The sequence below is a fragment of the Siniperca chuatsi genome, linkage group LG9 (assembly GCF_020085105.1).
Source record: "Siniperca chuatsi isolate FFG_IHB_CAS linkage group LG9, ASM2008510v1, whole genome shotgun sequence".
Taxonomy (NCBI): Eukaryota; Metazoa; Chordata; class Actinopteri; order Centrarchiformes; family Sinipercidae; genus Siniperca; species Siniperca chuatsi.
Genome location: NC_058050.1, coordinates 4,664,089 through 4,923,068, shown reverse-complemented (window position 1 = coordinate 4,923,068; position 258,980 = coordinate 4,664,089). Strand labels below are relative to the sequence as shown.

At 39.6% G+C, this 258,980-nt stretch overlaps 4 protein-coding genes across 9 annotated transcripts; all 4 read right to left on the bottom strand.

Annotated features, from left to right (window-relative positions):
• Nucleotides 1-65,776: 65,776 nt before the first annotated feature.
• On the bottom strand, nucleotides 65,777-91,212 carry etv1 (ETS variant transcription factor 1). 5 transcript variants are annotated; one of them, XM_044208573.1, is made up of 15 exons: nucleotides 91,058-91,212; nucleotides 90,359-90,556; nucleotides 89,957-90,177; nucleotides 89,584-89,695; nucleotides 89,014-89,104; nucleotides 88,649-88,696; nucleotides 83,909-83,962; nucleotides 77,744-77,873; nucleotides 76,111-76,299; nucleotides 74,299-74,546; nucleotides 71,230-71,301; nucleotides 71,067-71,135; nucleotides 70,807-70,976; nucleotides 69,028-69,129; nucleotides 65,777-67,678 (listed from the first exon to the last, which is right to left on the bottom strand). In XM_044208573.1, the coding sequence occupies exons 4-15, from the start codon at nucleotides 89,626-89,628 to the stop codon at nucleotides 67,457-67,459; spliced, it is 1,440 nt and encodes a 479-aa protein (XP_044064508.1). In that variant the 5' UTR covers nucleotides 89,629-89,695; nucleotides 89,957-90,177; nucleotides 90,359-90,556; nucleotides 91,058-91,212; the 3' UTR covers nucleotides 65,777-67,456. The 5 variants fall into 5 exon arrangements, with proteins under 5 accessions (XP_044064508.1, XP_044064509.1, XP_044064510.1 ...); XM_044208574.1 differs by having other exon boundaries at nucleotides 71,230-71,298; XM_044208575.1 differs by lacking the exon at nucleotides 71,230-71,301.
• A 2,551-nt stretch (nucleotides 91,213-93,763) lies between these two features.
• Nucleotides 93,764-183,999, bottom strand: dgkb (diacylglycerol kinase, beta). 2 transcript variants are annotated; one of them, XM_044208597.1, is made up of 26 exons: nucleotides 183,739-183,999; nucleotides 169,408-169,528; nucleotides 166,884-167,023; nucleotides 160,193-160,269; nucleotides 159,248-159,268; nucleotides 158,459-158,606; nucleotides 155,188-155,325; nucleotides 150,511-150,560; nucleotides 148,771-148,845; nucleotides 148,227-148,346; nucleotides 145,974-146,091; nucleotides 145,276-145,364; nucleotides 144,802-144,918; nucleotides 144,422-144,520; nucleotides 143,247-143,348; nucleotides 140,020-140,093; nucleotides 139,350-139,424; nucleotides 134,676-134,761; nucleotides 133,942-134,031; nucleotides 132,747-132,907; nucleotides 124,042-124,106; nucleotides 108,382-108,472; nucleotides 106,664-106,859; nucleotides 100,468-100,588; nucleotides 100,098-100,158; nucleotides 93,764-95,671 (listed from the first exon to the last, which is right to left on the bottom strand). In XM_044208597.1, the coding sequence occupies exons 3-26, from the start codon at nucleotides 166,951-166,953 to the stop codon at nucleotides 95,564-95,566; spliced, it is 2,352 nt and encodes a 783-aa protein (XP_044064532.1). In that variant the 5' UTR covers nucleotides 166,954-167,023; nucleotides 169,408-169,528; nucleotides 183,739-183,999; the 3' UTR covers nucleotides 93,764-95,563. The 2 variants fall into 2 exon arrangements, with proteins under 2 accessions (XP_044064532.1, XP_044064531.1); XM_044208596.1 differs by lacking the exon at nucleotides 183,739-183,999 and having other exon boundaries at nucleotides 169,408-169,749.
• Nucleotides 184,000-185,453: 1,454 nt separating this feature from the next.
• Nucleotides 185,454-235,563, bottom strand: agmo (alkylglycerol monooxygenase). Its single transcript, XM_044208579.1, has 13 exons — nucleotides 235,074-235,563; nucleotides 230,001-230,131; nucleotides 229,105-229,256; nucleotides 212,360-212,463; nucleotides 211,279-211,374; nucleotides 209,063-209,129; nucleotides 208,641-208,706; nucleotides 207,276-207,355; nucleotides 206,728-206,862; nucleotides 204,107-204,223; nucleotides 201,126-201,208; nucleotides 199,031-199,136; nucleotides 185,454-186,012 (listed from the first exon to the last, which is right to left on the bottom strand). Exons 1-13 carry the CDS (start codon nucleotides 235,191-235,193, stop codon nucleotides 185,932-185,934), a joined length of 1,338 nt encoding a protein of 445 aa, XP_044064514.1. The 5' UTR covers nucleotides 235,194-235,563; the 3' UTR covers nucleotides 185,454-185,931.
• A 3,478-nt stretch (nucleotides 235,564-239,041) lies between these two features.
• Nucleotides 239,042-249,205, bottom strand: meox2a (mesenchyme homeobox 2a). The gene is made up of 3 exons (XM_044209171.1): nucleotides 248,265-249,205; nucleotides 243,511-243,683; nucleotides 239,042-240,759 (listed from the first exon to the last, which is right to left on the bottom strand). Exons 1-3 carry the CDS (start codon nucleotides 248,818-248,820, stop codon nucleotides 240,541-240,543), a joined length of 948 nt encoding a protein of 315 aa, XP_044065106.1. The 5' UTR covers nucleotides 248,821-249,205; the 3' UTR covers nucleotides 239,042-240,540.
• Between the last annotated feature and the right edge of the window lie 9,775 nt (nucleotides 249,206-258,980).

Genomic DNA, 258,980 nt, shown 5'->3' with positions numbered 1-258,980 from the left:
TTAAAAATAGAAAAAACGTGTCTTTAGCTCTAGTTTTCACACGTTTGTATGACTTTAGAGCTACAGCAGAATGTGAATGAAATCAGTGGAAAACGTCTTTCATCTTTTTTGTGGCTTGTACGTCTTCATCATATAGTAAAAAGCACAGGGGGGCAGGAATTATGGCAAGAGGACACACAAGGACCCTGGCTGGATTTGAACCCAGAGTGTTGCTTGTCAGGTTCCCAGAATGCCCCATTTTTGTCAAATGTTGATGAACTATGTTTTTGTATTGGGAAGCCCAGGTGCCTCTTCACAACATGTTTGCCAAGGAAGGAAACTCAAAGGTCAAAGGTATATTCCTTTTCTCTGCAAGGCACGTCAGCTTTGTGTGTGTGTGTGTGTGTGTGTGTGTCTCAATTCATATGTCCTGTTCTGCTTTTCTCTCCTTGTATTCACTTCAGGCCATTTCTTTTGAAATGGCCTTGCACTCACCAGGGCGTTACTGGTCATATCAAAAAGCTTATTACTCGTCTTCTGCTTTATTTTTGCTGGCTCAGTTTAATATGTATAAAATCATATGGAGAGACTAAAACAACCATAATCACTTTACTTTACTTATCATACACAGTTCACTTGTAGAAAGGGCTCCCTCTGTCCTGTCCTTTATCCCTTCTTGTTCTTGTAAAGTCTTCAGTGAAAGGTGGATTAGGATGAATAAATCTCTTGTCCAGGGGCCATGCATTAACCCATTAACCTCAGATGGTGTGCTTGGCATGAAAACGCTCTAACCAACATGAAATCAAAGCGCACTGCTTCATGAGAATTTGTTGTTTGGAGTAGCTCATCCATACAAGAATTCCCTCCTATTATTGCTTTTATACTGCACTGGAGCCATCTCAGCTGCTCTCGCTGAGAGACGCCTAAGGCATGATCGAGTTTGGCAGTTATTTTCCAGGTTGGGCGGCACACAGCTGAACACTGTACAAAATGTTCTACTGTGTGGGTTTGGTGAGAACGTGTGAGATTTTTCTACGACACACGATAGAACTGCAAATTGGGAGGAGCAGCTGGTTCCAGAAGGATTTCTCCGCACTGTAAATTCCCATGTCAAAGTTTTCTTTTAATGATATCCTCAGTGTTCCTCAACATAGACACACCCTTGAAACACTCATTATAGGAAATCAAGTTATCGAGGAGTCTCATGGATAATTTAACGATACTATACATTTATGTTGTGTCATCTGTCTTAATTATTTCAAATTTGAGAAATTATGTTTGATATGGCAGGTGGCTGTAAATACTACAATACCCATAAGCCTCAGCCACTGTTGCCATGGAAGCCAGTTAGAAGATGTAGCAAATTCAGAACGCTTTGTTGTTGCAAATGAGGACAAAACACCACATCATAGTTGTTAAATTGAACATTGGCCAAGAATCTATGCATAATAATCTTAAGCTTCCACTCGCCGATAACAATGCACGCAAAATAATTTGAAGCCGTTTAATTGGATGTTTCTCTCTGCATTGCTTCTTGGGTGTTGTAGTTGACTCCTTTCCTGTAGATGTTAAGGGCAAAGGCTTGTATATACCTTTGACTTTCTATCAAAGAACCCTGATATTTTCATTAACACATTTTGTACTGGTGATTCAACCAGGAGAGTTTCAGGTGAGCTGCCAGTTACCTAATATTGTCTATGCAAAAAATGAATGGGACTTAGGTATTCTTTATGAACCCTGAACCACCACTCTGTAGACCAGTGGTTTTCAAACTCTTTCAAACAAAGGCACCCCTTCAATACATGCACCTTTTCCAGCTAAAATGACACCATGGATATCTGTTTTATGAATTGTATGAAACAAATGAATAATATGAAATGAAGCACTTTAACAAATAACACTGATGTAAATTAATATCAATAATAAGTGAAATAATATAATGGCCTATTACCAATCACTCAGAAAAAAACCCCTGCAGTTTTTGGCTGTTGCTTAAGATAAACAATGAATAAAATGAATTATGCTAATAGGTAAAATTAGCTTTCCTTTAAGTTTTGAAAGGCAAAAACAAAAACAACCCTGTCTTTATGCAAGCTGCTGGCAGATTGTGAAGTAAAAGTCGAACAATGTGGACATCCGCGTCTAACAAGTAGCCAAAACCCAGACAAACTGTTTCTATCATTGTTTTTTTCTAAAAAGCTGTTCAAGGAGTTCACGATGAGAAATTACATCGAGCAATGAAAGCTAGAAGATAATCTGGAAGAAATGGTGGAATAAGGTCAAAATAAGTATGAGATAAAAGAGAAACTGAACGTGAGTGCATACATATGGGTTTGTATGTGTGAGACAATGTGTAAATGCCTCTTTTGACCTTGAACCCTCGGGAACACTTAACACTCTCAGCCTTCACAGCACATGCATGCTCAAACACAAACAGAGAATTCTGCAGAATCTGAAGTCTTCTTTTGGAATTGAAAATAAGGGTATCGGCACGTTTTCGTGTAATTGTAGGAGGAGGTACATTTAAAAATGCATACCATAAAGCTCTTTTTCTGCATGGCCATAACACAGTAATGTTTTTTGTCAAACTGCACAACTTCACTTTCACATAAATCCACCTCCAGAGGGTTCTTTTATTCTGCTGAGTTTTGAGATTTATCCCTTTGAGTACTTAAAAAGGGGACATTGCAATATATGCATACTCCTAGCCTGCTTATTATGCAAGGTTATCATGATGGGATTCATTTTTCTTCCCCCAGTCTATTGAGAGTGAGTGGCCTATTTACATGTGAATTCCTCCCGTAGCCCTGCAGCCTTGCTCAAAGTAGCGAACGGGGCCACCTGCAAGGGGAGAGGGGGGCGGGGGGGAGAGACGCTGTTTGAGGAGCTAGAGAAGTGCACTCCTGTTTTCTTTGGTGCAGAGAAGAGAAGCTGGTTTCAATAATCCTTATGATCCATGGAGACAGAGAGTGAGCTGTGGGAAAAAGAACACAGGAAAAACAGACACAGACGTAATTTTTTATCACCTGAATACTGATCTTCCATCAGTTAAGATCAAAACATTTCTATGGCAGTGCTGTGATTCCTGCAAGACATTTTTCTATTAGAGTTGCTGATTACATATTCTGGCCTGAAAATTTAAATGAACCTTATCTCCCACAAAATACGTTTTTATACTACTAACTAATCTGCTTTGCCAAATACGTTTAGCAGGAAACATCATTTCTGCTTGGATTATATTAAAGGCATCGTTATGCTTGTCGGATTGTTGAACAGCATCTGAAACCCCCTTCCCCACACATCTCTCTCTTATGATTTGGAAGGGCTATGTCCGACAATTTTTGTTACCTTCCGAAACCGACAGTCCAACCAATCTTTTAAAATCTTTTTTAATCTTTTGGTGTGTACAAATGACTGCAACACAATGGATGCCTCTGAAGAGAGGCTGCCTGAATGTGTGCTCCGTTAAGGTGTTAGTATGAAACAAACTTGTTCGTACAATGTGTTGTCCGACCACTTCTGAAGGCTAAAGTGTTTATAGCTGTTCTTAACGGCCACATTCGAAGGTGAAAAGCCCACACTTTTGATGATCTTTCCTCCAAGGTATTCATGGTAGGAAATATGATATCCTTATGCTGCACATAAGTCACAGGGAGGAGGTTGGGGTGTGTGGCTGGGCTTACACACTGAACAAAGCACTGAACTTTGACACCAGAGATGGGGGTTTGCGTCCTGCATCCCATGTGTTGTTAGGTTTAGGCTACTAAAACACTTATCTGTATCTAACGTATCCCGCCTTATTCTTCGAGTCAGCGTTAAAAGAGACAGGATTGAAATGAAACAGACTTTCATCTGCATACATGTTTTTACTATCCTTGCAAAATCCGGTTCAAAATAGGTGTACGGAGGACCAAATTGCAGGCAGTTGTATCAGACTTCAACCTACGGACAGAATATCAACAGGAGCTCTCCTCTGCTCAAACATTAACCCTTCATGAATGAAAGCACCACTTTCCTCAGGTTTTACTTTGGGTTTTCAAACTTAAAAACATGGCAGCTGTTCTGAAAATATCAAATTGAACTATCCAACCATCCAACTCATGAAAGCGCTGTAGTGTGCTATCAATTAGTGTTGTCTAATGCACACCTGGGAGACAGGAAAACAAAATCATGCAAAAGAAAACGCTGCATTCCCACACACCATTAGCACTGAGTTTATTAGAAATACGACCTTGCAGTCATGGACCTTCATCAGGCATCATATAAAAACATTTCTATTACTTAATCTATCCATGAAGACTTTTGGGTTGTGTGGGCCATGCAGTTGCTCAATTATGCTTGAGTTTTGATCTGCAATGCCTAGTTTCTGTTTCTGTTCACAAGGTTTGGGATTCGATTTGAGTAGCAAAAGTCAGCACTAAAACTTTCAACTTAAAACATACTTTGATACACTTTCAATGTAAAATGACAAAACACAAGTTTGTGTCAAAGACTGGTTAAGGTGGTGTTATTATACAAAATCTAATCTGCTTGAAATCTGCGACACTGTCTGTAAGACTCTTGTAGCCTGCCCCAAAATCTGAAACTGTACCATTTGGCCTTCAAGCAAAACCATAATTAGCAGTCACTTAGACAACACGCACAGCTAAATGTTGTTTTATTAGAACATTACAAAACTATTAGGCATCACTTGTGTGCTGCAACAGTGTTTTTCTCCATGGATGGTTGACAGTGTTCATGCAGTGGCATTCCTTGGCTCAGACTGTGTGAAAGCCTTATTGTCGAGGTGATGATTGCTCTTTCACCTCTCAGTCTCCGTCTGAAAGAGCATGACTGTCGGCAGCTGGAATGGGACAGGGGGAAATCTGTGTGCATGCGTGAGATGATAGGCAAATTACTTTTTGATTCTCTCTACCATTTTGACCTTGAACTTTTGGGCTACACAGTTACACCCACTCAACATCCATAATGTGCCCATGTCCAGACACAAATCGGGTCCACAAAGAGCCGTGTCCTCTCCAGTCTGGCTATTGTGAGGCACAAGCCTGTGAAATCTGTCTTTGGTCTTGTTTGGGCATGAGGGATTACGGTGGGTTTAGGCTGTGGCCTCCAAAGCTTTATGTTTGCACAGCGACTGATGGGGAAATTCATGGCGAGCAGTGGACTCAGAGTTTCATCATTCGACAGATGAGAGGCCCCAAAATAGTTTGAAGATTTAGGATTCAAGATTCAGAGCTTTGTGCAACCAGCAAGTGTTATGTGGTTTGCTGAGCTTGACATTAAAAACTCATCAAAAATAAATAAAATAACACGATTTGCAGGAAAGATACATTTGCAACCACAAACCTCTTTAACACGGGAACAGCCATTAGCAGAAATACTCAAATGTTTTAGTAAATATATGTTTAGTAAATACCATGATAGGAGAAAGGTTATAATGGAATATAAAAGAAAGCAAAGTAGGAAGAAAATAAGGAAAGAAATATGATCTAGTTGCCATATGTAGTACAGTATTTCCCTCTGAATGTTGTGAAGTACATATTATAAGTCTGGCAAAATAGAAATAATCAAGAAATGTACCTGTAGTCAAAATTTGTACTTAAATACAATAAATAACTGTACTTTTAATCTCTGATAACAACCACAAACAGTTACAACATGGTCATAATCAGATCTATAGTTCAAATATGGGAGCATCAATATTGTATTGAAAGGAGATATGTCTCTGCATATAATAACCTTTTAAAATAAACGCCAGTGTGAAATTTTAAATTATATGTCACTATAGTCTATTCTATTCTCTTCTGTTTCCTAAATTATTGAATGCATCTGTTGCAGGTTGATACATGTGTCAGAAGCCTTTTGGTGAATAAAGATGCAGGACAGTTGATTTGTCTAGACGCTCTGCCCTCTGTGTGATAATTGAAATTCAAATCAGATAGTCCGTGATTCACCTAAACGCCTCTTAGCAGTGTCAGCCCTGAAATGAACTCCCAAACTAAAGAAAGAAGCCTTTTGCAGGGGTTCACACGGAGGTCATAGACATGTCTTCTCTCTTAAGTTATTGTAATTGCATGTCTGCTTCATCAGATAATGTACAGTCAGGAGGCCAGAGACATAAAATGCAGCCAAGGTCATGCGTGGGATTCAAAATTTGTATAAGTAAAACATTGGGCTTTGTAGCCTGCTGAGTCATTTGGATGCTCCAGGATCAGGCTGCACAAGCTATTAGTAATTCCATCGCTAGTTTGTGTGTAAAGTACTTAATAACTAAATAGTAAATATGGTTGCACCATTAAAACTTAAATATCTTAGCTAGTAAAGACTTCACGCGTCACAAGCTGTAACATAACTTCCAAAAATAACACTTTAACAGGCGAAAGCAATATCTTAAACCTAACCCTTTATAAAAGTAAGTAAAACTTTGTTTTGAATGTATATGCATATGTGGGGAAAAAGTGTTGAGTTGTATTCATGCAGTTTAGAATGAGTGGGAAATATCCACCGTCTCAATCCACATCTAAATGGGTCATATATTAGCAAGCTAACAGACCTTTGTCAGTTGGTTCTGTTAGGCTAACGGTAGTTACAACTGACATTTAGAGGGTGCAAATAATGAATCTCATCTCATTTGGGTGGTGCAATCTGTTTTAATTTAGTCATGTGTAAATCTCCACTTAGTGACACAAGTTTGAACATATGAGCAAACCAGCTCCAGGCATTTAGGCTAACATTATGTGCTGATAAGATTTCTTGTCCTCTCCTCTTGAGCCTTTTGGGACACCAAATATAGCTGCTCACAATGACCCGCTTCACATTACCTCAAAATTAAATTATTGGAATCACATTGGCCCATAATCTAATCTGCAGTGAAACCTAAACAACGCCATTTCATTCCACCTCTCAATGAGGGGTGTTTATGTCTCAGCTAGTGTGTTGTTTTTCCTCCGTCCTCATGAAATGAAGCAAGCCGCTGCTGACCTCCTCTTGGTATAAACAGCATGACTCCCCTGATATTGGCAATAACACTGATGGAGGTATTTAAACAGCCACAACACGAGGAGTCTCAACTAGGAGTTCATTAACTGCAAAGAAAGGCTGAATAATGAACAGGGCCCTTTTTAGCAGGGATGAGGACAGGGCGGGGGTTGTTATATTGATGTTCCTCAATGATTAACACTCCTGACTCGCCGATCCAAGGCTTCTCAATCTGCCTCGATTTCCATGGCAATCTGGTGAGCTGGCCCTTCACCGCAGGAGCCCGTAGCTTTATAAAGCTGAAGTTTTCTGTCTGGTTACACTGAATAGAGATATTTTGAAGGGTGGTGCGCTTGTGGACCATCTGCCCCACAGCTGTGCAGAAGCAGATAAGAAAGGATGGATTGGGTTTTTACGGAGTCTGGGTTTCACGGCCGTCTGTGTGCAGGCATGCCTCTTATCTGCATCACAGTCTCTGGGATGCCTGGGGATACCCGTCTCACCCCTGAAGGTGGAGAGACACTTGAGTCATGTCAGTTGCAGGCTGTCAGAATGTGTGACCTAGATTAGGCCATTATCTTTAAAAAGAACCAAAAAGTCAACATTTGAGTCCATCAGAAATCTTATCACCTCTCCCCTGCTGCGTGTGGAGTGGAACAATCAGGCTGCAGGTTTTCAACGAGAACCAGACTCCCAACTCCTACACCATGTAAAACCTCCAGGGGAGGGATAGGGGAAAGGGGGTGCAGGGGTGGGCTGGGTTACGTCCCCTAGCCCTTAGAGCCATAAATCAAAATAAATTAAAGTCAGGCTCCCCCAGCACACATGGTGCCCTTAGTAACAGCACTTTTCAGAAGCAGGACTGGGATGCATGAGTTATTCGTAAATCCATTACTAAGTTTGTAAACCCTGAAAATATAACTTGCCGAGGTTTGAGCTTACAAGCAAGCGGTACCGGCTCCAGGACTTGATTAAGAAAACTTTCTTGTGCACAAATTTAGTGCAGCAGTCATTAGTCAGCGGTAAGTTAGTGGAGATTTTGTTTAATTCTGTGACGATGCTAATAGTGCAATTAGCACCTGCGTTTTTTAATCATGTTCTATGAAGTAGTCATACATCCACGGTCTTAATCGGCCACTCTTTGAAAGCTCATACTCATCTGTTACAACTATCTTTGAAAACATAACAGAGATAGAGCTAATGCTAATGTAGCCATTGTTGGAAAGTTCTCTGCATGCACTGCTTCTGAGATTTTACATTATTGTAGTTCTGAAAAGGCGACCAATTTGTGCAGAAAATTAAGACGCATTTATGTATGCTGACTTATTTTCCAAAAGAAATCAGAGCCTACAATTTCCTTCATCTAGTAGAAAACAGTACCTAAAGTACCTACAGTACAACAACTGATGGTTATCAGGTCAAAGTACATTAAGAACTCCCTGCACCACCTCCACCTCCCTTTTCTTTTTCTACTCTGTCCCATTTGGCAGTAAATTCACTGTACATAGCCTGCACTGTCACTGAGCCAACGATAAACGTCTTATCATTTTTTCTCCCACAGTGCTCTTTTGTTCGTGCTCCTTTTACTCTCAGTTAAGCCTTGCATGTATGATTTTTTGATTAATTTCCCTGCTTTAAGTGAATACAATGTTAACATGTAAAAGGACCATCAACATTTGGGAATACCGTATACAAAGAATGATAAATACTGTCAGACATGTTTTTTCTCCCACAGTTGAGTCATTTAATATCATTAATTAATCTGTCAGATGACTGTAGTTTTTTGCTGGAGCGCTGCAAAATCCTGATTGTGCTTTCACACTGACCCTTCTCCATTAAACTGTGACCACTCAGCGAGCCTGTGGCTTAGCTGAAGGGTCTTGCTTGGAAATTCATCTGATCTCCTTAGAAAAGACTGACAGCCCAGTTAAAGCAGAGTAATCTTCTATTCTTCACATGTAATTAGCTCTGTCCTTCATACAACTGAGTGACCCACATGGACCTGTCACCACTTCCATTTAGCACTGACTCCCATAATAAGTTCATTTTTAAAGTCCGTCATTGCTCTATGGAGTCCACTCATTACACACTTTGTGACAAATAGTTAAATTATATAATATTAATTGTCGTGGTTTGCGGATACATATGTCACTAACAAGAACCTATACTGTTCCAAATTTGGACCTTTGGACCGACTGTCCTTTCATTTACATTAGCAGTTACAGATGCATCAACACACATTTGTTGTGAATGTTTCCAGCAATGTTCAGGTGTGTGTGGTAAAAATGGTTTTGTGGATTTAATCCATTGTACAGCATGTTAAAGATTCCAGATTCCATAAAATTGTGGCATTTGTACATGTGACCTTTTTATTCTTTGCATTTCTTTTTTCTAATTCTTATTTGTCACACTAGTCTTTTAGCACAGCTTTAAGAACATGCCATATTGCATTTCACTACACATATTGTTTGTGTATGTGACTAAATAAACCTTTGAATCCTTGACTGATACATTGGCATTTCATCTCTTTCAAACAGCTGTACATGGTAAACAGTTTCTGTTATGGGACATCACAAGTGCTGTTTTGCTCATGTGATGTGATATGTGTATGTTGACCAAAATCTTTTTCATCACTCAGGTTGAAAGCTTTGTTTCACTTTGTAGGAGCTAACACGCTCACTAATTTGCTTGTTTTTTGTCTACAAGCATGGACTGTATGTGACGGCTACACACAAGTTTTCCACGTATTTCTAAGTGTAGAAACTGGGTTCATCCTGTCCTACAACACAGTGGACAATATAACATTAACGCCTTTATAATAATAGGCAATACAAAACAACAGCCCTACAATAAATTGTACCTTTGAGAAGTTCATTGTGTTCAGTTCAGTTTAGATTGTTTCCACTGAGTTTAATCAGCGAACTGACTGTCTAAATGGATAATTACAAAGCATTTACTGCAGTGGTGTTGTATTGATTGTGCTTTATTGCTCAGGTATTCACATTATAATGTTCCGCTCCTGGAATGTGCATTCAAATAACTCTGCAAACCTGTTTGTCACCTCTGTTACTCAGTTACAGACACATTTCCTCCAAGATTAAATGCTTTGGTTTTTTTTGTTACAAACCATTTCCCCCTTTGTAGGTCAACAGGTTACGAAAGACTAACATCACAATTAATTAAAGCCTGCTCATCAATATTCAGCACCCAAATTTGACTCACAACAAAGAAATAAACATTCCTTCTCCAACATAATACAGATAATTTTGTCTGTATGAGTATTCCTGGCGTAATGTGCAAAACAAATGCAACTGAATCAGACAAAGATCAAATTCAACACTGATGCAGTTTGTGTCTTTAAATATATTCTGGGAAACCATAAACCACCAAAAAGAGGTTTAAAAATCCATTTGAGCTTCACTTGAGTTGCAGAAATGAGAGCAGGCTGATAAAGTCTCTCTTTTTTTTTTGCATTGTGAGCTGAAACACGAGACAAGAGTCCCAAAGTCAGATCTGAGCTTAGAGACTGGAGCCTCATTAGCAATCTATCTTTGTAGCCATGAAAAAAAAACACAAAGTAGCTTTGTCTTTGGGCAGCGTTTGATATGCTGCAGCGGGGCCCCTGAGCCCAGAGAGACAGCGAGGACTGAAAGCAGAGACTTCAAAAGTAGCCAGTGTCCACCTTCACCTGCATCTGAAACCACAGAAAAGACAGATGATGCCTTGTTCAGCATGAGGAGCAATCAGTACATTTCAGTGGCGCCCCCAAATCACTATGCTGATTACCCTGAGCAACTAAAGCCACAAAATGCTTTATTTTGAAAATGTAATTTTTATGTAATGACTGACATGAGTCCAAATTCTGAAAGCTTTTTATCTGCTTGTCAAACATGCTACAGGAACTTCAGCCTGGGGATTTCATGGGAAGTTTTTCTTTCCCTTCAGCTGTGGTTTCAGCGCATGCCATGCATATTGACACTGGAAAAACCTGAAAGGAAGGAAAAGCGAATGACCAGAAACAGGAAGTGGAATTAGAAGGGAGAAAAAAAGAAGCCTGTTCAGTGATAAAGATAGATTACAGTTATGTTTTTTTTCAGTACTATTCCTTATTTACAGTACTGTTATTTAACATGAATTCCATTTTAAAAGTGATATTTGTAGCATTTTCAAGCAACAATATGTTGTGCTTGGTAGCCTCAGCCTTTCATCAGAGATACTGTTACTGCTGGTGTTTCTCAGAATATCCCATATCACCTGTTCAGTGATTCGAAACGGTTTGGTGTTATGCCCATTGCTGTTTCCCCCAGCTGAAGAAACAATCGACCAAGAGAGCTTTGTAGGCGTAGCAATTCCTACATAGCTAGCTAGCTACCTTTATGGAAAAACAAACTTGGATAAACTCGATGCAGCTGTAGAAGTTGTTGTAAGTCGACTTAAATAACAACTTTCGACATATTTCTTTGGTCAGTCTGAAAGACATTACGTTAACTGTCTGCTATTAGCAAACGCTACTGCAGCTTCCCGTTTCAACTGAAAATGGCATTATGTCACTCGCTACTGATTGCTTAGGACAAAACAAAACCTCCCTCCCAATGAATGAATGAAGTGAAACGAAGTGGCAATTTGGTCTGCTTATCAGGCTATGTTAGAAAAGGACTCCAAAAACAGCGCCCTCTTCCTGTTTTGTTGCAGTTATGTCATTTTTAGCAAAATCTGACCCAGTGGCACACCGACAGAGGCTGCCAGTCTCCTGGGTGTTGGTCTGATTTTTTTTATAGTAATCATGCCAGCACTTGTTGTATGTTAAGATGATTCACATTGTACCTTCACTGTAAAGCTGTGTGAACTGTTTAGGAGCCAAATGCTTGGATTTAATCACTGCCATATTTTCACATATTCAGCGAATGTGAACTCAAAGGGGAAATAAATTGCATAAAATAAATTCTTGTTCTTGTAGTTTTTGGAGAAAAAAGTGGACAGAAAGAAGAAAAAGACATTAATTTGCACTGAACATATTTTAGAATGAAGACTTTCTATCGGTCTTACAAATGAGAAAGAAGAACAAGTTAAAAGTTCAGAATCTTTTGTAGCAGTACTAAGCACATCATGAACTTACACACAGAGAGAAGAACAAACATTGCAACATGACAAAACAGCATGTTACTGTGTTTCTTGACAACTGGATAGTGTTTTACAAGTTCAGCAGCTTTTGGCACAATAGGCTCCCCCCACAGGGAACGGCCATGACGCGCTTGGCACAGTGAAGACCTGTTCAACCACAGCAGGTGTATCCTCGTCCTGCAGGAAGTCTTTGCTGCAGCCCCTGCACACTCTCTGATGGACAAACAGTGGGCAGAATGATTCTGGGAAGGAAAACCTAGTAGTGAACAATCCCTCATCAGCTTTTGTCAACATCTGCATTTCAGCGTTTTGTTTTCATAACCTTAACTCAACGATGCTGCCTGGAGAATTTCACGCAACATGTTGTAGCATGACACAGAATGTGACATTTTTAGGGCCTTCTCTGTATTCCCAGAGCGCTTTAAACCCAATCTGGGAATGCTGACAAAATATCTCCTCTGTTTTGATTCCTTTTGTCTCGTAGCATGTTGGCGTTTCTATGAGTGGTGGGGCTGATAAGGCTATTTTAAAGTCAGAGTAAAGCTTTATTTTACATCTACATTTGAGAGCTGACAACTCATATAGCTAAAAAACACCCTGAGGACAACTTGTGGACTGACATGATAACCTGAAATATGATAAGATGAACTTTATGGAACCCCAGGAGGAAATTCAGTCATTACTAGCAGCACAGAAGAGAGGAATAGGTTGTAAAACACAGAGTTAAAAGGTAATAAAGGTTGTAAATGTCTTCAGGATGGGAACATATCACTTCCTAATGGCTACAGTGCAATGGAGGCACTAAATAACAAGGTACTGTATATTAGATTCCTTGTATGTTTATATCTTCATACAGATCTCACCAGCGGTGACTCAACTCAACTAAACTCAAGCAGTTTTAAAGTCAGTATTTCCATTTCGGGAGGCTTTCTACTTTTTTTGTCCACTCCGCCTGTATAATAGTTAGTAGTCAGTTTGCATTTTTTACATTCAACATGAGTAACGTCACGGTTGTCGTATAAAAACTGTGGAAAACCTTGTGCATGGCTGTAACTACAATTGAGGACAGTGATGTCATGTCCTTTGTATTTTTTGATGGAATTTTTACAATAAAAAACATACACATTGTGGGTATTTCTAGCAACAGTGTATAGAAATTTGACTGCTTTTAGGCCAACAAAAATAAATAAATAAATGGATAAATTATTCAGAATTTACTCCTGAAAGTGTGGACTTTGACACAGCGTTTAGAAATAAAATCTACATAAAATGTAGCTGAACAGACAACTTGACTAACAGGCAAAAAGCATGGAGGTGGGACTTGGACTCTAAAATCTTGGCTACAGCCATGGCCTTGTGTTACCATCATGACAGTTTTGTATTTATTTAGAGGTTTTTTTTTTTTTAAAGGAGAGCATAATTTTTTTTCAGCCTGTAGAAAAATCCTTCAACTGATCTGAAAGCATAAAAATCTCCAAAATTGGAGATTAAACTTAAAGGAACCAGTCTTCACAATGAATAGTTTTACTTTTACAGTACAATAGTACATTTTACTGATAATACTTTTATGTAAAACATGTTTTTACAGTGAGGTATTACTACTTTTACCCACAGTCCTGAAAGATCCATTTTTTCAATCACGTTATTATCAAGAAGGCACAGTGGGAATATGTGGGTTTGTTTTGCTGCCACGCAGTTACCCTCAGTTGTCCCATCACTCAACAGGGGAGGGGGGCAGTTCCTCCCTTTTTTTTTTTCTCCTCTACCCCCAATTTTCTCATTCACTCGCAGTCGCTCTCAGAGACAAGCGCAGACGAGGCAACTAGGTCAACCTCCAGCTATTAAACTCCTGTGTCCCTGTTGAGACAGCGGGACAAATGGGTCCTACTTCAGCTCAGACACAAACAAAGGCCTTCACATCCATCAGAGACCTCGGCCCCACTTGCATCCTAATGAGGCGAGAGTGGAGGGAAATCCACTCTCCCTTTTAGTTAGTGTGCTCGCTGACCAGGAAACACAATCATATAATGGGATCCTAGTTGTGATAAGGATGGGAAGATGTTTTAATCAGGGCTACTCTGTTTTTATGGGTTGATGCTCTTAGTAAGCCTGTTAGCAAACATGCCATACATGTTCACTGCGCACGCACACACACACACACACACACACACACCAGTCGAATCAAATGAAGTTTCCAAGAATTTGCATTCCATAATAGGGATGTCCCTTCCCTCCTGGTACTGATTGATTGCAAGTGGTCTCCCCAAATGAAAGCCTGAATTATTCAAGCACAATATGGCAGGTCGGACTGTATTCATTTCCTGTTCAATCAGACAGTTTGATGAGTATTTAGGAACCACTGAATATATCAGTATAGAGTAAAGGGAAACGATCTTTGAAAGGTATCCCACTAAAAATAGACATCTTCTTTATATATTTCAAGTTTTTGTCCTTGAATTTAAAGATGGCAATATAAAGAGTCTTCCACCACTGCTAACATTTGATAGTTAGCATTAAAAAACAAACACAAACTACAGCTGAAGTTGACGAATGTCATTAGTTTTGCAGGTATTTGGTCATAAACCAAAGTATTGGACAAATTGAAATTCTGACCTGATGATGGTGCTAGATGAAAAGTTAAGGGATCACCAAAGTTATTCAAATTTATCCTGAGAGGGACATAAATGTCTGTACCAAATTTGTATCACAATCCATTTAGAGTCAACCACAATCCGTTTAGAGACATTTCACTCTGAACAAGCGCTTCTAGTGGAAAATCTGAGGGATCACCAAAGTCAGTAGGCGTCATCCTCTGGGCACCATGAATGTCTGTAGAAAATTTCATAGCAATCCATCCAGTAGTTGTTTAGACATTTCAGCATGCACAAAGTGGTGTACCGACATTCCAATCCACAGATCAATACTGGTAGCATGACTGAAAACACAAGGGAGACAACGAAAGCTAAAAGCCAAACCTTATTTCCCTCTGCTGACGTGCTTGGTACACCCTCTCAGCAAACAAACCTCAATTAGTCACTTCATAACCTATCATGATGTCACTGAGTAAACACAGTGACAAAAGCCAGCGTGCTAATAATAAAGCACTTCCTGCACCACAGTTTGTTGATGCTTTCCTGAGCAGGTGCTGTGAGCTCACTCTGAGTAACTCAAAACCCAAAATTATGGGCTATGAAGTCAAGCAACAACAATAATTAGGGCTCTGTTTGTCTGCTGGCCTGTCAAAAAGAGGAAAATGAATTATGCATGTGCATTGTTTTTGACTTTAGGGTCTTAACCACGAGTGAATGGAAAGAAGTGCAAATAAGGACACTGAGGCACATGTCAATGATCTGCCCGTTCATATATGTTCAGACCATTATAGCTTTTATCTCTGGTACCACGTTCAGGTTGGTTCAGACCAGCTGTTGTCTGAAATCTCCTCTATTTCCTTTTAGTTTTCTCTTTTCTATTTCTCTTTATTACATAACAATTTCTACACAATGAGATATGATCTTGACCTTTTGTAATAAACTTCTTTTTCTTAGTAATATCATGTATTAGAAAGAAAGAAACAGGAAACGAACAGCAATTTCCTGTAACAAAGTCACATACTTTGTTGATCCAGCCATCCACTTCGACCTCCAACCTATGAGGTTTTGACAAAACAACAAATCATAATTCACACAGCCACTAGAGGTCCTTGCCAGGTTAACCACTGGTTGTTTTAGGCTTTTGAACAAAAAACAGATGCTGCCGTTTTTCTTATAAGAACAGTATCGTATTATACTGGTGTCAGACTTTTCAATATTGACCGCTTTTCTGATGTCATGAACTTGAACTTGTCTCATACAGATTTTGAGTCATGGTTTTAGGTACAACTGGATGTTGTTTTTGAAGAAAAACTGTCCACACATTTGTTTCTTTTCTATCCAGCAATAAAAAGAATTTCATCAAAGTTTTGGGCATGTTTGCCCTTACTGAAAGTAGCTAAAGTGACAGGAAACGTGTAAAGGTAGAGAGAGAGGGTATGACAAGCAACAAAAGTGCCTTGTCAAATTCACAACTTGGATGTTATGATTACATGATATACAGTACGCATCTTAGCCCCTTAGGCCACAGTAATGCCCCTGATTTCAGGTTTATTGTAGGCGATATCACTCTTCAGATATTTGTCATTATGTTAGTCAAAACCAACTCATTTAGTTTAAAAGGTATAAGCCACAAAGCTTCTAGGTAGATCTACAGTACTTCATTATCTCTACATTCTTTGTAAGACTTTTGTGTACAATATGACCTGTTTTTAGTCTTAAATAGAACGCCAGTGCACCTGACTTTAGAAATGACCAAAATAAAGACGCCTGAGGATGGGGAAAACCGCTCCCCGGTGTTAATGGTGCCTCTGTTTTGGGTGCCTGCTGAAAAAGGAAGAGCATTGCACACTCAGCAAATTTACCCTGAATAAATAAAAGTTTGCTCAGAGAAACTTCCTTTCACAACACACTGACCTGTTGGCAAGAAGTGGTAAATAGGTTCCTCTGTGCATTCACTGTTAAAACTTATTTTGTTAAATGGTAATGTAACTTGTGAGCCACACACGTCAAGGATCAGAGATCCAGCATCAACTCTAAATATACTTTTTAAACGCTGCTATTGTCTCACTTGCCAAAACAGTCATTACACATGACCGTGCAACACCACAATGACAGCAATTTCTGTATTTTCTACAAATGGTAGTGCTGCGGGGTCAGTTTGAAAAGCAGTTCAGTTGCTATTTTCTCTCCGGCCTTTTTTTTTTTATCTTATTGATCTTATTGTTTGTACATTCACACACAAAATTTAATAAATTAAAAAGATAAGGCTTCCAAAGGGTTTATAGAAATATCTACTTGGGTAGTTAGAAGCACGGTAACAGCTATTTCTGGGTTTACAAGACAGTTACAAACTGATAAATAGTGCAGAAAATACATTAAGAATTTGTAACCATATTGGATATTACATATTATGTTAAAACAATAATAATAAAGAAAAATATAAAATAAAAACACAAAATGTGCTACTGTATCTGAACAGTATAATCCTACTAGACTGAGTGCTGTAAATTCATTAGCCGGTTAGTTGAGAAAATATGGTGTTGACTTGTCACAACATAAATGTCTCTATCAAACACTTCACATTACACACACACACACACACACACACACACACACACACTTTATATTCACGGATAAGATTATAATGTTGATTAGTTTGAGCTTTCCCCCCCAAGGAATGTTTCCAGCTGTAGATGGTAATAAACCGGAAATTGATGGGAAAGTTGGTAACATATTTTTTTAAGTAGTGAAATGAAATGTTCTAAATATGTACATTTTATATTCATGCACATATTACCTCTATTCACAAATGACAGGTATTTCCCAGAGGAACTACTCATCCCATCGTCATTCAGTAATTGAGTCAAAGTTTTGCACAGAGACAACAAGACTGAAGATCTACAGCCATACTAGCAGCTCTGTGAGCCACAGCGCTATGCCATGATGTGCCTTTTGCTATATCAGCTTGAATCAGCAATGTATTCCCACCTGCAAACACACTGTCGTTGCTTTTTACAAGGCTGTGCATAAAATTTAATGTTGAAGGTAGTTGATGTTAAACATGTGTTGGCAAAAAAAAGACACACATATATATATAGTGGCACAATATTTTATATATCTGTGAATAAAGATTTCAGCTTGTAGTCCTTGTTCTTTAAGCAGTTTTTTGATACCTATTTTCCTCCTGTATCATACTCTCTCTATATAACACCTACCTGCATATAAGCCTCTGTTTTTTATTTCACCTGTACATATTTTATCTTTCAGTGTTGCCTTTTCATGCTCGTTTTATTACTTTTGTACTTTATCACCATGCAAACAAACTAACCTAAGCTGTAGGTTTTGTCTTTTTTTTTAAATAAATAAAGGACGCTGACTTTCCTAAAAAGTAACCTTTCATTCTTTCTGTGTGACTCAGAGGCTCTTTTGCTGAGAAGAACCTGATAAACTTATCAGTGATTGGTCAAACGTGAGGACTACCCATGACCTCATGAGTAATTGGTTTAACTGTAAATCCGAAGCGGTGTCAAGCTCAAGCCCACATTCACAGAGAGAGAGAGAGGTGGGGAGTGTGGATGGTAACACACTGTGGCTGGCACAGTACAGTCAGCAGTCAGGTGAGACTGAAAGTATGCACTTACTGTAAAAAGGATCACTGAGAAAACTGCGGGCTTTATTTAAATCTACTGGTGAAGCAGGAATTATAACAGCATTGAAGTTATTTCCCTTTCCTTCCTATATACTTTATATACTGATAATCTTACCTACTGTCCCCTTTAACAACAGAATACTTTATTCAGCACATTGGTGTAATTTCACAGGGAGACAGGCACTCCTACATAGTAATAAAACTTTATTTATAGAGCACTTATCAAAACAAAGTACAAAGTGCTTCACAACAAGAGAAATAAAATACCACAGTGAATGACATGTCAACCCTAATAATTTCCCATAAATCATTTGGTCCCCTTAATAAACTTTATCTCTAATTTTACAGACAGTTAGAGACCATGCAGTCCATAGTTTACACATAATGTTCATTACATCATTCATTAAACATAATTCCTCAGTCTGTCAAACCTAAATCAGAGTTTGGGTTTTCAGTCAGCCTGAGTGTACCTGTGTAGACTAAGCTCTGAATGGAAAAGTAATTAAATTGATTGCACTGCAGCTACTTTATCGTAATGCCTGATGTAATATATGTTTGTATTATTTGTTTTGTTGTTTGATTAAACTTTGTGTTTTGTTATGCATGTGTAACATTGGAGTTGTGTTGCAGGCGACCAGATGAATGTAAGTCCAATATTCACTCTCTTTTAGCTCTGTTTTTGTCTCCACTAACTCCTGAGGGAAATATCTGGCTCTTTAGTTGCTAAATGATCCACTATGTTTCAGCAGCTAACTTTGTCTGTCTGCCATTTGCTGCTGGGCAGGTAGTATAAATTAAGTTTTTATTACTTTTTGATTGTGTGGCTGGAAACAACGCTGATGAGAGCAGTGAGCGAGACTGAACCAAAACAGTTAGGGTGGGGTATGCAATTCTGGAGAAATCCAATACCATGACGAATACCATGACATAGAGCGAACAACAACACAACAAGTTATATAACTAACGTTAGCTAGGTCGTGGGTTGGCAAACTGTTGCTACAGTTGCTGCTGCGAAGCTAACAGCCAGAGAGGACGAGACGGTTTCCCAGAGCCAGCAAAGCAGCTCCAGACAGCGATACTCACAACTCTCCTGCTGCTATAGCTAACATCACAACAGCAGCACATCTTGGCAAACTAGAAAGTAAGCTGAATGTCCGTGGGCAAGTCATTCAGCGTTACCTCAAACACAAATCAAGGCTGGAATAGTGTTGTGTGGCTCGGTCCGAGCCACTTTGCTTGTTTCCCATGTACAGCGCTGGGGCTGTGTACAAACACCAGAGATTTTTTTCAGCACACACGGAACGGACAGCTAGCGGGCCGTGAGGAGATATTAGCTGAATTTGACAAAAAGACGTGTATTGGATTAGAAATGCATACCCCAACTTTAATTTGCCTTGATGTAAAACCAAAACAATGAGGTGAAATGCTCTGTAGTCACTATGAGCAACCCCTTTCACATTATACAGTCATTTCATCCACTGTAGTATGAAAATATCGATTAGGATTAGTGCAGCTTTAAGGTTTGATGTGATTACTCTGGTAGTCATTTATCTTTCAGTCTGAAATATTACAAAACTTTCTAAATAGAGTTTTGTAAATACAGTTAGCAGGATGTCTGCTGGCCTTTAAGAGCCCTTAAAATGAAATTAACAAACATTGAACCTTAAAGCAAGTGTTCGTGGAATTTGAAAATGTCCAACTTTGGTGCAGTGGTACTATCAAAAATGACACTTGGCAGACAGCAAAGCATGTCACTTGTGCGTTCACATCCTGTCTGGATCCTTAAATATACCCGTATATACTGTAATTTGTCTCTGGTAGAAAAAGATATTTTTCTGCATTCGAGTCCATCAGAGAAACAAGAAATTCCCATAATCTTGTAAGACTCTGGACATGATGTTTCTAACTGGTAGACATTCAGCACCTCAATTATATGCAGAGTAATTGTTAACATTTTTTTTTATTTACTCCTGTATTTATGCATTTAAAATCAATCATCAGAAACAAAATGGCTTTTTTAAACAGATGATCACTGCTAAATCAGTTACAGCTAACATGCCCCTTTCTCAACACTGAGTTCATGTCAGGACTGGGCTCAGTTTATTCGGCACTTACCACAAATAGGACACTCCTGGTGCCACCTATGCTTAAAACGTAAGCACACAGTGTACTGTAAAATGCTGTGGACTTAAGAGATTAGGCATGAACAATGAATTATGAGACACGTATAATATGGTTGCAATTGTCTTTATGAGTGAGTTTTTTCAGCCACTTCAGCCAAAAGAAATATAATTTAGATCCTTAAAACTTGACCTGTGATCAGGACAGGGGAACAGCTTTTCCTCTCATCATCCTCAACTAGTTATTCAAAAATACAGCTTCACTCTTTAACAGGAAAATATAATTTTTTACAACTGAATCTGAAACGTCCAAATAATTGTCGGTTTCCTGCCAATGTGGCTGGTAAAGTAGAAACACTTGTCACAGCCAATATTTAACAGCATTTAGCTGGTGGTTATTTCTCCACCCTGCCTGTGGCACTGAAACTGTATTTAAAATGTGTGTGTGGTGCAAACGTGCATGTGTCTGCATGTCAGGAAGTTTGTTTGTTCCCAAATCTTTAAGACTTAAGATTTCTTCAGTGGCTAACTCGTTGTACGACTTCAGCTCTGTAACTGCTGTCTGGCTGAATTAAGCTACAGTTTTTTTCTCCTCTTAACGAATTTGAAAGAAACTCTGTTGGCTCTAATCAGAAACAGCATGACTTAATTTTACAAGCACAGTAAATGTGTAAAAATTAATCACATGTACATGAACACATCAACTTTTAAGCGCATGCTGACACATGAAAGTGAGAAAGAAAAATGTCACACTCCTTATTTTCATCTAATGATCATGAGGATACAGTAAAGTAACCACATGTGATGTTAACGAATACATATGCAGACCCATCGTATGTTAGATTTTTTTCTGCTGATTCCTCACGGTTTTCAAACCCGTGCTGTTTCCATATCAGCGGGGGCCACAAACCCCAACCATTAAGTTCATGCATAATTTATCGCTGTGTAAAAGGACCCAATTATAATGTGTGTGTATTTCACCAGACTGGGGCTGCAGGACTCACATTAAACTGTGGTTTTTCACCAAAAGGCTACAAATAGAGGCCTTTGAAATGAATACACTTGGGGATCAAAGATGGCAAAGTCAACAGTGCCACAGTGTGTAGGAATTCATAATCCACCAATTACAGCCCATGCATACATTCAACTCCCTGGTTGTTTAATACATGAGTGTCTGGAGGGAATTCTCATAATGTGAGAAATGAGACGAGTACAAGACACAGAGCTGCACGTCTCTTTGTGAGTGTGTATATACGCATGTGTGTGTGGGTGAGCTATAGCTCAGCTTCCTTATCCACAGGGGGTTAACAACATTGTGCACTGGGGGGATGTTGATAGTCAAGACATTTGTTTTTGGTGAGTGCCAGAGCAAAAAGCTGCTCCCTCCAATGCTTCACTGAGTCTCAGTGCTCTTGTCCTCTATCACAGCGTGTGGAGAAAAGCTGACTGGCTAATTTATGCAGAATCAGCCAGTGGGACTGTGTGTAAACTGCAGGCACCTGTGGGGATTTATTATCAAAAAGCAAATATATTTGTCTAGAACTTTGGGGTTTCACTGGCTGCATCCCAAATATAGATGTTTAAGATACTACTTTAAAGCAGCACTAATCATTTTTTTTATATCAACAACAGGTCAAATTACTATGTGTAATGTGAAAGGTGTCATTCATAGGGATGAACCCACAGATAATTATCACCCGACTCTCCAGTTCCCCTCAGCTATACGGATCTTTTTAGCATCTTTTAGCTAATTGTTTTGGTTTTACAGTTGCAACTTCACTGTTTTGGTTCACTCCCACTGCTCTCATCAACCTGCAGCAGGCAGCTGTTTCCAACCAAAGGCTCTGATTAACACACAGTGGTGGGAAGTAACAAAGAACATTTACTCAAGTACTGTACTTAAGTACAATTTTGAGTATTTGTATTTTTGGTTACTTTATACTTCTACGCTACTCCATACAAGTAGTCATAGTAACTACCTATTTTTCAAATTAGGATTTAACATAAAAAACATAATCATAAGATCATAAAATACAATGCATTTTTAAAGATTAAACCAGTGGTTCCAAGCCTTTTTCTTTTGCTTGTGACCCCATACAAAAAATATAAATCAGTGTGCAGTTTTGGGCCTTTGTCACATGTTTCAGATGTCTATGGCTTGTTAGAAGTTCCACCAAAGAGAGATTTCCCCTCTAAACTTCTCACATGATTTCATTTAAATAACTGTTCGAAGGACAGAGAGGCAAAATTATCCAATAAGTCACAAAACTCAAAGACTAGAGAAAAGTCCAAAAACATGAAAACAAATGTGTGTTGCAGAAGTAGGGCTGTCACGATATCAGATTGTCACTACACAATTATCATGGCAAAAAGAATTCATGATAACGACATTACCGCGATACCTGAAAAAAAAGTTAGCTAACTAAAAAATAGCTCAAAGCTAGCTAGTTACTGCGTCTTCTTTTTTATGTTTTATGGCAGGTGGCAACCAGCATTAAGGTGCATTACCGCCACTTCCTATGACAAAGCCAGAACGGAAAGAAAAGGAAATGATTTAAGAGGTGCTGGATTATTTACACGATATTATCATATGTGTGTTATTAACATGATGGTACTTTTACATAAGTAAAACATCTATAAACGCTTTCCAACACTGCCTGCCCAGCACCAAATCACAGACAGACAAGTTTATTAATTAGCTAGTATCAAAACGGAGCATTTAGCAGCTAAAGAGCCAGAGATTTACTTCAGGAGTTGGTGGAGGCCAAAGCAGAGCTAAAAGGAGAATTCATGTTTTACTTACTATCATCAGGTGGACAGAAATATGACTTCAGATTAATGCTAATGTTGCTTCTTGTGTGCTGGATGTGTAAATAAGCAGCTGTTTGCCAAAAACACGTTGACCATATCAATTTTATAAGGAGATGATATGTCGATGTTGTGTTTAAAGCTTGTTTTGCTGCCCCCAAGTCACCAAACATTCAAATGAACAAAGAATAAAGAATAATACTGGACTGGGCTTATTATGTAGACTTGTGAGACTCTCTTGACAGATTGTGAATAGTTAGGCTTTACATGTCACCTTCATAGCAACACAGTGTGAGAATCAAGTCAGTACTGTAGCTGGATTGATTGGTTTGTTTACAGTCTATGTCGACAAGCTTCTGCCTTACTGAAGCATCCTTGAGCGAAACAATGAATCTTTCCACCTACATAAGTGCTCCTGACCTCTGATCTTCCCGTGAAGTGCGGAAAGCAAGTTTCTCTTTCCACAAACTCATGTGATCTACTTTAGCTTGTACTTCTGTGATGTAAACAACAATCTGTCTGTTGCCGCTTTGTATGCTGTACAGATTATAAAGCCCCCTGAAGCAAATTTGTAATCGGGCTGTATAAATAAAATTGATTTGACCACAACACTGATATAACAAGGTCTTGTCGTAGGAGTAATAGCAAAAGTAATTATAGTAGCACACCCACTTCTACTTATTTTGATTATGTGTATTATAGTGTATCATATTTCGATTTGATTGCAGACTTATTCATTATTATGTCTATTTCTATTCTATTAGTACTTCTTCTCCCGTGTGACGTGAAAGTGAGCAGCTGTAACAAAGAGTTTCCCCTCAGAGATCAATAAAGTATTTCTGATTCTGAAGAGGAACACCAGTATATCAATGCTGTTGTACCAATAGTAATAGTAGTGGTAGCTGTAATAATAGTAGTGGCCAACTAGTTGTACTTAGTTAGCAGTAGTTGAAGTAATGGCAGAAGTAACATATGTAGTATTAAGAGTAGTAGCAACAAAATAGAAAAGAAAGATCTCATTTGTAATGTGTTACTGTTTGTTTTGTATTTTACAGTGACAGTACTGACTCAAACTGACATGCTGTTATTTGCTGCCCTCTGGTGTACAAGAGTGACGGCCTGCTCTCTTCCTGATTTAGACTTAGATTTTGCTGCACTTTCTGGAAGCAGCATATTTCTGTATAAACAGTATTTCATTACTGTATCCTGCTGATCAACACCAAATTAATCAGTCTGCCACAAATATTTGCATATTTTCACACAATTGTCCCTCTAATGCTGCTTTTAAAAAAGCACACAATCAACCCGTCTGCCTCCCCCACACATCCATCTCATTGTCATGTGATCAACAATGCAGCTGGCTGGTGCTTCATTTCAGACAAGATACTGTGGTGTTAATGAGGGCCCCAGGGACAGTAAGACACACACACCTTTGTACTTCTATCTTTGTGAGGACCGTCATTGACAAAATGCATGCCCTAGCCCCTTACCCTAACCTTAACCATCACAACTAAATGCCTAACCATAACCATAACCTAATTCTAACCTAACCCTTAAAACCAAGTCTTAACCTTCAAAGAGTGCTTTGAAGTTGTGAGTACTGGCCAAAATGTCCTCACTTTCCAAAAATGTAAAAAACATCAACATGTTTCAGTCCTCACTATGTAGCAAGTGCATAAACACACACACACACAGGATTGTGTTTGTATAGGTGTTCACAGTGCAGAGCATAAAAACACCAGTTAAACATTGATAAATATGACGCGTATTCCCCTTTAATATTATGAATACTGTAATATTCCCATCACCACATTTCTGTAAAATAAAGAGCAAAACCCACATAATTACAAACAATTACTTTTGGTACTTTTGGTTCACCAAATAAAACAAACAAACAAAAAGACACAGATACAATCCAACATGAAACATGCAGAAACACAAAATAAAACAAACTATAAACAGCATGTAAAACAAAAAAAGTGTTAGCCTTTACAGTAAATGTATAAACTTAATGCTTCAGTTTTGTGCCTAAGTGAGGCTGAGTCAGCAAAACACATACTAAAACCCCAAGTCAGATTTGAGAGATTTTAATACAAATATAAAACTGAAAGTGTTGTAGGTATTGTATTCATTATTTGGACACTTTCGTCACACATTCTAAAGCCCTACAATAACGATGAAGAGGATTGTCTGTCTTGTTGGCCTCCTTCCTCAAGTCTCTCTCTCGCCTCCTCACAGCAAACCCTCAAGAGGGAGCCATTGTAACTCTGATGAACACACACACACACAGCTCCCCACTGTCGGTCATATCCTCAACTTCTATTTTACCTTTTACCAAAGTTCACTGTGTTTACTTTTACTGTATGTTCGTGTTCTTTCTGTCATATGAACTCGTATCAATTTCATAGCTTCTTGGGTCACAGCAGGTAACTGTTTTATTTTAAATTTCAAGAGTCATCGTAGTGTCACATATGGCAAAACCCATTCTTCATGGTGCCTAATAGATCAGCTTGCTGTGTCTTATGTCTGCTGTGAAGACGGTCTTATATTTAAATGTTTACCTTGATGAAACAGCACTCCTCTAACATATCAAAATCAACTGTATGTTTTTAACATAAATGTTCAGCTGCAGGCCAAGAATTTATAAGAAAACCTATATGCAAAAGCTGTGAAATTTAAGAGAAGGTTAAAGCTGCACTGCTCAAGATCTTTACGCAAAGAAAGCGTCAAATAAGGTGTAACGTGAGAGGGTTCACTCGTAGTGATGAGCCCAAACATAATTATCATCATACTCTGCAGTTCCCCTCTGCTCTACAGAGTTTTAGCGTCTTTCAGCTCATTGTGTGTGTTTTACGGCCCACACCTTTATGGTTTTGATTCAGTCTCTCATCAGCCTAATTTCCAGCAGCAGCATACAGCTGTTTTGTTTTGTTTTTTTTTTTTTTAGCAAAAAAGCTCTGATAAACCCACTGTACACTACCTGCCAGGCACCAAAGAGCAAACAGACAAAGTTAGCAACTAGCTGGTGAACATAGTGGAGCATTTAGCAGCTAAAGACTTCCCACAGAAGTTGGTGGAGACAAAAACAGAACTAAAAAGAGAATTAATATTGAACCTCAGTTGGATGAAAAATAAAATAATAAAACAAAAAACTAAAATTATTTCTTTAAGATAAATGTTTTTTTATTATACTATACTATACTACTAAACAAGCAAAACTTGGTTAACCAGGAATCAATTTACTTTTGTAGTAATATAACCCTGCAACAATCCTAAATCTAGCGATCTCTGAACCACAGGGAAAACCTACAGTATATGCTTCATCACAAACATCCTTATTTTGCATAAAATCTAAATAAAATAAAATAAAAATAAAATATTTCATAAAATATTTCACTCCAATATGTTGTTTGCAGTCACGTGAATCTGATGACGCTCAAAATTCAGAATGAGGCAGGAAGTGAAAGGCAGAATGGACAAGATGGAGGAAAGCTCGTACTGTGCTAGTTATTGTTTACTAATTGTATCGTCCCAGTCAACATGTGAAATCTGGAATTGCCCAATTAATTCTTAAATTATGGCTAAAAACCCATTTTAAAGGTCACAATGACCTTTGAGTCAAAAGTGTCACCTATTTAGTGACCGACCAACTGTGAAATATGGTCACAATCTCCCCCTCTGTTCCTGAGTTATGGTGATGAATAATGGACATATGTCACAATGAAGATGACCTTTGACCTTCTGGGTAAAAAATGTCATCACTTCATGGTTGCATCAAATTAATCTATGTGAAATGTTGTTATGGCCAAAAACGTGTTTTGTGAGGTAACAGGGACCTTGAACCACCAGATTCTAATCAGTTCTTCCAAGTGGACGTTTTTGCCATATTTGAAGAAATTCCTTCCCGGTGTTCTTGATGTTGCGTTCAAGAGAATGGGACGGACGGACAACCCGAAAACATAATGTCTCCGGTCACGGCTATTGCCGGTGCAGAGACATAATAAAAAAAAGTCTAAGGTACTTTACGAAATATGAATTAATCTTTATTAGGGGATCTATTTCACAACTTTACTTTCTCATCAAGACAAATTAAAAGGCTTCAATCACACCCTTTTTAACTAGCTTGCCTATAAGCTCCCTGTGATCACACGTCGTTCTTCTGACTTCTTTGTTTACGTTTTATCATTTTTTCCTCAGCATACATGGTAACTGTTGTTGTGCAGTGTTCACCCACAAACCAGCCTTGAGTGTAACGCCTACACGGCAGCAGCGATCACCACTGCTCTGTCTGCAGTAGCATGCCAGGTTGTCTCTGTCTGTGATTAATTAGCATCCAGTTCGTAACCCTCCTGAATTAGCAGCAGAGCACTTGGGCTAATGAGCTGACTGTGAACCTGGAGGTTACAGTAACCAGCACAACTCATCTGTCAGGACCTGAAGACTGGTGGACTCACACTGGCCTCGGATCAGCTGGACAATGTGTCCGTGTGTGTGTGTGAGATGGAGTGGTGTCAGCAGCTACCTGTACATGTTTGTTCACCTCATTTACTGTTCATTTTGAAGATGCATTATACACTGGACAAGGTGTCCAAACATGGTGGCACATTAAGTCCCATGAAAGTTGCTTTATTGGCTTCAATATAACAACACAAAATAGGAAAGACAATCAAATAAAATTTTTATGTCAGACATTAAGGTGACTCCATCTTCCAAGTTCAATGTGTAACATGTGTGATGATGGGTAGAGCCACGTAATCTAATTCTCAAATTATCTTCTATGTAAGGTCAACTGTTCATATTGAGCGGATTGACAATTATTCAGTGGTTTAGTTCACAATATGTCTTGTATTATTATATATAGCAGACATACGTATATGTATGTATGTATGACTATATATATTCAGTTCTATTCAGTTCCTTCGTAAAATGAATTGGGGCTGATATGCAGGATTATCTGTTGGATGGGGATATATATCTCTTACAAAGGAACTGAAGGCGATCATGTCACATACAAAAAAGATTTTTCTAGGCTCTGGGGATGTTTTACAAATATTACAAATATTTACTTTTCATCTTCAAAATATGCATACAACAAACTATTTGTCCTTGTTTGCAGTTGGAGGTGTCTTGCCAACAGTTTTATAGAAATCTCTTTCACAGTGGCTATCTATAGGGCCATGTTTTTTTTTTTTGTTTGTTTGTTTTTTTATATTTTGTCTCTTAGTTAATCACAGGTGTGTTTTGGGTGTAACGTGAATTAAACCATAGAGTGATGTAACTACATGTATGGCTGAATTTATGGTAGATTGTGACATGCCTGCAATAAATGCAGCGCAGCAGTGACTTTGACAGCAACGGAGAGTGCATAGGGACAGCTGGCATTAGTCTCCAAATCATCTGACAGGAGATTACAAATGTCTGTTACAGCCTGAGCGAAGTTTACAGCGGCACTCGTCTTTGCTGAGGGCTACGTGGTCCTTGGCCGGTGGACCCTCTGCCGTCTCCCAATTCTCTGTCGCATCAGCAACTCCATTTGACTGTCTATGAGCAAATGCACCAATATTTAACTGAGGAGGATGAGCGCTGCTGTGTGTCCCTGTGTGTGTTACAAGCAGAGTGTAACCCGCCTATGTAGGCGTGTCTGAATAATGTGCCCTTTGAATAGCAGGAAAGTACTGCACCATTGACCAGGTTTTTGTTGAACAATGGCGCAATCTCTTTCTGCTGCCTCAAAATAACAATGCGCCAACAATGTGCCTGACCACACCTCATTTTAAGACCAACACGCCCATGGGTACACTATGGTTGCTACTTACACAACATGGGCGCTGGGGGTGAAAATGACAACTATGTTGGTCAGAAACTAGCAATGACACTTGCGCTGTGCGCCGCTTTGTGCCAGGTGTAAGATAGGGCCCTTAGTGTCCTTCTCTTGCTGACACAAATATGATGATGACCTTGAGGTTCAAAGTTCATTCTTGGTCTTGGAAACAGAAAAACTATCTCACCACAGGGTTTTAGTGGACTTTGTGGCATAATTCAGTGACAACTGGGAAAACTCCAGATCAAAAGCTCCAGAGTAGCCATTAAATGGACGTTGCGGCGATATTGTTTTCTCAGTCTTGACCTTGAATCTTGAATCTAGAAATGACTCTCGATGGCATTTAAAACAGTATTTGATGCTCAGGAAAGTTTCACCTGTTAAACCTGTTTCTTCTGCAGTGCTTGTGTATGGCCAAAAGTCCATGCCACACAAACCGCCGCCATAAGGTGGTTAATACAACTTGCCAATTAGAAGAAACAGTTCATTTGAGCTTCCTGCTAGTAGAATTACAAATACGACATGTGAATTGTTAGTAAACTGGTATCCTGACAGCGGTGGAATGTACAGTACAATGTACATGTAGGTACTTTTTTGTGCTTTTGTATTGTATATTGTACTTTTTAATCCACTACATTTATTTGACAACATTAGTTACTGGTTGCTTTGTAGATTGAGATTATTAATACATAGTATAAGAATAAATACAAACTTTTACTTGTAACAGAGTATTTTTACACTGTGGTATTGCTACTAAATATCTGAGTGGCCTAATTCTTCCACCACTGCATCCTGAATTGAGGTGTGAGAACAAAGGTGGCAAAAATATCCATGAAACCAGAGATACTGTAACAGTAACCAAAATGACTTATGTTAATTCAAATGATAGTTCCTGTGAATAGGTGAAGGTTTAAAAGACAAAAACATAATTGGACACACAAACCTCACTGTTATTGGTTCATCCACAGATTTGCAAACAAACCTTTTCTACACCCTCAGGCCAGAGTGTGAAGAAGACAGTCCTCCCATAATGCACCACGCCCGACTACAACAACAACAACAGGCCTTATGCTTGACTGCCTCTACACTCTCAGTGAGGTCTGACCCACTTGGCCCGTGTCAGCCACACGGCCCGGTCCAGAGCCGCCAGCTGCTGTTGCCGCGGGTGATGATGAAGATGTTGGCACAGGCATCGACTCAGGTGCCGTCTCCAAGGGAACCAGCGGGACTGTGACAATCTGATCATCACTGCGGCGACTGACACCTGACTGCACCCCAACCTAGAGCGGCGAACACCGTCAGCTGTCCTCAGAGTGACAGAGATACAGGAGGTTTACGAATGGCATGTGGCCTGACGTGACATGTTAGGAGGATGCAGAGTAACTGTGTAAACCAATAGTGAATAAGTGATAAATAATCAATATCTAAAATCAGATAAGATTTGTTTTTGTTCCTTAATTGAAGGTGTTTTTTTCACTGTACGTTGAAGATGTGTCACAAAGTTTTTCCAGGTCAAAATAGAAATACATAAGCAGTTTAGCTCTTGGGTAGCTCAATCAAGTTAATTAGACTGCAATCAAGGCTTTATCATTATTTAACATTTTGCCTCTTTGATGTTTTGGGTTCATTGCTCTGAGCACGACACACACACACACACACACACACACACACACACCATCTAAGCTCTTAGTGTTTAGGTAATCCCCACAGGATCTGCTCGACAGATTTCATGTAAACACAATACACTTTTTATTTGTTAATCCAGTTTTTTTTAAAAATAGATAATTGATTTTTTATTGTGAGTGAAAGTTAAAAATGCTCTACTGTGAATAAGAGTGCTGTCTAAAGCTAAATGACTCACAAGTCAAAAGTTCAAATGTGTGGCCACCTCACCTCTAACCTCATTTGTAAATGTGCCCACTTTGATTTGTTATTGGCTTGTGTGATAACTGGGCTAATTTTAATTGGACAAGGCATTCATCAGGGCCGCTCTCATTGGTTCGAAGGCAAGTCAGCGCCTCCCGTCCCTTTGACCCCCTTACTTCCTGTCCCCCAGGACACCATTAGGCGTTGCCAGGTCCGAGCTTGTTCGTTAAAGCTTGTCACGCTGCGCCGCTGCCACACATAACAGCAGAGCGAGGAAGAAAATGATTCAAAGCTCCCTCCTTAAAAACTGTAATGCTATATTTATAAGCCAGTATTTATAAACACATTTGCATATATCAAGATGAAAAAGTTGTTTGAATTGGGGGCAATTTGCATTTGGTGAAACATATGGCAGAGCCACGGAAGCCATGGGCCATGCCTTCATTACCCGATCTTCGTTTCATCAGCCCCTTGCTCTCCTGCTGAGCCTCCCCACGGCGGAGCCTTCTGTCCCCGAGGTTTCAGTGACAGGGGACAATATGTCCCCAAGGTGAGGAGCAGGGGGAAAGCCGCACGCACACTGCTCCTCCAATGATTATTTAATCACACTCTTCACTCTGGATCTAAAAGAGGAGAGAGGTACAAAGTGGCGCTTAATACCCATTTGTTCAACGCAGGAAAAGGAGAGCAGAGAGAGTAGAGGGGAGAGAAGAGTGAGGGCTTGAAATGGCAGATCAGTTAACACAGCTGACGAGTGGGAAGGTCCAGAGGAGAGGAAAAAAGGAGGTGACAAAAGCAGTTGAGGAGAAAAGATTGGACACAAAAGGACAGAAAAGAGAAAGAAAAAAGGAGAGATCTGAGGAGACACAATGAAAAGGGCCTGTGATTGAACAAATGATTGACAACGCCTCTTTTCATTCACTTAAAGACAAAAAGGAACAGGATTTTGAAAAACCCTTTTGTAGCAAAGTAAGAGGATAAATTCTTTTTAGAAGATTTTACCTTCTTGTCTTAGGTAAGAAATCATAAACTGCCGTGGTGTAAAGTACATTTACTCAAGTACTGTATTTAAGTACAATTTTGCGGTACTTGTACTTTTGAGTATTTCCATTTTATGTTACTTTATATGTCTACTCCAGAACAGTTTAGAGGGAAACAATGTACTTTTTAACTCCACTACATTTATTTGACAGCTGTAGCTACTGTGCAGATAATCATCATCTTAAAAAAATACTATGGATTTTTTTTATAGATTAACCACCTAACAGTATATAAAGTAGTTAAAATTATCTCCACCTTGACCCACTACAACATTAAAATGCTGTATCCACATTAACACATCAGTAATAGTAATACAATAATATATCACTGACTATTTTTATACTGTGTCATATATACATTTTTACTAACATGGTGAAATTACCCCCCCACCCCAAAGCTGTAAACCAAATATAGAGCAACAAAAGAGCGGAAAGGAGAATAAAAGAAGAACAAAGTGAATGTGCGTTGGGGTTTGGTTGGGTGGAGGTCCTGCAGGTGAGGGTTCAGCCTGGCTCTCTCTGGCTGCAGCTTGGCGTGCCACTCACACCAGCACCACATTTGCATGTGCAAAAAAGCCCTGTGTTGAAGTGCTGCCGAGTCTCTCCCCACCTTCAGCGTGTGTGGTCGACCTCTTCTTGCGATTTGTTTGAGTGCTTATGAAAGCCCCACAGCCACAGTCTGTCTCTAAGACCTGATATGTTGTTCTGACATGTAATACGTGCTTTTTCCAGGCTCCTGGGTTATTTCCAGGAGATATCTCTGTACTGGGAGGGGTTCGAAAATGGCACGCAGGTCACAGTTGTCTGTCACGGTTTCTGCCCTCAGTGTTTATCTTTCTATTTCCATACTCTGATTCCATTAGGATGGAGCCAAATTTAAAGCCAGGTGGTTGGTTTTGAAGGTCATTCAGGGTATTTCAGGAGTACCTGTCCACAAACATTCACCTTAGAACCTAAATTTAGGCAAAACTTTAAGACCTGTCTGTTTTTCATCCATTTCACATGTTGTAAATTTGGCATGAATCATTCAGTTACAGGGTTTTGAGAGGAGAGGTTTATGTGTAATCAAATTAAAGTAGCTGTTTACGAACACGTATTTTTACCCTGCAACTTTTACAAGTCTGTTTTCAACCTTGGGATGGTTAAATGCGGACAAAATAAGAACAGAGGGAAAGTCTGTGGTCATATTTTTCTACACTCACATGGGTTTCTTTAAAATGATTATGGTGGAGAATACAAGTCATTGTGACATTTTATAGATGTGTTACTATCCAATTATAGTACAATTCAGTTTGGACTTCCTTGTTTTTTGTCATTTGGAGAGTTTGTTATGTATCACGTAGTTCACAGAGTACTGACACCATGCAAAAAACCTTTAAACTTAGTGATTCTTACTGTTTAGTAATTGAAAATGGAACTGAATTGTTTTTTTTTTTAAATTAGAATTGCCACTGAAAGATCACATTGAACTTTACACCAGTGGTTCCCAACCCCTTAATTGACACCACTCGTTCCATAAATGTTCCTTCGAATTAATTTTAAACAGGAAGGATTTAATCTAATTATGATTCTTGTCAATGTTTAGGTCGGTTTAGTTCAGTTTGCATTCTACTACCACTTGAATGACAGAAGCTTGTAGATATTAACCATTTATCCATTACTTTTAGCTATAGTTTCAACTTATCCATTACTTAGCTAACTATTTCAACCAAGCCCCCAGGAAGTGCTCCAGGCTTTAAAGCCAGTTTGACATAGTGACCAAACCGTGTAATTACAACTTCTGGTCACATGATGACACACTGGCCCCAAAAGACTTTTTCCATAGACTTACATTGTGAAAGAAGCGACCGTAAAACGGTGGATACATTTTTTAAATGTCTCAACCCGCACGAAATGACTCGTTTCACTATTCAAAGTCTAGAAGAGTCGCACAATTAAATCATTTCATGCCAAATCAAGTTAGCGGGAGGACTAAACTGGAAGTTAGTTGGTTAGTCTCTGGTGCAGTTGCTCTGTATACATCCATGGGGCTGCACAATGCGGAAGATGTGGATAATTTTATAACCGGAAATCCATTACTTTTAGCTACTTCAACTGTTTATCCATTAGCCTACTTTTAGCTAACTATTTTAGCCATACCATTACTTTAGGATATTTTAACTGTTTACTTTTAGCCATTTTATTTCAACTGTTTTAAGCTATTTCAACTGTTATTCCATCACTTTTATCTAAATATTTTAGCGAAAAGTTTCAACTGTTTATCCATTACTTAGCTATTTCAGCTGTTTCCATTCAACGTCTCTGTTCACTTGCTAACTACTTTTCATGCACTCTTAGTTACAACCTGTGGTTTTAACGCTGACTCTATGTGAATAGGCCTATGTTTCATTAATCAAATCGTAATTTCTATTTCATCAAATGACTTTTGCTACTCCACAATCTTTCCACATACCCCCTGGCAAATGCAGAAGTTCCCTCTAAAGGTACAACAGTGTTGTGCAAGTTCAAACTTCACAAGAGCTAGCTCAAAGTTCAGTTCACACAGATTAAAATGAACTAGTTGACATTCATTTCTTCCATTTTTTTCTATTACAAACTGCTGTGAGTTTGACTTGGGTGGAGGAACTTTGCGGCTGTTGGCTCGTCTTACCCTTTGTTAGTGATTTCTTGTGATCATCATTCAATTGCAGATATTTCCCAAGACTGGTCGGATGCTTCAGCTCGCGGTGTCGTTTCAAAAATCTGTGACCCATCAGATTATGACCCAAAACACCGGCATGCCAGGTGGCGTAAAACAGTACCGAATGACGCTCATGTTCATTAGTTGCAATCCGTTTGCAACTTTCAGTTCACCAAAAACATGAGCGTGTTCAATGAAAGGCGCTCTTTTAGCGCGTTGATGCACATCACTGGAGTACATGTACCCTAGTCTGGGAGTTACTGCTTTATACATAAATTGTTTTTACAATAAATAAAACGCTTTCAAAAATCAATTGGAATAACGCAAACACCTACTGTACTTAATCTGTCTCAAAGATCACATCAAGGAGATGTAAGATTTTCACTAATAATGCAGATTAATGCACTGGTTGGTCGACCGCCTGGGTTCAAATTGTAATCGGGCATCTCCCTAAAGAAACGGTGCCATTTAATCTCAGCCCTTCCCAGACAAAAAACACTCCTCGGCTATGTAAACAGTTGATTCAAAATACTGGTTTAATTAATCTCCCTTTATGATAATGATTTCATCTGGGCCAATAAATAGTAATTTTTGCTATGCTTTTTTTCTCAGTGTAACCCCAATATTATTTCTGCCGTTTAGTTGGAGCTAAAACGAGGGCAAACAGGATGAGTGCGTCATTAACGCCATGCGTCGACATGCGGCAACCAGGGGAAAAGTATCCAGTCTGTTAATAAGTAATGACTGCCCGAGATCACAGGAACCTTACACTACAACAAAACAAGCACAAGCTTTGATAATGACTGTTAATAATTCAATGTGTGTAATTATCGCTTTACAGGAAAGCACGATGGCGGCGGCCTGCTGTAGGGATGGTGGTACAGCAATTAAAAATGAGAGATTGAGGTCAGCGAATCAAGGAAAGTTGACAAATGCTGACCTTACAGGTGTTGTTACATGAGAAACATGAAGGAAAAAAGCTAGAGCAACAAGGGTTCATTTTTGTTCTCTTCTCCTTTGATTTAACATTTGGAACATCCTCATGTCTTGATGTTACAAAAAATACATTTCTTGATTAATGGGAAACCCTCTTGGCCTGCGTTGCGATATGCACAGCTTTCTGTGCAGCATCTCTCACTTCTGTCTGTGTGCGGTATCTGCAACCTACTACTTCCTCAAATTTGCTTCTCCATTGTCCCCGAGACCTTGATTCGCACTAGCCAAATGTCGAGGTTGCACATTTGCAACTCAAAACTAGCCACATCAATGGTAAACGTAATCACTCTATTTGTCATCCCCAGATTTGAATTTCACAATGAGCGTGTGGAGAAGAGGGGGAGGTAAGGGAAAAAAGGAAAGATGTCTGACTTATATCAAAATCAATGTCTTTCAACAGCCCTCCGCTCCTCTTTGACGGGAAAGGGCATTCACACGCATTTGGTGGCCATTGTCGGCAGCAAAATGACTAATCATAACATCATTGATGTGCTAAAAAAACGAGTACAGACGACAGTACCATTGACAACCTTTGCTCCCATCCAGAGAGAAAGAGTTAATTTGATCATGATGACACCAGTCTCTTTCAAGCCCCTTTTCAGGCCAGAAGCAGCTGGGGCTGGAAGAGCAAGAGATGGGATGAATCCTCTGCAGAGTGTGTGTGGGGGGGGGCAGAAAAATGAGAAGAAGAGTCGTTATTATGTCTCCATTTTGGGACTGAGAGGGGTTTCTGAATTGCCCTGGATTGCGATCCTGCGTTCGTTCATTCCTATATAGGCTCTTGGAGAGGCAAATGGGCCTTGGGCCAGTGTGAGGCGCTGGAGCTGGAACAAGAATAAGATCACAATTGCATTTAAAGCCCAGAGAGGGAAAGAAGAGGAGGAGAGACAGAAAGAGGGAGCCTATGAGCCCTAATTGCCAGATGGTGAATATTTTCGCTCCCTTTCAACGGCGCATTAATTGCAGGGCTGCCCGGGGGTTGAGACGTACTGATCAGTGTGGCAGAGGATCCTGACCCTGATTATCCCCCCTCAGTCTCCCCCCGCTGGAGAGACAGTGAGCAGTAGGGGGGGTGAAGGGGGTCTGAGAAGGGAGAGGAGGGGAGGTGAGGGGTTTTGCAACAGTTACTCACCCAATCATTTGACTATCAAGCCACCTGGGCCTCGACACTTTTGGGTTTCAAGTTGGAAAGGAGGTGATGGTGAGGAGGCAGGGTGGAGGGTCTTTTGGGGGCAGGAGAAGGGAAAGCTAGAGGGGTGTGATGAGGATAGGTAGGGCAGCGAGGGGAAGACAGACCACCCCCCCTGTCTTCTTCTCTCCTCCCCGTCACCCACCTTTCCCTCCTCCTCCTCCTCTCTTCCAGCCCCTCAGCTTCTCGTTTACATATCTCCAAAAGATGTAATTGAATTAAATAAAGCTTTCCTTCGGGGCAGCTGCCACAGCTGCTGTTTGTGGCATGTCAAAAGGCCCGCCACTTTAAGAGCACTTACATATGCTCCAAATTAGCAGGTCAGATAGGCGGACGCACGATGACAGGGCCGAGGCTGCCAGCGCGACAAGGGGCCCACAGCTGTGAGCAATTCACTGGCAGAGTGGAGGCTCTTTCAGACCCCCTGATTATGAAGGGCAGCAGTGCACGTGCTAATACACATTAACAGGCATGTAACTGCATGCAAATAGACACACACACCTATTCACATGTGTAGACACAGGGGTCACTGCGGTATTTAGACAGAATGACGGATTTATTAGAGGATGATATGTATGGTGACCCTGAGGAATCTTTTTAAAAACACTTATTATTCAAAAAGGGAAATAATGAAAAACAAATCCAATTGTGTCAAATAAGAATATTACAGATATTTGGTGTCAACACAAGCCTTTGCTTTTCAAATCAAGATCAAAAACACAAATTGGTCATGTGCACAAAATCAAAAAGTGAATGAAGAAACTTTAAATGAATTAGCAAAATAATGTGTTTAATGAAACTTTACTGCATATATTGTATGTATTGTATGTTTATACAATATTTTCTGTATACATTGTTGATGCTTTACTTCCCACTGTAATTATATTTGACACATATTTTTCATTGGCTGGATTTCTTTTGAAAGAGAACGGGAAAAATGTCGAGCTCCAAAGTGTTCTATACTAAATAAATAAATAATTAAATGAATAATTACGAAATAATCACATGAATAGCCTAAATTGTGGAAAACACATAAATGAAGCAATAATTTGTGAAATAGTTTAATTATTCAAACTCAAGTCATTATTATAAAATGTTATTTCATCCTTATTTTCATTATAGCAGACTTTATTTAAAAATACCCTTTTTCAAAAGTCTGCTTTTATTTCATAATGGCATTTTTCCCTAGAATGCTTTTATTTCATGACATTTTATTTCATAATGTCACTTTTCATTACTTTTTCCTAACTGCTGCCAGAATTAGCCTGAATCAACCATCTATCTGCTGTAAATAAACACAGCCACAGAAACTAACAAGGCTTCACATGCTGCCTACCCAGCTGGCTAAGAAAAAACGTTGCTAGAGACGGTGTTAATGGCAGCAGCTAGCTAGTTAGTTCAGAGTTACTGTGGTAGCGTTTGATTTTAAAGATGTTTCTCAGAGAAAGGCACGCAAATTCCCTATTTGTTGATATTGATATCGATATTACTTATACCTCTATTACTGCTGTGCAGTATCCTCTGTTTCATTATAACCTTAATAAGCTACACTTAACTTGACAGTTCATGCACTATTACCTTATACTGTATTATCATCAACCGGTAAACCCACTTTGTACTTCACACTTATTTTATTTTATACTTGTACCCACTTGGTACTTAATTTATTTCCTGACCTGTATTATAGTGTATCATATTTTTTGCTAGTACTTCTATTCCTGTGTGCACTGACGTAAAGGTGAGCTGCTGTAACAAAAGAGTTTCCCCTCAGGGATCAATAAAGTATTTCTGATTCTGATGAAGTCAAGATATTTAATATTTGGTGTCAAATTCTTCTACAGTCAAAGACGGTCTGAAGTCTTTGAACCGGCAGACACTTTGTATCTTCCGGTGGGGATGATCTGCCAGGCCTGTACTGCAGCCATCTTCGGTTCTCAGTCTTTGAGATTGTTTGCCTTTAGGCTAGTCTTAAGCAAATAAAGTACTTCTTCAGTTGCATTAAGGTCACGTGACTGACTTGGCCATAGTTGCACTGTTAGGCCATAAAAATACTTCTCGGTTGCCTTGCCTGTATGTTTTACAAGCATTGTCCTAAGATTGGGTAACTATATATAAACAGAGTTACAAGTCCTCCAGTACAGAAGTCAACAACCACAAACAAGCTGGAAATCAGAAGTTTAACGTCACGGTCATTGTTTCATTTCAAATCCATTGAGCACTGTCCATATCCTTACAAAGTGAACTGTAAATCTCACTGCTGCAAGGAAACATAGCAAAAATAATAAAAAGTAAATAGAGGAAATATTTGTGCTGTAGCAATGTTGCTGTTTATTGGGGATGTGATGAGCAGAGGCCTCTTAAAATGATGTCAACACTTTACTTCAGTTATGTATCCAACGAGACACGCCTGTCATATCGTAATCAACCGTTGTGAACAATCATCTAATGACTTGTCACTCAAGGTCTGCTGGGCAATTATGTTGCATTTGCATGGCAGTGAATGGTGTTTATGACAAATAATCCATGTCCTAATTGCTTGTCTGTTTTCCTTAAGACGTGTACTGCTGATAGGATGTGATTAGCCGGAGACTGAAAGCAAAGTTGACACTGATCATACAGGTTATGTTTAGCAGCAGAGGGCAGCCTTTTACAGTTGTCTAAAATATTGGGAACTGCTTTTGTGTTGCTACACATCTTGTAGGAGCTCTTAGAGTGCCCCAAATTTTTAAAAAGTCCAAACCAGATCATCCTTTAGCAATGCATTTGGTTCACAGTTAGCGAAGAAGCGAGAAGAGAGAATTGTATGTGTGAAGAAATGTGCAATTGTTATACTGTAATGACAAAACATTATTGAGTTGACAAAATAATGGTTCAGTAATCACAGAAAAGATGGTTTGCTATTTGAGATGATGAGTTTCTTATGTTCAGATTAAAAAAAACACCACAAGCTTTTCTCAGGGTCACAAAAAACAAGAAAGATTTTGTGATCAACAATTCCACATGTAACTTTCTCATCAATTACGAGAAAAAGAAAATAAATATTTCCTACTCGATTTGCTACTTGTTAACATATTTGTTGGTAACATTGCAGTGGGACAAAGGAAAAGACAACAGTGTTACAAAACAGTGACTTGTGCTTTGTTTTTGAGGTGTCACAAATCTGGTTTGTCTGAAATGAGTTAAGCCACAAACCAATTTCCATGCACTCATGCTGACCGACACAGTAGATGTATTATGACCAGGGCCAAACTGGGATAATAATGCAGGCCGGGAATCGAACGTCAGCCCAGGCCAATCTCCACAAATTCACAACAGACTACATATACTGTAACCATGTTGTTGAGATATTTTTTCTGTTTATCCCACTAACTTATTTTTTGTTTTATTACTACCCACAAAAACTGCTTCAGAAAACATCCAAAATAGTAACTGTACTTTTGGAGTGTTTGTTTTGTAACTTCCATTTCCTCAGAGCTCTGGCTGGATTTGTGTTGATCATCATGAAGCTCTGGTAGCGCTGAGTAACTGGAGCTACTTCCACCTGACAGAAGAGAGAAGAGATCATACCATCAGCTTAAAAGCAGACGGGAGGGCTGACGGTCTACAGTTCTGAGTAACTTTTGCTGCTCCGTGTTGTTTTCACTTTCATTTCCTTTTGCATTTTAACACTGGCCTGACACTCCAGGCCTAATTATGACAAACTTGTTTCTTATCTATTTGTTCAAAATGTTTTGTGAATTAATGATCTGCCACCTTTTGGAGTCGTTAAATGTTGTGACCCTCTTTGAGCCCTCCAGCCTTTTTGTTGCCATGGTGATGGACTTTTAATTTATTAGCTTTAAACCAATGTATGAAATGAAATACCTTGTTTAAAATGTTTTGGCAATAAACTCTTTTAACTTTAGTAACCTTGTTTAATGGACTTAGGGTGAATGAATTGTGTAAAAACAGAGAAATGTGCAAAATAAAAGTCTACAACAGTTACTCTAATTGACCTTTTCTGGATAAATACATCTGAATGAGAACATCAGTCCATGTTACACTTTGCCCTGACTTCATTTTTTATGCTTTTCTAGTATAAAAAACAGCTAGCTATCTGATGTCAACATCAATATTCTCGTACCCAACTCAACTATGTTTATGGGTTGTTTCCTGTTGTAGACTGATTACACTCTTCCTCCTGACAAAGTGTAGTGTAGTTATTACTACAAGTGTGAGTAGCTTTGTTCTCACCTGGACAATGCAACCCAACACAGTAAATGCTTTTCAGTTCAGAGTTCAGAAAAGATGCACTTTTATTATTCTATAAAGACTACAGCAGGCCATATCTGAACAAGATTACGACTCATTCAGGTCCCCTTTCTGTGTCTTGTTCAATTATAACACATTTTTTTACTTTATCATCTGCAGACTCCTGCAGTAACAATGGTTGTCAAACACAATTTACAATAAATCCACTTTGACTGTATGTCAGTGGACACCTTTATACTGGGCACTCTAATTTTGAATTTGAGGGTGTTATTGTTTCACGTTGTCCTGTGGTGGGCCAGAAAGGCTGTGACTCAGCTGTTTGCATGCAACATTGGAGAATAATGGATGTGAAGGCACACCAAACACAGCCTTTAAAAATGCATGAGCGCCCCCCAAAAGCCTCCCTCTCCCTCCGCAGAATAGAGCTATCACTGGTGCCTGTTATCTCCCTGAACCCCCAGGTAGAAAATGGTAATGATACCACTTAACATCGCTGCACATATGGAGGGAAAATGGAAATGCCAACAGCACCTCAACTATAAAGCAAATCAAATTGAAATATTAATCCGCTGATTAATATAACATTATGAGAGCCCATTCTCTTTGTTGTTAAACAACAAAGGGTTGCAAAATAAGCAACTGCCTAAGAGGTAAGGGGTTTAAAAGAGTCCCACAGAGGTGCTAAAGCCCCTTTCAAACATCATTACTCTGCATAATGTATTCCCTTCCACAGTGCTGAGATTTGATATTGATGTTTACTCATTTATTTTTTAATTAACGTTCGTTGTTAATGAATTCTTTGATGAGAGGCATTTTGTAAATCATTATCCTTGGAAGAGGAAAAAAGGGATGCATTGCTCTTGCCCCTTATACTCGTGACAGAAGAAAAATTGCTAGGTGTAAGGGGAAAAAGTTGCACATGAGAAGTAGGGTCATTGTTTAAAGTTTGTTTTTTGATGCGTTTATCCCCCACCCCATCGCCTCCCTTGTTGCTGTTTTTCTGATTGCGTCTTCTATCTACAGGGATGAGTGTAGGGAGCTGACAGAGACCCGTGCAGGAGCTCTGTGTGTGAGAGAGCCGGTGTGGATACTTCGCTAATTACAGGAATATAACTCAAGGCTTTCAGAGAGTCGCTCCAGTGGGGAGGAGGGGTGCAGTTATATCTACGGAGCCCTTGGTGGAACTCTGTCCTTCCCCTCTTTAATATTGATCACTGGGGATCTCTTGGAGGACACAAAGTAGGCTCAGAGGCTGGGAAAGTTTGTTGGACCAACAGTTTACTCTCTCACAAGTGTCACACAGAATACTTTTTCAATCACATGAGCTCTTTTGAGTAATCTGCTGTCCCTCATCTGTCTTTCAGTGTGTATTACATCCAGTTTGCCTTGTACCATGTCAGTGATTAGTCAGAATGTCTCTTCCCTTTTTTTCATGCAATTTAAGTTTGAGTGACTTGAATCTGTTCAATTTTTAAAAGAAATCTTAAATTATATGTAATTATTTTTCTTAATTGTCACCTAATCCCATGGCAAGACCAAAACCAACAATGAATTGATCCTAATAACAAGTATTGTCTGTGGAACTATCTATATCTTTTTCTCTGTGCCACAGAGCTCCATTGATGTCCAAAAACTATTAAAAACACACTGGGTGGGTGGGTGACATCCTCATTACAATGAACACTGTAGTATATTTAAAATCAGCCCCAAAAACACCGTCCTGCAAGGAAATGATTTAGTCTTTAAAAAAAAATTAAATTATCTGTCAAGATTTTCATCAAATATCAAATACCCATTTGATGCAAATGTATAATAGCTTTTATTGTTACTGGTGGGAATTTCTGTGTGGAATTCCCATTGCGTACGAACGCATAAGGGATTCTCAGGAAACAATGTATGTACGTATCATGTGATGTGAACAATGGCCAGTGCCGGGCATTTTGGAAGAGATTAAAATGACAATTAAAAACAATGTGACGACGCGTCCTCTCAGACCACACTTTGTTTGGCTGCGCTGTAAACAGATAAACGAGTTGCCCTTCTTCTGCTCCATTTCTGACAGAGTAGCTACTCAAGGCATGTTTGCTGCCCCCAGTGGTTGATATTTCAATTGAAATCTGGAAATTATTATTGAAACGCACTTGCTGTTCCCAGTATTAACCACAGGTGTCACTAAATCAATCAGGACCAAAATGTTAGATCTGCATTAATTATTATTTTTCAACCTCTTGGGAGCAGCGCAATCTGTAAACTCATAAAGTTGTTGTGGCAAACATGATTGCAAACAGTTGCCTTCTCCAGTGTTCACCAGCTAGTTTGCCATTTGGTACAGTACAGTGTAAAGTGTTTCACTTAAAACAGCTGCTGCTGGAAATGAGGCGGAGCACTGCGAGTGATCTGAAACAGGAACAGTGTGGAGCGTAAAACGATGAGCTGAAAGATGCTAAAACTCTGTAGAGTTGAGGGGAACTGCAGATGTGGGTTCATCACTATGAGTGACCACTGTCACATTACACAATTTGTTCCATTGTTAATATAAAAATATTAATTAGTGCAACTTTAAGGATACTAACAAAACAATCTAGTGTCTTAGAGGGCCTGAGTGTACATCAGTTTAAGATTTTTTTATTCCACATCTGAAGATGAAAAAGGCTAACCTTTAAAAATGTCAGCTGATAGAATATGTAAATTAGGCAGCACTTGCCTACTGAGGGGTAACACAGTGAAAACTGATGTTGTAAAATGCGAACATGCTATTTAAAAATGCACCCTGTGAAGTTTTTGACCACTAGAGCAAGGCTTTGATGAACAGGTTTATTTTGTTTGTATTTTGTGCTCTAACCTGTCACCACAGATTCACACTATTCCACTGATCAACATTTGGTGGTGGTAATGCACCAAAACGTATAATGATACGCCAGCAAAAGGCAGGGAAGAGGAAGAAGACTGCTAGCCAATGCACACATGGTTGTATGAACAAAGCCATTTTAACATTTAAAAAAAATGTCTTGACAAATGGTTAAAAGGGGCAGTATGTAAGAACTGAGACTATTCTCCACTTATCGAATTCATACTCCAAAAGAATAGGGGGCAGCATATCACGTCAGGTCATAAATGCTGCTTACTGCCTTTAGCTAGTTAGCTCAGTTAAGTTAGCCGTGTAGCTAACTTAGCGGTCCTATTAGCAGAAAATACTACCGAAATGTGTTTCTGAAAACATTTTAGGCAAGAAACGAGCCATACAGTTGCTGAATCTGTCTTCATTTTAGATCAACAATGGTTAGTTTAAACGTTTATCATGAGTTTTTCAGAGGCGACGCCCCTGATTTGCATAAAGTTGCCTAGATTCAACTTTATGCAAATGAGAAACGGCCTACGTGACGGCAAGTCTCTCGAAACGCAGCACTACCAGAATGCATTGCAGGGCTTTCTAGACAATGAATGGAAAGCGTGGAAATGGCTGATCCTGTGAACAAGTATCCTTAACTGAATGGCGGAGACACGGTGCGTTCAGGCGGGGACAGAGAGGCATCAAGTGGGACAGCAGCGAGGGGGAGGTCAGAGGTCAGAGCCAGAATATTTTTCACATCTAACTCAGTGAATTAAGGATTTATTTCGACCAAACCAGAGTTGGTGATTGTTGGAACAGTTTAAAGACTAACCAAGACGGTTTTGGTGAGTTTTATTTTGCTTGTCGAGTTTGAATGAATTATGTCTTACGATAAGTTAATGAGGCAATTAAGCTGGTCTTCGTTCAGTGAAAAAGAGAAACGTGAATTCACGAGGTGTACGGTTGGATTTGTTTGATAAGGAAAATAGGTGTAAGAATATTTCGTTTCTTGTTTGCTTTGTTTTATTCATTAGACTAAAAAAGCTAAGAGAGCTTGTGTAATGTAGCGAACTCGCCACTCGCACACATCTCCCAGCTGGAACTACCTGAGCTATACTATCGGACTATCACCTCTCAAGGCACAAGTGGTATTACAACACAGGACGGGCTGGGGCTAACAGGTTAGCATGCTAATTTCAGTAGATATGACATGTCAGAACTGTTACTTCTTCACATTCTATTGATAAGGTTAGTTAATTTTTTTAATGTTTTAAAATAAAATTCTGGCCAAATCTTACATATTGCCCCTTTAATGGGGAAGGAAATGCATTCAACATGTTTATTAGACCTTGAGGAGAAACACTAAATGCTTGTTTACAAGAAAACTCCATAGGGTACCTGCACAGAGAGGAGAGAGGTCAGCAGGGAAATGCATCATTTAATAATGATTTTCTAATATTGACAACAAGATGCAGGGCTATGTAGCTGAGCATTGGGGACTGTGGGTCTGTTATACTGTAGGCTAGTCTCAGTGTGACGTTTGGACCAGTTGGCCACAGATGAGTCTCAAGCCCCCAACCCATCTGGAGCCATCTTGGAGATGAAGGAAAAACCTGGAGCTTGTCCATCTCTTGGCAGGACAGGTCTCGTCTCTACACATACAAAGCTGATCGTCTCTAATCCTACCAAAGAATTAATTGCTTAATTGGATCAATTAGATGTCCCAATAGGTCTTGATGACGTGCGGTAGGTGCATCAAATAATTATGAATCAAATCTGACTGTGGTTGTTGTATCCAGGTTTCATGAATGCTGAGAGTTATTGGCATCTCCGTCACATGATATTGAGACAATTCTAGACAAGTTTCAAATCTTACTTAATATCCATTTGCTCATGTCACAATCTCATTTCAATCATACAAGCACTTTTTCAAATTTGCGTCACTCGACGACATTATGCAGTGCTTGTTTTTGAGACAGAACTATTTTCATGACTTATGGCATTTGCAGTATCTCAAAGATCGCACTGCTGTTTTTCTTCCTTCAAGCCAGTTTTAAATGGAGCCAAACTGCACAGCTTTAAAGGCACATTCATCAAAAAGCGAGTGCGAGTGCACTGCAGATGCTGCCACTTTTTCTTAAAAAAAAAAAAGATTGCAAGTAGAATTATGGCTTTTCATCAGCCGATAAATTTCACTTGTGATTAATTGCAACACTCACTTTTGGGATCACTTCTACACAAAAGAGCATTTCTGCTTTGTAAAATTCATATAAAAGAAATGCAAATCAATGGTGTTCTTGGCACCAAACATATGCTGCCACAATGCCAACAAGCCTGCCCCTGACAACCCCAGCTGGGGGCTTGTAAGACTTGCTCTTGGCAAAAGACGTTTTTTCCACCCGCTTTGCAAATGATCACCAATTAATACGAACAGCATCCAATTCTAATTTTGCACCTGGTAAGATTGTGAGTATCTTGTAAAGCTCTTCGAAGCTATGGATCCAAATTACTGGATGCTTTTCCCCTCCTTTTTGGGATCACAGCAGAAAAAAAAACAAAAAAAAACGATGGCAAAAGTCCATAACCCATCAAGACCAACATCAGTGGAAACCATGAAAATGACCGTTAGCTAGAAAGGTGTTGTGCTTCAGATGTGAAGAGAATTTAGCTAAGGGGGTTTCAGAGGCGAGAAATGTGTGGGATATTTTATCCTGATGCAACAATATGATCCTAATACAAAAATAAATCTGTAGAAATATGTCCCAGGGGAAAAAACAAGGACCTTTTCCACTTTCCACTTAAAATATCTGAAAATGTATTTTGTTTTCTTGGATCCACAACTTTATCCTTTACTGTCTGAAAACAAGACCCAGTTTTCCTAGTCTCTTCACTCTGAAAGTTTCAGGAGGTGTAGGAGAGAGAAATTAGGGATGTGTTTATCACTTGGTAACACAGCAGCATCCATCCATGTGATGAATTCCACATATTTCCCAAAGAAATGAAACTATAACAATTCAAAGGCGTTTCACGTCACTAATTGCTCATCAGAGTTCTTAGCATCTCTCCCTCTTTTTCTCTATCCATCTCTCACTCTGAAATTGATACTCGCCATACGACTTATGATGGATAGGAAGCTTTAATGAGCTCTTACAAGCAATTAAGTAATCAGGGAACCCTGCTGCTCGGCGCTGGAGCTAGCAAGAGCAGTGACAAACGGAGGCCCATCAGTACTGTAATCAGCACAGGACACAGTCATCGCTGCTCACCACTCCCTAACCAAGGGCAGCAATGGGCAGAGCAGCAGGCTCCCATCTCATGTTATTGTTTTGTCTGCAAATAGTCTCTGAACTTTGTGACTCAGACGTGCTCATGTTGGAGTCTCCACATCCTATATGTTTCTACTGGAGAGTTACACAGTTGTCTTGTTGGCACAAGACTTAAAAAGGCATAAAACTAAAACAAAAAGCGGAAATAAAAGTTCTAATCAGAAATGCAGATAATGCATTGAAGTGCACTATGCGCATAAATTGCACAGGTGAACTGAGAGCACCTCTCAGGTCTCAGTGCCAAACAGTGCAACGACTGACCCACACACCTTTATACTGGAGGAACAGTAATGGGTAACAAGTAACAGGTGTGGAGGCAGGTCCCAGCTAATCCTCATTAGACTCAAAGAAACACAACGTTTCCCATTTATGGGAATAAATGGCAAAAAAAGACGCAAAAATTGGGAAAAAAGACAAGGAAAAGTGAACCACTTTAAATACAATCACACATAATTATTAATTAAATTGTTCATAAACCTGCAAAACTGGAAATCTACACTTTTCAATGAATTCATTCTTTAGTTGTTTAATCACAAGGCAAATATTATTGTAAAACATGATTTAAATTGATACAAATCCACCAACCCAAATCTGACAGTAAAGATTTATTGCACTTTCCCCTATATTTTGATGATTTGAAGACCGAAGACTCCCGTCTCAGTTTGAATCAAACTTGCTGTAATGTCAGCTCTAATTTGTTAAAGTCACAAAAATGTATGCGTCATTATACTGTCGTCAAACTAGCCAAATGCTTGTCACTGTCAATTAATGCTATGTCAGCGTTAGCTAAGTAGCAGCTAACAAATGCATTAACGTGTTTCACTGTCACGCAATGATTCATAATAGCATCAACAGGTTATTTAGTAGACATGTAACTTCACTGTTAGTGCTTTGCTAACTAACAAGTCTAGCTAATGCGAGGCTAACATCAGCATTATTTCTGTTTAATGTGCAGTAGCTACACTCCGGCTCTGAAGGTATCTAATGGAGTAATTCAACACGAAAAAGACATTTATGCATTAAAGGAATAGTTCCACATTTTGGGAAATACACTTCTTTCGCTTTCTTGCCAAGGATAAGATGAAAAGATCAATACCATAGCTATAGCTTACCCTGATTTTGTCCCTCTTGGTTGATCTATTTTATTTAGTTGTTTCTACCACCATACGTGTTTTAAGCTGATCTGATGATGATGATGTTTTATTCTTATTTTTATTCATATTTTGTACTCATTACTCTATTGCGGTTGCCTGTTCTGGTTTTAAGTTCCAAAATACTTTGTAATTCTTCTTTTTTTTTTGCTATTATATAAAGTACTTTGTAATTTTGTTTCTAAAATTGCTTGATATTGCTGTTGCTTTTATGTTGTAAAACACTTTGTTTATTATTACCTCTCTCATGTCTGTGCATTAACTATGGAGCTAGAGCCGGGCGGTGATTAGCTTAGCTTACCATAAAGACTGGAAGCAGGGGGAAACAGCTAGCCTGATTCTCTCCAAAATTGTTACAGCTTGCAGTTCCCTGTAAAACCACAATGTGTGTATGGCTTAAACATACAATATACAATGTGTTAATTAGTGAAGTGAGTTTCAGAAATGGTGATGGCATATTTTTGAACAGTCGTGATGACAGGCCAAGCTTATTCTGATCTCTAATTAGTACATGGTGTTTGCCAGGTTATCTCATTTTTATCAGTTTTGTTTTGAATCCCTCAAATTCTTTAAGCAGTTGTTACAGGAGAGTTTGACTTTCTGTGGTAAACAATTAATGTTGTGACAAGGAAAATGAAATCTAATTGCAGGATTTGGCGTTCTCAGCTCCCTCCTCACCCGGGGCGTCTGAGCTGGTGAGCTCCACGTTCTCAGCTCCACGTTCTCACCCACCCCGAAGCATGTTGAGCGCCCCAGGGCGGCGTGACACGTCTCCCACACTCTCCGACTCCTCTGAATAATTCTGCCCCGACCATACGGCTCACATCTCATGCCTTTTTGGGGGCCTGAGACAATGTGTTTCACATTGAAAATCAAATATGTTGCTTATTAATAGGACGACTTTGGCGAACGCTACCTGGAGAAATGCCGGAGGGGGGAGCTAGGAGAGAGGGACGCCTACAGTGTGGTGTGCTTTCTCTCTCTTCTGTGCAAAGGGAAAAACAGCTGAGGGTGCAGATTTTTCACCGCTAAACTGGCACAGTTGATGTAGGTGCACACACACACACACAAGCGTGCACACACACTTTATGGAAATCAGAGAGCCAGGATGTGTTAGTCAGCCATGCATGAAAAGCACAGAGCTTGGTGTGTTTATTGTGTGTGGTGGGAGCGAGAGAAAGAGAGAAAATGAATGAGAGATAAAGGGAAAGAGGACAAAACGGACTTTTCTTGGTTTCAAGGCAGAGTAGAAAACAGCAACAACACAAACACACGTCATGTCAGTCAAAACAAGGCCTGATGTTTGGGTGGCAGTGCTATCATTAAAACAGTGCCAGTTATTTTCATTAGCTACCATCTGGTTCATTATATTCCTCCTTATTCAAACATGGACTCCTCCACTGTGCAGTTAGTTTGTTTCATGAAGCTGACTGAAAAAGGCTGCAACAAGGCTGCCGACGTCTGCATGTCTCTCTCAGGCTAAAAGGAGAGCGAGCTGCGCCGCGCCTTGCCGCTAACTTGGCGTCATTTCCTCGGATTCCGTACAGATTGCACCAGCTAATTATGATCTAATAACTGGCAGACTGTCTGTTTCAATATTATTACAGGAAGAGTAGGTTAAATGAATAGCTCATCATCTGCCCCCTGTATCAGTCATGTTGTTTTAATGATCATAATTCCACCATTAAATCTTAATAATATGTCAAGATCATAAGGGAGACATGCCAATTTGGGGCTTCAATGAGAATTAAACCAAGGATTGCTGAAGTTGAGCCTGTTTTTTTTTCCTCGGAACGCTTGATTTCGTTAGCTGTGTCCTCACACACACACACACACACACACACACACACACACACACACACACACACACACACACACACGCAGAACAGACACAGAGCTGTTTCTGAGTCAATCTGATATTCAAGAAATTAATTTCTATTCCCTGATTGATGTGATGATATTGAACAGGAAAGAAGCTGGGGTAAATGTTTTCTAGCTTTGGTATTCTATAGCTGATAATATGTATAATATCTAAATATGTTCTTTCTCATTTAGTTATGAGGTTTTTCTTTTCTTTTTTCTTGAAGAGAATTTTAAAATGATTTGGAAACAGCAGACGACAAAACAGTCTCACCTCAAGGTCAATTTAGTAGCTGTTTTGGAGCTTTTGATCATATAACATGATCATCAGCAGATGGAGTTTGCCCTGTTTTCATGGAAATGTACATGTTCAAATTTCCTTTTTTTCCAAGCGCTTTAAGGATTTCTCCTTCATGTTTGGCTTCAGAGTTAAGTTTCAAAGTTCATTCTTGATGTTGGAAACAGTAGATGACAAAACAGTCACACCTCAAAGTCTATTTTGTAGCTTTTCTAGAGCTTTCAATTATATCACACAATCTTCCTCAGCAGATGGATCTTGCCAGTTGACATGGAAATGTCGATATTTATATTAATTTTTATATTCACTTCAAGGACTTCTTGTTCATGTTAGCTTAATAGCTGAGTTTCAAAGTTTCATTCTTGACCTTGGAAACAGTAAACAGGAGACAAAACAGTCTCGCACCAAGGTACATTTGGTAGCTTTTCTAATTTAAAAAGCCTTTTTCTGCACATATTGGAGTCTTTTAAATAAGCTATAATAAACAAGAAACTATTTTTTTGTACAAAATTACAATATTTTGAGAACAATTCAAACAGGATACCTTAGTTAGTTTTTTTGATAAAAAAAGCCAACATCTGAAGAAAATATCTTGTTAAGTCAAGTCTAAAATGGTGGTGTGTTTGATGCTGGAGGATCTTTTCTTGGAAGACTCTTTGGGTCCTCTGTTGGAGTCTCGATTACAGCACATTAAACTTTGAAAGGCCTCCAAGGACCTGGAGTACAGGCACTTTTTGGATGGACTTCTAGAGTCTCTAAAAAAAATTCACTGCTTTGTGGTACAAACCTGTATTCACTCTTCCCTCAAGGTTTTTTGTTTGTGAGGTAGAGACAGTCACTGCATACAGCTCCCAGCTAAGAATAGCTGCAGGAGAGGAGAGAAAGCAGCAAAGTGAGGAAAGTGAAGCAACACGAAAGACAGAGAGAGAGCGAGAGAACGAAGGGGGAGAAAAAAGAGGAAGTGGGCGACAAAGAAAAAAATAACTCAGGAGGGAGTGTGAATGAGACAATGGCTCTGTCAAGGAGTCAAACGAAGTAAACATCATCAGTGCAATCCGGCGGTGACTCGGTTTGGCTCGGGACTAAACATGACACTGGGACGATCAATCTAAATCAATCAAGTGTCTGAGGGGGTGGTGTGTGTGCGTGTGTGTGTGTATGTGTGTGTGTGTGCGGACAGGCGTGGGTGGCATCATTGCGGTGACGGGGTGTACCGTGTCCCGAGGTCACTGCTCTGGTCAGAGAGAGTGGAAATACATGTATATATATATATATATATATATATGTGTGTGTGTGTGTGTGTGTGTGTGAATGACTCTATTGAAGGAGTTAATAAGAGAGCATTGTGTGTGTGTGTGTGTGTGTGTGCAGGGGCTGTATTCTGTGGTATATTGAACAGCCACTGATGGGGGAGAGGAAGCTCACACAGGAAGTTCACTCTACATTGTTAGAGATGTCAGTTCATTCTTAGTGTCACTGAATTACATCCATATAGGATGATTTGTCCGATGCCAACGTTCAGTGCAAATGCAGGCGTGGAGGTCGGGGTGGTGGCATGTAGCACGTCTGACTTTCATGCCGGAGACCAGAGTTTGCGTCTTTTCCTAACATTAACTAAGTGTTTTAATTGTCTAACCTTAACTGTATCGTGGCCGCGGTTTATTTGGAGACTGTCCTCCCAAGACAAACGGCACAAAACAGTTTACGTGTTTACATTCAAGTGACAAAGCCCTCTAGTGGTTGTAGTAATTCTCACTCTTGTCAGTTGGGAGCTAAGGAGAAAGTAGTTTGACGTTGTTATATAGAGCCACAAAGTCCACATAGGGAGGAGGCTGGTTCTAGAAAGCATGGAGAAACAACATATTTTGGGCTTTTTGTTTACTTTGTATTCATTTAAACCATGTTCTTTCCCTAACCTTAACAATACTGTAGTTGCTATGTGCTAGAATTTGAAAAACGTTGGCATTGCACGTAATCTGGGGTTTTGCAGAACCACCCAATATTGACGTTCTTGTCTGGCAGTAGGGTTGCAGCATCGTGATAACCAGCTCTGCATCTTGTTGTTAGTGTTTTACAGGAAGCATCTCATCAGGATTGTTGTAGTATTATTTCACTGGAAGCTATTGGAAAGTCAGATTACTCTGAAAAGCGTGACTTTCAGAATAGAGTTTGGCTGATATAGTTTTAAAGACCAATACTGACATTATTATATTACTGAAGCGGCAGATACTGGGGACTTTTAAAGGTTTTGTCTTTGTCAGAATTAAGACATTTTCAATGACTTTTGCTGGTTCAGGTTACAATTTCTCTTTTCTCCACCCCAACCCTAAATCCAATCCTAACCCCGACCTTAGCCCTAACCCTTGGCATCGCACAATGTGTGCTGTATGTGTGATTTCTCACAGAAATGATTTCTAGTCCCAAACTTAACTTCCACTTATTATACTACAAATGCTAAAAACTCTGAGACACTGAGGTGAGTTTTTAGAAGGACAGAAAAGACTCCTCACAAATCTTGTCTTATACATAAATAAATGGTCTTTCAACACCTTTTGACCCCTATGTTTCTCGATCTACAATATCCTACTGTGAATGGGGGGTCTGTCTGTCTGTCTGTCTGTCTGTCTGTCTGTCTGTCTGTCTATCGTCTTGTTTCTATCAGACCATCAACTACCAAACAACCCTGCTGTTGAAGTGGACACCTAAAATAGAGCGCTGGCAAAAATAACAATGTCGCTTCACATGCTCTAATGCCAGTTGATCAATAGTAATTACCTACCTGTGGACCTGGCTAGCAGAGCTCATAGGCCCCTGGGGGTTTCACTATAGACAGCTCACAATCTAGTCTCAGGTAACACCATAGGACAGACCTTTTAATTGCTTTGTTCACTGTGAGTAATTGAGGGTTGGAGCGCGTTTGCCATGAGGAGTGTGACTTCACTTGGCCGCCGTTTAATTATTCCGTAACACGAGCCTTTAATTTTCACTTTGCGCCCGACATCATGAGGTGCGAATACAACTGGAAAATGTAGGTTGGTAACTGTATACGGCATTCTGAGCCAGATGCATTACAAATGCAGCCATATGGTTAGATAGAGAAGTGTTTCTGTGTGTTTTCCCCTCAGTGTGGAGGAACATATTGCCAGACATTTAATGCATCTTTTTAGCCCAGCAACTGTCCCACTGCTCTGATTTGATCTCATCCCTCACCGGGCCACAGACCAAATAAGTAGAACTGTATCAATATAGTTTAATTAGCTTACTGATTAATCCACTGGTTAATTAGACAAATTTCCTATATGCTGATTACGCCTCCTGGACCTCTTGGTGTGAAGACATATAGAGTGCATGAGTAATGTAATTATTCTATTCAGAAGGTAAGATTTTTTTTTTTGTATAACGCTATTCAAACACAAAGGCAGTTCAGAGTGATAAAAATAAGGCATAAAAATGCAACAAAACAGCATTTAAAAAAAATGTAAATCCCTGAGCTTGACTTTAGTAGAAAAGAAATCCTGTGGTCCTGTTTGGTTCAGTGTGTGCATGAAAACATACAGTGGTGTGCAAAAGTGTTTGCCCCCTTCCTGATTTCTTATTTTTTTGCATGTTTGTCACACTTAAATATTTCAGATCATCAAACAAATTTAAATATTAGTCAAAGATAACAAATGAAGGATGTTATTGTATTGTTAAGAAAATATCTAAATCCAAACCTTCATGGCCCTGTATGAAAAAGTGATTGCTCCTTAAACCTAATAACTGGGCCATCTTTAGCAGCAACAACTGCAATCAAGCGTTTGCGATAACTTGCAATGAGTCTTTCACAGTGCTGTGGAGGAATTTTGGCCCATTCATCTTTGCAGAATTGTTGTAATTCAGCCACATTGGAGGGTTTTTGAGCATGAACTGCCTTTTTAAGGTCATGCCACAGCATCTCAATAGGATTCAGGTCAGGACTTTGACTAGGCCACTCCAAAGTCTTCATTTTGTTCTTCTTCGTCTGTCAGCCTCACTAGAATGCTGTATCAAATTCACATCTGAATCCATATAAGGTTCAGCTATTATGCAACAGATGTTGAATATACATTTGCAAACAGTTTGCTCAACTTATCTCCACTAGGCAACTCCAAAGTCTTCATTTTGTTCATTCATTCATTCAGAGACCCCACAACAACATCCAAAGAACTGCCGGCCTCACTTGCCTCAGTTAAGATCAGTGTTCATGACTCCACCATAAGAAAGAGACTGGGCAAAAATGGCCTGCATGGCAGAGTTCCAAGACGAAAACCACTGCTGAGCAAAAAGAACATTAAGGCTCGTCTCATTTTTGCCAGAAAACATCTTGATGATCCCCAAGACGTTTGGGAAAATACTCTGTAGACTGACGAGACAAAAGTTGAACTTTTTGGAAGGTGTGTGTCCCATTACATCTGGCGTAAAAGTAACACCGCATTTCAGAAAAAGAACATCATACCAACAGTAAAATATGGTGGCGGTAGTGTGATGGTCTGGGGCTGTCTTGCTGCTTCAGGACCTGGAAGACTTGCTGTGATAAATGGAACCATGAATTCTGCTGTCTACCAAAAACTCCTGAAGAAGAATGTCTGGCCATCTGTTCATGACCTCAAGCTGAAGCGAACTTGGGTTCTGCAGAAGGACAATGATCCAAAACACACCAGCAAGTCCACCTCTGAATGGCTGAAGAAGAACAAAATGAAGACTTTGGAGTGACCTAGTCAAAGTCCTGATCTGAATCCTACTGAGATGCTGTGGCATGACCTTAAAAAAGCAGTTCATGCTCGAAAACCCTCCAGTATGGCCGAATTACAACAATTCTGCAAAGATGAGTGGGCCAAAATTACTCCACAGCGCTGTAAAAGACTCATTGCAAGTTATCACAAACACTTGATTGCAGTTGTTACTGCTAAAGATGGCCCAACCAGTTATTAGGTTTAAGGGGCAATCACTTTTTCACACAGGGCCATGTAGGTTTGGATTTTGTTTTCCCTTAATAATAACAACCTTCATTTAAAAACTTAAGCATTTTGTGTTTACTTGTGTTATCTTTGACTAATATTTAAATTTGTTTGATGATCTGAAACATTTATGTGTGACAAACATGCAAAAAAAATAAGAAATCAGGAAGGGGGCAAACACTTTTGCACACCACTGTATGTTTTTTTTAGTTCCTGACAAGATTTGACAAGAGTTTCACAGGACTGATATTAAACTAATGCCTTATAATAATAAAAAGCTTTCCTACAGGTATTATTCTGATCCATGACCTGTAAAATAACCTTGAATATTCAGCATTACAACTTGAACTTCTCCCTGTGCTCTCGGCCTCTGTTTGTCCTGTAACCCACACTTGCAGCAGTGAGGCGGAGCGGGTGCTGCCGTGAGGTGCTATGGGTGCCGGCGCTGGCACTGCCAGACTTGGGTGGCCGTGCAACACTATCTGCAGGCTGCCATCCTTCTGTTCGCGGAGCATCTGAAGAAAGCAAACTGCACTGTTGCTCACACTCCCCAATCCCGTTGTTGTCATTGGCTGGCAGCCACCAATAGTGAGCCAACTGAGTTAACAGACACTTCCGCTCGGCACATAAGGAACCATCTGTTTTAAAAGCTAAAAAGAAATAAATAAAGAGCCCTCTCTCCCTCTCCCTTTCGTGCTTCCTCTCTCCCCCACTTTCTCCTTCTACCACCAGTCTACAGTATGCAGAGCGCTGCACCTCACTCTTCATCATGTGCAATCTACAGCCAGCTACAAAAAATTATTGCTGTGACTTTATTGAATATCTACTGCCCTGTATTGGCCTTTCAAAAATTGTGCCAGGACAAGAAACTAACCAATTTCTTATTTGAGAAAACGATTTTATTCCATCTGTTTTCCTGGTAAATAACTAAATTGTCAATTTGTTTTTGGCCTTGACTGCCAGCTCATAATGCATCATCAAATGTGGCATCGCAGCAGTTATCGCACACAAAACTCATTTGTAATTTATTGGACATTAGCAAGGTCAGAATCATATTGAAGCCTGATGTTTGTAACATCTTGAAAATCACGGTTGCGCGCCTGTCTTGGCTGCGCCGAGCTCCTCAGACGTGCCAGCTTGTAGCTAAATAAATATTGGCTGAGGGGCATTTGAAAAAACATATTGTCCTGGCTCAGCACTCAGTCCCCCTGCCCTCTGTTGCCAAAATAAGACGACGGGGGTCCATAGCAGAATCTCTTCTCACATGAACGGTTTGGTAATGGTCAGCTCTCTGCCACGGCCTGCTCCTGCAGCCTTTGTGTCTGTGCTTACAGGTCCTCGAGTATAATGTATTTACTCTGCTCTTCATCGTGTGGCTTGCGGAGAGGATCTTGGAAGTGTGCCACATGCGCTATCACACTACGCCTTTGTTTCTCATGCGGCTTACGAGAAGAAGGGTGTGCTTGTCCTGTGTGTTTTGCAGGTTGTGTGATAGCCAGAGATATCTTTGTCGCTTCTATTTATGACGTGTTTTGAGATAGAGCCTTAAATACGACTGTTTACAACAGCAGGGTTTATTTTTCTGGCATTTTTAGTGACTGTGAGCACTTTCTGTATGTTGACAGTTGTTTGCTTATTTTATTTGTATGTCTTTACTGTACATGTGATCTAATTTAAGGCCAGGGTGTGATGCTTTTATGGTTTATGTTTTCAAAATTACCTAATGCAAAATCATGCAGGGTAACAGCAGTTATACTATATTTATATTTATGTTTGATATTGTCATGTTATGATATTTATACTAATACTTCTGAGCACAGAATTTAATTTTTACTTCTGTTCCCCAGCTTTCCTCACATTAGTCTTCATGGTTCAACTTGCAGAATAACTTTAAGAAAAATATTACTAAAACGTTACCGCCTGCATTCAATTTAAGCGGCGAATGGCCCATGAATTCCTCTCTCCAAGAAATTAAGGTGTATCGTAACAAGTGCATTATTTAGTAGATTTGACATGGCTGCCACATATTTGCAGAGGAAGAATTAATACGCCTGTGGAAACGAAAGCAAGAAGAAGAAATCTACTGAAAATAATTAATTATCAGAGCCTATTTCTAGTCCTCCTTTTAAGCCTATTTAAAGGGCATTAGGTATTATGAATGTGAGGTGGTCTAAATTTACCCCTGTAATATCTATCTTCATCTGACTACATTAGTATACTTTTCCAGGCTCTGCAGGCTCCTCGCTTGCTATTTAAATCACATTGCATGACTCTGAAATCCAGACTCATCTGTTTTTTTGTGTCATTATTTCACACACTGATATTTTTCTTCCCGCCAAGATTAATCTCTCCACAATGTTTACAATCAGATTTACACACCTGAAACTGTTATACAAAAAAAGATAAACCTGACATAAGTATTTGCTAAATGGGTGAAAGGCGCCCGTAAGTGACTTCAAGAAATGAATTATGTATACGCTAAAGAGAACTCATTTGGGAATTAAGGAGGATAAGTAGCAGTCCATTTTGTGCCTGTTAGGGGCCCTCTCGGAGCTACAGTGGCTGCATTAGGAAGAGCTAATGGGCCCTGGGAGGGGGTGAGTGTGGGGCGGAGAGGTGGAGGGGCGGAGAGGGGTTGGGCCCTTTGCCGCCCAAGGTCTCCAGGCCTCGGTGACAGATGGTTGGCCACCTCACTGGGTGTTTGTGGCTACAAGGTCTGTCGTGAGACTGATCCGCGGCGTTGACAGTGTCGCAAAGATCAAACGACATTGTGGAAGGTGAAGAGACGGGTGGCGTGCCAGGCCAGAGCAGGAGAGATGGCGTTAAGGCTCCACTGATTTGGGAGTTTGCAGGAAGTTGCCAATACTGATATTTTTAGACCTAACTCACTGATATTTTGTGCCATTGTTCAGTACCTGGAAAATCCCCCCAAAATACTGAAAAAGTATTGGCATTGTTTTTCACCAAAATGTTGTTGGAAAAGCCTAAAAACAGAATACAGAGCGTCACGGGAGACTAAAAGTCTCCACTAAGAGCCAGACAATAGTTTAAATGAATATTCAGGCTATTATGAAACACCTGATACTCAATCAGTCCATGTAATTCAGGGTAAATCTGATGCAGCTTCCTCCATGACCACAGTCCATAAAAACTGTTTTTAAAGGTTCCTGTTCCTGTTCCTGATTTAAAGGCAGTAGTGCATCCCAGAGATCCTTTTCCGCTGAGTAAATGCTGTGGGTCAACCTGCCTGAAAAAGCTGCAAACTTGACCAGATTTCATGTCTTTATGGCTTTAATTAAACATTTTAGTGTCCCATGGTGTAAATACAGTTTCAGATGATTGTTTGCACCTTGACAAGAATACATCTGAGATGAAATAATGACTTTAAGGAAAACAAATTTTTATATTAAAAATATTAGCTACTGGCAGCTGTCTGGGTTTTACGAGGAGTTATGCAAGTGTTTGTAAATGTTTCAAACTGTGACACACTATATTTGATCCAACAATAGGTCTCAAGAATAAAACCTTGTCTATGGTTGAAGTGTTACAGTGCACTGGATAAACCAGACATACTGCATTCATCCCAAAAGCTGCTCACTATCACGTCACACAGGAGAAGAAGTACTCTATTAGTACTTCTCCTGTGTGACGTGATAGTGAGCAGCTGTAACAAAGAGTTTCCCCTCGGGGATCAATAAAGTATTTCTGATTCTGATTCTGAAAACATAATTTCATATCACATCTTGAAAACACAGTTGCATTATGTAAAAATATGGTAACTAAAAAAGATACACGTACATACCATTAAAAAATATTGGTATTGTTGTGAGTAAAATGATTTAATGCTAATTAAAATTTATCAGGAAACACAGGACAAATTACTGCCTATAAATGTGAAATTAATTAAGTCAAAGAAAGACAAAAAATTGCAGGTGTTACAAGCTGTTTTTATGTAACTGTTAGGTCAGAAAGTAACCCTGCATCACACCAGCAGTGAACGACATGAGTGGCCAATATCCAATTTTTTTTATTAAAGTGAAGTAGCCGCACACTGTGTTCTCATTTTTGCGACTGTTTATTATGACACCAACATTACAGCAAACAGCTTTCATCAGGTTTCATCACACTCTGATGAAAGCACAAACGTTGGTGTCTTTATAAAGTCACAGAAATGAGAACATCACGTGCGGCTACTTAACTTAAATGGAATCATTTGTTTGCCTTAGACAGCACACTCTATCTATCTATCTATCTATCTATCTATCTATCTATCTATCTATCTATCTATCTATCTATCTATCTATCTATCTATCTATCTATCTATCTATCTATCTATCTATCTATCTATCTATCTATCTATCTATCTATCTATCTATCTATCTATATATATATATATATATGTATATAGAGAGAGAGCGAGAGAGAGAGAGAGAGAGATATCTATAGATATCTTTATATCTCTCTATATCTATCTGGCTATCTATCTTTCTATCATCTATATATATAAAGAAAATTCAGATGCCTGAGGTGAGTTTGTTTGCAGAGATGTGCGTTAGCCTGTAGTTTGCACCATGTGCTGAATGTAAGTGTCAGTCTGTCTTGAGGTTTTGTCATATCTCATTACAATAATGAAGAAAGGGAATTCAAAACAGCTCTACATTAAGCCTCTATGTTGTTAAACAAATGTAGTTTCACTTATTTGTGTTTTCCGTAATATTGTCTCCTGACCATTTCATTAGGTTTTATGAGGACGGATCTAAATGTGTGTAAATGTCCAAAACCATCATGATTTGATCAACATGGTATCAAGAATAAAAAAAAAAATCCTATTTAATACAGTCTTTGTTGAAGTATTTTCTCCATTTTAGTGCAGTTCATGCACTGGACATACAGCATTACACAATAACATTTCATCGCTCATCTAATGTACCAACATTTTGACAAATCGCAAGATGTGAAAGTGTTTTTATGAGTGTCTGTGAAACTAAAGACTTGATAAATCTCCATACAAAACGAGCACGGCATCAATTCCCCACCACCAATGCCCCGTGGGCACAAGAGGCCGGGCCCGTTAGGCGATTAGCCTGTCTTACATTCCCTGTGATCGGATTAGACGATTCCCAAAGTCTAGTCTGAAACTACTCCCGACCCGCAGCTCCGGAGAGCATCTCAATATCCAATTTCACAGCTTTCTAAACCTGGATCACGGAGGCTATTTATTACTGTCACAGGCTTTTGTGTTGGGGGGGAGGGGGGCTTTTGTGTTTCATCTGTTCCAGAGCAGGAAGATGATCAACAAGACTGTTAAAAGTGTAATGAGTGAGGAACCAGTGGCGTTGCCTGAAACCCCCTGAAAAACACAGCAGACCTGCTAAATTAGACCACGACGACGCTTGTTTCAGCAGTCAGCAGCTTCTGCAGGACCTTTGATCCACACGCTAGAGTGACTACTGCAGAAAACAATTATGACCCGGGTGTGTGTCCTGCAGCACATTGTAGTGTGTTCTGTAATTGACAAAAAAGAAATGAAAAACAAAAAGAAAAACGTTGACTTGAGTCTAGATTTGGGAATCGGAACTTCTGAAAATGGGGATGTTTTGGGAAGTTTTCAATTACAACTCAGAATTGTGTTCAGGAGTACAGTAAAATAGAGTTCACTAAGTGATTTTGGGCAGATGTAGCCTTAGTGCTGGTTGGCTGGCCAAAGTAGTGCCTCCTAGATAATAAAACAATTTATAAGGCAGTCTTAAACTGGACCAGCAGCTGTAATAGGGGCCTCCATTATAGAGGTTTTATAATTTCCCTGCTTTTTCCTTTTAGAGCCTCTGTTGTTCCTCTGAATTACCCCTGAATGATTTATGCTCACTGGTCTGACCACTGATAGACCCTGGCAACACAGATAGAAACACACTTAGGGCTTTTTGGTGTGTAAACACACTGTATTAAAAGCCAACTTGTTTCAAACAGCCAAACACATTTGCTGCGGCGGGGGCCGCTCGGTGTCATTTCGCTCGTCAAACATCGCAGTGTCACAGCCAATCAGGGGGCTCCACGGGCAACACAAGCCATTTAACTTGAGCAAACACAGTGTGTCACGAAGCTCGAGGATGACTTAAGAGCCTGGGCAAACACTGGCGAGAGCCATCGGGCACGAATCAAGGCGGCCCGGCTGAGGACAAGTCACTTTCGTAATGGGTTTGTGATGACTCAAGATCGAGCGGCCATCTGTTTGTTACAGTGGGGGAGGACCACAATTCACAGTTCAGATACACAGAATATTAGCCGGTAGTGCAGCAGAGGAGGGGAGGATTTGGCTGGTGGCACAGGATGTGAAGCATATGTCCATAAATGGTAAATATGTTGATAGCTGAGGCCCTGATCCCCTGAACTGGGGCCAGATAACAGGATTTGCATGGTGATTTTCAGCCTCAGTGACACAACATCTTCAAAAGGTGTAAGACAAGCAATCCTGCAAGTGACCTTTAGACTCTTCCCTACAAACCAGTGTAAAATTCTGCAGTGCCCCATCAGCAACTCACTGCTGACATGAAAAGCTCACCGCATATTTAAAGCACCAAGGCTTTTGCATGGGATTTTAATTATGTGAGTTTGAATAAACCGCAATCATTTGTGTCCGGTCTGTAACCGTGAAGTTCATTTGAACAGCAAAAGTCAAACCACATGCTGCCTTGGAGGCCTGGTTTGCTCACACACACTAACCCAAACTTTAGAAACAGTAAAATCCCCCTAACGTAGCCCTACCCCCCTTGTAAACTTAGACCAGACAGCTACTAGAAAGCAGGGGTGGAATAAATATTCAGATGCTTTACAAAAGTAAAAGTAATGTAAAAACACTCAATCTTAAGTAAAAGTCCTGCATTCAAAATTTTACTTAATATTTACATACTGTACTTTTAGTTATCAGCAAAATGTGCTTAAAGTATAAAAGTACTCATTATGCAGGCAAAATGGCCTCTGTGTTACATTATTATATTATTGGATTATTACTGATGCTTTCACATGTATGTTAACGTAAATATGAAGTAAGTAGTAACTGTAGCCTTTAAATAAACATAGTGGAGTAAACAGTACAATAATGTACACTGAAATGTTATGGAGTGTATGTATAGTTTAGCAAAAAATTTAAATACTTAAGCAGAATTGTATTGAGTAAATGTACTGCTAGAAAATCTAATTATTTGGATTTTTCATATGTTATTTGGTCAACAAAAATGATATTTTCTTTAATTTCATGACAACCTGTAAAATATCCACCATATTTAAGTTTCAATTGTGTAAAAGTAAACTCCTGTTCGGATGCCTAAAATCACCAAAAATTGAACAGTTTCCTCAAAAAGTAGCTCCATTCTGCGAACGACATTCGATTCTATCGCTCCTCTAAAAAAGAAGATAATAAAACATAGAAGGTTAGCTCCATGGCATAACCCCCAAACCCGCAAATTAAAGCAAACATCACGAAAACCTGAAAGGAAATGGCGTTCCAACAACCTGGAAGAATCTCGTTTAGTCTGGAAAGATAGTCTTAAAACATATAGGAAGGACCTCCGTAATGCCAGAGCAGCCTACTACTCATCATTAATAGAAGAAAATAAAAACAACCCCAGATTTCTTTTCAGCACTGTAGCCAGGCTGACAGAAAGTAATAGCTCTATTGAACCATGTATTCCTATAGCCCTCAGTAGTAATGACTTCATGAGTTTCTTTAATAATAAAATTTTAACTATTAGAGAAAAAATTCATCAAGTCCTGCCTTCAATCATACCAACTTATCTTCAAACACAGGAACTGTAGAAACAACTGTAAAACCTGATATATATTTTGACTGCGTTGCTCCTATCGAGCTTCTTCAACTAACCGATTAATTTAGCTAAGCCATCAACCTGTCTTTTAGACCCCATTCCAACTAGGCTGCTTAAAGACGTTTTACCTTTAGTTAGCACTTCTTTACTGGATATGATCAATTTGTCTTTATTAACAGGCTATGTCCCACAGTCTTTTAAAATAGCTGTAATTAAACCGCTTCTTAAAAAGCCCACTCTTGATCCAGGGATTTTAGCCAACTATGGACCTATAGCATTCATTTGTTACTTCTAGGTTGGACTATTGCAATTCCTTATTATCAGGCTGCCCGAATAAGTCCCTTAAGACTCTCCAGTTGATCCAGAATACTGCGGCACGTGTACTGACAAGAACTAGGAAAAGAGATCATATTTTACCAATATTAGCTTCTCTGCACTGGCTCCCTGTAAAATCCAGAATAGAATTTAAAATCCTTCTCTTCACCAACAAAGCTCTTAATGGTCAGACACCATTGTATCTTAAAGATCTCATAATACCTTATTACCCGACTAGAACACTGTGCTCCCAGGATGCAGGGTTACTTGTGGTTCCTAGAGTCTCCAAAAGTAGACTGGGAGCCAGAGCCTTCAGTTATCAAGCTCCTCTCCTGTGGAATCCCAGTTTGGGTTCGGGAGGCAGACACCATCTCCACATTTAAGAATAGGCTTAAGACTTTCCTCTTTGATAAAGCTTATAGTTATGGCTGGCTCAGGTGAGCCCTGAACCATCCCTTAGTTATGCTGCTATAGGCCTAGACTGCTGGGAGACTTCCCATGATGCACCTCTTTCCTCTCTCCTTCTCTCCCTCTCCATCTGTATGCATTTTTATCCAATTACTGCATGTTACTAACTCGACATCTTCTCTCTCCCATAGTTCTGTGCTTTCTCGTCTCTCTCCTTCTGTTGCTTTCAGCAGGTATTTCTACCTCCGGAGCTGCAGAGTCTGGATCTGTGGTTGTGGGCCACCTGCTGCCCCTATGTTCCTGCTCGACAACTGCTACTACAGTTGTTGTTATTGGCTCTGTTACTTACACTGTCATTATTATTCCTATAGCTGTCATTCCTATTATTATTAATTTATTAACATGGAGCCCCCCCCAAACCTCTCTCTCTCTAAACCTCATGTAATCCGACATATCCGACTCTCTCTCAAAACCTAACACAGCAGTGGCGGATGGCCGCCCACTATTGAGTCTGGTTCTGTCCAAGGTTTCTGCCACTTAAAGGAAGTTTTTTCTTGCCACTGTCGCCAAATGCTTGCTCATGGTGGGATTTGTTGGGTCTCTATAAATAATATTATAAAGAGTATGGTCTAGACCTGCTCCATAGGAAAAGTGCAATGAGATAACATCTGTTATGAATTGGCGCTACATAAATAAAATTGAATTGAAATTGAATTGAATTCTTGCCCTTGCACCTGAGAGGAATTTGAGAGTGTTTTTGAAATTAGGGTACAAAATGTGAGGACTTCCTTGAGCAAACTTTGCTAACAGAATTATACCATATACAATCTTCTATGCGCTAGACAGCTTTTCATAATGTACTTAGAGTAATATTATGTGTGTACAGTACTTTGTCACTGGCGAACAGCCAGGTTATTACTACGGATTATTGCCATTTTAGAGGGAAAACCCAAATTAGACATGTCATTCATCATAAAAGCTTTACTGCTGTTTTTGGGTTTGTATATGTCGGATTACATGTTGTTAAATATCCTCAGGGAAGCAATCAGGTGTTTAAAGTTAAGGGCAATTCCCTGTACTACAGACAATCAATAAAAAAAAAGAGTGGGGACTGTAATAGGGTTGGCTTGTAACCTGCTCTGACAAATTAAGGCAAGTAGTGTTTTTTCATTACTTACACATCCGTTTTCATTTTTCCCATCAGTGGAACCAATTAAACAATGCTTCCTTAAATTAGGCATTGATTTTTAGCAATAGTGACACTTCGCAGAAGGAAATAATAACTTGAAGGGAGTGTTCCTGCTTTTTTTACCCATTACTGCCAGTCTTGTAAGAGCACCAGAAACAAAAGGACAGAAACAATTCACCTACATGAAAAAGTGGTGTCTTAAATTAGTCATTGATTTTTACTCAGGTGTCACTTTGGTTAAATGCTTTGTGGTTGGGAGTTTTCTCTCCAACCTGGAAATTGACAAGAGTCCATAATCTATTAGTCTTCACACACAGACACACACACACACACACACACACGTTTGCTTGGTTTTGCTAGTGTTTTTTTCACTTAGAATGTAAATTTATGACCTAAAACTCTTTTCTGCCAAGAAAGAAGTGATAAACCTTAAGTTTGACTGTAAAAATCACCACAGAATTACATTTTTCAATCATATACAAGCAATAGAAAACACTGCCAAGAGACGAAACACTACAGTTCTTAACAAAACTTTAATGTAAGGATTGATTATGTAAAACATCTGAAAAGGGGTGATAACTTTGTTTATTAGAGTTTTTGCTATTGCCAATCCCATCCCACACATGTGAACCTTGAAAAACAAAACTCAGACTGACCAGATTCTTTTTTTAATGCTTAAATTGAACAAAAACAAATTAAAAAACAAAGTCAAAATGAAAAGAACGAGAAATCCAGAATAGCAGGCCATAACCGCCGCACTTCTTTTTTTCCCCTTGAGACTAGAAAATACACTTACAATTTGAAGCAGCAACAAAATGTGCATTTACCTGATTATACAATGGAACAATATTTTTGTTATAACATGATTTTTTTTTCATCACATTATAAAACTCTAAATATTTCTTATAACTTTTTTTTTCTTCCCAAAAAGCAACCTTGTTAATGGCAAAGCAACGCGTTTCAAGCAAAATATACAGAAACAAAACTAAAATAAATCAGGGAAATATTTTACTTTGTTTGATTTTTTTTAAAAGCTTTTTATTGTTTAAGACAATAAATTCACTTCTGTCTTTTTTATTTGGGGATGCAAATAATATCCTGAATGTGTTTATTGACTGATTGCTGTATCCAGCTTTAACTGTACATACACTTTTACCTGTTATTCATTGAAAAACTGAACACCTGAATGACAAATGAATGACTGCTGCTTTGATGTATTTCAGAATACAAAGGAAAACTGCAGTTTACAGTGAATGAGTTATTTTACAGCGGCCTGTAGCTTTATTGATTTTCCTAAACAAAGGCCGTTCACATGTGATGCAGAGAAAGTATTTTCATCAGTACAATTCCAGTGCATCAGTACAAGTCTGATCCTTACTAACCCACAAGGTTTTTCAGCCGTTTAGAGAAAGATCCAGTGGAGTTTATGTGGTTACAGCAAAAACACCTACATGATGAGATCTACAGTTTGATTGGACGAGGGGCAGAGATCACTGACAGACAGAGGTGCTGTGCTCAAACTGGTGGTGAGGCAGTTCTCACTGATGGTAGCTAAATGTCTCTTTTATTATTACATTACTTTTTCAAGTCTATAATCACTTCACCATAAAAGTATCGTTACAATACGTTGCCAGTATGCACTTAAATGAGCATGAAAGTACAGGATGGCCTTTTGAGGACAAACTAAAGGACAGTCGAACAAAAGTGATCATCCTCCGATTAGCTGCACGTGTGCAGACGAGACTTTTTTCTTTTGCAGGAAGTCTAAGATTCAGTCCTTGGGTGACCATGAATTAGCCGTTGAGTCCTGTCTCACCAGGGCGCCACATGCTCCAAATCATAAGAATAAAAAAGCAAACAAACAAAATGATTTCCACATTAATGTACAAACATACACAGCAGTAAAAAGCCAACCACATAGCTAGCCCCTGGCAGGTTAACACCACGCCATTCCTGTCCATAAAGTGCACTCTCCATCCTGCTGTGTGGCTTGGACGTCAGAAAGACAAGAGCAAAAAAGAGGATGTGTGTGTGTTTGTGAGAGAGAGAGAAGGGAAGCTCCGCTGCATGTGTGTGTTCAGTCTTATTCCCGGAGCGACTGTGAATTAGAGGACATGACAGTCTCAGGTGTATGGATGGAGGAGGTGGGGAGAGGGGAGAGTGAAGGTGTGTGTTTGTGTGTGTGGAGCTGACGTTAATAAACATAGCCCTCGCTGTAGGGGTGCGGCTGGCAGTAGGGCCCCTCCTGTACGTAGGCCATGTTTTCGTCAAAGTGCGACAGCGGCACCGTGTCCTCCTCGTTGATCTGTCGCTCCATGTCCGTCTTCAGCACCGGTCGCTGATTGTCGGGAAACGCCATAGAGAACAAGGCCTCGGGGTCGCACACGAACTTGTAGACGTATCTCTCGCCGGCCACCTGGACAGAGATGGACAGAGCGACGTGGAGAGAGGTGAGAAAATAAATGAGTAGGACATTTTGGTTCTGACTTTTGGTGGCAATTTTGAATTTCGAGAACGTACAACACAGCGAGGTGCAGACCGATGTGAGTCGTGAGTCCATCAAACACAATGATAAATCACCACAGATGCCAAGTATACAAAACATTACAAAACATCCTTTTCTTAAAAAAAAAAAAAAAAAAAAACTATTTACAAAATACCCGTACTCTTAGTGGATACAGACATTTACAAGAATATAAATACCCACAAATGGAAAACCTAAAATTACAACCATCTTTTCAGAATATTCTCTAGCAAATACAATCATTCAACTTAACCAGTGGGTAAAAAGGTTGAATATCAATTAGGCATCCATTCTTATTTTTTCAACCTCATTTTTCAAAACAACTATACTCAAATATCTTCCATCTCTTTATATTTATGGATGACCCTGACTAACTTTCAAGGTCAATCTACAAAAACAGCTTCAGGTCAAGTCAAATTTGAGTATACTCTAACTCAGACACCACCCTGAAGAAGGTAAGAAAGTATAAAATGTTTGTGATTGTGATTAAAGCATGGTGTACTGGAGAAGAGTTGTGTGTGTTGGACTTTGGGTTCACGTTGGGTTACATGAACATCTCTTAGATGTAGATCTCAGTGGGCATAAATAATGGAATTCTTTAGCTCCCCACACACTGACGTTTAGCCATACTACATTTTAACTCTAAGCAGGTTTTGAGTGTTGTGGATGTACACTATTCACCCACAATGCATTGCAGAAAGGAAGTTGAGGAGCTGCTCACAGCTGGAAAAACTAATTGTGGATGGTGGTGAAACTCCTCCAGAACACCTCAGAAAACAAAAAATAACTATTACATTTTTGGAAAAACATTTAGCTGTCTCTTTGTTAAGTTTAACTGGCAGGGACAAAAGTTAAAGTTGCAGTTTGACTGAAGTATTGTATCATTTCCTGTTAGTATAAAACAGTTAAGTAGTAGTTGATTTCTTGTATACCTGCAAAAACACCAAGGACCAAGAAATCCAAGAATCTCTAAGATGCTCCGCCTCCTTATATAAGCTATCTTGGGGAGGGGAGTTAGCACATGCCCCTCCTTTAACACAGGTGGTATCAATCAGGCTATTATTGTGTATACGAGCTCCAAACTTTCCATCTTAAAATGGTGAGTTTTTCATAATACGTATATATTAGCAAAGATGGATCTGAGAAAAGCTGAACAGAGATTTGGATCTTCTTTATTGTTGTAGATGTTTGTTACTTTTTATTTTAAGTATATATTCTCTGTCTTCTAAAATTTAATTTACCTTTTGCATGATTCCCTTCTCGTAGTAGTAGCGCAACGATCGGCTGAGCTTGTCGTAATTCATCGCTGGTCGATTCTTCTGTATCCCCCACCGACGTGCCACCTTTGTACCACACAGATAAACAACACAGAGACAGTCAGTAAACATAAACAGAGAGCAGGATGCCAAAATGCAGACGTATCAAACCCAAAGATGCACAGTCGACCTGATTTCCCGACAAGACCGTTGCGGCAGCTGAAATGTTAAACAAACTTATTATTCCATATTTTCCTAATAACAGTAATTAGAGTGTGTCCAGCTTGAGCAGACCTGACCAGGGATGTGTTCATTAGGAGCTTGTCACACACCCAGCGGAGGAGGCAGCAGATGTTACAGCACCTGTCTACCAGACCACCCACCACCCAGCCTCGCAGCCCAAACCCACAGCCCCACAGTGCTCTCGTTAGCTTCTCCTCTGCAGTTTTTACTCCATTTCTCACTTTTCCTTCCTTCCCTTTCTCTCCCTTTGTTCATCTATCTCTGTTTCTTTAGGACCCCTTCACCAAAAAAGACAAAAAACCTCCCCCAAAAAACATCAGTGCAATGATCTGCTGTCTTTTCTCGCTGACATGCTGCACCTGCCCAGTGAAAAGGCAGAAGCCGCTAGCTAACGTTTGTCTGCAGCGTCCCAAAGCGAGTGCGTTTGGTCACCTAATGGCATGAATGGGCCCCCCTGTTAGCTGCAGCTGGCCCGTGCCTCTAGATACCGTTGGGCTGCATGGACCGCTGCCAGTTACCCCTCTATCTCCTCCGTTCTACACTCCGAACCCCCGTCTGCACCCTGCATCCTCCTCCATCCCCCAAAAGTGAGCAACAGTGACTGAGCCCCACTGTGGACGTACACAGACCCTGCCTCTGTTTCCATTTCAAAAGACCCAACTGTCAACATGGTTTATATTTTTAGGAATATGTCCTGTGAAATATTTAGTAGGGGTTGGCCTTAAGGGTCAGTTGGATGGATGTGGTTGAGTACAAGATAAATAAAAAATACTATTATGACAAACCCAGGACGGACTTGGCCACTTTCAGAGCAGAGAACATTATTTATTCCACTTCAAATGTTGACCTTTGACATAAGGTCTAATTTTGCCTCGATGTTTCACGCAACCCATCTTTTTTGCTCACTTACTGGCAAAGGCCAAGCACAGATATGAATGTAACACACTGAACCAAAGCTGCAACTAACGATTATTTTCACTATCAATCTGTTGATTATTTTACATTTAACTGATTAATCCTTTAATCTATAAAATGTCAGTGAAAAATGACTTCAAATCTTCATTTCCCAAGTTGATGTCTTCCAATTGCTTGTTTTATCAAATCAACAGCTCAAAATCCAAAGATCTTCAGTTTACAATAATATATCATTTAGAAAAGCAGCAAATCCTCATATTTGAGAAGCTGGAACCAGCAAAGGTATGGCACTTTTCTTCAATTATCAAAATAAAAAAAAGAAAATTAAAAATATTTCTGTTGATTGACTTATCGGTTGAAAGACTCAAGGGTTCAAACGTTTGTTTGTCACATACACAAGCAATATGTGTAGTGAAATGCAATGTGGCGTGCTCCTACGGCTGTGCTAAGAGAGTAGTGTGAGAAATAAGGAAATATAAAGGATAAGCTTTTTATTATGTGTCCTTAGGTTACGTAAAAGACGCTTAAAATCAAATTGATTATTATTACTATAAAAACTATAAATATAAGAAAATATATGTAATAATGTTTCTCTGAGCCTCTCACCTCCTCTGGCTCGATGAGTTTGAACTCCATGCCGCGGCCGGTCCAGGCGATGAAGTGGGAGTTGGCCGGGTCATCCAGCAGAGCCACTAGGAACTGCCACAGCTGCAGCGAGCCTCTGCGCTGGTACGACGGGCCCTCGCGGTACAGGCCTGACTCCTGCTTGATGTCACCTACAGGAGGACACATAACGGACCATTACTCTATGGTGTTTCAACATGGAGTAGTTCAATGTAGTAAAAGTACTCGGTGCACTTGCTCACCTTCAACCTTTTCAGGCACCACGCAGGTATCATCGTAGAAATGCCTCACCACTTTGTCAAACATACAACCTGGAAAACAAGATAAAAAAGGAGTGTTTGATATAATATTGAGCAAAACTCCAAAGTGCCCCATCACAACATTCAGTCGTATCATCGTTGGTACCTTCAGTCCTGTTAGTGTGAGCCAGATAGCCGTCTTGCCGTAAGTAGACAGAATGGCAGCTAGGCACTTCTGCTGAAAGCCAGGCAAGAATGGGAGAGTGGGTGTTAAAGGGCCCGAAGGCAGCATTAAGAACACTATCTCAGTTATCTGAGAGCAGTCAAAGCCTGTTCACTCAATGCACCACTGGCTCTGATTAAAGAATATCCCCTCCAGCGCCGGCATCGAAATGGCTCCCAGCCACAGGCAAGCTCACTATTTCACGCTGCTGCTATCACATGCTCAGAGAGTCTCCACTCAGAGGAAGATTTACTTCCGAATAAAACATGGCGCTCTTGTGAAAACACAAGCTGACATAATGGAAGTTTTGTCATAACGCGAGGGCTCAAGATAAAGCTTTAACACACAATTTCAGATCTCACTGTGTAACTGCAGCACGTTAGTTAAATACAGCTAAAAGTTCCTGAAAACTTATTTTCTCAATCAGGCTCTTACTAGGGTTGGGCAATGTCTACCAAATTGGCATATGATGATGTCCACAGTGAAACATCGGGATGGACGATGACATCGTTGTCGGGCTGGGGGGGATGGTCATCCTCACCTACTCACTACTAAGAGTAGCGCGGGTCCTTTAAGGAACAGGGCAGTGCGTTGTGAGAATGGGGGCGAGAGTGAAGGTGACTGCACTCAGAGCAGACAGGTGTGGTGGCGATCGGAGCAGAGGGAAAGGTTAGCAGTGAAGTTGTCTAGTGGCAGTAAATGTACAGTGTAGGTTAGAGTTTGCCCATGAATAAAGGCTGCAGTTCCTCAATACCCAAGACGTTCCCGTGTCTTGCCTCCCAGCTGCTGGGTAAAAGTGAAGGTGGTTAGCCCCGAGGTTAGCATCAACTTCAGCCCTGGAGGAAAAAAGTCTTCCCTGTGCTTCCCGACCACAGTCTGGAAGCTGCAGTGGCGGGGGGGTACATGAACACACTATTTTCTGCCGTAGGTAAACAGTTTTGATTATTTCACGAGAGAGATTTCTGCTTTTCTATTTTTTCTCAGAGCTCTTCTCGCTGGTTTGAAGTGGGCGGGGCTAAGTTGGAAAAAGGTGATGTCGCGTATTTTCATACACCAATCAAGTTTTAGCAACATTTAAATCAAAATGTGTTGACAGTTGCAGGGTTGTTTATGTTGCCGAGCCAAAGTCATTTAAATCTGATCAAAACACACCAACACAATACTTTAACTTTGTTGCTTATTTAGTCATAATTATTTTTGTAATAGGGGCTTTAAAATAAAATGTGTAAAATATTGGCAATGCCTTTCTAATATCAATGGGGGTTCACTTTGTCTTGTCAACTTCTCAATCTCAAAGCTTATACTCCTTCTTTAACGTATCTGTTTATTACTTCTTTCCTTCATCAACATCATGGACTTAACAAAAGATCAAACTTGCACCTGGATTCGTTGATCTTCTGCAGAAATAGTCACAGTTCTGTATAATTTTTAACCCAAAAATATCAACTCATTTATGGCTCATTTATCATTTGAAAGATTTTGTCTTTCACAAAATAATCACATAATTCTAAAATTACTTTCACTTTTGTACAGAAGCCTGTATAAGCCTGTGTTTGCTTTCCAACACTGTCCAAATTGACTTATCCATTTACTGTATATGTCAGAACCTCCCACAACAGACATCACAGCCGTGGCTTGTGATCAAAAAATGGCAGAACAGGTTACAAAGTGAATGTTCAATAAACAGACTGAGGCCCTTCATTTAGGCCAATAAACATTTCTCTGAACTTCATCAAAGTAATGGGCTTGTAGAGGAAATTGCTACTAATGAAATTACCAGCTCCCCTCCCATCCTTTCCAACAGGCCTGCTGCAGTCAACATGCTGCACTGTGACTGCTAATAAATTCACTCTGATGCTCCATCTTGGATATATACAGTACAGTAGAGGACACAACACTGGCAAGACTATAAACCTAAATATACCTTCTCTCTCTCTTTATTTATAATCTTTATAGTGGACTCTGACCTTTACAGTGTACTACTGCTCACTTGTAATGACAATAAGCTAAGACTTGAACCTGATTAATTGTTTAAGCCATTTATCAAGAACAAATGTCAACCATTTACTGGTTCGAGCTTCTTAAAGGGGAGAATTTGCTGATGTTCTCTGTTTAATATCGTTAGAAATGAACTATGTTTTGGTGTCTGTCGGACAAAAACAAACTAATTGAAGATATCACTTTGGACAACGGGAACTTGTGGTGAGATTTTTCAGATTTTTTTTGCCTTTTTAAGACAAAATAATCAAAATAAAAAACGGGACTGTACTGCTCTGAAGCCTGAGTTTTTTCTGAAATTATCCAGTGTTGACAATTAGTATTTAGAAGCCACACGGTCATGAAACTCAGCTCAACTATGGCAAAGTGAACTTGCCACTGGAAAGTGACCAAAAAACAAAACAAATCACTGTTTCTTGTCTTTTCCCTGACAAAAACTGCAGAGCTGCTGCTAGGAAAACAAGTCTATCGTAAAAGAGACCTGAAAGAGGCCCACAGTGTTTTTCTAGAACTCGCCATGGGAAGAGGCTGCTTTTCTCCCTGACTGGTCACACAGACTCTCCTCCAGCTCTGCCTCTCCTGGGTCCTCTCTGTCCTCCTTGTGAATGAACGCAGCAGTCCGGCGTATGTTCATTCATGTCCTGATGTAGCCTCGGGCTCCGCAAAGGCCGCAGGCTGATGATTAGGTCTCTCTTCTCTCTAACTTGAGGGAGCGGACAAGCGTGGGAGGGTGGATTTTGGATTGTGACCAGGCATACCCCCCCCCCGCATTAGAGCACCACAGGAAATGGCGACCGGCACAGACACCCGGCCCAACCAGATCCCCTGCCCTAATAATGGGCAAACTCAATAAACGCCACCCCCTCCTCCCATGTCTTCTCCCATTCCTGAAATGATAACGCTCTGGCAGCAAAAAAGGCTGCTGTCACTTCATTGCTCTGCTCTTTCACTTACCAGAGTAGTTCAAGGTAACACACAAACACCCACACAACAGCACTTTATCAAATCTCTCACCTGAGTCGTAGGTGAAGTCCCTCGGCTCCTGTTTAATCATCATGGTGGCGGGATATGTGTGGGGTAGCGGTGCCCCCATCATGGCCGGGTGCTCAAACAGGGGGTCAGGATACTCCTGCTTGAATCCTTGAGGAGGGAAGGGGATGTTGGGCTCTGACATCTGCCTGTGGTAGATGGGCCGGCCGTCCCGAGCCATCGTCGGTGGGGAGGGGAACGAGTGGCACGGCTCTGAGAGCTGACGTCGAAATCTAAGGAGGACCACAAAATCAGTGGATTCATTATCAGCCAGGCACAAAGAACCAGAAACTTCACTTTGTTTACTTTTACCCAGTTTTATGAGAATGATGACCATGAATGCCAAGTTAGAACAACAGAATACATATTACAAGACACTATTTAAGTTATCTGACTTAAATAAGTCAGTAGAATATGTAACAAAACAATGTAAGCTCAAAGGCATTCATTAAAGAATAAATGAAGATTATGAAAGGTGGTTGAAAGCAGGGCTGCAACTAATTTTCTTGATTAGTTGATGAATCTTTTGGTCTATAAAATATCTGAAAATGCTCATCGCTATTTCCTGACATTTTCAAATTGCTTGTTATTTGTCCAAACCCCCAAAATATCCACTTTACAATCACATAAGACAAAGAGAAAGCAGGAAATACTCACAATTGAAAAGCTGGAACGAGAATGTTTGACATTTTTGCTTGAAAAATGACTAAATGATTAAATGATTATAACTGATTATCAAAATAGTTGCTGGTTATTTTCAGTCGACTAATTTATGAAGTTCTAGTTGAAAGCGTAGATAGTTTTGCTGCATACACTGTTCCCATAGGTCAAGAATGAACTCTCATGCTCAGATGAGATTAGAAATGTAACAATTTGAGCAAAGTAAGCAGGAATAGCAGAACAGAGAACCTAAAAAATACAGAATGAATGAATTCTAAATATTAATTAGAAGTACCACCCAGTCTTGTAAAATGGAAAAATAAAAACCGTTTACAGCGAACTATAGCTATAAACCTTACATTCACTTCTACTGGCAGGATATAATGATTGTGATCTAAGAGGCAGATTGGCACTGTATTTCACACAGATCTTACAGAGCTGTTCTGCAGGCAGAAAGGTTGGTCATGGCAACAAAATGCATTTTCCAGATGAGGTTCAGTGAACATACCGCTACCAACAGAAATCTAGCATTCAAGTTATCTCACTAAGAAAGCTACAGTAGCTTGCTGACACTTGAAGACAGTGGAACCTATCTGAGGGATCGCGAGATGTTTAACAGGACAGAGAGCAGAAAACACTTTATGTTACACAAAAATATAGGCCTATTTATGTACACACACACACACACACACACACACACACACACACACACACACACCCCCTTTGGTTGATCTGGTGATAACTCCTAAATACAGTAGATGCAACCGGTGATAATGGATCACATGATGGGACTTTGCTTTATTTTAAGTGTCATAAGCCAAAAATGTTGGAAACCACTGCTCTTAGATCATGACTTCTGTATAAAGTCATTGCCCTTTAGATATTTGTTGTTCAGTATATTGGGTTACGTCTTTTTCATTCAGATTTAGCCATTAGATAAAGTGTGCTCTTTAAAAGCTGCAGTTTGTTAGCTCCTCCCACTAAACGTTCACTCAACCAATGAGATTCTACTGTAACTAAAACTCTGATTTACATCTGCTGCTGTGACCTTATTATAATCTGTTCTGAGTACAACCGCCAGCTAAAAGCCCCAGATGTAAATGTGATGTAAATGTAAAAGACTGCGGGCTGCAGTACCTGTGGTCCATAGAGTAGGCGTTGTCAGGGAGCGGCTGCGAGGGCGGTATGTGGGCGTAGGTCCGGTCTGGTTTGGGTGTTGGGGCCGCCGTGGGTGAGGCATGATGGAGGGGGGACACAGGGGTGCTACAAGGGGGCGTCACTGGGCTGGAGGGCTTCATTCCTGCAGGTTGCTTCTGCTCATAGGCACTGTGGCAAACAGAAGGGCCATGAGACAAGAGTCAAATATATTTCTAGTACTGCCAGTGTTTGGGGTTTGATTCCCTGTGGAGATGTCCATACTGAATATGTAAGCTGTCATAATGATGGAGCATTTTTGAATTACAGAATTCACCATATGCTTTGAGTTATTTCTTAGTTGTGTTGGAATAAGGCTTCATCCATACACTTGTGCATCAGATTCTGTTGTTGATATGCTTTAGGTGTATTTTTGTCTTTGTCAAAGGACACCTGACACAAAGGTAAATCCAGATCATATGTTACTGAGGTTACCCAGATCCTACTTAAATTTGGAAGATACTACAGATGAAAATAAGAAGATATTTGAGAAATTAAAGAAAAAATAGAGAGCTGTTTTTAAAAAACTTTGGCTCTTTTATTGTTATTTGAGGAAATGACATCTTTTTTGTTATTTTACTTTATGTTACTTTACTTTCCAATACTATAGAGCACCATGTCAGAGAAACATGACTGTCAAACACAGATTAAAACAAATTTCTACAAATTAAAATTTAAGTGAATGGTTGTTTTTGCACTCTTTATCATGTAAAATTATTATTTTTTAAAGGGAGTTTGGTAAAAATGTCCTACATTCCCCATATTATTATAAATCTCTTTTGTTTGCCACACATTCGTCCTTCCATAGTGTCATTTTTAAAATCAAATGTTGGCTCAGACGCATGCTGACTTGTTTCAATGGATATATTAAGGAACGTCACACCACCTCTTGGCACACACTGTGGAGATTTTGATGTAAAGTAAAGCCCTGCCAAATGTTAGACTTTGCCTTTTTTTCTGTCCCCTATATGCGTCTGAGCAGATGTCACCAGGTGAGCAAATGAATCACACATATGATTCACCACTTATGAAAGACTGGGTCATTATATGAGCGTGCAAGTAGAATGAATGTCATGTATTAATAAATCAGTTCAAGTTCATTTAAAGTAAAAAACAAAACAAAACATGACTATACTTGTCACAAGATGCTTTTGAAAAAAAAGAAAGCGATTTCTAGTACATGTCATTTGAAATGTTTAGCAAGTGCTTGCAAAGTCATTTTCATATAAATAAAAAATATAATAAATGTAGAGCTGAACAGCAGCTGAACTGAAGATTTACAACAATTGAAAATTAATAGAAAAACAACTTAAGTTCATCATTCAACATGCCTAAAATGCTTGGTCAAAGTGTTAAATGGTGAACACGTAAATACGATAATTTATTTCATTTTTGCAGTAATTTTCACCATTTTAAATTAAAGCTCTTGTTGCTGGTTAAGAGTAGAATGTGGAACTGTATAACAGTAGCTGTACTTATAACTTATTTTTAATGCTGCCAATCTAAAACTGTGAAAGAGTTGTTTTTCAGAGGGACATTTTAAGTCCTTTGGAAGTCGGTGTTGTGCAGCGCCCACCTGACGTTGTAGGGGCACTTCTCTCCATACTGGAGTTTGAAGGGCCGTTCCTGACTACAGTTGGAGCTCAGCTCTGAACATGGGCTGTGCAGCTCCCTCTTGATCTTCAGCTGCAGTCCGTGGAAAGCCACTACACCGAGAGAAGAAGAAAGATGGAGAAAAACAAATTTAGATACTGAGTGACAATGAACCACCTCCCTGTCAAATAGTAACTTGTTAGGCATCAAATAATGTGGGTTTTCAGAGTAATGAAGGTGCTGATTACTTTTTTTTAATAGTGCTCAGAATTTTTGCATAGGTTTACAGCAGAGTATTATTTTTGGCAGGGTGAATAATCCCATGAAATAGCATTTATACTATCACTGGACTGAAATTCACTCAATCAACTTGAATTTTTAGAATTAGCAGCTGTTTATGGCAGGTTGAGCCACCACCTCTATCCTCAGTTCCATCACGTCCTACAAATCATTCACCAAAAATGTTAACAAAAACAATAAAATGAATACATTTTGGGAAGAAAATGCTGGTTTAAATCGCTGCCTTTATGTACCTGTAGTGGATGATGTGACTGTCCATTATCCAACATTTAACAAAAGGACATAGCTGTCTAACCTGTATGTCTGTGTACTACAGTATGGACCACATGCAGCAGCTTTCCCCAAATTGGAAAACAGCCATATTGCAGTACAGATACCAATATGTGTACCTGTATGAATGTGTACCAGGCCATCACTGATTAAGAGAATTCATGATGGCTAAATTAAAGTTAAAAGACTAAGCATCCGTCCACCAACAGATTTGGCATCTCAGGCCATCACTTACACAAACAACTCACTTCAAATCTCATTTGTTCGGCCTTTTCCTGACAGGGACTCTGTTGGTGAAATATGACAATCATAAAACTGGGTGTGCGGCGAGCTCCTATAAATGCTCTATCTGCTTTCAGCTGGCTGTCAATACATTCCAGACGACAACAACAGGGCTCATTGATCTGAAGGGGGGGCCTGCACTCTCTACCTATTGCCCCACAGTGAGCCTGGTGCATCTGAGAGGCTGTTAAGTGCCTGATCAGTCCTGATTAACATCCCATCATCTCGAGTCATGATCAACGCTAATCCAATTGGCTGCACTTCTGACGAAAACCCAGTCAGTCAGAATGAAGTCAGGCTCGGGTTGCCTCGCCAATCGCCGTCTCACCACGACTGCACACAAAGCAGCGATGAGGCCATTCCACAGCGCTCTATCAAACACGAGAGAAGGCCAGTCGTGGTTGAAGGGGATGATTTTTGACTGACGTTTCAGACTGAGAGATGGCCTTCTCCTGAGTTAAAAACAAAGCGGCCAGAAATTATAAATGGAGACTGGAAATCCATCAACTCCCAACTAAAGTACAAACATTTAGACATTTGATGACCCAAAAGACTCAAATCTGCGGTTTGGGAATATTTTCCTTTTAAATACACCCACAGTCAGGAAGGTCTCTAAGGCTACGAGGAGCTGAGAGAGGAGGATGTTTTGGGGAGTTTTCTCACGGCTGACTGACAGCTGCCGTACGAGCAGGGGTCGATCTGCCAACACCCCATCTGACGCACAGCCGAGCCCCTGGGGGACGGGCCACACGGGCCCGGCATGACAAAGCTCAGGGGTTGTTCGCAGCCCTCGCTGGGGGCCTGACCTTTTCGGGTCATCGATTGGAGGTCAAAGAGACACTTCCTGAGGGGAGACCTTTGACGACGCTGGCATGGCAGAACCTCGTGAAGGGCTTACGGAGTCAAAACAATAACTTAGTTTTGCCTGTTGAGATCACAATCAGGGTCACTTTAATTACCTACTACAATAAACATACATTTATTTCTTTTTCTGAGTTTAGTACAAGAGCTAACTCTCCTGACGTCTGATTTGCAGCTCACCTGATGCTAGACTCCATTTTTTTTCTTCATTTAACACTGAATCAATATCAGTTTCCCGGTTATTCTATTTACATATGAAATGTATGAGTAATGGATATAAAAATGCTGTGTTTAACTATAAGAGTCACATCAGCTATTAACAATAGCTTCATGTGTGCTGCAGCACAGGGCCTTAAATTAGAAATGGAAATGTCACAATAGATTTTGTCAGTGGGGTGCCAAGGTACACAAATCAATAGTGAGGGCATTGCCTCTGACTAAAACAGAGACTTCCTTTTTAGTCCAGAATGTCATGCCCATCACTGCTTGATTGCTCTCATTATCTACATATTGATTAACTGCGATGGTAGGGTGTTTAAAAGAAGAAGAAGCAGTTAGAACAATTACTGGGTCTATTTTGAATGCAAATGTTTTTTTTTGTTTTTTTTCCTGTGCCATTAACTTAAATATTCTGCAATTTTCTTTGGTCTTTGGTGAAAAGATTCAATAGAAATCTTTGCTTTAAATGGAATAAACAATGTTTGTTTCAGTTTTGTCATACATGTAAGGAAAGATTTTGTGTTCAAGATTTATTTAATTACTGTTACATTTCCCATCAAAACTTGGTTCTAATAATTAAATTTTAGCTGCCATTTTTCTGCCAGTCCTTTCAGTACGTTATCAAAGACCTCTTGGCCCCAAATGTTGTGTATTTTCAGGTATGAATTGTGTGTTTTGGCAGAACCAAAGCCTACGTTTGGCAGATATTTCTCCAGTCCATTCATAAAAAAATACAGGTCTTTTGGCAACAGCGAAAAACCTTCCATTCCATTTTCACCTACTGTAGGTGCTCGCCTTTGCTGTTAAATGATGGAGGCTCAGATCTGCTGGTAACGTGTGGCCTCATTTTACACCTCCTCTACTCCTTCGTTCCCTGCTAAGTTATGCTAATGGTAAGCATCTGTGTTGGAGTTTGAGACAAAGAAAATTCTCCTTCTCCTCCTTCAGCCTGAGGACACTTTTGCTTCGAGGCCGCTCACATGCTGCTTCTGTGCTGCATGGATGGAGAGTGTGAAGTCAACATTGAGGGAAACTGCCATAGCTTCTCGAGAGGTGATAAATCTGAGGCTATGAAAATATAATATAATAGGAATTTCAAACCTGCCTTACTGATTCAATCTTTGAAGCTACAGTACTACTCAACACAGATTCTTTCTCCCCCTCTCCTTCAATTTGTTCTGTTTCCACCTTTTATTCTCATCCTAGCTGTCAATTTAACAGAATACAAAAACATAAAAATACTGTTGCATTCCTGTCGTTGTTAATTTGATGGAAGCAGATGTAAAACAACCAGTGTAAAAATAAATTTACATGAAAATAAAAAGTAGGTAATTCAACATGGAGTAAGAATACAGATAGAAAACAACAAAGAGTTAGTACTAACATTTTGGACTATTCTTTATTAGTTTTAGCTTTAATAGTTTTACTATTCTAGTTTTTGTATATTTTAATGGATTCAGTTTCCTAAAAATAAGATTCTGCATTTAATTAAACTCCTGTCAGAATATTTTACTATGATTGTTACTATGGTTGTTATGTTTCTTTTGCTAATGCTACCAACTAGCTAGCACAGATAGCAAACTAGCTTAATGCTTATATGAAGAGTGACACAATTTAGACTGCAGTGGATTTTAATTGTGCAACTTAGCTAAGTATCACACTTGAACTAAATTGTTCTCAAGTTAAAGTAAACATACTTACTTCACAAAAATAGGCTACTGAATTATTTTAAAGGATAAGGCTGCTGTTATTCTTTCTTTTTTTTACTGCCACCAAACCATGAAAAGATCAAAACTAACGATGCTTTAAATCGTCTCTCAACACTCATTCAAAGACCTACAGTAAATCAGGTCACAAATATATTGTTTCACAAATATATTGTTTCAATTTTTAATAAGGATAAACAATTTCCTAAAACAGTTTAGCACTGTAGTTTTTAGCAAACATAACTCAAAAAGGAGTAAACGATGCATTTGTGGACAACAATGGAGCTCTATGGCACAGAGGAATAAGGAATCCGTTTTTGGAGATAGACAATTTACTGTTGGTCTTGGTCTTTTCATGGGAGTTTTTAGACATTACGGAGAATATAGTATATTGCCAGGCTTATCCTTAAAGAACATATCAAGCTGCTTTGTTGCAGTAATGAGATTTACTACTTTTAATTAGTTACTTCCACCCTTACTCACTATCCTTCTCTTCTCACTCTCTTCTCTTTAGGTACACCTTCTAGCTACATCTCTTTCCATCTTCATCTCTGTCTCTCTATCTGCTCTTCTCGTCCACCCCTCCATCTCTCAGCTCGGTGAAACCCATATGGGAGAGCTGCCGGCTGGGATGCCTGCTCGAGCGCCCAACCACGGTGCCCTCACCCTCCCGCCATCTGTTAGTGCCTCTCCAGTCTGCTGCAGGTTTGCCAACAGGACAATTCAGATGGTCAGCAGTCTCCTGCCACTGTGGCCACCCACCCTGGCTACCTCTGAAGGACAACGGGACAGTCTCGGTGACCTCTGGTTCTCTACTGTACACCACACCGCTCCTCCATCTTGGATTTTAGGGTAAGCTAATTCTCACCCAAGGGTTTGGTTTTTAATTTACTGGTTTTATCATCTGAACAATACAAAATCAGGCCAGATGAATGGAAAAGATTTGAGAGGGCAAATATTTCAAGGACATAAGGGAGGCTGAGGATTAATTGCTTTTACACCCTCACAACTATAGTTTACTTAATCTAAGCTTGTCTTTATTCAGTCTGTGGAGCAGTAGTTGCATATATATTATGCATATATAATATTCCACCTTAAAAAAAATCAACAACAAAACTTGCTAAATCACAGTAGGAGATTTAAAGGCATGCATAAAGTTTGCAACATAAAAGCAAGACTTGTGTTTTAATGGATGATACTGTTCTCGTAAGCCTGAGCTCCTCATGTTTGTCGTTTTAAGGTGTTGGAGATTTGATGGCAAAAAAAGAGAGAGCAAACATACACCCCCCTCTGTTTTTTAATCTAGGCAACCAACAGGAATCGGCTCGAGGATCTCAGGCTGTCATCTGGCTCACGAGGGGTTAAAAGGTCTGTGATCTAGCTTAGTGCCAGACCCACTTCTGCTTAATCTTACCCAAATGTTTTCTTTTACTGTTAAAATTTTACAATCTACTGTACTTTTCTCTTTGTTCTACTTAAGAATCCTCATTTCTGCATTTAGTCCAACTTTGTTTCCAGGTTAAAGGGCATTGAGGACACAGGGAAGACTTGTTTTGTGTCTTTTCTCACAGTTTCATGGGCATTTTGGCTCATCTGAAAGACATGTGCTCGCGCCGGGTCCCACTGAGCTCCACTCACTCCATTTCTGTCCCCACCTTGGCACTACCTCCTCCAGAAGTGGACCGTGCCAAGTCACCAGTCACCATTGTGCAACCACCATGCACAACCAGGTGAAGTACGACTAACTATCTCATCCTTATTACGGCGAGTGTAATATCAGCTCAGGTCAGGCAAAAAAAATGTTCAAACTCTTTTTTTCTCTTGGCAGGAAAAAATAGAGAAAGAAGGGGAAAAAAATCCCCACTGAAGATTGGGGAGTGAACCAGAAGGACAACAAGCGTTCAACTGAAATGGATAAATGTAGTACTAACTAATATTACACTCGACTGCCTGATTTAGAAAATCTTACCACACTGGATGGTTTGCACAAAAAGCACTTCGAGGAAAGGTCATCTAGGAGCATTTTTTAAAGATTTTATTTGAAAAAAAAAAATTCAAAACAGCCATCAATTGACAGCAGTTTGGCCTACCTGGAGTTAAAAATATCACTTCAACCCCCTAAAAAAATCAGCCACAATATTTTGATGTTATGCAAATAAATCACAGTGCAATAATATCTCAGTGCCAGTGAGCAACAGAGGGAAGGGAGAGACAGATATAGAGACACACAAAGAGAGAGAGAGAGAGAGAGATACCCCCACCCATGCACCTGTCTGCAGACCCGCAAGACTGCTGCAGCTCTCCAGAGAGCACTTGTGCGAGCAAAGGTGAGGTTACTGAGAGACACGGAAAAACACACACCACCACATGCACTCTCCCCGAGTACAAACACACCAGTCGAGACGAGTGAAAAAAACACCACAGATGTTGACACACACCCAAACACAAGCACTAACGCATGCACAAACACACCGAGACACAGAGAAAGAGCGACGTGGTGTTTTACTCACAGTTTTCGGTCTGGAAGTCTGGAACGAACTGCTCGTCATTGTCGGGAACTTGAGCTAAAGACACAAGCAGAGAAGAAGAAGAAAAGGGATGATTGTTTCTGATGTTGATGGACAACGCAGCATTGATCACAGCTCTCTATAGTCCAGTATCATCCTCTGGCAAACAGTCTCCTGCGATATTAGGTTGGCCTATCCCAGCATTGTTTGCCTCTGCTGTGGGTTAGAGAACACAGCTGCAAAAAATATGTTTTACAGGAAATCAGGGCAAGGAGTACTTTGTTATTCTTTGGTGACTGTTTATTTTTTTAAATGTGCAATAAGGTTTTATATGCTTTAACACCCTCGGGGTCCTGACAAAAAGATCTTCATCCTATCAAGTAATTTTTTTTTTTAAACTTCTGAAAAAAATACAATTAAAGAAAATTCATGAATCAAATGAGATTTTACTTTGACAAAACAATCTAGCCACAAGGTCCGTTTAGTAGCCATTCTGGAGCTTTCAAACGTATTACACAATCTTCCTCAGCAGATTTCATGGAATTGTAGTTGTTCAGATTTCCATTTTTTTCTGAGCACTTTAAGGATTTCTCGTCAATGTTGCCTTCAAATTAAATTAAATTAAATCTTAACGTAATTTTTCTTGATTCTAGAGCGGCAAACGGCCTTAATGTGTCTTGTATCAATATACAGACACTTTATCTAAAACGATCCTTAAAACAAGTTGATTTCTATTGAAAAGCAGTTGAAAAAGCTGCAGACTTCTATGACTTGATAATAGAAAAAATAACTTGTGAACAAACAGGAAATGCACCAAAATTACAGACCTGACAATATCAATGTACAAAATAACTTTAAAAATGTTTTGAGCAATATGTTTTCCATGATTTACAAAAGAAGTTGTACAATGAACCATGTTTTCCAACAAACGCCAGCCTGAAAGGGAGATAATATTTTGCTTTAGGTGACCATCTACCTCCTAATTCCACTTCCTGAGGTCGCCTTGTCCATTTACTGCTCTGCAGCCTCGGCTCTCGCTCCTTGCCAGCAGCCAAACACCCATTGTTAACAGTATCTAATTGGCTTCTTCCCTACTGGTGAATCCACCTGTACCTACCGAGTTAGGTCTGTTCCAAACCTTCCAATGCTTCACCTGCGCCTCAAACGCCCCTGCACTCAGGCTAATGCTAAAATAATGAAGCCTGCTCTGCTCTGGCTCCAATTAGGCATGTACATATTTATCTCACATATATTTACACTCAATGACAGTTCTCCATGTCCCTCAAGTTCGACTCTCTCTGGCGAAAGGCAAAAGGAGATTTAAATGTGTCATTAGCACGTCTATTTATACACTCAATGAGGTGGATCCTCATTATCACAGGATCAGTAACATGTCTCGACGTGTCTAGAGATCTTAAAAAAAATCACTGATTTTCCATTTTTGTCACTCTTGATATGATCAGGGATGCTTTTTTTCTTGTCAGAGGTGCGAATTGAGGAGAGTAAACAATCAACAGATCAAGAGGAGAAATTGCTCCATATTTTCCAACAATGTCAAGCGGGTGAAGAGAACAGCAAACAAAAAGGCAGAAATGAGTTCACTCTAGATTCTGCTGTGTATAAAGCTATCAACACTATATTGTATGCAGTTCTTTTAAATACAATTTGTATTTTAGCCTGGTGGAATTACTGTTGATATGGAAAACAACTTTGCTGTATTACTTCACTTTCCAATTTTAATGATAAATTAACCGAAAACAGATATAAAGGAAGGAAAGTCCTTACATGATAAATCATACTCAACCCTTCTAAAAGCCTCAAAACTTTCACTTTAATCATATTTTTTTCATTTTCCCTTCAGTAGTCAAAACCACATTTCCCTATATCTGCCAAACCAACACAACAATGAAAAATACAGAAACAAACTCAGAAACAGCTCTTGTCTCATGATTACAACACAAACAAACTCGCAGAAACTTCAGAGAACCTAACTTGGAAAGGGACAAAGACAGGAGAGAAAAAAAAAAAAAAAAAAAGCAGCAGCAGTTTCTCTGTGTCCAAAAGGAAGTACAGGATGGATGAGTCACCGGCCTCAGTCTGTGAATGAGCCAGCTGATCCCTGCAACAAACTCCTGGGGAGAACAGCAGAACTGGAAATCTGCCGCCATTCACAAAACAAAACCAAAAAAAAAAAAAAAAAAAGAGAGAGAGAGAAGGACAGAAGGGGGAAAAGGAGTGAGGGTGAAAAGGGAGAAGTTGTAAAGACTAAACCTGCGACAGCTCTGTGTGCAAGGTTGAGTTTTAAACAAATTTAATGTGTTTCCTGTGCCGACTTCAAAGACAAATTATGCAGTCAGCACCAGAATTTCATGGACAAATCATTGCATAAACAAAAGCAAAAAAAAAGTATTCTTTAAGTGAGAAATCTCTAAAGAATGAGACCTTTTATTCCAGGCAAGAAAGGTACTTAAATGAGTCCAAAAAACCTGGGTGGGGGTGGAGGGAAGAGGTGGTTTGTGGGCGTCAAACATACGCCTGTCAGCTCCTCAACCTTCTCAGTCTTGGAGTCGGAAATTCAGTCTGTCTCTCATAATTCCTCCTCTTATTCCAATTACCTGAACTAATAAATCTTAGAAATGGGGAGGTATTCCTTTTCATCTTAATGGACAGGAAGTCATTCATTAAATCTACAATGTTGAAGCGTACATCATCACATTGATCCATGACAGGCAGAACTGTAATCCTTAACAGTAATACCTCTTATCAGTCGCCACCGTCTCTTTTCTCACTTTGGATACTGAAATATTAAAATCGTGTCTTATTCTTTTACACGCCCTGCGGTGTCCGCCGCGCCGCCTCATAATCTAACTGCTGCTCAGAGTCGGCTCAACTACTCCAATATCTGTTTCAAAGCATACTTTTCATTTTTTAAAAGCTTCTGATTGCACTGCGACCACTTTCAAATGTGTTAAAGAATAGATGGAGCCTATAAATGATTGAGAGTCTTATTCACCTGTGTGAAGGGTGCACACTTTTCCAGGGGATGTATTACGACTCAATCCTTATTTTAAAAAAAGTATTTCAGTTGATTCAATTATACTGTGCACTTGAGAGTTCTACTTTATAACTAGAATTATGGCTTTACAGCTTTAGCACTGACTGATATGCTGAAGTAGAATTTTTTTGGGGCAGGTTTGCATTTTATTGCTGCAAAGCTATGACAGAAAAATAGCTAATTTAATAATTGCACATTCTAATTTACTTGTTTTACACAAATGAAACAGCATAATATTAAAAACGTTAATAGTTGTGCCTTTTCACAGTAGACGTCGATCTGTTCTCATAATTTCTAATTATCCAAGTTTCAATTAAAGGACTAAAAATAACCTCAACAGTAATTCTACATATTAAAACTGATTTTTCAAAAACATTACATTTTTCACTTGAACTTAGAAATGAATTTTAATAAATTAACACACATTTTTAATATTAAATAATTACGTTTTTCTGTTCTTATAACACTGTATGCATATACCAACACGGGGGAGCAAATGGAAGATGCAGTCTAGTGTTACTATTGTTAAAAAACTTAATTTTTACACCAGTGCTTTGGCCCATTTGCAGAGAAAATACTGGCGATTTGTTTTACTTTTCTGATTTACATACATGTAACTAGTTCAAATCACCCTTTCCAAGCAATTATGTGCTTTCATACTGTAAAACTTTACACTCTGTCTGGAGTTCTGGTTTTACACTGACTGACAAAAACTACTTCCGATAACTCTGAAAATGTTCTACTCTTCACTGTAAAACTCATATAATACCCACAACAATACCCAACTCGCACTCTACAGAGATATAAACTTTCAGCTTACATGCAATATTCAAAGCAAGTTGCTTTGCTTCTTAGTTAGATGCAAATACAAAAGTCAAGCAAAGAAACCAAGTGGAACATGCACATAAAACACGGCAAAGTCAAAAAAGGATGAACAATATTCACCACTAACCAAAACTTCGGTGCTGCAGACACGGTGGAAAGAGGACACTCGCACTTAAATCCTGAAGCATCACGTCTCAGTTAGACCACAATGAGCAAGTCTTGCCATTAGAGAAAAAAATATATGAAAAAAAAGTAAAGAAATGGATAAATATAAAAAAAAAATTAAATTGTCGCTTTGAGAAACTGATTCTGGTGATTTGGAAGTCTGCAATAAAAAAAAAATTATAGATCCATTCTTTTTTTTGTCGCCAAGAAATGAAATTGAAGAAGACAAGGTGATGGTACAGCTGGAGAAGATAGAGAGGTGTGCTGAGAGGAAGCAAAGGGAGAGAGAGAGAGAGAGAGAGAGAGAGAAAGGGGAGAGAGAGTGATTGAGAGAGAGAGAGAGAGAGAGAGAGAGAGAGCCGGGAGGCTACAGCAGAGCTCTGGTGGAGGTGGAGGTGGCGGCTGGTGTGCAGCGCGTTAGCTCCTGCCAAAAGCAGAAGAGACAGTGAGCGTCGGAGAGACTTCTCCTGGTAATTTGTGATGACACTCTCTGGGTAGAGCCTCCTCGGTCTCCCTCAAGACCCCTCGCTCACAGTCTCTAATGTATGCATGACACACAAGGTGCCTCTTCCACACAGGCTTTTAATTGGACTGCGACGCTAGGCAAGTAACTCCAGGCAGCTTTTTTCCCCCCTCACAACCTATCCATTTTTACCCATCTCTCCTCCGTTTTTTTGCTCAAGATTTAAAACACTCACCTTCTGCCAGCCAAGTCTCCTGCAGCTGACTGAGGTCCTGGAAGAGCTCTGGAGGGGAAACCAAAGCAGAGAACAAGGCTTGAAAGCAGTTAAAAAACACAGCCAAAGCCCAGGAGAAGCATCAGAAACAACTGACTTCATTATGGCAGGCTGTCAGAGCCACTGGAGCTCAGTGGGCACGTGTGCAACTAATAACAAGTCAATTTGTGTCTCTGACCACTGACAGAGGCTTGTGAGAATCATCACAGGCCGCTGTGTTGTAATTGAGATTCTGTAGTTAGCAGCGCAGGTGGCCACAAACCAATTGAATTTTGCTAAATGTTTAGGAGCCGTGAAATTAACTTCTCCCTCTGCCCTCTGCCTACCTTCAGTGTCCAGAGCCAGGTCGGACTTAATGAATTTTCTCTTTCTGTCATGTGCTGGCCTCTGGCAGCTCGTTGTCTTTTCTTGCGGCTTCTGCAAAAAAAAAAAAAAAACAAAAAAAGGAGACTAATCAATTTTTTTCTTTCCCTCGCTGGAGTAGTGATTCTGTTATTGGCTGCAGCACACATGCAACTGAAAGAGCAAAGGGAAGAGCCTCAGTGAGCCACTCATTGATGCCCCACACACTTCTAAAGCCTGAGCCATGCAAAGGGACCTGAGCTTCACTCATCAGATATAATTAACAAGTTGTAACAAGGATGCATCACCAATATCACTGTATATTGTGGGCACCTTGTTTAGCTGTTTATCTTTGATGATTAAATGAAACTTAAACGGTCCCTGAGGGAGAAATGAGTCTTGGCAGCAGCGGGGAGAAAGACAGATCAGAAGAAATAGAAAGTGTTAGAGACTAGAACAGACATTTACAACAATAAAAGATATTAAAGATGATGTGAAAGATCTGCATCTGTTATCTGATTTGCTTCCAAGCTTTTTGGTCAATGATCACTCACTCTGGAGTTACAGTAAGGCACTTGCTGGTCGTGAAATCCATCCATTCTGCGCCGCTGTGGCTTTAATTGACTAGCGATCTGCAAAGTCTCCAGAGTCTCCTGTCAGGTCACCCTTCAAAAAGCGAGATGGATAGAAAGCAGAGAGAAAGAGGACCTGAGTTGCATTCATTAAAGGCACAGTTCAGGAACCTCTTGCTGCTGTTTTGAGACCGAAATTACCGACAACACCTCCGGCGATGCTCTAAAGTTAAGTTGGCAAATTTCGTGCGTAAACGACGAGCGCGCTGAGCTGCAGGGCGCACCGAAATGTTTTTACACGACAGAATAAACTTATGGAGAGAAAAAGTATGAGAAAAAAGTAACATGCAGTTACCTAGCCACCTCGCTTTCATCCGCGTGCAGAGTGCCACAGAGCGGCGGCAGGATCTCCACAGTCCCGGCTGCTGCCTGCGCTTCTCCCCGCTCGCTGTGTTGCTTTCTAGCGGCTTGGCATCGCCTCTCGGGGCCTCCCAATGGAAACAAGCCGCACTCCGCTTCCTATTGGTTGTCAATGTCTTTCACTGGATCAGATTGCTGGCAGTCAATCACGCACGGCTGCAGGCGGTAAGCACGGGAGAAATCAATGGTAACATTCAAGTGGCCACGCAGTATTTCTTTTAAGTTTGGACTTATCCTGTAATAGCAGAAAATACTTTAAAATGCTTTTGAAGTTACACACATGCGAAATGCACCTGCACACCCCCTCCCCCTTACACACACACAGTGCTGTCTTTACCCCCAATCCCTCTCGTTTTTCCGCGCACACACTGTGTACACACAAACACACTCCTCGCTCCTCTCCCGGTCAAGTTTGTGTCCATGGTAACTGTGTTTTGAATTGCCTCCAGAGGGACTTGCCGAAGCGCCAGCTCTCTTCCATCCCCTGTAAGGGATACATTGTTGGGAGTGCCGAAGACCCGCAGAAGGCACTGACCTGGAAGTAAAGCACAGGTCACCGGGCAAAACCGAGGACAGCTTCTTAAAAACTAAACACCGCTTCCTAACACACATGGCCGATAAATAAAAGGATAGAGTTAACCATTAAGCTGGAGTAGTGGGGAAAAGTTTGAATCATGTTTTCCTGCAACTTCCTGATTTACAATACAACAACCACAGTCTGTTGTTAGCCAGGGAAATGTTCACAATATGTTTTAAATTTAATCTATAAAACAAACTATAATCCTGACTGGCAACGTGCTCAAAATAAAAATAGAAATGTGAACACAAGGCCAGCAGTTTAGGAGCTATGAGATAGTTAGCTTACGAGCTAGCTAACTTGTTAAGTCAGCTAAGCTAACACAGTAATTTTTGCTATTTTATTCCCCTAAATGGCTATTAAAACTGTTCAGCAACAGACTGCATATTGTTACCTGTTTCCTCTCTTTAACTTATTACACTTAATACTGGCTTAATACATGTTATGAACTTTACTTACCTAATGTTGTCATTCCACTGTTGCTAAAGCTACATCTGTTTACTTTGTACATGTTACACCTACATGACTGTCTTTTTTTCTTTTTGTGGAGTTTCCCTTATATCCGAACTGAGGGCCAAGATGTGTTAAATGTTGTACAGAATATGAATAAAACTGAATTGACTACACTGTTATAACAGATAATACACCTTGACTTTTTAATGACTTTCTTTCTGACCTTACATAGGTTGTGTGTGTGTTTGTGTGTGTTTGTTTGAAACCACCAAGAAGCCTTCAAGAAATTTTACAATTTTAGTTTGCAACAATCTGCAAACACTTACAATATGGCAAACATGTTAGTGGCTTATTTATTTGAGTTTTTATTATCTTATTTTTTAATTTTTTAATTTGGAGTCGGGTTTCTGTTCACCTGATGAATGTAAGTCCAATATTCACTCTCCCTTTAACTCTGTTTTGCTCTCCACCAACTCCGAAGGAAAATATTCAAGGTTTGACACCACCAGAAACCTTCAAGAAACTTCTAAAGCCAAAACAAACAAAATAATAAGATTTGGCAACAACGTCTGATAATCAAGACTGTGAAAAGTATGCACTTTATCACACATTATCTTATAGTCAGGAGGTTTTAGGAGAGAGATTATTAGGGTAAAAGAACTCTAGCTAAAATATAAATTAGAAGATTAATTTTTTTTACTTTATTTAATGTTTCATGACCTTGGCCTTCAAAATCTTCAGTGTTCAGCAGGTAACATAACTGACTTCCCACCCTCCTCCTGATTACCTTGTTGCACTTGCCTTTGTTCCACAATGCAGTTTTTAAGTGGAGGGTTTCTTACTGTAAAGCTCAAATATGATACTGTGGTATTCTGACCATATTCCAAACCAAATGGGTATCTGCTCCTGATCTTTCTAGTAAAATTTAAGGAGCTTATCATTTCAAAAAACATAAAACAATGATGTATTTGTCCACAAGATTTTGACAGCACGTCTATGTTTAAAACTCACAGGAGTCGTAGAGGGTCCAGTAGAGGGTAACGTTACCTGCCACTGCCAGGAGGAAGCTTGATCTTTTGGAAACTGTAGTGGCTAAGCAATTTGTAAAAATGTGTTTCTACAGTACAATCAACAAAGATTTCCCTGCACTGATACAGGACAGATTTAGGATAAACCCCCGAAAGGGAACTTTATCATTGCATTAAACACTTGACTGAAAGACGGACATATCGGAAGTCAGCAGTGGTCACGCTGATGCCATCTTGGATCCAAGCAGGGTTCCATTACCAGGCAGGTGAAGAGGATGCGAAGTGAAGTACTGTGTCACTCCTGCTGAACCCCCCCGAGCACGGAGAAATGCAGTTCAAGTGCTGGCGTCCACCCATCTGACACTGAGACACGCAGTAAACAAAGTGCCACTACAGAAATCAGGATAGAAAGATTTCTTTTTACCAAAATTCCTGGAAAGTTTACTTTTTTGCTTATTTGTTCTAAATTGTAATTATCAAAAAGAGAACATTTTAATTATTTTTCTGCAGTGATAGTTCCTCCTACATTAGTGTTCGCCAAGGGGCATGAATCTTTGGTAAGGACTGACAGTGTTGGTAGGCCTACAGGTAATTTGATTGGGTGGGCAATAAAAACAGTTAATAATATCACTTCAGTTCCAACAGCTGATGGTGGCCGACGTTGTTAGCTCTTGCTTAGTCCTAATTTGGGATTTATTTCAGCAGAACCTATGCTGTACAGTACTAAGGTTGCGGAGGTTACAGTACTACTCCTTGCTCTGCGTTTTGACATCCTGGTCATTTTCTATCACCACAACTGGACCCATGAAAGAGAAACAGCAAATTCGTTAGCTACAGTAGACCCCCCCTCCTTTCTATTATGCAGGATGAACGCAGCACTGAGAGCTGCCAATGACTCAGCAGGTGTTGCAATAACATGCTCTTGGGAATCAGTGTTAACGTTAGCAAGCTAGGCTAACCTTAAACTGAAAGCTAGCTTCCACTCTCTGGGTGTAATACAAACGTTGGGTACTCCCAAACGTTGAATGCTGTTAGTGGAAAGATGTCTTAAATCACAAATGGTACACAACCAACTATGTGGGCTTGGTGAAATACGGAAAAACAGCGTCTTCTATCAGTGTTCGTTGGCTACAGGGCTATGACGTCCTCCAATCAGAAGTGCACCATGGTAGTTGATTGCACGTCTCCTAGCAACAGCTCAGATGTCACTCAACCGCTGCCATGGGAACCGCCTCATCACCCTGAGTTAGTTAGCTGGTTAGGAACTTTATTGTTCACGTTGTGGAAAATAATCTTTGGCTTCACCACATAGCATTAAAAGCAGAATAACGATAAGGAAACAGCAGCAACAAACAACATGATTTAAGAAAACATAAGCAGAGTAAAAAAATAAAAGGAAATGGGAGAAGGGCTAGATGTTTGTGAAACCCGAAGGTGGCTATGCATACAGCTTTCTAATTGTAGAGTGGCGTGAAGCTTAGACACTGTTTCCACAAATATGTCCAAAAGCCATTTTATCCCTTTTTGGAAAATGGAAAAATATGCACAATAGCTGCAGTATCATTATAGTTTATATTTCCTCACACAAAAAATGAATAGAATTAAAATTTCAGTTTGACTTTAAGTACCATAATGTGCATTAGGGGGTCAAAGGTCAATGTACAATGAACACCAGAACACTATGTCAAACAACAAAAGCTTTTTAATTATTTTCATTATCACTTTTCTCAGTCAACATTGGCAGGCATAATTTGTTTTTAGGCAGAACAACATGGTGTGAGTCCTAGAGTGAAGCAGTAAGCGGAAAAATAAATAATACTGGGTACAAAAATACAACCTCACTGTACAAATGCTGCAAAGTGCAAAGCAAAGAGGTGGAGACTCATCAGACCTCAGTCTCCACTGGGGTATGGCACTTTTAAAGACTGAAACAGTCAAGCCTAAAATTATTCTCAGAAAACAAGCAGGAGTGCAATTCTGTTAAAAACAACACATTTATCAGGTGTGTGACGCTGGTAGGTCTGTAACAAATCCCCCGGAATTTGAAGTGTTGTGCGTATTTGTCTTTGGTGAGACTGAATGAGATAAATACTATTTAAATGCAGAAATATACCAGTACAATCCAGAATAATGCCATTTATTTGTATAAGGAGATTCTAAATAAGCAGTTTAAAATGAATGAAATCTTTCAAAGGTGCACTATGAATTATTTTATAGATGCCATGTGCACATGTGAGTGGCTGCGGAAATGCTTCTGAAATCTGTACTTATTGGATGGGATTGATTTTCAGTATTGATTCTTTAAATCAAGCTTTTACAATATATATGTCAATAGTCATTTTGTATTTAGACCTTAATTGGTTAATGTACGCTTGTATGCGCAGCGGACTGTAAACACTCAACAGTAGACATCAGATCAAATCAATGACTAGAGGAGGTCAAACTGCTTCTTGTGAATATCCAAACACAGTCATTGTACCAAAATACAATCTGATTGAACACTAGACGCTTTTCTGTTGCCTTTTCGGTGTTTTTCACTTTAAAAGTACCTGAGTACCTGTTCAGAAAAAACACAGGATCCCATAAAAATGCAGCCATCTCATAGATAAAGTATGATATGGTTAAACCGAGCAGCACTGACGATGTAGATTCAAAAACAATCAATTTCCACAAGTGTCAAAACAGATCTTGGTCACTCATGCGACAAAGTGTGCACACAATTGTTAAAACTGTCTGGAAATTTCTCGTGCGACGTGAAACAAAGAGTGTCATGCATTTTTTATGACGATCAATAATCATTCCTAATCTTTTCACTGACGGAGCAGCAACACAGCAGATCAAAACATGACAAGGATGACTTGCAGGGACCATTAAAAGAAAGCAAACGTGATTCTCTGTCTTTTCACTACTTAAAGCCATTCATGAGTGAAGCGCTGAAGAAATGCTGAGCAAAGACACTTCACTTCTTACTAAACACTTGGGAAAGATCAGCTGCAGACTCCAGATATGTCAGCTTCAACAGCAGCAACCTCGTTCACTGTCCATCATGCATCAGGGGTATGCAAATGCAAAAAACTGTTTAAAACATCAATAGCAGCAAAATATGAATAAATAAATAAATAAATACATCATATCACAAAACACATTCATCTGTGGGGTTTTTTGCACATGGCACAAATCACAACAGCAAAAATAAAAACAGACTTTTAGAAAATTGGACTTCCCGAAATAGCTCCAGTATTTTTGGAGCTAAACTACTCTACACACTGTAGATCAAAGCGTCAGTCCTAAACACACCTCATTCTGGATTCAGTGGCTTCTCTGTGACGTCTCCATGCTGCAGGCGATACATACTGAACCTACAGTTTGCTACTGTACGCTTGGCTATCAAACAGGCATCAAAGACCCCCCTTCACTAATGGGCCGAGTGATGATCAACTTGTGACCGCTGCTCTGCAGTTGCTTGTGAGGACTTGATGACGGATCAGTCTTTGCTCTCAGTGCGTGTTCGTCTGACGATGGAGGAGAAGAAGCTTCGGCTTTGTGGCGTTCCCATCAACATGGGAGCCTGGTTCTTGTGAATGATCTCAATCTGGAGTTAGAAAGAAGCAAAGCGCTGAGCTTTAGTTTGGTGTTGCTTGCTATTGGGCAGGCCGCATTACAAAGTGTAAGGAAATGACACCGTGAGCTAATGTGGTCTGTGTACCATCTCCTGTTTTCTGTGTGTACTTTTTCCTCCTTGTTTTAGGAATCTGTGGCCCAATCAACCAACTGCTTTAGGAGTCACACCTGAGTAGAGCTCCCTCTCGATTTCTATCGATACTATCGACAGAAAATTGTTAGCAATTTTGATCGTTAATAATTTAAGTCAGTAAGCAACAATGGTTCCAGGTTCTCACATATTTTGTGTCATTGTAAATGGAATATCTTTGGGTTTTGGACTGTTGGTCAGACCAAACAGCCAAATTCCTGTACAAGACAAATTTTTAGGCAAAAGTATCCACAATGGGGCCTAAGGATAGTGATGTCGCTTGGTTTGTTAATGCAGGTTGTTGGGTCAATCCGTCCCTTTGTCTTTTACTTTGGTCTTGAGCAAAATTTTGTTGGCGTGTTAAGGGTCTTCATTTACAGTGCCACCCTAAAGTTTGCTATTGTAGAGATGTACCATTAGTGGGACGAGAAAAGTTAAGTTCAACACTTTCATTTTTGCCAAAGGTCCAACAACTTTTCAATTACTGTTTCAACACTGGGGAGGACAATATGAAAGATTTCAGTTTTAAGGTAAATCAGTAGTTCTCCTAGAAACTACAGAGGTTCTTAAAGGAGCTCCATTGAGTCCTAAGCATTGTGAGGAACATAACCTGCAATCTACATCACTAGAATTTATCCCTATTAAACAATGATGTTTCAAGCCACACTTTCTTTTTACCCACCGCTATCTCCCCACAGAATGTAATTCAGTAATGCATTAACAACATAAAAATCTCCCATACGAGTCCTGGGTCCATATGGGTTTTTGTCAAATGTTGGCTTATGAGACGAATGAGATGAATGTGCATTTGAGGGTCCTTAATGTGGCAAACTTTGCGAATCCCTGGGGTTCATGATATGATAACGAATGGTAATATATATGGTGCACTATGGTTAAGTATAGGCTTTATAATATTTGACATTACCCTTCTTCCCAACAATGATGCCATTTGTGTTGAAGGTTGAAATTGTAGATCAATGGAACAACAAATATCAACCATCAAGGGTTGTTATATTAAGCACATAGTTCATTATACTGTTGCACTAAGAGTCTAAACGCAGTAATGGGGAGAGGAAATGCTACCGTCTGCATTAAAGGGACCCCATTCACTTCAAAGGGAAGCTGCCATTTATTGTACTTGCACTCTGACTCAGTAGCAATTACCAGCTTTTGTAGGCTTCCTACTATCATTAAACATGATTCAACTTGATGTTTCTGATGAACTTTACAAAATACAAATACATTGTGGAGGTGGGCATGGTTAAGCAGTCAGCTGCAGAGAGGGAGAGGTGAGGGAGTGGCTCAGGTGAGCTAATTGACACAGCTGAGACTCATTGTATAATTATGCTCTCCCCTTTATATGCAGGACTGAACTGGACTTCAGGGCTGCTGCTTGACACACAATGTGCTCAGGTTCGGGCTCGGGCTCGAATGGAGACAATCTCAACAAGCGCGAGCAAGCTGGGCGGATTAACGGTGCTGTGGTTGAGTGCTGTGTGCTCCCGCATCTCTGTTTGTGCCAAAGAACCTGCAGTAGCCACAGTTTTGCTACAATAACCTTTTAAGGCAAGACACTGGTCACATAAGGAAGCTCTAAAGGAATATCTGAAATAAATGTGGAGGATAACTGAGCTCTGTTTTAAAGATGCAACATTAAGCATTTATGTGTATCAAGAGCCCCAGTTACAGAGCAATATGGCTCTTAAAAATTAAGTTACTATGTATGTAATGTACTCCATAGCCATCAAAAATCATCTAAGAAAACTAAGTTTGGACTAAACAAAGTGGCATTTTACCAGAATCACATCTGGAAGTACAGTAAAAATTTAGTTTGTAGCAATTATCTCAGACCTAGTTATCAGAGACAGTGATACATGTCATATGTCGCTTCAAAATGCAAATGGGTGGATGATGTTAAATATGTTATGCATGCAAAGGAACTGAGATGCATTTGCATAGCTGTTGTTGTTAATAATTAGTGGGTTAACATCCCATTTGAACTGTGTTGTTTTTATAAGCATTTAACAGGTAGACTGATTCAAATTCAGCTCCAACAAATCTTGCCGTGGAAATCATTGCAGCACAATTATGTATTGTCAGATCCTAATTTTGCTCCGTGGAGTTGTGCCAGCAGATACAAGAGCACTTGCTGGCTACTCGTTTTGTCATGCACTGGGTTTTTTAGCTTTGCCTGAGCGATCCATATGTAAATCTCGGCAGCACTTCATCTGCAGTGTCGATGTAATTAAAGCTAAACACAACCGTAATCAACGCCAAACTGAGGAGTTTAAAAAAAAACGAACAACTTGGACAGAGGGCAAACACTTGTCGAAGTACATGTTTGAGACGTAGAAGCAAATTAGAAGAAGTAAGACTTGTTTCATTAACTATTTGTTTTCATAAATTACTGCACAAAAAAACAAACAATCAATGATCTGTGGGAGAGGGACAGATACTGCACTAGACGCCAATCTGTCTTTTCTTTTGAAACCAATCCTCGATGTCCTTTTTTATTTTATTATTTCTATTTTTATTCTATTAGTACTTCTATTCCTGTGTGCATTGACGTGATAGTGAGCAGCTGTAACGAAGGAGTTTCCCCTCGGGGATCAATTAAGTATTTCTGATTCTGAAGACCTTATCGGACGGGAAATTTTTATATTTACTGTGCTATTAGAAAGTCATTTATGCAGTATTGTGCTACAGAATGTGTTTTGTCTTTTTTCTGTGTTTGTTTCTTAATTCGTAACATCAACCTGCCCAGGAACTGCAGATAAAAATTAGTGACTAGTGTAAAATCTGGCATTAATATCGTAATGATGTCAATTATTGTGCATTGTCCCAAATAAACAAGTAAAGTAAAGTAGATCAAGTTTGACATCTATCGCAAAATCATCCTGTAAGACTTAAAATTTGTAGAATTGTATGGAACAACCCAAAAGAATTATCAAGGCTTAATTCTTAAGACATACTCTAACTGCATTCTGTGGTTTTTCTTAGTCCATACATTAGCAGTCCTTCTGTATTATACACTCTGATGTGATTGTCATATCTTTAAAGATTCTTGAGTCCACACAGGTGTTTTCAGTTATTCTGGCTAATTAGTCCTCTGCTCAGGTTGAAATTGGGTGACGGTATGATGAAAATTACTTGAAACTTCACCTCTAAAGGCTTGGACACACCAGGATTTGAAACGGCAAACATTTTCTGCGATTATGAAATCGTCGCGATCAGTGGACCCACTTCAGGAGGTGAAATAAGTCTGCATGAAGATTCTGTGTAAGTCAAAGTTCAAACTGGTGAACTTTGACGCACAAATTCACACCGTTGACCAATAGCGGCCCGTCTTGACAGTGTTGACCTTTGAGGGGACGGAGAGCCGAAGAGTCCAAAATGGATGCTATTGTTGTTCATTAGCTGTGTTGCACCATTAACTTTTATTTAACCTCCTCTGTTGGAGGAAAACGTGTTCCACAGAAAAGCAATGGTTTTCAGACAGTTATAAGACAATAGTCAATGATACAAATACGACTTTTGAATAAACTGTGTGAACTAATTGTCCTGTTAGCGACTGAGCTAAGCTAACGAGTTTGCTAACTGACCGTTAGCAAGCTCGTTAGCTCAGAGCGCTTTATTTTCCCTCAAATGTCTTTTGAGAGTTGTTAAAGTTGTCACCTTGCTGCAGTGATGTAGACGTATAATCTGATCAGTACACCACCACATCACCCTTACTTGTGTTACAGATCACATGTCTGACACAACATGGAGGATGGGTGTTGTCGGAGGTGCTACAGACTTGAAATGTTCAACCAGAATAGTTCAGTGAAAAAATATTTTCATTCTGGTGTTAAGTTACTCTTTAAGCTCCTGTTAAACAGTCCAATAGAAAGGCTAAAATGTGGCTCCAAGTTAGTTGATTCACTGCTGCATATTGACTCTGTCTTCAAACTCTGTCCTCTCACTGTTTGGATAAAGTTCTCTCGTTTGTCAAAAGTTGCAAAGCATCAACCCCATTGAGAGGCACTCTGTTTGTGTTCAAATAATGTAAATTTTGCTGCATTTGTTAACATTAAAGTTGTCAAAAAGGGGTCTATAGATTATGTAATATATGCAAAGAATGAGGTTAATAATGTTTCCCAAAAGTATTTGGTTTGATTTTTTTACCCCTACAATATGTCGCTGCTTAATGTTTTCGCTGACGGGTTTGCATGTGTGTGATACACAATGAAGAGACACAGCGGACACATACAGTATAATGCATGCTTACAGTGCAGGGAGTCTGCATCCAAGGTTCCCCATCAATCTGCATTGGAAGGGATTTACTCGTTCTGCCAGTGAAAAAAACATGTTACAGATAAACTTAAAACCAAAATCTTAAAATGTTGCACCAGATAACTTGTTCAACTGACAGGAAGTGATAACTGTTTAATATTTCAAAACCTAAATTCTCTAACATTATTAAACTGCAGACATACTTGTTTGTTTTGCTTTTTTGTCTCCAAGCCAAGAAATTGTTGATTTGTTGACTTGATAAGCTAACAAAATCTAGCACAGATGCTAACAAAACAGACAACAAAACATAACAAAAGTGACAAAATCATGACAAAAGGTGAATTGTGGTCGTGTCGAACACTGACCTGATGGTCACGGAGGAGCACTGTGCCAGGCGTCTTCCAGCGCTCTTCAGGCCGGTGTAGATCTGACCCATTTCCATGGCTCCTTCCAGCCCCACCACCTCCAGCAGCTGGTCAGACAGGTCTAAAACACAAAAAACATATCTTTAAACATACTTAAAGTCCAATTAACCAGAGCTGCTGCTGCTGTCATGGAGGCCAACTAGAGAATTATTTGTGTTTATGTAATGGCTGCTGATGAATATTTAAAAACTAGAAAATGAGAAGTTTTGCAAAGTGCGTAACTCTGTGAAGACACAAGTACATAAGCACATATACGTTTGTTACTGTATGCATGCTAGAAGCACGAATAATGTCTTAAAAGTAGATTTCAGTAGCTATGAATTAATGTTTTATACTGCTAAATTTGATAAAATGGTTAAAGAAATGAGTCAACATCAAATAAACACAACATTTATGTTCATTGTTGCCCCTAAATGTTTCTGATGTTAAAACCAAGACACCTCCACAAAGAGTGAGAAGAGGAATGTGGGATAAAGGAAATTTACTAAGAAAGTGAGGAAGGAAAGAAGAAAATGAAAAGGAAAGTGAGGACGAATATAAGAACATGACGTGATGTTCCTCACTTCAGACTTTGGCTTCTGCTTCTAAAACATTCAGTTAAAAAAAGAAAAAAAAGGCAACAAGCTATAGTTATTAATTAGGTTGCACCGGCAATGCAATGCAATCTTGTGATAATATAATTATTAATTTCTCTTCTGTTTTGCAGTTATGAGCATTGATTTTGCCCCTGCTGGAAGCCCAGTGTCACGCAGGGCCCATCTGTTTCAGCGGCCCGTTCTGCCTCCGACTTTCCATCGACTCGTCCCTCCACAGATTAAGAAGCTGCTGCCTCGCTGCTGGGAGCATGCAGACACTAATTGAAACTAAGACCCACTTTTAGGCACTCGGTGCGTGCGAGCGAGTTAGCTCGCTGTCACCGCTGCTGCTCCATCGCTGTCATGTTTATCTGAGCCGTGTTGGTTTCCTGAAGGAGTGTCGTAGGTAATGTTGCTGTTGTAGTGAGGTGTTGTTGTCGCTGCCGAGCTGTGGTGTCCAGCTGTCACCATGGTGATAGACATGCGTCTGCCCCTATCTCAGTGCTGGGCTGTGAGTGCAGTGCTTTCCAGGGTCGGAGTGGAAGAGTGTGTGTACATACCCAGCAGGTTGACCTCCTGACACCGGGCTTTAAAGCTGCTCCCCCCATTGTGACTTCTCACGTTAATGCAAACGGCTCACACAGGCCGAGGCTGACACTTATGATGGACAGCATCACCACGGCGGTAGGGATTCCTTGTTGCCCGGGGCTACAAAGATCCTGTATACCCAAGAGTGCTTAGTGTCGGAAAGACCATAGAGCCTCTCTGCCAAATATAACAAGGTCAGAGAGACTCTGTACAACCAGTGGATGTTTAATAAAAACACAACAAAAATAGTTGGCCTGCATGTTTTGGGTATAACCACCTGGAGAATTTTTAACCCAATCCTAACTGAGAATACAACTACATTTGGGTCTTTGTGAAGACATTACTGATGTAAACACACTGTTTAGAGAGGCAGACGACATGTAAAGCTAATTTAATGGAATAGTTTGACATTTTGGGAACGACGCGTTTTTTGTTTTCTTTGTCTTTTCTTGCTGAGACTTAGATGAGAAGATTGATGCCACTCTCATATCTGTCTTTGTAGCATGTAGGTAAAAAAATATGCCTACCAACACCTCTAAAGCTGACTAATTAACATGTTATATCTCGTTTGTTTAAAAGTACCCCACATAACCACAAATTGTCGTTTTTACACTTTTTTACCACCTATTTCCTAAAAGTATGTCACATGCTGTCTTGTTTTAACCAAAACCTGAGACAATAGATCTAAGGGTGAAAATGTCTAATTTCAACTCCAAACATTACAGACACATGATTTCAATAAAGGTCTTAGTGGCTGAAAGTCAGATTTAATCTAGTATGATTTATTGGTGAATTTCCATTTTATTTTGAATCACCAACCATTATTTCTTACATTAAAGGTCCAAATGAATTACCTGGAACAATAATCAAAAGTGGACTCCAAATATAGAAAAATCCATCATGTTTACCTCCCAGAGATAAACTGGGAGAAAAATGGAGTCACCCAACTGTTTACGCAGGAGGTTGAATTATTAACACACAAGATAAGCAGCTTGTGGCTAAATATAAACCGAAACTCCCCTTACCCAACCTACAATCATTATGTGCCTCAAGTGATGAAGGCAATATTTGACTGCGATAAACACAACACACACAGGCAGTGAAGGTGACAACGCAGAGTAACCGAGACAGTCATATGAATGAATGTCCATATGGGAGATTCACAAAAGCAGCGCTGTGGCTTTAATCTCAGCAATGTCTTCCCGTCAGAGTGTGGGATAAGAAACGGCATCCTTGTCACTGTCAACCAACTACCTGTCGAGGCCTCCGGCTGCACAATGACACATGTGGAGCAACAGGGGGAGAGCGGAGAAATAAAAAAAAGAGACAGTGAGGGAGCAGAGCAGGACCAGCAGCCGATCAGCTGAAAGTAAAACTAAAGAGGAATGGCGGGAGGAGGAGGGTGGTGTGTGGAGGCTGATCCTCCAATGAAAGCTTCATGGGGCTTGTCACGGGGCATCAGTCCCAAGCATCAACCCCTCCACCCACGCATGGACCCCCCCTCCCCTGCAAAAACCTCAGTCCCATTCTAAATAATTCACTCTGCAGCCATTCCCTTCCACCTGAGGGGCTTGTCTCCTGGCGTCACCAGCGGGACGATTTAACAGCTCCCGAAAGGTCAGGGTTTTTTTATCCCCCAGCCACACACACACACACACACACACACACACACACACACACACACACACACACACACACAATAATCCCTGCCAACAGTTTGATCCATGCGTCGTGCTCGGCGGTGCCCCCTCTGGGCTAATGCACTCCTGTGTTTACCTCTAAATACGCAGTTCTCTTGATCTGACAAGTTAGGCTGCTCACCTTGAGGGCACCTTCCACAAGGGCATACACACACACACACACACACACACACACACACACACACACACACACACACACACACACACACAAAACAGTCAATAAACAGGCACAAATGTGCACCAACACAGAGACGCAGTGGCACACAAATACACACTCCCCACTCAAACTAAGTGCCTTCCCAGGTTCAGACAGTGGGCTTTTTTTTTAAACCACAAACACCAAACTGATTGATTTTTATTCAGGAATTAATGGAGTATTCATTGTAGCAAGGTTGGGCTTTGAATTGATCAACTATCTGCCTCACAGTCTGCCCTCCTCTGTGCCACACTGTACCTTCATCTGACATCATCACATTAGGGAAGTTATAAGAATCCCAACATGCAACAGCAATTCTCACAAGAATGTGTGTTTTGTTTGGGTTGATTATTTTAGGACTGAGCTGCTTTTCCTCTTTCTACAACTCCCTCACCGCCCCTGCTGGGATTTACCGTACTACTTTTCTAATCACAATTACAGTAAATGCTGCAACTATAAATTAGGGACTGATTTGCCATGTATTGACAGATTCTCACAAGCTTTACTATCAACATTCTTTGAAGGCACAAACTGAATTTAAATAACAGCCATATTGTACATATTCTTTTTTTCTTATACTATTTTATAGTCAATTTTATATTTATGATTGTTGATCTGCAGTACTTGCTTTATCTTTCTTTATATATTTTTACTATATTTATTGTTTTGCACCAAAATACTAAAGCAAATTCCTTGTATGTGTAAACCTACTTGGCAATAAAGCTAATTCTGATTATTCTTCTGATTCAGGTGCAACAGCTACTGAAATCCAAGGGAAACAAAAAATGGAATCACATCAGGAAAAAAATGAATAAAGCTTCATAAACAGCTTCACAAAGATCTGTTTTTCCTACCAGTCGTGTTCTGACCAGTGAAGTCCCATAAGGGATCACTGGCAGCCATGTCTGGAGATCCTCACTGACTCACCATGTTTCAAGCCTGACACTGATTGTAACATCCACTTCATCCCCTAGTACAAACATAGCATCTCACCATGAAACCTAAAAACATACTGTGCATAATCTGAATGGGCAGGAGTTAGGCATGACAGAAAACAAAACACAAAAACCAAACAAATCTAGAATTCAAGGCAATAGCTTTCTGAGGAGAAAAATACATACTTTTCATACTTGTTTCTCGTGATTTACAAAGAGTCCAGTTCTTACGATGACGATTAGGAACTCATAAAAACAGCCTTGTTTCAGCTCAATAACAATTTATCCTAGAAAGTATTTAAAACCTTGTAGACAATTTAGTCAACCAGTAGCGAAATATGTTGAACCCTTCAACTGATCTTTGAGTGTGGAAATCAACAAAATTGAAAATACAGGTTTTTAGCAACAAAACATTGTGGGTGTACACAAGATTTTTTTTTTGCCTAAACCTAAAATGTTCACAAGAAATGTTCACAACTTGACCTGTCACGACACTGTCCACATACTGTATAACAAGAGTCTACAGCCACACTAGCATCTCTGTGAGGCTGAACTTAGTGGTGCTTCGAGCTACATGCTAACATACTGACTTGAAGTAGATATACGGTTTACCATGTTCATCATCTTAGTTTAACATGTTAGCATGCTAACATTTACTAGTTAACTAAACACAAAGTAAACCTGAGGCTGATGGGAATGCCATAGTTATGCAGGTATTTGGGCATAAACCAAAGTATTGGACAAATCAAAATTTTGACCTGCTGGTAGTTAGCATTCTTCCTGAAGGAGGACATGAATGTGTGTACCAAATAGCATTTTAATCTATCCAATCCAATAATTGTTGCGATATTTCAGTGTGGTCTTGGTTGGACTGACCAACTGACATTATCCTGATCAAAACTAAACTTTATTCCTTTTGACTATGATTATGATACTTTTAATACCTGTAATACTAACTAATACTTGTTTTCTTTTTCAAATTCCGAATGCAGGACCTTTGCCAGCAATTAAGTATTTTTCCATGGTAGTATTAATACCTTTCAACTTTGGATTGGAAAACATACCTACTTACTCAATACAACCACAGCTATCTCGATACATTTTCCTTTTCTTAATAAGTCCTTTAAGTGGCTCACACCAGCTACCACAGAGCAGCTGACTCATTCTGCTTCGTTCATTCATATATTCCCATTGACGGGCTTCCTTTTGACGTAAATGGATTCAGGGGTATGCCCAACACCCCCCTCAGTCCGCTCCTATTAACTGAGCCTGTCCACTGGAGCCTACACAGACCATTAATACACAAGTGACAGTTCCAAACAGTGACATGATTGTACCTCTTCTTTGCAAACAAAACCCAGTAGCTATGATTCACCTTGTCATCGGTGAAATATTCATGCACTCAAGAAAAGTTTGGTCCAAAGTTTAGTCTTTGATCTATCTGATAGGAGCAAGGACACAGACTGTCTGTGTCTGATGTGGGCTTTTGGGGAAAGAGGCTCCCACACTGTCAAACCTTTTTAACGTACATTATTATTGTCCAATAGCGCAAACCAACAATTTTAAAGTGCTGTTGATTAAAAGGTTTTGTGTTTAAAACAAGTCTACAGCTGTGCTAGCAGCTCTGTGAGGCTGTACTTGCGGTACAGTGGAGCTTTGAGCTAAATGCTAATGTCATCATGGCAACATCACAATGACAATGTTAACATGGTGATGTTTAGCAGGTAATGTTTACCATATTCACCATCTGAGTTTAGCTTGTTAGCATGCTAACATTTGCTAATTAGCAGTAAACAAAAAGTATGGCCGAGGGGATCACCAAAGTCATTAGGATTCATCCTCTGGGGACCATGAATGTCTGTACAAAATTTCAGGTCAATCCATCCAATAGTGAGACATTTCAGTCTGGACCAAAGTGGTGGACTGACCAACATTGCCATCTCTCGACCCATGCTGCTAGCGTGGCTAAAAACAAACACATCTCGTAATGGTATATATCATGATGATATATCTCTTTTCGGGTTTTCTGGGTTTTCGGGTTGGATATGTGCTCTAATGGGCTAGTTTACTGCAGGATTTATGCCATCAGACAACCGTAAAACAGTTATAAATGTATTAATTCTCATGCCATGTCAAAGCTACCTTGAACTGCAAACATGAGCTCCTTGGGGTCAAGCACTGGTGTCCTCTTTTCTTGGCTCTTTTTCCCCCCCTTGCGGTTACCCCTCCTCTTCTTGCTCTCGCCCCAAAGGTTGGAGCCGCCGTGCATGCTGGGAATGTTGAGAATGGCAATGCCTTCCAAGGATATGCTGCTGAGGTCCAGCGTAACACCATCACACTTTTAGAAAGGAGAAAGAAACAGAGGGAAAAGTCTAAATTTGTCAAAACATGTCTCTCTGACTGTGCCTGAACCTAAATCTGTCTCTCTGTTTAGGCCTGAACCTGTCTCTTTATCTGAGCTTATATCTGCCTTTCTGTTTGAACATAGACTTGTTTCCCTGTTTGAGTCTGACCCTGAACCTGTTTCTCTTTCTGAAACTGAGCCAGAACCTTGTCTAAACCTGATCCTTGTTTTATGTCTTTCTGTAAGAATGTGAACCTGTCTTTACGTCTGAACATGGCCCTGAACCTGAATCTCTCTCTGTCTCAGCCTAAACATTTCTCTCCCAGCAACCTATCTCTTTGTCTGAGCATGGGTGTGAACCTTCTCGCTACCTTAGTCTAAACCTGTCTCTCCATCTAAGCCTGAGCCTGTCTCTCTGTCAGAGACTAAGCCTTGACTTGTTTCTCTGTCTAAGCCTGAATCTGTGAGTCTGTCTGAGCCAGAACCCATATCAGAACCCGTATCAGTCTTTCTGTCTGAACATCTGTCTCCCCCCATATGAGCCGTCTCTTTGTCTGAGCCTGAGCGTGTTGTGTTGTATTAGTCTAAACCTCGCTCTTCATCTGAGCCTAAAGCTGTCTTTCTGTCTGCACTTTAATATCTATCTATCTATCTATCTATCTATCTATCTATCTATCTATCTATCTATCTATCTATCTATCTATCTATCTATCTATCTATCTATCTATCTATCTATCTATCTATCTATCTATCTATCTATCTATCTATCTATCTATCTATCTCAGCCTTTCGTTTTGGGCTGAGCCTGAGTTTGTCTCTCTGTCTGAGCCTGAACCTGTTTTTAGAACCACAATTCCTGTCAATTTGATCCGATTAAGCTGAAAAGAGTCCACCATAATCATCTTCTGTCAGGTCAGTAATGCTGTAAAGCATAATACTCTAAATAATGGATTTTATACCAGTAGGGATCTTCATAGCTGCTCTCCTCCACTACTGTAGGTACTTCACCAGTACTAATTAATAAAGACCTCTGCACTGTGTGGATAACTCTGAGAAGGGAGAAGATGAAGTGTATAGACGGCATCTTCATTAACACTCAATATCACACACAGCAGGGTCGTGTAGGGCTAATTACCTGTGTGTTGAACTGAGGTTCAGTGAGAAGCGGGTGGGAAGGTGCACAGATAGCCTTCACACATCAACACTTTGTCTGGGTGAATTTGAAACTAGTACAAATTTGTGCTATTTATGGAACAAGGGTTGACCAGAATATTTTTAAGATGCACCATTATTCTTGCCTATCTGCATTTATGTGCATATGGTTTAATCACATTTTCTAATAATACAGACAATGTATGACTGCTACTGCTTGGTATTCACATCATTATCAAAGAGTTGAAAAAAGAATTATTCACAAAAGCAATGACTTTCAGAAATATTTCCTTTGCTTTTGTTTCTTTTCTGTTTTCTTTTTCTATAGGGCTCAAAAAAACAGAAAATATGTGGTTTGATTTACCTCAACCTCCAGAAAATCGTGGAGCTTCTTACATGTGGCCGAAAAGGTCTCCGAAGTGCCGAACTCAAAGTACCACAGCTTATTCTTTGTTCTGAAAGAAACAAGACAACAGTAACTGCAAAGGGACCAAGAAAAGAGGAAACACAGGAGTGTTTTCCCCACATCAAAATCCGAAGCTTGTACGTCATAGCATCTCTTCTTCTCTTCTCTGTCTCTAGTCCCGTATATGCTGAGCTTATGAAAAAGAAAGACCACTCTGTAAAGGTGTACTTGTGTTTGATTCATGCTTGAAAAAGGATCTTCTACACTCCACAGGAAATATACCTCTAATGTTTACCGCTGACCAAAATCACACAGTCATTAATCTCCAAAGAATGCATAATGTGGCTCATTAATCACATATTGAAGCATAATGATGAATCTAAAGCCAGTTAAGGAGGCATCTGAGGGAGCACTTGGGGTGGCCAGTGGGTACCCATGCCCAACATTAAGGCCCAGTGAGGGGTGTAAGAGGGTAATCTACCTGGCCCTGCAATTAACAGAGGACTGGGGTGCTGCTCCCCGGGCTTCCTACAGCACACCCTCCCATTGTTAAGGCTGATGATCACTGACCTCACAGGGGTGAGTTACCATCTGTCTGCATACTGCTATGGTACATTATAATCTCTCATGACTACACGAAAACAATGTCATTTTTTTGTATTGATTATTTGTTGTACCCATCTTTTATTTTTATTAGTGAAGTGCCACATAACATAACAGTTTGTTTAGTCTTTGAATTGTCAATCATGAAAACAGATCCACAGTGCAATCCAGACCTTAAAAATAGAAAACAAGTCCATGTGGAATTGAAGGGAAAATAACATTTAACAAATATTTGAGGGCAGTTGATTGAGCATTTCTTCTAGCATGAGGTTATTGTTTTGTGAACAATTATAAATGAGCACAATGCATCAATTTAGCTTCAAACATGAAAGGGATACATGTAAAACTGGTCCTGAAGGTGGTGCTAGATGTAAGGGGTCATCAAAATAATAATAATAAAAAACAAACAAACAAAAAAGATTTGGGAGCCTCCTGTGTGTGCTAAGCAAATGTTAAGGCAGTCGAATATTATGACAAATTTCCGAATCTTTTTCCTTGCCTCTGTCGCCAAGTGCTTGCTCGTGGTGGGATTTGTTGGGTCTCTGTAAATATTATAAAGAGTATGGTCTAGACCTGCTCTATAGGTAAAGTGCAATGAGATAACTTCTGTTATGAATTGGCGCTATATAAATAAAATTGAACTGAACAAACCAAACCTTCAGGTGATGTTGTGACCCCAATGCACAACATTTAAAACATATGATAGGAAATATGATAAGCCCAGTCTCTCAGCATAGTGGATTAGATCCTGTGTATTGTCATTATTTATTTCTAAAAGACTGTTTACTGCACATACAGTAACACTGCGGATACTGAGCTTTGCAAGAAGTCAAAACTAACTTTTTCCACTCACCCCTGGTCTGAGGTGAATTACTCAATGGAACATGTTTCCTTTCAACTATTTGTGGTTGGCATCCAAACCTCTTCTTAGTGCCTTCACTGAAAACAGACTTCAAGTGAGTCTCACTGAGGGTGGGAAATAAGCGATATTCATAAAGTTATCAACTAACTGGAATCAATTCTAAAATCACAGAACTTCAACATTTAGTTTTTCTTGGAAATGATCAATTATGTTAATGCTGATTGTGTTCCAGTCTCCTGCAGGCCGGCTTAAGAGTACACGTTTCTTCGGTAAACCATTGACCATCTTGTTTTGGTAGAAAGAGGTTCAACTGAATCCAGAAGACTAGAAAGGGCTGTGTTTAAGTCACTGGTACAATTTTCAACAGGGCCTGTTGCTGCAGTGAAAGGAGCCAGGACCACAGGCAATCGCTCACCAAGTGCAGTGGTAAATACATCAGTACCAGCATTACGAGGACAGGCTAGTGTCGCTTTAAATTTGATAAGAAGCAATCTGACATCACGGATGTGACAGGAGAGACGGTCAGGGCAGAAACCTCTATCCCTCATGATAGAATAAAGTCAAGAGTGTTACTACTGCAGTGAGTAGGTCCATGTACAAACTAAGTGAAACCAAAAGTATCAAGAAGTGCCAGAAAGACTTTACTTTAGAGGATCAAAGGCCTTAATCAGGTGAATATTGAAATCCAATCAGAGTGAGTAACAGGTCTGAGATTACATCTCCAAATTCTTCTAAAAATTGGGAAATTGGGAATAAGTCTGTTGACGAATTGCTTTGTCTAGGGCAATGAGTTGAATTTATTAGTGTGCGTTGTTTAACCCTGTCGGCGGAGATAGAAGAGGCACATAGGCCAACAGGACTATCAACGGGGCTGGCGAGGGTTGAAAACTGGTTTGCAGTTGGGAGAGGTGACTGCAAAGCTGGCCACACAACCGAGGCTATGATAATGCTATCCCTACCAGGCCTGCCATCAAGTCTGTGGATTAAGCTATCCGGAGTGCCCATGACATGTATGGTAACATTAGCAGAGATGAGCTGTTCTAATTGACAGACACGTCTCTCTAGAAGAGACACCATATCTGCAAAGGCGGTACAGTTAACACAAACCATCTTAACACAGTTAGCGAGGTTGCATTAGCTGTGGGTGACTAAGCTAGCAGGCTAGGCTTGGAGCTAAGCTAACAGGCCAGCAGCAGAGGCTGCCACCTAACGCTAGATCGTTTTGAAAATAAAAAGTAGCCATTAAGTCTAATATGATATGGACTTAGCACAGAGAGACTAACAGAGTATATAAGTAGAAGAGCAAAGATTAAGGAGAGCAAAGAGATTGAAAACAGAAAATTGAGGAGAGAGAAAGAGCAGATAGCGGTTGGAAATCATGACGTGCGTCAGGGTAAGCAGCGTCCCGGCACTGAAGCGGTGTCACTGCGTCCCACAGATCACAAAAGGCTTTTAATCTTTCCAAGAAACAACCGACAACAGCACACAATTTATCTCAAAGCTTCAAGGACAGAAAAAAACCTACAACAGTGCTGACACGCAGAACTGAATACAGTAAAAAATGGCCTTCTCTTAGCTGGAATCAAAGCGCTACAAGAGGAACGTATTAGTATAAGAAGAGTAACAATCACTGAATTATTGATTTCCTCATTAGGACTTTTGTCAGGACCATTTAGCCACTTTATAAATGAGCTTTCATTAGGGTACTTGCAAGGTAGCCCAACTCACAGTTGATTTATAATGTGCAACATGGTCAATAGAAGAGGGATGGGAGCAGAGGGAGGTGGAAAGAGGCAGGAGGGTGACAGGGCCATGTTGAAAGGCTTTCCACAACAACACATCCCTACATTTCCCCCAGCATCATCATCATCAGTCTGTAAGCTCAGTAGTCAAGAGGGAAAACCCAAGAGCACACATGAACAGGCCCGGGCAATTTTGCAAACAAACAAATGAAGGCGGCTACTTTGAAAAGCATATTCAAAACTAGTGGTTGATTGATGGAGAGAAGCCAGATACAGTACAGGCAGTGATTTTGATGCCTTGACTCTTTGTTGTTGCTTTGTTGACACTGGTTTTGATATGTATTGGCATATTCAAGAGCCTTTAATATCTAAAGCCGTGTTTAGACTGAATGCAAAGCAAGTTTTAGAGATGACACGACTGCATGCAAAGTCAATGGAAAGACGAGTGGATGTGAAAAGACATGGATTCTCTCTAGGTGCCACAAACTGAGGTGAAGGCACATATGTACGAGTTGAAAATGTTTCAACTTTATTGAAAAATGTTCACGTATCCCAAGGCTACATGACTCCATGAATGTACAGAGACAAAAGGAAAGAAGAAACTAGAGATAAGTAACAGAGAACTGGAGTTTGTAGTAGATTTTGCAATCAGTCTTAGCTGTCATAAACACAGACACACTCCTCATGCACACGAACATTCGGCAAATAGGTTGGTACATGCTGTTGCTACAACTAACTTCTGTGGCAAAATTGGATGATTGTGAAAAAAAACTGCATAGTCCAACTGTGCAAATATATCAAGGCAAAAAGTCACTTTGCATTCAATCTGAAAGCATCTTAAAGGGGAAGTGAACCAATTTTACACATCAAAGCCTGATTACAGGTTGTTGTATAAAGCCGTTGTGGCTCCAGAGAGAGCTGTCTGAAGACTGATAAACTGCCTCGGTGTCGGTTGGGTCTGAAGACTACAACTTTAAAAATGAAAAAAATCTGGGGGCGTGCAGTTAGAAAGAAGTGAGCTTACCAGACCTCTGAAACCCGCTTCTCATCTGTGCTTGACACTAGAGGCTCAAGGCTACATTAGCTGCAACTATTATAACATACCCGAATCTCCAACCTAACTGTAGGTGGCCAAGTTGCATTGTGGGTAATGTAGGTGTCAGGCTTTGACGAGGAAGAAGAATGTGTGGAATAAAAAAGATCTTATATCTTTGGTTCTGCTGCATCAGTTTTGATTATTTCTGTCCAATGTGAGTCCAGCAATGTTATAGGAGTGCATTGCTAAATCGGTGGAGTCACAGCAGCCACACATCAGTGGATTCAGGTGGGAAACTGTATTCTCAGAGCTGCTACTGCTACTTCACATTAAAAAAAGCTGTAGTAACCCACTGATTCTCATCAAATTTTACAGTATGGCTACATCTTCTATAGAGTAACATCCTGAACAGAGACCTCTGGGTTTTTTTTTTTTTTTTTTTACAGTACAGCAGAGCCAAGCTGAAAACTGGAGCCAAATGCAGGAAACTAAAGCACACTCTAAGAACAGATACAGTAAGAGACAATCTGACCATCCTGTCGATTCCCACCACTTAACCTAACAAGCGCACCATGGCAACAAATCACCTCCCGTCCATGTTCATTAGGTAATTAGGAGCATCCTATTGGCTGGATCGGATTGTCGTTTGTTATCTGCCGACTGATGCTAAACACCGGACTGCTCTGACAGACTGACTGTGAGGAGTGTCTTCAACAGTGGCCAGCTTGTCCTACGATTAATAGGCAGTCCATTTGGGTAAGATGATACTTTTAGGTAGATTAGGGGGACCTTACTTTATGGTAAGTGCAATAAAAGTGAACATAAAGTGCCCATTTCCTTAAACTGTTGGCTGACTTTAAGCTCCTGCATCCTTCCAGGACATCTTAGAAGTTCATTCATTATATTTCCTCTGGGAGCGATTTGTGTTTTTAGGAAATAAACCCCAGCAGTGAACTGTTTTCAGCAAGTTTTCAATTCTCTGAGTAGCCACAAGGCCTCTGTTGTGATTTAACCTGCAGTGTATCAATGCAAAGTGTACTGCAATAATAACTTTAGCGGTGTGCATGTGAGATCAGCTGTAGTAGTCACAGCTGGCATACCAAAAGAAAACAGTGGCTCAGGTTTCCAGAGTCACTGAGGTGTTGTTAATTTGCACAAACAAATCATAAAACAAAACTGAAAGAAGGGGACATATACAAACTGTGCAGCCGAGAAATCGCTCCCACAAAGGGTTTTAGAAAAACATCTAATATGAAGAAAAAAAGTGTCAGGTGACAATCAGGTGAGTTGAGCAACAGAAAGACAAATGTAGCTCAAACAGCCTGAATCTGAACAATACATCCATGTTCATCAACGCTCCACTGGTTGGTCACCATATTAAAGGATGAAAGAGGCGCTAAGCTTCACTGTAGCGTCGCTGTCCTGAGGCCACAGCACCTTTTTAGATGCACTTTCTACTGGCCACACTGAACGCGAGGCACAGAGCCATTGATTTTTGTCCCCTCTGACACTTAATCTAACAAACAATGATCTATGACCTTATTTTCACACTAATTTCTTCTTGATCAGAGGTGATAAATATCGCATTGACATAACCAACTCTTTGTGCATTGCATCAATGCACTGTTTTGTTTAACATGACACCGCCTAGAGCGCTCCGACTCCGACTGGCAGTTTGAGAAATTACCTGAGTTGCGTCGTCTTGCCTTCAGAGATGCAGCAAGCAGTTTGAAAAATGTATTTCTTTCTGTTGCACTGCACTGATTCCAAGGTGTATTTTTTTTAAACTAAAACTACTGATACCAGTAATAATCTCACTGGTTGATTTAAACCTAAATCACAAACAACCACAGTTTTTTAGCAAGTAATGTTGGACAATTGACATGAATTTAATATTAAATTAAGCCTTCATTAGTTATTGACTTTATGTACATTTATCAAAACTATTTTTGTCTTTTATGTATGTGAAGCAGTAGAAGAAATGTTACAGTTCTCCTTCTGCTAATATACACTATTCAGGAAATACAGATACAAAATGAAGATAAGATGACGTGCTGCATACAGTAATTAAAAAGAGTACAGCCAAGTATCTGTTACCACATCGATCATAAATGAGCTGCAAACGTATTCCGTTATCTTATGAAACACAAAAATTGCCACCAAAACCACTCGAATATTGAAAATTAGGCTGCTGAAAAGCAGACTAGACGACTCTCCGCTTCTAAAAATATTCCAGTGGACTTTGGAACCGCTACCTGAACGCCACGCAGCTGCATTCAGTGGACATCTGGTTTAATGATTACTTTTAACCTAGTTAACAATGGTTTGGTGATTTGCAGGTTAAAAGATATCTAGACATCTAGGTTGAAATCAGGTGGAAAGTGGAAGTTCGGCCATTTAAATTACTATATTTCAATGTGAAGCAGGTCTAAAATATACTGTAGTCTTTGTAATGCTGTTAAAACAATGATTATAGGTTATAATGTAGACATCTTCAAGACTTTCACTTTTGAACCAAATCCAACCCAGTTTTAACCTAGATGTCTAGACATCCTCTGACCTGCTAACAACTAAGTCAATGCTTACAGTACTCCTCTAGAGTGGGGAACTGTGGCAAATATATTCATGAAAATCTGACATCATGTTATGTTTCAGCAGCCAGTTGTAACAGTTGACAATGAAGTCATATGAAAAAATAAAGACAATGTAAGAAAGTTTAATGCTAGTGCTCCTGTTTTTACATTTAAGCTTAAAGGTAACTTTATCATGAATAAATACTGTGATTTAACTCAACTAATGTGTTAATTGTAGGGGTACTATGTTGGACTGCTTTCCATTGTACAGATATTCCTGTTATTGAATTTAACATTTAACCATGTGTGTTGTTAAAGGGCTGTCAAACAATTAGAAACTACTATAATTTAAGTTATATGAAAAACAGAATCTTATTTGTGATACTGTTCCACCCAGAACCATTACATTTGGGAACTGTTAGACACCTGACATGAACTTAACAAAGCAATACTGTTAATTAATGATTTTTTACTAGGCTTGAGGTGTTTAAGCAATTTGTTTATGTAAGGTTTGACACCTCCAGCAACACATCAGAAGGGAGATTTTAGTCTGTTAGTTTTTACAATGAGGGGAGAAGTCACAAAAGCGGCTTTTGTGGCCGCTAAACCTCCATAAATACGACAAAAACTATGAAACTATAAAACAACTTGTGAGAAACGGAGACGGTGGTTATGCACTGTAACAGTCCAGCAGAGAGCAGAGTAGGAGAGAAAACAGCTCTCCATGTGCCCAGAGGCATGACACACAGTTAAAGCACCCCAAATAACAATCACTCCGTACAGTCATAGAAAAATAAGAGACATCCTGCAGATACAAACAAATGAAAGAGCAGGGGGAGTTATTAGATAATTAGAATAGTTATAATTATAAATAGAATAAGTTCTCTTTCAAATCAAACATCTCTTTCCACAGTGTGGAAAGTATGTGTCATGTGATATGCTACTTCAGTACACCTTAAGAACAAATATTACTAGGACCAGCACAGAAAATTGCAGATGAACATATAATAGACACAAAACAAGGACAAATTGCACTCAGCTGTAAAACTTTATGGGCGTGTTTGCGCTGTAATATCATTAGCGCAGTATCTTTTGTGAATCAGACCTTGAGACAGCGCAGATAGCGGTTGCAAATGATCATGGTGCAATTCATGGTGCTATCAGCGGCCGCAATTCATTCTTCGTGAATTCTCCCCTGAGAGTACAATTGAGGTAGTTATCATTCAACATTAGCTTTTGAGAGTTGCTCCCTAAAAGAACCCAGTAGTTGTCAATCATTGACATCAATGGCTTCTACCTTCGCTCTACAATTTCATTCAGAAGCAGCATGCAACATGATGAGAGCTAATGGAAATGCTTTAGTAGTTTAGCATATTTAAAATCCACCTGAAATTACAAATGTTAATGCTTTTTGCAGTCAAAAATCAGGTCAAACTGATTTTCAAATTTATTGTTGATATATCTTACTAAAAAAAGGAGATGTATCAGATACCCTGAAACCTCAAAGCCTCTGAATGAGTGGGCTTATGTAGGCTATGTCTTTAATTGACAGCTGAGCTTGCAGGGGCCCACAATGTAAACAAACTTGAACTAGTCCCTTTTATACAGCCTGTTCAAGGCAGGAATGTTGCGCCGCTCTGTATAAAACATATGAACACGGAATGGGGGGGCATTGTTGGCCCGCCATTAAGCCGGCAGCAGAGGTAATAACAGAGCCGAATCGACGTTGTGTTTAGCCGTTTAATGTGCTACAGCTGTCGAGCTAATTAGCTATTTTGGTTGCAAACTGATGTTAGCAGTGTATTTCTCCGATGTGGATGTTTGTTTGGTAGCTCGTTCAGCAAGCCAAGGTGCAACACAAGACAGTGTCCAGTGGCCAAAATCAAGGTAAGAGAAGCTATGAGGTGGTAAAAATGTTAACATTTGTATTTAAATCACCTTCAGTTATTACTGTCAGCTCGCTCACAGCTTTGTGAGCAGGTGCAAAATGGCAGAAACAATGGCACTCTCACTAGTATATGCACAGACATATTTATATATAAATGTCTCCCTTTGGTTACTGATTTCATCTCAAAAGACAGTATAGGCCATGTAATTTACTATGCAAATTGATTGATGCTTTTAAAATCAGGTTAACTTATAAATTGATCATGATATGTTTTTTTTTTCCATATTGCTCAGCCCTACTTCTGCATGTGCAGAGACTTGTGTGTGTAAGTTCACTTGAGCTTATATGTGTGTGTGTGTGTGTGTATATGCATGTGTGTTTGTGTGTGTTCCCACTGAGCTGGGGACAGGGCCACAGGTGAGATCCCTCTAAATTACACACAAGTGGTCATTAATTATAGATGACACTTTGGTCACATAAACGATTTTATCCTCAAATGAGGTCCGAGGGCAGCCACTACTGAGGTCCACCATGTGTGTGTGTGTGTGTGTGTATGTGTAAATGAGTGTGTGTGTGCATGTGTAATTTAGAGCGCCATCACCTGTGGCCCTGTTCCCAGCTCAGCAGGAAACACGCACACACGTACATGCATACACACACATTAGCATGGATGTGTTGATAGGTGCGTGCGTTGGTGAATCCGGCGGCCCCATCCAGCACATCGCAGGGCTTTGATGAACATACTCATTATGCTAAAGAGTGCTCCATGCCTGGGCTTCCCTGTGCCTTCAGGAAAGGTTAACTCAGGATGGTTACACAGCACAGCGAGAGCCTGTGGGCGCACGGGGGCAGAGCGGCTCTGGAGGAGCTCGCTGACGGTGTTAGATGTCTCAGGACCAAAAATAGATCTGGGTATGCAGAGCAAATATCATGGGAACATCAAGGCACCATGATTGATGCCACAGAACAAACAAACATTGCAGGTGAAGCCACAGCAGCTTTCACGCTGCAGCTGAAAGGTCCCACATCAGATGTTTTCCCTTACAGATCTGATTTTGTCTGATTAGCGTGAAGCAAAAAGCTGCATGGAGGCCGATTTTGTTTTCAAACTATGATCTGGGCAACATAGAAAAGTGGTGCAAAGTGGATCCTGGGTATTGTATGGAGTGAAAATAATGCAAATATTATTTACCACCGTTTGCTATTTAAATGAGCTTGCTAGCGTTAGGTACCGAAGCATCAGGCGAGTTAGCCTGCATTAAATAATGACTCTGGTGAGCAGCGCATTCACACACACACTCTCACACACACACACACACACACACACACACACACATCCTTGTACTTCTATCTTTGTGAGGACCGTCATTGACATACTTGCATTCCCTGGCCCCTAGATTAAACCTAACCTCAACCATGACAATTAAAAGCCTAACCCTAACCCATAAAACCAAGTCTTGAACTTCAAACAGCCAAAATGTCCTCACTTTCCAAAAATGTCCTCACAACAAAGGTTAAAAACGTGTTTCAGTCCCCACTATGTAGCAAGTATACACACACACACACACACACACACACACACACACACACACACACACACACACACACACACATCTACAGGATGAGACTGACAAGTAGACAAAGTTAGATCCACAAATGTGCAAATGAAGATTTGTTCTCACACCAGTTTTGTACTTGAGAGATCCAGCAATGTGAATTTGTGAACAGAAATGTACAAATGTGAATTTAGTTTGTGCACAACTATTCAGATACAAGTGTAAATTTCTTTCACTTCACAAAACCATGTTTACATTTGTAAATGTTATAAAAGATGGGTAAATAATATTTGCATTACTATTACAAATCTTTCCCCAACTTTAACCGTTCCATAGTTGCCATGTGCAGATATTGTAGAGAGCGAGAATTTTACTTTCGGGGGATTTTGCAGAATCGTCCAATATTGATGTTCTTGTCTGGTGATAGGGTTATTTAAATTCATCATGTTGCTGTAGTGCCACCTTGTGGCAGAATGCCATCAAATTACGCAGGATTACGTGAGGTTGAGGCGTACTTGTCATGTAAATTTGGTTAAAGTGATGCGTTTAAGAGTTATGGCAGTTCATGTCAAGTAGATCACCCTTAAAAAAGAATTTTAAAATAATAGAAAACGGAAACATTTTATTTTATGTATAAAATTAACAAATTTGGATAAGATGTGTAAAAGAAAAAATGTGAAAAAGCAGAAATTTTGCTCAGCGTAAATTTGGGAGTGGCCCACGCTGATTCATTTTGAACCAGGAAGAAATCCAGGAGAAAAAATGTGTGCCTTTTATGCCTCATGGTTCAGGAGTAATGCACGAAAGGGTAAATGGTGGTGCTATCTGATCGAGACCTACACAAAAAGTGTAGTGAAATGGTTGACTTGATTGTTTGGGAAATACATAAACTGAAACATCACAGTTTTGCACAAGAAATAAATGCAAATAGAGAAATTATGTCTTCTGTTAGTGTTATTCTGCTTAAAATTGGTATCAATATATTGGATACGAGTTAAGTTTAGAGATGGGCAGAAATGTCATCTGTGCTACAGTCATGTATGTCAAAACAGAAAATTGGTTAACAGTATGAAAGAGCGTAATCTGGTGAGATCAGAAAGCAAATTAAAAAAATGAACAAGCAAATAACAAAAAGGAACAGTATATAAGAATGAAACTGTATAACAGCACAAAGTTCTTAATTTTCTAAACCCTCTCTCTTTCTCTTCCTTCACCTCTCTTTCCTCTCACTATCCGTCTCTTCCCCTCAGAGTCAGAGATTAGTGTGTAATTACATGGGAGATCAGCAAAAAAATGGGGGGAAAAAGGGGGTAGTATATTTTAACAAAGCGGTCGAGGAGGAGTGGCGATGGGGGAGGAGGTGGCGCAGCCCTCGTCACGGGCCGACTGATTGTCTGCTTTTAATCCTCAACCTCATTATCACCTCCAGGTCCGGCAGTGGCAGTAAATGAATCTATCTGCCGAGTGTCAAATCTTCACACCTTCACCCTGGTAATCACCCCAAGGTGCAAATACAGAAGATGGATAGAACCAGAGAAATGAAGGCAGGGAGAGTGTATGACCCCTGCATTTCATCAACAAAATCTCCTCATTTTATAATTAAAAAAAGCCACATGATGTTGTTTGGTTGGTAATTAAAGCTGATTAAATATTCAGTTTCTTTAAGGTCAAACCAATGACAAAATGTATAGATTTGGTACATATGGGAACTGAAGGGCCATTACTGCTGTCAGGTTAAAAACCTAATAATTCAAAATTTGACATTTTTCTTTTTCCAAGTTGTACGGAAACCATAGATGTTTATTTATCTATTTTGACTTTGAAACCTGTCCAAGCGCAAAGGCAAGGTTTCAAAAATCCGTGGATACATGAGAACAATAAAAATACATAAAAATGAACAAGATGCTAAGATGCTGTCTAGATATACAGTACATTATTTTATTTTTCTGTCAACAGTGCTCTGGCTGTTATTCCAATAGTATAAACATTTTCAATTTTTTTATTTTCTTTATCCATCAGGGGATATTAAAATAATTGTACTTTTAATACATTTTAAATTGAAATGAATAGATTATTTATCCAGAAATTAACTCATTTAAGAATCACAAACTAAAATATATAATTATTTCAATAGAAATATAATCTTTGTGCTTGTGCATATTGACAATCGTCTTTTCACGTCCCACTATTACCTTACAAAATAAACAATGCTAGGTTAATCCACTGTAGTACTATCAGTACATCTTTGAAACAAAACCAGATATTTGAAATTTTAAGTTGCAAAATGTATGATAAAATTAATCAGGTACAGCAGCAGTTAGTTACATTTCACATCTGGAAAAGGAACAAGGAAGGTTGTGTAACTGTTTAAAAGCTGTTCATTTAAAAAACACTGTTTGGTTTGGTGTCACTGCTGTAATATTGCTGTGTAATATCACATGTGAAGATGCTGCATCTGTTCTGTGTAAAAGATGATTCAAATGCAGGATAAATCCACAACTGTTTCTTTTTTAAGGCTTTTTGCCTTTATTTGATATGAACAGCTGAATAGAGGCAGGAAATTTGGGAGGTTGGATTTGAGCCCTGGCTGCTGCAGTGAGGACTCAGCCTTGTGCATGGGGCGCACGCTCTACCAGGTGAGCTACCGGTTGCCCCACAATTGTTTCTTTAAGACATAACTGAATTGAATTATTATCTCATTGTGCTATGTTGGTAATTTGATTTCTATATTTTGCAGATAGTCTGAAGTTTCTGGATAAAAATGCAAAATGCAAAGTGATATTATTATCGTCTGTCGACAGGCCTCTTACCACCCCTGTGGAAAAGCTTGAATATTAGTGTAATTATTATTTAACTGTAAGCTTCCAGGGTATTTGTGTATTAAGTGAGTTTCATGGTGCTTAAAGCTTGTTAAAAAGTCATCAAGAGCACTGCAGTTGCTCATTACTCCTTTCATTTGTTCTAGACAAAAACATACTCATTGCAGACTTGATAAGAGTGAAATAAAGTCCCTCCCCGAGACACGCTGCACTTTGCTTCCATTGTCACTGAAGTTCCTGAGAAAGAGCTTCTAGCTGCAGGAAAATGACTCCCGTGATAAGTTGCAATATGCTTCCAATGGACACGAGCCCTTTGGACAAATCCAACAAAATCTATGCTACCTTGAAAAACTATAATCATGCATTATTGAATTGGCAAGGATAGTGTGTAATAGAGAGATCCTAAACCCATTCCCCCTCGTGAATTATTAATTGAATTCAAATAACAGACAGAATAATTTTCTTAAAATATCTCAATCATTTTTCACAAAGGCTTAAAATGGGGTAAAACAACAGAGATGCAGTCCATGTGTCCTGCATAGAGATCTGGGAAGTGAATTTGAGTGTGACAAACAATACTGAAACAGGAAAACTGGTTACCAACATCACGACATGTTGGAGTAATACCATGGCGATGACTACCCCTCTTTGTTTAATCAGATAATTCAGAGTCAATAACTTTACAGTCTCCCCTGCATGTTGCTATTTCTCCAACATGGTGGCACATCCGTTGTAACCATCGGCAACCATTATACGACAGGCCTGGGTTTATTTGAAACCCCCTTCACTTTCCTTTGGACCATTTCGCCGTCATATCTGCATGTTCGAGCAACAAGCAGCAGAAGGATAGTTGGCTAAATGTTGTACTAAGGCTGGGGTAAAATATGATAATGAGTACAAATGGGATTATTAGGAGGCTGTGTGTCATCAGTCTGACTGATCCATGATGTCAAACTAGCCAAGCAAATTCAATTAGGCCTGCAATTACTCCCTGGCGCTAGTGGAGACGTATTGGAGACGTTAAATATTGATGGAAACATAGATGCCACATTTGTTCATCTCCAAAGGTGAACGCATCTCCTCAAGGTAATCACACATGCTAAATACGAAGCCTGTCCATTCGTCATGCTGAGCTCCAGAGCAGCTACACTGTCTGTTGTCATGAAGGGGACACACAGAGGCTCTGCAAACGCACTGTAGGTTTGTTTAGACTGTGAGTAGTGTGTGATTTGATTTCTGGACCATTTTCTTTTTATCTTTTTAAAAATAGAGACTAATTCCAAAATACAAACAGAGGCCATTAACATCATTCAAGGACCCTGAAGATTACTCAGCCTTAAATTCTGCTGGGGCAGCAGGTTGAGGGTAGCGGACGCCAACAGACTCAACAAACTGAGGCCAGTGACATTGTGGGGGTGGAGCTGGACTCTCTGGCGGTGGTGTCAGTGAGGAGGATGCTGGCCAAACTACACGCCATCTTGGACAGTGTCTCCCACCCACTCCATGACGTGCTGGTCAAACAAAGGAGCACCTTCAGCGGAAGACTCATCCCCCCAAAAAGCACCACAGAGCGCCACAGGAAGTCATTCCTGCCTGTGGCCATCAAACTATTTAACTCCTCCCTCCAAGGGTTAGTCTGTATGACCCTAGGTCACTAAACTGGACATTGATCATTACATCTCTGCCATACTTGAATAATTGTGCAATATTCTGTGTACTACTCCCGTGCAATATTTAGTTTTCCCATGTTAGTTTTTCCTATTTATTGATATTGATATTATATACCTCCATTACTGCTGTGCAGTATCTTAATAATTATCTCAATAAGATACACTTAACTCGACAGTACATGCACCTCTGCTTATTACTTATATTATTACATTGTATTATTATACTGTATTATCATCATCAACCGGTAAACCCACTTGGTACTTCACACTTATTTTATTTTATTCTTATACCCACCTGGTACTTAATTTATTTTCTGACCTGTTTTTATAGTGTATTGTATTATATTTTTGCTAGTACTTTCTCCTGTGTGCACTGATGTAAAGGCGAGCTGTTGTAACAAAGAGTTTCCCTTCGGGGATCAATAAAGTATTTCTGATTCTGATTCTGATTATAATGATCTATGGTCTATGGGGAAAATGTTTATTGGGTTTATTGCAGTACCGCGAGCGGCCACTTGCAGCCAATTGGCACTAAGGCTGAGAGGCGGTGCAGTATCCAGATCTCTGGTTAAACATGAGTATGACACTGAATATATTTAACTTGATTTTACTTAAACCAAAGAAAGAAAAAAAAAACATATTTTATGCAGTGAGGTACTGGCCTGGAAACAACTCTTCTTTTTATCATTTTCAGCACTACTGCTGTTGTATTGCCTTGTTCTTCTAATCAGGCTGTTATGTATTAGTAGGCCTAAATAAGTCTAAATTACTTGTAACTGCTATTGCAATGCTTTATAGTTGTATGGACCCTGAAGCTAGAGCAGTTACCATTTCTATACTAACAAAAAAGCAAACAGACACAAACTTACCTGCTGTTAAACTTCTCTGGATGCTTTTCCCTCATAACATGGAAACGATGTGCAATGGAGGCATCCTGAAAGAGAGAATCGCATCTTTAGTTCAGGTACTGCAAACAATGTTGAGTTTTATTTAATATTGTTAAGATTATATTGTAAAAATACCACAAGTGGTTCTCATTTCCTCAAACATAAAGCCTGCAGTTTTGGCCTCCTCCTCCAAATTACTCCACATCCTGGTGTATATGCTTTTCCACTAAGGTTGGGAAAAATGACAACTTAAGAGCTCCTGTTGCAGCTCATTTTATAAATATGATGTTGTATAATTCTGGGATTAAATGTATATCTTGCTGACATTTGGACATGAACATGTAAAGCTACTCACCCACAACAGAAATAGAACTATTTGCAGATATTGGCTTTACATCAATTACTCATTAACATTCCCTACTTCTCAAACTGTGCAGTTACACCTTGCGGGTGTACATTTCTATAAGGTGAAAGAAGCTGTGTGCACGAGGTGGCAGCCAGGTTGATCTCGGGATGGAGAGGTATTGACAGAAACCCTGATGAACAGCACGCTGTCTCCACACAGGCTAATTAATTAAACACACATTGTGAGTAATCACAGCTCCCAGCTAACCTACAGGATGCTGCCGACATCCCGGCAACCGAGTTGTTTTCTCTCGCCCTTCCTCCACCTCTCCTCCCCCCTCTCTCTCTTTCTCTATATGTCACTCTCGACCTTCCTCATCATCCATTCTGATTTTCCCGTCTCTTCCCCTCTCTCTCTCGCTCTGTGGCCTGGGGTATAAGGTATATCTAGGATAAACCCATGTGATGTAGTTTGCTAATAGAAAAAAAATCCTTTAAAATGAGATGGAGAACATATTTACATGTGATCTGTGTATTTTATCTGGATGAGGAAAAACAAATGTTAATGGAAGGTGTAAATGCGTGACTGCATGGAGGTGGTCTGGCATTGTGGCCTGGGGCCGCTTTCACAAAGCTATTTAGACTGGTCTGTAGTGTTTGGCCAGTCTTAATTCTGCTCTTAGATTAATCTAATGTAAGTTAGACAAAAAGGTAAAGAGTTTTTTAGAGACAACAGTAACCCGTTGGAAATATACAGCAGTGAGGAAATCGTCATTCGTTTTTATCTGCCCAAAGAAACTATCCGGAGGCTGACTGATGAGTTAGCAGAAGCACTGAGCCCTGCCACATTAAGAAACCACAGCAGCTCAGCTCTGCTGCAGGTCTGCACTGCACTGAGAATTTATACTACTGGAAGTTTTTTGTATTGTTGCTCTCGTTGCTGAATTTTCCCAGTAAAATATCTTTATACTTTAACTGTTGAATTCTTCCAGGAGGCAAATGTTTTCTGCTGCTTGGTCAGCCATGTTTTTTAGTTTGAAAAAAGTCTCAGTTTACAGCAAATTAGTATTTAAAGATAGTCAAGATCTAGAGAGCTTTGTGCAACGGATGAATTTAGACATCTATCTGAAGTCTGACTATTAGTTTGATCTAAGCCATAGTAGTCAAAGTCTATCTTTGTGAACTGCCTCCTGAGCTCAGCCAGGTATAAATGCAATCTGAAATGCAGTCAGAATCAAGACAAGACAACATATCCAGATAGAGATCACATGTTATTAGCAGGTGTCAGTATGACAAAGCAGGTAAGTATTAGTTAAACATCATAGTTATCAAGTATTAATCGTGTATTAGTTGACATTTTATAGGAGCTTCACTGATTATTTGATTCTGCTTTAATAAAAGTTATGTCTTTAACTTCACAAAATGTCCAGTGTAAATAAAGTTACCTGTAAAACTTTACGGTGGCCTTTTTTCATTTGCATAAACCTGCATATTGGCTATTTAAATGTATGGCAAGAACACAAAACTGCTGCCTGGGTAGTAACTTGTTAATATATTGTATAATCATATATAATACCTTTTGAACAAGGTGTGTAACATAAATAATTAACATGAAAGCTAAATATATATGAGATCAGATATGTCATAAAGTATGCAGAGGACCTCTTCCAACAGATTAAGTCTCAATTAATGAACTAAACAGTGACAACACTGACATTTCCTTTAATTTAAACTCCTAAGCCAGTGCCAGCAGAAAAATGCTGGCAAGGCCTTTGTGAGAAACAGACCAAACTCTGACAAACACAGCAAACTTGTCCGGCTCTGAAAACATCTCAAGAAAAAGTGAAAGAAAGTTGCCGTAAACTTTTGGGGCTTGTTCCTCTCCCTCCTTCCACTGAAGCAATCTGTTTTTGACCCACTCCATTTTGAGTGGCACTATTGAAACAGCACATACAGGGAGGACCCCCTGCTAGCTCTCTGTACAGAAATTTAGGAGAAGCTAAAAAGAAAGAAAAAAAAATCAATGGAGCTTCTCTTGATGTCTCTTCAAGACGCTGTAAGCAGACGACCAAAAGAATTCTTCAAGATCCCCGCAGACTCACCTCACGCTTCCAACGCGAGCCATGAAGGTGAGATGATGGATATATCTGAGAGATTGTAACTTGATTTTCTTACAAACAGGACAATAGCTGCAAACAAGAGAGCAAAAGTGAGGAGAGGTTGTCTCCCCTTTGGTTTGGGGTCTATTATCTGAGATCTGTACAAGTGGAGCTGTGGCTTTTGCAACAGTAAACAGCGATTTCAAGCAACCAGGAGTGGATAAAGCACTTCATGTCATTTTACATTGATGTAGTGTTTGTATGCTTTAAGTGCATCGATGTAGCAGCCTAACAGCGCCATAGAGCTGAAATCAACATCACAAAGAAGAATACTTTTTCAGTATGGATCAAAACATGGCAGATATGCAAAATTACATATAGAATTGATGAATCTCTATTCACATATAAAACAAAAACCTTAACTCATATAGTTTTTTTTTCATTACAATGTGCTTGGAATCATTCATTTGAAACAAAGGTTCCCAACCTTTTTAGCTTATGGCCCCTTAAAACAAATTACTTATCACCTCTTTTAGCCTTGGTGTGGACATTAATTGGAACTGTTCAACCAAAGAATGATTTTTACCTCTCAGATTGTTTCATTTGAAGGATTTTTAGAAGCCCCCAAAAGTATTAAGTATTTCACAAGAAAAAGTAAATAAATTAGAGAAAGTCATTATAAAATAAACTGGATTTTGTGTAACAAAATTGTTTTTTAACCCTTTTAATTATTTTGTGACTCCTCATATTTATCTTGGGACCTGTTGGGGTTCCCAGGTTGGGAACCACTGATTTAAACAGACTTTAGTAAAACGATAACACAATATGATCATATCATCGTGGGACGATTACACCAAAAGTCAAATATACAATAATATAGTTTTTGTCCAGCTCCATCTTAAAAAAACAACCAGCAATTAAAAATCGTTTTTGTTGTCCTCCAGAGGTGTGGTTACAGGTGCAGAGTTGAAATTTTGAAGAGCTCTTCAGCCTGGTATTAAGAAACTCTTTGAAGGAGCTGTGTTGCAGGAATTAATTTTTTCTGTTCATACATGCGTGATCAAAAGTATTTAGGGAAGACAATTGTTATTTTTTTGTTTTTTGAGTGTCTTAAAAATCCTCAACTCCAAGGTGATAACACATCCCAAGGACTGTTCCCTGACAGGTTCTCCTCACTAAAGAATTACCAAACTTTGTCCAGCCAGGACAGTTTATAATAGTCTAATGTGGAAATTCTGCACTGAGGAGATTTTTACCCGATTTCAGTCATTGCTGCTTTTGGCCAATCAGGCTCCAGTATTATGATAATTTGGTCCTCAAATTCAGAAAATATATTCAGTTTTAACTAGATTACAATACATTTCTTAGGTTTAAAGTTCATTATTGATGAATCTCACCACAAGGTACATTTAGTGGCTGTTCTGGAGCTTTTGATCATATCACATGATAGGACATATTCACATCTTCAAGCCTTGACCCCCTCGCGGCAGTGGGACGTCGTCAGCTCACTCACTCTCTCCCCCTAGCTGCCCTCAAATAATTACCAATGTAAAAATCTGGCACCCAAATTAATACAGGACATGTGTAATGTCCTCTCATAGCTCAAAGTTTAGTCCAATTATGAGTGGGCCCCAGCGGTTTGATGTGCCTTCACTACGGGGGAGAGTAATGGCTTTGACAGGAGCGCCAGGGTCATTAGGGCGACTGACTGCATTATGGTAGTGGAGCGTGCTCAGTGATTAGTTCTGTCTCTCACCCCTGGCCCTGATTGAGATCATTACACTTCACGTCACTTCCACATCCTCCCAAAGGGATGGCACCATTAATTCTCAGTCCAACTGGGCTGTGGCAGAAGGTTAGGTTGGAAGAATTCACCCAAAAAAAAAAAAAAAGATCTTTTTTTGGAGAATCACCTGGGTTCTTGGATTGAAATGACTTGGAAAATTAAGTTGAAGAACTGCAAATGTTTCGGTTTGTTCGTCAGCCGCTGACACTAATGATTTGAGTCTGAGAGGTAAGAGAGCAATCAGATAAATACAAATTTAAAAAGGACTTGAACTTCTCTTTAAATGACTTCAGATTCAAGCATACATTGGTGTTGATGTTCACTGTCTGTGGTGGCTGCTACTGCTGATCTTTAGATTTTGACAGTGTCATTACAGAAACAATCTACTCTTCATCTGCATAATCTCTGAGGTAATTATTAGCTCGACTTGTCGCATAATCTTTATTGTCATTTTTTTGTTGCATTCAACGGAAAGCAAAATATTTGATGCAAAATGTGTCACAAAAGATTATATCACACTCAAATCCATAGAGAGCTCAAAGTCTTCTTAATCCCTGACAAACAACTTCATTTGTCATCATCACGCCTGCTGGGTGCTAATCCTGCTAACAGAGCAAAGACAACAGGGGTTATAATGACTTTATGAACCAGTCAGGCCAAAGCTGTTTTCTTTTAATGTTCCCACCGAGTTTGGCTCAACAAGAAGGAATCAACCCATTCCATTAAAGCATCAATACTTACTGTTATTTTTAGAGTATTGTAGCTTTAGTTAACAGCATGAATGGAAGGGTTTTAAAAAGAAAGACATGGGATGCATTAAAAGCCACACCATTTGGTGTGAACCTTTGCATCCTGATCCAACAGTAGTGAAATGACAAGTACACATCACACCAGATTGCTCAGATCTTTACTCATCTTCTGTCTCCTTTTCCAAAACTCTGCAACCAGACTCAGATTTCTGGTTGTCTCGAGGTCCTAATTAAAGGTAGCCTGTGGAGTTTTCCTGTAAACAAACAAATTTATGTTTACATTCTCACCAAAATTAATTCTGTGTATCCTTGAGGCCTAATAAATCCTTACTCATAAAATATTTGCAAAGCAGATTTTTTAAATATTTCTAAATCTACATTGTTTACATCCATGTATACATCGGATTGTAGTCCTCTTTTTCACCAGTATCAGAAACTTGTCAGAGAAAACACAGTTTTTGAGGGGGCATGTCAGCTATGGTGTAGCTCCGAGCTCCCAGTCTGGGCAGAGCTAGCTAATAGCACTAGCTGCATGGCTAACAGAGCTAATGGTAGCTACAGTTAGCAGTAGTTAGCGGCTACTTTAGCAATAAGTAAAGCCACCTGTCCATCAAGAAACTAACAAACTTTCCTTCACAATCGAAAAAACACTTTCTCCGAGACATACTGAACAACCTCCAAAAACTTGAAGAGCAGTCCTGAGCAGAGCAGTCTCGCATAGCCAGACCTATCTCCACACTAGTAGATCATGAGCAGATGTCCGTATAAGGACATCCGTGACTTCAAGCAGGCTCGAAAGTAGAAAAAAACGTTGGAAACCTAGTACTCAGAGCAGTCTGAAGCCTGAGCTTTTTGCTCACAGGGATTACTTTTACATATGTTTACGTCATTATTTGAACCTTTGGCCATGTTTAATGTGAACATCCGACATTATACATATATATCTTAAAGGGGACCTATTATACTTTTCCTTATTTTCTAAGGAAAAGCATAATAGGTCCCCTTTAAGATATTACAGACTATTTAGGGGTAAGATGTTTTTTTTAAAGCAGGGCACTTCATATATTACAAAGAAAGGCACAATCATTTTCTGAAAAGTATTTTCTAAAATCTATTTTTTTTTACTGGTCTTTCTTTCTTGCTGTAGGTTTGCTCTGACTTCCTTTCTTTGTTTAGTAAACTGTTAAACAAATTTTGGCACGCACTCATTTTGTGTTTTTAAAATGCTATATAAATAAAGTTGACTTGACAGTGCTGTCCAAAATAAGTTCTGACCCATGCCCAGTCACAGCAAATGTACAAATCACACGTCACATAGAAAATATTGTTTGAAACAAAAGATGAAGAAACTTCTTACATGTGTTTTTTGACATTTATACTGGGAAATTAATGCACTTAAATATTAGGATGAATGTTCAGAGATTTAATTTCACACTGTAACCACTTCCCCTTGTACACATCACCATATGTTAAACACTGTGAAAAGATTACAGCCATTGTTCTCCTCTATCACAATGTTAACAAGACCTGTCCTCTAATATCCTGTAACATCGTCATTAGGGGCCCAGGCTGGAGGTGTTATTCAACTAACATTTGTAAGGCCATGCATCACCTATGTCCCTGCCACAGTCTGTACGAGTCTCACAACATCGAGTGGCTCCCTCCTCTACCACCTGCAAATGTCAATTACCATATTTCCCCCTGACATTTATCAGTAATGGCTAACATGAGCTACGTGAAAGCTGTGTGATTATGGTGGAGATGGACGGGGGGTGGGGGGTGGGGGGGGGGGTGCTGTTGGCTGCCTAACACCATGCAGAGACACAACAAGGCTTTCTCAATTCTCAGAGGTTTCTCAATCAGAGACAGTTAAGGCTTGAGCACATCTCAATAAAGGCCTAACCAGAATGTGATCAAAACAAATACACTGACTGATCATGCTTTTACTGCAGGTACTGTGTCTTGTTTTTTTTAATCAAACCTTTAATAACAAAACCAAGAATTATTAATGACAGAGGGAATTTAATTTTCAGTATGTCGGTCCGTACTTCTGTGGCTTCTGTCTTTGTTCTGTTTAAGTTTGTATTTGGGTTAAGCTGTTTACTGGCACCTTTGCTATTCTGCGACTGAGACTCTTTGTTACCATGATTAAACTTAACTGTGGTGTGGAAGGCTTGCAAAAGGAGCAATATGCTTCTTCCACCAGCAGTGCACAAGTGTGCCATTACTGTAACCCTGAAATCACGGCCAAGTATGGGCTCTCATCGTACTGTGTTCATGGTACAGTGGGGTTATTATGGAACTTATTGTGGCATCTTTATGAACCTGATACCAGCCTGCTTTCAAAGATCCTGCGAAAACAAAAGTTAAAAGATACCAAGAGGTGAAATCTGGCATTAAGTGTACTGTATCTTCAAATGCATATTAAAAATATGAATGGGATTTGCAAGAAGAGGTGCACTAGTATACTGCTTTTTGTTCCATGGTGGTACAACAATTAATAAGATTATAATCTGGTGGTTTGTGGTTCAACACAGAATGTTACTGTATAGTAAAAAAGAGGAAGAAAATAATTACTTCTGCCTGTATTCTGCCTGTATTAAAAACTGGACTAGTACTTCTTTGTAATCTGACTTTTAATTAGGGGTGATTCAGCCTTGTTATAGTTTTATCTTTGGTATCTATATAATTTTTTTTCCTGTTGGTTGTTTTTAATGTTTTATTGTATTGTTATGAAGTGTTTTACTTATGGTCATTGTTTATTTTCCTTTTTTAATCCTGTTTTGTAAATCCCTTTGGGCTGCATCTTTGCATGAAAGGTGCTATACAAATAAAGTTATTATTATTTTAACTGGTTTCCTCATAATAGTATAGTATAGTAGTATGGGTCGGGTTCATTGGTTTCGGTTTAAAACAATCTAGGTATTTATCTTGTTTATTTTGATTGTTAAACATGTGTAAAAAATGTATACAAAAATCAGTTTGGGGTGCAGATACTGAACATTTTAACAGTTTTTTTTTTTTTTTTTACTTAGAAGTCGTTCACATTTGACACTTAAAGAATCTCTTTATGATCCTGATCGCAGTGAGGTGCTTTTTGTAGTGAGAGGCGGCAACATGCAATCAGCTGGCAGTCGCTTCACAGCTACACATAACAGCAACTATGTTCAGGTAACCAAAGATTATATATCGTGTTTACTGTAAAATTTACAGTTTCTTCTTGTAACAGGAAACACAACAAGGAGGTAAGCGCTTTGAGTGGTCAGAAGACTAGAAAGGCACTATACAAATACAGTCCATTTACCATTTACCATCAGCCAATATTATGATACTCAGGACTCAGATTGACTTGTAGTTTTCTTTCCTGTTTGCATTAGTTGTGGCCCTTGACTCCAAACAGTACCCATTAAATGTGACCTTTAACATTACTTTTTATTTCTAGTCTATAAAGCAATAACACATTCCAGTTTTCTGGAAAATCTGGGTATTTTTTGATGGAAATCGGTAAACAGTCAACAGCAGACCTCGAGTATAAACCACTGAACTCATAAAAGGAGAGTTATGAAGAGGTATGATCTGTCCATTTCTCAACCCGAGACCACATACTGTAACTTAAGAAAATAACAATCTCTGCATGTTAATCGACCCACTGTTCATTCATTCCCCTGCCTCATCAGCCCCACGAATACTGGCTGAAGTCCAACTCACCACTCCGATGGAGAAGTAGTTGTTTACAATACTGTAAGGCACCGGGTCCCCTCGCTCATCCTTGTCTGTAGCTGTGACATCAATCTTCCAGCGATCCAGCATCACCTCCGAACTGTTCTCGATGTCGCGCATTATCTTCAGGAGGCTCTCGCCCTCATAGCCTCAGGAAAAAACAACAACATATGATGTGTGTTAAAATGGGTCTAGAACAGCTTGTGCTACTTGGCTGATGCTTATAAGTGACTCGCAGTAACATGAGTGCAAACTACCTCTAAGTTCTTCTTGGTTTATTGTTTTTTAGGACTGATATTGGATGTTTGTTAAATATCAGACATCGGCTAAGCACGTTGTAGTGTTAATATGATGTTTATCCCAAACCATAGCTATAGAAAAAGAGATTTGTGCAACCAAATATTTTTTCTTTTACTAATTATTTACTGATTTTGTTGGATTCTTATGCACTTTTGTTGAAGCTCTAATGTATCGAAGGTTTTTTCCTGCCAATCATTAGGTGCGGTTGGTCTTTTTGCCTTAAAGAGATGCTAAAATCTGAAAATGTCTGTTTCAAAGGAGAGTTTTATGATGTTCCCAATTTATTTAGAGATTTTCTACCCTGACAAGAATAAAGGAAAACACAAAATAATGAATACAAATATTGGCTTTAAAAATGTATGTATTGAACTGTACTCCATATGTTTTCAGTTTGGGTGTCCCCAGTGGGTCTCAAACACCTCGTAGTGTAATTTAGTGAAACGCTCAAATAATTAGTCGATTATTTTGCTCAGTTGCTCACTCCAAACCTTCTCTGGTTGCAGCTTCTCAAATGTGAGGATTTTCTGTTTTATATGATTGTAAACTGAATATCTTTGGGTTTGGGTCAGACAAAACAAGACATTTGAAGCTGTCACCTTGGACTCTGGGAAACTGTGATGGACTTTTTCAGTATTTTCTGACATTTTATAGACATTCATTGATTAATCTAATCTGCAGATTCATCGATGATGAAAATACTAAGTATTTGCAGCCCTATTGTACTACTATTACTCCGAGCTCTGTATGAATTCCTTAAAACATTGTTAATAAAATTCTGATAATTACGTTGGGTTATAGTACAGTATACTTATATCTTTAACAATGAGGTAGATTGAGGCCATGCATTTCACTGCAATGTATCTTCTGTATTTTCTGTCAGTACCTCCTCCCCATCGCAGACATCTTGCCAGGTCGTTGCCCGTGCCAAGAGGAAGTATACACACAGGGGGGTTCCTGTCCAGGTTGGCCTTATCTGGAGCAGCGGGACAAATATCACAACACGATGCGAAACAAGGCCAAACCAAGAAAACAAACTCATTGCAAAGACTTGTGAAGAAAGCATCAAATCCATTTTGCAGCCCTACTTGTAAAACTACAAGTCAATATGAATGTTGAGTTGTATAGTCTATTTCAAGAGACACATTTTGCCTGACGGTTATTACCTCTCTTTGTTTTGATTGATAAAAAATTGAGGCAATTTTTGAGAGCCAGAACAAGTAACACGTCTTCAAGACCAAATAGAGGAGGCCAGGTGATTTTTTTTCTCTCAAATGATGACTAGTATGTTGTTTTCCAACCTACGTAATCATCCCATTTTATCACCCCTGACTACGCAGACTCAGACATAATTAAAGTGTTTATATACAAACCATAAAGTACACTTTACCATTTCAGGCTGAACAACAAGAGTGCTGCAGGCTTTGAAAACTAATAAAAACAAATGCAATTTCGCCAAAAAGGGAAATGGTGTTTAAGTTCTACTATGTTGTACGTGATCAGAAATCAGAAGACCGTATGAGTAAATATACCAAAGCACCCCAGGAGGTTTGGAAGCAGCACAGGGCCCAAATTTTTGATAATGTCGAGATAACGTCAAATGTACAATTTATTCTGTACCTATGAAGTCCAGGATCCAGCCCACAGTGCCGTCCCCTCCGCAGGCCAGCACTCTGAAATCAGGAACATCTCTGAAGAAGTTCAGCCTGCAAACAAACACAGTCCACTCTGTATGTTACTGCCACGCAACAAGTTGTTTTTCACTTTGTATTTTATTGTGTATTAAATGTTATTTACTCAGAAATATTTCATGCTTATTTACAAATTTCCATTGCTCCGGTGACGCTTTTAACGTTTAGCTCTTAGCTCTCCCACAATATGCTGATTTTTTTCCTTATGTTCATCCTACACTGGTACTCAAGTCCTGTACTTGAATACAGTTTTGAGTTACTTGTAGTTGAGTATTTCCATTTTCTGATACTTTATACTTCTACTCCACTACATTTCAGAGGGAAATATTGTACTTTTTACTCCACTAAATTTATTTGACAGCTGGAGTTACTTTTCAGTAGAAGATTTTATATTAAAAAACATTTGATAAGCGTATAAAATTCAAAGAATGGGTACTTTTACTTTGATACTTTAATTACATTTTGCTGATAATACTTATGTACTTTTACTTTATTTGAACGCAATACTTTTACTTGTAATGGAATATTTTTACAGTTTTATTGATACTTTTTACTTAAGTAAAGGATCTGAATACTTCTTCCACCACTGCCATTCTACTTTCAGTAGTGGGGAAATTAACCCCAAAATGTTCTGTATTACTATTATAAGACTGAACGATTTAACCCTTATGTTTTGTTGACATTTGCTTCACTTCCTCATTGTTTTGAGTTTCACAGACCACACTGCTGTATGTGTAAAAATAATAATGATAATGGTATAGCAAAATCAACCTTTTTCTTTACCTTCTTTTACCTTATTAAGACCCAATATGTAGAAAAGTACTGAGGCGATAACCCTTCTGTTTGCCACAAACTGACCTTGCACATTGGATGAAGGTGAGAAAATACAGAAATGACCATAAAGCATTGTTATTACACCAAATAAGGAAAAATGTCATGTTTTATATGTTATATGGGCTACGCATGAACACATATATGTTCCAGTTGTTTCTCAAAAAGTCATTCAGAGACGTCAGAGAAAATGTACAGTTTGTTATCCTACATAAGGATGCTACTTATATTACCTGTTTACTGTTATAAAATGCTAATAACAATACATATCCAAATAGACGGGTATTTGGGCGGGTAGTACTGTGTCAAAAGGTGCTGAAAACATCAATCGCAGATTTAGAGCATATAATAATCCATTGTATTAAACCATGTTTTACAGCCGGAGTCTGAGAACCTAAACAGAAGTAATGCTTCATTTCTGTAGTGGACTTCTGAAACATGTCATCAGTTCAAAATCATGTTTACGATCAATTCTCATAAAATCAAGAAAAGCCATAAAGTATCAAGCTGATTAAACAAATTCAAGGATGTTTTTTGAGTTAAATGTTAAAAGAGGCACCGGGGTCCTCAAACAGAACATTAGGGATAAAACTGGCAACTAATTTTGTATATTTATATGAATTCTATTTTTACTCAACCTATATCTTTATTCTAGTAGGATTATTTTGTAAATCCAGTTGCTCTGGAAGTGATAACAAAGTTAAAATGACTTGTGTATAACTATAATAAGTGTTACTCTTAAGCTCTGAAGAAGGCATGCTGTTGCCGAAATGTCACTATGGAATAAATTCTGCGCTGCATTACCATCATTCTGAAGTGCTCCTGCTTCCTTTTCAAGTGTTTATACTTGTTATGCTGTCTCATGTCATATTTTACTTTATTTAATGGCAAAGAATGAGTCCTTTCTTTACTTTCCGCTCTAAAAAATGATTTAAAAATGATAGATCTTGTAAAGTTAATGTAGACATATCAGCTTTTCTCAGCCTTTTTTGACAATAAGAGAATATGTTAAGTGTTCTGTGTGCAGATCATGAGCATATTTTTGAGTCCACTGCCACAACACACTGCTTCACTGCAAACCCCCTCTAATCCCACAAAATAACACGTCGCATTGACAATTATTCATTTGGCGAGCTAGCCTGCCTGTTCGAGGGCTAATTGGATCATGACAGGCAATGTTCAGTCCAACTTCTTCCGTTCCTTCACAATAACAAAGCACTAACTGAATGAGCCAGCCTCCGAGGCTCGTATGGCGGGTAAATGATTCGCTCAATTACTCTCCAACTGGGACCACAAACCATATTAGACGCAAAACAGACGGCCGCGAACATGAAAGGCAACTTTGGGGATATTTAAATACCAAGAAACAAACACTTAATTTGCTGTAATTGCATTAGTGAGGCAGCTAATTGACAGCAGTGCGTGAGGCTGCCTCGGCCTGCAGTGTCCGACGGTGACCGTTCACCTCGCTAATGTGCGCGGCAGTGTGTGCACTTGACAAAATATTAACAAGGTTATAGTGGGGCAAGGTCATCTGGAATGTTGTCAGCTCTGGGGAGAAGCTCTGGGTTCAGCTCCAGACAGCAGAGGGGATGCAGGTGTTTCAGGCCATGTGCAGGGACATCAATAGAAGAGGAACAAAACAGTGGACACAAGGTCAGTGCCAAAAACTTGGAGCTTCGTTGGCACACTCCGTGCCAGCTTCTCGCACAGACAGTCAACACTTCGTGGAGGTTTTTGTCCCCTGCGTGTGCCGTGGTGTATTTATTTTTTATAAGCCACAAAGATTCTGTTTTCAGATCTAATCAAAGCCAAACAATGTAGCAGCACGGCGGCCAAGGCATTTCTGTATGTTTAAACGCTGCTGGCAACAGCAAAGTGAAAGAGCCTTGTGCATGTAAATGATTCATTCATTTTCTTAATCACACATGTGAACCATAGGAAACCCGATGCTGGCCACACCTACAGCCTGCAGTGAGCTCCTCGTCTGTATGCATGATCACATGTGGTATGGCGAGAGTTTCACCCCTCTCTATCCATCAGTCATCGGTGTCACCGGCTCTCTACATGCTTATGCATATGGAGCCGCCGCTCGTCTGAGGCTACAGCATGATACTGTCATCTCCAGGATTTGTTATGTGTGAACTCACCTCATTTGTGTCTGGAAGTGAGAGAAGCATCTAATACTAAAGGCCTCTCTTGCATGTGATGGTGGTTATTATATGTGAGCAACAACAGCCTGTTTGTAAACAGAAGAATATTGGCAGATACTGTATGATTTGTCAGTCTTTCCTTATTGCTTTCTTTTGTTTTATTTCTTTCTGTTTTAATGTTAACAACAATTAACGTCATAATTAAGTATTTAAAAATGTTTAAAATGGCTTTGAATGCATGTGAGTAGGATCGTATTCTGCCTCAATATATTCACTTTTTAAGAATCAGAATTTTTTTAAAGATTTCTCATCTTGCCACCTAAAATATTTTGCGGAACGTAAACAATCTTTTTGCAGTGCATTTCTTCACTGTCTTGTGTATTTTCAAATAAATACAATAAAATCAGTCATAGAAAATGCATGAATGTATTTTAGATGTATTTTTGCTATTAAAAATCAAAAACCTCTAATCAATGCAGTGTATAACATCCATCTATGAAGAGCTGTATTGAGAAAATATTGTTTTTTTATTTCAGTTTTGTTCTCTTAATGCAGTTTTTTGTCATTAAGCAGTAATTCATTTGATACATTACATGTGCTATCTTTTTTTCAATAACAGTTTTGTCTGTCTTAAAGTCCCCCTCCACTCAAAAATGTTCTTCTTGTTCCTGCAGTTGGATGTTTGAGCTTCACTGTGCAGAGTTTGACACTAGAAGGCTGTTTTCACATTCATCTGCTGAAAGTGGAAAGTTTCTCTGTGCTCAGTGAAAATCTGATTCAAGGGGTGGAGCTTCGATATGTGACATCACAAATAGCCAATCCTGGTCCACTTTGCAACGTGTACAAGTGTGATGTGGAAACATGAAGCCGCCAGGGCACATACACTGAGAACTGACTTTACAGTGAAGCAGGAGACATCTTGTGTCCAGCAGGAAAACTTAAGGAATGAACAACATTTGCATATTCATAGATTATGGAATTTTTAATGAGCTAGAAGGAGTAGATGCCCTTTTAAGGATTTTAATGTGGAACATATACTTTTTTTGTGGAAAAAACATCAGACAAACATTGTTCCAAGCAGACTATTTGTATGTATGTTTTCATACATGTCTGGAGGGGATCTTTAAAATAGTACTAAAATGTCCATATACATTGAAATAGTTTTTGTTTGCTGTAATCATTTGTCCTGTTCATACTGGCCATTAAGAGCTTTCCTAACAAGTACATATCTTCTTACATTTTTTTTGGTACAAAATCTCTATTTTGTCTTTCCGTGCTGATCACACAAAGAGGGAATTTCATGCTAAAAAGACTGTAACCTTGGAAGATGCGCACTTGATTTGTATTACTCAGACTGCTGAAGCCTCATATTAGCTTCAGCTAAACTTAGGAATGTATTTTTGCACAGAATGAGGGCTAGATTTTGTCCCCCATTACTTTGATCGGAATCACATTATAAAGGGATTTCTTAATGGCCAGAATGAACAGGAGAAATTATTACAGCAAGCAAAAACTGTTTCAGTGTATACATGGGCACCTGACTATTGTTTTATTAAGACAGGCTTGACTCTTTCTTTTAAGTGATCTTTCCCTGTTTGAACACACAATGACCAACGTACCCCGGCATGGGTCCATTCTTGGCCAGGTTATACACTTGTCTCGGGTTCAGAAGATACTGGAACTTTCTGTAAATCCTACAGGAGTGAATATGCAGAGAGATCACATCAGAAAACATAACAAACAGAAACCCACACCATTTGACTCAAATATCACAGATTAGGCCTAAAAACCTGGATTTAATGTCAGATTCTATAAGTGCCGACGCAGACCAGCATCCAATCAGGGCGTGACAAGGCAGTGGACTGGGCAGCGGGGTGGGACATACTCAAAGTCCCCTTGAGGAGAAACCATTAGAAAGACTAATTCATTTTAATTTCAATTTCATTATATCAACTGGCTGAAGTCATATTTTGATCTCATAATTTAAACAAATGAGGGCCGGCGTAATAAGGAGTGAATGAATATGTTTCAGTAATAACCCAATTAGCCCTGGGTTAAAGAAGGGGGACCAGCCAGGGACGTGACAGCGAGAAGGGTGTCTGTGAAGAGGAGAGAATGGGGGGTGGTGTGGTCTGACGGCGAAGGCGGCCGCCGCTGTAGGTTAATGTTATTGTGTTTTTATTTGACTAAGTAAGCCTAAAGCACTTGGCAGCCAGAGGGTATGCTGCTGCCTTCCCTCTGCGGCTTTAGAGGCCTCTTGTAGCATGTTGAGACAGATTGTGTACTTACCTCTCTCCCTGCTTCCCCCCGCTCTTCGGATTGACAAACACTAGCAGAGGATGAGTGCCCTCTATTGTTGTGATCTGAATGGGAGATGTCAAAACAAACCATTGGTGTTTGGAGACTGCAGGATGCTTCACAGGAATTCACTTTCAAGCCATATCCCTCAGACATTTTATCAAGTATATACAGCACTTCCAAGCAATGCCAGTCATCTGATTCATTTTCTAGTTTTCCTGTTTCGTTGCGGAGATGTACAAGTGGCACCTGGCTATGGCAAAGTGTGGGCGCTCACTATTTCTTTGCTTGAGTCCAAATTTAATCTTGTGTTAATTATAATATCTAATTATAAAGGAGAACAGTCATAAAGTCACATAAAATGTATTTTTAAGGCAAAATTTCTGAAAATAAATCACATAAATGTTCCCTTTAAGTTGATTTTTTTGGTCAGCTTATATAAAGGATGAGGCTCTGTATTTTTCTTGTGGTCAACAAATCCCATGAAAAGACCAAAACCAATGATGTGTTAGTCCGTGTGTCGATACTTTCCGACTTCCCTACCCTGTGTATGGCTCTCAGCCCCAAGCCCAGTCATTCTTACTGAAGACACATATCTGTAAAAACAGATTACAAATATTTTGTTTTTAAAAAAAAAGAAAAAAGGTCAGTAATTTCTTAAAACAGCTGGGCACTGTAGTTTTTAGCAAATGTTACTCAAACAAGAGTAAATAGTGCATTTGTTGGGGACTATTTTCAGTGGCAGATTAATACACATTAAGGGCACTAATTAGTATCTACGGCAGCAGGGCGGTGTATGTGGGTTTTGAGTTTTGGGATTGACTCTGTAATGAAGGAACAGTGTGGCTCATTGATGTGTTTTAAATAGTTTTTGGACAACAGTGGAGCTCTTTGGCACAGAGACACAAGATATATCAGACTGTGTATACACAGAGGATACTTTTTGTAGGATACATTCTTTGTTGGTTTTAGTCTTTATGGGGGATTTGTTGACAATAAGAAAAATATAGAATATCGCAAGCAAAATGTATCACACTAACTAAATAATATCAGGTGTGCTTTTGCCCCAGTGTTTCCCCTGAATCTAGCAGATATTAAGGATTTTTTAGAAGTTGTGGTAGCAAATGATATTAGATGTAGGCCAGATTTCAGTAACCAGACAGCCATGGATATACAGTACAGTAAAACAACCAATCAATACTCTCAACCTGATAACTAGTGATTCACAATTCAGTTGTAATAGTTATTTGTCACCGCTTCCTAATTGGCAGGGCAGTTTGTCTCGTGTGACGTAGGAAAGGATTTTCTCCGAGCGGTTGTGAAACTGTGGACAGACAGCCTGCGGTGCCGGAGGCCGAACTCACAAAGCGCCACATAAACAAGCTTTAATCCAGCAGCCCCTGTTTGAATTGCCCTTCGTGTAGTTAGTCTGCAACAACTCGCCCTGTGCTCTCCCTGACACAGATGAAGCGCTTAACTCCCCCTGTCTGCTATCCCAGCAGGCCAAGGGTGAATTAATGAGCTCCCTGTCCAGTCCAGAGTGATCCATTACTTCCTGTAATTATAAATAATAATCTTGATTATTATGCTAGTTAGCCGGCGAGAGGCAGAGATGGATGTGCCTGGGATATGATTCATCATATTTCTCTCTCAGCCACGCGTAGACGAGCAGTCGCCACAGACAGCGGCAGGTTTCCATCGCCAGCATGCTGGCTGACAGATATTAGAGAGGACCAGGCCAGACTGGGCTCTGCTGTACAATACTGATTACCAGCAGGGCCTGCGGAGTCCCATCACACGTCCCGAGACCAACTGCAGAAGTTCATTTCAAAACATGATATTCAACAATGGTAAATGATGCATGAATACTCTCTTAAAATAATTGTTATGGCTGTTGGTCTACAGTTAGTGCACAACGCAGCAGCAAACAAACACTAGACGTAGAGAACATCTCTCTCCGGTCCAGTCCTCCACCGTCTGGCTCCGCTTTATATTTCAGATCTTTTAACATCTTATTTTGCAGATCTGACAGTCAGATATTGTTCTAGGTCCAGGCATAAGACAAAAGGGGGTCATGCATTTACTGTTTTAGCTAAAACACTGTGGAACAAACTCACCCTCAGTACCAGATTAGCTGAGTCAGTGCCACATGTTTAACAGCATTTATAACCCCACCTGTATACAGTCGACTGACATTTTTATAATCTTGTTATACTTAAGTAAAAGTTGCAATACCACAGTGTAGAAATACTCTGTTAGAAGTTAAAGTCCTGCATTCAAAATTTTACTTTACTTAAAAGTACAAAAGTAAAAGTACTCATTATGCAGAATGGCACAATTCATAATAAGATATATCATATTATTGTATTATAATCATCATCAATGTGTACTTAAATTAAATGTTGCAGTAGTATAGTATATAAATAAATGTGAATTTCCTCCTGGAATAGATAAAGCCTTATCTTATCTTAACCTATAATGATACATCATAATTTATTTGTTATTAATTATATTTTGTAACTAAAGCTGTCAAATAAATGTAGTGGCGTAAAAAGTAAAATATTTGCCTCTGAAATGTAGTGGAGTAGAAGTATAGAGTAGCAAAAAACAAAGTAAGTACCTCAGCATTGCACTTAAGTACAGTACTTGAGCAAATGTCCTTAGTTACTTTCCACCGCTGGTTTTATGTTGGTCTTTTTATATTCTGTTTTATTTCTCTGTTTGGCTGCTCCCTGACATTCTTGTTGTATTCTGTGATACAACTTCTGTTCACCTGTGAAGCAGCTTGTTAATCTGGTAAGTTTACTTACTAACTTACATACTATGACTTACTACTGAAGTTGTGACTCATTTTAGAGCATACATTTATAAATTAAGGGTCAAGAGACGCTATCTTGTGAAGATCTGGTGAAATATGTCCAGGTTGTATATTCATTTTGGAATAACTTACCTACATTGTTACTTTACATCTAAACGTTTTGGAAATGATAAAAAATGTTTCTCAAATCCAATTCTGCCAATTCTTTTTCCCACCAAAGTTGAACCATATTATCACTGAGATCAGTATGTAAAAAAAGGATTCACACTAATATTGGTTAGATGAAATTTAAGGGATCCCTGTGTGTGTACACCGGAGCATTGCAGTATGGCGCAGACATCGATACTGTTAGAGCAGTTCAAAGTAAAGCAGGAGAATACTGAGGTTACAAAAGACTCGCCTGCAGTCCTTGGCCGTCCACTGTGACTGAGTTGGCTCTCTGCATCTTCCCTCGGCTCGACTGGCTGGATCGGGAGTCTTTCCTCAGCGTCGACTGCCTTTCCTGGGGGTCAAAGGTCAAACAGCAAGGTTGTTAAAGGATCCTTAAATGAGGTTTCATTCCAAAAAGGTGATTTCCACTAATAGGAAAATGTGACTTCAACTCTTACAAAACGGTTGATCAGACACATTTAAAGGAAGTTGTGGTGCTTTTAAAAAATTGTTGCTTTTACTTCTTTTTGATTATTTTGAAAACTCAAACACCTGTATGTGCATCTCAACTGTATAATATTCATGTTTTCTGCAGTGTGTGACAGTTGTCTTATTCTGTTTATGTTGTTTGTATTGTATTTACTGCTGTAACCGGGGCGTTGAGGGCACTGAGGTCATGACCTTGGCATTTTTTTAAATTACTTTTAGGTCAACAAAAATGAAGAAATTAGTAATAAATAAATTATATAGTATCTTTCCAACCAAATTTTATTCCTGGCAGCGTGAGGGAGGCTTTGAAACAGCATTGGAAATGTTGGGAAATTAATCACTTCGTTTTATGGGGCCATTATTTCCCAATAATTCATTAATCCAGAAAGTTACCTGGAAATGCCTATTTAATCTGGTGCTAATTATAGGGAAAATAGAGACAAAGTTCAGTGACAGTGCTTTTAATTAGTTTATAGTTTAGTTTATTTGCAGATGTTGATTTCCAGAGGAATTTCCTTGAAAGCACTGCTCCATTTAAATAAAATTTGCTGAAAATATAATTGAACTGCTATAACCCAATAAAAAAAAATAAAAAAAGGTAAATAATAAAAAAAAAGATTTCGACTTTCCTCTTGGTGTCTTTTTACTGATCTATATGATACCAGGCAACATTTGTTATAGAAGTCAAAATGATTACACAAAGTGGATCATCTTTGTTTTAGAGATACTTAATGAACAATTTTAGGTTCAGTCTTTTCCCCTGAAATAGACTTGTACCATATTGGAAATATAAAATATAAAATAATAAAGATTTGCCATTTCAGAGCTCAGCGGGAGAACACAGGCTGATGATTGGATCCTCAGATAACACAGTATCAAACAAGGCCAGGCTCACTCAGCCACGGGACCGCTGACCAGTGAGGAGTGAAGTCTTACCAGGATGATGGGGCAGATTGAGTTGGGGGGCAGGATGTGATCCTTCAGGGGTCCGCAGTCACACTCAGGTTTCACATGGGAGGCACACTTGTTATGGAGCTGGAGGAAGTGGCAGCCGTTATTAACAGCCAACTTGTTTCAGTTACAGAACATGTTTAAGTGTACTTTTTCAGATATGTGCTCAGCATTTATTTGCATTACATGTGTCATTGCCTCTGTTTTATTTTCTATTAACTTGCAACCACAAACAAGTGTTTTCTGGGTGTAAATTGGTGGAATGACTTGTGAGGTATCAGAGGTGCTAAAAAGAAACCCTAAAATACAAGAAGCAGTGGGAATATAATGAGGAGGTGGCTGCCTCTCCTCGGGTGGTGGCTTACCGTGATTTGACACCACACGCAGTGGAGCCCAGTCAGGCCCTGGTAACACTTAACGGTTTTGTGACACTTGTCACACTTGGTGGGGCAGTTCCCTTCCACCCAGAAATGATGCATTACCTGCAGAGTGAGGGAGAGACAGCATACAGGGAGGGAAAGAAGTGAGAAAAGAAACATGGTGCAGAAAAACAAGATATATACAAAGCCACAAGTGACACAACAATTAAAGAAAGCAAGAGGAAAAGAAAACAAGCAGGAAGGAAAGAGAAAAAAACACGGCAGAGAGAAAGAAAGAAAGAGGCCAAACATATGATGCTGTCTGTGTCTTTAAACCAGGCTTATTCTGGTAATTAGCAATGCTTAGTAGCAGACTGAGTTGTTTTAATTCCATTAGAAGAAGAGAAGCCCTCGTCCTAAGCTCAACAGAGCATCACTGATCCAAGCGTGCCGACTTGTAAACACTCCAATTGGACGCACCTCAGTGTTTTTCTTGGACTTGACATAGGTTTTGATGCAAGACGGTGGAGCACGAGCCACGCAGCGCTCGTGGACTGTGTACTTGCAGACTGGGAAAGACAAAAAAAGGATTTAAGATTTTCAACTAGGAAAAGACAGAACACAGAGGAAAGAAAAAACAGTTATAAGTGATATACACTGGGGTTTGAGTAATGTGTTTGTGAAAGCTGTTCTGAAGGCGCTTGTTGCCAATATTTTGTGAAAAACAGCTTCTGTGTAGGGTGTAAAGTTGGGTGCACTACAGAATAAATGAAAATGGCCATTCAGGCTCAAACACAAGCAATTTTTATACTTTCAGAATTAAAAAAGCATAGAATAAAGGGTTTTTTTTTTAGACGTTTTCGGAGTGGCTTGGTTGTCTTTTTTATCAGTTGATATTGTGAGGTTATTATTTTTTTCATTTTTGTTGAAAAAGCCTCTGAAACAGCTTATAAACCACCACAGGACAGTGAAACTTTTGGCGAAATCCCAGGCTTTTTTATAGGGCTAGGTGAAAAATAAAACGCCAATGTTTTTGCGTAAATTTGATCACAGGGTAACGTCCATAATATTGGCACTGCAACACATGAACAGACAACAGTGGCCCAGTGTATTGTATTGTATCTGTCTGTGCAAATCAATGTATCTGTCGAACCCTTAATGGTAAATGAATTACTCACATGAGCAGCAGAGTCCCTGCTTCCCCAGTCCAATTAGCATGTTGAGACACAGGTTACAGTAGGCTGGCTTGTTGAAGTGCTTCAGTCTCCACACATGTTGCCCGTCATCTTTAACATTCTGCAGCGAGAGGAACAGACCAAATGATTAATTGACTGAATGTCTAGTGATTAACTGACTAACTGCTTCATTACATCATTTCATATTCTGGTGGGAGAATCATCAGCTGATCATTTCACTGATTTGTCATTTAGCTTCTTGGTTGTCTCACTAGTTACATTTTTTAATTTATTTTTGTTTGTATTTTACTTCTGTACTTCCAGCTGTGTAGTCCAACGACAGAGGACAGGTTTTGCTGTCTTTCCTTTGCAGTAACATTCATTCATAAAAATGACATTGGTGGAGACTTTTGCTGAAGCTGGTCAAATGGTTCCATCTAGTGGAAAAAGTATGAACTGCAGACAGAACTGATGTCGCTCTTATTAGTTCGGGGATCACACAGCTGCGGTAGGGACACGCATGTGTAAGGATGTTCTCAGGAAACCACTGGGGAGTGTGTGTGTGAGGTGTTACGAGATGATTTATGAATGGCAGAAAATGGTTTAATAATGATGTGAACTTTCTTGTTTGTTCTAGTTTGTGAAATAGTGTCTATTCACTGCATCTAGTCTTTTTCAGATTATCATGAACAGTAGGCTAAGAAGGAAAATTACAAAAGATTATTTCAGGTTCACATTTTAAATTGTAGTAATTTAGCTGGCACTATGAACCGCAGTAATTTACAGTGAGCCATTAGAGAGTAGATATTCACATTCTCCTAGCATAATCATCTTGCAGGAATTAACTGAAATAAGGTAAAAAAAAAAAAGTTTTTAAAAAGAGCTTAGGAGAGACTGATGAAGTCAATTTACACTTGCAGGATGCGAGAAGATAGCTTCATTTCTGTGTGTGTGTGTGGGGGGGGGGTCTGGTGAACCAAAAACAGTGTAGAAACAGTCATCTAAAATATCATTTCTAAAATAGCAACATGTGTCAAGTTTCATATTATTAATAGTTGTTATATTTAGGGGGGTAAAAATCTAACATTTAACCGTATCAGGTTGAGTGAGCATCCTTGCCTTGTACAGTACACGCTGAACAGTATGGCAGTTGTTAAGCAAGGAGAGACATTCAGACATTTCCCTCCTTGTGATATTTGTCCAGATGGTTTAGGGATCAGACCTCAAGGCAGTGACTGTCACACAAAATGTACATCACCAGGTGAGTTTTAAACCTCTCAAATGACTAGCATGCCACCAAGCCCTCAGACCTAAACAATGAAATCATTTATTTTTAACAACCTTAGAAAAATGACCTATATTGATTTGCCACCATTTAGCAGTGAAAATCCATGTGTTTAGGACGTAGTGACCATTCAAGTGGATGCCCGAGACTTGGATTACATTGCGAGAGTACTTTTAAGACTTTTTAGGGATGGCAATGTTGGTCTGTCGGTCTCCACCACTTTGGTCCACACTGAAATATCTCAAACTATTAGATGGATTGCCATGAAATTTGTTACAGATATCCATGGTGCCCAAAGAATGAATCCTAATGACTTTGATGAATTGTACTGACTTTGATTACATTGATACAAACTTTTCATCTAGCGCCATTATCAGGTCAAATTTTTGATTTGTGCAATACTTTGGTTTATGACCTGCCAAAAATAATGCCATTTCCCATCAGCCTCAGCTGTACTTTGTGTTTAGTGCTAATTAGCAAATGTTAGCATGCTAACACGCTAAACTAAAATGGTGAACGTGGTAAACATTATACCTGCTATGCATCAACATGTTAGCATTGTCATTGTGAGCGTGTTAGCAGTCTGACATTAGCATGTAGCTCAAATCACAGCTGTGTCCAAGTACAGCCTCACAGTCTCACAGTTGTGTTAATAGACATTTAGATATTGGTAAGTTATTGTAAAATGGTTACCACCTTGGAAGCTGATGCATGCATTTTGACACCTGTGCAACTAATAACACTAGTTGAGTATGTACACCTATTCCAGGTTTATTATACAGTACATGTATATGTATGAGATTTTTGCCTTTGTCAATTTTGACTCTGGTAACGACAAAACTGGAAGCAAACCAGTCAAGTATTCTCAGTTTTTCTCTCTAAAATGTCCATGCTGAAACACTTTCTTTCTTGAAGCGTTAGCAAGCAACCAGTGTCACTAGCAAAAGTAAGTTGTCTCTCTGTGGACTCACGGTCTCCAGGCCCAGCAGGACCAGCAGTGGGATGGTGGTCATGCCTCCCTGGATCCACTCCTCCAGTGACACTGTGCCATCATGATCGTAGTCAATCTCCCGCATCATTTCCTGGAGGATCTACAGCATAAACAAAAAGCGAAGTCAAAAGAGAAGAGAGAAGTTTTTCAGTTCTACACTTCAATAGTGGTTTGTAAATTTGGGCTCCCAGTGGGGTTGAGAGAAAATCTGTGGACCCTGAAAAATATATTCAAGTATGTAAAGAGTGTATAAATATTAAGTATATTCTCTTAATTGTAATATTGAATTTTCAGGCCCATCTTCTATATATTTAGTAACACTTAAGAATCAGGGTCATCATTTAGTGTAAAAGTTCAGCCTGCTTTCAAGTGGTTGCAAAAATGTCATGGAAAAAATTAAATTTAAGCCCTCAAAAAGCTGAAGAAGTGTCTGGTAACAAGCCAAGAGGTTTGCTTCACAGTATATTAAATTCAAATTCATGTTATTACTGAATTCTGTTAACTGGGTGAAATGTCTTTCTTACTGGTTTCAGTTCAGTCACGTCCCATTCCAGGTACTCTGCTACATGCATCATCTGGGAGATAATGTGCTCCAGCTCCTGTGGTGAGACCACAGACAGTCATTACAGTCACAAAAATACTGTATTTACCTTTCTGTATATTGCAGCCTTACAAGTTGATGTCACTAAATGTCTTTGGTGTGAATAGACTGATAAACAGCGTGTAATAGCAGGTTGGGAATGTCATTCTACCGCACAGAAGAGTTGCGCAGAGAAAAACAAAGGCAGCGTGGGAAGAGCTCTGAGGCTGATGGTTTAATTACAATGGTTGCTTTTTGGGGGCAGAGAGGGGGTGGGGGGGCATTATTATCTAGTGGGATACTAAATCACTACAATGCACTTTGGACTTCTTTAATATGTTGAGTATCATCAAGAGTGCATGAGTGCAAATCAAGAGTTACTAGCCGTTGCTTTATTTTCTCTCAAATCTGGGTTACAATTTGGGTCACACTAAATTATCATCTCTCCTTTTTTTGTATGCTCTCTGTCCTCTTTTCATTACTCGCCCTCTTTCTCTCCCAGCCAATAATGGGATACATTACAGAACCCCTCCACCCACCCCACTCTTGCCCTCTCCCTCTTAACCCTCTAATTCCATCCCCCCACCCCCCACTCCCTCCTACGCACTTTCTATACATATACACATAAGCGCTGCTGCTCTTTCATTTATACATATACCCACACCAAACTAACTATTTTCTCTCTTTAATTCTTCTTTTCTGTCATCCATCCATTCATATACTGGGACCATGTGTTGAGGTATTACATGTTCACAATGGGAGCAAACAGATTACATGTTTGTATTTTTTACCCATAAAGTACCTAGATATAAATAGATAGATAGATAGATAGATAGATAGATAGATAGATAGATAGATAGATAGATAGATAGATAGATAGATAGATAGATAGATAGATAGATAGATAGATAGATAGATGTACCTAAAGCATCTAAAATAAATGTACTTGTTATGCAAAATGGCCCTATTCAGAGTGCTTTATTTATCATACATATTTTTTGATTATTATTACTGATTACTACTATTACTGATAATGCTGTGGTAATTTGACTAAGTTTATATACTGCATATACTGAGCAATTTCTGTTTGTTTATTTTTATGTATCTATCGTTTGTCCACATCAAACAACTACAATGTGCTTAATGCAAGTACACAAACACAGAGCTGAAACAAGTAGCCGATTAATCAATTAGTCTAGTCTATCGACAGAAAAATAATCTGCAATTTTGGTGAGCGATTAATCGTTGAAATTATTTTTAAAGCAAAAACATTAACTAGTTTCTGCTCCTATTTTGTGATCATAATTGTAATATCTTTGGGTTTTGGATTGGTCAGACAAAGCAAGCAATTTGATGACATCACTTTAGGCTTTAGGAAATTGTGACAGCATGTTTCACTGTTCTCACATTTTACAATCCAAATAATTAATTTATTAATCAAGACTATAATTGTCAGATTAATCGATAATGAAAATAATTGTTAGTTGTCGGACATGATAATGCCTCCTCTTATACTGTACTTTGTGTCTCTCTCTGTCTTGGTGCTGATGCTTCTGATTTTAATTCTGAATTTTTTTAAAAACAGTATAACACCAACATATTTGGGGTGCTATGACTTTAAATTTTGCACTTTTGAACAATGAATCTGAGGTGAAAGTTATTCTTAAAGTGGAGAAATGTTTACCGAGCTGTCCAAAGATCCGTTTCCATCTGTGTCATAGAGGCGAAACATAACTGTGGAGACAAAAACAAAATGTCAAGCTACAGTATTAACACTCTGCACTCTCCACCCTTCCCATCCTTTGAAGTGAACATTAAAAGCAGTTATTGGCAGGAGAAGCCACAGCACTCACTGCTCCATAACACAGCTTTCCCCCCACGTTAATGTCACCGTGTACTTCACTGCATACAAATACAAAGCAAAACCAGAATCTCAGCAGTTGTAAACATCTGAATGCTTCAACTTTAAGTGTCCCCCAATTACCACTCAAAAGTGTCACCATGGAAACAGACAGCTCCCACATCACAGCTGTGATTGGCTCTTCCTCTTACATCACAGTGATGCATAAACACCCTCAAGTCTGAACGTAACAGAATCGTGAAGACAATAACAACACGACCGAGCTGCAGATGATTTCCACAGTGGCTATACTTAGAGATGCTCTAACCCACCGCTGCTCCACCCCCACCTCCACGTGAGCGCGGTCGAGGTGCAGCAGAGGGTGGGTGCTGACATCATAAGGAGTTGACGTCAGGTGGCGGTTCGTCAGGCCACTAACGAGGAGCTAATTGCCAGTTTTCTGGGCGGGTGTGACCGTATGGGGCAAAGGGAGGGGGAAGTGATGCTGGCGTCTGGTGTTTGGTGTTGAGTGGAGACTGATGGTGTTACGAGGAGGTGATTGTGGTGACCTAAAGAGGCCCCAAAAAGGTAATAAAGTGCAAAGGATGAGGAGAATTGTTGTTAAGTTCTCTCTGCAGAACAAATGGGTTGGACAGCGAAAAGTCTCTGTGACTGCTCTCAGGAAATATTTCGAAAACTCTGAACCATTTAAACAATTTACAATTTCCCTGACAACTAAGCAATAAACTATGCAATACAAGACATACTTTGCAGGGATAAATAAAGTTGAATTGAATAGAGTTGAAATAATTTTTTAATGAAATTAAAAAAATTAGTTTCAGTGAAAACCGGTTGTTTCCTGATGAAGTCTAGTTAATCCATTCTCTTCATGTGAAATTTAGGCATTCTAGTAATTGCAATGAAAGCTTGGGACAAACTGTGGTCGTAGTTCATTTAAACAGTCCACGACTTGTTCTGAAATGGCTTTCAAGAGAGTACAGTGTATCAATAAGATGACAACTCATTTCACAAAGGGTATTTTCTAGACTAGCACAGATATTCAGTCTGGTTTTAGACTTCATTTAAGGTGTGGTGTGAACTACTGACTGAGGCTCAATATAAATGTAATAAAATATAATCAATATCAATAAAAGTCTTTCTATATGTATTGGTTTATTCTGGTTTAGCTGCTATCACTTGTCTTTGTGGAGTTTCTGTGTTTTTGTGCTCATCAGTTTTTTAATTTCTTATGTCTTTACTGTATTAATTATTTTATAAATGCATCTTATTCTGTTCTCCATAATCTCACATCCTTTCATTTTTAATCTAAGTTAAAAGAAAATGTTGAGAACAAGAAAAAAGATAAAGAGATTTGATCTTTTATTTATAATACAAAAAACTATGTTTGAAGAACTGTCTTAAATCTTATTCTGTGTTGTTTCAAGATAATGACACATTCAAAATACCTAAAACAAGGGAAACTGCGCCGGAGCAAGAGAAATTTGAAGTTTTACCCCCCTCTTTTTAAGATAATTAACAAAAGCTTTTTTCAGTGAAGACATCGGTGCTGAATTGCCAGAATTTGCTTGTTTCAGTTGATCCTGATGAGAGAAAAACATCAGCACAGAAACAGCTCAAACAAGCTGCATTGCAATCAGAGCAGTTCTTAAACAAACCAGCAGAGGGACCTATCTGCTTCAGAAATAACAACAGTGGGGATGCAGGAAGAGAGAGTGCTCAATAAGACATCATCCATAGTTAAATTCATGATGTGCTCACACTCAGGCAGCTGCAGTTCAATTATTTAGTCATCCCTGCGCTTGATGAGTGCTACTCTACTCAATAATTCAGCAGATGGATGAGAATTATAGCAACACAGAAAAAAAGTCTGATGTCCAATTAAGCAATGTAACCTTGTGAATAAATAATGTGATAAATGCAATTAAGAGATGTGGGAAGACGTGTCAGTAAACTGCGAACACTAGGCATCGAACATCCCTTTGGAGAGGCTTTATTGGAGCTGCAAGAATTGAGATAAAGAAGAAACAATAGTTCAATTGACTAAATTTTATTTGATAATCAATCAAAGATATAAGCTCCACCTTCAGAAAAGCCTGAGAACATGACGGATAATAACTTTGGTTGTAAGATGAAAGAGCTTATTCCAGTTATTATTTTCACCAGGGGGAAAGAATAAAACACTAAGGAGGACACAGTTTGATTGAATGTGCTTGCTAACCACCAAATACACCAGAGAAAACTCTGACTCACTTCAATAAAATGCTGAGATTAAAAAAACACAAGGAGAGTGAGGTGACACCTCACGAGACACCTGGCAAATATTTGAATGGCAAATAAATATTTATATGACAGCTTACATCAACACTGAAGATTCATATAAGACTGTACCATCTGTAGTGTTGCATTGCTTATAGAAAACCACAATATCTGTCTGGTATTAGCTTAAAAAATGCTATTATAAATACTCTGTTCAGGTTGATGTCCTAATGTCGTGTTAACCTCGCAGACAGGATTTTATTTGGATAATCATTTCTCAGAGCCTGAAGACACAGAGACAGAAATGATCTCATTGGCTGAGATAAACCTCAGTGAGTGGACAATTCTGTAGAGTGCAATCACAAATGGAGAACTAAGGTCAACATAGACAATAGAATTAATAAACAGGAATGGTTAATTGTTTTTTCATTCATTTGTGTCCTTTCATTCCTTTGTACCTGATGTAGAACAAATTTGGGCTTTCAAACATTTCTCACAGTTACAGTTTTTTGCACTCAGCACCTGGTGCTGAGAAACCTGGAAGTTTCATTCATTTGTGACCATGACCAAAAATTCAAAGGCTTGTGTAGCAAATAGGGGAGCTAGGAAAAAAACTAGTTAAAACTGAAGCTAAAGGCTAAAGTGTAACATGAGGTGGTCATTCTGAACATTCAGTCAGTAAATAAAGCTACATAGCTTCTGCTAGCCACAGCAGGTGCTGCATGCTATGTCATGGCCACGGAAAGTACTTGTTATTGATTGGCTGGCAGGTGTATGTTAAAATTGTCAAACAAAGATCCAGTCGACAGGGTGAAAGTTATATTACACTGCAGGTAACCATAGCAACAATAACTCTGCTTGATGCTGCATTATCATACTGATGTAACCACGAGTTAAACAAAAAGGGCAAAACCTAACTTGCTTTCTTTCTGATAAGTAGCCATGACAATGCTTACTTGTCATGTTTCCCATTATAGAAAAGAACAAACTGCTAACAGCCCCCACTTCATCTGTTATTTTCGTATGTCAGGACTATGGCTGCAACTAACAATTATCTTAATTTTTGATTAATCTGCTGATTATTTCCTCGATTCATTGATTTATTGTTTTGTCTATAAAATTTGAGAAAATATAATTTCCCAGAGCCCCTGGTGGCTTCTTCAAATTGCTTGTTTTAAAAGATATTTTGTTTGCTATCGTATACAAATGCCACAAATCTTTACATTTGAGAAGCTGGAACTAGGAAATGTTCTCATGATTAATCGATTATCAATACAGTTGCTGATACATTTTTTGTCGATCGACTATCCGATTAATCGACTAGTCATTTCAGTTGTAATCAGGACTCTTCATCCTGTGTTATCGCTCACATAATAACATTAAATGGATAAGAATTGGGCTTTGCTGTATTGAGGCAAAGAAAGAAGAAGGACTCCTGTGGGAATAGAGATAATATACTGAATATTACTGTCACATTGCCCCCCCAGTGAAACCTCAGTTGTCTAAAGCCCCATTCAGATGGGATTAACATTACAGGGAGGGGTCGGGGAAAAATATTCACTCTTCAGTAATTTAACTTATTGTTCTGGACAGCATTTTAACCACTGTGAAATTAACTTATTGTGGTCTGTAACAGACATGAACATTCTGCAGGACAAAGCCAAAAGACAATCCCTGTACCTATAATAACCTATAATAACCCACACTGTCGCTCAAGACAGGATTAAAATGACTGACCAGCACAGGTAATGCTAAAATCAGCCCACCTCCCCTAGAAAAATAAATCCAGTCCGGATGGGGCTTCAGTCTGCATATTTGGGCAAGGGCAGCTCTTAGATTTGATAAGATTACCTAGACAGCTAAAGGCTACTGTGGTTTAAAACTTGAAAGATCAGCTTGATGTTGCAGAGCAAAGATCCATGGTATTAACTTTGTCCTCTCTTACCCTTTGTCTTTTTCTCTGGGCTTCAGTCTGACCTTACTTAGCTTGAAAAACTGCTTTCCACCCACTGAAGTTTAACTCAACCGGCGACATTACTTCCGCCTACTGGTGGCTCAGTTGGCTGTTTGTGTATTTTATCTTTTTATTTGTGTATTCTAGGTTCCCAGTGTTTCTTGTATCTCTGTGATTTATAAACCTAGTGTTAGGACTTACGTACTTTCCACTTTCCACACTGAACCCTCAGATGGTTGTTATACATCAACAGAGGAACCAAAAGTCATGTGATATGGGATGACACTCACACTCAAGCTTGTCCTCAGGACGCCCGCCCTCCAGCAACGAGAGGTAACACACAATGTCCTTCAGCTGCACCGTTTCCAGAGGCCGGGGCAGCGCGGGCATCTTCAGAGGGGTCGAGTTGCCTTTGATCAGCTTCAGCCCTGTAGGGAGGCGGAGATGAAAGGTCAAAACATCCTCCACAACACCTCTAATGTTGGCCCAACAACCTGCTGGGTTAGGATGCCTGACATTAGTCATACAGTCGGATTGATCAATGGTGGGTGCTGTCCAGTTCAGGAAAAGGCGAGCAAACAAATAGTGCAGTTTTAGCCTTATCAGAGACTTTGTTTTCAGATCAGGGCTGTATTCTTGCAAGGGATTTTAATGGATTCAATGTCTATACTGTACTGCAATCTTTCAACCTTATCTAATTGTTTTTAATAGCACAGCACGGTAAAGATCAATACGTGATGTAAAGTCATTAACCCCCTGTCGATTCCCCACTCTGGTTAGCTGATATAACCGATACACATACACCAGCAAGTTGTCAGTAGTCAAATCAAGTTTCTAGCCAAATACCACATGGCGTTTTTAGTGGTACTGTAGCTACTAGTTTTTCTCTCTGGTATATATATATATTGTGTTTTTCACATTTGTAAACAAACACAAGGTAGCACTTTCCAGAGAAAACAAAGTATCTGTGGTAGCCTATTGAGACTGCACACTCAGCCCATAACAATATAATCAAGGGTGTTTTATTAACACTGACGAGAGCAACGCATTTCGCTTTGCGCTTCATCAGGCTCATGAAAACGTGCAACAAACGGGCCAAAGGCTAAAATACGCACTCTGTTTAGTAATTAGCAATGGCATACAGGTGTGCAAAATAGGCTTGACCACCTCAGCCAATCAATATAGGTGCAAACGTCACTTACGGCAATATACAACAATACCACACAACACAATACCACACAATACAAACTGGAAATAATTAAACAAAATGAGAAATTTGTTTGCTGTTTTTTCTGATTACGTGTTCGACTTGCAGTTGCCAGCACCTCCAGCCCTGTGGTACATCTTTTTATTTTCTTTTTCACTAACAAGGTAGCAATTACTTACTTGCAGACCTAGCTGGGATGGGAGTTACGGCAAACTCAAAAGTGCTATTTTTAACGACTAGGAAACTCCGATTTTTATGAAAGCTCCTCTGTGTCTGATTTGGCACTTAATATAGAAGTGCCTGAAAACCAACAACCATGGATGCTATATGCCAGCCAAAGTTTGTAATTCAAGGTAATTAAACTCAAATTCAATTGATGCAGAGCCACATATTGACAATATGCAGTCATTTTAACCCTCCCTTGACCAGCTTTGCAATTACACAACCATCTTGAATTGTCCCATAACCTGAATGTTCTGCCATCCATCCCATCTGACATGAACGTGGCATTAGTTCTGTGTTCAGACCATGACGCACAGTGAACTGCAGAGAACACTGGGTATTGTAGGAATAGTTGAATTAAACAGGACCATGACAAGTGTTATTTTCTTAGTCAATTCTAGGTGCATTTGAAAGACTTTTGCTACGGATTAAGATTACTGCAGACTGTTATGGTGAAGAGGGAACTGAGCCTGAAGGCAAAGCTGTCGATTTACTGGTCGATCTACTTTCCAAAACTCATTTATGGTCATGAGCTTTGGGTAATGACTGAATGAGTTACACTATAGTACTCACCAGAGAGCTATGTTATGGTAATTTATTAAAAGTCAGTGTATACATCCAGCTACATCAGCCATAAACTCAACTCTCAAACAACTAATGATGCTGTTTGCTTCTAAAAGTACTTGTATGGGAACATAAACACTTCTATGAAAATAGAAGCTCCTATGCGGAGACAGCAGCAGTTTAAAGTAGACGGGACTTGTTAGTTCCCCTATCTGTACTCAGATGAGCATCTAGGGTGGTAGAAGGACTTACAGTTAACAAAACTGGATCAATGAGGCCCAATCAACACACTCGCATACAGTAGGCTGCACTGATTCAGTTCCTTACATGCTCTATGAGGTAAATGGGGCAAACAATGTGCATTAAATATTGAATGCACACGAGTGAAACTGCTACCAAAAGGACATATCATGTAAGGTGATGTCCTTACATAGTAAGGCCCTGCCCTCAGGAAGACTCCTCCTTGAGGGCAGGGCTTAAGCAATACAGAGTAGCTTAAATTTTCTGAGTTCTCAGACCATTTTCACAATTGAGAATGACTTCCGGATGGGAGCTGAAACGTCTTGGTTCTGAAAACAGTGTCCAGATGACTACGACTGAAACCTTTTCTACGATTTACATTGAATGTACAGAATATTTGGGTCACTCTTTATGAAAATATGCAAAATTCAATTAAAATATTTTTTTTTACCAAAAGGAAGATATAAAGAAATTGAAGGCGACAAGCAGGTTTTTTCTATTGATAAGTTACCATGCATCTCTGTCAATGAAAGTCTCACAGTTTGATGGCTCAGGTGACTGTTACTTGGACGATTTTACCTACACAAGCATTTGGTCATGCACCAACCATTGCCATTCAACTAAATATAAACATTTGCTTTAGTTTTAGTCTTTTAGACGGTCTTTGAGGATGCCTCCCCTCTAAAATTCCTGTGGCTGTGAGATATGATAATTTTGTTTACAGGCCTTACGTAACGTAGATAACGTAGATAACTACGTCAAATCAGATAGACGTCAGCCTTTATTATTCACCTGAAATATCAGGCAGTCAAGAAGTGTGAAGCCAAGTGCAGGGGAATGTTGGCTGAACCAGCAGTGGTCTGACGTGGTATGTGTGTCTTTTTAATATCAGTAACTCATTACCACACCAGAATGAGATATTAGTGTGAATGCTATAAACAAACAAAAGTATTGCCAAGACAATTGGCAGCCTCTACACTACAATTCACATTGTGTGCCACCAGGCTGGACTTGGCAGGAAATCTGTTATTATTTGAAGGCAAAAAACGGAAACAGAAATGGATCTGCTTGTGCACAACAAAGAAAGTAAAGGTCTCAAAGATTGGGGAAATAGCAAAGTAAAGTAGCTCATCTTAAAAATCGAATAGAATAAGTCACTGGAGAAATGCAGTGAGGACATGGCTCATGTCCTCACTGGCAAAATTGGCTTCACTTTAGCAACAAAAGCTGCAACGGTTTCTTATACATATCAGTAACTACAAAACAACAACATACTGTGTTTATAATTTGAGGGTTTGTTAGGGTAAAGATTTCCTTTCTACACTTACCAGAGACTCTGGGTTTGTCAGAAGATGAGGGACTGGGTTTGGGTCCCTTGTTGCTAAACGACATGAAGAGGTGTTGACAGAACTCTTCAGGGAGTTCACTCTCCAGGAACGTCTGCATAAAGACCTTGAAGCCCTCAAAGTCAATCTCCTAAAAACCACAATAGAAACAGAGCATGTTGTTTTCCATGGTGAGCTGCATTCGCTGCCTTGAAGGCTTCAAGGAAATACATATGATTTTCAGTATGAAGAGGGTATGTTGGTATGTTTCACTTTTTGGGGGAAAATCTGTGATCACTTGCAAAATGTTGCAGAATTCATGTTACAAATTTCTGCACTCAGAAAGATGTCTAAAGTGTTGTTTGGGCTGTGGGCGGTGAAGATCAATTTTAGAGTGGTTTCAATGTTTTTGCAGCTTTTAGCTTTGCATTCAGTGAATATGCTGTGGTCTTTCCTACTATCCATTTATCCAGCTTCGTACTTCCTTCCAATGTTTGGTTGGCTAATTGGTTGAATCACTTGTCATGTGTACACTGAAACACGTTAATGTTGTCTTACATTTTGCCACATTTTGCTTATAAACAGTTATTAGTTAAAGGTAGACATTTTAGAAGAGTAATATTTCCCTGGAAATGGTTGCATGTCCTCTGAAAATGCCTTTAATTTTGTTTCTTACTAAAAACAATTTTTTAATGCTTCACCGCTGCTTGAGAGAGTTGAGTTATTTATTTATGAGCACTCAGCAAATAAACACCAACAATAAAATTAGAGAGAGCAAGAGATAGCAGTTACCTGGCTGAGGATCTCCTGCTTCTAAACCCGCAGCATAGTTGAAAAAAAGAAACCCAACATGGTCATGGATGTATAATGCAGTTATTACATTCAAAATGTGCTAAACGTCCATATTACACATGTGCCGATACCACAAAGACATGATGTTTGTAAATGCATGTTTACAGTTTCTAGCTCTCTTGATTAATTGCATAAAGGGTATTAAAACTGTCATGTAACAATTACTAATGCATAGTGGATCAAAAATAGTGTATTGAATACTGATATTGAGATCCTGGTATTTATTGGGAAATCTTGCAAAAATGTACTCCCTTTTCCCGAAAAACACAGAGGGATTAGTGTGTGTGTCTACAGTATGTGCACCTGGGAGTTAGTGCAGTGAAGACTATTAAACGTAATGAAAAAAATCTTCTCCAAACCCCATTAACACTACTACGCTATTGCCAAAGCTAAATACTAAATTCTAACTTTGAGATGCTATTATTGTGGTAATAAAACTGGATAAACGTTTAAGCTGCAACTATTTTGTTTAATTACGTTTCATGCTAAAAATGGCAGCTCATTGCTCAGCTGTGTGTCATAACATTCTTTGAAAAAAGCGGGAACGAAACAGAGTGAAAAATCTATAAAAAGTATGCAAAAGGAATTGTTCTACAAGAAATTATTACCACATAATCAAACTAATATGAAACAATAATCAGTTTTATGTTCAATTGTCTGCAGCTCTGAACTTATTTATGGCATGAAATCACAACCCAAGAACAGGGGGGAAAAAGCAAAGCAACAAAGATAGCAGCCAAACACAGTGATTAGCCAATACCTCAAGAAATAGCCATTGTTCCATTTTTGTGAATATGCAGATAGGCGTGCTGTATGGGGCTACTAGTGCAGTTGAATTCAATAGACTATAAATTATCTATATAATAGAGTGTAAACCATATATACCTCCTCTGGATTGTATTTAGCCAACACACCATCTCCATGGAACTCCTGCAGCACATCCTTCAGCTTCTTGGTTGAGTCTGAGGAAAAACATTGAGAACAAGTTACTGTGTGTTGTGATCTGTTTATGTTTCAAAAATGTATATATATATATACATACATATATACAAAAAATATATATATATAAATATATATATATATTTTTTTTATATTAAACATTCATTTACAGTACAAGTTTGATTTATGACTACATAAGGTAAGGAAAACAAGTCTGGACTACTGCAAGTGGTCACCCAAGCTTCAGTTTTATTTATGGATATGAATTTTCCACAGAAGCATTCAGAACAATGCCTTGCACCTTGATTGGATCATGTATTTGTTGTGGATGCAGCATCATGATGTCTGCAGGGAGATGCACCCCCATTTGTGAGTCAGAGCTCTGAAACAGTAGCCTACGCTACTGACTACCGAGGTCATGTCAGTACATGAGCTGAACTTCACTGCAGATCTGCTGTGCTGTACATAATCTTGCGCACTTTTAGTAGTTTTAGTGATATGAACAGCTTTTGGAGGCTTGGGGAATAAATTATCTTAGTTGAACTTCATTAAGTGCAGCTACAAAAACAACAGCTGTTAGCATCACAGGTTAGCTAACAAACTAGAGACAAACATAAAGGAAATCAAATCATAATAAAAGGAAATAGTTCCATATTTTGGGTAATATGCTTGTGGGCGGCTGCGGCTTAGTGGTAGAGTGGGTCTTGGGCAAGACACTGAACCCCAAATTGCTCCCGAGGGTTGTGCCTTCGGTGTGTGAGTGTGTGTGAATGATTAGTTAGTTTCTCTGGACTGACGAGCAGTTAGCATCTGCCATCAGTGTGTGAATGGGGTGAATATGATACAATGATATAATATGATATACAAGTACAGTCCATTTACCATTTACTTATTCACATTCAAGAACAACATCACTCTCACATCTGTACATTATAGAGACACATTACAGACCTGGAGACAGAACGTGGTTACCCTAGCTTAGTGACTGAAAGTATGGGGAGCTAGCCTGGCTCTGTCCAAAGTGGGGGGAAAAAACCCACAGCTCTAAAGCTCACTAATTACCACGCTGCATCTTGTACTTTGTTTAACCTGTACACAAACAGAAATGCAAAAACAACATTTTGTGGTTTTAGGGGGAGTGGACTTATTTCTTGGTGAACCACGGCCAAGTGCAGTGATTGTGTGCAGCTTTCCAGAGTCTGGTCCGTGAAGTTACCAGGTTTGGCACAGAGTGCTTGTACAGAGACCAAAACCACAACATGGCAACAGCTGGAGATGCTGCACAGAAGTACTGGCCAGAAGGATAAACTGTTGTTTGTCAATAAATTGTTCCAGCATGTAAATCCTCCTAAATCCACAAATTGGTGTTTTTATATTTTTTGTTCATGACCAGGTTAAATGAATGAGTTGCTTCACTGTGCGTGTTCCTAAACCTAACCAAGTAGTTTTACTGCCTGAACCTAAATCTCGCAAGAGTTTCCGTAAATCCAGGGTTACCATGTATACAGGACCTATTTTGTCTTCATTTTCATACAGTGGGATGAAGGGGAGACGTGTCTTCCATCTTTATATATAGTCTATGATTTAAACCAGCATTATCTGATGTTTTGGCGACTCTGGGGCAACAGAAAACAAAACACATATAAAATTTTAAGTTGATATGATGAACTTGTTAGCAAACAGTTGTTGTTACACATCCAGTTGATACAAATCATTAGCATTCATTTGGAGTTGTGTTTCTGGCCACCTGGCAAATATAAGTCCAATATTCTTCTTTTTAGCTATGTTTTTGGTCTCCACTAACTCCTCTAGACACTATAAAGCTCCAAAGAGCTGAGGGGAGTCGGGTGATAATTATCTGTGGATTCATCACTACAAGTGACATCTGGTTCATACATTACAAGTAGTTATGTGATCCATTGTAATATAAAAATATTTAAAAATACAAATCAGCTTGTTTCAAGAATGATCTGATATAATCTATAATATAGTGTTACAGCAAGATTGCTGTAAAACAAATCTAGAAAACATTGATTTGTATTAAAAACAGGTTGAAATAATATGACGACGATTTTTTTCACTTGTTTTAAGAAAATAGTGGGTGATTTTAGCACTCAGTTATAGACAAAAATAACTTGATCAGATAGAGATTTGCTGTGATAATTATTGCATGCTGCAGAGCGTTTATGAGTCCTACTGCTAAATCAATTTGCTGCAGAACTTAATTAGAAGTACCATTTTCTCACATGCACTGGAGGGCCTTGTTCATCTCTAAGCATAAGCTGGTCCCTGCTCATCACAAATTACATTAAGATGCGTGTTTAAGTTAGCGCGTCATATTAGCTACAGTACCTTGTCTCTTACCACTTCACAGGCTTAATTAGCACATTAAATATGATAAAATGATGTCTGCTTCTCAAGCAGTTCTGCACCGGAGACATGTTTGTAGAACTAAAACTCCATCTGCCATTATCTAAATAGAGCAGCCAGGGAACCTGAGCTAAAGTTGCTGTTCATGACACTACACAGCATGTCACTGATTGATAATCAGCAGGTGTGTTGGGGGTTCAGCCTTGCAGGTAAGGAAGTGTAGTTGCTGGATTTTTATTTTCAAAAACAGCCAAACTTGGTGAAACTGTATTATAAACATTACAGTATGTGTCCTCTCAGATTGAATAAATACAACATTGATTTAGTTTTGTTTTTCATTAGATTTCAAGCCAAATATCCCAAAAATTTCAGACCATACACAGATGTATCTGTCTCTAGTTCTGTTAGTTAGTAGTCAAACATCTACTTTATGTTTACATACTGTCGTTGCTGTAGGATAAATATCACAGAAAATATGTTGAAGTTTATAATGGCTGATATTCTGCATCTATTTAGATGAGCATTTGAGCTCCTTTTAACAGCTTTTTGTTGGTTGCAACATTTTGTCGCCTCCTGCACTAATGGCTTTGGATCTTTGATTTTCTCGGGATGCGTTTTACCAACAGTGACTAGAAATAAATGCCTCACATTGGACAGAGTATGTGTCATCATTATTGACCATCTTTATTAGCACGCCGTCTACACAAAACCATTACAGAGCAGAGTGATTATGTATCCACTGATTGCCCGTCACATTCAGCAGGCACTGCTGAATTACAATTTATTTTCTTAGTCAGGCTAATGATTTAACCATTGTGTGGCACACAGTTATCAGAGGACAAGACTCATTTCATGTTTTTTAGGTTCATAAACACACTGAAGATCTTATTTACATTGAAAAGTAAAAGAAATTTCCCTCTGCACTCTGCTACACTCTGCACATTAGCAATTATATCACATAAAGAGGAACTCTAATTGTTGTGAGTCAGATCTCAGGTGCTTGACTAGGTGCACAGCTATTAAAATGTTATGAAAGTGTGCACAGCTCACTTTAATGAGTAGGAAGGGAGAGATACAGCAGGAGGTGAGATGAAGGCAGAGACGAGGAGGGAAGGTGAGGCGATGTGATGCCCATTGTTGCAGCTCAGAGAATGGAATATTTTATAACCTGTAGCTGCACAGCGCACAAAGAGTCGCCAGGAGCTCGTTGAAACATGATTATCTAAATCTGTCTAGCGTGCACACATGCCTGCGCGCAGGCACGCACACACACACACACTAAGACTCTTTAGTTCTCTCTTGCTGCTTTGCTTTTGTTTAAATTTAGCTGTCTACCTTTTATTCTCACACAATTTTCATTTCAAGCTACATTGTTGAGCCTCTCTCTAAAAACATTTCTTGTTTAATTCAACAAACTCCTTTGCCGCCCACAAAGCAAATATTTGCAAAACACGGAAAACAAGAACCAGAGCCTTGAGTGTAACATCCGTCGGAGTAAGCAGGGGAGTTCCTCAGAGTAAGGCACAATGTCACCAGGCACAGAGCAATTAAAGGGAGAGATATCATTGTCAAGTGAAACACTGGTACAAGAGATCCTGGGTGAAAAGCATTAATTATTAAGATTCATACTTGGTGCTCTTAATAGAAAATAAAAGAGGCAGCGGTTGAGATGCCTCGAAGATGTCGTGTTTGACACTGAAAATATCTCTGAAAATATATCTTACAAGGACAGCCGATACAAAAAGCACTTAGGATCTGAAAAAGTTGGACAACTCTATTTCTTGTCCATAGTTAATTCCATTGTTTGTCTTCCTACAAACGATTTACTGTGACTTTCAATCTATCCAAAACTATGTGTGGGTGGTGCACAACATCCCCCAGTTAGCCTGCCAGGTATCGTCATATTTTCCGTCCCTGGTACCATTTCAAATGATGAAATGTGTCAACATCTTGGAGCGTAACATAAACTCCAGGCATCCAGAGCACAGTCTGGTGAGCAGGGGAGCCATTTGTTTGTTTGCGAATTAATCATTCAGAGGTAAAACGGCACCGCACAGATTAAATGCTTGAGCAGCTTGAGCTTCCTACATCAGCAAGACGAACATACAGTCGACAATCACGTCAACATTTTATCATTAGAACAAGGAATACTTGAGATTAACCACAGTGAATTGAATCATAGCCTACTGCAGTTAACAGCAGACAGAAGAACACTCTTGTTATTGTTAACTCGGTGGTTTGATGCTATCAGAGAGAATTTGTGTGTGTCTTGGTGTGCAGGGACGTCTGTGAATGTGTCTCCATGTGTGAGGAGGATTATTGAAGATATGAAAGCAGAAATCTGACTCATGACAACTTTCCAAAAACCCAAATTGATGAAGTGAAAATTTGCCTCAAGTCAAAACACTCAAAACTTTTGTGAACTGGGGGAAAAAACATAGACACAACACAGACACACAGTAATTAGGAGAACATTTTAGGAAATACATTGTTTTGCTTTCTTACCAGGAGTTAGATGAGAAGATTGATATGAATTTCATCTCAGTGTATTTTGTAGAGAGACTGGTCCAAGATGTGTTTAGCCTAACTGTTAGCTTAGCACAAGACAGCTAACCTTCACCAAAAGAGGGAAAATACACCTTCCAACACCTCCAAAATCTTATTTCCATATTTTACCTGAATACTCATTAAAACAATTTTACACTTACATTTACTTAAATATGACTGCTTTGGAATTGTTGAGAGGTACCTTTGACACTGTTATGCTAGCAGTTTCCCCCTGCATGCAGTCTTTGCTATGCTAAACATGTCATGAAACTACAGTATATCAATACTGATGAAATCAGTCTTCCCGTCTATCACCCAATAAGAAACAAAACAAGTATATTTCATGAAATGCTATTTTGTAAAGGAAGATTAACTATGTAGTGCTATTTGCTCCAACTGTGAGCATTGGAATTGCTTATCTACTAACAAAACAAGAACAACAGAACCTCACACAGAGAATCCAGTAAAAGGAAGCATAGCTACATGTCCAATCCTGAATATGTCTTTTATCCTACAAAAATATTTCTGCTGATGAAAAGTCAATTACGATTTTACCTCTTTCACAATGAATGTTTTCATTCCCTGACTCACACAATGATGGCAACCAAAAAGTCAGTAAGCAGCGATGAAAACAGTAACGAATTCTCTGATGCGAATGTAATCAACAATGCAAAAAGTCTCAAATACAAAACGGGCCTCATGCAAGTACATTTTTGTAATCTTATCATAAAACTTTTATTATTTTCCACAAGGTTTGCTCATATGGGTGTTCCAACTCACTGCACAAACTTGTCGTAAATTGCTTGTTTCAACTTGATGAATGCTACCTTTTCACGAGCAGGTGCATGTACGTAAGATTTGATGATCAGCATAATCAACGTCTGTTTGTACGTATCTGAAAACCTTGCGTTAATTAATTGTTTGGCCACTTAGGGGCAGCACGACAAGCTGTGACATACAGTATATGACCTTTTAAAATTTGCTCTAGTTTGGTCTCCACCAAGTCCTAAGAAAGATATCTGTCTCCTTAGCTGTTAAATGCTCCACTATGTTCACCAGCTAATCGCTAACTTTGTCTGTCTTTGTTGGTGCTGGGAATGTAGTGTACAGTGGATTTATCTGAGCTTTATTGTCAAAAACAGCTGCCTGCTGCTGCTGGAAACAGGGCTGATGAGAGTGAAAGTGAATCAAAACAGTAAACGGGCCATAAAACCAAAACAATTAGCTGAGAGACACTAAAGCGCTCCATAGAGCTCAGAGGAACTGCAGATTCGTGGGTTTGTCACAACAAGTGACCCCTTTCACATTACACTCATTTGATCCATTATTAATATAAAAATGTTGATTAGTGCAACTTTCAGAACACGTAGCTATCCAGAAGAAGCTGATTAACAAGCAAAGATACTAATATAATCTAAACACAAAATCTGTCACATTTTATCAGAGGCAAAAGGATTCATTCTTAGTTAAAGACATCCCTGAAATTAAGCATTTCTCTTCAGGTCTGAGATGCACAGGTTGAAGAATTGAAAATGTTATTAAAAGTTTAACAATGTTCGCAGCAACTGTTGACTTGCGGCTGAGTACCTTTAATGGCTGCTTGAGAGTGTCATACTGTATGTCACCTGGAAACTGTTTCACACACATACAGAGAGACACAAAAAATACAGAATCTCCTTATCACAGTCAGACACAGACAGAGAGTACCTCTCTTACTCACACTGAGTGTATTCCTGTAGCAGGGCAAACTCTGCTGGGGTCAGTGTGACCCATTTGTCCTGGCTGCTCATTGTGTTTAGACCTCGTCTCTCTGCCCGCTGAGCATTCCCCGGGCAGCAGCACACAGCGGGGCGTCACACGCTGGAAAACAACAACAGATATCAGATCACCTCGCCCATTAACAGCCGCAAGCCGCTCTTTTTACTTAATGACAATGAAAATGACAAAGCAGGTTAAATGCACCAAATATGTGGTTGATTAGGACACAGAGCTGGAGATGCCTTTTTGCAATTAGAGGCTGCGGCCAAACCAAACGATTGTTTCTGCATTGTAAAAGGTCAGAAATACTGTAGATATATCAATACATACAGATATATCAAAATGGTATTTTGTCTCAATTCCCATAACTGATATTTTGGATATGTCATATTTCCCTGTTTTCCTGCGTGTTGCTCTTTCTGCAGCAACGGCGACAACCAAAATGTCCCTTTGTCTCTTGATCGCCATGTTTTTCAACGTTGTTGCAAGGACTTGACATTTCAGGCACTGACATTCATGTTTGTCAGCCAGTGTAGGATGAAGCCAGAGTACAGAATCCACCTAAATTAGAAATTGATGGAGACCATTTTATAGATAGAAACAATTTAAATCACATAAAAGGAAGTGTTTGAGAAAAATGTAATTAGGGAAACAACAGACGACAATGGACTATATATATCAAGCAACATAATGTCACATTAGAAATGTTATTGCAGCGTCTGGAAAAATGAAAATATTACCCAGAATCTCATTCACTTCAAGTTATTGTTCTACTGTAACACTTGGAATATCCAGATTATTCACAAGGATATTTTTGAATGATAAGAAAAAAAGATGTTTATAAAACGCTTATGCCAGTGAGGTATGTGTTGCATTTCTGGAAAAAAACTAAACAAAAACCTGAATCTACACTCAGCTCGACTGTTTGGCTCGAAGTGAAGCATCATGGAATGCCTGCAACAAGTGGAAGAGAAGTGGAAGGGTCATTGTATAAAAAAGCCTAATTATGGACATTAAATTGGCTTTTGTTGAACTGAACTGAGTCCAATATCTAGTGTTTTATTGGAGGTAAATTAGAAGCCGTCAGTGTTTCTGCTAGAATAGAATTTTTGTCTAAAGCAATTAAAACAGCAATTAAACCATCATGGCAAACAAAATATTTTAGGGTTTGCAGCCGCTGTTTATGACAGAATGATGTACTACCAGGTTTTACAGGTTTGTGTTGTGTAACTGTGGTGCAGGAGAAACCTCATATCAGAAACCTCATATCAGAGGGTGGATAACATGTCTCACTTTTTTAATATTTTATATTGTCAAGTTGATTCATCAGTTCAACACAAACATATGTCACTGTTAGAGCTGTACTGCTTAGTATAACATCACGGCTCTGCTGTTGAGATTTATTTGACTTTGCTTTCCCTCTTGTGTGTGTAGAATGGATGTGCATGTAATTGTATGTTTGTGTAGTTGTCACTTAGGCATCTGTGTGGGTGTGTGCGTGTGGGTGTGTGCATGTGTGTGTGTATGAGTATGTGTATGTGTATGTGTATTTGTATATGTGTGTGTGTTACATCGCCAGTGAAGCATTTGCCCCAATTACTGGGAACTGAAACCCTGGATCAACAAGTGGATATGTTCATTCATGTGGGGGATGGATGTGTATGTTTGCATGCATGTCTGTAAACCATGTACATTGATGTGCTTTTTTTTTTAGGTATAAATGTGTCGAATTTAGTTTGGACTTGTGTGTCTATGTGTGCCTGTGTTCATGCAAGTGTGCGTGTGCATCCATGCGTGAATACATGCGCATGTGGTACCACATTTTACCTCGAAGAACCCCTGCATGAAAAGGCAACTGCTTAACCAAAAGGTATATAAATTATTAAGAGAGCATCATTATATAGACTACACAAAAAAGGGAAAGCAACAGTTAACACAATGTGCAGCCACCAGTGTTTCTGTGTTAACGTGCTGGGTGCGTGGGAATCAGCCTCCCTCGCATAAACTTTGATCTGCCGCTGGAGCTGAAACTAGAAAACGCTCCGCAATGTCTTATTTAATATTTCGCAAAGACAGCAAAAAAAGGAGCTTATGGAGAATCTTATCTTAAATCTCCTGTCTAATTCCAACACAGTGATACCATCTCCAATATAGTACTGATGTGTGCAGTGTATTCCTGCTGTGCACTGCACTGCAATCATCCTCTCTCTCTTTCCGGTGTTGCCTAACTGCAGTGCATCCTCACAGAACACTCGGCTGGGATCCCTTTAACAATCAAAATGCATTTCCACAAATGTTATGAAATCAGCTTCATTGTCTTCCAGTGGTGCAGTGAGGATGTTCAGCGTGGATCCATGTGGTACACCACACTGACAGAAGATCTTAGCTGAAGACACCACTGATGCCATGACATACAGATACAGTAGGTAGTGGCCACTGCGACATACAGCACCATAAATGAGATGTGATATCAACACGCCGCTCACCTTCTGCAAAGCTGGAGGTAACCACCAACAGAGGATGAGGGAGGAGTCCTCCAAGCAGATGTTTTCAGATGAAGCTCCTCAGTCACATTCCTGCCGTATCCTCCTCTGGGTCTTCTGTCAACTGCAAGGCAAGAGTGGGTGTTTGTAATTAGATGGAGTGTGAGAGCGTGTATCTGTGTATGAAAGAGAGAAGACGAAGGAGCAGCAGCAGCCCTCTCCGCTGCATGTCAGTGTATGAGTATGTGGACGGTGGTGTTTGTTATTCTCCGGCGGTGTCTGGTCAGAGCAGCATCGCCCGGGATTTGGAGTGGTGAGAGAGAAAGAGAGAGAGAAAGAGGGGGAGCGCACCAATGCTGCTTTGCCTGCAATGATCAGTTTCCATACTCCCGCTCGCTCACGTCACATCCCTCCATCCCTCCCCTCAGTCGCTCACGTCCTCACCTTCCCCTCCCTCCCCTAAAAACACCCTGAGGTCCTGTGCTCTCCTGTTTTCTCACTGTCTTTCTCATCTCTCTCTCCACTACTCCACACCTCCCTCCTCCTTTCATGCCTTTCTTTACTCTGGTCACTGTGGCACGCATCAGCCAGCTGTATTAGCATTCAACATGACAGGTGGTAAGTGCAGCAACCTGTAGGATATCCTCTCCAGAGGGCTGAAAAGCAGAAGGCAGGAAAAAGAGAAAAATGAAGACAGGGAGGGAGGCAAGGGTGGGGGTTGAAGCACAGCAAGAGAAGAAAAGATGAGAAATGGGGACAAATAAAGAGGGAGAGGGGATGAAGATGATGCAGGGGGACAGGAGGATGGTTTACTTTTTTTGTGACCTTTTTTTTTCATTTCCCCATCTTGTTTTCTGGGGACACAAAAGACATAACATAACATTCTCTGTATGCTTTAAAATCTCCATAACAAGAAGATTTTAAAGCATACAGAGAATGCACAATCAATAACAAAGTCCCTACATACTGTACATTCTCATCAAAAAGTGAAACAAAATTTGCAGACATATCTGTTCTAGGTCTTTACAATATAGGAATCAAAAACCTTGGCTGCTTCCAAAATCTCCCCCTATTTACTATTCAGTGCACTATGTTTGAGTGTCTGAATTCTGATGTGTGAAATTTAGGCATTATATAGTTCCTTTAAAAATTGTGTAATGGAACAAAAAAGTAGTGTACGTGGGATGGACTACTTTCTGCTAACAGTCCCACAGTGCAATGTGTCACATTTTATAGATGCAAAAATTACAGTCAGATGTGCTTCACGCCCATACACTGCCCCGACCTCCACACCTCGCCACATAAAAGGCACATTACCATCTGCTTTGGCATTCAATATTGGCAATGGACGTAAATCGTGAGGTGTGCAATTGTCCAATATGGCTGTAAGTCCTGAGGATATTGGGGGAGAAGAGGCATAATGAAGCATTTTGAGCATTTTGAAAATGCGTATTGCCCTCCGTGGGGTCTAAATTTGGCTTGACCCTAGAAAGGCAATGATTAATTGCTGGGCAAATAAAATGAAAATATTTTGTTTGTATTTGTTCTTTACTTTATATTTCAATATAGTCAAATATCAAAGGATCTCAAAGTTTAAAATAATCTTTTCTTTGGTATAATTATGTTTGTAAATGAAGGTACAGCTGCTTGAGGCAAAATGTGTTCATCCATCATTAATATTCCAAACAGTGTCATTGACATTTTAGGCATTTAGCCCGACACTCTTATCCAGAGAGATGCATGTGCATGAGTACACATGTCGAAATGAGCTCAGATTCTTAAGTGGCCTCACTATAAGCAATCAATAGTAATGAAGTCGGGGGTTAGAGCCACAGCAACAACACATGAGATGTAAGAAATGTTTCCACTTAGCACAGAATGATTTTACAGGCTAAGAAAGTGCAAGGCAAAGACATAAACCAAAGAAGAATATGAGAATCCCTGTGCCGCTCCCCTTCTCTCCTTATTTGTCTGTCTGTGTCCTGTTTTGTTCCCCTCCTGTGTATTTGTGTGTCTGTCTGGGCGTGGTCCTCTAGTGCTGCTCTGCTGAGGATTCTATACACCTGTTCCTCATCTGCTGCTGCACGCCTCCAGCTCACCTGTTTTCCACTTACCAATCAAGACCCTGCCATATATATACCCGGTAGAGTTTTTTTTTTTTTCCTGTGTGTGTTTTTGACGGCTCGTCTTGTGCGCAGTGTCACTGCTTGATTCTACCCCTGGTCCCTGATTACCTCATCTGCTCTGCAAACGACTCTCTACTCCCGGACCCACTCTAGCAAGCTGTCTCTGTTCGGCCTACCTTCTCAGCCAGACTTACAACCAGTCTCTAGATCATTCCAGCTTCCTGGTTCTTTGGATCAGCCCAGCTCACTCAGTTAATCCATCTCTCCAGGTTGTAAAATAAACTTGTAAAAGTCTTTTTCACCACATTAACCATCTGCTGAGCTTTGCTTTTGGGTCCAGACTCCTAAGCGTAAGACTTGACATGTTTACTTTATTAATTATTTACAGAAAACCATGATCTTTCCGTAACCTCAACCAAAGTGCTTTTGTTACCTAAACCTAACCATACATGGGACTCATGCTGCAAACCCCTGTCTCCAGTGTCAAAGTCCTGCGCACTGTATGCCAACCATCCTCGCTGACCATGTCCCTCTGATTTGTGTAGCACTTCTTTCTTTGAAAAAAAAATTGCCACTGAACATAGTCAAAATTTCATTTCCTTACAAAAGGCACTTGGAAAAACAGTAGTTTATAAAGATAAATTTTAGGAGACAGGGTTGCAGAGATGAGTTGCTCAGTTGTTGGTTTTGTTTATAAAATAACATTTCTGACAGAACAGAATTAAAAAGTCAAGGAGCCTGGAATAAAGATGTTCAACTTTGATATAATTTGTGTTAATTCTGGGAATGTATAAATATGTTTCAAGTGCACATGCTGGTCCAACACCCAGCACCTAATTTCACACAGTTTTATAAATTATTGATTTACCATATAAAGGAGGGACTGTTAGGTTTGATAGGTATAAATAATTCAGTGTTATCAGCATATAAGTGGAACTTTATGCCATAGTTACAAATAAAATCACCTTGAGATAACGTGTAAACACTAAATTGGTAATGGACCAAGTAAAGAGCCCTGTGGAACCCCAGACATTTCAGTTGGATTATCTGAAAGATGTCTTCTTTCTGTGCATAGTGGTTTTAAGGTTAGGAGAAGTTAATCTTTAATCTATCCACCAAACTCCAGGTTTGGGGTGGATGGATAGGATTCAGTATGCATCTAACGAATTAGTTCATACAAGGTGTTGTCCGAACACAAGGCAGTGGTGTTTATGCCATAAACATGCGTCATTTTAAGCTGTTAAAACCAACGCTATAGTTTTTATGGAGGTGGATAATTTAAAGAACATGTTTGGTTGTTGGTGGTTTGGGGGAAAAAACACAAATGTTTTCATCTTCTGGAGAGGACAGTAATAATAATAAATCAGCAATGTTCTCCTCTCCACAACAACTACTGTCTAGAGGATCATGAGCCAGACAATTAACCTCCAGCTACACTAGTGAAGCTGCTGTGCAATAGAAATGTCTAGCTTTGTAGAGCATATGTTAACAGCAAAACCTTTCTGCAGAAGACATAAAGGTTATTCAATAACAGTTTCTGCCCTGCTGTTCTGCTTTTCAAACAAGGCTGTAAGGATAAAAAGGCCTTAGCTATGAGCATGCTGCTTCCTGTAACAAACCTAATATGTTCAATTCATTTACCAGCCCACTTTTAGACAACCTTTGCATTGCTCGCACCTTTAACGTAGCCTTCCGACTACAGGAACCACCATTTAATCCGACCCACAGGCCTCAGCAGGTATTGAGTTTCATGAAAGATCGCTGAACAATGACCCAGATATGGGCGTGTGGGGGGTGGCTGACCAGTGTGCCAATAACGTTTGTGTTTTAGTGCTGCCTCCAGGCTGTCTGTGTAGGTCATGTGGTAGTTTACATTTGTGTCAGAGAGGCAGAGGCAGTTGAAGTATTGACATGTCCTTCACATGTGACTCCCAGTGGGTAACTACAGGGCATCTGCTCCTCAGAGTGACACCCAGCCAACATCTGGACTCTTACACTCTGTGTTTGACATCTACTGCAGAATATTGGATTATATTCAAATAAATGTAGGAATTCTACATCACTGACATATTACCACCTCATAAAGTTGTAATGGTGAACGTGGTGCTTGCTTCTTTACTCATCCAGCAGACACAGAGCAACATTAACATTCATTTAGAGTTGTGTTTCTGGCCACCTGATGAATGTAAGTCCAATATTCACTGTCTTTTAGCTCATATTTGTGTTCAACAACTCCCAAGGTTAAATATCTGGTTCTTTAGCAGCTAAATGCTCACTGTGTTCTCCAGCTAGTTGCTAACTGTGTGTGTCTGGTGGCGGTCAGGTAGCGTACAGTGGGCTTATCAGAGTTGCACCTGTTGCAGCTGGAAACGATGCTGATGAGAGCGGTGAGAGTGAACCAAAACATAAAAGTTGTGGTCTTTAAACCCAAAACAATGAGCCAAAAAGATGCTAAAATGCTCCGTAAAGCTGAGGGAAACTGTAGATTTGGGTGATAATGCTCTGTGGGTAAATTATTGAGTGTGAATGTCCATTCTTGACCTTGGAAACAGTACTTTGACAAATAAAATCATAAGACAGGGTCCACTTATTCATGACAACTTAGCAAACTCCATCCACTGAGGAAGACTGTAAGATGTGATTGAAAGCACTGGAAAAGTGGACCTTGACCTTAAAGATTTTTTTCAAATCATAATTATTAATTATTAATTATTATTATTATTAGTAGTAGTAATATTGTGACTTGTTTTGTTCTTGTCTATTTTGATTTACATTATTTGATCTCATATTAAGTGTGGCTGTCCAGTATTTTTAATATTTTATGAGACAAAGCCTTCAAATTTTGATTAATTACATATCTTAATTATTTCAAATTAAAAAAGTATATAAATAAAAAAATAGAGATACAGTAGGTACATCTCCTATTATTAAGAAAAGAATAAAACTTATATATAAACAAATGACAAACATGTACACCTAAATAAACCTCACTGAGATTGGTCAGTATATTCTCGAAATGTTGTGTGGTAAATTTATTTCCTACAATAATAAATACAATCTGAATACTCTCTTATAGTATGTTTTGTTATCAGGTAAGTGCTGTACCACCTTTGAACATTAATTAATTTCCCCATATTTTAAAGTTCTACATTTAGGCAATAAGACATGACCCTCAGGCACATGTCACATGAGATATGAATATGTAATAGATATCAACTGAAAGCCTTCTGTATTTCTGAGGGTTTTGTTGTTGAGACATTTCTAATCAAGCCAGTGTAATACATCTAGTTCTTGGCATCACAGTTTATTGTGACTACACTCCAAAACCTCTCCGCTGTTTGATGACACAAAGGATGCACGTCAGATGTTCGTGTCACTGCTGAGTGCATCAGACCTGCATCATCATGAGATCTCTTGAGGTCATTATGCATGTGGGTCATACTGTAGGCAGGCTAGAGTAGCCTCCCTGGCAACTGACTGCATCGCACTCTGCAGCGATAAAAATTAATATCTAATCCTTTTGTCTCCATAAATAGTCAAATTTATATTATGGAGCCTCGTGTCCTGACTGATACTAACTAAATATAATTTGATGTGTGTGTGAGAGACAGCAGAGTAAAATGTGGTGAAAGAAAAAAAAAGCCTCTTAGGAACAACAAAAATGTGTCAGAGCCACACTGACTCAGTGATGGAACTGGATTCAAAGACGATGATGACAGTCAAAACAACCTACGTTACCTTGCAAGCAAAATTAACACAGCAAATTAGTAGCCTACAACCACAGGGAACATCACAAAAAGGCCAGGAAAACTCAGCTGAAAGTCCCCGTCACCTGACCACTCAAACATCCAGCCAAGCATTAAAAAAGACTGTGAAGGCTAGGACCGATTACCTCAGTTAGCCAAAAATATGGTCAAAACAAGGGATTAATGCTTTGCTAGACAAACGCTACCCAATGCGTTTCTACAACTGTTCTTCATGTTGTGCTGCCTGCTCTAATGTCATGTACTAATGTATTAAGTGTCGAGCAGCAGTCGAGGCAGAAATGTGAAAAATGCACAATTTTGAGGCCACAGCTGATTTGTGGTCAAGCTGAACTATGAAGTCATATATTAACCTGACAGTTAGATTTTGTCAGTAATGACTTATCACGAACAGTCTGAGTCTACAGACTGTGTTTTCTCTGAGGAGCACACAGGCCTGAAGCAGGCTCTTATTAACTGCTGGAAAAAATGGTTTGCCAACAATCAATTCAATATTGTGAAAGCAGTCTCCATTCATAACTGGACAGAGCAGTCCTTTACCAGTAGCTAAGCTATGAACGTAACTTAACTTACATCACGTGACTTACTGTGACTTACTAAGGTAACTTACTTATTTTAACCCAAACCACGATATTTTTCTAAACATAACCAAGAAGTTTTGGTGCCTAAACCTAACAAAACTGCAACCGTTTCACAAAGTTAACCACGTGTTTACTGTTACCACGACGACGAAGGTCCGGTATGCCTGTTGCTGGTACTCTCCAGTGGTCATATATGTCATTTTGGGAGTCATTGGCAGACAACCTATTCTGTTGTTTAGGTATGAGGACTTGTTGGAGCAATTAATGTCATTGGTATTGGATCAGAAGCTATTCTAACAGCGGGGTGGGACTTTGGCTCTCTACAATGACTTTCTTTGGATTTTCCATTGATTGTTAATGTCTCGGTGGTGAATTTCCTTCTAACTAATAGGTTGAAGCAGTATCAAGAGAAACAGAATTTTATTATTTACATAAATATGTCAGAAATTATTACTTCGAAGCATGATTATTCCGGCCGTCAATTCAGGGTCCCAAGGGCCAGCAGGAACATTTACAAGAAGTCCTTTATTCCCTATGCCATACAGGCACTGAACACAGAATGACTGCATCATGGAACATGTTATTTTATAAAATTTGCTCTTTGGTATAATTTATTTAAATAACCTATTTGCTGCTATCTGCCCAATTTGTACTGTGGTATGTTGTACATTCTGTATGTTGTTATGGTGCTATGTGTAGTGTATGAAATTTTGTTTAACCTAGGGAGAGGCCAAAGATAAATTTCCACTGAGGTGGACAATAAAGCCAATCAATCAATAAATCAATCAATCAACTTTGTTTTGTATCGTACACTGTTGACTGCCTAAGTGTTAATCAGTTAATACACACAGCTGAAACTAATGCACTGATGATTACAGCACCTCTCTTAGAGTACAGATTGCAGCCTGAACCCTCTGCTGTAAGCAGATGGGTTGTAGATAAATATATTACTATGCAAATCAACATTACAACTTCTAAGACCCAATCAAACCACCATGTTACTCATAAGAGAGCTGGCAACTCTTTCACCACCATGACCCCCCCACCCCCCGACTGTGACAGCAGTCCAAAGCACATATATCAATTCTACCCAACTTCTGGCCCTCTGTGCTATAAATAGCAGCCTGAGTGTGGAGTCTAGTGCAGAACACCATGTATCATAATGGGACCATTATGTAAGGTCCTGTCCTGTGCGTCTACACAGGCTGACCCCGGGTCTTCCTTCCTGTGGGGCTGAGGCCACACTGATGCTGGCTAGGTAACAGGCAGCTGGGTCCCTCTCACTGATTCTGCATCCCCAGGCAGAAGCAAAAGAGAATTAAGAGTGAAGAAAGACTGACAATGTACAAACACTTGATATTGGCCTGTAGGCATCTGCCATTTTCAGGAAATGTCTCAGTATGTTAGGGGAGTACTAATCATTAAAAAAGGGTTTTCATTCCAGACTGCTGATGAACATAACATTGCTTTTTACTCAGTATTTTTAAAGCACATACGTTTACACAACTCAGACTCTGCGAACTACATTCATATACACAACTTATTTACTTTTAAAAATTAATTTTGGAGGAAACATAACATGTCCTGGGAGGCTACAATTAGGTTGCTAATCACTAGGAAGTCGAAACGTCGCAATGCTTCAGGTCCATGTACTTTTTAAATATTTAAAGTCCAACTGAAATTAAATTGCATTCACATGTCCTCTGTTATCCTTTGAGAAAAAAAAAGGAATTAATATTTCATATTCATGATGGCCTATTTTTGCATTAATTTGTTGGAATAGACTGGTTCCGGAACAAACAAAGCAAAATCATCTGGTGTAATGATTTTTTTGGAGAAAAATGCAAATAATGTGATTAAATTAATAACCGGCATCATCATAATGATAAGTTAGCATGAGAGCTCTTGATACTTTTCACCACTGAAACATCGAGCTGCTGTTGTCGTCTTTTTAATCCGATATCAATGGTGGATCTGGTGTCTATGCACTTTCCATGTCCTTGCGTGCTTAGACCATGTGCCCTATCAACACATTTGTTTGGTCAGAGATGTCCCATTTTTCAGATGATAGAAATCTCAGTGGGTTTGTGTCCATCGTCCACACCATCCTCTGGTTCAGACAGCTGAGCCTACAGGGGGCAATGCAGTCCACTACGGGAAAAACACATAGAAACACTGTAATGATGGAGCATCATACATACGGACCTTATTGCATGTATGTCTTTTTAGTGTGTGTTTGCATGTGCCCACGTTTGTGCATTCGTGCATGTGTGTGTGTAGTGGGACTCCACTCTGCCCCCCTGCAGACAGTTGGTGCAGAGCATTGAACTATATTATCATAACATGAGTCACTGGAACATTCTGTGGCATTGAAGGAGAAAATCACATTTGTTCGCTCTTCCCATCTGCCATGTAATGAGGAAAAGAGGAGAAAAAAGAAGGGTCCACACAGACAAATAAGATGTTTTAGCTGATGTGTGAAGTTAGTGTTTATACACAGAACCCATATCTGTAGACTGCAGATTAAACAGAGATCTAAAAATGATGAAATAAAGACGATCGTGATTTTGACTGATAATCTGCTAAATGTCTTTTTTATTGTTTCCATCCTTGCTGCTGAATGCTCATTGCTGCAGTGTTTTTGCACTTCACGTCCCCGAGATCGCCTGTCAATCAAACATTGTGGGCGGGACTGGGATTTGTGTTGATGCAGTTTAAGTTTCTGTAGCTGGTGTTCTTTTCTTTATCTTGTCCGCTCTGGTGGTGCTTATATTTAAGGCACCCTGTGGAGTTGTTTTGACATTCAACCTTTCTCACTAAAATGTTGTGTATCCTTAAATTTTAGATACACCTCATAAAACATTTGAACCTTTCTTCTCTTCATCTTACTCTTTATTGGAGCACTACTACTTGCTACTTTTAAAAGACATATTACCCACCTGCAACTGTTGATGTACACTGACGGCCTTTGCAGTTAAAATGTGAATCTTGTCACCCATCAGCCCTGATCTAGGACTGTCTGCGCTCAGATGGATTTTAGGCCTCCCTCATTCATTTGACTGAGGCCAGTCCATGGATGCAGTGGTGGTGTCTCATAATATCATAAACTTCTGTGCAGTGTTCTAGTGTCTGATAAGCCCTCAAACTCTGATCTGTTACTCAAACTGGACTTCCTTGATCATATTTCATGTCTCCAACACGCCTCCATCAGTGCAGCCCTTTGCTGTTTTTATGCAGTTTCTGGTCTAACAGTACTTTATTGCTCTCAAAGAACTCAGACATTAAAGTCCAACTGAAATTAAATTGCTTTTTTTTGGTCTGCTGCAGCTGACATGTCTCCTATGTAAATCACTTTTCCTGTGTTCCTCTTTGGGGGAAAAAAAAAATCAGAAACCAAAAAGGGAGAAATTTATATTTTTTGGTTTCATGATGGCACCCCCTAGTTTTGCATTAATTTGACGGCATACCATTCCAGTACCTGTCTATGTAGATGGAGAACTTATTTCGATACAGCCAATAAAATCTAGCACAAAGCAGTAACATCAGTGTTCTCTCATTGGCAGACGGTCACAGTGAGCCAGACAGCAGCTACCACATTAGCCTTCCTGCTAAACTCTTCTTCTTCTTAACAAACATGAACACACGTCTTGTCCTGCACCTTAACTTGTTGCACCAAACAAACATTCACCTGGTAAAATTGCACTGCTATCGTCAGTTTGCAGGCTAGATAGCTAATTAGCTGCAGCACATTACACAGCATGTAAATGTACCTGCAAATGTCACTCCAGTCCTGTTAGATGCTGGCGTGGTCCTTACTCTCCAATACCACTAACAACAAGCTGTCTGCCCATGACATGTAGGCTACAGCGCAAGTTTGTTTACTTAGTCTCTCATTCTCTGTGGTGTAACACCGGCACCGGCACTGACATCCTGCCAGCTGCTGTCAATCAAACATAGAGAGGGACACGCCCCTCCAGCCATCTGAGACAAAAAGAAGAATTTCTGAAATTTCCCCAAAGACCTTTTTTCTTCCTTTTAATAATACAAAACTATTGACAATACACTTAAAGAAACCTGTCGACATTATTTTTGACTACAAAAAGGGATGACTAAATGCAATTTCAGTTGGACTTTAAAGTCACTGAGCAGATCATAAAAATTATTAAGGAAAGAATGAGGAAAATACAAACTCACCAAATTGTAGACAATCTTATAATCGACCTATATGGTGGGAAAAAAATGATTTATATATTACATTACATTATATTACAGCTGTGCTATTAAATGAAACAAGTCTTTTAATTTAGCTTCCAGCCAGAATCTCTAAATAAATTAGCTGTTTGTCAACAGATGAGATGCCCTTCACAACAAAGATGTAAAAGAAATACAGTACTTTATCATTTTAATATCATTTTAGGAAAAAAGCTTATTTGTTTTCTTGCCAAGAGTTAGATCATGAGATCTATCACTCTCGTGTTTGTATGCTAAATATGTAGCAAAAGCCAAGAGGCTTAGCTTAGCATAAATGGGTTATACAAACAAGATATAACTACTGTATTAAGTAGTGAGCTTTAGAGGTGCTGGTAGGTAGATTTTTTTGTTACCTTTGGACAGAGCCAGGCTAGCTGTTCCCTTCTGCTTCCAGTCTTTATGCTTAGCTAAGCTAACCATCTCTTGGCTGTAGCATCATATTTACTGTACAGACATGAGAGTGGTGTCAGTCTTCACATCTAACTCAGATAACCAGATAATTTATTAAGTCATTTCACAGTAAATTAATTAAAACATGTAGGGGAATTTTAAATGTTATTTTCCTGTCTATCAATCATTTATATCACCGTGGATCAATACATAACTGACAGACCTTGTTAATTTAATGTGGACTTGTCGAAAATAAATATAAACTGTAATCCATGAAATGCGGATCCAAAAGTGTGCCCCTCAAACTCATCATGACTAACTCTGGCGTAAAGACACTTCACTTCAAAAAGCTGTAGATGCATTGATACCAGGTGTACTAATGAGAGGAAGCACAATCATGCATTTACTCCAGGTACTGTAGCAGTCGCCAGCACATCAAAGGCGATGTTGGTGGAGTTGTGTGGTGCATTCAGGCGTTCGCAGGTTTTCCTGACCACTGCTGATGTGATTTGTCCTCGACCCAGTGAGCAGAACACATTCTTACGCTAACACGAGTGCTGTGATGATATTGAACTGGTATGCGATTATCTTCATTCACATCTCGTGGGGAGCAGCAGAGGAGCTGCATTCCTCTGCCTTCCTCTGATGGTAGTGAGAAGGAAAACAGGAGAGGAATATTTCATTTATGTTTCCACCATCTTCTTGACAGTGAATTGGTTCCATTCCTTAAGTTTTGAGTGTTTTGTGGGTTTTGTCGTCAGATAGGGTTTTGTGTATATGTGTGATGATATTCCATATTATTCTTATTGTGAACAAATCCCATGAAAAGACCAAAACCAAATATGAACTGATCCTACTAACAAGTATTGTCTGTGTATCCAAAGCCTGATAGCTTATTCCTCTGTGCCATAGAGCTGCATTGCTGTCCAAAAACTATTAACAAGACAAAAAGTCTACAGCCATGCTAGGAGCTCTGTGAGGCGGCATTTTGAAACAGTGGTTCTGTTTCCACAAATGTGAACCTCTCAGGGGAATCATCAAAGTCAGTAGGAGTCATTCTCTTGTTACCATGAATGGTATGGTTGTGCCAGTCCATGCAGTGGTTGTTGAGATATTTTCACAGGATATGTGAAAACTTTGACCTGATAGCGGTGCTACAGGAAAAGTCAGATGGTCAATAAAGTCAACAGGTTTATCCTCTGGGAATCATGAGCACACACTACAGTTTATTTTGAATTAATCCCACATACACCGCTCTGCACCTATAAATAATATATTGACATTTACTCTGTAAGTATCACAGCTGTAATTAGAGGAAATGTGGAGATACAATTGATTTTAAAAATTCATTTATGTCATTTTCAGTGGATAGAGATGCGCTGAGAGAATATCTTGTATTTAAGGCAAAATCTACTTAGTCGCAAATATTTTGTTTAAACAGATTATCAGACTCTTCATAACTCTAAAAACCATCAAAAACCACCAAGACAGGTTTGTGTATTCCATTTTAGATTTACAGGCATCATTTGCATCAGTCTGAATCTTAATAAAATACTGGCAAACTTAACCAATTTGATTTCACACAAATGATTCAGAGTCTGCTAAAAAGCTGCCATTACGCTGCCAAGGCTGAAATGATTTGTTTTTGCTCCCTTTTACATTAGAGCGAGCCCTGCGAGATCTAATTCTCATTGACTGTCTCATTGATCGTCTTTCTCGAGTGACATTTCCACGTTCCATTAAGCGAGACCCCGGGCAGAATTCCCTCACTGCCTATTAGTAGGATTTCATGTAAAGGTGAAGGCCATATCCTTCTACACTGGGATCAATATGTCAGCTTCTCGTCCTGTTGGTGGATCGCTTCATATAACAGATCATTAAAAAGCAGAGAATATGAGCACAGCAGCACAGAGAAGTGCTCTTAGTCTTTGCCAAAGAATATTTAGAAACTAGAACAGGTCACGGTTAATATTGTCATGTTAAACTAAATGGACTATTCCATTAGCTGAAGCTAATATAAGACTTCAGCAGTCTGAGTTAGACAGTTTAGTTGGTATCTTTAGTCTTTTTAGTACAAAATTATACCTCCATCACAGCTCAACACTGACACACTGTGGGAATTTCATACTAAATAGACTGTAACTTTGATTTAACTAACTCAGACTGCTGAAGCGTGATATTAACTTCAGCCGGACTTTAGTACATTTCTGCACAGAAGGAGGATAGTGGATGGTGGCAGTAGGAAAGGATGTCTTAATGGCCAGTATGAACAGGAGGAATAATTACAACGACAAAAAACTGTTTTAACGTACATACATGTAGCTATTGTTTTAAGACTATCCTTTAAAAGCATTCCTCAGGTCTTTAAAGACCCATATTATAATATTACTATTTGTTTTTAACAATTTCTGGTAGTAGATTACTAAAAAAAAAATCTTTGTAAAATACAAGAGGCTGTTGTATGTTGAAATATAAATTTGTTTTGAAAATTATTTGTTTAGCATCTAGAAGTTAACGGCAGTAAAAAAAAAAGAAGGTAAAAACATGTTTTTGAGGTGTTTATTGTTGTTTATATAATGTTCTTAAAAGATTACAAGCAATAACCTTTGCCTCCTAAGAAGTGGATTTTTGCCTTTGCTTTTTATGTCCCGTGTACACAGGGCGCCCATGCAGAAGAGAGTGAAATGCTCTCATTGGACCTCCCTGTTTAAATAAAGGTTGAATGAATGAATATAATTTTAAAGATGTTTTAAGACGTGTAAAATATTTGGAATAGTAATTTGTATTTGATTATGTTTTTCCACTAAAATTCAAATACCTTGTTAAAAATTCTTAAAATCACATCTATGCGGAGAGGGGCTTATTTTATAGCTCAACATTAATGGGTCTCTCAAAGACCAGACGTATGTGGGAATGTTTGACAAAACATCCAGAGTAGTAACTTGCTATTCAAAGTCCTAATGTTTCCCCACACAAAGAGAATAGGTCTTTATGTCTTAAAGGGTAAATCCACGCTGAATCACACTGAGCAGAAAGCTGCTTCTGCTTTGCTCCTTATGATCCTGAAACCAGACAGACAGGAAGCATCCTTTCACTGTCACCAGGCAAACACGAAACCAGCTTCCGTCTGTTCCTTAGTAAGTGTAGCTAATGACATTAGCAAAAGCCTCTAGCTAAATGCAGAAGAAAAAACTTACCATTCATTTTTGTCATGATACTCACAGTTTAATGCTTAATGATATTCTCTGTTGGTGGAAAAGGCTGGGCAGGTGAAATTTCTTTGCACACAGTGGAGGAATGAATGACTGGCCTCCTACTAGCTGTTAGCATCAGCTTGGACAGCTGAGACAGTCTAACTGCTGCTATTTTCTGTGGTTAACTTCAGAGTTTCTCTAAAAAAAAAAACACATGGTGGGTTGCACATAATTGAAACCAGCAAAAGTAATGTGTAAAACAAAACTGGGTCCCCATGGATTTCCTTATGGGTTCAAACCTTTGAGCATGTTGATTGTCCGGTCACATCCTAATCAGTGATGTCACAGCAGGTGTTTGGTTGCTGGAAATCAGTGACAGTGACATCACAGAGAGCAGCAGCAGTTTTCTGCCCTGTGTGATTTAGTACGGCTTGAGCTGCTGTTTCTAAAAATGTGACTCACCTGCAGGCTCTAGTAGATTTGAAGTGTCCCATGACGGTCTAATGATGTGATTGTAACGCTGTTATGATGAACTGCACACAGAATAAATGTGGCCTGATCTTTGAGGCTTTTGATCAACTCACAGGATCCTATTCTGTGCATCTGGTATTTCCTCACTTTGGAGTTATTTGAACGCTACGCACACACATCCAAATGAGCTCATTCTGTTATGTGAACACATTTGACAAGATGTGTGGTATTTTGGTGAACCCACCATGAGCGTTCTGCACATATGTACAGTAGAGTAATGCCATCTGTAGACCAGTTAATGTGACACATCATGAATATTCACACAGCCGCTTCTGCACCTTCAGTTTTCACAAAATCCAGTAATTTACATAATCTGCATACTGTGATGTTTTCATTACTACTTATATAAATATTTTTACATTTGAATGTGAACATATACATGCTGCTTTAGAGTGAATGTCAAGTAATTTAGCAACAAGATAAATACATGTACATAATTGGCTGTTCCCACATATTTCCACAAAATCACCTTAATGTTTGAAACTGTCATCAGCGAATTCACTCTACATCGCCACACAATGGTTTATTATGTGTTTAGGTAGCATTTTGTAGGACAGTGTTTTTCCAGTCGTATATATAAAAGAGAGTGACATATCTGCTGTGCTTAATAAAGTAAAAAAAAAAAAAATTGGTATACATAGAAAATTTTAGGATTTACACTCCCAGAACAAGTTACAAGACCTTTCTATATGGATTATGTCTCAGGGACTTAGACATGTGATGCTGTGTGTATAATGTTGCTTTGTGTGGAGACAGATCTCACACTCACCACTATATTTTATATTAAAATATATAAATTAAATGGAATTTTTAGCTTTATACTTAGCACTTGTTAAATCTCACCTTGTCAAAAAGCCTGAAATTATAATTCATTTTTTATATCAAACTCTGATTTTCTTGATGTTCTTGCAGTTGTTTCCTTTGATGAGAGACCGGTTTGTTTTTGCTCGACCTCAGTACTTTAATATACTGTATCTCTTAATGTCTCTCAAATACGTCGAAAACTAGATGTTGATTTGAAAGAGACTTTTGGCAGGGAATAACAGCACCATCTGCTGTGGACTGTTTGTCACTCCCACACAAGATCTGGAGGTTGGGAGGAAGAATTCATACGAACAATCTGCCGTTTCGACACGCTGCACAACCTCCAGGATTTCATTTTGTCTCTACCTGGCCTATATGCATTTTTGGGAAATCAAAAATGGAGACATGTAGAGCAAAATTATAAATGTTTTATTGCAATGAATAAAACAATATACTGTACAGTGTTGTGCAAGCCAAAGGTGTATATTAATAGGCATAAGTATGACCAGCATTTATTTTACAAGAGGTATATGTTGCATAGTAAAGGCAAAAAAATAATTTACACAGTTGCTCAGGTGAAATCTAAAAATGTTAATTGGTTTGACGTGATAAACTTGATAAACTTGATGATAAAGCTTAAGTTATATACAGTCTTTAACCAGTTATACATAGAAATTAAAAAGTGAATCAAGCAGAAGCTGAAACAGCTGCTTTGTCTCACTTCTCCAATAAAAAAACAACAGAAGTTGATGGATGCCACATACAGATGAGGTCGAACACACTGTTTAAGGTGATTAAAAATGTGTTACTATGGAATTATGTCAACAGTTCAGACTTCAAAATATAAAAATTTCAGCCCATCGGTCTGTCGTCGTCTCGTGTTGACTCAGTCGGCCTTCTTCTTGATGCTGAGCAGCTGAGAGAAGCTCTGCAGAGCCCAGTACAGCAGAGAGAGGGAGACAAAGGCCTGGACAACACAGACAGAGGGGGTTAGGATCACAGGCCTTCTATTTCCTTCAAAACGTTGTCTGTGACACTTTGTAGAGAATTTGAAGATGACTGATTTAGCTGAGGTGATGACCTCAAGTGTTATTTAAGCATTGAAAAGTGACAACGTCAGCTCTGTGCTCTGAGCGAGGTTGAAAATCTGCTCAGAAGATATTGGTTTGTCAGAGTGTTAATGAGCTGACAGCTTGAGTTTGACAGTAGACGTAATAAACGCTGTGCCGTTATATTGAATTACTTATGTTTTGGGAAGATATTTTAATTAAAATTCAGATATCTGCCTGGAACTAAAGATTATTTTCATCATCAATTAATCTGCCAATCATGTTCCCAATGAACGGATTCATTGTTTGGTCAAGAAAATATCAGAAAAATCATAAAAATAAATTAAAAAATGCCCATTACAATTTCTCAGAGCACAAGTTGACATATTTAAATTGTTTGTTTTGTCCGGCCAACAGCCCCAAACTCAAAGACTTTGAGTTTTTCAAGACTATGAAAACCAGTAATATTCATATTTGAGAAGCTTGAACCTGTGAAATTTTGGCATTTTTGCTTAAGAAAATGACATTTCATCGATCATCAAAATTGTTGATTAATTAACTACTAGTTTCAGCTCTAGATATCTGTTAGTGCTACCCCTTTCGACAGAGATTAGTACCTTATAGCTACAAAACAGCAGCCTATGAAACCTGAATTTGTATCATTTATGACCAGTGAACAGAAAGGCAAACACTGAAAGTGAATTCCTAATTGAAAGAAAACAGTGAGACCCTTCAGATGCAGCCAGTCTCAGGATGATGTCAAAAGTGGGCTCAGAGGTTAAGGAGCAGGTCTTCTCCCCTGATGCTCTCACGACGGGGTCAAAAGGGTCACCCTCTCTCGGAGAGAGGGGGGCTCTGCCAGAAACAGCCCTCGCCTCCAACCCTCGCTGCGTTCTGGCCCATAAACTGCATCCTACATCTCAACCCAAGCCAAAACCAGACCGCTGTCCATCACAGGCAAAACAGCCTGATGGGAAAAAAAGCAACGTTTCCTCGTGGACACGGCAGCTGTTTTCCTCTGAGAGAGACACGAAGAGAGAGTATAACACAGACCTCTCTCTGCTTTTCCACCTCTCACTACTGAAAACTGCCTCCCCACTGAGAGAATAAAACGAAACAAAGGAAAAGAAGGGACTTATCAAGGATGCAAAGATATTCCAAAAGAAGCCAGCCCTCTATTTTTCAGTGGCCCTGATCCGTAAAGTATATGTCCCTTTCAATGTCCAAATATAATTTATATATCTGTAGTTTTAATCTCGAAGCCGACCAGAAATTAGATAAATCACAAGATTATGAAACTGTATTCAGATCAGTGGTGGAACATTCAATTTGAATGCAGGACTTTAACTTGTAATTGAGTAAAATTACTTCTGAATACTTTTTCCACCAGTGATTCAAACACAGAAAAGATGTAAAATAACAATGAATGCCTGTGTACATAATACTTTTAAAGAGGTGATAAACTGCAGATCCCACAACCATCCATGAGTAATTATTATTACTACACTATATTTATTACTGGTTACTTTTCATTATTTTTAACAGTGGTGCAATATAATAAGTCATTTTTTGCTACTTTTTGGTAATCCTTTCTGTAAAAACGCATCAGTGGGGAGGCAAAAATCTTCCCAAATAAACTTCTGTTCTGTCTACCAGCATCAGGTAATGTGGAGGTGATAATGATCCTATGGTTAAATCAGCGAAAAGTCATAAAGTCATTTCACAACTTGTTCCTCCTGGTAAATCCAATTAATACAGTTTAAACATGATGGCTAAAGTCTAAATTCCTTGAAGGAAAAACAGATGGTAGATTACAAATACAAGAAGTTGCATTGTGTCCATCTTGGAGACGGATTGGGATCGAGAGGCTTGGCAGAACCTCGCAAATCACATTTCACTCAAACAGACCGAAACATGACAGAGGTTTCTATCAAAGCCGCATGTTGAGGTACAGGAAGGGCACCTATTTTTCTCTGTTCCCATCTCTTCTCATTCGCCCCACTATACTACACTTTAATGGACTCTGTAGGAAATCCATGTGGGACAGATTACAAAGTGAAAGGAAGCGGGCTCGATCGTCTACAAATAAGCACTATGGCCAGACAGCAGCGGCTCCCAAAGTAGAGATCTCAGCAAATCGACTCACACTCACTTTGTTTTGGGTAGAAGGTACTTTGTTAAGGGTAGTAATACAAAAAGCCACGAACATGTGGTTTTTATGGATTTTCTCTTGAAAATCTCGCTTGTTGAGCTTTATTTACTCGGGAGGCAGCTCTTTCTCAGTACCAATCTGTTTTGGGTCGTACTCAGAGCTCCACTGAAGCCAACACTGTCCAACACTTCTTCTAACTAACTTTAACATAGTAGCATGTGAAATTAATATTTAGCTCAAACTTCACCAAGGTCATCAGGATTTATGATAACACTAATTGCCAGACAAGAACATCAATATTGGACGATTCTGCAAAAGCCCAGATGGTGTCTATTGCCAATGTTTCTACAATATCTGCGCATGGCAACTACGGTATGGTTAAGGTTAGGGAAAGATCTTAGTTATAGCAAGTAAAAGATGGTTATGGAATGGATAACGTTAGGTAACTAAAACACTTGGTTAAGGTTAGAGAGTGATTGTGATTTTGGGTAATGAGAAGGCAAACGTTGAATGCAGGTCTGTGAAGGGACACAAACGTCGGTTTCCTAAATGAAAGTCAGACGTGCTTCAGACCCATCCACACCCAGACCTCCACTTTCTGACTCACTCCATAAACTGCACACTACTGTCTGCATTGGCACTGCATGTTGGCATTGGATGTAAATGAGGTGCAGAATCGTCCAATATGGATGTAATTCCTAGGGATACTGGGCTGTCCATATATATCCAATTAAATTGATTGAGTTTAAGTGTAAAATGTCTACATCGTGACAATTGAGTTTTTACAATGTGCACAAAAAGGTTACTCTCAGCCAAAAAGTAATAAAATAGATGAAAAAAATGCACTATATGCACACCTGCCGCAGTTTGCACAACTGTCGTGATTCCTGGTGGCTAGCTGGCTCTGGCTATCTTTTAGTTAATTTAACGGACGCATCTACGAGAAAGACAGATTGAAAAAAGACTGGGCACACTGATTTGAGCTCTCGGTTTGTATTTGTTGATGAGGTATCATCGCTGGCAACAAGAAGTGAAACCTGCGTGGTTCCAGTTTTTGAAATTAACATTCACATTAGACATTCAATGGGAATTACAAGCCTACAGACTTTTAATAATACGGTTATATTCAGATGTTCTAAATCCCAAATTAAACATGGTAAAATATGAAAATACTAGATTAGATAGCTAAATAGTTGCTTCATCCAAAACGTGTCCTTGTTCTGTTTTTTAATGCAGAGTTTTAGTGTCCCAAGATGGTGTCAACACTGTTCTAAAACTTTTGCAGCCTGACAAGAGTAAAATTCTGGCAAACACCCTCAGAACTTAAAACATGGTTAAATATAAAAATATTAAATCATGGCCATCTGCAGCTCCAACACAAAAATCTCAACTCTACATTGAACTGAGTCATTTTGTGTGCTTTGCTGTTGACGGATATAAGGCATCAAGCAGATACATTAAAATACCCCAAGGTGCATTATGGCGCCCCTGGCGACCTTCTTCCAGCATTCAGCGGGTTAACATGGCAGAGCATCGCTGTTCTCCAACGCAGCTGCACTCGTGATTGAAATGAAAACAAGGCAGAATGGCTGCTGTCAGACGTGTGATATATGACCTGTAATGGGATGTTTCCAGAACTCCCTCTCCATATGGCTGCCTACAGTCCACCAGACCTGGACTGAACTGTATCGGAAAATAATTCTGAACATTTTGTTTTAACCTGGCTGCAGAGCCGGAGTGGGAGGAGTTTGCTGTATCAGGACATTGCTAAATTGGTGAAAATAAACCACAGAAAATATTTGTTGATACCATTTGATCCAAAGCTACAATGTGGAGCTACTCAAAGTGAGAAAGAGACAGAAATTGCACTGCTCACTTATCTGCACACGCACACACAACAATGAAGTACTAAGTAGCACACATTCTGTAGTTTCACAGTTTATATATTCTTTCATCTCTTAAAGAGAATCTGGCAGATTAGCAGCTTATTCAGCAATTGTTTTGTGTTTTCTACCCATTTTTTCTTTTAACTTTCTGTTCGCAGAAACATATTCTGAGCTCCTCGCTATGTGACAACCCTCTACTGTAAAGATAAAGGAAACCAACAAAGATTTTTCATGTATAGGAACATTAAATAGTTAAAGTTTGGGATAAAATCAGTTTAAACTGATTTACTAATTTTAAAAGAAACCCCAGTATTTTCAAGAAAAATCTGTAAAAATATTAACTAAAAAAGGACATGTAAAAGCATGCAAGATGTGAAATGCACACACATATCTACACGTGCATGTGCACATACACTCAAAGACTTCCTGTCTGTTCATTATGAGCAGATATACAGTCTCTGTGCTCGGGTTGTTTGAGCAGACTCAGGAAGGATACGCTGCACAGGTTAATATCCCACCAGAGAGTCAGTGTAGTGCCTGCTCTGTAGCACAGCCATGAGAAATATCGCCGTCACACTCCCACGCGCAAACACACACACACACACACAGAGCAGCCAGACAAAACACATGTGAAACGGCAGTTGCTGCATGGTGAAAGTGTAGCAAAACACAAAGTGGTCTGATGACATGCCAATTTAGAATGATACAGTTGTTTAGAGGTTTTCCTTTTCACATCTGGTGTTTGTTCTCATTCACCATGTGTCTGCTAGAAGGTCACATGTAAGGTCAACAGCAACTCATCCAGACCACTATGCCTCATTGAAAACATAAGACAAATCCCTGAGAGTAACCATTTTCATATCTGTTCAATTCACTTCAGACCCCAGCAGCTTGGCACCACGTCAGCCTCAATAAGAGAAGTCTTCACCTCATCATTAACTACAGTTCCCTGGGTGGAAGGACTGGCGGACCCGTTGGTGAAGAGCGCACTAGTCAGCAGAAATTTGGAATGCCGAGTAGTGGGCACACATCCGGGGGGGGGGGGGGTTGAAACACAAAAGAGGGTGGAGTGGACAGGAGGATGCATTTGCTTTTGTCAAATCAAGCCCTTGTTTGTATTTACATGGAACAATGAGAAGATGTCTGGGTCCTCTGCATGAATAAGTTTAGTGGGATTCCTCAGGGAGTCGCCGAGGGTCTGCAAGAGATGTATCTTTACCCCGACTCCTTCCTTCCACCCACTGATATTTATAAAAATTATAACAGCCTCTGTTTTACATACCTACTGTGGAGCCAACTGTTCTTGAAGCCTTTCTGTGTTTCTGCCACATGTGCGGTATTCTGGGTAGGCAAGTCTAAAGAGGCAGTAATCAACGCCGCCAATTTGGAGTAATGCAACACAAGTGACTGTAATCAGATCAACAATGAGAAAAAATGTCCCATCTTTGCCAGCTTGGTCCAACAACAAACATAGAAAATTAAGATCTACTGCCCAATTTTACTTGACTAAGACAATGCAATGCAAAAACTGAAATAGGATCAGATAAACTCATTATAGAACAAAAACTAGCTCCAAACATAATAATTCAACCCACAAGGCTGGTTGAAAAGTGCAAGGCAGACCAAGGGATGCTGTGCATAAAGAAAGTCTTGCTGCTTCAAGAAGAAAAGGATGTCTGTTCTGAGAGGCAGGTCAGGACCTCTGAGAGGAAGGCTTAGAGATTGAGAATAAGGTCTTGAGCTGTCAGGGAGAATATAAGGTTTACAGGATATGACCAACAAGAGCAAAGGACATAAGGCAGTATGAGGATGTTACCTCAGGAGCCCATATTATTGCTTCACAAATAAAATGATTTCTGTGCCCAGGAGCAGTTGAAGGCCTCTGAGGGAGAAGAAATATGTCATATATAAGAGAGGTTCCTACGACAGATCATTGAGTTTTCAGGTGCCTGTGCACCTAAACTCAAAGCCTTGGAAAATCAGAAGTCAAGGTCTTGAGCAGTGAGGTAGAGTGCCATTGCTTTCCAAAACTATAGAGGGAGCTGTGAACAAATCAGCAGCAAGCAAACTGACAGGTCGCTGTTGAAGAAGAGGGCAGGAACAGCCGCACAGTTTCTTTGTTAAAACTTTTTGCAGCAGTTTCATGTTGCCGTTATACAGAATGTGTATTGTTTTCTACTTGCCTCCTTGTTCTTCTCCTCTTTAAAAATGCTATCTGATTACTGGTGTTTTTTTTGTAAGGAGGAGGAAGAGAAAGTGATTGGGTCGGGGGTACCACGGACCAACAAGGCAGTGTTTAAAATTTTGGGCCAGCCATAATGATGTGATTGCAGAGTTTTGCGTGTGCTCGTGCAAGTTTTTGGGGGCGCCACAAGAACCATGAAGTGGGCCTTAAAATGTGGTTTGAGGACATGTTTAAAAAGGCAGAGAAGGCTAAACAAAAGTTTACTGGCGCTCATCTAGCTCCAAAAAGAAAAGAATGTCTGTGCCCTGGAGCAGCTGAAGGTCTCTGAAAGGGTGAGGTATCTTTGCCAGGAATGCACCGATCGACACACTGGATCAGTATCGGTGCAGATACAGACCTTATTAAGGGTTGGGTGACGTGACCGATGCAGTTTAAACGTTATGTTTTACTTACTGTCCCAATAAAATTATGAGTTTCTGCTGTAAAATTGTAAATGGACAGCATTTATAAAGAGCTTTTATCCAAAGTGCTTTATAATTTGCATCTTATTCACCCATTTACACACTGATAGCAGTGCGCTACCACGCAAGGCACTGGTCTTACCATCGGGAGCAATTGGGGTTCAGTGTCTTTCTCAAGGGCACCTCGACGTATGGAGAGGAAGTGGACGATCCCAAGCCTCAAGCTCAGACAGCAATACTCCTTATTGGCCAGTACCCTGAGATTAGGTAATGTATCAGGAGATCACAACTCAGATCGATGCATCCCTATACTCTCCCATGAAATATGTGACCTTGGACCTTCTCATTAGACCATGTCAACTGATTCTTTGTTTCAATGTAGAAAATATTAACTGGTGGTGCTTTAATGCTTATTGTGGATCAGTCTGTGTGTGACAGTGGCTATTCCCAATTTTGCAACCTTAGATCTGAAGTCTCTCCAATCTAACCCCCAACTGCTCACAGATCCTGGCAGCTGGAGACATTTTCCAGCTCACTTCAGGCAAGATACTGTAGCTTGAACTATTGTGAAAAAGGACCATGAAGGATTTCATTTTACTACAATATCAGACGTGTGATTGTTAGCCAGTAAGCCAATGAGCGTGGCGGAGAGAGAGATTAATAAACTGAGTGGAGAGTGATGAAAGCTTGCACTGCAATAAAGATTGCTAAATTAATATGCTAAGCCTTCGTTCAGAACTACTCTGATAGATTTTACAGTAAAAATCTTTGACTTATTTATATTTGAACTTTATGAAAGTCTTTTATCATTTGTAATGTTTTTGAATTTGTGCGCAGACGTCTTTGGATGTTGCCGTTACAGTTCTGTGAAACCAGCTTTATGTGCATTTTAGAAGAGGGAGAAATAATACTGTAAGAAAAAATACCAGAACAGCTATCGTCAGGTTCAATCAGGTTCACATGTTGGCTCTGAAGCTGTATCATAAACTGGATGACTGTTGTGTTTCACCCATGAATTAAAGCACAAATAGGAAGACAAATTCAAAAGAAAGTCCATTTTGGCCACAGAAACTTACCTCACAAAAGCCAAACTAAATACTGCTAGAGAACCCCCAAAGGGCCAATTGCTGTTAGATTTCCATAGCTTTACCTGGCAAGTGGTTTGACAACATAAACCAAGCGGTTACTCTTTGACGGGCACGATCCCCTGCACATTGAGTGATAATATTTCACACTGTGTACCGTCGACCACCCCGCTGTTTACTCCAACGGAACAGTCCTACCCAGCATTTCTCTTTCAAATCCCTCCATTTTCTCCCTGGGAGGAGATTTCCTTTCCTTTCCATTCCTGCAAGCTCTCAGATGATGTCATGCTCACCGAGTTTCCATTGCTCCAAACAATCCTGTTAACCTCAGTGCTGCTTCTTGCTACCACACATTCCTGCTTCAAAAAAAGGCCGCTAACCTCTTGCACCTGAGTTTTGGCGGGTGGAAACGACACTCTCAGATAACGTTGACCTCTCGCTGGTTGCTGTGTTATCTGCCCGCTCATGGCTGGGATGGCGGGAAAGGGGGGGTGGGATTTGCAATTTTTGCAGACAAGTCAGGTGATGTGTTGAAGATAAAGCCACTTTGTGCCAAGGCAAGGCCTTTTGCGTTTGACATGAACTTCATAATATTGTTCTGACCTCTTCTTTTGGCCATGGAGCATTTATCTTTCCCGGGCAAGTTTGACAGAAAAAGATCTTTTGAGATTGGAAAACACTATCAGCACAGAGATGAAAAGATGGAAAGTCCAATGTAGTGTGAAAACAATTAGATATTTTTTTATATTTTGAATTGGACTGGATTACATAGATTTGCTTCTCAAGTGTCAAACTTGCATGAGCCAATATATCACTTCTTGAACCAATTTATTTCAAGGACACATCTCAGTCATTTTGTAAAATAAAAGCAGAGTAGACAACATTAAAACACATCTCAGACTTTTTATAATTCTATTATTTTTGCTTTTTTTAGTAACTACAAAATAGGAAAAATGACAAAGAATTGGAAAAAACAAACGTATGGCAATTAAAGTTTTCCTTCTGGTTTCTCTTTTAACCCAGAAGGTTAAATCTAAAACGACTTCTACCCTAGCCAACAGGAAGCCTGAAGACGCTCTCTCTTTCTCAACCAAAGACAGGTGTATTTTTATGAGCTTTCCTCTTAAATTACTGTGACTTCACCAGCAGTTAGTGGCCGTTTTGAGAGAATAGCTGCTTAATTACTCTGGGATATACAGCGTCTAAGTTCTGCTCCGCGGCACGTTTCCCTGTGCCTTCAGGCAAACCAGGGGGCCACACAGTAATACAACCACGTGTTACATCATTACAGTCCTCCACAAGCGCCCCCCTGATACTCAGCACCCAGAAATGCATGTGCATGTGGACACGCACAGAGACAGCCAAATAATAGCAGATATTATAATGCAATCAGGTACAACACCACTGTAATAAAAACTATGTTTCTTGAAGTTGTCACATTGTCAGAAAGGCGCTGATTTAAGTAATTGTAGTTCCTGTTATTTTGTAAACCCCACATACACAGAGGTAAAAATCTAGGTGGGTTTTAGGTGACATAATTCATCTTTTGGCAGCCATACGAAAGATCCACATACACTGGCATCTTGTCTAGAGCTGAAATGATTAACGATTACTGCCGATTAACTATTTTAATAATCAATTAATCATTCAAGTAATTTTTCAAGTAGAAATGCCAAGCATTTGCAAATTCCAGCTTCTCAAATGCAATGGTTTGCTGCTTTTCTCTGTTTTATATAATTGTAAATTGAATTGCAAACTGAATATCTTTGGACTGTTGGTATTGGTTGGGTTGTATTTGTGTGCATTCAGTTCTCCATGGTGACACAATCTGAGGTTGGTAGTAGGGTTGAGAAAACTTCCAAGCCTCGATACACACATACAGATCCTCATATTGGGTGACAGCACACACACGCACAAACACACACACACACAACGCTACTTGCACAGACAGCTATAACCTTAACCCGTCCCCTGCTCCACCAGCCCTGCTCATTCACACACACATACACACACACGGTTACCAGCCTCGTCTCGTCTGAAGCAGCGAGGTCTTCATGCGAGCTGCACAGACGTGGGTTTGGGCGGGCGAGTGGGAGGCTGGGAGCGAGAGGCAGCCCTGGTTTACAGGTCAAGCCTGCAGCTTTACAAGGGAAATCTCCAGAGCCACTATAAATACCACTGTGAGCTTTAAGGGTGCAGTATATCACACCATTGGGTTTGAAGGACCACAAACCGACCTAGTTTTTGTAGTTTTTTTTTTGTAGTCCCCCCTTTTCCCAACTGTACAGTCGCATGAGCCTGAATACAATTAAATGTGAATTTCCCCTCCTCCATTTCAAGTGACTATTAATTGATTGGCCCGACTTCAAAACACGCCCCCCCACTGCAAAAAAGAACAGGCCGTTCACCTCATGCATCAGACCCATATATCATTAAAGTACCTTAAAGTTTGGGGGTGGTTTCACGTTTTTTTCCTTTGCTATAGTTCTGAGCAAACAGCACAAATATGTCAGGAACCAATTCAAGTAAATTGTAAGGATTTTCGATGAGCCCCACCTGCAAGCAAGACATTTATTTAGCTCAAACTGATGTACTGCGACTTGAAATGAGGCTTAATGATTTGCTTAAGGAAACGGCTGCATAAAACTTACAGTGCTGTCAAAGTGACACAGCCGTGCGGCATGAGCAGCATAAATCAAGATGTTTTTGCTCTGAAGCTGATTGGATGTGCACTTCATTTTAGACACAACTTTAAAAATTACAATTCATTCAGTTTTACTGCATTTTATGGTGAGAAAAAGAAAAGGTGGGAAAGCCTCGTCGTTTGAACACCTGATCGGCTCAGATGTGGAGTCAGAGGACAATAAAAGCAGCGATTTGGCGCTCACGTGCAAATCTCATCAGCCAGCTCTTGTTAGCGGCAGACGGCACTAATTGGTTCCAGAAGTGCTGCTCTCGTTCACACTGGCTGAGATGGCAAGCAGCGAAGGCGGGCAGAAAGAGGGAGAAAGAAAAAAAAAAAAGAGGCAGTCGTAGTAAGGGAGGGAGGGCAAGTAATGAGAGGTCAGCCGCCATCTACAGTGGGGCTGCCAGAGCCAGAAAGGCACGCCAATTTTATGGTCAATTGGGCGACGCATCTGGACTCATAGATCACAGGGCTGCGAGGCTGGACTTAGCACCCAGCTCACACACAAAACAGACCACACAACACACACAATCACAGCCGAACAGGCTATACACACACCAGGGAAACATCATGCTGTCAAGGAGTCATATGAAGGTTTTTTTTATATACATGGCTCCTAAACAGTTTTAACGTCAGAATTTTCCCAGACAATAATTTTATAATTGAAGATTTCAGTATGTTATATTGCACACTGGCATCACTGAGTCATCTTATTATGACTTATCACTATATACATGAAAATGATACCTCATATTTCCTTCTGTTTCACGTACTTGTCTCATTAACTTTCCACAGTTACTAAGACCTAGAATAGTTTTTCAATATGTCCCCAGTATGTTGTGCATTTAGTAATTGGCCCAACATACATATGCAGTCTACATGCATTCTACACTCATGAGCTACTAGCAGGCTAATTAGGTCTTCTTTTGTGTTTCAACTGTTATAAAATATGAAGACAGTTTACATACTGTATTTTGGACACAATTTGGTTCTCTGGTTCACGCTCAACAATATTTTAATGGAGGGTGGCAGGGAGGAGGCCAAACTCAGCATCTACCCAAATGAACAAACAGTTTCCACAATATGCCATTATGTGACATATTACTGTGAAAATGTATATTAAGTAGTTTTGGAAACTGTTTTGAACGGTAATTCAAAGGTTTTCAGGTCCTGATGTCAGTCATATTTAGCGCCACATGTAGAAAACAGGCCATCATATTTCACTCATATGTGCACTCTAAAAATCCATCAGGAACCTTGCCTTTTGTTTTAGCTGTCCCCCAGCTGAAATAACAGCTCCGCTGTAGCTTATTAACATTAATTCCACGAGTTGGCCAAACTACAAAATTAAACTCCTGGCTGGAGAGAGGTGGAGAGCGATTAAAAAAAACATTGCAATAGTGAGTAATTTTTCTGTTTCTTTGTTGTCCCAGGCAAAATTTCTCTGTATGAATTGAAATGTATTGATCGGATATTTTTGCACATAGGCAGGCACATTCATGTGTGTGCGTGCATGTGTACAGTACCCTCCCACCCCCGAAAAATAGGGCTTTCCTGAAAGCCACGGTGTAATTCGAACACTGGTCAAACACAAATGAACGACAACTGGCAGATATATTTGTGCATTATTTTGTTTTAATGCTCATCACCTTAAAAGCTCCGAATCAGGACCTCCAGGATTCGGGTCTATGAACTAGTTTGTCCTATTAGTCTGTGAAGTCAATTCTAGCTCAAGCTGCTAAACTGTACAGCTGTCACCACTTACTTAAAGAGGAACTCCATCAATTTTTATCGCGGCTCATGGCTACATTAGCCGCAAGCCACAATCATAACACAACAAATTTCTAACCGAACTGTCATTGGTCGAGTTGCATTGTGGGTAATGTAGGTGCCAGATTTTGACAAGTAAGAATAATGCATGGAATAAAAAAGACGATATCTCTGGTTCTGCTGCATCGCCTTTTGATCCTTTTTTTTTTAAACTGTCCGTCGTGAGTCCAACAATGTTATAGGAGTGCAATGCTAAATTGGTGTAGTACTCTTTTACGTGTAGACTAGTAACTCTAAGACTAGTAATACTCATGTCAGATCACAGACTTCCCACATCTTACTTCCACAAGTGGACAACTACGTAGCTGTTATCAATAAATATAATGCCATTTTAAAAACATTTTTTGAGTAGTGTTAAGTATAACACTAATGTAATATGTCACTAAATGTGAGTCTGGAGGTGGCCGGGCAAACCAGAGACGGGGGCTCATACAACTGTGTGTGAATGGTGAATATTGTGTGTGTGAGTAAGGGGAATAATAAAAATAGTTACCTGAAGCTGTGGTGCGGTGTATATAACCTGCCAAGGAACCCACGGTAGCCAAATCATGCTACATTGAGATATTGGTCTATTTGTCAGTGGATGAACTATACCACCCTCAAGACACTGTTACTTTAAATTGCATTGTAACACACTACAGGTCATCTTACCTCTGTGGGCACAGCCAGTGAAGGCAGCAGGGGCTTCATGTAGCTGTACCTCTGCATTGTCACCATGACGACACAGCGTAGCATCTCCAAGACAGCCGCTGTTGGCCTGAACATGAGGACACATCAACCAACAACACAACGCTGAGGCTTAATGACATTTCAGATACCTTCACCTTACTGACCTCCTTTCCTTCACCTCGAGAACAAATGTTGCTGTGATGATGTTACAGAAAAAATAGAGTTTTTAATGGGAGAAGCTTCAGTTTCCAGAGTTCAAATAGATTTGACCCCTGACGTCGATGAGGAGAGTCATGGTCTAATAGGAGGTCAATTCCAGTGCTACATGGATATACATATAGATGTATGACAACAGCAAGAGATGATGAAGAGACTAAAGCCCCATTTCTTGTCTTTCATTTAAATTTCTTATTACATGCTTATTTATAAAAGTGTCTGAGTTTTTGCATTTTTCTGTTAATGAGTTTCATCAGCTCAGCACACAGTATGTGTGAGTGTCTGCGTGAAACTGAAGGAGAAGAAATGTTTTTTGCTAATCTGATAGATGCCAACTCGTTAACACCAACATCCAGTCCTATTTGTGAATGCATACGATGAAGGAAAAAGTAAGAATAGCCATTACGAGATCCTGCAAGCTTATTCAGTGGGCTAACACTCACCTCACAGACACCAGTCCCTTCAGTAGTAGCCATTACAGTATTTTGCAACTGTTCAAATAATTTCATTTGAAATAAATCAAATTACTGGCAAATAATTTTGGACTATTAAAAAAACCACCTCCTGTAGTTTAAGATTCTGAGAAGCAGGTCAAATATTTTATTACCAATATCCCCCCTGGAGTATTAATCCTGTCTGAATGGAGCTTTAGACCTCTGACTCAGATCTTGCATATATCAGTTGCTCCCAACCTTTTTTTCCTTGTGATCCTTTAAAGCAAAGCAATGTCTTGGTGTTGTAAGGAGTTCACCCAAAGAGTGACTTTCCCTTTTTCATTTGACTAATCTTGCCTGACGAGGTGAAACTATCGTGTATTTCATGATAAAATGCAATGTTTAGATAAAACACATATTTGTGTGCACCGAATACGGCTGCAAATTACTTTTTTTTTCATAATCCATCAATTGTTTAATATATCAAATGTAAGAAAATATGTGTAAGATGTAAGAAGTCATTAAAGTCCTTTATATTGTCAGACCAACAGTGCAGAAATATTTGCCATCGTTTACTTTGCGCAGAGTTCACTCAGATTTTAAATCTGCAATGCTCTCCCATGTTCAGCCAGTTTAACATTTCAGACCTTGTGGAGTGTTTTTGTTAGCGTGCTAGCCACACTAGCTCTGGTAGCTTAAGCTTACCCAAGCTTTTACCTGTTCCGCCTGCTTTTTGCCTCAGCGAGCCAGTAAATTTTGCCAGACGCAATCTGGTCTGAGTGCATACCGTTCATTTGCAGCACCGCCACTGTTAAACTAAGTGTCAAACTAACGTTACAAGGAAGATGAATTTTACAAAGTCAGCATACAGACTGAGTGCAACTAAGGCACAGCCTGTTCTAGTTATACACTGAGAAATTTGAATTCAAACAGTCGATTACAAATCAAATATTTAATTTTACCCCCCGTTTGAACAATAATCTGAATTTCAAATCAAAAGACAGACATAACTAAAAGATATTAAATTTACAATGTTAGTAGGCAGCAACTATTTACATTCACATTTTTACTTGATAAGCAGCTTAAACAATTAATGGATCATCAAATATGTTGTCGATTGACAAAATGACTAATCATTTCAGCACGAGTAGCAGAAATATGTTGTTTTTCTTCTTTCCTTCCTTGTTAACTGTCTTGCGACCCTTCAGATGTATCTTGTGACCCCTTGGAGAGTTTCAACCCCCAGCTTGGGAACTAGTGACATAAATAACCAGAGCCTTCTCTCTTGCTTCTTAGTAAACTCTGTCTACCTCCAACTTTTCCCACTGCCCAATCAAATATCCAAATGTTTCTATACAAGAAGCAATCGATACAATAATACAAATAATAATACAAATCCATACAAGAACTAATGTCATGTCCTGTACCTCTGATCCATGATGAAGCCCAGGGAGGTGAGAGTGAGCAGAACGTAGCCGGTCTTCCCCAGAATGGTTAACTGGGACAGTATCTAGGATCGAGATACGTTTGCATGCCATGAGAAATGCGGTCGGGAAAAAATACATTAGAATCTAAACCTTAAATTAATATCATGGCTGGTTAAGTTACGATCACAGGAGACCTTACTGGGAGAGCAGTCATAAACCGCATGGCTGTTTGACTGTTTACTTGGCATTGCCAACCAAAACATGTCTGACCTTCAGAATAAGTGTACTGGCACATACAGTATTCTTGCAAATGCAATCCGCCTCTTACTTTACACTGACATGCCTAGTTTACATAGAAGCTCTAATCATCCCAGATGGGTCTTGACAGGGGACTTGACCACAGTGGAAGAGACTGCAGTTTGAATCCTGATAGCCCCTAAAGGAGCCAAAACAACCAACATCGGAACAGAAATCCCATGCAGACTCTCACTGACCTTTTCTGAGCTATTTGGGACACACACACACAAAACAGACTCGCACAAACACACAAAGTACAGAACGTGATGTACGGTCTAATTCGTGTTCTCTAACCTACGGCCTTGGCTGAGGGCAGCAGCTGGAAGCCCGGTGTCTCCTGAGGATGCTGTGGGCTGTCAACTTAGGTTTATATTTCTCCGACACTCAATACAGAGCCTAACAGCCAAATCTCACATACTGTACGGACCCAGAAGGCCATATATAGTAAACATAAAATCAACCCATCAACAGGATGCCATAAAACAGTATGTCTTTATGTTTATCCAAGAGTTGTAATCCATAAACCCCCATAAGAACTATATTACCTGAGCCCTCACACGGGAATATAGAGGGATGATATGATTATGCTTTCCGTGAATCAAATAAGGGGAATTCTGGCCTTGATCCATCTATCAGAGTGAAGGAACAAAAGTCACCCCAGACTGTCAAAGTATATTAAACTTGAATGATCATTGCATTAGAGTTCAAAGGCTACAGACAGTTATTTTTAATAAGAGTTGTAATGAGTGGAGAAGTATTTTGATATCTTATCTGTGTTTAATAACCCAGGGGCACGCAGCCGAGACGCTGCGCTCGAGAGAAAATCCTCCACAAATCCCTCAGCGTCGTCAGGTGGAGTCACATTTACAGAACTGGTTTTAAAAAATGGAAGGGGAAATGTTTTGTGCTTCTTTCGTTGTGCTAATTCTTAATGTGATCAAGTGTCGAACTGCAGCAGTAACAGCGGAGGACAGAAATGAAAGCTAACATCTGGTGACAGCAGACTGATTGTGTTATTCTGTTGTCCCGTGAGACAAGGCAGATTAACTCATTATTCAGGCCATTATTGCAGCCGTTATAATGATGTTCATGAAGGCTCGTTGGACAGAGTTACCACTGAGAAAATATACCAGTACATCAGTTGTTAAGTAAGTTACAAAGTTAAAACACATCCTATAATATTCATAATTTGTACAGAATTCAAATACACAAATTTAAATCTTTATTAAAACTATACATGGGGATTGATTTGCAGAAAAAGATTATTTCAAATGATCCAATCACATATATGTGCCATTTTCTGCTGCTGATGGGTAGAATCATTATGAGGACATGGAAAAAATAACCGTACTTACAAATAAGTGCAAATATAGTAATTTTGTGTCTGTATGCAACACTATATGACAAGATAAATTGCTCTTATTGCATCCTGAAGTGGGATTTCACATAATTTAGCTAATTTCAGTCAAAATCTTTTTGTTGCTCTGTTCTGCTTTTAAATTACAACTTGCACCACAGCAGGTACTGAAGTTTAAATTTTGCAATCATAAAAACACTAATGGAGAGTTGTTCTGAGATGACATACTATGACTTGGGTCAATTTCCCTCTCTGCCTCTAATAGTAAGTGTTTAGCAAACCTATAATAAAATGTACATGTTGGCCTGCTGATGATGTAATTGAAGAGTAGCTTCACTTGTTTGAAATAACCATGTTGTCGTGGCTTCGAATTAACGCAAAGCCCATAAATTGTCTGGCAGTGTATCATCAATTGTCAGACTAAATAAGCACCTAGCGAACATGCGGGTATAAATACATAACAGTGACATGATTTATTGTTGGCCCAGAGTGCTCACTTTGTTATTTTCCCTCCAAGTCCTGATTGCTGCATCCTGAAGGCTATTTGGGTTGGGAAATGGTTGACTCAACAATTAAGGCGTTTGTGTTCACTGCTGGACCACCAGCTGGTGTTTCATTCGCCGAGAGGGAGGGGAACCCTCGACATTGGGGCGGCGGCGGGGGGGGGGCACAACTGAAGGAGCACCATGGAGGTAGTGATCACAAAAAGACAGGCCATTTAATTTGGAAGTTTGAAGAGGCTGGGCGTGACAGCACTTTTTGGCTAACCAAAACTATGCCTAGGGAAAAAAGGCTTCCAAAGATAACTGCTGAGGAGACCTGTTTCTTTTTTTTTCTGAAGGAGGAGGAAGGGGGTCTTTTGGCTCGTCGAGTGGAAAATAATAGACAAAGGTTGTTCTAAAGGGGAATGCCGATCAGTCATTCTGTCATGATGTTAGACAGAGCTAGTCTTTTCCTGCTGGCTAAGTAGAGGACTCTGCTCGACCATGGACCAGCCACAACAAACTGCATAATTGGGTGAAATAATGTTGGCAAACAAACATGCAGCACTCATCCTTAAATTAAGAGCCCTGGACCACCGTGTCATACTTTATATGAGGGATTACAGTAGCCTAAACATAACAGTAGCCAGTGTGTGACCAGAAGGTCAATCCTACAGGGTGGAAAAGTCTGAGTGGAAAAAAAGGAATGTAAAATGCTCTTCCCTCCTTCAGAAGTACTGTCAAGGTGCTTGTGAGAAAATCAGTAAACCTTTCAAAACACACAAATCCTCTGTTCTTTACCTCTGCTGACATTTACAGTTTTCCCTCATGTGACAAATACGTACCATCTTGTTTTCAAACAAATCATGGTAAGTCCGCAGCACCAACAGGAAATGTATGACCACATAAATGTGTAAAGGCAGCGACCAGCTGGGATCATGAGGCACTTCCTTTCCGGTAACCTGCACGTGGAAAATAAAACATGTTTAATTCCCCAATCCCTAATTTAATCCCTAAATCGAGTAACTTTCTGGGCATTCTCACACCAGACAGCATGCCTATACTTAGAACAACGATTCATTCAGGTTTGACGTCATGTTTATAGTAACATGTTAAACATTTTTACAGTATGGCTGAACCGATCAGAGCAGTGAAAAGCATAATGTTTTGTGTGTATTATTGCTTTATAGCTTTAAGGACCATTAAAGCCATAAACAAGTGAGCTGAAGTACCCCTCTAACAACACCACCTGTTGTAAACTGGATGTTGTTACAATCATTCTTTCATGCAAGACATAGTGATTCTCTAATTGTTGTCATTGAGACTTGGTGTCTTTTTTCTCTAAGGTTTGGTCAAGTTTGCATTCATGCCACTACCACTTTTTAACCCTTTATCCGTGACTTTTTTAGTTGTCTATCTCAACTTCTCTGCTTGCATGCTGACTTGTTTTCACACACTCGCAGCATGTGGTATTGAGGTTTTAAAAGTGACCCAGATTGTTGGGAGGCCAGTCCTGTGCCACTAAATATACAAAAGATCAGACTCACACCAATTTGTAATCGTATTTGTTATGTGGACTTATATTTTTGCAAAATTACCATTTCTATTGGTTGGGAGTCACTGCAATAAACAATAATTGTCAGATTGTTTCGGCTAGTGGCCTTCATCAGGGTCATCATGAAACACATTACAAAGAACATTAAAATAAGATATAATAAGAGACATAAACAATAATTGCCTATCAAAGACATTTAAGTTATAATCCTTAAGATATTAGTCCTGGTTGATTTGGCGACACCTGTGGTTGCTGATGGTAACGGCATGCATGTTTTAATAACAGGTCCTAGAGTTTTGTTTGAAACCATTGCGGGCAGCAAACATAAGTTCACAACACAGGAGAACAAACTGTGATCTGAGAGAATTCATCATGTCACGTTGTTTTAATAAAATAGGACTAAAGAGGCAAAAATTACACTTCCTCTGCCAAATGCCTGGCAAATCACGTTCAGTATGTTCAAGCATGCCACCCTGTGAATCCCTTGTGCTTGGAGACGCTACTTTGATCCCTTGTGGGACTCAAGTGTCAATAACACTAAAAACGTCTACACAGATAGCCATTTACAGAATGCAAATACATTTAATACCTACTGCTGAAACGATGCCATAAATAGTATGAAAAAGTGATTTTGATATAACGAAAATATTAAGGATTATAACTTGAAGAGACACTGAGAAGACAGGATCTTCTCAGTGGAAGACAGAATTAGGAAGGAATTAGGAAAAAGAAAACAGAAAACAACAGTGAGTCAGTGTGAATGTTTGGGCCTTAAAAGAGGAAAAAATGCCATAATTTAACTTGTAAAAGTCATGGAGCAAAATGTTCAAACTTCTCTAATGACCTTTCTCCCTTCTCAAATCCTTTCTACCTCTTATGTGTTTATTTTCTTCGTAGCAAAAAGGCCTTTTGTTACCTCAGTCTCCTACAGGCTGACTTTCAAAACTGGTGAAAATGAGTTTGTTGTGTTCCATCTACAAAGTCATCCAGGATTTTCTTGGGTGTAGCAGTTTCCCTCAAACACAGAGGAATATATGAGTCCTTTCGTAAGAATTCCCTGAGTCATTTGACCTGTTTTTGTCTGCATGGCTTCTTAACGATAAGTAATTAGGCCTGAGGGCTTTATGTTGAAACTGCATCCTCTTTGGGAATGAAGTACAAAAAAAAAAAACTGGCCAATCATAGATGCCTGTCTCTCATTCAGGGGGTTTCCCAGGATCCCGAGGAACCAAACCACCACATGTGGGTTCCCCCCGCATCCCATCCCCAACCTGTAGGTATTCCAGCCCGCTGCTCTGCTTATTCTCAAAGAGCTGAAATACATTCAACTCTGCCTCCTCCTTCACTCCCCTCTCTTTCCTTTCTTTCCCTCACCGGCAGATATCAACGAGCAGCCGTCTACACGAAGCCTTTCAAGATATTTCGGTTAAACTCCAGCTCTGTCCGTGTTTAGAATCACCCCGCTGAGTTTAAGGGGCCAATTTAATTGTAAAGGCAAAGGGGAGGTTTTTTTAAGTGTGAAGCATGAGGGAACTAAACATGTGACACCATCAGCGTTATTTCAAAGCTAACCACCGGGGCATTCAACTGGAGCCTGAATTTCTTTCTGCACACACACACATGCACATTTACACTCAACTGCATGCGGTTTTAATCCCGCAGACTGCGTTTAAAGACGGTGAAAATGGCCTTATTGTGTTCCCTCTACAAAGGCTTTGCAGCTTTTATTTGATGTGGCAGTTCCTTGTAAAACTTGTAGAATAAGTGAAACCTTCAATAAGGAATGCTCTGAGTCATTTAGGCCTGTGTTGTTCCGAGTGTCAAAATGATGGGTAATGAAGCCTGAGGACATTATTGTGAAAATACGCCTCCTGCAGGAATGATGAAAACAAAGGACTTTTTTTTACTAACCTTGGGATTGTCCTCGTGGTCACCTAGCCGAGATTTACCAGGTTTCCAACTTGGACCTTTAAAGAAAGTCGACACTTTGTTGGTGATAGTCTTGTAGGTGTTGGACCTTCTCCACAAATACAAATAGTAGTGCAACTGAAAGAGAAAAACCCATAAGTCAAACATCAATATACAATCAAATGCTACATTTAACTGATCAATGTTAACTAAGCCATAGCTGAGCTAACTAACCCTGAGTAGAAATGTTTCTGCTTTCATTGGACAGGACATTGCTCACCCTGTGCTGTGCCAATAGTGAGGGCAGCAAAAATAATCATAACATCCACCTCCAGGCATTTCATTTTATTGGCCTCCTTCACCTCAGCTGGGCAGTTTGTTTAGAGTAAAGTAATAATGTTATGGTTACAAAATGGCCACTCAGCCAGCAAGGGAAACATGAGCTCACACCTCATCTACTGAAGGTGTTTATACTCAAATAGATGGAGGTGAGCTGCTCGAGCGATGGCCAACTTATAGCAGCCAAGCTACTGACGGAAGATAGGACTAACCTGAACATAGAGGATTTCAAAGGTTTTGATAGGGAACACCAGGCCGTACACCACTTTGTCTGTCTCTGGAGCAAAGGTACCTGAGGAGGACATGTACAGTTTTACCAGTTTTTATTTGCAAAACTAAATAATATGAATAAACTTGTATTCTTTTTTGGACACTTGGAGCCAGCATAACAAACACAACATTGACACAACATTTGCCCATTTACACGTCCAGCAGACACAAAGTAACATTAGCATTCACCTGGAGTCGTGTTTGGGCCACCTGGCAAATATAAGTCCAAAATTCACTCTCCTTTTAGCTCTGTTTTGGTCTCCACCAACTGCTGAGGGAACTATCTGGCTCTTTAGATAATAAGGACACATACATTTGCCCAACTTTTGTTGAGATGAATACTGCTAATAGAATACTCTAGGCATTAAAATATAAAACCTGCTACAGAACAGCATTAAGAAAGCTGGGATCACAGCTTCTGGGATCAACCTCTTAAAACCGACTGCAGCCACAGAGAGAAAAAAACGGCATTGCTGGGTAATGTAAACCTCAAAATTTAATCAGCTACCTCTCACTGAGGTTTGGTGCAAAATTGCTGAGTGGAGTATAAAGGCTAGAGGCAAACCTACAGTTTATAGACTCACTGTTTCCCTTCATTTTGTTGTTATAATGGGTCATACCACAACTTTTGGTTTCCATTCAATATCAAGTAATGACAGGGCAGGCATCACAGACACCAATACAGATACAAACACCAAAACACTTAACTAATAATATCTTTGAATACTTTGATGGTACACAGAGGATTGTTTTATAAATCTGGAGTGAGACATGTAACAGTAAAATTTAGGAGCCGTTTGACATCACAGGCTGCTAATATCTGTTTATGAGTCATAAATGTTACACACTGAACACTTTATGTACAAAATTTTATGTAAAGGTGATTCAAAACATCAATAATAATAACAATAAATAAAAATAAATATATATTTTGCAGCACAGTCTGGGTCTACTTTAACACTTCAAAGTGTACAGTACTTCCACTCTGCAGCAGTGAGACGGCTAATCTCTTCTTTGACAGTAGGTGGCAATAATGCTGTAATTTTATAGTAAATGGTAATTTATCAGTTAATGGAAGAAGAGGAAGGGCTGTATTTTGTGCAAAACAAAGGAGGCTACTGTATGAATATCAGTATTTTGCAAAAACAGTAAAGTATTGCAGTATCAATACTTTTGCTATTGATCCGGCCAACACATTGTCGCATGCAAACACGTGCACTGATCTCTAAAACAGCAATAGTTAGCAGTAACTAAATGGAGGTATCGAATAGACAATCAGGAATAGAAGCAAATATCTGATTACTTACCAAATAATCGGTCCCATATGATCAGAATTCCTCCGTAATTCTTGTCAATGCAGTAAAGGTTCCTCCCTGTTGAGATAATATTTTGAGAGATGACCATAGAAATGATTTAAACTCTCATGAAAAAGAGAGAAAAAACGCATATCTTTGACCCCAGATGCCCTTTTCATTCCATTAACTGATCAACCTGCACAAAAATAACCTGACCAGACAAAATTAAACCATAATCAGACATGACTAATTATCAACATTTAGCCTTTGTCACATATTTGATATTGCATATTTGATATTCCTGGGCATGTTGATGTACCATTCCTGGGCATGTTGATGTACCATGATCTCAGGCAAGGCAAAAAAAAAAAAATCTCTGTAAAAAACTTAAAATAAATAAGAAGATTGTCACTCTCCTTTAAAATAAATCTCACCGTGATGAACTCTGTGATGTTTTGGGGTGTTGAAGACCCACTCCAGAGGACCAAGGTCTCTGATCAGCTGAAATAAAATGATAAAATACAGTACATTGACATTAAATATTTCACATTTAGAATAGGCTCAGTAAATTTCATCACAATCTGATTTTTAGGGATATTTTGTGTGTGAAAGTGACATTTTGCACTGCTGGTGGTACAAAATGAGATTGATTGTGTGTCCAAAATGGAAAGGGTTCATCCTCTGGGAGCATAAATGTGCTACTTTATTTCATGGCAACCTGAATATTTGATTTTGAAATTTCTTGTTTACATGGACATTATGTTTTGGGATGCAATAGCTTTTCTTGTACAAAAATGTTGGCCAAGGGAAAATTATTGACTTGACGGTGGTACTAGACAAAATTGGAGATGATCGTCTGGGAATCATGAATGTCTCTACAAAATGTTGTGCCAATCCATCTATAGTAGATGTTCAGATGTTTCACAGGATAAGTGAAAACTTTGACCTGCTGGTGGCACTAGAGAAGTCAGGATGCCATCAAAGTGATAAGGCGGGCACCATGAACAACTGCACAAAATTTTATTTTAATCTATCCAATAGTTGTTGAGGTATTTCAGGCTGGACCAAAGTGGTGGACTGACAGGCCGACAGACAGACACTGACATCCCTAGAGCCAAGATGATGTCTTCAGGTTGCTTCATTTGTATGACCAACAGTCTCAAACCCAAAGATATTCAGTTTACTATTATATGAGACAAGAAAAGCTGGAACCATGAAATGATTTTTGCTTGAAAAATGACTTAAATGATTCATTAATAGTCACAGTCTGAAAATAGTTAACGATGAATATCTTGTTCTGGACCAAAGTTAGACTGACCAACCTTCTGACCGGACATAAAACCAAAAGATTGGATAATTTTTGGAAGGATGCATTATGGGACACTTGTTTTGTGTTTTTTATTATATTACTTTCATTAATAGGTGACAAAAAGTGAGCTGTCAATATCCCTTTCAAACTGTACATTCCAAAATATTCATATTCTTGTTTGTTTTCCTGATTATAGAGCTCAAATGAGTTGTTTGCTGACAATGGTTAAACCCATTAACACACACAGACAGAAAACATGCACATCTAGTTTGATATAAACAATCATGCAGTTGAATGCAGCATGAGTACATTTTGTGAATAAACCATTTTCTCTTCTTAGATATCAAACAGATGCGCCAGTGAGTCATTAAAGATTACAGAGGTCACACAGAGCATATTTCACTCAGTTCATGTTTCTCTTTTGGCTGCAACTCTCAGATATTTTGATGTTTGGCATCAATACGACAGACATCTCAGTCTGGAGAAACATGCACGGCTGGACAGAATTTCCCAGTGATTCATTATTTCCATGTAATGGCTGCGTCTGGCAGCCGAGCGTGAGAGTTTCATCTTGAATGAAAAGGGTCTCCACCACTTCACTCCGGCTCTGAGGCTGGAGTAGTGCAGCGAATAGCGTGCCAATAAATTACAAGACATCAAAAAAAGACTATAAAGGAGGCATAAATTACATCCCTTCAGAAAATTGTGACTATTACGACTGTTTTCACTAATAGTGCACTAAAAGATGGAAGGCGTTCCAAATCCATTCATTCCCTCTAAAGATTGTGGGGATTGTAAAAGTGATACTCCCAGTCACTTTAAAGGCAGAGAGAGTGGTCATGCTTCTGTTTGGAATATTTCATAAAATCTCATTATTTTTTATTGAATACAGGTTCCACTGCAACACAGAGTCTACAAAGGCTCGACTTAGCAGACGGATTAGTATTGGCACAGGGAGAAAGATAACTTTACAGACTTTTTTCCAGTCAGATTACCTTTTAAAATGTGCACAGTTCATACACAGCTATATGTGCTACATGTTGACTTATTATACAATATATTTACAAATGTAATCATTGTAATATTCTGTACATAGTAGTCATGTTCTCCACCTGCCTGGTTAAATGAAACATCTACAAAGTATTTTCATTATCAATCAATTATTCTATTGATTATTTTTTTTAGATTAGTGTTTAAAAAGATGCCTGTAAAAAAGCAAAAACTAGCAAATGCAAAAGTTATTCAAGCCATAAGCAATGTCTTAAATTGTCAAAAAAATTTATTAGATTTAACAACAGTCAAACTTATTACAGAAACTATAAGCCGTGTTAAAATATTTACCTCCGTGTGGATCCAGAACTGGTAGAGAAGATTTAACTGTATGTGAACAGCGAAGACCGTGGGGGGTGCAACCAGAGCCATGGGCAGGTAGAAAATCTGAGGATGAGAGGAGAGAAATGAATACGATACATATCTGACAAATCTCCTGCGATATATCAACCTCATGGGGTCCTCACACCAAGGACCAACAACTGACGTCTTATCTGTTCTAACATATTACATAGTCCTAAAAATTTTAACTTTGATATACAACCTTAGTAACATCACCAGCATCTCCTGCACAGCTACATCACTGCTCCTGGTGTGTGCATGCTGGTGGGAAACACACCCACACTTTCTTTCTTGCCTCCATCAGGGACGTTTATGAGATTGTTTTTCAAATACAATCTGTCAATAATAATAGTAATGTGACTTTACAAAAGGAAGCAAAAATATAAATTCTGCGAGCATGGTATAGTCATACTGACATGTGTCTGCACCTCACTATGTGAATTCTCAAAATTAACCTGATACGAACAATGTGGGGACTTGCTCATCAAAACATTGCTCTGCATCACAGCTTGAGTACATTTAAAGGATGAAGCCGGTAATATTATTATTTTTTTGTTATTGTCAACAAATCCCATGAAAAGACCTGTCTGTGGTACTCAGCCCCCAAACCCATTGGTATAGTTTCCTTTCTCAAAAAGGCAAATAATTAAAACAGCTGGGAACTGTAGTTTTTAGCAAACATTACTCAAGCAGGAGTAAATAGTGTATTTGTTGGGAACTATTTTTAGCTGCATATTTCATGCACTACTGAGTATTTCTGGCAGCACGGTGTATGTGGGATTGTCACAAAGTAAACTAAAGTGCGTGTGTTCATGGTAATGAAGGAACATGTCATTGATGTGCTTTTAATAGTTTTTGGACAACAACGGAAGTTTAAGGCACAGAGGAGTAAGATGTATCAGTCTTTGGCTACACAGACAATACTTGGTAGTAGGCGTAATTTATTCATCATTCCCATTAATGAATGGAATATGTTGACAATAAGAAAACTCAACAGACTTATCCTTTACGAGAATGAATAATATCTTACCCATGATGTGAACTGCTGGGTGAGGGACTGTCTGAGGGCGGTGGTGAGGTTGTAGTACTCTGAACTGTGGTGAACCTGGTGAGCAGCCCAAAGGATGGACACCTCTGGGGAAGAATACACACAAACACACACACACACACACACACACACACACAGATCCAACATAAAACAGGAGTCAAAGAGTCCAAATCTCATATGAGGTTATCACTTCATTCACCTGCTCATTAACATGTTACAGAGCTGTTACAGAGAGAACAGCAGCCATGTAACTTTCCTGAGATTCATGCACGGGCTGTGAACCCTCACACACATTCAGCTGCCTTCACATCACCACAAGTGATTTATCTCAAAAACCAACCCTGCTCCTTCTCCAGATGAGAAACTAGACCCTTTCATTCCCAGAAGGAGTCATTTCGGTCCTGCTCCTGACTAGCCATGATGAAAAGCTGAGGCTTGAGTATAGCTGGCCATTGTGGTGGGGTGGGGTGGGGGTCAGGTTATTATGATGGCGGGGGTATTCGGCTGCAGCTGGTTAGCATCCAGCCTGATGTCCCAGTGCTCCAGTTTACATTCCTCTGCTGTGTTGTGATACTTGCTACATTAATATCTGTGTTACACTTCATTTTAACATCCAAAGGGAACATGCTTGTTAAGTTTCACTGGATCTCCGGGCCGTTTTCCGGACCACCCCGTCTGGTCTGTGCTTTTTGGCACCTCCCGTCCACTTTGGCTTCTGCAGCCGTACAAGAGAGAATAGTAACCTTCGAATATTGCAGAACCACAAAGCCCCATATAGACTATGTATAGTAATGTATTTGTTATAATAAAAGCAGCCCAAATTATTAACTGAGGTTTAAGTTTTATGTGGCAGCCTTGATTTGTGATTAAGGGATCAATTATCAAACAAACTTGAGTAAAAAAAGATATTAAGGATGAATGAATGTGGTCACATTTGGGTTGAGAAGCTGTCAGGGTTAGAATCACACATGACATGCATGAATGTGTGTGTCCCTGCACATACACACAATATTATTTTTAACTTGATGACGATGCATTTTTTAGTTTATCCAAGGATCATTCATTCCTTTCCTTTAAAGGAAGAGTTTGACATTTTGGGAAATACGCTTATTTGCTTTCTGGTGGAGAGTTAAGATGAGAAGATCGATACCACTCCCACGTCGGTACGGTAGATATGAAGCTACAGCCAGCAGCCACTTAGCTTAGCATAATGACTGAAAACACAGCTAGCCTGGCTCTTACCAAGAGTAATAAAAACATTTTACATCTTGTTTTTTTAAATCAGTATGTGTGTTCCGGACTATTTCTTGGTCAGGTCCAGTAACTTCCTATAGTGTCCACTGGTTGCCTAGCAATTGCTCCCAGCTAAGAAATATCTTGTTTGTTGTGTAAAAACAACTAACGTATTAAGTGCTGGTAGGCTGATTTTGTTACCTTTGGACAGGGCCAGGCTAGCTGTTTCCCTGTGTCCAGTCTTTGTGCTAAGCTAAGCTAACCATCTCCTGGATGCAGCTTCATATTTAGCGTACACAGATAGATACACACACACACACACACACACACACACACACAATAACATCTTTGCCCAGTATGGGATTACTCCTTTCTATTTTGAGAAAATCATTCAAAAGCCACATCTCAAACTCCTCCTCACTCTCAGCTTAATAAACTTGTGAATTGTATCAAGGCAGGCAGTCGTAAACCCCAATGGGTCAAGCGTCCGCTGCACCTGAACAAATACACTGCTGAGAACTGAAGGTGTGTGTTTAGTGTGAGCAGAGGAGCACCGCGATCTGTCCGGACTCTTTTGCAATCAGTGAAACTGAGGTGGAATTCCTCAAGTGTTTCAGGAAACCCTGAGGAGCTCCGAGAGAAAACTACTGCTCACGAGCAATACTCCACACCTCGATTATTTAACAGGGTTATTGGTGGATTTCAGCAGGTGTGAGAGAATAAATGTCACAGGGAATGTTTTTGGAATTGTCACATTCAGTGTTAAATGGCTTATTTTTGGATTGAGTTGAACAGGGTTGGACTTGGTCAAACTTTATTTGCCCTCTCAACACAAATGACAGACAGTCTGCAGACAAGGCATGAGTGTGAGAGAGGAGAAGAGGAGAAAAGAAAGACTGACTGCATCTACAGCACTCAAATGCAAAATTATGACGTTTCTTCCACTCTGAACCATGGGGGATTCAGAGATAAACTGTCCTGCTAAGAGACATATTGAGAGGATAATCCAGCCTTTGTTTAATTCCAGCAGCCTGAGTCTTTTGCTTTTTTCCTTCTCACTGAAATCGTGCTTGGCAGGATCCAGGACTAAGGGCGGCTAAGATTGATGCTCGTTGTCATTGATAGGAAGTAGGAACCGCTAGGCTTCACTGCAAGCCCATGTCCTCATCTCTGGACTCGGCGGGACACTGCATAGTTTGGCAGGGCCTATTCAGGAGGGAAGCCACGTTAATGGTGAGAACCAATGCCACAGAGCCCACGTTCCCAGCAAGAGCAGAGAAACGCTGAGGACGGCACTTCCATCTGGCCTCATCTCACGCTTTCTCAGGAATAACAAGGATGAGTGCACGCTAATCAGGTGCTGGACAGTTAATGACACTTTATATGAAACTGTTCTCACAATAAAAATTACAGCATTAGTGATTTATTCAAATCCCTAAAGCACTCTTTATGTTTACATAATAAGGACCCCTAGTGGCTGTCTGAATTATGGCTGTGGTCTGGCAGGAACAAAGGTTGAAGTAGCGCAATGTTGCTATAGCACCACAAAACATGAGAACAAGAGATTGCTGTTTGCATCCAATTTCCTACCAACAGTCAATTGTTTGTGCCTTAACTTAAACAAATCTTAGCCATAGTGGTGGCAGATCAGAAAACATTCACAGTCATATGAATAATTTTTGTAAAGCTAATTTGTAAAAGTTTGGGAAGGCACTGACAAACAATTTTGGATAACTAACGACCTGTTTTATCGTTTTTTAAGGAGGAAAAATTGTTTATACCGTGGCCACAGAAAATACTGGCTGTCTTGTGTTCATTAAAGGCAGAATAAGTATGATATGTTGGTTGCTGTTTGTAAACACACGATTCAAAGTTGGCCCCTCCTCCCCAGCTCAGAGCGAGAGAGAGAGCTAGAGAATGAATGAAGAGAGGGAGCGGTGTTAGCAAGAACAAAGCAGTGAATCAGATAAATGTTATTTTCTGGTTGTTTCACGGCGGTTATGTTCTAAAGCACGAATAAAATCGCCCACACCTCCGCACAACCCTGCAGGAAGGAGCCAGCTTTATCCTGTCCACTGCTCTCTGCTCTGTGTGTAGCTCAGCCCCGCTCTCGGTCAGACAGACCCACAGAACTGCAGCTCTTTATACATCCATAGTCTGCGTAGCCCGACCTTTCTCCACACTTCGTTTTAGCACTGTGCCAGTGCTGGAAATACATCTATGACACAGACAGAGAGCAGAGAGACGAAGACAGCGATGTAACCTGCTCGCTACATTTTTATAGATCCCTGACCTCACAGCATGCGCGCTGGTATTGGCTGGGGGCTACACACCCACTGAGGCAGTTTGCATTGGTTCAGGTGGCTCATAGAACCCCAAGTGGCCGTATCCAAAAATGCATGTAGGGATTTAAATATTATCTATATTTTTTATAATAACACAGAACTAATAATTTATTGTAGTGCCTTGCTCTATAATGAATACAACGAATAAACTAACTGTGTGACTGCGATTGTTTTCATAAAACATTGGTTCTGGTCTAATTCGTTGGTATGGTAGCCTATATGGGCACTCTCGCACGCGCACCCATGACAGGAAAAGAAGGAGAGGTTACGCGCTTCTTCAGCTCACCACCACTGCCTTGAAAGAAGACTTTTTGACATGATCAAATAATGGATAAACGCTGTTTCTTTGCAAAAAAAAAACAAACAACACCACCAGCTAGGCCCGGAGAAGAAACTGCCAGTGCAGAGAGCCAAGTCACGCCAAGAAACATCTCGAACAGAGAAAGAACTAATAAGAAACTATGAAAATACAGCCAGAGGGAAGGGTCCCTGCAGATACAGACACCGCCACACACTTCTAGTGGGTCATAAGTGATGATTGAGAGGGACTATTTTTCTATGAATCTATACATTGTTTTTTAGGAAAATCCTACTTATTCTGCCTTTAAACTCATGTAACAGGACACCTTAAACATAGTTTCAGTCAACAGTTTGCCCACCTTTTGACACCAGTGCACAAGGACTATCTAACTGCAGGTATCCATAGCAACCATACTTGCTACAGTCACTACTAGCTAACAGTTAAGCTAACTCTCACTGGTAAGAGACCGTACCATGGTTCTAACATACCTTTAGTGATATAATTAGCCCTGCAGATTGTTTTGTTTTTATTTGCCAAGGTTTTGATATATCTGTCTTCATTTATCCGCCACCCCCATACAATATAATTTCAATGGAATTTCCCTTGTGCTGCTCACTAGCCTGATGCAATAGTTATTTTGTTTCACTTCACTCATTCGGCCTGACATTGTGTTCTTGTTAGTCAATTTCTTGTTAGATTTTGTTTTGTTTTGCCCGAACCAATCAGCAACAAGTGACGTACTGTCCCGCTGACATCATTTTCATTCGAAACAGAAGCTGCGGTAGCTGTTGCTAGGAGCAGTAAATGTTTTTCACACTGGATCAAAAAATGTGACAGTTTAAGAGTTTCTATGAGTCGACTTACTACAACCTGTACAGCTACATCCATTTCATCCACGCTTGTTACCATTTCTGTTGCTATTTTTCATAGGGTGACCATATTTATAAACCCCCAAACCGGGACCCTTAAGTGTACCACACATTCATGCATGCAAACTCATCAGGATGGGGGACAATTATTTCAGTGCTTAGCAAAAGTGCACCTTTCAACACCATGGATGCCATAAACGCAGTATTTTCGTTGCCAGGTAATTTACAAAGGAAGGAATAAGCCTCCTGGAGCTCTTTAGAAAAGACCGACTTTCTGTTCGGCATGACAGCTAACCGTTACCATACTGACAGGGTCTGTCAGAAAGAGCCGTCTATGACTCATAGGCTGGCAACAGCCTTGACAATGACACATTGAATGATTGACACACATACAGACAAATCAGTGTTGAATTCAGATGCGTGGTGCATTGTTTATGTTTTTATATTGGATTAGATAATGAGTGGGAACATGATAAATGCCTATACAAGTGCTGAAAACAAGTATAATATTATAATTACTATTTTAATTGTAGTGAAAACCGGGACAATTTAGTGTTTTACAGCTATTTTTCGGGACTCGGGACACCCAGCTTGAAACCGGGACAATCCTGGACAAACCAGGACCTCTGGTCACCGTAGTTTTCATGGCTGTAGCTAGTTAGCTATGTGAACCACTGAAAATATTGGAAATGTGGGTGGTGATTCAGCAATGTTCACAGCATTGAAAAAGGACTTTACATTTTAAAAATTTAAAATTTAACAGCATCATCTATTTCCAGACAAAGAGTAGCCACAGTAATGGGGACACTGTTTCTAGAAAGAGATGTTGCGGTTGACCTTCTTAAGTCATTTTTTAATGCCGTGAGCAGCACAAAAAAATATTCCTCCATTGGTTTTTGGACAAGGCAGACATCTCAAAACCTGGACAAATAAACCAAAACTATCTGCATGGGCTGATACCCCCACGGGTAGGTAAGGGGGGAAATTTGGGTGAACTGACCCCTTAAAAAATATATGACAATTTCCTGTAGTAAGTGGCTGTAGTATAAGCATGATAATACACTCTGAGGTGTTCTGATATAGCCTATTGTATATTGTTATGTCTCCTGCAATACCATACTCTGTCCAACTAAAATAAGCCGTATTGTACCTGTATTCACCACCGGGATTCACCATGCTGCAAGAAGAGGTCTGGCAGCAGGGTGATGTAATGCTACAATTTTAGGTTATACTGTTAAATTATATCATGACACATAATTAAGGCCTATAAGTCATAATCAGTCATGTTACGTGACTGAATTACACTTTAACAAAGTCTGTTTACATCCACTTCAACCCTGTCAGGAGCAGTGCTTACATAACCAGAGTCATATAAACGCAAGGACCAAAGTACTATTGGGCACCATAAATTTAGCTCCAGTAGAGGCATGGAGTAAAAGCCAATAATTATCAAAACGTACCTTGATAATGCTGCTGTAAAAATAAAATATGACTAGTCAGAAAGAAAAATAACCAGCATAGAAGGAGGTTAAAATCAACTCTCTTTAACCACAAAACCTTATGAAATGCTTTTACAGTTTTACATCAATCAGCTGTCTGATCATCACCCCCAGCGATAAACTCCTGGCACTAACAAATGTGTCCTTCATGTGCAGCCCTCTGAGTGGTGGGCTGCCTTGTCAATCACACGGGTAATGGCCTGTGAACAGCCCTCCAGTGTTTGCATTGGAGGGCTCTTGGATGAGGTGCCAACCTAAACAGCGAGTGCTGGACTCGGTGGGACAGTCGGCCAACTCCCCTCTGACACTGCCATACTTCATGCTGTCCACACAGCTCAGTCACACTAAACTAAACACACTAAGCCTGGTCAGGCCCACTTACAGCTCTCACAAACAGGGTGTAAAAACTATGTATAGAAAGTGAAGGGTGAGGTAAAATGGCTTTTCTATCATATTTTATTAGATCAACATTCTATTTTAATTGATCATATTCCCAATTCTGTTCATTATAAGTTACTGGAATCCAAAACACTCATAGAGATAAAAGTGTTTTATTCTTTATTCTTCTGAACCCAGGGTTTATGGGTTAGATTTTAAATGCCTAAATAAAAACACATCAAACAAAAAACTAAAGTGAAATACAATACCCATTGTAATATGTATTTCTTTATGTATGCATTTACTGTGTCAAAATTAAAAACATGTTAAAAGGGCAATTATTTTGCTTTTTGTATTTAATAATTGAATTAATTGCTTTTCCATTCTGAAATAAAATTTCCATTCCACATTAAGATCAAATCACAACAACAGAAAACGTGAAGAGTGTTGTTTCAGTGTTGTCCAGTAGATGCAGCTTAAACCTGCCAATACAAAATGCAAAGCACTGTCATCATTTTCACAAAGATGTGCAGGGGAGCTTTTTCTTTTCTAGAAAAAGGAGACACATTGTCCATGCCAAAATTGAATTATGTCACAGTAAATGCTTACATAAAACAAAAATACATACATTTCTTTGTTTGATTTATTTTTATTTAGGCATTTTAAATCTTCCATAGATTTGGGTAGGTCTTTTTTGGGAAAAATTAGACTAAACTACTAAATCAAGGGGGGAAATAAATCAACAGATTAATCGATAATTTATGGATATAATATTATCTGTTAGTTGCAGCCACAAAGATGTGTTTTACCACTCCAGCAGAGGCGATGGCAGTTACATGAAAATGTAAGAAAAGAACCAGGTGGTGAGCATCACTCGGCTGAACAGACAAAACAAACAGCACAAACTACAGAAACTAAATTCACAAAAAACTGGAGGGGAAAAGGTGTCACAGTTTATAGTGTTTCAGATAGTTACTCTCTGTTTCAAAATTCTGCATAATTTCATACCCTAAACATCCACTAAAATCGTGCATTGCACTATTACGTGTTTTCACACAAAGTACCAGAAAATAGCTCTGCAAAAGCTAAAATCTAATAGCTATTTACAAAAGACAAGAGTTTGATAGTATTTTATTTTTTCTTACTTTTCTGGTCATGTCGCATGTGGTTTAGATATTATTGGCACAACTGGGGACTTATTTAAACCTTTCTAATCGTTGGGCTTGCATTTCTTGCCCTAATGGACTTCCTTTCTACTAATGTTACCACAGATCTCACCAGTTAACATTGCTTAATAAGAATTTATGTGAGGCCTTACCACTTATATTCATCCTTCATATTCACACTTCATCTCTCCAATCAGTGGAGGTTTGTCCTCAGCAGTGTCAGCAGTGGAAATCTCCTCGTCTGTCAACACTGTTGACAGAGGGAAGTCAGTCCGTGCAGTGAGGGGAGCACATGAGGGCAGCAGACAGCTGGACTGTGGCCTCTGCTGAGCTCAGCGACCCTCTCAATGATCAAAACACACTCTCATTCTGTTCTACACTTTGTTTAAATGCTGTACATACAGGCCCTGTGGACATTATTCCTTTGTGATGTCTAGGTTCATTCAGACCAGTTTCTCTCTCTCAGTAGACATTCCCTCTCTTTCTTTCATCGCACACACAGCAGACAGAGAGTGAGCTATAGATCACTGTTGATGTTATCTCTGCCTCCCATGAGGCCTTTCACTTGGTCTCTTTTGCTGCCGTGAGCGAGACCCCCACATCCTGACCAAACCATACCGACAGAACCAGCAAACCAAGTGGGGGCCCGGATTCTTTTGTCAGCCGTGCAACCTGCACAGGGCCAGGAACTCGCCGTCATGGTGAAGATTTATGGAGCCCTGGCCGTCTAGGGGCAGGTTAATCCCCCCCATCCCCTCCGCCCTGCCACACAGCCAGGAGGCTTAAACAATAACATCCACATTGGCTGCGTCTCCTCTGGGACGGAGGACAACAGAGGAGTGCTGAGCACATCTGTTTGTCTTAACAACTGCTGCTGTCTGCAAGGCCAAAGGAGTTGGAGGTGTGTGGACACAACAGCTAACAGATATAGAGGATGTAGTAAGGTGCTAGCAGAGCAAAATGTTTTTTAAAAATGTTGAAAATGTTCATCTCAGGGAACAGAGGGAGCTGAGGGTAGTCAACACTTGACCCAATGTTGTTTTTCATATTATTAGATTATTATATCTACAAATACTAGTCCACGTCCCATAACAGCACACATGTACCCTGCTGAAGACACCTCTGACACTCCTCAAGACAGGAAACTACAAACAAAAAATTGCTTAATTATTCATTCTAGGATTCCCTCACTTATCACACTGCATTTGTCCTACCATTGAAACCTATTAGCAGTGCATCTAAATCTGTGTTTTAAAAAGTAATTATAAAGATGTTATATTAGCATTAGCTGTGATATAATTAATCTATTTCTGATAATATCTGAATTAATCAAATAGTCTAAGAAGTACATGTTAGTGCTTACAATGACTCACAAAAATCAGCAACTCACAAAGGTTTGTGTAATTCAGCAAAACTGAGAGGCTGAAAACATTTTGTAGACACAAATAGTTGTTTTGTAATGACTGCGTTCCAGTAAAGAGCTAATATTCGAAAGAACGGGAGAACAAGAAGAGACAAGGGGACATGTTGCTCATGGAAAACACATGAATATTCAAACTAGTAACTTCAAATTCATTACTTTTCTCAAAAGGCTGCCACTTTCCTGGTTTCTATTTTCATGTATTGTATGTAAAACTGCATATTCCCACCAATATCAATCAAAGATTTCCTGCTGGGTCTAATGAGGGGATCAAACTACAAGTCATCAGTCATCTGTTCAGGCTGTTTTCTTACAGCGCTGTATGATATAAATTTAGAGGCATGTAGAGGCATTTAGAGGCATAGCACTATGACGTAAAAACAAAACAAAAACAGAGACATGTCATCAACTGGCGTCATCTATCAGCAGCGCGCCCATGTTTTGAAAAGAGGATGAGGAGACAGTGAAGCATGTCACCATGGGAAAAGAGGGCAATATGAAATGCTTATTTGATTTTGCAAAATGAGTCTGTTTTTAGCAGTAGCACTATGCTAACTCACCAGTGTAGTCTGCATCATTTCATATTGTATTCTGATTGGTCGGTTTGTAAACATGTGTCGCAGCAACACTCACATTGTAGGATTTTAGTCTTATATTTCTGACAAATTTTAAGCTCTCAATTGGTGGATGTGTCTTCGAGTACCATCTAAGACCACTATTTTTGATTAACAACCATAGATTTCTCCATGTTTTTCTCATGACGGGTATAACAAAATGGGTACAACAAAAAAATCCAACCAAAAACATCATCACAAATTGTCCAAATAGCTCAAACTGCCTTCCTCTCAATAACTAACAGCCGATTGGTTTACACTTAAAATCAATCCCTCACTATCCTGTTTCAACAGGAAATACATCACATTAAAGGAAGTAATGATACCATTTCACGGGACCTTTAATTGATTCTCTGATGTTTCTGAGCTATAAGTGTAACACAGAGCAGCAGTAGCCAATGTGGTGAGACAACTGCAGCGTAACTCCATTACCTCACATATAATCAGACTATGGACAGCTGACTTGCTGATTAATGGCTTCAGCCTGGCTGGCATGCCTGGATATAGATGCTGCCCAAGAGCAGAGCTGCTATTAGTGGCACTTGCGATATGAGGTTAGAATAAACAGAATCAACAGGCCTGTCAACAACATGGCCGCATCCGAACCAAGTCGGCCTCCTGCTCACCCAAAACCATCTGGTTCCAGGCTGGTTCAGAATAGAAAAGTTTTGAACATATATAGTCTGTCTGATGGTGAAAGAGGACTGGAAGGGAAAGCAGCAGACAAAATGTGGGGTAAATTGGAGTTTGTTTTTTATACTGGTCAGTCACTAGGTTATTGAACTAATGTGTTTATAAAAGGTGGATTCAATGTTTGTTAATACATAAACCAGTGGTTAAATGCGTAGCAAGGGTCATTATTTCATGGGATAAGGGGAGTTGCACTGTCTAGCAGTCTGTCAGCAATTGAAAACTTACAGTGGCAAGGAAAAGTATGTGAACATTTTTGAATTTCATGGTTTTCTGAATAAAATTTGTCATAAAATGTGATCTGATCTTCATCTAATTCAAGGGTATTGGCAAACATAATGTGTGTAAAAATAATTACTAAATATAATAATTAATTTCTTTATTGAACACAGTCATTCAACATTCAAGATGGCAGTGGAAAAAGTAAGTGAACCCTTAGAATTAATAACTGGTTGACCCCCCCATGGCAGCAATAACCTCAACCAGGCACTTCCTGTAGCTGTGGATCAGACCTGCACATCGTTGGAGGAATTTTAGCCCATTCTTCCTGCCAGAACTGCTTTAGCTCTGTCATATTCTTTGGACGTCTCATGTGTATGGCCCTCTTCAAGTCAATCCATGGCATCTCTATTGGGTTGATGTCTGGGCTCTGATTTGGCCACTCTAAAAGGCGGATTTTTCCACAGCCATTCTGTTGTGGACTTGCTCCGGTGTTTTGGGTCGTTGTCCTGTTGCATCACCCACCTTCTACACAGTTTCAGCTGACGCATAGACATCCTTACATTATCCTGAAGAATTGTCTGATATACTTGGGTATTCATCTTCCCCTCAATGATTGCAAGCCAGGCCCTGATGCAGCAAAGCAGGCCCAAATCATGATGGTTCCTCCACCATACTTTACAGTTGGGATGATGTTTTCATGATGATAAGCCGTGCCCTTTCTACGCCAGATGTAGCGCTGTGTGTTTCCAAATAGTTCAATCTTAGTTTCAGCAGTCCACAAAACATTTTGCCAACACCGCTGTGGAGTGTCAGTGTGCTCTTTTGCAAACTTCAGGCGTGCAGCAATGTTCTTTTTAGTAAGCAGTGGCTTCCTTCGTGGTGTCCTGCCGTGGATACCCTGCTTGTTCAGTGTTTTACGTATTGTAGACTCACGAACAGAGATGTTAGCAAGTTCCAATGATGCCTTCAAATCTTTGGTTGTCATTCGGGGTTGTTTCTTTACCTCATTGATGAGTCTTCGTTGTGCTCTTGGTGTCATTTTGACTGGGCGCCCACTTCTTGGTAGAGTAGCAACAGTCTCAAAGCCTCTCCATTTGTAGATTGTTTGCCTAACTGTAGACTGGTGACTTTCTAAAGCCTTTGAAATAACGTTGTAACCCTTTCCAGCTTTATGTAAAGCAACAATTCCTGATCGTAGCTCCTCTGAAAGCTCTTTTTGGCGAGGCAAGGCTCACATAAGCGTGTTCTTCTTGTGCAGAGCAAACTCCAAAAGTTTGAGGGGTTTTTTTATCAGTCAACGTAGCTGTAGTCCACACCTCCAAACGTATTATCTAAACGAGATGTGCTAAAACCTGACTCCAATTAGCTTTTTTGAGGTCATTAACTCAAGGGTTCACTTACTTTTTCCACTGCCATTTTGAATGTTGAATGTGTTCAATAAAAACATGAAAGATCAGAATTTTTGTGTATTTATTTTTAGACACACACACACATATATATATATATATATATATATATATATATATATATATATATATATATATATATATATATATATATATATATATATATATATGTTTGTCAATACCCTTGACTTAGATGAAGATCAGATCACATTTTATGACAAATTTATTCAGATTCCAAAAGGTTCACATACTTTTCCTTGCCACTGTACATCTTTGCTTCTTCAAAAGCAAGATAAAAAATGTAAAAATTCAAAAAGAACAGATAATTATGAAAGCAGGACTCACTAAAACTACAGTATATCGATTCTGGGACATGCCCCAATGGTAAGAGTTCAAGCATATCAAGAGATAAATGAGCACCTCATTTGACTCTGTGTGTGCACAAAGATCATTCAGATGTTTGAAATTCAACATTCAAACCTAAGCAAAGGCCACAAGTACGGTCTGGTCACAGGCTTTTGCTAATGTCAATGGAGTCCTGAATTTCGCCTGGAGACAGGGGTAGCTCACTTTCCTTTCAATCTGTTGCTCCAAAGATCACAGTGTCTACTTCTTGGCTTTGCTCTTGCCAATGTTTCCTCAGTAAAGATGGCATCATCACAGAAGACTTTCAAAGTACTTTCCACTTAATTATCTTTGAGCTGTCCTTTCATGTGGAAGTCTTAAGAGGGAAACTATGAAAAAAGGGCCATAAAACTGGTCAAACTGAAAATGATATTTTACACTGAAGCTAATAAGGGCTCGTATTTCCCAGCAGAGGATTTCACTTCTGCTTCTTTTTGCAGTTTTCTATTGTAATCTTTCCCTTATTATGCAATATTAAGATTTATAGCTCATATGTCTTGACACAATAGGATCACAGATCCAGTGTTCCTGCTGTTTTGAGGCAAGAACCGGCGAGATTGTAAAACTGTTCCAAGATATGAAATAAAAATAAGACAGGCCCTCCTAAAGCAGCGTTACATGACAATTTGACACTCATTAAACTCCTGAAAAATACTTTCTACCCACATCCTACATCTGTCTCATTCCTCAGTGCTTCATTATAGGCAACATCCATCCCACACATTGGAATATTTTGGTTAAACATTGCTCTGGAAAAAGCCGGAGGTCAAAATCAAGTTGACCAAGATGACCTTGGGTGACCAGAGTGAGGAGTGAGGTCCGTGCCGGCCCCGTCCTGCGGTTGGGGAGAGCCACTACACTTTGGTAACAAGGGGAAAAGCTTATATCCTGAGCGAGTGCTGCGGGCGCTCAACACCAGACAATTATCTGCGACCCCACAATGTTCCATAATAACAACTCCAACAGGCTGGATGAAGAGGAAATGAAAGTAAGTGGAAAGTTTTTTTGAGACATAAAAATGATTCTGCAGTTCAAAAATAAAAGAATTCCGACCAAATAAACCGAGCAGATATGTGATACTGTTGACGTCATTCCTCTGCATCGTCAGACAATGAGGGCAACGGCGGGCCGGGAACACACACTTCATTAAAACCTCTTTCAGGTTTCACTGAATATTACTCAGCAGACACATTACCGCTGTAATTCTAAAAATATGGTCACACATTGATCATCAACCCTCGAAAAACATCAATGTATGAAGCTTAACCTGGTTTCCTAGATTTTCAAAACATGAGTCTGGAGTTTTGTTTACACATTCAGGCTCAAACTCTAACTTGATATTTTTCCAATTACAGATTACAAAAACTGATCCACCACAGTTTGTTGCCACAGCAGTTTTTTTTGCCAAGTTCATATTCAGTTTATTTTCAGTTTCAGGCAGACTTTGGATTTTATCATTTTGGTTTCAAGGGCACACAGCTACAGGTATTGATTTTTCATGCTAGTGTACCATCACAGTGACTATTCACTGTCCTTGGTCTTTGTCTTGTACATACACACATGTAGAAGCTCTATTAAAAACTAGATTTTTGAGTGTGAGCCCAAGGAAACTCTTGGGTTTCTCCTGCAGAATCTCACTTGTTTATCACATTCTCTCAATCAGATTTAAGAAGACCAAGTTACTAAAGAAGACTGAAAATAGGCTACTTACCTTTGCTGTAACCTTTCTATTACTGTACTGCCTATTATTCGTCTTTCAGTCTTAATAATTTTGTCCTCACCTAGCAGTATAAACCTTGTAAAAGAAGCTCACACTCACTTAATGTAACTGCTATGAACATGCTTAGAGCGAGACAAATCAGCCTCATTGTCTTCACTGCTGCTGTGAATGGGGGTACAACAATCAGTTATCATATATGTAAATCAAGAGCGAATTATGCAGGGCAGTGACATTATGCTCGACATGTTGAATTATTCAATCCAAAACTTGTTTAGAAGTTTCTGTCTAATAAACATTTGTGTGATATTTGAAATTGCATTATTCAACATCAGACATTTCACTGAGGCAAATGTGGATTTGTAAAATAAAGGATGACGGGACTTGGAGCACTGCGGCTGGTCCTTCAAGCCAAGAATCTGAGACAAAAATTGGATGATGTAGCACTGCAACGATTAGTTAATTGATCAGTCGATCGTGAGAAAATTATTTTAAATAACTATAAATAATTATTATTAATAATTAAGTATTATGACAACAGATTAATGGTTTAAGTAAATAGTCTCTGGTTGCAGCTTCTCCAATGTGAGGATTTGCTGCTTCTCTCCATTTTATATCACTGTAAACTGAATATCTTTGGGTTTTTGACCGTTGGTTGGACAAAACAAGTCATAGGAAGACGTCACCTTGGACTCTGGGAAACTGGGATGGACATTTTTCACTGTTTTATAATGTTTTATGACAAAACACTTAACCAATGAATTGAGAAAATAATCAAAAGATGAATCAATAATAATAATCATAAATATATAATTAATAACCATTAGTTGCAGCCCTAGTAAATCATCCTTTATGATATGATAAAATACTTCCCCTGTTAAACAAAAAAAAAAATTGTAATCATTTAGTCTATCTCTTAGGTTTCTGTGACATAAACTGCCCAGATCTTTATGTCAACATACTTGTCTTTACATGTCCATTATAACATGGGTAATACATCCGATCCAATGGAAGTATATGCTTTCACAAAATCAAAGTATCCTCATTAAAAGGTAAATTGATGCAGCAAAATGCTACTAAATCAAATTAAATCACCTTCTCTGCAAGGAGAACCTGCGGAGTAATTGTGTTCTCAAGAAAGTACCAACACACATATTCAAACACACACACACGCACACGCACACACACACACACACACACACACCACCATGATAATGATAATGTCCAACATGCTCTGTGCCATGGTGGTGGGCACTAAAATTACCTCCAGTGCATGTTAAAAGCAGAGTGGTGCAATAGAGTAAAAATGACCTCTACCACGCATCCTGAGACGATGTTCTCAGTCACCTCAAAATCATGTCGGGCAGTTCTTGGCAAGAAAGTTTAAAAACACAGCTTCTGTTTAGCCAGATTCTAACACCAACAGAGCACCCGTGGATTTCCATCCCAAACTATGTGGACTAGATGGCGGGCAGCTTTTGTGCCACTGACACAAATAAACATCAGTGCAGGCCACAAATAAATACCTCTCTTCCGTTGTGCTGTGTGGCAGCCGAGCATCTGGCACGTGCATCAGTGAGCCAATACACATGGAAAGATGTCGAGCTACTACTGTAGAAATACTGTATCCAGTATATATTTTTTATTTCTGGGTTTTATAGTGATGCTGCAGGACGTTGCTGCTTTAGAGCCGTGACTATATACAGCTTGTTGCTGTGAGAGCTCCGGGTTAAGACCACAGCCCTCGGGAGACCACGGCCTCTCACATCTGCACAGCTCTAAACCAGCTGGATGTAACTCAAAAATAATTGCTTCCTCCACAATGTCCAGGAAAGCATGATGTGTGTGCTATCTTCACGACTCCTCCCTGCAGGGATGGCAACTAAATCAACATTTTGCACCCATTTATCATCAGCTCGCTTTGTAGTTTTTGTTTGTATTATCTCAGGGACACATGAAAGAGGAAGGATTGTTCGTTTGGTGCTGGTTGGTAGTGGAGTTATATTGGCAAAGCATCTAACATTCAATATACTTAACACTGAGAACACAAACACAACACTAGATGCTCCACCATCAGTTATAATTTGAATCTTTGAAGCATGAATGAGATGGAAGCAGCTTTTTTAGCCATATTCAAGAAAGCCAAGAAAATATAACTGTTTGAAACATACTGAGCATGTGAATGATCAGTGGAGAAGAGGACTATGCTGCAGGCATGGTTTGAAAAGTTTCTGCTGACATTTTAATACTTTTTCCACAAGGAAAAGTGCTCACTATTCAAATCCATAGTAAACACCATGAATCAAAGCTGTCAAATCTACCTTTTTAAGCCTACAGGTGAGTGTTTAGTTTGAATAGAATATGAGAATAATGTGAAAAAGTTAAGTTAAGCTAAATATTATCTGTGAATCCCAGTCCTTCTTTGTGGGCTGTGTTCCACAGTGAGTGTCTTGTGCTGGTACCGTGAGCGAAGCGGTGGACCCAGTAGTAGCAGAAGTCCACGCCCAGGAACATGAACCACCAGGTCCAGGCAGAGTCCCAGGGCAGCTCCACCAAGCGGTACCGGTCCCACACATACATGTAAGCTGTCACCTCACAGCCTCTCATAAACAACCTGAGAGAGAGACATACAGAGCTCTGTGTCAGTTCACAGTGTGCCCATGTAAGTACAATATGCAGTTTATGTTACAGTTGTACTGTACAATGTATTGAGTTCATTTGTTTATGTTGTGCTGCACATTAACACAAGAAGAGATACCGGTAATGATAAGGCAAGAGGAAAGACAGAAGAGACTAAAAGAAAGCACAAAATAACACAATCCCAAAATCCACTGCACGCAATTTTAAGGTGTGTGAATTGGCAATGATGGTATACTGTATCCACTGTGGATCCTCTAACCACCCTTCACTATGGGGGCCGGACAGTAAGAGGAAAATGTTCAGAGAGACTTTTGTAAGAAAATAAGAAATAATTTCCCCATCCCCAGTGGAAATAACGCCCTTCGTTCGAAGGAGGAAACGGGACACATCTTTTGAGCCAGGCACACTCTTTGGACCTACTGAATAACACCATATACCACCTGATGCACCTACTTGCAACATCACGTTACCTCACTTTGGACAAGAAAATCTCAACAGCAACAGCAACCAAAAAACCTTATCCAATCTACACAAATCACCTGGGTGCCATATTTTTCATTCAAAACAGGAAAGGCAGCTAAGATAATGATAAAAATGTCAGATAAAAAAGTTAAAAGTCAAATCAAGTAGCACTTTACTTTTTCTGGTACTACATGCAGTACTACTATCCTATTATATCATACAGTATGACCTGCCTATGGCCTGCCTAAACACTCACAGTGGGAGTCTGGAGATCATTCCAGCAGATATGGAGGTGAGTCCATCACTGATAGTGACCACTGGGGCTCCTGTCTTCAGCACGCCCACCACCAGCTCCAGCACCATCAGCCCTACAAAGAAAGGAGTGGCCTGTGTGCGAACACACACACACACACACACACACACACACACACACACACACACAGGGAACCATGATTCAGCACCGTGACAAACTGTGAAAACAAGACAGTTTCAAGTCCACTGTTGCTTTTAACAGTTGTGTTGAGCTTGAATATTTGTCTTGGCAGATGAGTTAAAAGCTTGCAGGACTTTCATGTCTTGTGATCCATGATGTTTGCTTCACTGTGAGAGGCTGGAGCAACGGGTGTAAAGCCACAATGTATTGGCAGATTAGAAATCACAAACATTTGTCTGTGCAGAGCTGCACTGGAGGTAGAAATGATCTCAGTGGTTGAGTTAAACATCAGTGCTAACAAACCACACATTTTCATTTTTAGTGCTGTCAAGTGGAAGCCAAGAAAAATAAAACAAGGAGTAAAAAGAGATTGTCTTGGTGTTCACTGATAAAAAACAGCCATACAAAGTCATCAAGGTAACATTTAGCTAGTTAGCCTGTTAGCCTAGTAGCTATAATGACATGTAGCAATCAGGTAAAGCGAGCTAGCTAGCTGATCTTTCAAGAATAATTAAGTCTAACAAAAAAATAAAGAAGTAGTTATCATTTATATTTTATATTTGTATTTTACTCAGAGGTCCTTCTGTGCTTCGAAAGTTTGCTAATTACCACATTTTTGTTACTGAAGGCTTGGGCGCTTTGGCTCTGCATGCTGCTTTTTAAATTCTGGAAATATTTTGCCCCACTGTAAATTCCCACTTGAAACAAATAAACATTAACTGTAGTTTTTTCTCCCGACAAGTTTGAAATGGCAGCTGGCTGTAAAGATACCCATGAGCCTCAGCTGCTGTTGCTATGGAGAAGACGCCAGTCAGAAGTGTGAATCAGAGCTGAACCAAATTCAGAACGTTTTTGTCATTGAAATGGGGACGAACCATTGCGCCACTGACCCAGAACCGAAAATAAACTGATTTAAACTGCTGAAAATGTAATCAGGTTTGTAAGTTGCTGTTAGCAGCGCATGCAACAGTATTTTAAGCTTGATGAATGGATGTTTCTTACCAAAATGCACATTAAGAATTGTAGCTAACGTCTCTCCTTACATTTTTATGTAAACAAGCTTATACCTTTGACCTTTTATCAAAGAACTAGACATTTTATAACACAGTTGCTCATCTTTTGTGCTGGTGGTTCAACCAGGAGGGTTTCATGTCCATCCAAGCCTTGGACATGCTCCAAGTGTCAGTTATCTAACGTTGTCTATGCTGAAACTTTCACTTCCGGAACCCTGTATTCCCGAAATAACTCATCCCACATGTGAAAATATGAAGTATAAGGTGCGTATCAACAGTTCTTGAGGCTCATTTTCAAAGTGGATACAACAATAAAGAAGAAATCAAAACTTTGTTTTTCTAAAGATTGACCTCTAAGCTACTGCACATTATATGGCAGCATGTCCCCGTAACCTGTGGTAACTACGAGGGTGGAAAGTTGATTTTACAGATAATTATTTTTCTTAACTTGGTTTCATGATATAATAAATTTGTTAAATTAAGAAGCTCCTCTCTATGAAAACTAACCTTTTTTAAACACATGTTGCAGCAATATGGCTGACAAATGTGTGATCCATCAAGACAAACACGAATAGGATGTTTTTCATTTTAATCAGCAGCTATTTTTGCACGAGATGCCACGTGATTTTTTTATGCTGCGAACAAAAATTACTTTCCAAAAGTTGTAAAGAATGGATTACATTTAGTAACTAGTTAGTGACTAAACAAACGGTAAGCACTAACCAAACAGTCAGTGACAGGCTTCTATTTCTAACTGTGCTGGAAACATGTAATAACCTCTTAATGGGTCTGTCAAACATGGAACCAATTAGTGAGGGACTTAGTTAGCAAACAGGTCATGACTGTGACTTCAACGGCGTGTCAGACCTGCTGGTTAGCTTTAACTTGAAGGGGCTCTTTGACCAAGTGACTGCAGTCGTAAGTGGGACACATGGCCCCGCCAAGAGCGAGGAATGAAGGGCGTGACGAGACCGCAGAGGAGCACATCTGCAGGTGGGGAGGGAGGAAGTGTGTGTGCGTGCGTGTGTGTGTGTGTGTATTCATGTGTGGATGGAAGTGAGAGTGAGTGGTGCATGCATGTGTGTGCATATGCACATGTGAATGCTTCCACTTTAGCATGCAGGTGTGTGATGTGAGTGTGTGTGAATATGTGTGCACAAGCAGAGGCGAGAGCACCACCAGGGACCTGCGATCACACGCAACGCTCCAACATCTGGCAGCAGACTGCAGAGCTGCAGCTAACAAATGGGCTTGCAGCACAGGCAGACCTCCTCCAAACCCGCTGAGAGAGAGATTATGATTCTGGACGCCGGCCTAAAACCTTCCCTCCTTTATTCTCTCCTGTCTAGCAGATAGTTTTACCTCTGCAGCCCCACGTTCTTGACAGCTCGGGACAAAATTATTCAGCAGGGCAAGTTGGTTCTCATGCTGTGCAAAAACGAAAAGGCGAGGGAAAAAAGCTTTTTTCTTTGTTATTGTATTTTTTTCTTTGTAACATTATGCACCCCTGGACTTTTTATCACTGTCTCCATTTTTTTTGTTCATTTCTTTTCCTTTATTTGATGTAATTTGTCCTCCATCTTCACTTTTCTTCTGTTTAGTGAGATATTTTTAAGTCCCTTTTTGATCTTGTGCACACTGAAAATATCTTTTCCTGTGTTTTTATCTCTTTACAGATAAACTAAAAGTCACACTAAAGAAAGCCTATTTTATACTGCAGCATACTTACACCCCGTGTGGGCTGTTTGTTGTGATATCTAATAATTGTATTTTATTTTTTTCTGAATTCGACATTTCATGGAACGTGACAATGGTGGACCAGATGTCTGTATTTTCCCAAACAGCCTTTTTATAAGGTCACGGATGACTGATGTTGGCTGAAAACATGCAGGCTGACAATACACTTTTATCACTGCTGTCTGAGGAAAATATTGTGTTTGCATTCAAATCACTGAATAGCTGAGAGACCTGGCAACAACCCACACGCCCGTAATTCCAAACAACTCCAAAATTAGAAGATTGTGTTTAGTTTTTTCTAATTCATTTGGCCTGTTGGGATCAGAGAACAACAGTTGTGTAATTAATGACACATCACAAACTGTAAACAGTGCTGAGTCACAAACTGCTCACACCAACTTTCATCGCCATCAAGCCCTGAAGCAATAACAAATTTGTTTAATCATGTTTGGTAGTGGATTATAAGGACTCCTGCTGCGGGGGTAATTGTTCTCCTCCCCTGATGTGCCCCATAAAACCTCATAACAAACATGTGCTGTTAAACCTGCACCAGACATTCGCCATAATAAATGGCAACAGAGACACTGTAAACTGACTGTAAGAAGCAGAAGAAAGCCCAAACTTTTTAAGAGTAGATTTCAGTAGTACTTAAATGTCTATCTGAAATCTGACTGTTAGTTAGATTTTAGTCAGTCTATCTTTGTGAAACCGGCCCCAGATCACAGGATAGGTCAGCTCTAAAAGTCTCTCAGGAAGGAAGACGTTTCAGGTACTATCCACCTTAGTACTAGAATCAACTGCAACACAACTTGAAGGATTTTTTAACTGATTTGTAATTGTTTTAATTAGTGTTATCGTGTGTGAAATTAGTATTTTGTGTGACTGACTTGTCTTGCTGTATGCATGTGATTTGCTCTCAGCTCTCACTTGCAGAAGATATCTTAATCTCTGAAAAAAATTAAGCTTGACCTAATTAACTTTGCAGATTAGTATAAAATAAGATCATAAAATGTGGCTAATAGATAGTAATCTTCTATCTACAAAACTTAAACTTTTCAGGATCTTTGGCATGATTACATAATGACACTTAAGACACTATCCTTATAGTTTTGGAAAGGGAAAGAGGTTGGATAACTTTCTTATCCTGGAGAGAAGCGTATCCACCTTCAACTGATTTGAAAGTACAAAAATCCCTAAAATAAGGCTTGTCGATTAATGGATTAGTCCACTGCCAGATAATTAATCTGCAACTATTTGCAGTATTTTTTCAGTCAAAACCCCCCAAAAATCTCTGGTTCCATCTTCTTCAGTAGATTTGGGATGGATTTGCTGCTTTTCTCTTTTTTAAATCGTGGGAAAAAATCCCCAATATTTTGTGGGTTTGGACAGTTGGTCAGACAAAACAAGCTGGTGGAGACGTCCCCTTGGTTTCAGGGAAACTGTGATGGATTTGTTTTTTTGGACATTTCATTGACTAAACTATTCATCAAACAATCGAGAAAATAATTGCCAGATTAATCAATGTAAATAATTTGCAGTTACAACTCTGTTGGCAGTACAGAGTCTATCAAGAACCTTGTATCTCCAATTTTGGGGGATTTCCATTTTCATACATGACACTGAAAATTCTTCACAATTAGAAAGTTAGTGTTGATACTAACGATTATTTTCTCAATTAATCGATTAATTGTGTCTATAAAATGTCAGAAAATACTGAAATGTCTGCTATACTTTCAGATGATTATTTCAAATTGCTTGTTTTATGCGACCAACTGTCCATAACCTGTAGATATCCAGTTTGCTGTCACATATGACAAACAAAAGCAACAAATCTGAGCAGTTCAATGAATATTTGGCATTTTTGCATAAATGACAAACAATTAATTGATTATTAAAACAGTTGTAGACTAATTGAATAATCGACTAATCTTGATACTTGAGTACTTATTTTTATGTGAACTTTTGAATGCAGCAGTATGTTTCTTGTGTGGTTTTACTATTTTCACTATAGGAAAGGCTCCAAGTTCTTCCTCCAGCCTTAAATGACAGTAAAGGTCACCTGAGGTGTCTCACAGAGAGAAGGGGAACTCGTTTGACTTCTACACAACGAATCATCACATACTGCTGGAAGTGAGGCTGTACCCACCTGCTGCACATACTGAGGAACATCTTCCATTTTCTGAAAAGATGATTCGTTCGGTGTGAGCATGAAAAACATGGTCCGGACCCCCTTGGACACCGAGCCGAGCTCCACAGCTTCAGCCATTCGCAGACAGCACCGCACTCACGCTGCTGCTCCAGGTGTGTTTCTGTTACCTGTGCAGGTATTACGCTCACACTCCTTTGAACCTGTCTCCTCTATACGCCGTTTAACACCCCTGTTTTTCTCTGCAAAGTTAAGTAGGTCACTTGCGAAACGCAGAGCGTGCCAGCTGATGAGCAAACTTCTCGCATACAGGAAGCCGAGTCAGAGAGTAAGGCGGCTGCAGGATACCGTTACTGTGACCGCTGATTAATTAATCCTGCTTCGTTTGTAGGTGGCGAGTTTACCTTTGGTCAGGGTGATAGCCTAATTCTAGGTAGTCCGTATCACATTATCTCGCGAGAGTTTGTAGTTCAGAGTGCAGAGTTTCTTTGGCACCCATAGTCGTGTTATCCATCTGTTCATGGTCGCACACTCTCACTCCTTTGTGTGCTGTTATTAAGAGGTTTAAATGGAAGACGTGCTTGAGTATCAAAAGTATAAAGTACTCAACAGGACAGTAGCCAGGATTTTAGAAACAGAAACTTCCCCCGGCCCCCTTTCCTCCCCACAGGATTTCTCATTTTAACCAGACACATTTTAGATAACTGATTGATTATAATGTCTGTAAATTTTATTTCCCAACAGTAAGAATGAAAAGCCTCTTCACACAGTTAACAATAAAATGGTGGGGGGAATGCATTTTGCCTAAAAGTGGTAACATTTAAAGGAATAGTTTGACATTTTGGGCAATATGCTTATCTGCTTTCTGGCAGAGAGTTACATAAGAAGATCGATGCCACTCATATCTGCAGCCAGCAGCCAGTTAGCTTAGCTTAGCACAAAGACTAGAAACAGGCTTAAGGCCAAAACACACACCGGCCACTGTCCTATTTCCAGAGAAAAGGCTGTTTTGTACTTCAGTACAATGTTGGCACAACTACAGACGTTATTTAGTTTGTTGCTTGATTTACAGTCCATTTTTAACTGTTTGGCTTGTGCCTGTATCTAAATAAATAAAACAAAATAAATAAACTCCACTCGCTCCCTGTTTGTAGGCTGCATCCCGGCTCGACTTCCTGTCCTCACCTCTGTCTCTAGTGTGTAGATCACTGACTATATATATATATATATATATATATATATATATATATATATATATATATATATATATATATATATATATTAGTCTGTGGTGTAGATCAGGGCTATTCAATTACAAATTCATTTGGGCCAGATTTTAAAACAAGGAAATGGAGATGGGCCAGACATTTTCAGCAGCCTATTTAAAACCTTTTTTTTTTTTAAACAAATGCAAATGAATGTAATAAAAAATAGCAGGCGTTTGGAGATGAAATAAACAAACACTTGCCAGTCCAGGCAGGGTTAAACTGACGGTTTAACCGTCGGTTTGCCGCCAAGAAAAGGCCTGGTGTAGATCAATGGATGAGCAGAGACAGTTGTTGATGCGCTTCCTATTGGTCCTAGAGAGTGTGTTTTCAACTTTAGCCTGGTTTTGGCGTGGATGTTTTGGACGTGAACTTCCTGGAGTCTCCACTGGTTGCCTGGCAACTGCTCAGGACCAAGAAATAGTTCAGCACATAACACACCTGTAAAAGGTGAATTGTTTTTACACTTCGGTTTTTGTATGGATTAAATTAATGAGATATAATGTGTTAATTGTAGAGTTTTAGAGATGATGGTTGGTTGATTTTGTTACCATTTGACAGAGCCAGGCTAGCTGTTTCTCTCTGCTATTTGTTGTTGCTAAGCTAAGCTAACTGGCTGCTGGTTGGCAGGCTGTAGTAGCGTTATATGGGTCGTGTCTGGATGGTAACCCTGGATTTGCGAAACTCTTTCGAGATTTGTATTTGTGATTTGTGTTGTTTCTTCACTGTGCACTTCCTAAACCAAGTAGTTTTATTACCTAAATCTCGCGAGAGTTTCCACAAATCCAGGGTTACCATCCGGACAGGACCGCGTTATATGAGAGTAGTATCAATCTTCTTATCTAACTTATCTTAGCATAGGCCTATTTACCAAAATCTTGAACTTAAACTGTTAAGATGAGTCTGAAAAAAACTTAAATTAGCTTGTACAATATCCACCAAGTGGCAGTTTTTAATGTGCAAACTACCAAAATAAAATAAAAAACACTCCAGAAAAAATACAAAGAACCTGACCTCTGTGTCCTTAATTAATGCTACAATCCTCATATTGTACTAAAGTGAAGAAGAGTTTCAGTATTTGAGGAAAACCACATCTCCAGTTGTGTTGTTTGCCAGATGATCTGACTCAGATGAAGAAAGGGTGGGGAACAAGAAAGTAAAGGCTGAAAACACCATCTTCAACTCTTTGGATGCGGTAGCCTAATGACTAAAGGTCATGTTATTGAGCTGTTTTTCAAAGTTACTGAAAAGTTGTGAAAACATTTTGAGATACCAGATTTTGACCAACAGCAGTTTTATGAGCTTATTTTTTTGTCTCTGCAAATATTAACACCAGCTGTCAGATAAATGTAGTGAAAGAAAAGTCTCCCAAAATACTGAAAGTACTAGAAGACTGTACCCTAAAATGCACCTTTTTACATTTATTGTGTTATCTTAATTGTGATAAACTGTCATTGAAGGGATTGCTTTCTTGATGTTAGATATTATGTGTGTATATATTAGCTATTATTACGCAAGTTATAGGCCTACCTCTGAAGACTTTCTGTAGCCATTTAATTCATTCATAATAACCGTAATACACAGAAATACGTTACTGATGTAAGTTAGACAGTTCTATAACAACATGCTGCCAGTAATGGCGACAGGCTAGTTAGCTTAAACTGTTGTTAGCGTAACATGTTGTTAGCTGGTTGTTGTTAGCTAATGTTGTCAGCCATTGATGTTATAGACAGAAGTGTATGTTGTTGCTTGCTAAGGTGAGGTAGCTGAGGTGGCTGAGGTGGTTTGTTGGTAGGTTAGGCCACATGCTGCCAGTGCTGGCAATATCCTGGTTAGCTTAGTATGTTCATTAACTTAGCTAGCCTGTATAGCTTGGCTATATTAGTTGATTGTTTAGCCAGGTCAAAGCAATGTTTTTTTACTTGTTTGTGGACGCAAAGCCTGGTCACTTGCTTTGTCGACTAGTAAGGAGAGGCCGTGTGCTAGCACAAGTAGCATGTCTCAGCGACTGATGATAGCCAAACAGTGTTAGCTTGCTTCAGAGGGATGTGTTGAGTGTGTGGGTGCAGGTAAATAATGGGGTGTTTCTGGGACCACCACACTGTCGAGCATTGTCTGTGTCATGGGCCCAGTTATTGGGAGGGTGACCACTTGATATAGACTTGCCTGCACTCCCACAAAACTTCATATTGAAAACTTTTTTGTTGTTCGGCAAGACAGGTCAACGGACAAGGGTTTCAGATGAAACTGCCATTAAAGCCAGTGGGGTCAGCCATTGTAGATTAGCCTAAGAAGATACAATGTAGATATGAGGCCTGGTTACGTGTCCGAGTAAGCCTATCTGCTCTCTGTGTGGGTGAGGGTATTGTTAATTGTCAATTTACTTTCAGGAGAAACCGCTCATATTCAATATAAATAATATAATTTAGTTTTCATTTTTATTCATTCCTTAGTGCTACTTTTATATACTTTGTTCTGTTTTATTGCCTATTTTATTGTTTCATTCTATTCTATTCTAATTGAAATATTTGAATATTTGTTTATACATTTCTGTGTGGATCTAGTGTGGAGGGGGCTACACCGGCATTTCATTGTGCAATCCTGTATTGTATAATGACAATAAAGCTGAACCTTGAACCTTGAAAATCAGTGAATTTCTAAAATTGTGTTTGCTCGATGTATGATTGTGGAGATCATCGTAGATAGAGAGCATAGTTTTTTTTATTGTATACAGTTATAATACATCAGGCCCTCTGACACTGGCCTGTAGGTAAACAGCATCAAGAGGCATGTTAAAGCAGGACAGCTGTCTCTTTCTTCCCACATGAAATGACATGCACATATTGAAGTTTTTATGCCAAATGAGTTCACTTTTTTGTTGTTGTTTTTGATTAAACAGCCAAGAATCAGGAGTTAGATAGCAGTTGGTCGTTGCAGGTGAAGTGGGAAGACCATATTTGGAGGTGAGTATGCTGTGACTTATAGGAGTAATTTTATAGTCTGTTGTAACTGGGCTGATATTGTGCACATGTGAAATTATTAAGGCCCAGTGGAAGAGGTGAGTGTCCTCCATACTTTGCACTGAATTACAAAGGATCACGTTCATCCTGTGGGTTGCCTTGAGGGGAAAGAGAAAAAAAAAAACCTCACATGCCCTGTGAGGTGCCTCCTCAACAAATTAGAATGCACAATCACAATGTGGTGAAAGATGAGATCAAGTCATGAAATTATTTTCAACTGGATTTTGTAACAGAATCCGATCCTTTGCGGGTTCTCTTTCCGAGTCTTGGCAGGAGTCTTGACCCTGCCCTGAGGCAAAGGTGAATTTAGCATGCACCCCCATCACCAGCTCTCTACACTCTCTGCAATGTTTAATTCATTTTGAGCTTCATTTCATGAAACACACATACATCAGCCTGGATTCATGTGGATGGATGGTTGCATAGATGGAAGAAAAAGTTATTCAATCGTATGGAATTCCATTTACCACTGGTTAAATTTTTATTTTATCTGCAACTGTCCCTGAAAGGATTTAATAAAATACTTATTTCAGGTTTCAGATTTGTTTACAAAATGTCATCTCCAGGCAGAAAAGTGTTGACTAAAGAACTGTCTGTTCATTATTGCATGAGCTGAATAGTGTGGGTAAAATTATTAAGGTAAGACAATACTGAGAATTATTTACAGATCGTTTATATTAGCTAGGCAAATTTGATTTCCTGGCGCTTCATTTGATCAATAACTCAATTGCATTATAATTTACATTTTATACAGTAGAAACCGTGGAGACTTTATGTTCACAACAGTGCAAATCAAAGCCTTAGCCTGCTTCTCTCAAGGCACACAACATGGAATGTTTACAACAGTTTGACTGAATATGATTTCCAAAATGTTATTCAGTGAATTTGTGTAGCCAAAACATCACATTTCAATATTTATATTATTCATTTTTGTGGCATTTATCAAGGACATTCTTAACCAATGGCACTTTGAAATATGTCAACATCCTCCTTTACGTGCTCAGTTCTTGAAATTTACATTTTGCCTGCATGATGACAGCATTATCTAACACACGTCATTCCTCTGTACATTTGTACACTTATTTAGCATCGTTGTATGACGATGGCGAATCAGCAAACAGCAGTCCTTCTAAGGACGGTCCTGAGGCAGAGGCAGGGCCTGTACTCTGGGGGGGGGGTGCATCATAAGTGAGCGTGCTCGGAGCTCTGGTCGCTGTCGTGACTGTCCTCATTGGCTATGGAGTCCGTCGAGTGGTGGAGCGCTGCGATGCCAGAGAACTCTGACGGCAGCAACGTCCCCTTTTTCACATTCACCAGTTCTTTCTCTCGAGCTGCTGCCCCCTGCTGACCGCCTTTCACTCTTTTCCACTTCATCCTCCTGTTCTGGAACCACACCTTCACCTACGGGGTGAAGTAGACAGAAAATGTCAAATTTATTGCTCTTAAGGAGAGAAAAAATAATCAAGAAGCAATTAGGAAGCCTTACTGCTTGACAGCAACTTTCTCTAAAAGTTTGGCAGCTGTTTCTACAGCAGCAATTATGTGTGGATGTACTCTTCCATCTGCCACTTGGCTTCTACCTGTTTTTCCCTGACTCAACAGCCTGAGCCGTATTTACGTCTCTCAGAATGATGATTAAGCTGTTGCTTAAAACGGTTTACACGTCAAGTAGCAGCAGAGGGCCTCTGAGTGTCGACACATGCGCCTGAAGGGAGGGGGAGGGGGGAGGCTCGCTCCTGTCACGCAGGGTGGGGTGGGTTTATTTTTGGGAGTGTCATTCCGAGGGGACCGAGCAGTCACATGGTCAGGAAGTTAGTTGACAGCACAAACGTTTGTCTTAAACGTCAGGGGCGTACGCCGTGCTGAGTATCACCTCAGATTCTTTACAAGCCTCGGGGCCTTTTCTGAGAGCAGGAGAGGGGGGTGAGAGTCCAGCAAAGGATCACTTATATGTGCCAGGCTCTAATGTTAAACTAAACATGTGACCTCAACGTCCATTTTAACCTTTGATAGGTTAGAAGAGCTGCCAATCCAATGGTTCAAAACGGCTCATTCAAGCATCAATGCAGCACTAATGGGCCGCTCAACTCCTTCGCTTTTAGAGCATGAACCATAACAAGAAACTCGCTACTGATAATGAAGAATATGCTTAAAAGAACAAAACAAGCACTGAATCGGGTTAACAAGTCTAGACATCCGGGTAAAAACTGGGTTAAATTTCGTCAAAAGTTGTTGTCAAGGCTACTCATACCAGTGGTTTTAACAGCATTTCAGTGACATATATGACATATTTCTATGTGTCGTTACCATCTTCACACAGAAATATAGTCATTTAACTGCTGTTAAAACAATAGTTATATGTGACTTAGAGGTCTAAAAAACGTTCACCTTTCTACCAAATTTAGACTGGTTTTGATGCGGATGTTTATCTAAAAATGTATGCTTACTGGGGATAATTCATCCCAAAATTGAAATTATGTTTTGTTTTTTTCTTTTCCATGCTGGTGTAAACTCCAAACATGCAAGAAATTCAGCCCTGTAGCTCCACCTCTGCCATTTTTGAAAGTATTCCAGTTTTCACGGTCTACATAGACATAAAACATCCATCAGATTTCTCCAAACAGCTCATGCAGCATAAATCAAGCGCCATGGCTAACTATTGCCAATATTTACCTCACTATCTTCTGCTGTATATTTTCCCAGACAAATCTGAGGTCACACACAACTTATGCTGCATGTGCTGAAGAAATTTCATGCACATTTTATGCTGCTTTGAGCCACAAAAAGATTAATTGCAACAGTCTGGGAGAAGGCTTAGGTGGAATTATGATGGCAAACTCTTTGCTTGGTGGCCCAGTGGAGTTAAATGGAGTTTTGCCTGACATGGTGGTATTTAGAAGTAGGCATTCTAAGTTTTTTACACCTTTGTAATATGAAGCAAAAGCAGAGGGTTACTTACACACATTTATCACTTTTCATGTCACAGTTTCCAGTTGCTTTCAGATTGAGGAGTAAGAAACTAAATGCAACTGTGCAGGCATTACTTTTTCGGTTGCCCTTAAACACACCTGCAGACATTTTTATTTACTGGGAGGCAGATTTCCTTAGATGGACACTTTTATCTGAAGCCCCTTACATAGCACTGTGGGTACATACTGTACATTTTTAGCATGGATGGCCCAAGTGGGAATTTAACCACTAACCCTGACAACATTACTGACGTTCTCAGCCACAGCAGAATTGATCGATAGTCTACTGAAGCTATAGTCAGAGAGCAATAAATGGAAGAAAATACTTCCAAAACTAATTAAATTTTTTGAGACATTCATGGCCTGTTTCTCATGGCAGACATCTTAAAACCAGGTGTACATGGTACTAAATGGGATTCCAGCCATTTTTTAATCAAAATGTCCACAGTGAGAACGATCTATTAGAATTATTATTTTCCTTCAGGTTTGTGTAGGTTCATCAACAAAGTTTGTAGTTTTGCATAATTGGCTTATCCAATCATTATACTTAGTTTCCCATGACATAAGATACATGAATCTTGATCTATAAGGCGCACACATGTATATTGGGATCTTAAGTTGGGATTTATATCTGCGGCATCATCTCAATATCCATACTCATTTCTCACTCCAGTCTGTTCTTTACATCCATTCTACACTGTATCATACTGCAATGGCAAGGTGTCAACTAAGTGTGACTTACAGCTTCCAAATGGGTGTCAGAGAACAACAGGCTGTACACCGTTTCCTTTCCCCAACCATTTGTCTCCTGTTATTTATTTCATGTGCCTGCATTTTACAGCAACCGGCCCACGCTCAGAGACCAGTTTGTGCTTGCAGGGGTAGTGGAAGAGAGGAAGTGACTTGCTAGACAGCACTTCCTTCAACCCGTCTCCCTGCCTTGACTGTGGCCTGCTTGAAAGAATAGACAGGAACATCTGGAATATGATAGTCCCGTCATACAGCCACATCTGGAGCACAATAGCCCTCGCACCAAAGTTACAAAAACACAGTAGCGAGCTGAAAAGCCTCCTCATCGTCCCAAGGCCGCCTCTGTTTTCACAACATGGCATTAATGTGCTAATGGGGGGTTCAATAATGTCTGAACCCAGGGGGAAACAAGCTGCAGTGGGTGGGAACCTACTTGTCTTTCAGTGAGGTCGAGGTTGACAGCAATCTCGTAGCGCCTTAGTCTGGTTAGGTAGTTGTGGTGGGCAAACTCGGCCTCCAGCTCTCGGATCTGCTCCTTGGTGAACGCCGTCCTCTCCTTCCTGGGTTTGCTGCTCACGTCTGACTTGTAATTCCCGTCCTGGGACTCTGAAACCAAACACCACACAGGTTTCTGTTCCACTCTGGGCAGATTTATATGCAACAAAAATAAAAAATAAAGCGAATGTTTTGTGGCAGGTGCAAGTCGGCAGGGGAAGAAAAGAGGCGAGGTAAGAGAAACAATGGGAGCTGTCAATCACACTTTATTGTTCAGTCATTGTTTATGAACACTTTAAGTGGCTGGAAGGACTCACGGGCGGCTACACATGTGTGTCTGACTGTGGCAGCTGTGCTGTTACAATAGGCTGGCTCTTATGCTGCCAACATGGGTTTAATTTGTCTTAAAGGAATCTGCTGCTACAACTTTATTTTTTAAATATGGAACAAAACAGATTTGCAGGACACATAAAATATATTTTCTAATTTCTTTTTTACTGAAGAACTCACACGCATTTCCTCATTTGATGGCAAAATCCTCCAAAGTGCCACTATTTGCAGGAAAAAAAAGTCTTTTTCAGCTTTGCATGTTTTGATTCACATTTTCTTAAAACAATAAATCTCCTGTAATCACAAGATGAACATTTCAAAAAATTGGGAAATTGCAGGTGAAGTCAAATACATTATGCAAACATAACAAAAATGTCCTGATAATGTCAGATAGAATGCTGTGGAAAATGTAATGATGTATTACCCTCCAATGAAAATGAAATTAAATATATAATATATATATATATATATATATATATATATATATATATATATATATATATATATATACGTGTGTGTGAGCAGCAAATGCAAGGCAGATACTTCCAACATATTATGCATTTCCTTAAGAAAAATGTGGAATATAAATTTTTAAAAATAAAAATCCCTAGCACCTCTCCACTTCAGCTCATCACCCCGGAAAAATGCTTTTTATTTTGGTATTTCCACAAACTTTCCGAAGAAAACACGCATGGTTAATTTGCCCTTCAAAACTTTCCTATTGTGAGCAGCCTTTGTGGTTTCTCTGTTGGACATGCTTCAGTTGCACATTGCACTTGAAGGCAGCAGTGATTGCATGTTAATTCATCTGCGGTCCTGTTCTGTCGTGTGTGTTAATCCAGCAGGCCTGCGTCAAGCCAAACTGTAAATAGTCCTGCAGGCCAGAGCCAGACTCACAAACGGTGCAAAACCTGAAGCCACGTCAAAGCAACAGCTATCTCTTCACCTAAGATTTCCACCCGGAGGGACCCCTGTTGGTTCTGTTTTTCTGTCAGAAAGAGGATTTTTTTTTCTAATTAAATGTATGTTTTTTCAGAACAAAATGACTCCCTTGAGAGGCTGAAGAGAAGATGAGAGGTAAACTGAAACTGCTCTACAAAAGTTATATTTGTATGGCACTTGTACATTTTTTGAGCCAAGGACAAACACATGTATAAACTGCAAGAATTCCCACATGAATTTTATGAAATGAAACAGATCATTGCTTGACCCGCAGCCTGTGTCCGGCTCCCCCTTGACCTTGCCTTTTCCTCCCTGTAATTTCAAACCGAGCGCTCCAAACAGTGTGTGGCTGATTGAAGCGAGCATTCAGACGTATTTATCCGCTCTCTTTCTGGTAAACACAGACATTGTGTAAAGGGAAATAAAAGAATAACACAGCCAGCTGGTTCAGACCAGCAGGCCTGGAGTTAAAACGACTGGCAGACTTTTGTGACACAGCCACTACACCACAGCAATCAGGTCCCCGCTGTAACTTTCATCTCTCCACAAAAAAGGAGGAATAATATGAGAAAAATACACGCACCCAGACAGGGCATGTCGTTTAGGGTTCCCACATAAACTGAGCTCAGGGCAGGAGGGACCCTCTCAAAAATAATGTCTTGCTCTTTATGAAAGTAAGAATGGACAGCAAGCATGTTGGTTTGCCGATTTTTTTTTTTCTCATGATGGAAAATTGGGTGTTTTTTCCCTCAGTGAAAGTTGTAATTTTTTTCTTTTCCTTTTCGTAAAATATTATTGCAGCGGCACACAAGAATGGAAGTCAAATGCACCAACACATCCGCAATGTTTTTCTAAAGCTTCTTCTAGGAAAAAGTGTCATGCCAGCGAGAGGCCTTCGGCACCTCACTCGTCCTTTTTACAACACTGCCTCAACGAAATAAGATTTCAAGGACCTTTTATTGTTCCACACAGAAAATCTAGTAACTTTTTAAAGAACGACCACTCCCATGACAGCACTAGTCTATTCAAATATAACCCAGACACTCAGCAAAGTGCACCAACTGACACTCTATAGGGCTAAAACTCTCCAGCTTGACCACAAAAAATGAGCAGGTTCCGCAGAAACCAGACACCCAAAATACCAAGGCGCTGGCTCATCTCATTAGCCCACCCTGCGGCCTTCCTTGAGGAAACAATCACAACTGACTATTAGACACAGAAAGCTGAGATGCTTCATAGTTGAGTAAAAGGGGCAAACCTAGCATGGAAATGAGCTCTCAGGTTTAGTTATTATTTCTGTATCTAAATTCAGGTTTTGCTCAGGTTTCTGGTCCAGATGGTGAAACCTAATCAGGGCTCTATCTCATGTAACTGGCAGCGGCGTAATATTTAGACAGCTGATTGAGTCAGCAACCTAGTTAGGCCCAATAATCAGCGTGATTGGTGTTAGCGTGGAGAGAATGCACAGCACATGTAATGAGTATGCAGTAACTATTGTTTCAGGGGAAGTGGGATTTGGGGGCCGAGGCTCGGTTTCCAAATGATTTGACAAAGGAGGAAAGGAAATAGAAGGTGGTGCGTTGAATTTGTCGATTTAAACTATTGCAACATTTTGCATGTGTATAATAGGATAATTAGTACAACCAGAACTATAAAACTGAAAATTAAGCCGTCTAGGCTCTCGAAAAGCTCTGGAGTTCTTGCTAAATCAGTTAGTGACGTGAATTTGACCTGCTCTTTCTAGTATTTTGTATTATAACCCAAATGATGACAAATACATGTGTCCAGTGCTGACTGTTAATTACAGTCATTCAAGAATCCTGTCGTATTTTGCACACTTGAGTTTCGTAGACTGGATGTAAACTGCAGCAACAGCCTGTCTGTCAGCGGGAATAGACGCTCTCTGAGGTGACCACCAGCATCCAGAGCCTAAACTAATCACATGCGGGAATATCAGTCAGTGATCAAGTGCAGGTGATATGCTGTGCATACAAAGAGGCCTTTAAAAAGGGTGCAGGATCGCCGCTGAGGGCCCGCAATCCTCAAATGGACGGCGAGAACGGCGAGCACACTTTCCCTGGAAAACTTAGAACTCTCACTAATATCACGTTCCCTGCGAGAACTCCCGCCACCTGACCCCGGCAGTTTGTCATGCAGTGATTGATTATTGTGCTGAATGCAGATTGGACATGTTCTGCAGATCATCAGGGAGGTGTTACCCATTTGAGTACAGTCCTTAAAGAGGGATTTGTTCATAAATGTGCAAAGAAATGTTGTTGTTATTTCTATAAATCTCTGTGTATATTATTATTAATGTACAGGTTATTCAAGGACTGTGTCCATAATTCAGGACAATGTAAAGCCTTAAATACAGCTTCATAATTTACATATTATCATCAAAAACTTCACACAGTAGCCAGTGATTTTTAATAGATCAAGGTCAGAACACCTGCACCCAGCTTAAGGTGCAAAGTCACAAATTTCACAAAGTCACAAATTTCCTAAATACAAAAAGAGTGTCCTTGAAGCTCACAGCGCTGTTGCACTTTACTGCACAGTACGTCCAGTGTGTCTGTTGACTATACGAATCTAAATCCATTTGCTAAATCTATCTGAATGTTAAGTGTTTCAGAGCATCAAGTAATAATGGCATAATAAGGGTTTACCTGTGGTTTTGAAATAATTTACAATCCTTGTAAAATAAAAGTTGGTAAATCAATATTGCATCCTATTAGTACATTTATAGTTAAATCTGCAATCAACACACATCATTTCATTTTATTTCAGTAAACCTGACTGTGATTTTTATTATTTTAACTACAACGTTTAGACAAGAAAATAGCCTGAAAAGCCTCCGTCTGTCGGTGTGTTTAGTGTGGCGCGAGGCGCCGGTGTAGTCTTTTACAATCCATGACATTAATTCTTTACTGTGTGCCTCATTTTCTGCACTCTGAAGAGTGTCGCAACAAACCAGATGTGATTTTTAAACAAAACATGGCAGTAGTCAGATGCGCCCACACAGTTACGATGTAGCCTTTGCTCCACGCTTCAGCCTCCCTGCATGTCAGCCGACACCTAGAAACTGCTTTTCAGACAGTTTTTTGTTTTTCTATCAGAGCTACAAAAATGTGCTGTTGAAAGATTTATAATGACAAGTACGGATGGTGTTATCCTTGAGCTCTGCTTGGAATTTCTTAAAATGCTGATATTTATGTGATAATGTTTAACTAACAATAAGACTGAACAAAGAGATGTTGGAAATGCCTCCAAATTATTTTACTTTAAGTCTTTAGTTGCACACAAACAACTTATTTATTCATACTGATCTGAGGAATAAAATCAGCCGTTAGAGTTGTTACTGTTTTTCATTACTGGCTTTAAAAAACTGAAGTAAACAATTCTGATCTCAGCTCCTCTTACCTGAACTGTCACTTTTCCTCTTGCCGTTCCTCTTCTCGGCCTCAGCAGGTGACAGAGTCTGTCTGCCAAAGTCTGCAGGCACACAGGAGGCCCCTGTAGGGGTGCTGCCGCTGCCCAGACTGGGGGTGCTGGCGCACATACTGGGCCCACCAGGGTGGCCCAGGTCTGGGGGTGTGGGCCCGTTGTCATGGGATGAGTGGGAGTGCGGGTGGCAAAGGTTGTGGCGCGTGCTACTGCCAGGTGATGGCATCTGTGGGATATGCCAAGATGCATGGTGCTGAGGCGGGTGGTGATGCTGCTGGGAGGGCAGGTGGCCGCGGTGGGGATGGTGGTGGTGGTGCTGCCCGGGAAACAGGCCGTCGTCGATCGGGTAGCTGGATATGATACAGGGCGAGGGTGAGGAGGTGGAGGAGGAGGAGGATGAGGAGGCCAGGTCAGGGTAGGAGACGTGGTCAGAGCGTCCGTGCAGAGTTAGGGGAGACTGGGTGAAGGCGGGATGCAGGGCCTGCGCCGGGGCGTGGGGGCTCCGCAGGCAGCCAAACAGTGTGTGATCCATTGCGTGTAAACACACACAGCCCTCCAGGAAAGGTTAGAAGGGCAAGTAAAAAAAGGGAAAGTTACTAAATCAACCAAAAGCAAAAAGATCACAAGCACATATCCAAGATGCTTCTCTTTTTCCCTTGACTATCCCAAAACTTTTTTCCTTCAGTTAAAAAATTCAAATAGTCTACTCTTGAATAGTCGAGAGTAGAAAGCTTGTTTTGAAATGGGTGTCCTGTGATAATCCGGAGCATGCGGCCAGTTGCCAGGCTGTACAGGATAAACAGTTAGCCCAGGATAAGCTGCAGCAGAGCCTCTCAGATGTCAGGAGGAACAGGGGACTGGAGCTCGAGGCTGGGAGCAGAAGGAGGTTCCTAGGAACTGCAGAACGAGGGGAGCCGGCGGAGGGGATGTTATAAATAGGGTGTAACATGAGAGGGAGGCTGGGTCATAGACTGCATACGCGCTACTGACCACATACATATGATCGCCCTCCAAAAAGCACAGCACAATAAATCTGTACTATTAAAATGGCTGAGCCTCAGGAAAGAGTGCAATTTATTTTGGACTTGGATCTGACCTCCGGTGGCCATCTTTTTTCCTGCAAGAAAACAGCCTTAATGGTTCATGGGTGGGGTTGGGGGAGAGGGGTTGTGGGGGTATTGGGGGGTATTTGGGGTGTGTGGAGGGATAAGGGGGCGACGTGTCAGGGGTTAACTGAGCGAGTCACCCTTTCTTTGTCAGTTTTGACCCTTTACTGAAATACTGTTAGTCTAGTGGAGGAAGGTAAGGACGCTTGTTGCTTCTCTAATGGTTTCCTTTGCCCATCGTTTTATCTGCTAATGTATCATAGAAATCCTGTGAATTTAAGAGCTCTAGTTAGTCACTGTACCTTTGACTCTCCACTACTTATTTGAAACGTTTTACACCAAAATAATAAGCAGAAACTAAACAAATATTCATTGCAGTGCAATGGATCCAGAGGATCCAGTCTTTTATCATCCACGTAAGTTACCTACTACCCTTAAAAGACAACCACAGTTCATTTTAATTATGTGCAATCAATCATTTTATAGGAGTGTTTTGTTTTTGTTTTTTTACATATCATGTTTATCTCATTTTGAAATGAAACACTTCACATCATCAAATTAATGCACACAGTAATACTGATACAAGTTTGACCTTCAATATGAGGTCATGAAGTTGAAATAACTTTTTTTTATTTGCTTTTATTTCAAAACAGCATCCCAAATATCACATTTATTGGCTTTAATTACTGTAGCAATATTCAACACAATATTCCTAATGATGGTATGATAATGAAAACGAACCTGTGTGACTCGTAGCATCGAGAGTGACCAGAAATAAATTCCCTGAAATGGTTAATGAGTTTGTATAAGATGAAATATTTCAACCACCTACAACCTCAACATATATCAGACACTCATATCACACATTGTCAGCCCTCACATCAATATCTCACTAAATCATTTCGGCCATAAAAGTGTCATTTTCTAGAAGTGAAGTAGGAATAAAAGCCAGTAAACAGCCAGGAGTGAAAGACGCCTCCGCTTCGGCTTCTCTTAATCTCTCTTACTATTATTATAATGAGCTACACCAAGACTCAAAACTAAAACAAATTTGAGACATTCATTTGCCGTCAAACTCATTTATGTAACTTCTGTTACAAAAACAGACAGTATGGAACTATAAATGTGAGATATGATCCTGGTCTGTAAATGTATGGTATTGATTTAATGGGTACATTATGAGCAAATTATACAAATCTGGTTTTAGTCTATGCAATTAAAATATCTCAGTTGTATAATTTATACAGACAACATATTTAAGATATTGTAAATAAACATTTAATTTAATGTAATTAAAGATAAATAATTACCTTACACACATTACATTTGTGCCATATACACTGCATACTGTGCAGTGTATATGGCACAAATTTAAAGTGTATACAGTTCAGATTAAAATCAAATCATATATAAAACTAAAATCATATATAAAACTAATTAGAAATATATAGGTGTGTCAGAGGTTTCGTGGCTCAGACAGGTTTTACAGATGGACAGTCACAGGAACTCCATGCTCTGGGATCTGGGTGGACGACACAGGCTGTGCCACAGGCGCTGTGGGCCGCCTGAGAAAGGAAATTAATTCCTCTTTGAGAGAAAATTACTTTAACAGATAGCATGGCGGAGGCAGGCTGTAACTTTGCCGCTTTTGCCCCCCCCCCCAGTCCCTCCAAAACCTCCGAAGGCAGCAGAGGCAGCGCAGCAGAGGAAAAGGCACCTTAGGTGAGTGAGTGTCAAACTCTTCTACTGTTTACCTTACAAATTAAGGCTATTAGCAGGTTAGCTGAGGCTATATATTTGCTCAGGGCCTTGTGCAGGTATTAATTCACACGTGTTTTCAATCCTGTCGCTGGTCTCGCAGCAGTGATGGCCTGTGGCGTGGGTGTTTTCAGTCAATCCTAGTCTTCGCCCCTCGTGGGCTATATGAGGCAAAATCTCCCACTGTGTGAATAAGTATGTGTGTGTGTGTGTGAGAGAGAGAAACAGGGTTACACTCATATCAGGCCAATACTGGACTTTTATTATAAAAATATTAGCTATCACCCAGTCAGATAGGATTGAGGTTCCACATAACATCAATTCAATTTTATTCTCTTTACACATTTTATTCATTTAATTTGGGATTTATTTCATTTTAGTGTACCTTTGGTTGTCTTCCCTACCACTGAATACAAGTGGTTCCTTTAAGAGCTGCTAACCCTAAAATAAATGATGGTGTTAATGTTGTTTAAGATGCTTTTCCTGTCTGAATTGAATAAAATCCAATTGGAAACTTTTTATTTGGACATGAAAATGGTCTTATTTGAAAATATTCTGAATATTGGCACAAACCATCAATGACATAATTCTAAAACTATCTGTGTTGGCCTCCAAAAGCACATGTCAAACCTTTTATGTGATGACATGTCAAATGAAGAGGAGAATAAAAAGAGGTGAAGAGGTTATAACGGTGAGTAGGTGTAACTCATAAAAAGGAGTGAGTGGAGAGGAGAGGCCGCACTTGTGTTTCCGATCATCTTGATGCTGTTGCGGGGCGGCATGTTTTCTCCACAGTAGACCGAAAGGGAAGGTAGACCTGCTGCTCAACCTGTGGCTGTCAGTCACACAGGCAAGAAAGATTACAGCAAACACAGCTCAGTGCCACTGTCACCAAAACAAACATCCAACTACCCCTTTAGTCCTTCTCTCATGTGATGTTAAAGTGTTTTGGGTTTGGTTTTCATTGGAAAATAAGCAACCTTCACTCCTGAAGAAAGTTTTGTTTTTTGCAGAAATGTAATACTCTTACAACAGTGTTAGTAGTTTGGCCTTGGCATTAATGTGTCGCAGGTGTCCTTAAAAGCTCCCAAAACATGAAAAAAAAAACAGTAACATTTTACTTTAAGTCCCCCTATTTTGCATTTATAAGCAGAAAATAAACACTGAAGAAATGATTTATACCACACTAGAATGTATGTGAGCAGATATAAGTGTTTATTAATGTCTTTGTCAACAGCTAGAACTCCTCCTGTTGGCACTGATACTGTAAGTGAAGGCTGGTGTAAAAACGAATGGCAATAGTAAAAAACACTTGTAATAATATAAATGATGTCTTCATGGGAGAAGTTATAAATATTGACAAATACTGCACATTAATAAACACTTTAAAATGTCCTTATATTACAACTACATTATAAACCATTTACAGAACTATATGTTTATATACTGTTAAATGCTAAATAAGGGGGGTTAAAGTAAAGTGTTACCAAAAAAAAACAGTTAAAACATGAGCCAGTGACAAGTTTGTATTTGATAAGTAAAGAAGCATTAATGACAAGTATAACTGAAACATTTATCAAAATAAATTACTGCAACAGCATAATAGCATAAGATTTTCAGTCTTGAATAGAATGAATGATAGTATGAAACCGTATGATAAAATGTCATCCTTTTAGCCGTTTTCATTGCCAATCTCACTGCACTCGCTTTCCTAAATTTAACAGCCCCCGATGTGTTATATGTTTTATTGCAGAAAGCTTTGATGTGGCTCAGACTATAATATGAGCATTTAAAAAGACCCAGTGTGTGTGTAATCATTATTAGACATTTTCCTCTTTTTTTAAATTCTCCAGCTAATATGGAAACATTTCAGAGTGTATAACACTCAGTGAGCCTCTCTTGATATATAAAGCATGTAGCCAAGTACAGTAAGATTAGAATTGATGTGTTTTGTAACAGCAGTAAACCCAATATATCCTAAATTAGATGGTTGGTATAATAACAGATGTAATCCTGGTAAATAAATGGAAACCTGCAGGATATTGGCCTGAACTAAAACCTTTAAGAGCAGAGATTTTTGACTTTAATGGCATTTTTTGACTCTCTAAAGATATAATATTTCCACATTTTTCAATACTTGATGTCTGCTCTTATTAAACAATTGCTGGCATGAAAGTTAGAATGAAATTATACAGGATATCATCTAACGATCTACAAGTAGGTGACGTGTTTGAGGACAAAATTATCTCTGTAATTTGCTTTTTACTGAAATAGTAATCTCACCAGCACATTTTCATTGACAGTTTTAGATGCACAGCTGCAAAAGTGAATTTTACCATTTGACTCATTAACTAAAATAAACTTTTTTTAAAATTGGGATTCTTCATAATGAGACTATACTGGAATATGTGACCGTGAACATCACCTTCAGAGATAAATTACATGTTTCCTTAGTTTGATCCTGTGACTAATAACAGAGCAGGGACAGTGACAGTGTTGCAGCGTTGAGATGAACATCTGCGGGCGGCGCTGCTCGTTTCCTTTCAGACTCCACCCGCAGATTTACAGCAGTTGTCAGGAATATTGTCCAAGAGGACGATAGCGGGCTGTCAGTAATATATGACGAAGTTAGACAGTAAATGCTGTCTCAATTTACAGCTCGATTACATGAGAACAGCAGCCTTCTCAGGGAGTGACAGCATGAAAGCATAAGGGAAAATGTTGACAGCTTTGAATGCATCTGTTATTTTTTAACTGACTTCATGTAGCATTAGATGGACAAAACCATTTTTGTATTTATGCTTCTGCAATTAGCATGAGACTATTTGCTGTTTGCATAACAGTGAAAAATAAATTGTGATTCTTCAGACTGTGGCTTACTTTTAAATACTGTTAAACGCTTTACTTTTTTGTATCAGATTTTTTTTAATTAAAATTGAGAATTAGAGTCTTTTTTAACCCACCCTTTGAGTTGTTTAAGTGCTGCCATTTTTAACTTGAAAGAATTTTTCATTTATTTTGGAATATTACTGCAGTCATGGGAAACCTTGCAGTACCATTTTTTTTGTAATTTGCTGTGTTTTCACTTAAATAAAAAGGATTATCTGGCTGTTTTAGATGGAGAAAAATAGATGACCCTTTTTGATTATGATATTCATCTGATAAATTTAAAACTAAAATGGACCTTGAGCCACAAACAAGCAGATTTTCTCTGTAAAAAGTTGACATTTCAGAGATATAACAGCTCTCATCTGACACTGATGATATCTTTGTAAAAATCTGTGTCTTTACAGTCTGATTCCTGCTCTAATAGAGTCATTTAATACATTGAGTGAGCAGTGCAGCTCTTAGGTGGCCACTTTCTGTGTCTGTAATGGCCGCGGACAGCCGGGATGAGATCATCATCTATAATGGGGGGCGGTTGGAACTGCCTGGTGTGATGGTTCCCCTCCACCTCCAGCTTGAAGGCATTGGAGCCTGAGTAGACGTGCGTGATGCTGTGCAGGGCCTCGCACCGAGTCAGACCACACCTCAAACAGCCCGGGGTCGCCACACTAAAACCTCCATTTAGATCTGGACCCAGTACAACCGCCAAAACCAAAAGCGGCACCGGCTCCAGCCAGCCACAGTGCTAAGCCCGTTTCCTCCAAGACTAAATTTGTAAACGCCTCCTTCATTTCGCCCCCTTCACACACATCGCCATCTTCAAGTGAGAGGTAATGGGTGCCAGGCGGGGAACAACGCCATACTTCTCAACTTGTGAATGAAGCCATTAGTGATTTTTATTTGTTCAATTGGATCGCCTGCCCACCTACCATCCAACCAAACCCACCCTGCACGCTAAACTTCCTTCTCCACAGCACTGAAGCACATAACGTTGCAGGCTCAGTCCACTGGCTGTGGAAGAGGTCTGGCCACATTGCATCACTCCAGCGTCCCTCTGATGGTCCAGCTTCAACATGCTGTTCCAATAAGGCAAATCATTCAGAAGAGTGAAGTCAACCTTTTATGATTTTACGGCTTCCTTCTCTCTTTAGGTTCCTGGGAGTTTCTGGATGATTCCCAGAGCATTTATTCCGTTAAGTTACTGCACGGGAGACCGGCCTGTTTTTTGACTAATCTTAAGTCAATGTGTTGGGGCTGGTGAATCTCATTAACACCTAATTCAAACTCAGCACCATCAGTATGATTTCTGCTATCGTCACGCAGTTATACCTCGGTGGGTCAGTGATAGTGTTTGATTTGCAACCCCGTCTCCTAGTAAATATGTTTGTATGCAACAGATTTGCAACAGTAAATACATTTTGAAGGAAACGTACTGTCGCCCGGATTACATTTTCTAACAACATAATGAGGAATAGTGGCTAATTGACGTAACTGGCAAGTTGCAAAAATGTAGGTACTGAACATATTAGTAAAATGTTAATTGACAATGTATTTTATTTGTTTTCTGCTAAAATATCAGATCAAGCAATAAAATATCCACTTGCAATGACTACAGCATTATTAAACTTTTTATGGTTATGTTTAGGCAGCACGTGGTTAAGGTTAGGAAAGATTGTGGTCTGGTTTAATACAGATAAAGCCTGAAGTGACTTGAGACATAACATGTTTATTTAACCAAAAACATGCACACACGGGACTCAGGATCAGAACCCTATCTGGTGTCAAAGTTTTCCACTTTGTATGTCCACCCATCCAACCTCCCTGCGACTCCGGTGTGGTTCAGAAATGTAGTGCTTCATTCACTCAAAAAAGCGTCAAAAAACAGCAAGCTTGAACCCAAAAGCCCAACTCACGGGTTAAGATGAAAGTTTTTGTTTACTTGAATCAATAAACAGACATGGCTCAAAACCAGGTAGGCAGTCAGAACAGGCAAAGTTTGAGTGAGAGAATCATCAAGCCGTGGCGCAGACAGAACAAAGGCAGGCAAGCTAGGGCAAATGCAAACTAGACAATCTGTCAAAGACAGGGTGGAAATGGGCCGGTATATATACTGCAAGACTAATGAGGGAAACGGGCAACAGGTGAACGGGGATGTTCAGGTGATGTGAACGGCGGGGGTTACTGCAGGGCAGGGGGGAGTGGCTGGATCTGAAATGACAGGAGAGTTAGTATATGCCAGGGAAAACAGAGCAGTCAACAGAACGAATACTAGAAGCTGGCTGCCTCTGCACATAAACCAGCCAGAAATTACGTTTGTCATCATAACGTAAATGGGAAATTTAGTAATATATAAACAGAATTTTGTGAAGACAGGGTTGACATTTGTAATGTCTATACTTTGGTTCAAGCTTTATCCAAGCAGAACAGTATAGCTAGAGGAGTTGTTGTGTAACAACCATGGCGGCTGTTGGTGAACTTTCTTGTTTATGCCTGTTTGTTATTCTGCAGAAGTTTTCACTAGACTACTGCATTGTTTGTTAATATACTGTCTATAAGGCCAATATCAACTATAGAGTTTTCTTTACACCCTACACACCCACAGTTCTCTCCCACAGGTGTTTTCACTTATTTTTCCTGATTAAATCCTCTTTTAAAGACTATGTGGGCATGACTGTACTTGATTGACACCTCCCTCTCTCTCCTGTTGGCTTTGTTGCACCTGTTGGAGCAGGAAAAATTACACCTTTATACCTTATTAGTGCATGGCCCTCACATGATTTCCAGCATTGCTTCAATCACTTTCAGCCTGACCAGATGTCTAATCAGATAGAATAACTGAAAACACCTGTGTGGGTGTGCAGAGCATTTCATTTCATTTGATCAATTTTCAGCCCAACTGGTTTAAACTCTACTGTCTATCTGAAGTTCAGTCTACAGCATTAGCATCAGCTTTAATAATCAGCTGTAATATTGCCGGTTATTCCTTTGCCTACTCTGGTCTTGTTGCTACATTACTCGGGTGTTTATTGTATAACCAGCTGTATAATCTTGTAGTGTTTTCTGAAGTTGCAGCAAACACAGGGAACCTGCTCAGGCCGCACAGTGATCCATTGTCTCTGCTGCTGAAGTTCTCCACACTGTGACCTGAGGTGCTGCCGCCACCCTTTCTGAGGTCACAGGAGGTGCAGTGTGCAGCAGGAGAACAGCAACCTCTACTGGTAGGCAATGAAAGGGATGAGTGATTATATGCCGGTGTGTGTGTGTGTGTGTGTGTGTGTGTGTGCATATACAAGCCTGTAAGTAAAGCTAGTGATTCCCACTAATGCAGTCATAACTGATGTTTTACATGCTCAACCTGTGATGTGCTGCTCATGCTCATTATTATTTAATGTTCAGTGTTTGTGGATGCAAACAAAAAGATATATACTGGTAGTTCATTTATCACCACTGTATGTAAATACAAGAACAGCTCATTGCTTAAGTTGAAAATCTAAATTAATGTCACGATAGAAGGTGCTCATGAACCAAAACTGTATATAAAAATTGAACCAAACAAGTGACGGAAGCCAAGCCAGCAGTAATGGAAAGACACAGTATTTCCAAGGTGAAAAACTTTCTTCTCACAAATATCAACTGTTCAGAAACTAGAAAATCAACCTTGTCTTAGTTAATTGGTTCAGTTTTGGCATAATCCTATAAAAGGCTTTGGAGATGATTTTGAGAGGTGAAATAGCTGTGAAGCTGTGTCTCAGCTCATGCGAGATGCAACGCAAGATTACCAACATGTAGACTAGTTGTAGATTTTCATTGACTTTGTGTTTACATGGTTCATATTCCTGAACAAATGTGTGTACAGTATAATCAAATTGCCTGAAACTAATTGACACATATAAATCCTAGTAGTCAGTACTAGTATGTTTCTTGATGTGTGGGCAAATAATGACACTGCCATGCATAATCTTTGGTTTGCACCATACTTACATTTTTGCCTCCTAACAGGATATTCTGGTGGTTGGATGAAATCCTTATCTGAGAGCATGTATTTATTTATTATTTTATTGTTTATTTAACAGTGGCGATGCACTTTACATTTATTGCACCAGATATTGCCAAACTCTGATTTCCATGTGAAGTCCCTTGGCGGATGTCACCAGGTTGACTATGTTAAACAGTCAGTTGTGGTGAATTAAAACATTACAGTTTGAAAACAGACACAATAAAACATCACTATTACAGTTAGAAACACAGACACACTAGTTCCCAACTAGAGAGTATACCATAAGAAATCTAAACATCATTAAAAAAAAAAAGGTTTAGAGCATTAATCACCAAAAGATTGACGGAGATACAAGGTTTTCACCTGACAGCAATGATGTATTAGTTACTTAAATAATTATGTGAGGTCCCAAACACAGCTACAGATGGCTGTGAAGAGCTACAAAATGTTCCTCCACAACCGGGACTCCACTTCTTTTATTGTTTGTTTTTACTTGTTTTACTTGCTGCTCTGATTGAGCTGAAATTCCTCACTCCCCTCAGTTTACATCCCAGATTGTTTTCTACTGAAGGCATGTTTGAAATTCAGATGTTTGCTTGACATTTATCTCCCTACAAATAAATAGCGTGTCTCCCCAGCAGCTCTGGAGTCAAGGGTTATTGCTGCTCGGTGTCAGTCATATTTAGCTCTTGCCCAATAGGAATCCGGTGACCTCTGCATATTTTGCACTCAGTGGGGTCATCGGCTGCGCCTCCAGGGAGCTGTTCTGCTCTCTGTCTCCTCTCACGCTGGGAAGTGGAGTTCCCAAGCATTTCCCCCAACTGTGGTCCAGAACAATCCCATGTCGTCGCCCAATCAGGAGACTGGCTTCAGCCACCCGCTCTGTGTGGACATGACGCATGGCCGGGACAATAGGAGGATACAGAGGCATGCTGTATGGGTGCA

Excerpts from the sequence above, each read along its gene's own strand:
- etv1 (XM_044208573.1), bottom strand. The coding sequence starts at position 89,628 with ATGGATGGATTTCACGACCAGCAAGTGCCTTACTGTAACTCCAGA. Across the intron at positions 70,977-71,066 it reads GGTGCCTGAAAAGGTTGAAG|GTGACATCAAGCAGGAGTCA; the intron begins GTGAGCAAGTGC and ends GTCCTCCTGTAG. Across the intron at positions 69,130-70,806 it reads AACTCATCGAGCCAGAGGAG|GTGGCACGTCGGTGGGGGAT; the intron begins GTGAGAGGCTCA and ends TGTGGTACAAAG.
- dgkb (XM_044208597.1), bottom strand. The coding sequence starts at position 166,953 with ATGAGCAGCCAGGACAAATGGGTCACACTGACCCCAGCAGAGTTTGCC. Across the intron at positions 159,269-160,192 it reads CTAAATACAATCCAGAGGAG|AAGCAGGAGATCCTCAGCCA; the intron begins GTATATATGGTT and ends CTGCGGGTTTAG. Across the intron at positions 148,846-150,510 it reads ACGGATCTTTGGACAGCTCG|GAGCTGGAGCACATTATCTC; the intron begins GTAAACATTTCT and ends GTCTCACCACAG.
- agmo (XM_044208579.1), bottom strand. The coding sequence starts at position 235,193 with ATGGCTGAAGCTGTGGAGCTCGGCTCGGTGTCCAAGGGGGTCCGGACC. Across the intron at positions 230,132-235,073 it reads TTCCTCAGTATGTGCAGCAG|GCCACTCCTTTCTTTGTAGG; the intron begins GTGGGTACAGCC and ends GTTCGCACACAG. Across the intron at positions 209,130-211,278 it reads AGTTCTGGATCCACACGGAG|CTGATCAGAGACCTTGGTCC; the intron begins GTAAATATTTTA and ends ATTTTATTTCAG.
- meox2a (XM_044209171.1), bottom strand. The coding sequence starts at position 248,820 with ATGGATCACACACTGTTTGGCTGCCTGCGGAGCCCCCACGCCCCGGCG. Across the intron at positions 243,684-248,264 it reads GAGGAAAAGTGACAGTTCAG|AGTCCCAGGACGGGAATTAC; the intron begins GTAAGAGGAGCT and ends GTTTGGTTTCAG. Across the intron at positions 240,760-243,510 it reads TCGACCTCACTGAAAGACAA|GTGAAGGTGTGGTTCCAGAA; the intron begins GTAGGTTCCCAC and ends TTCACCCCGTAG.